Raw genomic sequence first — 288,358 nt, 5'->3', positions numbered from 1 at the left:
CTCAAGTCCTGCAGGAACGCATGGGAACGGAGTTCCTGTACTTTTTTCCACAACAGGAACTCAGTTCCCGTTAGCAGCCATGTCCTGCAAGACTTTGAAGTATGCAAGCTGTGTGGCAGGTGCTACACAAGCAGCCGCCGACACAGCTCGCAATAGTAAGTACCGCACACCTGACCATTCAGGCATTGCCAGTAGGGGGCCCCATGACAGCTTCCGCTTCGATCTACCTGTCAATCACAGCTAGCTGACTGGTAGATCAGGTTTAGGTCTAGCTGACTGGTAGATCAGGTTTAGGTCTAGCTGACAGGTAGATCAGCTATTCTGCTCACAGGACATGCAGGGAGAGAGGTGAGCTGAGGGAGGAACATCAGTTTGGGGTGGTAAGCTGAGCACAATACCCGGCACAGTTTAATGCCAGGAGGGAAGTTTATGTGGAAATATGTGAAGGGGTTGGAATAGCAGCAAGTGTGTGTTGGAGCCCTGCAGAGTTTGCAGCCCCCCAAGCTAACATACATCTCCTAAGCAGGAACACATCACTCCCCAAGCATTCTGTCCAGATAATGTGCAGTTAATTTATGACCTTTCCGTTTAACCCTGTGTTATCCAAACTCTGTTCAATGAAAAGTGTAAACTCACCACATAAACACTCTATATACAAAATAAAATTCCCTAATAAAGATCAGAACATGATGTTCACATTTGCATGTAAGCACAATTGAATGAATGCTGATTATTCAGAGAATTACCGGATTTATGTTTATTGAGGATTGTTTTTTTTTTTTTTGTATGTACTAACAGTTAAGCTTCATACACACAATACGAAAATTGGAAAAATACCACTTTTGAAGCGTTCGTGCATATGAGCGTATCATTTTTTATTTTTTTGGGGGGGGAGTGGATCTTGGGTGGGAGTTCCCACACTTTTTTCCCCAGGACTTGACCCCTTGTCATGTCACAACAGAGTATAAAAGAGAAGAGAGGTGCCTCTAAGTCTAGCAATATGGTTACATTTAATGAATTTACAACATTTAGCAACTCACATGGTTGATGATTAAAAGAGGCACATCCAAGTATGGAGGCATCCGGGGTAAAACTGTCCACATAGACCATCCTCCGCACCGCCATCAATATCATACCTTCCACGCTTCAAGCCTCGCTTTCAGATCGCTCTACTGCATGGTAGTCTTCGCGGTCAGGATTGCAGACTTATGCCCTGTACACACGGTTGGACTTTCGGATGGAAAATGTGCGATCGGACTGTATTGTCGGAAATTCCGATCCTGTGTGGGCTCCATCAGACTTTTTCCGTCTGAATTTCTGACACACAAAGTTTGAGATCTGGATCAAAAAATTTCCCACAACAAGATCTGAACGTGTGTAGACAATTCCGACGCACAAAGTGCCACGCATGCTCAGAATAAATTACGAGATGAAAGCTATTGGCTACTGACCTCTTTATAGTCCCGTCGTACGTGTCATACGTCATCTCATTCTGAACCATCGGTTTTTCCGACAACTTTGTGCGACCGTGTGTATGCAAGACAAGTTTGGGCCAAAATCCTTAAAAAAATAAAAATACGACGGATTTTGTTGTCAGAATGTCCGACCGTGTGTACAGGGCATAACAGTGGTAAGAGCTGGAGGTGTGGGGGATGGTCTATGTGGACAGCTTTACCCCGGATGCCTGCATACTTAGATGTGCCTCTTTAATCATCAACCATGTGAGTTGATAAATGTTGTACCTTCACTAACCGCTTCAGCCCTGGAAGATTTTTACTCCCTTCCTGACCAGAACACTTTTTACGATTTGGCACTGCATCCCTTTAACTGACAATTTCGCGATCGTGCGACGTTGCACCCAAACAAAATTGTTGTCCTTTTTTCCCCACAAATACAGCTTTCTTTTGATGGTATTTTATTATCTCTGCGTTTTTTATTTTTTGCGCTATGAACAAAAAAAGAGCGACAATTTTGAAAACAACGCATTATTTTTTGCTTTTTGCTATAATAAATATCGCCCAAAAATATATATAAAAAAAAAAACATTTTTTTTCCTCAGTTTAGGCCAATACGTATTCTTCTACATATTTTTGGTAAAAAAAAATCACAATAAGTGTATATTGATTGGTTTGCGCAAAATGTATAGCATCTACAAAATAGGGGATCGTTTTATGGCATTTTTATTTTTTCTATTAGTAATGGCGGCGATCTGCGATTTTTATCGGGACTGCGACATTATGGTGAAAACATCGGACACTTTTGACACTATTTTGGGACCATTGTCATTTATACAGCGATCAGTGCTATAAAAATGCACTGATTACTGTGTAAATGACACTGGCAGGGAAGGGGTTAACCACTAGGGGGCGATGAAGGGGTTAAGTGTGACCTAGGGAGTGATTCTAAATGTGGGGGGGATGGGCTTCCACTGACATGACAGCGATCACTGTTCCCGATGACAGGGAGCACTGATCTCTGTCATGACACAAGGCAGAACGGGGAAATGTATTTTTTACATAGGCACTTCCCTATTCTTCCTCTCCGTGACATGATCGCCGGGAGACTGGCGGACATCGAGTCCGCCGGTCCTGCGAGCACGGTCACGCTGTATGTGGTGGGCACGCCTGCTATCCCCACCTCTTAAAGGGGACATACAGGTAAGCCCATTTGCCTACCGCTGCCATTGTGTCGACGTATATCGGCGTGCAGCGGTCGGCAAGCGGTTAAATGTAACCATATTGCTACACTTAGAGGCGCCCCTCTTATCTTTTATACTCTGAAGCTCCTGCTGGATTTTTCTTTTAATCCCCTTGTGGAGGCTTCCATTTGTGGATGGACATTTTATGGTTACACGACCACATTGCTATAATCTTTTTATATGGACTATAAACTGAAGGACTTATGAAAAAAGGTTGTGGAACGAATCATTTGAGTTCCCATGATTTCTTATGGGGAAATTCGCTTTGATATAAAAGTGCTTTGGATTACAAGCATGTTTCTGGAACAAATTCTGCTCGCAATTCAAGGTTTTACTGCATGTATACTTTTCCTGAGAAAGTTCATCATCCATTTGTGTCTACAGGCACTGCAGCTTTCAGTGGGAGGGTTTCAGCAGCAATGACAATGCTGATAGTCCCGCCTCCTAAAATATCCGTAGCACAATCAGGTACAGCCTACATGGTGGTGACAACGCTACTGAACTGCTCCTAAATACAGGGCAGTGTTGTCATAGCTAGTTGCATGAGGTGGACTTCAGGGGCAGGAGCAACAGGTAGCGGTGAGACATTGTGTTGTGAATTCATGAAGAAATACATTTAATATTCGCTGGCAGAGATGAGGGATTTCAGTAGGCCTAAAAAAAAAGGTGGATGAACTATAATGTTGATATTATTGAACTGTGACCTCTTGGAGACCTTTAAAGCAAAGTACACGATCTCACAGGTTTTTCCAAATGTTAAAAGGATTAGTTCTTTTTAAACTTTTACAAAACCTGTGTTGAAACAAGAGACTGAAACAATGGTATTTTCTGTCACCAAACAAAAAGCTGTTTACTTATTTTGTTGGTTAGAGTGAGAAGACCAAACTTGCATAAGTATTTATCGCATGGAAATAACCCTTAACTAGAAAACCCCATTGTGCGTAAGTAAAAAGACTGTTTGGACAATATACAACCATGCAAATAGCCGACACCTTATCCAACAAAACCTATTGAAGGACACAACTAAGCCATTTAATCATTTATTGGAAGCTCAGAGTTCATCTCAAAACATGCTGTAAAGGCCCGTACACACGGTCGGACTTTTTGACAACAAACATGCAAATTAGCTGTTTTGGAGCAACATCCGACTGTGTGTACGCTCCATCGGACAAACTTTTTCTGTTTTCATCGGACTTTTGTTGGCTCTGCGAATGGACAAACTTTTTGACAACAGAAGTCCGATGGAGCAAAGTCCGACCGTGTGTATGCAAAAGCATCGGACTTTTGTACAAGGTACAAACACGCATGCTCAGAACCATTGCAAACGATCAGACTACAATACAGAAGTTGACCAAAGGTGGCGCTGGAGTCATTGAACGTCCTCTTTTGAAGCGGCGTCAGTACGTTGTGACGTCATTACGTTCGTGTTTGTTGTCAAAAAGTCAGACCGTGTGTATGCAATACAAACTTGTGGACAACACACTTTGTACAAAAGTCCACGGAAAAGTTTGTACAAGTCCGACCGTGTGTATGGGGCTTTAGATTCATATACCAGTATCATCCATATTTTTCTAAGCCATTCAAATTATACATAGGTCGCAACAGAGATATTATAATGTTAGTATCTAATGATCTAAAGAACTTTGTCATGGAGAGATTATATATGAAAGTGTGATTATAAGTAGAAGTGTTTTAGCAACGAATTAGTATTATGAAAAACATATAATCGTGATTATAACCGTATAAGAATTTAACCTATGTTTAGATAAACAAATATTGATTGGATACCCGAATTATACATGTATCCATATAGATAATTGTATGTGATATTGTTTGATATATATCTAACCTGTGTCCTTTATAAATGGACTAAAGATTAACAGATATACATTGATATGCATATATATCACCATTTTATGCAAGTGATTTATCAAAATTATGTTAAGCATATTTTATATATACTATCATTCCTGAACACTCGAGATATATTCGTTAGAACATATATAAACAACGAACGCATATTATAGAAATAAAAATATTAACTTAAAGAAATAAAACACCAAACACATGTGAGACACCTGGTGGTTGAAGGTGCTATTACCTTAACCACTTGCCGACCAGCGCACGCCGATGTACGTCGACAGAATGGCACGGGCAGGCAAATGGGCGTACATGTACGTCCCTTTAAATTTGCCGCCCTGCCATCGGAAGCGCGCCCTGCCGGTCACGGGACCCGCGGACTCGATCTCACGGAGAGGCCGAATGGAGAAGTGCCGTTGTAAACAACATTTCTCCATTCTGCCTAGCAACTAGTGACGCTGATCTCTGCTCCATGTGATTGGAGCAGAGATCAGTGTTCACTAAATGAAAGCCCAACCCCCCCACAGTTAGTAACACACCCCTAGGAACACTTAACCCCCACACTGCCACCCACTGGTTAAGCCCTTCACTGCCAGTGTCATTTACACAGGAATCACTGCATTTATATAGCAGTGATTACTGTATAAATGACAATGGTCCCAAAAATGTGTCAAAAATGTCCAATGGGTCCCCCACAATGTTGCAGTCACAATAAAAATCGTTGATCGCCGCCATTACTAGTAAAAAAAAAATAATAAAAAATTATTAATAAAAATGCTATAAAATTATCCCTATTTTGTAAACGCTATAACTTTTGCGCAAACCAATCAATAATCACTTATTGCGATTTTTTTTTACCAAAAATATGTAGAAGAATACGTATCGGCCTAAACTGAGGGAAAAAAATGTTTTTTTATATATTTTTGGGGGATATTTATTATAACAAAAAATAATGCGTTTTTTTAAAAATTGTCGCTCTATTTTTGTTTATAGCGCAAAAAATAAAAACCGCAGGGGTGATCAAATACCACCAAAAGAAAGCTCTATTTGTGGGAAAAAAAGGACGTCAATTTTGTTTGGGAGCCATGTCGCACGACCGCGCAATTGTCAGTTAAAGCGACGCAGTGCCGAATCGCAAAAAGTGGTCTGGTCTTTGACCAGCAAATTGGTCCGGTCTGAAAGTGGTTAAAATCACGAGACTACTGGGAAAGGTGATCATTAAGTCTGCCTGCCAATAGGAAAGGGACACATATCCTCTGGGCAGAACTTAGTATAATTTTATGACCTTTTTGTTTAAGAAGATATTTAAGAAACTAAAAAGATGGTCAAGAGAGGAGAGGAAGAGCTGAGGAGAGCTGGGGGGAGAGAGTCAGGGGGAAGCTTAGGGACCCCCCCTGAGAAGGGACACTGGAAGACTCCCAGACAGACTGACCCTCATGCACCATGCATGAATACACATTTTTACATTCATGAAGATCCCTGCTCCTTGGAACTTGGAGGTCACACAAAGTAATTCTTCTGTAAAAGGATCCATGTTGAAGCCACGGCAGCCATCTTAAAATTCCTGGTAACCAACAATCCACACTAATAGCCATATTGGAAATGGGTAAATATATGTTTATCATCTATTCTATGTTCTCTTAAATATTGATTATTTTGAATATTCTATTATTTAAAATATTTCTCCCGAATCAATAACCGCCTTTTAGATTTTTCTCTAAATTTAATTTTTCATTATAAATTTCTTTTTTGCATAGATGCCAATTTTATTGACAAACAAATGTCTAATTTATTTCACATTGTTAACCACTTACTTACCTGCAGTATAGTAACGGTTGGACGTGTGAAATGCAGACATTCTGTTTAATTGTCAATTATCAAAAGGTTATTGATTCTACCGAGAAGTGATAATGGTGATAATTGTGTCCAAGGTACTACTACGCCCAGTTTGAGGGTGTTTCCATTAATTGTCAAAATGATCAAGTAATGCAATCTGTATTTTAATATTTGTTTTCTGTCAACCAATAAATGTAGCTATTTTGTATGATCACTCGTCTCCGTGAATAAGTTTTACATGTATAGACTGAGTCATATAGATTGATTCTGTATCTTAAAAATATCTTCGTTAAAAATTACTTAGTAAATATTGTGCGGGAAAATGTCCTTAAAAAGCACAACAATTGCATTGGGACAAAGGGAAAATTGTAAATTTAGCTTTGCTTACAATTCAGAGCTGTAGTCCTTTTTTTTTTATAAGGCAATAAAGTTCTACTTTAACCACTTGCTGACAAGCGCACGGCAATATACGTCGGCAGAATGGCACTGGTGGGCAAAAGGGCGTACAGGTATGTCCCCTTTAAGAAGCAGTGTAGCGGGTGGGCGCATCGCTCTCCGTGACCCTGGCCGTGGGTCCCGATGTACGCCGGGTGCCTGCAACCGTGTCAGGGAGAGGTAGAACGGGGAGATGCTTTTGTGAACAAAGCATTTCCCCGTTCTGCCTAGTGACAGGACAGAAATCACTGCTCATTGAGAGTAGTGATCACTGTCCTGTGTGTTGTAACCCCTCCCCTCCACACTTAGAATCACTCCCTAGGACACACTTAACCCCTTCATCGCCCCCTAGTGTTTAACCCCTTCCTTGCCAGTGTCATTTACACAGTAATCAGTGCATTTTTATAGCACTGATCGCTGTATAAATGACAATGGTCCCAAAATAGTGTCAAAAGTGTCCGATGTGTCCGCCATAATAGAGAAAGAAAAACCACCGCTCCAAGACAGCCCTCCAGGGCAAAAGCTCTCCCTCCTATCAATGAGCCCCAGGTGCTGGCTGATACACACACAATAGGCAGGTAGGCAGAACAAAACTCTGGATAGCCGCACACTAGAAAAAGACTTGAAATTTGTTGAAAAATCGTAGGTCACACGTGTGTCCGCCATAATGTCGCCGTCATGATAAAAAAACGCAGATCGCCACCATTACTAATAAAATAAAATTACAAATAAAAATGCTATAAAACAATCCCCTATTTGTAGGCGCTATACATTTTGCGCAAAGCAATAGATATACGCTTATTGCGATTTTTTTTAACCAAAAATATGTAGAAGAATATCGCCCTAAATGGAGGAAAAAAAAACATTGTTTTATATATTTTTGGGGGATATTTATTATAGCAAAAAGTAAAAAATATTGCTTTTTTTTCAAAATTGTCGCTGATTCTTTTGTTTATAGCACAAAAAATAAAAACCGCAGGGGTGATCAAATACCACCTACAGAAAGCTCTGTTTTGGGGGAAAAAGGACGTTTTTTGGGTGCAACATCGTACGACCGTGCAATTGCCAGTTAAAGCGACGCAGTGCCGAATCGCAAAAAGTGCTTTGGTCAGGAAGGGGGTAAAATCTTCCGGGGCTGAAGTGGTTAATGGTGAGCTACTTTTAATACTACTATTACTTGTAGGTCCACCTCCCCCAAACTCTCCTACATACCTGTCCCAGCTCTTCCAACATTTTCATTGTTCAGCCCACTGGGCACCACAGGTTCCAATGACCTTTAGCCTAGTTTAGGATCCAGTTACGCTCTCCGGCCACTTTATTTGCTAATCAGCCAATCACACGGCAGCGACTCAATGCATTTAGGCATCTAGACGTGGTGAAGACAACTTGATGAAGCTCAAACCGAGCATCAGAATGGGGAAGAAAGGGAATTTAACCATTTGATGTCTGGAAGATTTACCCCCCCCCTTCACTTCCAGGCCATTGTTTGCTATAGGGCGCTGCTTCACATTAATTGACAGTTGCACGGTTCGTGTGACGCTGTACCCAAATAAAATTGATGTCCTTCTTAGAGCTTTCTTTTGGTGGTAGTTGATTACGTTTGCGTTTTTTTTTTTCACTATAAACAAAAAAGGCCGACAATTTTTTTTTACTTTCTGCTATAAAACATACAGTATCCAATAAAAAAAATCTAAAAAAAAATCTAATTACTTCATCAATTTAGGCCAATATGTATTCTGCTACATATTGTTTGGTAAAAAAAAAATTCCAATAAGTGTATATGTGTGATTGGTTTGCACAAAAGTTATAGTGTCTACAAAATAGGGGATAGTTTTATGGAATTTTTATTTAGTCTTTATTTTGCACTAATAATGGCGGCAATCAGTGACTTATAGCCTGACCGCGATAATGCGGCAGACAAATTCGACACCAAGTGACACTTTTGACACTTTTTGGGGACCAATGACACTAATACAGTGATCAGTGCTAAAAAATATGCACTGTTACTGTACCCAAAAATATATATAAAAACATTTTTTTCCTCAGTTTAGGCCGATATGTATTCTTCTACATATTTTTGGTAAAAAAAAAAAAAAAATCGCAATAAGCGTTTATTGATTGGTTTAGCGTTATAGCGTTTACAAAATAAGGGATAGTTTTATGCCATTTTTATTAATATTTTTTTAATTAGTAATGTCAGTGATCAGTGATTTTTTTTTATCATGACTGTGACATTATGGCGGACAGATCGGACACTTTTGCAATTAAAAATGCATTGATTCCTATGTAAATGTGACTGGTGGGGAAGGGGTTAAACACTAGGTGGTGCTGTAGGGGTTACGTGTGTCCTAGGGAGTGTTTCTAACTGTGGGGGGGGGGGCTGTTTGTGACTCGTCCCGATTACAGGGAGCTGTGATCACTGACACTGTCACAAGGCAGAACGGGGAAATTCTTGTTTACATCAGCATTTCCCTGTTCTTCCTCTCCGTGAGACGAACGCGGGTATCCCCACGGACACACCCAGCAAGGCTCCCAGCGGGCACGTGCACACGCACCTCTTAAAGGGCAACATACAGGTACGTGATTCTGCCTGTACGTGCCCTTCTGCCGCAGTATATGCGCATGAGGTGGTCGGGAAGCGGTTAAATAATATTTCTAATCATATGAAGTGAATCACAAGAGTCTCCCTTTACATCAGAGTCCACAGAGTTTCCCTTTTACATCTGAATCCACAGAGTTACCTTTCACTGTAAGGGGGGACTCCGCAGACTCTGAGGTAAAGGAGAACTCTGGGGACTCTAACATAAGGTTTGCTCTGGGAACCCTGATTTCAGGGGGAACACTGAGAATGGAGAGTATGCTGATGTAAAGGGGAACACTGTGGCCTCTGGTGTAAAGGGGAACTGTGATGTAAGGGGTGCTCTGAGGACCCTGATTTACCTTAGTGTACTCACCCAGAAGCAGGAGAGAGAAGGGGGGAGACTTCAGTCACAGACAGGGATGGATGGTGAGCTCACTCACCCCTTGGCAGTCAGCACCTCTCATCCAGATATATCTGTGGCTGCTGAAAGTCACATTTCCGGCCCCCACTTCCTTTTTCTGAGGAGTGTGGGAAAACACAGAGGGTGGGAGGGAGAATTGTTAGTGATGGCTTTGGGCAGCATGAAAGAGAGCGTAACAGACACACTCGGTTTAGACAAATGCAGCCAACAACCCTACTGGGAAGCCCTATTCCTGTCTGAATAATGTGTCTGGGTTTCAGGCAGTCTGAAACCCGGATGCATGATTCCAAACCCATCCTGGACAGGTGGCAACCCTAGCTTAAGCCCTAGGAGGATTGTGTGTTAAACTGTCTCTGTGTCTCCTGGGCTTAGGTCCCAGGGGGCTGTATTCTGCAGATTCCCCTCCCCAAGATGATGGATTGTTGAAAGAACCATGTCAGTAACCATGAATCAGACAGAGACAGAAAATGCAGTAAAAATCACACGTTTTAATACAGTGGTAAAAATGGTACAAATAGTAAAGTTAGTCAAAACATAGACAGGGTTCAGTAATCAAAGCGGGTAGTCAGTGCAAGCCATTAAATCAGGAAGCCAGAAATCAGGGTAGTTGGAGACAGCAAACAGGATCAGGAACCAGAAGGGACGTCTGACAGGCAAGTCTTTAACAGGAACACAGGCAGTCTGAAACCCGTATGCATGATTCCAAACCCATCCTGGACAGGTGGCAACCCTAGCTTAGGCCCTAGGAGGATTGTGTGTTAAACTGTCTCTGTGTCTCTTGGGCTTAGGTCCTAGGGGGCTGTATGCTGCAGATTCCCCTCCCCAAGATGATGGATTGTTGAAAGAACGGTTATCAGTCTCGAGGAAGAATCGGCATCTGTTCATCAGTCAACCGATTAAGGCTTACCTGTAGGTGCAACAAATATCTCCTAAACCTACATGGTTTAGGAGATATTTGCAAAAGACAGGCACCGACATCTACGGCACATGCGCCGTAGACAGCGGTGCACAGGCGCACTGAGCATGCCGCTGCTAACGCCGATCATGCCGTTAGTGGTGCCAGTCACAGCGCCGGAGCTGCGATACCTGCAAGTCCCTCCAGGATAGATGGCAGCGATGCAGAAGAAGGAGGGTCGCTATGAAACTATGAAGCTTAGGGGGCATCCATCTCAGGTAAGTTATTCATGATGAGCTAGTATGCTATGCATACTAGCTCATTATGCATTTGCCTTACAGGGTGTGTTGTTTTTTTCCCTGCCTTTACTTCTTCTTTAAAGCTGAAGTTTAGTTACAGAATGGACCGATGTAGGTATGTATGTGCCATAACTGTGAGCTCTCTGGAAATCACTGTGGTAGGCACCACTACTACGTGATTGCCGCTGGCTTTTGGGTTCCATGCTCTCCTGCTGCATTGTAAACACAGGAGGTCACTTGGCATGGGCACCATTCAGGGAATGCTTTGCATGTTCTCAATGAATGCAAAGTGTTTTTTGATTAGTGGAGGTGGAGATCAATTTAGTAGTGGTGTCTACTGCAATAATCTCCAGATCCCACGTACCCAAGCTGGACCAATGTAAGTATGTAATGTAGCATCCTTTAGTGTATGCTAGGTGTTAGTGTAGGTTTGCTAGTGTAGGTCTATTAGTGGAGGTAAATTTATTTAGCTCAGAGCTAAGCCTGAGCTGTAAATCTGGGTCAGGATTCAGTGAGTCAGGGCTGGACGGATCATCCTGACAGCTCCTCTGGTGCCTCCCCCTTTTTCTGGAAGATTGTAGAAACTTCTAGAGCTAGTGGGTGGAGGTCAGGAGAAGCTGTTTGGAATATTTATGAGGGCCTTAGTCAATCCCCCAAAAAAAGGTCTAGCAGGGGGCCAACTCACCTCATAAATAGGCATGGGCCATGCCAACAAGGGTAGTTACGTGGAAGATGGAGATAGAGTGCTGTGGAGAATGTCAGTGACCCTCAGGGGTACCCTCTAGTCTGGCGGTGGGGGGTGACCTTGGGTGATGAATGGACCCTGCTAAATAACACACAGAGGAAGTCCTTCCTGGAGGTATGGGAGCAAGGAGAGAGGACAGCAGGAGCAGGTCAGCACTGCCAGGAGATCTCCTGAGAGTTAGCCAGGTGGGCTGGTGAGTGTCAGTCTGAAGGACTGTGGGGAGAAGTTAGCCTGCAGGGCTCGTGAAAGGAGCAGCTTCAGCCAGGTGGGTTGGCAGTGCCTGAAGAGGTGGTGCTGGGATCAGTAGCCACAGGAGTGATACAAGCTGGGCACTGTTCCTTTTGCTACACCTACAAGGGGCCTTGGGTTCCTGCCTGTAAAGGGCCAGTGCTTAAAATCTGACTGAGAGTCTGTCAGATCTTCACAGTGATCCAGCTGAGTTCTGAAGGCAAGTGAGTGCTGGAGGAAGAATTTGAGCTGTATATAGACACTGTATAAAGGAAGGGTTGCCCCTGAAGTTGTTGTCAAAGCCAAGCGGGCATCCCATAATATCCCATCCCTATCCACGTTATTATCCCTCAATAAATAACAAAAACAAAGTCAAGGACAGTTTTTTGTCTCAAGAGTGCCTGGGAAAATTTGGTGTGCGGGTTGGGGGAATCCCAGTTTACCTGCGGCTCCTTAGAAGGTGCGCTACAGTAATAATTACAATACCTTGATATTACTAATAAAGATTAGATGAGATTTTGGTGACTGCACTTAGATCTACTTTGATAACAAAAACAAAAGCATATCAACTGACAGAACGATTCTACTGAAAGTACAACAGAGACTTGGAACTGGCGACCAGCCGACACATTGGAAACAATCAAAAGTAAACAAATATAAGCGCAATAGGAATGAACAGAATTCTTTCCAAACAAAAAAAAAAGTAATTAAAATAAATGAGCCCACCTGATGGGCCACTTGGTACCTGCCTGCTGACAATTATTCTTACAGCATGAAAAATAACACAACTCTAACACAATGGTGATGTGTATATTTTTTAATGATGTCCAATTACTCATGCAAATATTCGGTGACTGATGGGAAAACTGGCTTTGCTGAAAGTTATGAAAGTGTATGCTGCATAAGTTTGGTACATTTTCACTGAATAATAAGACAATACAAAAGTTTAAAAAAGAACAAGAAAAACCTCAGCCCCTCTGAGACACCTGGTTCAAAGTAAGTTACTGCAAACGGTTGTAGGTGGGGCCTACTCGCTCTGCATGTGGGGGTAGCTTCCTCGTGCATGCCCACATCAATGCCTGGGACCAGGTGGGGTCGCATTCATTTGAAATTCAACATTTTGGCAGTACCTTGGTTTAGAGATGAGCCTTACACTGTGTGCAGTAGGAAAGAGTCCCCTCTGGAAAATGTGTTGTCCCATGTTACTACTATCAGGAACCATGAATCAGACAGAGACAGAAAATGCAGTAAAAATAACACGTTTTAATACAGTGGTAAAAATAGTAAAGGTAGTCAAAACATAGTCAGGGTTCGGTAATCAAAGCGGGTAGTCGGTGCAAGCCATTAAATCAGGAAACCAGAGATCAGCGTAGTCGGAGACAGCAAACAGGATCAGGAACCAGAAGGGATGTCAGCCAGGCAAGTCTTTAACAGGAACACAGCAGAGAATATGCAGATATGTTGACCAAGGCGAAGGCATAGGGGAAATGAACCAGGCAGTTTAAGCAGGAAATGTTCTCCAGTTAAGGCACTCTGGGAATGATCACCAGTTGAGGCACTGTGGAATGATGAGTGCTGGCAATTCACCAACAGCTGAGCAAAGGGGGGCTGAGCCCAGCCCTGACTACCCACCTTCCTCGATGTATGTTTCATTCAGGAAGGACATTGCTGAGCACATGCCCTCTCCATCAGCCCAGCGTGCTTCTGCCATCTCACTCCCAGTGACAGAATGGGGTCCCTCCGAGCACTAATGCAGACCTCAAGTATATGGAGTCTCTGTAAGGTGAGTTTATTCCTGGTTACTTTGAGGGAACCGATCGCTAAGGAGGGAGCCAGGACATTGACCCCCTTGCCACTGTCACCTTTGCCAGGTATCGGGCTTCATGACTTGCTGCTACACACTTTCCACCAGTTCTTGGTTACTAGTGACAACTGCACTCATGCTTCAACTCTCCTGCTGAGTTAACCCTTTGTAGTGGCCTTTCTTCATACCCCATGTTTTCTTTACAGGCCCTATTCTTCTGATACGCCATGTACCGCCATGCACTTCTTGAATAACTTCAGACTAGGCTCAAGAACAATCCAAGCACTTTACTGAAAACACTTCAGGTACATTAGATCAGTAAATTGCAACTCAGCTCATTCTCTATCTAACTATCCCTAGGCAGGACCCAGAAAGTCTGGGAAACGGTGGCAAACAGTTAACCCTTCTCAGGCTGGGAAGCCAAATCTCACTTGCTGTAACAGTACATTCTATTTGTAGGCACCTTCCTACACACTTATAATAACACGAGTATAGATACCTTTTAACTCGGCTGTGAATTAGCACGGGGAAACAGACACAAAAACATTTAGTGGTAAATGAGCTCAATGTATTGGAATGGGTTATAATAAATGGTGGTTTCAGCACTAATTGACACACAGAAGGTAGGTTGAGACACAGCCCGCTAGACAGTATAATCACTATGCTATCTTAGAATAGAGTTCTTGGGATTAACTCATGAATCAGTAAAGTCAGCAAGAAACAGTGCATATAAGCATTAACTGTAATGTGAATAATAATATTATAACTAGTCTGGAGTGCACTCTAAGAGAATGGCTAGGATATAGTGCAATGTCCCTTGAGAGGTACCTCTTAGCATAAGTAATAGGTGAAGGTTTCTGTATATCAGCTGTAAATGGACAGACTTTAGTCTTAACTCTTCAACTTTTCAGCTGGCTAGCGTTGGGACCCAGTTGTATCATTGGTGCACGTAAGAGTAGTTCCAGCCAATGTTCTACCTCATTTAATTTTTCTGGAGGTGCTTCCATGTTCAATTTGGACCTGAAAAAGAAAAGTTAAAATCATAGGTAATTGATTTTTGAACCATTAAATATATACAAATTGGCAAGTACACCCTGCAATTTACACCTTCTTAGCTCAGTTTTTTTCCAGGTAAGGCTCAATACTTATCAGCACCCCCTCATACCCAATCAGGACTCATCTAGTTCAAGGTCACAGATGCATAAATCTAGTCTCACCATTCCACTGGCAGCTGGCCCTGGTCCCATGTCATAATGATGTGGTTGGTCGGTCAGAGGAACAAGCATTTATTGAAGATGAGCATGTCATGTCATATGTTGAGTCACATTCTCATGTAATAATAACACAATATAAAAGCTTGCTTTGGCTTTTTAGATCTAGGGGTAGCCTCCTAAAATTTCAAATACATGCTCAAAATGCACACTTAAAGGATAACTCCACTTTCCATCTCAATCTGCAGCTGCTATAATTTTCAGTAAAATTTAACACAATACGGCAACTTGGGTGCCTTCTGTACACTGATGGTGTGTAGAACACTCCCATAAATGCCATTTGCTGCTTGTGTGATTGGCTCACAAATTTTCTCTGAAATCTGCACAAAGTCAAATTTTAGTCATCCTCTGCAATAGGAATTTCAGTTTTGGTGAGTAGGTATGAGCTCAAGATTTGATTTGAACACAAGTTTGGTCCAAACCTTGAACATATATCTGTTTGGCAGGAGCTGAATGACAGGCATAAAAGCAGTATTACTACCGTTATTATACATGACAACTTACCACTGTGTGGAGGGTAAAGAAGGAATTGCTTACAATGGGTTGTATACCAATTGTAGGTGATAAATAATGTCCAAAAAAAGGTCTCACTTGATGAATTTTATAGTTGTCTATTGAAGATAAAAGTAAACAAGAAGAGCCAAAAAATGCATTCACTTTACTTGTTTACTTTTATCTTCAATAAACAGCTATAAAAATCATCAAGTGACCCCCTTTTTTTTTTTGGACATCAGGCGCTTCTTTCCAATCACCCAAGCTGTTAATGGTTGTTAAGGATGTGGGAGGGTGGAGGCACCACTAAGTCCTTAAAAACCAGTGATGTCATCTGCCCCATTCACTTACATGGCTGGGAATTCCCGACCATGTAAGCAAACGGACAGGATCACAGTGATATCAATGACCATATATGGCTATGTCCAGCTGCCATCCACCATTCAGCAGGTGATAAGCTAACAAGGGGAATGTGCCTCTGTGGTGGCATTTTTCTTTTTTTTTCTGAGGGTTGTCTGCTATTGGACATCATGATTGATGATGGATTTACAATGACATACATTTCTGGGGGATTTTTACTTTTTAAATGAATGGGGGTGGTCTATGGGTGCCCCTTTAAAGGGGGCTTTCCGATTCTGAAAAGCCTCCCACCTGCAAATCCGCACATCACTGGGCAAGGATTGTGGGGAAGAGACCCCTGTCGTCATCAACAAGGCACCCCCCCATGTCCCAATTTTGGGGCGAATATGGCCTGGTATAGTTCAAGAATAAAGAGGGGGGGCACACACTTGCCCCTGATACCTTTCCTTGGCTGCCATTTATTTAATAGGGTTCGGGCTCGATACCTGAACTTCCTTGAAGTTCGCCAGATACCTGCCAAACCAAGGGCAATTTGGCTGAGATACTCCCCAAGAGTTAAATACTTCTAAAGGGATGCAGTCCTTGCAGCTTTCCCCATCAGAACACTGAGAGTACACCAGATGATTATAATAAACCTGACCCTCCCATTAAAATGAGCCTCCAAAGGACTTTGTCAGACTAGCAAAAGATAGGAATCTGCTACAAAGATTATTAAAGTGATTGTAAACCCTTACAGACCACTTTGACCTACAGTTAAGCCTAGATTAAGGTAGGACCTGTAGGTCCATGAAATATCTTCTAAACCTACATGGTTTAGGAGATATTTGCAAAAAGACAGGCACCGCTGTCTACGGTGCATGTGCCATAGACAGCGGCGCACAAGCACACTGAGTGTGCCGGTGCTAACAGCGATATGCCTTTAGTGGCAGCTCCCGTGCGCATGTGCGAGAGTGACGGAAGAAGATGGACGCTTTGTGACACAGGTGACATCGCTGCTCCTGTGTCAGATAAGTGACCCATAATGGGCTACTATGCGATGCATAGTAGTTCATTATGCTTTACCTTTGCAGTGAGACAAAGAGGAAGTAAACCCATCAGGGTTTACTTCCTCTTTAAAATCTCTGCATTGTACACAGATCACACAGAACAGTAATGCCACGTACACACGACTGGTTTTCCCGTCGGAATAAACTCTGAAGGTTTTTCCGAAAGAGTTCCGCTGAAACTGTCCTGCGTACACTAGGGGCGAACTGACCATTCGGCCACTCGGGCACTGTCTCTCAAATGTCCCTTACCGACATCCTTTTGGTCTAAAAATCCTGAGATTATAGCTGCCCCACCTCTCCAGTACCTTCTCAGCCAATAGAAACATGTCTGTGTATACTGTGTGATTGTATATTGTGTGTGTGTGTGTGTGTATACTGTGTGGCCCCATAATCTCTGACTACTGGGGGGCCCCGTAATCTCCTATTGCCCGGGGGCCCCATGAGTTGTCAGTCCACCCCTGTCGTTTTTGGTCTGTCGGAACAGCATACAGACGAGCGGTTTTCTTGATAGGAATTAGTTCCAGATTTAAAACATGTTCTATTTATAGGTCCGTCTGAATTTTCGTAAAAAAAAAAGTCAGATGAGGCCCACACACGATCGGAATGTGCGATGAAAAGATTCTGTCTGACTTTTTCTGTCGGACATAAAAGGTATAAAAGGTAGAGATACTCTTTAAATGGGTAGGTCTTAAGTAGACCCTAATTTTATTTAGAAACTAAAGCAGATTGTACAATCAATATGAGTATGGCCAATATAAAAGCAATACAGATATCTACAGATTCCTCTATAACAACATCCCATCTTTATGATATTCATGCTGATACCTTCCAGTCTTACAAATCATGATAGGCCCACACTCTATGGAGAATATAAATAAGCAGGTAACAACCTTTCATGGTCAACCACCAACTCATTCCTTCACAACTCCTTAAGATAATTTTTATTTTTTTTAACCTATTTGAAAAAATAGACATTTTTCCCAAGTCAGAAATCAAATCTTTTACCCTTTGTTTAAACCTAATCTTCTTAAAGGCTATAAAGATTTTCTTAATCCGCCTAGAATGAATATAGTCTTTTTATATGTTCCTTTACCCTGTCATTATTGTCATTTCATGCTGTTTAAGAATTATTTTGCACTGAAGTTTCATTATAGCTTTTTTTTTTTTTTTTAATAAGAGCCAGAAATACAATTTACTTAAAGGCGAACTGCTATGGTAAAAAAAAAAAGAAAAAGTCACTAAAACTTTATTTTCTGCCAAAAATCTAATATATTGCAGTTTACTGATCCTTAGATGTGATGACTGCATTCGTTGTAATGTTTCGTTTTTTTTTTCCTTTTATTTTCACCTTCCCCACAAATAGAGCTTTATTTTGGTGGTATTTGATCACTTCTGTTTTTTTTTTTTTTTTTTGCATTATGAACAAAAAAATAAACAAGCAATTTTGAAAAAAAAAGCAATATTTTTTTTACTTTCAGCCATAAAAAAATTTAAAAAATAAAATGTCTTCATAAATTTAGGACAATATGTATTCTGTTACGTGTTTTTGTTTAAAGAAAATTCCCAAAAAGCTTATATTGATTGGTTTGCGCAATAGTTAAAGCATCTACAAACAATTATGGGATGTACACTGAAATTTTTTACTTAATTTACAGTGCCTTGCAAAAGTATTCACCCCCTTGGCTTTTTACCTTCTTTGTTACATTACAGGCTTTAGTTCAATGTTTTTTTAACCAGTTCCCGACCAGCGCACGCCGATGTACGTCGGCAGAATGGCACGGGCAGGCATATTGGCGTACAGGTACGTCCAGGGCCGGATTAACATAGGGGCTATTGGAGCTGCAGCTCCAGGCCCCTTTCTCAAGATAGGCCCATTTGCCCAAAAAAAAAAAAAAAAAAATCAAAAAAAAAAAAAAAAGATTGACTTCGAGGATTGTAGCTCGGCAATCAGGAGTCACAGAGACCCCAAATTTGGGGGGTAGGTAGCTAAATACCCACCCCAGCACTGGTTAAAATATGGGGCTTCTATCATTTATGGTTCCGGAGATACAGGGCTCCTTGCACAGCCTGTCAGAAGCTACATACAGAGCGGCCAGTATAAATACAGCTGGAACACTCTGCAGCAGACTGAGAGGAAGAACTCACAGAGCTTATAATAATTTTTTTATATTACTTATGATAATTAACCCCTTGCCACCCAGGCCCATTCTGAGACTTCTCTCCTACATGTAAAAATCATCATTGTTTATGCTAGAAAATTACTCAGAACCCCCAAGCATTATATATTGTTTTAGCAGAGACCCTATGGAATAAAATGGTGGTCTTTGCAACTTTTTATGTTACACTATATTTGCGCAGCAATTTTTCAAACTTTTTTTTGGAAAGAAACTGTTTCATTCATAAAAAATACACTAAAGTTAGCACGATTTTTTGTTGTGTACTAAGCGATGCTTTACATTTTTTTACAGGTTACATGTTTAGAGTTACAGAGGAGGTCTAGTGCTAGAATTATTGCTCTCGCTCTAACGATCATGGCGTATGTAACCTGTGTGTATCTGGCTCTGATACTAACCAGTGCCTACCCAGGGACTGACTAGTATCTCTCCCCAGCCTGTCCTCACACACCCTCTCACCTGTGAATGGGGCAATCACTCCTGCAGTGTTATTGTGTTCTGCCAGTGAATACAATGATTAGTGTTGCTAACTATAGCTGGCAGCACTGATTGTTTTGGGGAAAACCTGACAAGCTGGTTGTACTCAAGTCGGTTAATAGGTTGACTTGTGTAAAACCAGATAGCCCATACATAGATCGACTATGGCTGGTCTCTGCTTAATTGGTGTCATTTCAATCCATGTATGGCCCGCTTAACCACTACACAGTCCCTAAACATCCTTCCACAAACCTTTACATTTTTCCTTCCCAGATTACTTCATCCTCCTCTCCTATACATAGTGCCCACTGTCATACTCTCCACACTTCTCTCCTATACATAGTGCCCACTGTCATACTCTCCACACTTCTCTCCTATACATAGTGCCCACTGTCATATCCTACACACTCCTCTCCTGTACATACTACTCACTGTCATACCCTCCACACTCCTCTCCAATACATAGTGCCCACTGTCATACCTCCAACACTTCTCTCCTATACATAACGCCCGCTGTCATATCCTACACACTCCTCTCCTATACATAGTGCCCGCTGTCATACACTTCTCTCCTGTACATAGTGCCCACTGTCGTACCCTCCACACTCCTCTCCTATACATAGTGCCCACCGTCATACCCTCCACACTCCTCTCCTGTACATACTACTCACTATCATACCCTCCACACTCCTCTCCTATACATAGTGCCCACTGTCATACCCTCCACACTCCTCTCCTATACCTAGTGCCCACTGTCATACCTCCAACACTTCTCTCCTATACATAGTGCCCGCTGTCATACCCTCCACACTCCTCTCCTGTACATACTACTCACTGTCATACCCTCCAAACTCCTCTCCTATACATAGTGCCCACTGTCATACCTCCAACACTCCTCTCCTGTACATACTACTCACTGTCATACCCTCCACACTCCTCTCCTATACATAGTGCCCAATGTCATACCCTCTACACTCCTCTGCTGTGCATACTGCCCACTGTCATACCCTCTGCACTCCTCTCATGTACACAGTGCCCACTGTTAGACCCTCCACATTCCTCTCCCTCACCTGCACATACTTCCCACTTTTATACCATCCATACTCCTCCCCTATGCCTCTTACCCACAAAAACTGTTCTTTAAAATTATACTGAATATCCTCAATGTTACCCGCTCTAGAATGGGCACTTTTGTCAGTTCAACTAAAGTAAATCTCACAGTTCTCATATTTGTTTTGCCCCATTATTAGTACTCATTTAATTTTGTAATTACTATTGTGATATATAGAGGAACACGGGGGATGTCAGCTACTCTAAATATAGCCAGGGCCAGATTAAGAACATCATGGGCCTGGTGCTGAGGATTTTGGTGGGGCCTTTTATGAACAATAAATAAATAAAAATGCAAACTATTTTTTGTTATAACAAATTCAATTAAAGAGAGAGAGGGAGGATGAGAGAGAGAGAAAGACAGAGAGAGAGAAAGGGGATAAAATAGGTGTGAGGGGTAAGGGAGGGAGGATGAGAGAGAAAGGGGGGGATGGGAGAGAGAGGATGCATATGAGCATGTGTGGGAATGACATCAATGCAGCCTGGCCAAGGCAAGTCACCGAAGGCACAGAACCCAGAAGGAAGTCCGGGTGAAGATGGAGGTGCCCGGGCCCCGCCGGATTGATCACAGCACAGCACTGGAGGGCTCAGTCTGACAATTTAAGTGTACCCTAATGTGCTAATATGCTGGGCATACTTGTACATTATGGCATAACCTACCCCAGGGCCTCTAAAAAGTAGTAATGTTAGAAAAGTTTACTACTGCTTTAATATCACAGGAGCCTCTCATGGGGCCCCTACTTACCCTGTGGCCCTTGGGCAGTGCCTAAGTGCATAGTTGTCAACATTTGAAAAATTATTTCAGCGACACTTTTTTTTACAAGTGCTATATTTAGAGTAGCTGACATCCCCCGTGTTCCTCTATATATCACAATAGTAATTACAAAATTAAATGAGTACTAATAATGGGGCAAAACAAATATGAGGACTGTGAGATTTACTTTAGTTGAACTGACAAAAGTGCCCATTCTAGAGCGGGTAACATTGAGGATATTCAGTATAATTTTAAAGAACAGTTTTTGTGGGTAAGAGGCATAGGGGAGGAGTATGGATGGTATAAAAGTGGGAAGTATGTGCAGGTGAGGGAGAGGAATGTGGAGGGTCTAACAGTGGGCACTGTGTACATGAGAGGAGTGCAGAGGGTATGACAGTGGGCAGTATGCACAGCAGAGGAGTGTAGAGGGTATGACATTGGGCACTATGTATAGGAGAGGAGTTTGGAGGGTATGACAATGAGTAGTATGTACAGGAGAGGAGTGTGGAGGGTATGACAGCGGGCACTATGTATAGGAGAGAAGTGTTGGAGGTATGACAGTGGGCACTAGGTATAGGAGAGGAGTGTGGAGGGTATGACAGTGGGCACTATGTATAGGAGAGGAGTGTGGAGGGTATGATAGTGAGTAGTATGTACAGGAGAGGAGTGTGGAGGGTATGACAGTGGGCACTATGTATAGGAGAGGAGTGTGGAGGGTACGACAGTGGGCACTATGTACAGGAGAGAAGTGTATGACAGCGGGCACTATGTATAGGAGAGGAGTGTGTAGGATATGACAGCGGGCGTTATGTATAGGAGAGAAGTGTTGGAGGTATGACAGTGGGCACTATGTATTGGAGAGGAGTGTGGAGGGTATGACAGTGAGTAGTATGTACAGGAGAGGAGTGTGTAGGATATGACAGTGGGCACTATGTATAGGAGAGAAGTGTGGAGAGTATGACAGTGGGCACTATGTATAGGAGAGAAGTGTGGAGAGTATGACAGTGGGCACTATGTATAGGAGAGGAGGATGAAGTAATCTGGGAAGGAAAAATGTAAAGGTTTGTGGAAGGATGTTTAGGGACTGTGTAGTGGTTAAGCGGGCCATACATGGATTGAAATGACACCAATTAAGCAGAGACCAGCCATAGTCGATCTATGTATGGGCTATCTGGTTTTACACAAGTCAACCTATTAACCGACTTGAGTACAACCAGCTTGTCAGGTTTTCCCCAAAACAATCAGTGCTGCCAGCTATAGTTAGCAACACTAATCATTGTATTCACTGGCAGAACACAATAACACTGCGGGAGTGATTGCCCCATTCACAGGTCAGCAGGTGAGAGGGTGTGTGAGGACAGGCTGGGGAGAGATACTAGTCAGTCCCTGGGTAGGCACTGGTTAGTATCAGAGCCAGATACACACAGGTTACATACGCCATGATCGTTAGAGCGAGAGCAATAATTCTAGCACTAGACCTCCTCTGTAACTCTAAACATGTAACCTGTAAAAAAATGTAAAGCATCGCTTAGTACACAACAAAAAATCGTGCTAACTTTAGTGTATTTTTTATGAATGAAACAGTTTCTTTCCAAAATAAAGTTTGAAAAATTGCTGCGCAAATATAGTGTAACATAAAAAGTTGCAAAGACCACCATTTTATTCCATAGGGTCTCTGCTAAAACAATATATAATGCTTGGGGGTTCTGAGTAATTTTCTAGCATAAACAATGATGATTTTTACATGTAGGAGAGAAGTCTCAGAATGGCCTGGGTGGCAAGGGGTTAATTATCATAAGTAATATAAAAAAATTATTATAAGCTCTGTGAGGTCATCCTCTCAGCTGTATTTATACTGGCCGCTCTGTATGTAGCTTCTGACAGGCTGTGCAAGGAGCCCTGTATCTCCGGAACCATAAATGATAGAAGCCCCATATTTTAACCAGTGCTGGGGTGGGTATTTAGCTACCTACCCCCCAAATTTGGGGTCTCTGTGACTCCTGATTGCCGAGCTACAATCCTCGAAGTCAATCTTTTTTTTTTTTTTTTGATTTTTTTTTTTTTTTTTTTGGGCAAATGGGCCTATCTTGAGAAAGGGGCCTGGAGCTGCAGCTCCAATAGCCCCTATGTTAATCCGGCCCTGAATATAGCACTTGTAAAAAAAGTGTCGCTGAAATTATTTTTCAAATGTTGACAACTATGCACTTAGGCACTGCCCAAGGGCCACAGGGTAAGTAGGGGCCCCATGAGAGGCTCCTGTGATATTAAAGCAGTAGTAAACTTTTCTAACATTACTACTTTTTAGAGGCCCTGGGGTAGGTTATGCCATAATGTACAAGTATGCCCAGCATATTAGTACATTAGGGTACACTTAAATTGTCAGACTGAGCCCTCCAGTGCTGTGCTGTGATCAATCTGGCGGGGCCCGGGCACTTCCATCTTCACCCGGTCTTCCTTCTGGGTTCTGTGCCTTCGGTGACTTGCCTTGGCCAGGCTGCATTGATGTCATTCCCACACATGCTCATATGCATCCTCTCTCTCCCATCCCCCCCTTTCTCTCTCATCCTCCCTCCCTTACCCCTCACACCTATTTTATCCCCTTTCTCTCTCTCTGTCTTTCTCTCTCTCTCATCCTCCCTCTCTCTCTTTAATTGAATTTGTTATAACAAAAAATAGTTTGCATTTTTATTTATTTATTGTTCATAAAAGGCCCCACCAAAATCCTCAGCACCAGGCCCATGATGTTCTTAATCTGGCCCTGGGTACGTCCAATCAATGCCGCCCTGCCATCGCGAGCACGCCGCCGGTCCGGATCCCCGTGAGTCCGGTCGCGGGTCCCGCGGACTTGATCACCGCGGGCATACCCGCGATCGTCTCACGGGGCTGCTGAATGGAGGAAATGCCGTGTAAACAGCATTTCCCCATTCTGCCTAGCAACTAGTGACGCTGATCTCTGCTCCATGTGATTGGAGCAGAGATCAGTGTTCACTAAATGAAAGCCCAGCCCCCACACAGTTAGTAACACACCCCTAGGAACACTTAACCCCTACACTGCCACCCACTGGTTAACCCCTTCACTGCCAGTGTCATTTACACAGGAATCACTGCATTTATATAGCAGTGATTACTGTATAAATGACAATGGTCCCAAAAATGTGTCAAAAATGTCCGATGTGGACTTCCGGTTCCGGCGCCACATGGAGTAGCTGTCCCCTCTCACAGCTCCCGCAGACCGGCCTCTAAATCTGCTCCAAATCCGGCGATTACGCCCGATCCACCGGCCAGCTAACTTCCCCACGCTACCAGCTCCAGGATGGACCGGTTCGTGGAAAAAACCGGGCCGCGTTCGTACGCGGCCGCCACTGCGCGGCAGGCCGCGCCGCAAATCGAGGCCCCGGCTTCGGCCTACACCGCTCCGGTCACCGCTCCGGCCTGCGTGGCCTACCCGGAGGAGCCAGCGCCAGCCATGGAGGTAGGAGACCCAGCACAAGGCCAAACAACCTCCAAGGCACCCTCTTCCCTACAATCTCCAACCTCCACACATGTACCTGGGCCTGTGGCGCCTGCGACCATGCTGCATCATCTGCCATCTCCACCGCTGCAGGATCCACAGACAGAGCTTCTGGCACAAGCTGTTGCTGCTCTCCTCTCCCCCATGATAGCTGCCTCTGTTGAGAAAGCTGTCACCCAAGGCATGCATAAATTCCAAGCCCAACTCGGGGAACATGCATCCAGACTCAATGAGGCTGAAAATCGCATCTCTACTTTAGAGGAAGAATTATACCAAACGCAGTCCTTGGAACAAGCTCAGGACAGAACTAACAAATATATCTTGGAAAAGCTCGATGACCTCGAGAATAGGTCCAGGAGGAGCAACCTGCGTTTTGTAGGTATCCCCGAGTCGCTTCACCAATCCGCCCTATCAGACCTGTGTGCAAGCCGCATCCCGGAGGCTCTGGGCCTGGGGGGACCCTTCGTCGTGGAACGAGCACATCGTGTGGGGGCGCCCAACTCTGATCGCAAGTCCCCGCGTCCGATCATTGCCAAATACCTGAATTATTCAGACAAATCCTCCATTCTGCAGCAGTATCGTCAGTCCAGATCACTTCAGATCGACGGGGTCAAAATTCTGATCTTTGCTGACTATTCAGTGGATGTTTCCAAGAAACGGAAGGCCTTTCAACATATCTGTACGGAACTATTTCAACGGCAGATGAAATTCACTCTGGCATTTCCGGCAATCTTACGGATCAAAGCACCCAACGGAGAACAGCTCTCTTTTCAAGACCCGGACGATGCATCACGTTTTCTGAAATCGCTACGCTCGGGCCCTCCACTCAGCCCGGCTCCCAAAGCGGCCCCAGTCAATAGAGCCCTTGACCAGAGGAGCCCACGGAAGGATTCCCCCAAGCGCTTCAGGGCCTCAGGTCCAGCTCCTCACGCTCTCAACCCACGTTGATGAACCCCAGGACCTTGTTACCTTTTTGTCTTCCCTCCCTTTCAGGGACGAAGCTTCACCTACCACCCGTTTTCTCATGGTAGAAGTGGCTTCTACATGAATCAATCCCCTCCTGGGCCACTTGCGCTATACATGCGCTCCACAGGTAATATTTGACCAGGGCCGTGACTGGCCCCGTACGCTACATTGACTGAACTTATGTCTTTTACCGTGCCCCATATGCCATCGGCATCTGGTTGTTCTTTTATTGTCCTATTATAACTGTTTTCCTCAATGTTTGTGTTTTTATTTTCTCTCAGGTTATACCCACTTGTTCCCCCTGTGGATTCTTCTGTGCAGACCATCTCACTTCGTTCTGATCCTTGCCTGGGTTGACGGCATGCCGTGCTACTTCCTTTTAGGGCAGCCATTTCTATGTCAGTTCAGAGGCCTGGTTCTGGGAGCTGGTCTACACAGTGACCCCCATGCGGAAAAAAGTGAAGTTCACAGTGAGTTGTTCTTACTTTCTTTGTTATTATGCTTGGCACATTTGCCGCTCCCTTCCCCGCCCCTTCCATCTACTTATTCCCACAGCTGCACTTTTCCTCAAATTACTCTCCCTTGCTGCTATCTTATCAGGGGCTGCCCTAGCCCTATCTGGAGCAAAGCTCCTGCTACTACATGCCCCGGGTCCTCCCTACTACATGGTACTACTAATCCGCACTGTTACCGCCTTTAACGCTCCACCATGCTACAAGTAGTCTCGTGGAACGTTAAAGGGCTTCGTTCCCCCAACAAACGTATGAAGATACTGCGACACCTCAAGAGACTCAAAACAGACGTAGCGTTGCTACAAGAAACCCATCTCTCCTCATGCGACTTTGTTCGGATGCGGAAGCTCTGGGTGGGTGAGGTGGTAGGTTCTGAGGCCGTAGGCCGGAAAGCAGGGGTTCTTATTCTTATTAATAAGAATCTTCCTTGTAAGATCCTATCTACGGACACAGACCAACAGGGCAGACTCCTCACGATCAGGGCCCTCATAGGGACCAAGGAACTTGCTATTACGAACGTCTATGCCCCCAATAGCCCCACAAAACCTTTTTTCAGCGCATTGACTAGTTGGCTCCTGCGCTTCCCCCACCTCCCGAATCTGGTGGGGGGCGACTTCAATTCCGTTACCCACCCGGTAGATGACAAATCCTCATCATTGCGCCCCATACTCTGTTCGACTGTTACTATTCCCACGAGCCTGGCAATGACTATGGAATCCCTTCACCTACATGACATTTGGCGACTACACCACCCGACCGACCGAGAATTTTCCTTTTACTCTTATCCCCACAATGTCTTTTCAAGGATTGACTATTTTTTTAGTTCTAATGAGTTAATCCCCTTCCTTCCGACAGCGGAAATCCATGATATAGCCATATCAGATCATGCTCCGATATCAGTGACTTTAGAGACCCCCGACATACACCCCAATCCCAAAATTTGGCGTTTCCCCTCCTATTTGCAGCACAACGCAGATTTTCAAGCTTTCATGACGAAAGAATGGGCATCATATTCACAGACGAACGCAATACATGCTGACAACCCACACCTGTTTTGGGACGCAGGTAAGGCGTTCCTTAGGGGACGCATTATCTCTTATGCCTCCTCATTCAAGAAACACGCCCAGTCTCAATACAAAGCCTCCAGTTCCAGATTACATCAGGCCCAGCGAGCACTCTATGCCTTAAACTCCCCCGAAAAACGCGAGGCCTGGCATACAGCCAAGCAGTCATTTGACACTTGGGCTGAAACCTTGGAAAACACTAAACATGCCCACTTCGACGCCACTCTACACAAATTTGGCAACAAGGCTGGCAAGCTTCTTGCCAGACTATGCAAGGGAACCTACCGCCCCACGGTCATATCGTCGCTACGCGACCCCGATGGCACAGTCGCGACCACTCCGAAGGGCATCAATGTGGCGATGCTCCGCTTTTATTCCTCCCTATATGCGGCGGACCCTATTGACCGACCCACTGCTCGCGACTTCCTCGACGAAGTACAATTGACCCGAGTATCTCCCGCTCAACTCGATTCGTTAAACGCCCCCATTTCCCCCTCGGAGATATCCGATACGATTCGTAAACTAGCTTCCTCCAAAGCCCCAGGCCCGGATGGCCTATCAGGCGAGTTTTATAAATCTTTAAACGCACTTCTAACCCCGACCCTGGCCGATGTCTACCAACATATGTGGTCTGGTGGCCCCTATCTCCCGTCCGGTAACCAAGCAATTATTAAGTTGTTAGAAAAAAAGGGTAAAGACCCACAAGAGCCTGGGTCATATAGACCCATCTCGCTTCTAAACCTTGACGTCAAAATTCTTTCCAAAATAATAGCTAATAGACTGGCTGACATCATCCCCTCCCTGATCCACTCCGCCCAGTCAGGTTTTGTCAAGGGCAGAACGGCAACTATCAATATCAGGAAGGTGATGATGGCACTAGAACATGCCAGATGTCACCCTACCAGCGATCTAGCCATTATCACCCTAGATGCCGAAAAGGCTTTTGACAATGTCAACTTTGAATGGCTATCCATGGTACTGGGAGATATGGGCTTCACCGGACCATTTCTACACCTGATCAGCTCCATGTACACATCCCCTGCAGCCAGACTGGTGGCCGCTGGCCTCCTCTCGGATGAGTTCCGGCTACATAAGGGAACCAGACAAGGTTGCCCCCTGTCCCCACTCCTCTTTAATCTGGCCTTGGAGCCACTATCCAGATACCTGACATATAAAGCTCCGCTACACGGGATCGAAATTGGGTCGCACGAATTAAGAACCTCCCTCTTTGCTGACGATGTCTTGATATTCTCCGCCAACCCTTCAACAGACATGCCCACGATTAAATTCTTATTTGACCGTTTCAGACAGTGCTCGGGACTGCGTATTAATTACTCCAAGAGCGAAATACTCCCCCTGGGATCCCTTCCACCCCCGACATGGGCAAACCACTCCATTTTCAAAGTAGCCAGAACCCATATCACGTACTTGGGCATTAAGATAGGGAGGCTCCCCTCATCTCTCTACCACCTGAACTACCCCCCCCTCTTTGCCAAACTTATACAGGAATTAGACAACTGGATGGATCTGCCTCTTTCGCTCTTGGGAAGGTGTCACCTGGTAAAAATGGTCAGCTTTGCACGCCTCCTGTATCCCCTTCAGACGATACCCTTACTCCTTAGACATAAGGATACAAAACTTTTAAACTCAGCAATCTCTAAATTCCTGTGGCGAGGCAAAAGACCCCGCATAGCCTTCTCTAAACTTCACCTTCCCAGGAGCGAAGGGGGTATTAGCCTTCCCAATCTTAGAATGTATAACCTAGCATGTCTTTTGAGGGTAGGTCTAGACTGGATATCCCAAAAATCCCGCTGCTCTAATTACCCACTGGAAGCTGCAATGACCCATCCTTACTCCCTAGCTGCTCTTCTCCATTGCAAATGGAAACAATTAGATCCGTCATTGCAACACAACCTTTTACTGAGAGACACGGCTATTGCCGGGAGAGAAACACGGAAGAGCCTTAAGCTGCCCCCCTTCATTTCTAGACATCTCCCGATACAAGGCAACCCGCACTTTACCCCGGGGTTGGACCGCCAACCCTATGAAACATGGCGTCAACAGGGCCTCGACACCTTCTTCTCCTTATGTGACCCGGACTCTGGTCGAGCACTTCCCTTCCACCGGCTAGCTGTCAAGTTCTCCTTACCGGATTCCTCCGCCTTTCACCATGGCCAATGCCTCAGCTTCTTGCAGAAAACTTGCAGAGCGGAACATGCAAGATTCCAATCCTCTTTCATCGAAGTACTTCTCCACAAAGACTCTTATGGCATCTCTGATATTTACAAACCTCTACTACTGAATACTTCACCCTCTCTGGAATCTTCCTCGGTCTCTAACTGGGCCAAAGATTTCCCAAGTACCGATATTGTGGATAAGATCCTACACGGACTCCAGTCTATAATTTGGTACCAAATGAAACTTGGAGGGAAACCCAACTAAAAATTGTACATCGAGCACACATACCTTTTCTACATTCCTCACCTTCGTGTCAATCTGCTGCTTCTTTGTGCCCTTTAGGCCAGCATCCAAGACCCTCCCTTACCCACCGCTATTGGTCTTGCCTAGTCATCTCCTCATTCTGGGATGGAATATTGGCTTTTATTTTCAAGATAACACTCCTGAAACTCCCCAAGGACCCGCTACTCCTTATCTTTGGGTATTGGGACCCCAAACTACTCCCCTGGTCGGCTACCCCCACACCTCTGGGCAAGGAGTGGGCCTTGCTCTGCTTGTTACTCGCTAGGAGAACCATCCTAGCCAACTGGACAACCACGACTAAACCCTCTGTTCCACAAGTAGACAGAGAACTTATGCATCTCCTCTTCCGGGACAAATTGAATACTAGCTTTCTCAACGCCAAAGCCAAACTATGTTTTCACAACAGATGGGGCTTCTATATGGCATCTAAACTCACCCCACAGGAACGAGCCCACCTTGAGGACCACTCCTTCATCCATAAGGGACACGCGCCAATGGCGATAATCGCTGCAACCTGAAACCGTACCAAGCGGGTCTCTGTGCTCCTGACTCTCTCTCCCCCCACACGGGGACTCTTCACCTTCCATGGACAGCCGGGCTCTGTGCAGCACCTCTCCCCCCCCCCCACTATGCAATGAACTGCACCTGCTACTGACCAATCCCCCCCCCTCCCGCTCCCCCCCCCCCCACGGTTATTTTATTTCATATTTATTTTATTTCATATTCAGTATATACTTTATTTTATCCTGTAGTTTGCTTTTATAAAACACACCAGGTTACCTTCTGACCTCCAGATCCATCCAGTTGAAGCTTCCCCTTCTCCCTTCTTCGGGGAGAATGGTTAGTCTTCCCTTAAGCTATGTACACACTGTTCAGTTACTACCAAACCCTAAGCTGTATGATTGTTTTCACTCGATCTTTCTATTTCAATGAGAAAATTTTCGCCTTTGTATTATGTACAATTTGTTCTATGCCTTTTTCAATAAAATTTTATTTAAAAAAAAAAAAAAATGTCCGATGTGTCCGCCGCAATGTCGCAGTCACAATAAAAATCGCTGATCGCCGCCATTACTAGTAAAAAAAAAATAATAAAAAATTATTAATAAAAATGCAATAAAACAATCCCTATTTTGTAAACGCTATAACTTTTGCGCAACCCAATCAATAATCGCTTATTGCAATTTTTTTTTACCAAAAATATGTAGAAGAATACCTATCGGCCTAAACTGAGGAAAAAAAAAAGTTTTATATATTTTTGGGGGATATTTATTATGACAAAAAGTAAAAAATAATGCGTTTTTTTCAAAATTGTCACTCTATTTTTGTTTATAGCGCAAAAAATAAAAAACGCAGAGGTGATCAAATACCACCAAAAGAAAACGCTATTTGTGGGAAAAAATGGACGTCAAATTTGTTCGGGAGCCACGTCGCACGACCGCGCAATTGTCAGTTAAAACGATGCAGTGCCGAATCGCAAAAAGTGGTCTGGTCTTTGACCAGCAAAATGGTCCGGTCTGTAAGTGGTTAATCTGAATTATATGTGATGGATCAGAACACAAGAGTCTAAGTTGGTGAGGTAAAATGAGAAAAATATATACATAAAAATATTTTTCAGAAATAAGAAAACTGATTATTGGCATGTGTGTATGTATTCACCCCCCTTTGTTATGAAGCCCATAAAAAGCTCTGGTGCAACCAATTACCTTCAGAAGTCACATAATTAGTGAAATGATGTCCACCTGCGTGCAATCTAAGTGTCACATGATCTGTCATTACATATACACACCTTTTTGAAAGGCCCCAGAGGCTGCAACACCTAAGCAAGAGGCACCACTAACCAAACACTGCCATGAAGACCAAGGAACTCTCCAAGTAAGGGACGATGTGGGTTGAGAAGTACAAGTCACAGAGCACAGCTGCGGCGCTGGTGGCGTGCGCGGCGTGCCTGCACACCCCCTGCATGGAAGTGCCGAAACACGTACTAAGTACACGTTCCACTGCAGGAGAGCCGCCTGGTCGCCGTACTTCTAAGTGATGTGGTCGGCAAGTGGTTAAGGTTTAATTATGGGCAAAATAAAAAATGGCTTATATTGTCAACAGCATGAGCACAGCAGTTTTTTTTTTTTTCCCAGAGTCCCCTCTGTAAAATTGTTTTATTACCTGCTGATCTTGTCAGTAGATATGTTATTTTTCCACTTCCTGTAACAGGCCAAGCTGTCCATCAAAAATGACAGCAGGAAAGGTTGGGAGAAAACATTACACTGCTATGGTGCTTACAACGATTACGGTATATAGATTAACCACTTCTCTCTTACATGTAAAATTCATAATTTTTTTTGCAAGAAAATTACATAGAACCCCCAAATATTATATATGTTTTTTTTAGCAAAGACTCTAGAGAATACAATTTCAATTTTTTACAATTACAATTGTCATTGCAAATTTTTATCTTGCACGGTATTTGTGCAGCAATTGTTTGAACACTTTTTTTTTGGAAAAAAAAAACTGTTTTATGATTTAAAAAAAAAAAAAAAAAAACATTAAAGTGAGCCCAATTTTCATAATGTGAAAGATAAAGTTATGCCGAGTAAATAGATACCTAACATGTCACGCTTCAAAATTGCATACGCTCGTGGAATGGCGCCAAACTTTGGTACATAGAAATCCCCATAGGCGACGTTTACATTTTTTTACTGGTTGCATGTATTGTATGTATGTAGAATTATTGCTCTTGTTCTAACATTTGCGGCGATATGGTACATATGTGGGCGGGACTTACATATGCGTTCGCTTCTGCGTGCGAGCACATGGGGACAGGGGAGCTTTCATTTTTTCATTTTTTTTTTATTGTTCATTTTATTTTTATTTTTTTGGGTTTGACAGTTTTAAAAAAAAAATGTTTGATCACTTTTATTCCTGTTACAAGGTATGTAAACATCTCTTGTAATAGGAATATGGCATGATCGGTCCTCTTTACAGTTAGATATGGGGGTCAATAAGACCCCACAACTCACCTCTAGGCTGGAAAACCTGAAATAATAATTTAAAAAAATGAACGATCTCTGCTTCCCAAGCCGAGGTGACGCCATTCGCTTGAATGCAGAGGCCGGACGTCATAACATCGCACCCGGCCTCCGAACGATCATAGAGACTCCGGCGACCATCTGGTCCACCGGAAATCTCTATGGTCACCATCTGGTGCTGGTGGATCCTGTCTCCGACTCACCGATGGAAGCGTTGAGTCGGTAGAAGCACCGGAGGGTGGCAGGAGGGGGGTTCCCCTTTCACCACCCGTAAGAAAAATCAAGCGGCAGAACAGCCGCTATGATAGTTCTTATGGTGTAAGGAATCACCGGCACTAAAAGATGATATCTGACTGAGGTCTGTAGCTGCAGTCATCATTCAGATGTACCCCCACAAAGTCAAGGATGTCCCAGGACGTACCTTGGACGGGAAGTGGTTAACCGCTTAAGGACCAGCCGCCGTCATTATACTGGAGCAGGTTAGCTCTTTTGGGCGGATTGCCCTAGGTGTACGTTGGCCACTTTATGAGAGACAAGGGGCGCCCGTGGCTCAACGTTGGAGCCGATGCGCGTGATGTCTGCCGGCCACCCTCGATAGCTTCACAGAGAGCCAGAATGGGGATCTGTCAATGTAAATAAACAGATCCCCATTCTGGCAGGGGAGGAGAGACAGATCTGCTGTTCCTTGTGATTAGGAACAGGGATCGCTCTCCTCCTCCAGTCAGTCCCACCCCCCCCCCCCCACAGTTGGAAACACCTCCCAGGGAACATAGTTAACCCCTTGATTGCCCCCTACCCTGCCAGTGACATTTACACAGTAATCAGTACATTTTTATAGCACTGATCACTGTATGAATGTCAATGGTCCCAAAAAAGTGTCAAAGTGTCCAATCTGTCTGCCACAATTTAGCAGTCCCGCTAAAAATTGCAGATTGCCGCCATTACTATTAAAAAAAAAAAAATAATAATAACATTTACATAAATCTATTCCCTATTTTGTAGACGCTATAACTTTTGTGCAAACCAAGCAATATATGATTATTGCGATTTTTTTTTTTTTTTTTACCAAAAATATGTAGAAGAATACTTATTTTCCTAAACTAATGAAGCCTTTTTTTTTAATGGATATTTATTATAGCAAATTTTAAAAATATTGTTTTTTTTTTTCAAAATTGGCGCTTTTTTTTATAGCACAAAAAATAAAAACCGCAGAGGTGATTAAATACCACCAAAAGAAATCTCTATTTGTGGGAAAAAAAGGACATCGATTTTATTTATGTACAGCGTCACACAATGTCAGTTGCAATTGTCAGTTAAAGCGACGCAGTGCCGTATCGCAAAAAATGGCCTGGTCATTAAGGGGGAAAATCCTTCCACTCCTTAGGTGGTTAAATACACAGAATAATTGCAAATAAACGAATTTCCCAAAATATAAAAACATATACACAAATAATGTGCAATAACATAAAGTCCCATTTAATCTGTGAGAAAATTCCACCATGACCAATACTTCTTCAAAGCCACCACCAACTCCAGCGCTCCAATCACCAACTTCTTACCAGAAGCCTAGATTTCACCACACAGGAGGTCTTACAGCGCTTTGTAAGCAATGATCAGGTCCCAGATGGATGGAGGGCTCTCACCCTCTTTCTGAATGGCAGTGACAGCGTACAGCACGATATAACCTTATCTATAGAGAAAGGGACAAACAAGCAATGAGCAAACAAACTCCATGGTGTACTAATTCCCAAGTTGTTTTATTAAAATTAAGGGCATATACTCACAAGCAAGAAAGAATATGGGAAGACTGCAAACAAACTTAAGCATGCATGATGACGTCACCGCTTAAGCTGCACCCTACGTGTTTCGTTCCAGGAGACCTTTTCCAAGGGGCATCAGAAGGGCCATTGGGAGACATCTAGTAGCATGGAGCACATAGGGCAGAGCTTAAGTGGTGATGTCAGCTCACCCCGCTGGAATAGATTTTTTGAAACAAATGGATGCTTTCCTTTAACCAGTTCCCGACCGGCGCACGCCGATGTACGTCGGCAGAATGGCACGGGCAGGCATATTGGTGTACAGGTACGTCCAATCTTCAATGCCGCCCTGCCATCGCAAGTGCGCTGCCGGCGGCGCACTCGCGTGCTGGTCGGGACCCCCGTGAGTCCGGTCGCGGGTCCCGCGGACTCGATCGCCGCGGGCATACCCGCGATCGTCTCACGGGACGGCTGAATGGAGGAAATGCCGTGTAAACAGCGTTTCCCCATTCTGCTTAGCAACTAGTGATGCTGATCTCTGCTCCATGTGATTGGAGCAGAGATCGTTGTTCACTAAATAAAAGCCCAGCCCCCACACAGTTAGTAACACACCCCTAGGAACACTTAACCCCTACACTGCCACCCACTGGTTAACCCCTTTACTGCCAGTGTCATTTACACAGGAATCACTGCATTTATATAGCAGTGATTACTGTATAAATGACAATGGTCCCAAAAATGTGTCAAAACTGTCCGATGTGTCGCAGTCACAATAAAAATCGCTGATCGCCGCCATTACTAGTAAAAAAAAAAAAAATTTAAAAAAATTGCCATAAAACTATCCCTATTTTGTAAATGCTATAACTTTTGCGCAAACCAATCAATAATCGCTTATTGCGATTTTTTTTACCAAAAATATGTAGAAGAATACGTATCGGCCTAAACTGAGGGAAAAAAAAGGTTTTTTATATATATTTTTGGGGGATATTTATTATGACAAAAAGTAAAAAATAATGAGTTTTTTTTTAAATTGTCGCTCTATTTTTGTTTATAGCGCAAAAAATAAAAACCGAAAGGGTGATCAAATACCACCAAAAGAAAGCTCTATTTGTGGGAAAAAAATTTTGTTTGGGAGCCACGTCACACGACCGCGCAATTGTCAGTTAAAGCGACGCAGTGCCGAATCGCAAAAAGTGGTCTGGTCTTTGACCAGCAAAATGGTCCGGTCTGTAAGTGGTTAAATTCCACTTTAGTGCAACATCAGCATTATTGCTGATCCGGCTAAAACACATGCTTTGTTGTCATAATTCTACATGTAGAAATGTTTAAAAAAAAAAAAATAGACACACAAAATATATTTTTTACATTTGATCATTTTTCTGCCATAAAAGAGTGAATATAAAAACTGATGAAGTCCTGCCCATAGGGACGTAATGTACGGACGGAGATCACGTGACTTCACCCGCAGTCATTGTTCATTTTAACGATCGTATGAAGCTTCGTTATTGTAAGTGTGTTTTTTATGTATATTCATCATTAAAAACTTTTTTCTATGGAGAGCACTATGGCCTGTCTTTCTATCCACATGGTCTGAGGAAATGTGAATAATGCTATATACCGATCCAGTGTGGGTATTCCACGAACGTGTCAGTTCATTTGACTCTGAATGGGAGAAAGCTGTGTTTTCGTTTGTGAACCGGCCAGATATTGTCTGAGAGGAGCACAGCGATTGGATGAGTTGATAAGCATTCATTGATATTTAAGTGCATACGACCCCCTGTAATTTAAAGGGACCATACGATGAGGTGAGCAGCCAATTTTGCCATTGGTGGTGGTCCCCCCCCTTGGCACTAAGTCACTTTATGCATGAACTGACTGTATACCACTGAAGATTCCTCACGTGGATTTTTTGACACAAAAGCTATATTTGGACTTTTAATTAATTTTAATATGTTAGTAATCATTTTATTTTAGTTAGAGCGCTGTACCATCTGTTTGATATATTGTATTTTGGGATTTGGTAATTGATCCTTGGTGTTCAGCAGCTTTTCGTAAAGGGGTTGTACTGCGCTGATTTTTTCTGTATTTATACTTATATGCACTGGTAGGCAGCACTGATGGGCACGGATAGGCAGCACTGATAGGTGACACTGTAGAGGAGGCACTGATGAGCACTTATTGGCAGCACTTGTGGGCACCGGTGGGACTGCACTGATAATCAAGACACTAATATTGAGTGCCCTGATTATCAGTTCTGATGTCCCTTTAACACAAGCTACTTATCGCCTCTCTTCTTCTCTCCTTACGCTGGCAGCTTCAAGAAAGAAAAGCCGATAACCAGCTTGTGTTTACAGCCTGTGATCAGCTGTCATTGGGCACGGCTGATCACGTAGTAAAGGGCTGCTGCGATTGGCCCTTTACTCCAATCTGTGATCAGTTGTGTCCAAAGGACTTCGAGATCACAGAGCATGCCACCCACATGCTGCAGGGGGCGTGAGGGCAGCTCGGTCACGGGAGGACGTCCATGTATGCCCAACTGGCAAAGTAAGCCCGTGCTGTTGCTGTCTCCGGCTATAGCGTGGGCAGAAACTGGTTAATGAAACATCCTCGCTGTTGCTGAACCAGCCAAAATATATGCATTGTTGATATAAGCGTAAACCTACAGGTTGAGTTGTTAAAGAAAAAAATATGACAGAAACTAGTTTATTTGTTTATTTATTCATTTTCTTTTATTTATTTATTTATTTACATATATATATATATGAATTCATTTTGCAGCAATAGTAAAGTTTTCCTTTAATTACCACTTTGTTGACATAACATAAACCTACAGGTTGAGTTGTTAAAAAATAAATAAAAAATGACAGAAACTAGTTTAACAACTCAACCTGTAGGTTTACGTTACGTCAACAATGCATATATTTTGGCTGGTTCAGCAACATTGCTGATGTTGCATTAAAGTGGTAATTAAGGGCCGGTTCACACTGCGGGCGATGCGAGGCGACACCGACTTGCCTCGCCGCGACCTGCCGCGACCTCAGCGGCGACTTGCAAATGACTTCTGTATAGAAGTCAATGCAAGTCGCCCCGAGGTCGCCCAAAAGTAGTACAGGAACCTTTTTTCTGAGTCGGAGCGACTCGAGTCCCTCCTCTCAGAACGGTTCCATTGTACAGAACAGGGGCGACTTGTCAGATCGCGGCGAGGCAAGTCGTGTCGCCTCGCATCGCCCGCAGTGTGAACCGGCCCTAAAGGAAAACTTTACTATTGCTGCAAAATGAATAAATACATACATAAGTAAATAAATAAAAGAAAATGAATAAATAAACAATAAAAACTAGCTTATGTCATTTTTTTAAAATTTGTTTATTTATTCATTTATTTATTTACTTATGTATTTATTTATTCATTTTTCAGCAATAGTAACAATTTCCTTTAATTACCACTTTAATGCAACATCAGCACTGTTGCTGAACCAGCCAAAATATATGCATTGTTGGCATAAGCGTAAACCTATGGATTGAGTTGTTAAAAAAAAAAAATTCAGGAACTTGTTTATTTTATTATTTATTTGTTTTATTTATGTATATATTTTCCAGCAACAGTGAGGTTTTCCTTTAATTACCATTTTAATGCAATATCAACACTGTTGCTGAACCAGCCAAAATGTATGCATTGTTGACATAAGTGTAAACCTACAGGTTGAGCTGTTAAAAAAAATAAAAATATGACATAACCTAGTTTATGTGTTTATTTATTCATTTTCTTTTATTTATTTACTTATGGTTGAGTTGTTAAAAAAAAACAAAAAAAACAAAAACAAAACGACTTTAACAACTCAACCTGTAGGTTTACGCTTACGTCAACAATGCATTCATCTTGGCTGGTTCAGCAACAGTGCTGCTGTTGCATTAAAGTAGTAATTAAAGTAAAACTTTACTATTCCTGCAGAATGAATAAATACATACATAAGTAAATAAATAAAAGAAAATGAATAAATAAACAAAAAACTAGTTTATGTCATTTTTTTAAAAATGTGTTTATTTATTCATTTTCTTTTATTTATTTACTTATGTATTTATTTATTCATTTTTTCAGCAATAGTAAAGTTTTCCTTTAATTACCACTTTAATGCAACATCAGCACTGTTGCTGAACCAGCCAAAATATATGCATTGTTGGCATAAGCGTAAACCTATGGATTGAGTTGTTAAAAAAAAAAAATTCAGGAACTTGTTTATTTTATTATTTATTTGTTTTATTTATGTATATATTTTCCAGCAACAGTGAGGTTTTCCTTTAATTACCATTTTAATGCAATATCAACACTGTTGCTGAACCAGCCAAAATGTATGCATTGTTGACATAAGTGTAAACCTACAGGTTGAGCTGTTAAAAAAAATAAAAATATGACATAACCTAGTTTATGTGTTTATTTATTCATTTTCTTTTATTTATTTACTTATGGTTGAGTTGTTAAAAAAAAAACAAAAAAAACAAAAACAAAACGACTTTAACAACTCAACCTGTAGGTTTACGCTTACGTCAACAATGCATTCATCTTGGCTGGTTCAGCAACAGTGCTGCTGTTGCATTAAAGTAGTAATTAAAGTAAAACTTTACTATTCCTGCAGAATGAATAAATACATACATAAGTAAATAAATAAAAGAAAATGAATAAATAAACAAAAAACTAGTTTATGTCATTTTTTTTAAAAATGTGTTTATTTATTCATTTTCTTTTATTTATTTACTTATGTATTTATTTATTCATTTTTTCAGCAATAGTAAAGTTTTCCTTTAATTACCACTTTAATGCAACATCAGCACTGTTGCTGAACCAGATAAAATGTATGCATTGTTGACATAAGCGTAAACCTACAAGTTGAGTTGTTAAAAAAAGAGAGAGAGGGACTAGTTTATTTTTGTTTATTTATTAATTTTCATTTATTTATTTATGTATATATGTATTAATTTTGCAGCAATTTTAAAGTTTTCCTTTAATTACCACTTTAATGCAGCATCAGCACTGTTGCTAAACCAGATAAACTATATGCATTGTTGACATAAGCATAAACTTACAGGTTGAGTTGTTAAACTAGTCTCTGTCATTTTTTTTTTTTTTTTTCAACAACTCAACCTGTAGGTCAATGCTTATGTCAACAAAGCATATATTTTGTCTGGTTCAGCAACAGTGCTGATGTTGCATTAAAGTAGTAATTAAAGGGAAATGTTACTATTGCTGCAAAATGAATAAATAAATACATACATAAATAAATAAATAAATAAACAAATAAACGAGTTTCTGTCTTTTTTTTTATTTTATTTGTTAATTTATTTATTTATTTATTTATGTATTTATTCATTTTGCAGCAATAGTAATGTTTTCCTTTAATTACCACTTTAATGCAACATCTGCACTGTTGCTGAACCAGCCAAAATATATGCATTGTTGACATAAGCATAAATCTACAGGTTGAGTTGTTAAAAAAAAGAGAGAGAGAGACTAGTTTATTTGTTTATTTATTAATTTTCTTTTATTTATTTATTTATGTATTTATTTATTCATTTTGCAGCAATAGTAACATTTTCCTTTAATTACCACTTTAATGCAGCATCAGCACTGTTGCTGAACCATTTAAAATATATGCATTGTTGACATAAGCATAAACCTACATGTTGAGTTGTTAAAAAAAGAGAGACTAGTTTATTTGTTTATTTATTAATTATCTTTTATTTATTTATGAATTTATTTATTCATTTTGCAGCAATAGTAACATTTTCTTTTAATTACCACTTTAATGCAGCATCAGCACTGTTGCTGAACCAGCCAAAATATATGCATTGTTGACATAAGCATAAACCTACGGGTTAAGTTGTTAAAATAAAAATGTCAGGAACTAGTTTATCAGTTTATTTAAGCATTTATTTATGCATTTATTTATTTTTCATTTTGCAGAGCAATAGTGAAGTTTTTTTCTTTAATTACTACTTTAATGCAACACCAGCATTATTGCTGATCCAGGCAAAATTGTTGACATGAGCAGATGTTATTTTCATCATTTCATAGGTTGAGTTGTTTGAAAAAAGAAAAAGAAAAGAAAAGTTATGTAGAAACTAGTTTGTTAAAGAAAAAAAGTTTTATTTTTGTAACAATGTTTTGTTTTTTGTTTTTTGTTTTTAAATACCAACGCAACATCAGCATTATTGCCAAACCAGCTAAAACATATGCTCTGTTGACATAAGCAGATGTTATTTTGTAATCCTACAGGTTGACTTGTTAAAAAAAATAAAAATAAAAAAAAATAGAGTAAACCGGATTAGAAGAAAAAAAAAAAAGCAAAATAAAGTATCATCGCAAATACAGGAAACACGGACCAAAACTGACTTTGCAACACAGTGGTTAATGTGGAAAAGTTATGGGTAAAATCCTGCGGCCCTGGGAATTAGTCAGCAGAGACCTCACAAAGTGCTTCCTACACATGGTGTTCTGTCAGGCCGCACAGCGTCTTCTGCTTCAGAGGTAATTACATAGATTTTCTGTCTTGTACTTGCAAATACACAGCACAGCACTTCAGCAGAGCTTGTAGCTTAGGGCTCAGGGGCTCCAGCTGCATGGAAGCTGGATGGTGTTTACATATCGCGTCTCTCCTATCTGAGCGCGGCGTAAAAAAAAAAAAAAAAAAAAAGCACCGTTCTGCAACTATGCTCCCTTTTTCGAGTGACCACCACAAAGAATATTGTATTGTTCCCGAGAACGGATCTTCCATGCAGCCTTTGTGTGCTGGGTAAACACTCATTTGTTTAGGAAAATCGCTCTTTTGCAACGGAGGAGACCGAAATGAATACGCACGCTTAATATTGCAGGCAGATGTTTCATTATTTATGTTCTGCTTGAAACAGAGCACTTTGGCTTTCTAAAAACATGTACTGTGTACAAACATCGCGCTGTGCGGTTACATAATACATAAATCCGAGCGCTTGTGTCTCAGGAAATATTGGCTTTTCACAGCCACTGGTGTTTGATGCGACTACGGCGTTCATTCATAACGGTTAGAGAGTGAATCATATCCATACGTTCTTGTTAAATATGGCTAATGCGGTGCCTCGAAAGTCATTGAAGGGCATTAATATGGTGATGAATGGTATTACTGAAGGCCTTTTCCTTCTCGCTCTTTGTTTTATGCGCTTTCATAACAGCCCAGCAGTCACAAGAAGTGGCAGCGAGGATGACATCAAGAGAGGTTATAAAGGGACGGGCCAGGGGTAAAGGGTGGAAAGTGGGCCCAAAAGATGCCCTTTCCATGACTATTCTGAATCTACTGCTAATTACTCTTCAACATACACGCTCACCAACATTTTATTAGGTACACCTTGGCAATACTGCTTTGGACCCCCTTTTGTCTTGAGCTGCCTTAATTTGTTGTGCAATAGATTCAACAAGGTGTTGGAAACATTCCTCAGAGATTTTTGGTGCATATTGATGTAGCACCCTCTAGTGTGCTACTAGCAGTAGTGAAGATAAATTCTAGTCTGGCCCAGGCTAAACCTGAGCCATGGAATCTGCGTCATGGTTTACTAGAGTTCAGGGCTGGATGACTCAACCAGGCAGTTCTCCGGTGCTTCCCCCTGGTTCTAGAATGTTGGAGAATATTCTAGAAATTAGTGGGTGGAATAGATTCAACAAGGTGTTGGAAACATTCCTCAGAGATTTTGGTCCATATTGATGTAGCACCCTCTAGTGTGCTACTAGTGGTAGTGAAGGTAAATTCTATCTAGACCTGGTCTAAGCCTGAGCCATGGAATATGGGTCAGGGTTCACTAAAGTTCAGGGCTGGATGACTCATCCAGGCAGCTCTCTAGTGCTTCCCCCTGGTTCTAGATTGTTGGAGAATATTCTAGAAATTAGTGGGTGGAATAGATTCAACAAGGTGTTGAAAATATTAGTCAGATCTTGGTCCATATTGATGTAGAACCCTCTAGTGTGCTATTAGCGGTAGTGAAGGTTAATTTTTGTCTAGCCCAGGGCTAAGCCTGAGCCATGGAATCTAGGTCACGGTTCACTATATAATCACACACATAGGTTGGACTTGACGGACTTGTGTCTTTTTTCAACCTCACCTACTTTGTAACTATAGTTCAGGGCTGGATGACTCATCCAGGCAGCTCTCTGGTGCTTCCCCCTGGTTCTTGAATGTTGGAGAATATTCTAGAAATGAGTGGGCTGAATAGATTCAACAAGGTGTTGGAAACATTCCTCAAAAGATTTTGGTCCATGATGATGTAGCACCCTCTAGTGTGCTACTAGCAGTTGTGAAGGTAAATTCTAGTCTGGCCCAGGGCTAAGCCTGAGCCATGGAATCTAGGTCAGGGTTCACTAGAGTTCAGGGCTGGATGACTCATCCAGACAGCTCTCCGGTGCTTCCCCCTGGTTCTAGAATGTTGGAGAATATTCTAGAAATTAGTGGGTGGAATAGATTCAACAAGGTGTTGAAAATATTAGTCAGATCTTGGTCCATATTGATGTAGAACCCTCTAGTGTGCTACTAGCAGTAGTGAAGGTAAATTCTAGTCTAGTAGTAAGAAAAGCCGGCAACGCTGTAATCCTTGAAGTCTCGTTTATTGGTACATCAGAGTGACAATAAAACAAAAAAGGTGACGCGTTTCAGCAAAAGCCTTAGTCGTAGCTGAATAGATTCAACAAGGTGTTGGAAACATTCCTCAAAAGATTTTGGTCCATGATGATGTAGCACCCTCTAGTGTGCTACTAGCAGTTGTGAAGGTAAATTCTAGTCTAGCCCAGGTCTAAGCCTGAGCCATTGAATCTAGGTCAGGGTTCACTATATAATCACACACATAGGTTGGACTTGATGGACTTGTGTCTTTTTTCAATGTCACCTACTATGTAGGCCCATATACGTATGGGTGTCCCCGCCCCCCTCTGATGTAACGGAAACCTGCGTTAATTCAGAGGGGGGCGGGGTCACCCATAGGTCATTGGGGAAGCCTGGCTTCCCTCACTGGCGTCAGAGGGGGCGGGGTTAGGTGACGGGTGGCCCAGCCCTCCTCATATAAGAAATGTCAGGCCGCCGGGCTCCCCGCAGTGTCTCCGACAGTGGAGACAGAGCATGCATGGATGGACTGCGCTGGACTGAGAAATCACTCGTCGCTGGATCAGATCAGCCATCGCTGGACCCTGGAGAGATGATTATCCATCGCTGGAGAGCAAGAGTGGATTACCACCGCTGGAAACTTTTTTTTATTTTTAATAAAGGAATTTTTCAAAAGTGTGTTTGTCTTATTTAACTATTTGTTTTCACTTTCTTTGTGAAATGGTAGGGGTACTTTTGTACCCCCTTACCATTTCAAACAGGGGAGGCAGGATCTGGGGGTCCCCTTGTTAAAGGGGGCTTCCAGATTCTGATAATCCCCCTGCCCACAGACCCCCACAACCACCGGCCAGGGTTGTGGGGATGAGGCCCTTGTCCCCATCAACATGGGGACATGGTGCTTTGAGGGGGTCACAGACCCCCAAAGCATCCTCCCAATGTTGAGGGCATGTGGCCTGGTACGGTTCAGGAGGGGGGCACTCTCTCGTCCCCCCCTCTTTTCCTGCGGCCTGCCAGGTTGCGTGCTCGGATAAAGGGTCTGGTATGGATTTTTAGTGGGACCCCCACGTCAATTTTTTTTGTATTTGACGCCGGGTTCCCCTTAATATCCATACCAGACCTGAAGGGTCTGGTATGGATATTTAGGGGGGAACCCCACGTAAAAATTTTTTTTAAATTTGACGCGGGATTCCCTTTAATATCCATACCAGACCTGAAGCGCCTGGTAATTGAATTTGGGAGAAACCCCATGCTTTTTTTTTTTTATCAATGACTTTCAATGAGTGTTCTCTGTATTACGGGAGCCGACAATTCATTATAGCCGCGAGTGATTTTAAATGACTTTTTTTTCTGCAGAAATGACACTTTGTGCAGGGACAGTTCTAAGCACGGGAAACATGTGCCCCTTTACAGGCATACTATAGACACCCCCCAGGTACGAAATTTAAAGGAATATTACACTTTTATTGTTTCACTTTAATCATTATTAAAATCAGTGCTCCTGAAAAAACGGCAGTCTTTAAAACTTTTTTTTGCATTGCTACATGTACCCTGGGGCAGGACCCAGGTCCCCAAACACTTTTTAGGACAGTAAAACTTGCATATTAGCCTTTAAAATTAGCACTTTCGATTTTGAACATTCAAGTCCCATATACTTTAATAGAGTTCTAAAGTTCACACGAATTTTAGGTCTGTTCGCAGGTTCTGGTGCGAACCGAACCGGGGGGTGTTCGGCTCATCCTTAGTCTTGATACATTAAGGAAATGCTGTGTGACTGGCTGTGCAGCTGTGGGGAACCCTGACAACTGCAACTCCTACAGGGTTAGTGCTACATTGACATGAAAGCATCATGCAGTTGCTGCAGATTTGCTAGCTGAACATTCATGATGCTAATCTCCACCACATGCCAAAAGTGCTCTATTGGATTGAGATCTAGTGACTGTGGAGGCCATTGGAGTACAGTGACCTCATTGTCATGTTAAAGAAACCAGTTTGAGATGATCTGAGCTTTGCGACATGGTGCATCCAACCTACTACAGGGTATTATCTGCCCCGCAGCAAATGTCCAAGAAAATATCCTGGCTGACTGGCAGATGCTCCAATAATCACGTTGTAATATAGAGGCTGGCATCCAGGCATGTACTGGCCATCGGGACTACCGGGAGTTTCCCGGTGGGCTGATGGCTCAGTGGGCTGGTCAGGTGCAGTCCTGGAGCCGCTCCTCTCTGACAGTGAGTGATCCGGATTTCACTCCTGTTAGGAGGAGCAGTTGCCGTCACTTGCTAGAGAGAGCATTAGGCTTTCTGCTCCCTCCGGCCTGCAGAGGGAGATAGACACCCAGCAGACGTTCATTCCTCTCTCCCCTTATCACTTGTCACTTATCAAATGACTGGAGAGAGGAACGAGAAGCTGCCTTCAAAACTGTGAGTACATGTGGGAGGAGAGGGAGTACACACTCATGTGAAAGGGGTTACTGATGGGGACACTCTTATGGGGACATACTGATGTGAAAGGGTCTGCTGATGGAGACATACTGATGTGAAGGGTGCTGTTGATGGGGACACTCTGATGTGAAGGGGGCTGGTGATGGGGAAACTCTGATGTGAAGGAGGCTGCTGATGGGGACACTCTGATGTGAAGGGGGCTGCTGATGGGGACACACTGGTGTGAAGGGGGATGCTGATGGGGACACACTGGTGTGAAGGGGGATGCTGATGGGGACACTCTGATGTGAAGGGGGCTGGTGATGGGGACACACTTATGTGAAGGGTGCTGCTTATGGGGCTGCTGATGGGGACACTCTGATGGGGAGGGGGCTGCTGATGGGGACATACTGATGTGAAGGGGGCTGCTGATGGGTACTCTCTGATGTGAAGGGTCCTGCCGATAGGCATACTCTGATGTGAAGGGGACTGCTGATGGGGATACTCTGATGTAAGGGGGATGCTGTTGGGGACACTAAAAATTAAAGTGGGCCAGTCATGATGAAGTCCAGGGCCAAATGGTTGTCTCAGTTCAGCCCTGCTGGCATCCATCAACCTAACCGTAAGGTGCTGCTGGTTCAACCCAACTGGGCCCATGTTCAGTTAAGAATTTATCGCATGTTTGCACTTCTGTTAATGGTTTTTATATGTACTACCTAGGGTGGAACAATTGTCACACCTATATTTTGTATGACTTATGGAAATTAATAAAAATCTATTGAAAGTAAAAAAGAAGGGATTCTGATGTTGCACTTGTGGGCAGGACAAGGTGACAGGGTGATCGTCACGTCCTCCATGTTCCCCATCCTCATTGGGTGTGAAAGTGAGGGTCACATGAGAGGCCCATCTCAGGGTGAGTTCTTCTGGGCTATGCTAGGCACCTGCGACAGGTCCACTCTACCATCCATGGGTTCCCTTTACTTCTCTGCTGTTTTCATCAATGCCCCGGCACAAGGCTGAGGCTGCCGTGGGGGAATACTCAACCTTAAGATGGGCCTCTGCTTTTAGAGGTGAACGTAAAACAGATACACTTACACTGTAATTGTTTTCCAATGAAATCTCAGGTCCATGTGCCACACCTTCTCTGTAAATTGCATTTAGGAGGGACATGCTGAGCCCTGTATTCATCCGCCTATCCAGCGTATCACCGCTACCTTACTCCCAGCAATGGTATGGGGTCCCACTGTGCACATAGCATGGACTCTATGCATGTACTTCACTTAACTCTCTGCGGCGGAAGTCTGCTCATGGAGAGAATGCTGACAACAACTCCCTCCTGTGAGAGGCTATCCCAACTATTTCAGGCACATGCTTAATGACAGGCTGCTTGGTGAACTTCCACTACCCTAGGTTACTGCCTGTGCTCCACTTCCAAGTAAATAAATACATCTCCCAGTATTGCTATTACTGCAGCTAGAGGGAGATCTAATGATTTGTAGTGTAACTTCAGGAGACTGAAACCAACAAGTTCACATTGAACTTGGAAAACGTGTTTTGGGTCTCCTCTTTGATACAGGTTAGTCACACTTTGTTTATGCAATCTTCGTTCAGTTTTTTGTTAATTCTGACATTCACTTTCTTTGTTAGTATCATACATGTTAGTACTGGAAATTCCCTAACACAAAGTGATACTCATTTCCTTGTGGTCTACGCTGCCACTATAAAGAAAGTATCCATGTAACATGATCGATTTCTGTTTAACACACTAACTGCTTGCCAACCAGGCCATAGAAAAAAGATGTCCTTGGTTGTCAGTGGAAAACCAGGGGCAATGGCTGCAGCAATATGCCATAACCCCAATATTGTTTTTTTTTAGCCGCGGATTCTCTAACCGATAAAAGTGGCGGATTCGCCACCGGTTCCCTTTTCAAAGTTCCCCCAATGCTCCCCAGTCCAAAAACCGATCCGGCGGTTTCAGCTGCTGGTCACAGAGATGAGCGGAGGAAAGATGGCCTATGCTCAGCTCTATGGCCTAGGACAGTGATGGCCAACCTTGGCACCCCAGATGTTTTGGAACTACATTTCCCTTGATGCTCAACTACACTGCAGTGTAGGTGAGCATCTTGGGAAATGTAGTTGCAAAACATCTGGGGCGCCAAGGTTGGCCATCACTGGCCTAGGAAGACTAGAGTGACGTCATGATGTCACTTGCAGTTCCGGTCGTTCTGTAAACAAGGCCATTTTTTTTTAAACTACTAGATGTTTTATTTTTTTATTTTAATCTAATGCTTTATATTGCAGTCATTTTTAAAGCGTTACCTATGGAGTTTTTTTAAGTATCGTAGTTTGCCATCACTTCATCACGACCGTGCGCAATTTGAAAACATGACATGTTAGATACATCTATTTACTCAGGGTAACATCATCTTTCATCTTTGGGTTATATATTGTTTTGTTGTTTTTTTGTTTTGTTTTTTATTATTATTCATTAAAGTGTATTTTTTTTTCCAAATGTTTTCTTTTATTGAAAGATATAAAGCGTATGGTACAATAATACAGGGTCATAAAACTTTGTGATACCATTGCATTTAAAAAAAATCACTTCAACACTGGATTATTCATGATGGGGGATGGGGACCAGCTCTGTAGTTTCAAGTGGGACTAGGGTTGGCACGTATGTCTTCGGTAGTAGCGTGGGTTTGCGGGTCTTATAATATAAGAGAGGGACATGATTGAGAATGGGAATAATTAAGATATAAATCGAATTGGAATTTAGTGTGGTCATATGGTGAGGAAAGTATTTTTTTTTCTTTGTAATCGTCCTGCGTCTGACCTCTAGGGCTGATTTTTATGTCTGTGTGAAGTGAGGGGGATATGCGACTGAGTAGGTATCAAAGTGGTATGCTTAAGGGAGGGGAGGGGTGGAATGGGGGGTGGAATGGGGGGTGGGGAAGAACTGAAGGGAGGGTTGGAATAATGGAGGGGGAGAGTGAGTGTGGGCCATCTCTGGCTTCCCTCGACTGTTATACGTATGTGTAGAAGCTGAGTGAGCTTTGGATAGTTTTTGGAGAGTGGTTACATGTTAAGGGGTAAATTAATAAGATGGGAGTTGGTAACTGTGGTGATCAGGTATTTGGATAAGCTGAGTGGATTCATGCTTCGTCTGGTAGTGTAGTCAACAGGCCCACTTGTGGTTGACTTGTGGCTGAACTTTGTCGGGGTGTCACACGAAATGTAAATAAGCCTTTCCATTTCGGCTACTTTTTAAATTCTGGTGAACCATTCTTTGAGAGTAGGTGTCGGCTTTGAGTTCCAGTGTATGGTGATACATTGTTTTTCCGCGTTGATCATATGCATTGTTAGAGATTTGTGATGGGGGTATGTGGTAAAAGCGAATGATGAAGAACAAATTGGGCCTGGGTGTAATCTAAATTATATGAGGTTACTTGGGTGGTTATGCAGCTGACTTCTGACTAAAAGCATTGTAATGGGGAGCATAACCACCATGTAGTACCAATATGTAGTAGGATGCCCCTTTCTTGGTGGCACCTCCAACAGGTCTCTAGAATATCTGGAATAAATTAATGTGGGAGTAGTGGAGTGCGACACCATCTAGATTGAATTTTGTATCTGTTTTCTTGGGTGTTCACATTCATTGACCCTTTGTGTAAAGTGTATTTTTTTTTTATATTTATTGTTTTTGAAATACCGCTGCGCAAATACTGTATGACATAAAAAAATTGCTTCACAGAACAGCTGTATTTACCGTATTTTTCAGACCATAAGACGCACTTTTTTCCACCAGAAATATGAGGGAAAATGTGTCTGCGTCTTATGGTGCCAAAATACGTTTGGCACCGCCCCCGCCACGCTCCGGAGCACTCCGCAGCGCTCCGCAGCCTCGGCCTTAGGAAAGGCCGCAGCTTCGGCCTAGCTCCAGAGCGGCAGCCATCTTGGTGCACCTGGCGTTTGCAATGTGATCACTTGCAAACAAACCGGCGTCATGATGCTCACAGCGCTGCACTGTGATAAGTGCAGTCACAGCCATCCCTCCATACCCTGCCAATTCCTGCCAATACTCTGCCATACCCTGCCAATACTCTGCCAATACTCTGCAATACCCTGCCAATACCCTGCCAATACTCTGTCATACCCTGCCAATACTCTGCCATACCCTGCCAATACTCTGCAATACACTGCCAATACCCTGCCAATACTTTCTATGGTAATGGTCACTCAGCATTTTCTATGATAATGGTCACTCTGCATTTCATGGGCACTGGAAAATATTTTAATACACCATTTGGTTCAGAATATATTTTTTTCTTGTTTTCAACCTCTAAAACCTAGGTGCGTCTTATGGTCAGGTGCGTCTTGTGGAGCGAAAAATACAGTATACTGAGATTAAATTACACACAGGTGGACTCCATTTACTAATTGGTTCCACCATATTTTAGTTAGGGGTATCAGAGAAAAGGGGGCTGAATAGAAATTCACGCCACACTTTTCAAATATTTATGAAAACCATTCTTCATTTTCCTTTCAATTCACAAATGTGCCACTTTGTGCTGATCTATCACATAAAATCCCAATAAAATACTTTTATGTTTTTGGTTGTAACATGACAAAATGTGAAAAATTGCAAGGGGTATGCCTACTTTTTCAACTCTGTAGCTGCAAAGGTTGGGCCAACTCAATAATGAACCCCATAGACGAAGACTGGGATGCTATTAAAGTTCATGTGCATGTAAAGGCAGGTGTCCCAATACATTTGACAATATAGTGTATGTTGCGTTGCCTGCTCAAGCTTGGCTATCTAAGATGCAAACTATGACCTCTGTACTGTATGTCTCGTTGTGATATTTCCTTATTCTATTACAGCAGACATGTCCAAAGTCCGGCCCGCGGGCCAATCGCGGCCCGCGGTCCGGTTTTGAACGGCCCGCCTGGTAATCTAAACATATATATCTTTTGTGGCCCCCGACGATCTCCCAGCGCCGGGGCCACAAAAGATATATAGTCTGGCTGCATTGGAGATAGGAGGCTGTACGAGCGCTGTGCACACAGGAGTATTTCCTGTTTACACTGCAGCCTCTGTAATAGGAAGTCCCATCTCCGCCATTGGACGACAGTTCTGTCCATCAAAGGAGGCGGGACTTTCTCTTAACCACTTGCCGACCGCCGCACGACGATGTACGTCGACAGAATGGCACGGGCAGGCATAAGGGCTTACATGTACGTCCTTGCCTGCCCGCGGGTCGGGGGCCCGATCGGGCCCCCGCCCGGTGCCTGCGGCGGTCGGTATTCGTTCGGGAGCGATCCCGGACGAGGGGACGGCCATTCATTCATGGCCACCCCCTCGCGATCGCTCCCGACGAATGAAAATGTCCCGTGCCATCACTTCCTCTCCTGCAATGTAAACACAGGAGAGGAAGTGATGTATTCTCTCCTCCGTGTCGGTATTTTTCGTTCCGGCACCGAGGAGAGAGCATCGGTGAGTTGCACAAGCACTACACTACACAGTAGAACATGCCAGGCACACTCACACCCCCCCTTTACCCCCCGATCACCCCCCAATTACCCCTGCCCCCCCAGTCACAGTGACACCAATTGCTTTTTTTTTTTTTTTTTTTTTTGCATTGGTGTCATTTGTGACTGTAATAACTGTTAGGGCAGTTAGGGTTAGCCCCCTTTAGTTCTAATGTGCCCCCCTAACCCAATAAAGGTTTAACCCCGTGATCACCCCCCCTCGCCAGTGTCACTAAGGCTGGGTTCACATTGCAGCGGTTTATGAGAACGAATGTGATTCGCACCGCACTGCAGTGCAAATCACATCCGATCTCTGTGCGATTCGAGTTCAGCCATACAGATAGTATGGCTGAATTCGTGTCGCACCCGCCGCACCCGCCGCAAATTTGCACGGGACCCTTTTTTTGGTCCGCAGCAGAATCGGATCGCAAGGGTGTTCACACCATGCGATCCGAGTTTGCAGATCGCACTGCGATATGCAAACTGATCTGGGGGTGTCATTAACATTTCACTGACACTCCCAGCAGTTCGCATAGGGCAGTGTGAACTGCCGCCGGGAGGCATGCGATGCGGGAACCCGCCGCGGATTCATGGCGTTCCCGCATCGCTCCAGTGTGAACCCAGCCTAATAAGCGATCATTTTTCTGATCGCTGTATTAGTGTCACAGGTGACGCTAGTTAGGCAGGTAGGTATTTAGGTTCGCCGCAGCTTTTTATAGCGCCAGGGACCCCCATATACTACCGCATAAAGCCCCCTGATTTCCCCCTAGTTAACCCTTTCACCAGTGATCACCATATAACTGTTACAGGTGACGCTGGTTGGTTAGTTATTTTTTTATAGTTTCAGGGCACCCGCCATTTATTACCTAATAAAGGTTTAACCCCCTGATCACCCGGCGGGTGTCATTTGTGACTGTAATAACTGTTAGGGCAGTTAGGGTTAGCCCCCTTTAGTTCTAAGGTACCCCCCTAACCCCCCCAATAAAGGTTTAACCCCGTGATCACCCCCCGTCACCAGTGTCACTAAGGCTGGGTTCACATTGCAGCGGTTTATGAGAACGGATGTGATTCGCACCGCACTGCAGTGCAAATCACATCCGATCTCTGTGCGATTCGAGTTCAGCCATACAGATAGTATGGCTGAATTCGTGTCGCACCCGCCGCACCCGCCGCAAACTCGCACGGGACCCTTTTTTTGGTCCGCAGCAGAATCGGATCGCATGGGTGTTCACACCATGCGATCCGAGTTTGCAGATCGCACTGCGATATGCGAACTGATCTGGGGGTGTCATTAACATTTCACTGACACTCCCAGCAGTTCGCATAGGGCAGTGTGAACTGCCGCCGGGAGGCATGTGATGCAGGAACCCGCCGCGCATTTGTGGCGTTCCCACATCGCTCCAGTGTGAACCCAGCCTAAAAAGGAATCGTTTTTCTGATCACTGTATTAGTGTCACAGGTGACGCTAGTTAGGCAGGTAGGTATTTAGGTTCGCCGCAGCTTTTTATAGCGCCAGGGACCCCCATATACTACCGCATAAAGCCCCCTGATTGCCCCCTAGTTAACCCTTTCACCAGTGATCACCATATAACTGTTACAGGTGACGCTGGTTGGTTAGTTATTTTTTTTATAGTTTCAGGGCACCCGCCATTTATTACCTAGTCTCACTAGTGTACCCCTAAATTTAGGGGTGTCTACTTTCCAAAATGGGGTCATTTGGGGGGGGGTTTGTGCCATCTTGGCATTTTATGGCCTTCAAAACTGTAACGCCCTTAGAAAGCCTGAAGGCGGTGCTTGGTTTTCGGGGCCCCGTACGCGGCTAGGCTCCCAAAAAGTCCCACATATGTGGTATCCCCGTACTCAGGAGAAGCAGCATAATTTATTTTGGGGTGTCATTTCACATATGCCCATGGCATGCGTGAGCAATATATCATTTAGTGACAACTTTGTGAAAAAAAAAAAAAAAAAAGTTTGTAATTTTCCCGCAACTTGTGGCAAAATATAAAATATTCCATGGACTCAACATGCCTCTCAGCAAATAGCTTGGGGTGTCTACTTTCTAAAATGGGGTCATTTGTGGGGGTTTTGTGCCATCTTGGCATTTTATGGCCTTCAAAACTGTAATAGGGAGGGGGGCGTGGCTTGCGCACGCACAGTGATGGACGCCTGAGCAGAGAGCTCCGCTATCCAGACCGGACAAAGAGCGACAAACGGGAGCCCGTTCCGCCGGTATCATCCCGAAAGTGCCCTGCACGATCCTCTCGATACACCGCCACCACGATGTCCCGCAAACGGATCCAGGAAAGAGGTCCGAAACGATTGGAAACCTTCTCCTTCCAGCCCCGCCGCAAGGCCCAAGATGGCGCCGCCGGCACAGCGCGGACCTCCCTGAGCTACACAGATCTCCCTGATGCCCATCCTCGAGAGACTCAGGCGGATCCACAGACAGCATGTTCGCCTGATTCATCTCCTTCAACCCCGGCCTCCCGGAGCCCAGTAAAATCGAGGATGCGGATGGATCCTAACAACCAGGCCTCAGGCGCAGTGAGTACAGGCCTCCATAACGAATCTGTTATAAATGACTTGCAATCGTCAATAGCACAGTTCCCAACTACGGGACAGCCTGTGCTCGATACAACGATGAAGGATATGCTCTTGTCCTTGCAATCGTCACTTATGTCCAACATGTCATCCCTGATCAATAGATTCTCATTGGAACTGAAACATGTAGACAATAGAGTGCAGTTCATAGAGAACAAAATGGGTGAATGTACTGACACGGTCAATGATTTAGTAGACGCATACTCTGAACAAAGGGATGAAACTCTTTGGATCAAAGCTAAGCTCGCGGACCTTGAGGACCGCTCCCGAAGAAATAATGTCAAAATACGCGGTATTCCAGAGTCCATCCAGCCCACCGAGCTGCATAACTTTGCGACCACTATGTTCTCCAGTATGATTCCCGAACTCACCCCTATTGAGCTCACTATCGATCGAATACACAGATTACCTAAACCACGCCACCTTGAGGCAGATATACCTTCGAGACGTGCTACTACGGGTTCACTTCTTTCAGGCGAAAGAACAAATTCTACAGAAGGCTAGGGAACACTCTCCATTGCCTGCACCATACTCCAACATACAACTGTATGCAGACCTATCAAAGTATACGCTGCAAATGCGGAGGCAATTAAGAACCCTCACTAAAGCAATGAACAATCACAAGATTAACTACAAATGGCGCCACCCTGCGACCATCCTGGCCACCCATAATGGCATCCCGCATACCATCTCCACCTTGGAAGGGGGCTTGAAGCTTCTCCATGCATGGGGCATTCTACCTGATCCCCCACAACGTCCCCTGGGTCCTAACGGTCAGCACAATCCGTTCTCCTTTGGTACCTCCCGGGAGGCACCCAACAACACCCATAGATGAACGTTTGGCCCGTACTTTAATGCCTAAACAACATACATGTCCGGTCTGGAGTTGCGTTTACACACCTGACTGTTGAACTTTCCCCACAATTTGGTCAGTTGCTCACAAGAGCGGTTTAGTACTGACTTCTTGTACTTTTTGTTTTGTTTTTTCTCCTACACGTTGTTATACTTTGTTGCTCTTTTTCCTTTTATTTTCTGATTTATTGCCTACAGCTAGTAGCTGCTGCTGTACCACATATCCGAAGAGTGTCAGACACACACAGCCTCAATCTACGGAAATCTATCTTCCACAAGCTTCACGGATCTTCACATCGTATCTGGATCACCGTTTTTTCTTTCTCTTTCCCATCTCACCTGGACTTCCGATTTAGGCCCGCATACGATCCACCTGTTCCAGCTGGTACCCTGAAATCTGAGTAAGAAATCTCAACCACTGTAAGTTCTCACCCTATTTTTTTTATTGTCTCCCAACACACTATGGGAATCACTATCCTTTCCCTAAACGCGAATGGGCTCAACCACCCTGCTAAGCGCAACTCCCTATGGAGATCTGCATTGGCGCATAACTGTGATGTCCTATGTGTTCAGGAAACCCACTTTGCCGCAGACGCCACTCCTAATTGTCAACACAGACTGTTCCCTCATATCTTCCACGCTTCATCACCTCAGAAGAAACGTGGAGTTCTGATAGCCATAAAGAACACTGTACTGTTCACCTTGCAGGATTTTATTGCAGACCCGGAAGGTCGATATCTTATTTTGATCTGTAATATCAACCAGGTTCTTTACACCCTTGTTACCATATATGCCCCTAACCAAGGTCAAATGCACTTCCTTAGGAAAACATTGAAGAAAGTACGAAAAGTCCAAAAGGGACTCTTGTTACTTAGCGGTGACTTTAATATAGTACCAAACTTTACTATGGACTCCACAGCAGGGTCTAAAAGATTTGCCTCCCCTTTAGAGTCTTTTATTGTATCTAATGATTTATATGATGTATGGAGGTGTTGTCATGCGAGTGAGAGGGACTTTACGTACCTCTCGCCGCGTCACAACACCTACTCACGTATTGACTTATTTCTAGCAGATAAACGAATACTACAGAACACTTTAGGTTCAAGCATCCACACCGCCACCTGGTCGGATCACGCCGCCATCAGCATCAACATCTCTGATGATACACATCATCCAGACTCCTTTATATGGAGAGTGAACAATTACCTTCTCACCAATCCTCAATTTTCCATCCCCATCAAACGACACTTGGAAGAATACTTTAAATTTAATCAATCCTCGGTGTCCGACCCGACGGTGGTGTGGAATGCCCACAAGGCAGTCATGAGAGGTGTGTTCCTTCAAATGGGTGCTAGGGCCAAAAAACAAAGGTCCCAGAGACTGGACGAACTCACGACTGACATCACCGACACTGAAGCTCTAAATAAATCTAACCCCTCCCAGTCCCTTCGAGCCAAGATTTTTACCCTTCGTAACGAGTTGCGGTCACTTCTTTTAGAGAGACATGAAAAGTTCTACAAATTACTCAAGGCATCATCATACTCCATAGGTAACAAAGCAGGTAAAATGATGTCACTTAAAATTAAAGGTCACAGAAACAAAACAAAAATCCCGTTCCTCTATCACCCACACACCAACGAAAAACTCCTTAAACCGCAATCCATAGCTAACGCCTTTAGCGCATACTATCGAGATCTTTACAACCTTAAAGAGGACCCAAAGACCACCCAACCTTCCCCTGAATTAATCCAAACTTTCCTACAAGACCTATCCCTCCCGTCCATATCTCAGGAACAGCTCTCAGATTTAAATTCACCCTTTACGATCGCCGAGATTATCGCAGTAATAAATAAGCTTCCTTCCTCCAAGTCCCCAGGCCCGGACGGCTTCACTGGGGAATATTACAAACAATTCAAGGACATCCTAGCCCCCACTTTGTCCCAAACATTCAATCTAGCAACCTCAACCGCCTCATTCCCGACAGAGATGCTTACTGCCATGGTAGTGACTCTTCCCAAACCAGGTAAAGACCCTACTTCTCCTAAAAACTTCCGCCCCATCTCGCTACTGAACCTTGACCTAAAAATTTACGCAAAGTTGATAGCCAACAGATTAGAAGACATTATGCCCTCTCTAATTTCCAGGGATCAATCGGGATTTACCAAGGGACGCCAAACCTCAGATGCCACAAGACGACTGATAAATATCATCCATCATGCCGAATCGACTAAGCTCCCCTCGATTCTCCTATCCCTCGACGCCGAAAAGGCATTCGACAGGGTCCACTGGGGATACCTGTCGGAAATACTTAACAAATTTGGGATCATTGGACCCATACATGATGCTATCATGGCCTTATACTCTTATCCATCAGCCCGTGTGTTCTCAGCAGACGCTATGTCCTCACCCTTTCAAATTTCGAACGGCACAAGGCAGGGGTGCCCCCTCTCGCCGATAATTTTTAATTTAGTAATGGAACCCCTGGCTGAAAGAATCAGATCTAATTCCGACATCACTGGTAAATCCCTCGCTGGTGTAGATCACAAAATTAGTCTATTTGCGGACGATGTGATCCTTATGATCACTGATCCTGAACGTTCCCTCCCAGCAATCCAGAAGACGCTCGCCTGGTTCAGTTCTGTCTCTTTCTACAAAGTAAACGAATCCAAATCATTTGTATTAGACTTAGGTTTAGACGAGTCCACGAGCGATCGACTCAAAGAACGCTTCCCCTTTTCATGGGCGGAAAATAGCATAACCTATCTGGGTATCCAATTAACTAAAACCACGAAATCCCTGTTTGCAGCCAATTATATACCGATACGCGCAAAGCTACAAAGCGATCTGACCAGGCTGGCGTCCTTCGAATTTTCTTGGACGGGACGTTTAGCGGCGTTTAAAATGTTACACCTTCCCCAAATACTATACCTATTCCGAACCCTACCCATCCCACTTCCCCTTAGCTACTTCAAATCTCTCCAGTCAATTTTATCCAAATTTATTTGGCAAGGTAAAAAACCTAGATGCAAGCACGCCCAACTCATTAAACATCGAATGGCTGGTGGTACAGGATATATAGACTTCCAAGACTACTATATGGCTTCCATTCTTACGCAAACCAAAGCTTGGTCCCCAATCTCTCCTAATTTCACCTTATGGGGGGAAATGGAAGCATCCCTAATTCCAGGGGGGAACCTGTTCTCCTGGCTATTCGCATCAATCATGGGTGCCAAAATCCCCACTAAACTATCCCCGACCATAGTGGCAACTATTAAAACGTGGTCGCGATTCCTCCAATCACTATCCGCCCAAACTAAAGGGGTATCAGTCCCTATACCTATAGAAACCTTGCACATACTGATGCAATCAACATCGTTCGATCGTTGGAAATCAATGGGCATAACCTCACTGTCAGACCTATTTGTTAACGAGACCGTGAAATCGTTTCCGACACTCCAAAAAGAATTCATGCTACCAAATTCTGATATCTTCCTATATTTACGCACCAAACACTGTCTCGCTTCCCTCACCACATGGAAATGTACTCTTCCCCACGTCGCTTGGCTCTTCTTCCAATCTACTCTGGTTCGCCAAAAAGGTATCTCTCTATTCTACAAATTACTCCAACATAAATCCACATTTACACCATCAGCAGCAAATCTACGCTGGGAAACAGCTTTCGACCGGCAATTCACATTGGAACAATGGGAACAAGCCTACCAATCCACTTATAAAGCTACATGTTGCGCTTCTTTATGGGAACTAATGTATAAACTGACATACCGTTGGTATTTGACCCCCGACATAGTCTCCAAATTTGACTTGACTAACGACGGCACATGTTGGCGGAAATGTGGCCAACATGGGAACCTTATGCACATATTTTGGAAATGTCCCAAACTCAAGGGCTACTGGCAATCAGTATTCAAGCTGATCGCAGAGGTTACCAAACAATCAGTCACAGAATCCCCCTACCTCGCCCTCCTGTCCTTAACTATTGAACAATTTCCTAACCCGACCAGAAACATCATAATACACATACTCCTAGCAGCACGCTTAAATATAGCACGGAAGTGGAAGGACATTGATCCACCTACCTTAACAGAAGTAATTAGCACCACCCACACACATTACATACATGAAACAGTACTCGCACTCAGACGAGGCCCCAAAACCCGACTTCTCTCTAACTGGCAACAATGGAAAGACTGGGTCAACTCCCCTAAGTTGATCCCACTATTTTATCCTTAATCTTTGAAACAAGTCCCAACGCAACCATCCGTGCAGGAGGGGATGGCTCTGCTCGAGCACAGCATAGATCCCTCAGGGGGTGCTCGGGTGGAACATCCTCTCTCTCCGAAGTAGTTGAAGAATATGGCAAACGGTACTGACCCAGTCTTCCTCAAGACTAGATTACCAGCTGGATCCTTGATTTTACTTATGTTATTATTTATCACATTGAAATGTTGATTTCTCCACTGTGTGTGTCCATCGATATCTAGGCTTCTCTAATTTACATAGCGGACGACACTTATCTCACCTTCCTGACGTCCTTCTATAGGCGGGAAATGTTACTATTTCATTGTCCTTTATTTAGTTTGAAGCCTGTTCGTGTTCTCTTTGTTTTTTTTTTTGTTTTTTTCCTTTTCCTTTCCTCTTTTATTTTTTTTCTATAATAGCTAGGCGTACAACCACATCCTCAGATGTCTACATACACTTTACCATCTCTAGAGATATATTAGCAAATGCCGCCTTTGTTAACTTGATGTACTTTCAGTTCTAATATTGTACGTTACCTAATGCTGTACATTCTATCCTGTTTATTCATTGTATACTGAAAACCTGAATAAAAATCTATTAAGATAAAAAAAAAAAAAAAAAAAAACTGTAATAGGTAGTGAGGAGTGAAGTCAAATATTTACGCCCTTAGAAAACCTGAAGGCGGTTCTTGGTTTTCGGGGCCCCGTACGTGGCTAGGCTCCCAAAAAGTCCCACATATGTGGTATCCCCGTACTCAGGAGAAGCAGCAGAATTTATTTTGGGGTGTCATTTCACATATGCCCATAGCATGTGTGAGCAATATATCATTTAGTGACAACTTTGTGAAAAAAAATTAAAGTTTGTAATTTTCCCGCAACTTGTGGCAAAATATAAAATATTCCATGGACTCAAAATGCCTCTCAGCAAATAGCTTGGGGTGTCTACTTTCTAAAATGGGGTCATTTGTGGGGGTTTTGTGCCATCTTGGCATTTTATGGCCTTCAAAACTGTAATAGGTAGTGAGAAGTGAAATCAAAAATTTACGCCCTTAGAAAGCCTGAAGGCGGTGCTTGGATTTCGGGGCCCCGTACGCGGCTAGGCTCCCAAAAAGTCCCACATATGTGGTATCCCCGTACTCAGGAGAAGCAGCAGAATTTATTTTGGGGTGTCATTTCACATATGCCCATAGCATGTGTGAGAAATATATCATTTAGTGACAACTTTGTGTAAAAAAAAAAAAATATATATTTTTTGTCATTATTCAATCGCTTGAGGCAAAAAAATAAAATATTCAATGGGCTCAACATGCCACTTATCAATTTCCTTAGGGTGTCTACTTTCCAAAATGGGGTCATTTGGGGGGGTTTTGTACTGCCCTGCCATTTTAGCACCTCAAGAAATGAGATAGGCAGTCGTAAACGAAAAGCTGCGTAAATTCCAGAAAACGTACCTTAGTTTGTAGATGTGACAACTTTTGCGCAAACCAATAAATATACAATTATTGACTTTTTTTTTACCAAAGACATGTGGCTGAATACATTTTGGCCTAAATGTATGACTAAAATTGAGTTTATTGGATTTTTCTAATAACAAAAAGTAGAAAATATCATTTTTTTTCAAAATTTGCGGTCTTTTTACGTTTATATCGCAAAAAATAAAAATCGCAGAGGCAATCAAATACCATCAAAAGAAAGCTCTATTTGTGGGAAGAAAAGGACGCAAATTTTGTTTGGGTACAACATTGCATGACCGCGCAATTACCAGTTAAAGCAGCGCAGTGCCAAATTGTAAAAAGACCTCTGGTCATTTACCAGCAAAATGGTCCGGTCTGAAGGTGGTTAAAGAGGCTGCTGTGAAAACAGGAGATTCTCCTGTTCTTTGGCGCTCGTCCAGCCCCCTCCATGTCCCCTCCAAGGCTGCACTGATGGCAATGGTAAGTACATTCCTGGCTAATAGTGAGTGAAATCCTGGCAATGGTGGGTGCATTCCTGGCAATAGTAAGTTAAATCCTGGCAATGGTGGGTGCATTTCTGGCAATAGTATTGTCATGGTCCCTACCGTGTATTTTGGACAGCCAGGTGTAGTCATGCCTCAAGTGGCTCTGGGTGGTATTGAACTCATGACTGCCAGTAGTTGTTCCCGTTACCTTACCTCTGAGCCACACCTCAGTTCTATTCTGCCTGCTTTCCAGCCATGTCTAGTTTTGCATAAGTACTGTGGGCAATTCTGTTTGTACCTGTCACTCTTGGATCAGCTGTGGCAGGTTACCTAATCAGCTAGGGTATAAAACACTGCCTCACTCTGAGGGTTTTGTCAGTTCATTGTCTCTTGTTGCCAAAGGTTCCTGTGTTCCTGTGTTCCTGTGTTCCTGTGTTCCTGTGTTCCTGTGTTCCTGTGTTCCTGTGTTCCTGTGTTCCTGTGTTCCTGTGTTCCTGTGTTCCTGTGTTCCTGTGTTCCTGTGTTCCTGTGTTCCTGTGTTCCTGTGTTCCAAGACTGACCCCGGCTACCGACCCTGGCTTGTATATCGTTTATTCTGTCTTCTGGAATCCCTGACTACGGCTTTACCTGGACAATCCTTTGGCAAATTCCTGTCAAGCCCCCGTGCACAGATTCACAGCCCAGGTAGCTTATCTGTTTGTTACTGTGGGCTGTGTTTATTTGCAAGGGTGAGCATACATCTCTGCAACATGGACTCCAATCTAGGTAAGCCCTTACAAGTATGTGAAATCCTGGCAATGGTGGCTGCATTCCTGGCAATAGTATGTGAAATCCTGGCAATGGTGGCTGCATTCCTGGCAATGGTGGCTGCATTCCTGGCAATGGTGACTGCATTCCTGGCAATGGTGGCTGCATTCCTGGCAATGGTGGCTGCATTCCTGGCAATGGTGGCTGCATTCCTGGCAATGGTGGCTGCATTCCTGGCAATGGTGGCTGCATTCCTGGCAATGGTGGCTGCATTTCTGGCAATAGTATGTGAAATCCTGGCTAATGGTGGCTGCATTCCTGGCAATAGTATGTGAAATCCTGGCTAATGGTAGCTGCATTCCTGGCAATAGTATGTGAAATCCTGGCAATGGTGGGTGCATTCCTGGCAATAGTAAGTGAAATCCTGGCAATGGTGGCTGCATTCCTGGCAATAGTATGTGAAATCCTGGCAATGGTGGCTGCATTCCTGGCAATAGTATGTGAAATCCTGGCAATGGTGGCTGCATTCCTGGCAATAGTGAGTGAAATCCTGGCAATGGTCGCTGCATTCCTGGCAATAGTATGTGAAATCCTGGCAATGGTGGCTGCATTTCTGGCAATAGTATGTGAAATGGTGGCTGCATTCCTGGCAATAGTGAGTGAAATCCTGGCTAATGGTGGCTGCATTCCTGGCAATAGTGAGTGAAATCCTGGCAATGGTGGCTGCATTCCTGGCAATAGTGAGTGAAATCCTGGCTAATGGTGGGTGCGTTCCAGGCTAATGGTGGGTGCGTTCCAGGCTAATGGTGGGTGCGTTCCAGGCTAATGGTGGGTGCGTTCCTGGCTAATGGTGGGTGCGTTCCTGGCTAATGGTGGGTGCATTCCTGGCAATGGTGGGAGCGCAGATGGGCACTGACCCTTATTTTGCTTCCGAGTTTTTTATTAAAAATTTTGTTTGTTTTTTTACCTGAAACTTCCCTCTTATTCGCCAATAAATACGGTATATCCAAATAACACGCCCGAGCTCATCTCTTCAACACACACAGCCACAAAGGCAAGAGAATTCTTGTTGGGCCATGAATTAGTGTTCGAACGAACACACTTAGACCGATTTTTAATGGTTCAAAGAATGTCAGGCAAAATGGTCGACCCTCGTGCATGTTCACTTCATCAAATCTGGCCCTCTTTGAAAAAAGTTTGGACACCCCTGTATTACAGCTATAACTTTTTGTTTTGGTAACTCTAAAAATTCATAATAAAGATCAATAGTTAAAAAAAATAAAAAAATAAATCCCACTTGAACATAATATCGTGTATACAGTATACCCCTCACTATCTAGAAATAATCCTCAGAGAAAACAAAGACTGAGTCAGAGGCATCTGCTCAGGTTTATCACATGCCACCCACTTTCTAAGAAAACCCGTCACCATTCATCTCCATAACATTCTTCTGATGTAAAAATGGACATTCTCCATCTGTAGTGAGAAGTGCCTCATCGCAGGGCAACCTAGAGGAGCTAAGCATTCCTCAGCTGTATAAATGGGTCAGCAAAACATTTTTTTTTATTTTTTTTTTGTCAAAGACACAAAAAAAAAATAAAAAAAAAAATAACTGAGTAATAATACTAATTATTCATTAGTAATAATGAAGCAATACAATTTTAAACAGATTAAACGTTATTTATCCACTTGACCTCCGGAAGATTTACCCCATCGATGAACAGGAATTTTTTTTTTTTGCGAAACGCCACTGCATTAATTCAACTGACAATTGCGCGGTCATGCAACCATATACCCAAATAAAATGTATCTCATATTTTTTTTTCACACAAATAGAGCTTTCTTTGGGTGGTATTTGATCACCTCTGAATTTTGCATTTTTGCACTATAAACAAAAAAAAAAAAATTTTGAATAAAAAAATAATTGTTACTTTCCACTAGAAAACATATCAATAAAAAAATAATAATAATAATAATCATAATTAAAAATCACATTCTTTAATTTTTTTTTTTACTTCCGGGTTGAGGAGAAGAGATATTGTCATTATGTGTGTTAATAGATTCCATAAACAAACAACTGTCCAAACTACGAATCGTTATCACGAATCAATATACATACATAAATATCGAATTTCAGTGAATACGAACAAAATGATAGTGCATTTAGAATGAAACTAAACTAAAATTTTCCGTTGTGCACAAGTCTAGTAACCAACTGTCTCCTATTAGGACCGTTGGTAGATCTGGTATAGGAGATAGGGATTTTTTTTGATTTCCACCCACAACGGTATATCAGTGGAGGAAAACCTCCCAATTTTTTCTAAATGGGAATGAGGGACACCTATCCGCAAAAGTATGCAGGAATAGGACACACCCCTTGCCACGCCCCCTTAAAGGAGAATTGTACAACTAAACAAGATTAGTTAAACCCACAAGTGCTTTTTTTTTTTTTTTTACCCCTTCTATTCCTTTATATTGAGAGAGACAAAACAACAGGTGCCTCTTAGTAAGACCGATTAAGATTTAATAGCCAAATACATTAAATCAGGCACATGGAAGTCCAGTGTAGTCACATTCTATCTCTGCAGTCAGTATGGTTGTATGCTCTGTTTTTCCATGCAGCCGGCGTCATGTTCCACAGGAGACTTCCAGTATTCGAGTGGGATTCAAAGCGAGCTGGTCGGTCACAGAGGGCTGGAGTGCAGAGTTCGGTGAAGTGACGTTACTGCCGTCAAGCGACGCGTTTCTGAGCATGTGCACCAAGGGAATACACGAGGTGCGCGCTCCTTTTTCAAGCTAGGGTGTATAGGCTGTATGTGGCCTTGGTGGCGCCTCCACCTAGTGGTAAAGTTCAGTATTGCTAACTGCATACACACAGAAGCAATATGATCAGAGTAACAAATGAATTAAGTGATAATGGGGAAAGAGTAAAATGTCTATACATACATATACTTCACTAGAAACTTTTACAGAAGATAACATATAATATTGGTAATGGATATTTTAATACAAAAGAAAAAAACATGATAAAAGCATATATGAATATATGACCATTAACTTAAAAAAAATAATTAATAAAATTCATCAATCAAGAAATAAATCAATCAAATAATTTATACAATCAAAATAATAACATATCCATGTGGATGTCTGTAGGTGGACATTAATACTAGGCAAAAAAAGCTATATTATACACTAGAATATAAACCATATATTTTGTTAATTAATACTGAATGGTACTAAGCTAGAATATTAAAGATATTATGAGGTCATTTTTGTGGAATAGTATTGTTACTAATTTGGCTGCTGAATGACCGGGCCATTTTTTGTGATTCAGCACTTTAACTGACAATTGCGCAGTCGTGAGATGTTGCACCCAAACAAAATTGACGTCCTTTTTTTCCCCACAAATGGAGCTTTCTTTTAGTGGTATTTGATCACCTCTTTTATTTTTTGCGCTATAAACATAAAAAGAGCGACAATTTTGAAAAAAAACACAATATTTTGTACTTTTTGCTATAATAAATATCCCCATTTTATTTTATTTTTTTAAAAAGCTAATTATTTCTCAGTTTAGGCCAATATGTATTCTTCTACATATTGTTGGTAAAAAAGAAAAAATCACAATAAGCGTATATTGATTGGTTTGCACAAAAGTTATAGCGTCTACAAAATAGGGGATAGATTTATAGCATTTTTATTATTATTATTATTATTTTTTTTACTAGTAATGGCAGCGATCTGCAAAATTTTATTGGGACTACGACATTATGGCGGACACATCAGACAATTTTGACACATTTTTGGGACCATTGGCATTTATACAGCGATCTGTGCTATAAAAATGCACTGATTACTGTAAACATGTCACTAGCAGGGAAGGGGGTTAACACTAGGGAACAATCAAGGGGTTAACTGTGTTCCCTGTGTGTGTTTCTAACTGTAGGGGGAGGGGACTGATCTAGAGGAAATGACAGATCATGATTCCTAGCTATTAGGAACTCACAATCTGTCTCTCCTCACAGAACAGGGATTTGTGTGTTTACACAAACACGCGACCCTGTTCTGCCTCTCGTTCCAACGATCACTCATGGCTGGCGGTCATCGCGACCGTTGGCCACGAGCATCAGCACCCCCACAGCGTGCCTGCTATCTTGATTCTGCTAGCCGTCGTATAGCTATGACGGTTCGCGAGATCGTGCCAACCTGCCGCAGTATAATGACACTAGCTTGTTGGCAAGGGTTAGCCATCATGCATTCTATGCGCAAAGGTAAAAAAACGTATGTATGCCGCTCCCCCTACAACCCCCTCCCCCCCAAAAATGTATCTGAGCCCCCTCTCAATGCAGCGATGTGCACGGGAGCCTTGGCTGTCCCAGGTCTCTCTCTCTCCTCAATGGCTGAGCCACAGCAGCAGAGCTATTGGCTCCCATTGCAGTCAATCACAGCCAATGAGGAGAGAGCAGGGGCGGGACTGAGCCACAGCTCTGTGTCTTATAGACATACAGAGCTGGGCTCTGGCGTGAGCACACACCAGTGCCCCCATAGCAGGCCCTTGCTATGGGGACACTGGTCAAGGGGGAGGAGCCAGGAGCGCCGACGCTGGGAGACCTGAGAAGAAGAGGATTGGGGCATTACACAGAGCAGGTAAGTATGACGTGTTTTTTATGTATCTATTTTTTTAAACAACCTTTAATATCACTTTACTACATATAGAATTTTCAGATATGTTAACCACCAGTGCCACAAAACATGACATTATTTCTTAGAAGGATAATGTCCCTTTACAGGACACGTTCCACCCTGATTCATGTGCTGTGCCGGTAAGATAAAACCTTTGCTTTTTTTCTGGAATTTACGATAAGGGAAAACAAATCCTGGAGACAGTTGCTGCTGACAAGATGAAATGGGGCATGAATTTAAGTGTAAACAATATGGGAAGGTTGTTGAAAGGCTTGTTAGAAAATGACATGTTTGAACTTAGCTGGACACTTAAAAGGCAAAGTTCCATTTGGAAGCCACACTAGCTGAGATACTGGTACCAGGCTAGAGTTAAGGGAGAGCTCCAGTTAGGATAAAAAATGCAGAATAAACATATATGATGTCCTGGTATGGTCACCTAATTTTAACCACTTGCTTACCGGGCGCTTAAACCCCCTTCCTGCTCAGACCAATTTTCAGCTTTTAGCGCTGTCATTCTTTAAATGACAATTGTACAGTCATGCTAGAGTTTACCCAAATAAAATTTTTAGCATTTTTTTCACATAGGTAGAGCTTTCTTTTGGTGGTATTTAATTGCTGCTGGGTTTTTTATTTTTTGCTAAATAAAACAAAAAAGGGACCTAAATTTTGAAAAAAAAAAACAAAAACAGTTTCATAGTTTGCTATAACATTTTGAAAACAGGTCATTTTTCTCCTTCACTGATGTGCATTGATGAGGCTGCACTGATGGGCACTGATAGGCTGCATTGATGGGCACTGCTAGGCGGCACTGATGGGCACTGCTAGGTGGCACTAATGGGCAGTGATAGGCACTGATAAGGCAGCACTAATGAACACTGATAGGTGTCACTGATAAGCACCGATGAGGCAGCACTGATAGGTGGCACTGATGGGTGGCCCTGATGGTTGGCACTGATGGTCTCTGATGGTTGGCACTGATATGTGGCACTGATGGGCACTGATATGTGGCACTGATGGGCACTGATAGGTGGCACTGATAGGCGACACTGATGGGCAGTGATAGACACTGATAAGGCAGCACTAATGGGCACTGATAAGCACTGATGAGGCAGCACTGATGGGTGGAACTGATGGGTGGCACTGATGGTTGGCACTGAAGGACACTGATAGGTGGCACTGATAAGCGGCACTGATAGGTGACACTGATGGGCACCAGTAGGCACTGGTAGGTGACACTGATAGGCAGCACTAATCTGTGGCACTGATTATTAGACAGTGATGGGCATTGATTGGCAGCACTGGTGGGCATTGATGGGTGGCACTGTGGGTACTGGTAGATGGCACTGGTAGGTGGCAATGTGGGTACCGGTAGGTGGCACTGGTACGTGGCACAGTGGGCACTGGCAGGTGACTTTGGTGGGCACAGCTGCGGCTTTCTGAGTGAGGGACCGATGCCCCTCTGACAGAAGCCGGTGATCGGCTTTCTTTTCCCCTCACGCTAACAGCGTGAGGGGAAAAAATACTGATTATCGAGACATAGACTTGGTGATCACAGAGCGTGCTCCCTGGACGTCCTCCCGGCAATTGAGGCTTTTCAGCTATAGCGCGGGCGCCAAGTAGTTAAAGTGTATGACCAAGTAAATAAATTATGTGTATATATATATATATATGTGTATATATATATATATATATATATATATATATATATATATATATATATATATATACATACATATATTAGTGGTGTGAAAAAGTGTTTGCCCCCTTCCTCATTTCCTGTTCCTTTGCATGTTTGTCACACTTAAGTGTTTCGGAACATCAAACCAATTTAAACAATAGTCAAGGACAACACAAGTAAACACAAAATGTAATTTGTAAATGAAGGTGTTTATTATTAAAGGTGAAAAAAAATCCAAACCATCATGGCCCTGTGTGAAAAAGTGATTGCCCCCTAACGTGCAATGAGGCTTTTACAGCGTCCTGGAGGAATTTTGGCCCACTCATCTTTGCAGAATTGTCCTAATTCAGTTACATTAGAGGGTTTTCGAGCATGAACGGCCTTTTTAAGGTCATACCACAACATCTCAATAGGATTCAGGTCAGGACTTTGGCTAGACCACTCCAAAGTCTTCATTTTGTTTTTCTTCAGCCATTCGGTGGTGGACTTGCTGGTGTGTTTAGGATCATTGTCCTGCTGCAGAACCCAAGTTCGTTTCAGCTTGAGTACACGAACAGCTGGTCGGACATTCTCCTTCAGGATCTCTTGGTAGACAGCAGAATTCATAGTTCCTTTTATCACGGCAAGTCTTCCAGGTCCTGAAGCAGCAAAACAGCCCCACACCATCACACTACCATCACCATATTTTACGGTTGGTATAATGTTCTTTTTATGAAATGCAGTGTTCCTTCTACGCCAGATATACTTGGACACACACCTTCCAAAGAGTTCCACTTTTGTCTCATCGGTCCACAGAATGTTGTCCCAAAAGTCTTGGGGATCATCAAGATGTGTTGTGGAGAAATTGAGACGAGCTTTGATGTTCTTTTTGCTCAGCAGTGGTTTTCTCCTTGGAACTCTGCCATGCAGGCCATTTTTGCCCAGTCTTTTCCTGATGGTGGAGGCATGAACGCTGACCTTAACTGAGGCAAGTGAGGCCTGCAGTTCCTTGGACGTTGTTGTGGGGTCTTTTGTGACCTCTTGGATGAGTCGTCGCTGCGCTCTTAGGGTAATTTTGGGCGGCCGGCCACTCCTGGGAAGGTTCACCACTGTTCCATGTCTTCGCCATTTGTGGATAATGGCTCTCACTGTGGTTCGCTGGATTCCCAAAGCTTTGGAAATGGCTTTATAACCCTTTCCAGACTGATAGATCTCAATTACTTTCTTTCTCAATTGTTCCTGAATTTCTTTGGGTCTCGGCATGATGTGTAGCTTTTAAGGATCTTCTGGTGGACCTTACTGTGTCAAGCAGCTCCTATTTAAGTGATGCCTTGATTGTGAACAGGTGTGGCAATAATCAGGCCTGGGTGTGGCTAGAGAAATTGAACTCAGGTGTGGACAACCACAGTTATAGTATGTTTTAACAAGGGGGGCAATCACTTTTTCACACAGGGCCATGATGGTTTGGATTTTTTTTTCACCTTTAATAATAAACACCTTCATTTACAAATTGCATTTTGTTTACTTGTGTTGTCCTTGACTATTGTTTAAATTGGTTTGATGTTTCGAAACACTTAAGTGTGACAAACATGCAAAGGAACAGGAAATGAGGAAGGGGGCAAACACTTTTTCACACCACTGTATATATATTTTATTTTATTTTTTCCTTTGTATGTGTGTGTGTGTGTAACCAGACAGCACAGAGCACAGAGCTGTGATCCAAGTGGGAGGGACAGAGGAGCCACTGCCAGGATACAGAGCCACCCAGAGTGAGCAGACACCTAACCAGAGGGTAGAGATGGGCAGAATACCCCTTTTAGGTTTGCAGCAGAATTCTCGAACAGGGGTAAATTTCTAACCCGAAAGACCATTGAATTCTACGAGAGCCGAATAGGAAAAATCGAAAGTGCCCATTTTGAAGGCTTATGTGCAAGTAATTGACCATAAAAACTAACATTTTTTTTTCGATAGCAGTGATTTTAATGATGCTTAAAGTGCAACAATCATTGGTTTGAATATAGTGATATGGGGATCCCCTTAGTCTGCCTGTAAAGTGGTATATCTGTAGCCTGTATAGAACATGCTGCAGCAAAAATTACACTTCTGAAGAAAAAACTAAAACAAAAAAATGAGTCAAATCACATTTAAAATGGCTCATGGCTGTAATTGCCAGCACCAGGCTATTGAAAAATAAAAACGACAAAGCCCCCCCCCCCCCCCAAATCCACACCAGACCCTTATCCGGGCATGCAGTCTGGCAGGTCAGGAAAGGGAGGGGACGAGCAAACTAAATCACACCATGCATTATTTTTGTGAGTTAACTCCTTGGCGCCACCCACAAGCAAATATGTGGCTTCTCAGGTGGCCATGCCTTGGCGCTGAGCGGCCGCATATTTGTGCACATTAGTACAAACAGCACTGTGCCAAGAGCACGCATTCTGCACGCTCTTGGCACAGTTACGGCGGTTAATGCACAACCAAACTCGGCGGTCACATGACCTTAAGCCCAGCCCTGCCTCTCAGCATGTAAAACCCACTTGGTCACTTTGACCTATAATGAGGCTTACTTATAGGTAAAATGAATATGTCCCAAATGTGCACTGTTTAGGAGATATTCACCCTGCATGCAGCCAAGGACATCACTGGTGCATGTCCTCTGAAGGTCCGGCATACCTTTCCAGAACTGTAGAGCATGGTGCTGGAACCAAGGGGTCCCGGGTTCCCGAGTGATGTCATCACGGCTCTGGCCAATCACATAGCCGGAGCATGCAAACCCGGAAGACAGACAGAGGGAACATGTCAGCCCTCTGAAGGCCATGGCACCCCATTATGGGTTGGGCTCTACTGTTCTAATCAAATCTAATCTGATGTTGCCCAGAAGTCCATTACTTTTGTTTTGAATGTCTGGTCTTACATAACATACATATTTTATGTCTGGAGTGGTGTTGGCACCTGGATTGTAATTGTACTAAATTACTATACTATAAAAAATCTAACCACCAAGAAAACACAATGTAATTTACGTAAGTTGAGGCCTAAGCCTGCATATAGCCTTGTACAGGCAAGCATTGCTAGTATACGCAGCAGCTGTATATTACAGGCATGGAAGAACATTTGCAATTTTCGGTCTACGACATCATGCACCCATGTGCACAAATCCAAAATTTGACCTCCTGGAAAACACAGTGTAGTTTCCCTTTAAAACTTTCATCACGTCGATCGCCCCTTCTGCAAATATCCATTGCCACTGGGATGCAGAGCGTTTTGTGCAATTGACTGGAATAAAAGTTCACAATTTATGTCACCTTTTATCTACACCGGTAGGCTGTACTGATATTGAACATAATTTAGCTAGCATTACTGGCATTTGACTGAGCCAAGATTTTATATGAATAGCTCAATACCAGCGAAAACAATATATCATATATTCTTGGCAAAATATATCCCTGACTGATGCAATAGATTTCAAATAGCTAAACTATAGGGACACCTACTTTTCCGTAAACAAAAAAAAAAAAAAAATACATCTTTTAGAACCACTTTGATTCATACAATTTCAGTCTTAAAATGCTTCCATTCTTTCACAGCAAGATATCCCATGTAAATCTTTAATGATCACAGTGGGGGAACTGAATTTATCTTAAGGTAGAAGGTAAAATACTCGGGAGTTAAATTGTTTGAACATATTTGGCATTTTGATTTCACAGTTGAAAGTGTTTATTAATACGGGGCGGCTGCCTTGTCTCATTTTTAACTCAATGGTAGGTCTTGTAAGAGTTACACATCATATTCATTTGTGTATAGCAAAAAAAAACATATCTTGAGTTTATTTTGCAACCATTCCTGAAAAATAATTTCAGGTATTTTCTACAATTTTTTAAAGCTCTATGCTATTGTTTATTTTTTTTATTTTAGCATCTCTCTGGAGCAATATAAAATAAAATATAAGCTTTAGTTGAAGTGCATAAGTTCTCTGTGTGTATCTGCAATATTTATACTTTGCCACAAGATGTCCTCAGTCTACTATTCGCATCAAAGCCAGCGTTATTGAGCCAGGGAGACTGAGGACATACTTTGAGTGCAGAACATCATGACTCACCCCTGAGGAGTTGCCATTAAGCCATTACGGCCCCTATGCACTCACAGGGTAATGATGCAGCGAGTGCACTGCCCACCTCTTTCCACCACTATAGAAGGTATGAAGAAGAAGAGGACCCAGTGCATCATGTGACAGGCCTGCATCCTCCAGAAAATATAGGTATAAGCTAAATAACAAATAAGCAATATGGGGAAGGCATAGATGAGTGGTGAAAAGGGAAGCCTAGAGTTGAGCTATACATTTTTTATTTAGTGGAATTGGATGCGATCTAATGAAATCAGAGTTATCTATTTTATTGATAAACTGAAAGAAATTGACCATAAAAAGTATAAATTTTTTTTTTTTTAAGGAGCAGTAATTTTAATGATGCTTAAATTGCTTTTTATTGTGACTGTGACAATATGGTGGACACATCGGACACTTTTGGTGCTATTTTGGGATCATTCACATTTATACAGCGATTAAAAATGCACTGATTACTGTGTAAATGTGACTGGCAGTGAAGGGGTTAACCACTAGGGGGCAAAGCAGGTGTTATTTGTGTCCTAGGGAGTGATTCTAACTGTGGGGGGAGGCTGGGCTATGTTGACAGGGAGCTGTCACCCTGATTACAGGGAGCTGTGATTTCCTGTCACTAGGAGGAATGGTGAAATGCTTGTCTACTTCAGCATTTCCCCGTTCTTCCTCTCCATAAGACGATCGTGGGTATCCCCGCAGACATCGAGTCCGCGAGACCTACAATCACACTCACGGAGCTCATGGCGGGCAGGCACACGCCCACAATGCTGCATCTTAAAGGGCAACGTACAGGTACGTTAATATGCCTCTACATGCCATACTGCCAACGTATATCGGCGTGAGCCAGTCGGAAAGGGGTTAAAAATCCCATTTATCTTGGGTCTTCCAATGTTTATATTAAGGGTGCGCATCTTCATGGGTCTTACGATTTGATTACGATTATCATGTCAATGATTCAATTTGATTCCGCGATGCATCGCAATTACTCCTAAAAGTGCCCATGGTTTTTTTCATCCAAAAATTCAAGCAGTCAGAAATTGAAGAACTATTTTTTTTTTTATCTGCTCTTAAAAAAGGTCACTTCCCTGCATGTAGTGAAGTCTGAACAGTGAACACAGCAGACAGCAAGAGTATTTCTTTAGAACAGTAAATATTATGGCATCAAACTGTTGTAGTTGTGCAGTTTACTTCTTCACAAAAAAAAAAATATTAAAATAAAAACATTAACATGTCTAAACCTTAAATTAAAGTACAACTAAAGGCAAAACTTTTTTCCTGGTGCCTCTCACTTTCTTTGCCTTCAAGAACGTCCCTTAGAAGGAGGGGGATAGCAGGCGCATACCCGAGCAGCCTCGCGATCCCGATGCGCTCGTGTCACCCGACACATTTCCAATCAGCAGGAGGGCTCTGTGATTTGCCCTCCTGATCACATGACTGGCCTGTCCAATCACAGTTGTCATGTGATGTAAACACAGAGCCGGTTGTTAGGCAATTGGCTCTCCTCTCCTCACACAGAAGTTGTCTGTAAGGAGAGGAGAGCGGATCGCTGCAGCCGGCTGGTGATCAATGAGTATGAGCTGTTTTTTACAGCTTTTTACTCACTGATCACCAACCTAGTGTCACCACACTGTGTAAACACACATGTCCCCACACAATGTCCCCAAAACACATGTCCCTAAATAATAAAAACACATGTCCCCCACATATGCCCCACTAAAATCACATGTCCCAATGATCATCTGCACACAAGTCCGCGATCACCTGTGCACATCTGTACATGATCATTTGCGTACATATGTCCGTGATCACACAAACCAATTATTATACACTTAACGGAATTTTTTTTACCAAGAACATGTAGCAGAATACATTTTGGCTTAAATTTATGACAAAATTCGATTTCTTTTAAAATAGAAAGAAGAAAATATTGTTTTTTTTTTTTCCAAATTTCCCCTTTTTCGCTTATATCGCAAAAAATTAAAAACAGAGTCATGAATAAATATCACCAAAATAAAGCTCTATTTGTGCAAACAAAATGATAAAAATTTTGTTTGGGTACATGACCGCGCAATTGTCATTGTAATTGCTAGAGCGCTGAAAGCTGAAAATTGGTCTGGGAAGGAAGGGGGTGAAAGTGCCTGGTATTGTAGTGGTTAACTAAGAGCCCCTATCTGCATTTATATGCTGGCATTTTGCTCAAGCCAGAGAAAGCAGCTATATCTATTTTTCACTTAGCCTTATCCTTTCATTTCTCCCTCCTGTCATCTATTCTCTTTCATTTTCCTTGCCTTGCATTCCTCTCTCTCTCTCTTCTTCCTCCCCCACCACCTTCCCCTCCTTGTGATATTGTACCTTCAGTCCTGGTTGCTATAGTGGGCGGCACGCACTTTTCTGAGTCCCTCAGTGTCTTCCTGCCCGTTTTGCACATGCGCGGATATCAGGAGCCGGCTCAGTGGGCCAGGCTGATTCGACGGGCCGCATAGGTCCTAGTGCCGCTGGTTTGGCCTGCGGTTGCGACAGCCATCTTGAAAGGGGCAAATGTAAAAAATTTTGCCCTCGTTTGTCAAAATCATTTTTTAGAGGGTTGCATTCTACATAGATGTCCCTCCCCTCTCCATTGTTTATTACTGGGGGCTTTTAGCATGGAATTCTGTTGTCATCTGAGGAGGTTGACTATGTGGGGAGCTCCTGGAAGGGACCCTATTTTTTGCCAACGGTAAAAGTAATTTCTTTCTTTTTTTACCCAGGAATACCGTTTCCTTGCTCCAGCTGAAACGCCTTTATCTTTCTATAGCTGCTTTTTCTGTCTGCTGCCTAAAATAAGCAGTAGGCCACCTGAACAAGGTCCTCTCCAACATTTAAGGTAGGGACCGTCGTCTAGGTGAGTAAAAAAAATTAGAGAGCACTTAGGCTGATACATTTATGAATTTCAGCCTTGTACTGCAGAACATGTCCAAGCAGACATCAAGGCGACATAAACAAACATATGAAGGCCCCAACCAGGGCACATCATCCAGATCAGGATACATCATGCAAGTGGTGGGGGTTCATCCGTGAAAAGATATAGTTCTTCACATTCACCAACTCTCAAATCCCTAAATGATGAGCATGGGGGGTTATCCCATTACCAGTCAATTGGTCTGCAAAAGCTGTTTTAGAGTCTATGCAGCAGACAAAGAGTCAGGGGGTTAACAGGTAAGCTGTCCTACTCAAAAGATGGACAGGCTTTACATAGCAAAATGAGCAACAGCAGTTCTATTGCAGCAATTAGCCCAACCTCCTCCAGAGAAATTACCTCTTCCAGGACCATCCTCGAGAGAATCCTCTCACTACGCAGCAAGTATCCCTCCTAGACATCTGGATGATAGTGGGCCATCTGAGGACACCTCAGAAGAGCTTGACCCCTCAGACTTCAACCATTTCCTAGTTCAGCCCTATGCATTGTCCAGGCTGTAAAGCCAGCCATTGGCTGGGAGGAAGCCGACACTACATCTGAGAAGTCAAAGTTATATTTCCCATTTCTAAAGAAGCAGGCTTCCTTCTTTCTGCCCGGTTTCCACTAGTGCGACTTGTCATGCGACTCGAGTGACTCATATCTGTGCATGAAAGTGCATCCCTGCACTACTTTAGTCCCACTTTGATGTGACTTGAGGTCATTAGACTTTAAGAATATACAGGCATTGTTTCAAGTCGCATCAAAACCGCAGCAAAAAATTGCGGCAAAATTGCGTGACTTTCAGGTTGCTATATTGAAAACCTAGGCTTACTCTGATGGATGATGTCAGAGACATTGTTGAAGAAAAAAAAAGAAATAAATATTAAAAAAAATAAAAATTCCTCTCAATTGCCTAGGAAAACGTTATCCACTGTCGGAAGAAGATTCTGCAATGCCAGACAGTCTACCGGATCTCACCAATCCATAATTCAGCTTCAATTGAGGATCCTTTAGCCCTTGTACACACGGTCGGAGAATCCGTTGGAATGTGTCCTATCGGACCGTGTCGTTGGATAATCCGACTGTGTGTGGTATGCATCGGACTGATTCCGTCCGAATATCCGTCGGACCCAATTTTCCAACATGTTGGAAATATTTCCCGACCAACTGGTTCGATCGGACATACTCCGATCATGTGTAGAGAATTTTGATCGGACCAAGTGCCACGCATGCTCAGATCAAATTCCTACATCAATGCTACTGGCTACTAGCCTGAATGTAGTCCCATTGTAACGAAATTACGTCATCACATTCTAAAAGATCGGATTTTTCGACAACTTAGTCCGACCGTGTGTATGCAACAGTTTCGGACACAATCCGTCGGACTAAATCCGACTGACAAAATCTGACGGATTTGGTTGGCAGAATCTCCGACCGTGTGTACAGGGGCTTAGACAGATGAATAGTCCCCAACTTAAAGGAGTTTACCAAATGACGGGTAAACGCCTGGAAGAGAGCAATTGCCTTATCATCTGTATCCGGCATGGAGCAAAAAAACATGGAAACAGTGATTCATCAACATATCCCTAGGGAAAATATAGTCAAGGCTTTGGATGAATTATGGCTCTCAGCCAGGGCCGGGACAAGGGGTGGGCAGGAGGAGAGGCTGCCCCTGGTTTATTGGTTAATGGTTTATTGGAGGGGTAGAGGGCACCCTGATCCTAACCCTAAGGGAAAGGGGGCACAGTTTGGGATCTTTGCCCTGGGCGCTGGGTGACCTTGCTCTCAGCAGACTTCACTGGTGAGACGACAATGGATACAACTCGATACTTCACAAGATCAATGTCATTACTTGTGATAGCCATATGGGTGTTGTCGTCAGAACTACAGGCAGATGACACTGTGTCAAAACAAAATTAGCATAAATCCCTTTTTTTTATGATAAATTACTCTTTGAAGAAAGGTTGCAGAAAGCCATTTAACGTGTGACAGGATGAAAGTCAGACTTGTTTCCTCAGAACAGCAGAATTAGACGTACCCGGGTATTCAGGGGTGATTACTAGACATGGGCGCCGTCAATAAATTTGTTTCATTCCGTTCCATTACGGTTCGTATTAGAATTAATTTGTACTTCATATTTCGTGTCCAAAATTCAATTTCAATTCGTACGAAATACAAATTGTCGTTAGGTTCGTTAACTTGTACGAACGTTCTTTACGATGAATTTAAAGGCAAAAATATACCTCAATATGACAGTTGATGCTGATGGAAGTTTGTTTTTTATCCAAAATACGAAATTCCGTTGAAGAATTTCCTATCCGAAATACGAATTTTCGTTAGATGAGGGGCTCCCACCATCCCTGTGCTGTGGGGATCCTCCTGGGCATTCGTAAACAAAAGTTCGTATTTTGTACAAAATTCAGACGCATGGCAATTCGTATCTCGGATCCTCCCGAACGTACGAATTTAGGGAAATTCGTACAAATTTGAGATTTGTACGAAACTAATCGCACACGTCTAGTGATTACTTGCACGCACCCATACTACAACTGTTACAGAAGTATCTGAGATTTTTGGTTGACCAGGTCCATCTACAATTCGAGAGTCTCCCTTTTGGACCCTGCACTTCCCTCAGAGCCCTCACGAGGGCTTGGATCACAAGGGCTCGGATCACTATCCAAGCTTCTTTATGAGAACTGGGTCTCAGTTCTTACCACTAACGAGACGATATCCTCCTTTTAGCAAAAGATCCAATCTAGCTAGTGGAACACAGGTTGATGCTGTGGCCTGCACTATCAAGATACAGTTGGATGGTAAATCATCAAGCTAGTCATATTTTCTCTAGTTTAGGCGCCTTATTCAACACCGCAAAAAAGACTGTACCTGCCATCTCAAAGTGTGAGCAATCATTCAGAAAGTAAGGGCAATATATCTTAGTGTCCAGTCTCCAGTAAATATTCCTCTGATACCCCTTTTCTGGCTCGAGGCATCACACCCATCAGAATCCTCACAGACTGAACCTTCACATTAGAATGTGAAAACACAGAGGCTTTAATCATTAGGATGTTCCTCCAGAGTTGTTTCAACTCTGCTCAAAGCACAGGAGCCTTCAACAAACAATACGTATGACAAAGTTTGGAATACGCTTTTATCTTTTGGGAACCGCAAAACCTCAATCCTGATGTACCCTCTTCCTCCCAACTCCTTGACTTCCTGCAAACAGACCTGATTTAGGATTAAGCTATTTTAAAGGTACTAATGGTGGCAATCTCTGCTGTGATCACAAGATCCTTTAATAATCAAATTCTTCAAGACAGTCAATACGATAAGCCCACCCACTAAAACAAATTTCCCACTTGGGATCTCTCTATCATTCTGGAGCCCTTATCCAAACAGCGTTTTGCCCCATCTGATTCAGCATCCTTGTGGAGTCCCACTTGGAAACTATTTTTCTTTGTGGCGATGGCATCGGGCTGGGGAGTATCAGAACTTCAGTCTTTGGGATCAGAAGACAATAATATTATTTTCTGTACTCTGATAAAATGGAACTTAGAACGGTACATGGATTCATCCCTAAGTTCTCCTCTTCCTCTACTATCTCCAAGCCTTGGGCCCTGCCAATCTTTTCAGATCCAATTTCACCTTCTTCATGGAGACAATATTACTTCGGTACTAAGACACTATATTCCAGCCACAACTCCCTTCAGCCCTTCAGCCCTTCAGCCATTCAGCTTACCGATTTGTAATACCCCCCCCCAAAAAAAGAAGAAAAACGGGGGCAAAGAAGCATCATCTGGGGCGGAGTCCTCCAGAATGTGGCCCTCCGGCCATTCCAGAACTGCAGTATCCATCATGCCTAGTCTGTGTGTGTGTTCATAAGAGAGATACACCCTCTCTATTCATCCTGTTTACCATTATCATGGAAAGTAAAAAAAAAAATAAAAAATAACAATTTAGGTTATCCCCAGAAAAGTCATAGAGGAGAAATCTTCCAATGGGTACAGTAGTTCTGGTGAACTGGGGATCCCCAAGAGATTCTTATCACTTCCTGTTTTGGCTATGGAACAGGAAGTGAAGGATAAATCTCCACAATGGGACAATAACCTTCCCTTACTTACCACCATTCCATCGCAGAGACAGGGAACTCCCATTTCACCAGAGACAGGGAACCCCCATTCCAATGCGGAGACAGGAAACCCTTATTCCACAGCAGAGATTGGGAACCCCCATTCCACAGCAGAGATTGGGAACCCCCATTCCAACAGAGACAGGGAACCCCCATTCCACCACGGATACAGGTACCCCCCCTATTTAACCACAGAGACAGGGGCCTCCATTCTACCCCAGAGATAAGGACCCCCCATTCCACTGCACAGACAGGGACCCCCATTCCACCCCAGAGACAGGGACCCCCATTCCACCCCAGAGACAGGGACCCCCATTCCACCCCAGAGACAGGGACCCCCATTCCATTGCAGAGGCAGGGACTCCATTCCATTGCAGAGACAGGGACCACCATTCCACAGCAGAGACAGGGACCCTCCATTCCACCGCAGAGACAGACCACACTATCACACTAAAACCCACTGCCCCAAAACACAGACACCCACCCCCCAGAGAAATGGCAGACATCTCCATTCCCTTATAGATAAATTGACACAGCATATTGGGCATGTTGCTGATACACCTGAATGGTCTTTCTATTGTCTAATGTCTCCTTTTGCCATCTGCTTAATTAAGGAAGTATATTTGGACATTCACAAAGGTCACCAACCAATAAAATGTCCGTCGCCCTATGTCTGGCGATGAAACTTGCACCAATATGGCCACCCTAACACTTCCGCCGATCAGGCGTCCGGATGTTTACACAATTACTAACCAGTAAAATGGCCGCCACCTCACTTCCAGCGATCGGGTCTTCTTGAAAATGGCCGCCGTACTATTTAACGTATGGCCTATAAAAAGACACTTCCTTGAGCATCAGTCAATCCCTGATAAAGTCCCGTGACTCGTGACGAACACGCGTCGGGATTGCTGCTACCGGAAGTGACGCACATTGAGCTCGCCGCTCATTTATACAACGCTCTGTGTACTTTATGTTTGTGAGTACCTGTTTTTACCTTATACTTTTTATTGGAATAAATGTTTAAAATACTACACTATGGGACATTTTTCCTTTGTGCTCTAATCTCTCATACATGATACTTGGTTGAGACCCTCCTTACTGAATACCCTAAAGCCACACTTAAAGATACCATACACCACTGTAAATAGGCAGGATAGGAACGTCAGCCAGGATTCGGGTTACTACAGCAGGATCCTTAAAGGGAAAGGTCACCAAGGACCTTAAAGATATACCTTTCTTATGCTATTACCTTACAACAGAAAGGTAAGGGGACACCCATAAAAAGATCACACAAGACCTCACGGGACACCCACCACCATCAGCACCTTATACTGATTTTTGTCTATAAGCACCGGTACTTTGTTTTGTTTGAAGAAAATTGCTACACTTTGCACGTGATATTTATGGACACTGAAAAATATTTTTATTCACTATTGTTGCTTTGATAGACTGAGTGTTTTTATTATATATTTTTTTTTAGTGTTTTTAATTTTTTATTGCTTCCACAGTAGGAGACCAATATCACAGCAATACTGTTATAACACAGGTGCACTCTCACCTAGCATCACTTCTTCCGCCACTGTGATTTTTTCATATATTTTTTTCTTTTAAGCACCTTTTTGCGCAATTATGTTATGCTATATGAATTTCAAATCTTTTTATTAATTTATTTATTGAGTTATGTCACGTGTTTGATACTAGTGTAACTATTGCTTATGATTACCATTCGCTCCCTGTCTGATAGTCAAAACAGTTCCTGTACAGCGTACCACTATCCTTTTACCTTTGTATCTCCATTACAGTCATAAGCCAAGCCCCCAACGATACAGAGACCCCAATCACAGGCTCCTCCCTTCCTCCAGACACATAGAGTCCCCCATCACAGACATACTGTTCCCCATCATCAGAGACGTCACCCCCATAGAGAGAACTACTCAACTCATTATAGTTAGGTACCTGCTGATAAATGATGGTTGCTTAGTGAGGAGGATAGGCATCCCGTATCCAATCAGTGTCGCTTGAGCTCCTGTGGCTGGTTCCCAGGGCCGGCTGGCTCTCAGGGCTGGCTGGTAGGCTGGCTGGCCGGTGACACTGAACAACTCCAAACATGGGCAGCTGAGGGTGTTGTCAGCGCTGGGGGGGGGGTTCCTTGGTCCCAGTGGCAACGCCCAACTAGGAGGGGTCTTTTTATCCAGCTTCACTCCAAGCCATCAATCACCACCCCTGTTCTTTTACCCAAGAGAGGCAGGATGCAACGGGGTGGGGCAGAATGATGTGATTGCTAAACTATTGCAGCCGTTCTCCACATCGATGCTGAATCAGGAACAGCTGCATCGAAATGCATCGATTCGCAGATCATATTCAACAGCCCTAGTCTAGTGAGTAATGTTGGTGCTAAAGTGTCCAACCTCAGCAATTTACAGCTGTCTCTGGAAATGTTGGTTGTCTTGGAACACTTAATCCATCTCAGAGGTTCAAAAAGCATTGGAACTACAGGATTTCCATGACAGCCAGGTAAGCAACATTTTCAAGTAACAAATAACTAGTAATACAGTAAAGGAGAAAATGGTAAAGCTAGCTACTTTGTCTTAGTAATCCTTTAATCATTATTAATAGACACATAGCTGGACTTAATTTTTTTTTTTTTTTATATATTTTTTTTTCAATATTTGCTTTGGGTTTTAATTTAAGTTTACTGTAGATTCAGTTCCATTGGAAGCCCAAATGGATTTGTTGAAATATCTGATACGGCTGGGTAATAGCTAATTCCACATTCTTCAAAAGGAGCCAGGCTGACATGCGAAACCCCAAGAGAAACAAAGCAAAACTTTTAGCTGAAATGTGTTGTACTATGATAATATGGGTGTCAATATTTGATGGTGTGACACCTTTAATGAAGCACATATGTGCCGTGTTATCACTAAATACAGCTATACCCAGCTGACTTGAATGAAAACTTTTAAACAAAGTCAGCATTCTTTTTGCTCATTACACTGACCTGTCAGAGATGACAGCTTAGCTGAGTTCTGTTATTTCTTACTGACAGGGAACTGTATATTCACGGCTTTTTAGAATAATGCCAGCTTTTAGAGGTGCAATATGCTGCACTGAGCTTAAAAAGGCTCATTTCTCTTTTGCTTGGCCCAAATAAAGACTGTCACTGACAGCTTGGCGGTAGAGAGTGCTTAGTGAGTTCTTTGACAATTACTAAGGATGGGGAAGGAAAGTGTAGCTGCTAAAGGTTAAAGTAGAACTCCAGACAGCTGTTAAAGCTGGATTCCACGCAAAGATCTAAATACTCTACATAGTTGAAATACATATAGGGGGACTGTTTTACTTGTGGAAGGATCTGTATTTTTATCTATTTCTAAAAATGACACAGCTATGGCACAGCATAGCCCCATGATTCAATGAAGGTACACTTCGCTCCAGCATTGTGAAAAGCTTGGGTTCGAGCTTGGGTTTGGACCAAACCCAAGTTTGTCCAAACCTGAAAGTTAGCTGTCATTGCTCAGCCAATGAGCTGCAGGTGTTCCCGTATTAGCTCAATGATGTTACAAGCATCTCCTCTCCTTTTTATACATGCTTGGGTTTGGCCTTGGTTTTGGTACAAAACCAATTTTGGCCAAACCCAAAAGTTGGATGTTATTGGCTGGTCCAATGAGCTGTGGGCATGCCACATTAGCCCAATGATGTGACAAGCACCCCATCCCTTTGTATGCATGTTCGGGTTTGGGCTTGAGTTTGGTCCAAACCTAAGTTTGTCCAAACCCAGAAGTTAGCTGTCATTGCTGGGACAATGAGCTGCAGGCATTTCCATATTAACTCAATGATATCATAAGCATCCCCCCCTTTCTATACATGCTTTGCTTTGGGCTTGGTGTTTGTTCAAACCCAAAAGTTAGCTGCCATTGCTGGGCCAATGAGCTGCGGGTGTGCCCATATTAGCTCAATGATGTCGCAAGCGTCCCCACTCTTTAGTATATGTGTTTGGTTGCGTGCTTGGGTTTGGTCCAAACCCACGTTTATACAAACCGGAAAGTTAGCTTTTTATTGCTGTGCCAATGAGCTGTGGGCAAACCATATTAGCTCAATGATGTCACAAGCATCCCCACTCATTTGTACATGTGCAGCTGTGTATCAGGAAATCTCTTCAACCCACTGGACCAGCAATGACATCTAACTTTTGGTTTCTGACCAAACCCAAGCTCATCCATAATTTCAGCATAAAAAGAACAATGTGAGAACATGTGAGTTTGAATACTACAGCACATGGCTTTTTGCATAGGGTGGCTGCTGGAAGTACATTAACAAGCATTTGCGTGCTTGTTAGGGTGCATAGGGCATCTGAGCATTCTTGCATGCTTGAAATTAGAGTTGGCACCAACAGATTTTTTAAACTAGAGCACTGCAGCGAGAGCCTGCTGAGCTATTTTCAGCTAGTTCCTGATTACCTGTTAGCCTTACTTTTAATGCTGCCTTGTGTACAACTTGGTCTGCTTTCTAACTTGCCACTTGTTGTGACCTTGACCTGCCTATGTGACACTTCTTACTGTATTCTGCTTTGAGTCTCTGCTGCCCGGCTGTCACTGACAGCTTGTTTCCTCAATGCTGTTCCTGATTCCTGTTTTGGTACTTCCCTGCCAGTCTGTATAAATCTTAGCTTGTGCCCTGACTCTGCTTTCATCTTCTGATTTGGTCACTACCTGGCTGTTACCAACCCTGACTAGTTCCCCCTGACTCTGCCTCAATTTGGTATCTTACTGCATGGCTGTTATGGATCTTTGCTTGTATCTTAGCTTCATTCTTGTCACCTGCCTAGTAACTTGGTGTTGCTGCACAGTGGTTTACAGTCATCTGGTCCATGCAACCAATGTCTGAGATCAAGTACTGCATGTGACACCAGCACTCATGCCACTTTGCATCCATCCAGGAGTTTTGGGCAGGGGTGCAAGGGAAGCCCCCTTGTCAACTCAGTCTCCATCAGGTACCTGACATCTGATTTTTCTTTGCTGCAGTTCAGTAGCACTTACAGGTTTTGTCCTTCCTCCATCTTGTGATTGGACATCTCTTTGTCATTCTTCTCTCTCTCCTCCTGTCAGCTCGTCCTTTGTGAGCACACAAATGCTGTAAATCCTTAGAATTAATGTTATGCTTTAAAGTGAATTTGTGCTCTGCCCTTATGTATGCTTCTTACAATCCTGTGCTGTTCCAATCAGCCACTGGGAGGGAAGAAAGGAAGTCCTGATTAAGCTTAAAGTCACTCAAGGTAACAATGCCACTAACTTTTCATATTGCAACTCTGACCCCTTAAAGAAGAAGGTAGGTACTTCCATTGGGTGTTGTCCTAAAACCAAAACAGACCATGGCTGATATCCTATATTTCCAGGAGCACACTGGATCAGTGATGAAAGCTAACATTTGGCATGGGTCCCTACATCTCTACAAGGATATATTATTAACGTAGAGACCTGTTGAAGGAATCAAAGGGAATGGAGAGAGATGTGTATTCATTACATCTGAAAGCATTACCTAACAGCAATGGCAAAGATCCACAATACAGTGATGTTTTAGGACACCACTTGCCTGAGAGGCAGGTATTTATCTGCCATTTTTGCAGACTTTTTTTCCTAGTTGAAATATAAACAATTTGCAATAGAGGTGCTCTGAATTAACCATATTATTGTGATCTAACTATTGAAAGAGGACAACAATTGAAAAACATAAAAACTTTAGCAAAGAATTCTGGATTATTCAAGTTTCCATACGTTTATTTACCTGGTGGATATCGAGAATACCAAAGCAAAGGATTTGCAGACATGGTCCTACTGGGGTTTGAACCTTGAGCTTTAGAGCTTCCAGGCCAGAAAGGACTAACCATTACCTCCATTGCCCTCACCTCCTCCAATACCTCCACTGATTTACTAGCAATATTCTGTTCTAGCATTAAAGGTCAACGCCATTGAAGTTGAAAATTCTTCAGTGCTCACTCTGCAAGAGTTGTTAGCTATTCATTTAGATCTAGGGGCATAGAAAATAATATTTCCTCTCCCGATCCTCCTCTCCTCTGTACTGATAGACTGGCCCCCACACAGTCTTCTCCCCTATTGTCCCCTACTGATGCCTTTGAGATCATTGCAGGGCCCACAGCCCACCAGAGCATGGGAGTGCATCTTCTACTGAAGAAGTAAAGGATTAGGTCAGTAAATGTGCATTTACCCTCTCCTAAAATAAATGAGTAGGTAACCCTTGCACTGCAGGAGAAGCAGCTCCATTTCAAGGGAGAATTTTTATATTTCCCAGAGTTGGGCTTTACTGTTTCTCCGCCAAGATATAAAATTATCACTTGATACTTGACCCCTGAATTAAAATGAATCCAATTATTGGTTTAGTGCAGTGGTCTCCACACTGCAGCCCTAATGCTGGGGCAGCGCTATTACTCCTCCTACGGACCACAGGTTACAGAGTCAGAGCAACTAGAGCTGGTCCTTCTGGGTATTGAACTACCTTACCCAGGGCTTCAGACCTGTTGAGGGTCCTTATAGTTGCTGACTGGGAATGAGCTGAACACCCCCCGGTTTGGTTTGCACCAGAGCTTGCGAACAGGCAAAAAATTAGTACAAACACGCAAACACCATTAGTCCATGGGACACGTACATGGAAAATCAAAAGTGCTAATTTTAAAGGCTTATATGCAAGCTATTGCCATAAAAAGTGTTTGGAGACCCGAGTCCTGCCCCAGGGGACATGTATCAATGCAAAAAAAAGTTTTAAAAATGAAAAATTTTTCAGGAGCATTGATTTTATTAATGCTTAATGTGAAACAATAAAAATGAAATATTCCTTTGAATATCGTGCCTTGGGGGTCTCCTTGGTAAGTCTGTAAAGTAACGCATCTTTTCCATGTTTATAAGAGTACCACAGCAAAATTACATTTCTAGTTTCAATATTTTTTATTGTGTTATACATAACAAAGTGGACAAATGATTAGAAGTACAGCTCATATAGCTTGTTCAACAGCATATAATAACATAAACAACCCCTAGTTATAGGAGGATCACACTTTTACAATTGGGTGATTTCGTAACATACAGTTAACAGTCAGTAGTATAGGGTGAAAACAAGGGATAAAATAGAAAAGGAAAAGCGGGGAAGGTAGGTCCCACCTATAGGCACCCCAAATGGGAACACACTGTGCCCAGAGGCGAAGGAACCCCCCCCCCCTCCTGTCTCAGTATTGGCAGCTATCCCTATAGCAGTCTATACTAGACTGGAAACCATATACTTAACATGAGATCATCTAGATGCAATAGGTTGTCTTTGACTGTAGAACAATAAACTGATAGGTAACAGGTACCCCATCCGATGATACCATTGCGCAGGATATGACCAGGTTGGAGGTGAGTCAATGTGATACACCACATCAACACACAAAGAGAGAAGGAGCACAAGGGGATAGCGGAGAGAGAAGGATATAGAGAAAGAGAGAAGAAAAAAAAAGTAAGAAAAAAAGGGGGGGGGGGAGAAGGGAAGGTGGGCAGAGCTGGCGTCATGTTGCAGGTGAATGAGCAGGCAAAGTGGAAGAAAGTGGTCAGATAATTCACAGTTGTAGTCGGGTATACCAGGAATCCCAATCCTCCCAAAATTTAGCGATTTTGGCTAATCGTCCTTCTGTTGAAGCAAACATACGTTCATATGCTCCATGCAGTTGCACCAATCGCACAATTTCTGTACAGCAAAATTACATTTCTAAAGGAAACAAAAATCATTTAAAACTACTTGCAGCTATAATGTATTGTCGGTCCCGACAATATAGATAAAAGTTATTTATTAAAAAAAAAATAATTAAAAATGTCCCATGATGTCCATTTATCCTCGATCACAGCATCTGACAGATCGAGAAAAAAAATAAACTGAAAACACTCTGCCTCGGTGGGAGGCTCCCACTGACTGCAGGCTTTCTGCATTGACAGCTGTTCTATAGCTGAGAGTGGGGCCACCTGGTGATGTAAACGGGTGGCCCTGCCCCCCTCTGACATTACGTGAAGTCACATGATGTCAGCACGTAATTTCAAAGGGGGCGGGGCCACCTGTTAACATCATAAAAGGGACGGGGCCACCCGTTTACATCACAAGGAGGCACCTCCCTCAGCTACATAACAGCTGTCAGTGCAGAAAGCCTACAGTCGGCGGGAGCCTCCCATGGAAGTGGAGTTTTTTCCGTGTTTTTTTTTTTTTCTTGGTCCGTAGGACGCTGTGATATTTTGTATTTTTATTTTTTTAATAAAGGACTTGTCCCGAACTGTCTACTGTCATTTTTACCATTTTTTTTTTTTCATTTTGGTGTGGGGTTCCCCTTAATATCCATACCAGACCCAAAGGGCTTAGTAATGGACTGGGGGAGAACCCATGTCATTTTTTTTCAATGATTTTGATCTATATTTATGGGACCCAACAATACATTACAGCCGCGAGCGGTTTTAAATTACTTTTTTTTCCTTTAGAAATGTAATTTCATGATAGAACACCTCTCAAAGGTGTTCTATCAGGTCAGGGTCAGGACTCTATGCAGGCCAGTCAAGTTCCTCCACCCCAAACTCATTCATCCATATCTTTATGGACCTTGCTTTGTGAACTGGTCCAAATCAGTAGAAGGAGCTGTGAGCCCTGAGCGCGTAGCCTGTACAGTGGTGTGAAAAAGTGTTTGCCCCCTTCCTCATTTCCTGTTCCTTTGCATGTTTGTCACACTTAAGTGTTTCGAAACATCAAACCAATTTAAACAATAGTCAAGGACAACACAAGTAAACACAAAATGCAATTTGTAAATGAAGGTGTTTATTATTAAAGGTGAAAAAAAATCCAAACCATCATGGCCCTGTGTGAAAAAGTGATTGCCCCCTAAACCTAATAACTGGATGGGCCACACTTAGCAGCAACAACTGCAACCAAGCGTTTGCGATAACGTGCAATGAGGCTTTTACAGCGTCCTGGAGGAATTTTGGCCCACTCATCTTTGCAGAATTGTCCTAATTCAGTTACATTAGAGGGTTTTCGAGCATGAAAGGCCTTTATAAGGTCATACCACAACATCTCAATAGGATTCAGGTCAGGACTTTGGCTAGGCCACTCCAAAGTCTTCATTTTGTTTTTCTTCAGCCATTCGGTGGTGGACTTGCTGGTGTGTTTAGGATCATTGTCCTGCTGCAGAACCCAAGTTCGTTTCAGCTTGAGTACACAAACAGATGGTCGGACATTCTCCTTCAGGATCTCTTGGTAGACAGCAGAATTCATAGTTCCTTTTATCACGGCAAGTCTTCCAGGTCCTGAAGCAGCAAAACAGCCCCAGACCATCACACTACCACCACCATATTTTACTGTTGGTATAATGTTCTTTTTATGAAATGCAGTGTTCCTTCTACGCCAGATATACTTGGACACACACCTTCCAAAGAGTTCCACTTTTGTCTCATCGGTCCACAGAATGTTGTCCCAAAAGTCTTGGGGATCATCAAGATGTGTTGTGGAGAAATTGAGACGAGCTTTGATGTTCTTTTTGCTCAGCAGTGGTTTTCTCCTTGGAACTCTGCCATGCAGGCCATTTTTGCCCAGTCTTTTCCTGATGGTGGAGGCATGAACGCTGACCTTAACTGAGGCAAGTGAGGCCTGCAGTTCCTTGGACGTTGTTGTGGGGTCTTTTGTGACCTCTTGGATGAGTCGTCGCTGCGCTCTTGGGGTAATTTTGGGCGGCCGGCCACTCCTGGGAAGGTTCACCACTGTTCCATGTCTTCACCATTTGTGGATAATGGCTCTCACTGTGGTTCGCTGGATTCCCAAAGCTTTGGAAATGGCTTTATAACCCTTTCCAGACTGATAGATCTCAATTACTTTCTTTCTCAATTGTTCCTGAATTTCTTTGGGTCTCGGCATGATGTGTAGCTTTTAAGGATCTTCTGGTGGACCTTACTGTGTCAAGCAGCTCCTATTTAAGTGATGCCTTGATTGTGAACAGGTGTGGCAATAATCAGGCCTGGGTGTGGTTAGAGAAATTGAACTCAGGTGTGGACAACCACAGTTATAGTATGTTTTAACAAGGGGGGCAATCACTTTTTCACACAGGGCCATGATGGTTTGAATTTTTTTTCACCTTTAATAATAAACACCTTCATTTACAAATTGCATTTTGTGTTTACTTGTGTTGTCCTTGACTATTGTTTAAATTGGTTTGATGTTCCGAAACACTTAAGTGTGACAAACATGCAAAGGAACAGGAAATGAGGAAGGGGGCAAACACTTTTTCACACCACTGTACATTCTATACTCTGTGTCTGGATGCTTGCTGAGCACTGCTGACATTACTTCCTCCCCCGCGTTCCAGGGTGGTTAGCGTGGAGCTTCCCACACCATGTACAACACGGACTAGGTGCTAAAACAACCAGGACTAACATCCTTACAGCAAAAAGGACTGCCAGCGGAGCCTGCACATTATCACCAACACACTACAGGATTTTTTAACCTTTGATGGACATCACTACTTTATGAACCTGAAAACCAGTAAGTTAAAAAAAATATACATAGTTATGTGATAGAACTACTAGAGTTGGCGCCTCCAAAAACCCACCTTCCTGTCTATTTGCTTGTATACTGAGGTTATGGACACCCTCTGAGGATGGCTGCCTTCTCACCTGCAAATAAATAGTGACTGATTTTAATGAGCCATTTAAGCTTATATTGTACCATTCCAATAAGACATTACAAAAACTGGAGCACCGGAATCCCTTCCTTTCTTTAACCACTTCAGCCCCAGGCCATTTTGCTGGCCAAAGACCAGACCACTTTTTGCGATTCGGCACTGCGTCGCTTTAACTGACAATTGCGCGATCATCCGACGTGGCTCCCAAACAAAATTGATGTCCTTTTTTTCCCACAAATAGAGCTTTCTTTTGGTGGTATTTGATCACCTCTGCCGTTTTTATTTTTTGCGCTATAAACAAAAATAGAGCGACAATTTTGAAAAAAACACATTATTTTTTACTTTTTGTTATAATAAATATCCCCCAAAAATATATAAAAAAAACGTTTTTTTCCCTCAGTTTAGGCCGATACGTATTCTTCTACATATTTTTGGTTAAAAAAACGCAATAAGCGATTATTGATTGGTTTGCGCAAAAGTTATAGCGTTTACAAAATAGGGGATAGTTTTATGGCATTTTTATTAATAATTTTTTTTTTTAATAGTAATGGCAGCTATCAGCGATTTTTATTGTGGCTGCGACATTATGGCTGACACATCGGACATTTTTGACACATTTTTGGGACCATTGTCATTTATACAGCAATCACTGCTATACAAATGCAGTGATTCCTGCGTAAATGACACTGGCAGTGAAGGGGTTAACCAGTGGGTGGCAGTGTAGGGGTTAAGTGTTCCTAGTGGTGTGTTACTAACTGTTGGGGGCTGGGCTTTCTTTTAGTGAACACTGATCTCTACTCCAATCACTTGGAGCAGAGATCAGTGTCACTTGTTGCTAGGCAGAATTTACAACAGCATCTCCCAGTTCAGCCGCCCCGTTAGACAATCATGGGTATGCCCGCAGCGATCGAGACTGCGGGACCCGCGACCGGACTCACGGGGGTCCAGACCAGCACGCGAGCGTGCCGCCGGTGGTGCGCTCCCGATGGCAGGGCGCCATTTAAGATTGGACGTACCTGTACGCCAATATGACATTGAAAATGGGCTATGGCGCTAAAACCCTGTGCATGTGCAACTCTGTGCATACAAATATGTGCTTTGGATATAACCGTGCTAGCAAATATTACTTATCTGTATCTATATAAAGTGCTAGTGCTATCATACAATGTGTGTACAGTGCTACATATATATTCTACTATTGTTATAAATATCACATTCATAAAAAATTCTGACTGAACAGGAAATTACAAATATGCAAAAAATGCTATTTAAAAGTTCAATTCAATTAATCTCAGCAGTCCTATAAAGAATCGTGCAACAAAATTGTGCAAAAAAAAATGTGTGCGGAAAATTAGTCCCAAAGAAATACAAATTTTTTTTTTTAGAATCGCATTCAAAAATCGCTAAAGAGTCGCATACTGCAGTATTTCAAGAGGTGGTGGTAGAGTAAGGTGACTAGTGAAAAAAGGCAATGTAGAGGGAAAACACTCCTCCCCGGTGCGCCACTCAGTGTTATGGGAATATGATTGCTTTCACCAGATCAAGCACCCTCATGGGGTTAACCGAGCCTTCACAGTATGAGCCACTGTGCTGCTGCTTAGACACTGCTGCTGGTGCGCTGGGGAAATGCTCACTCTTCACTTCAAAGTATGCTCCGTAGTTATATGCATAAGGGAGGAGAGAGAAGCATATCCATGGTGCAAATACGTTTTTTTTAAAACATTTTATTTCATTATGCAAGGAAAATTACTCACAATTTGTTTAAAATGGTTTGCGTGTGTAAACAAAGGAAACAAACTCCGCCGGCCGTTGCTACTGCTGGTAATGGAAAGGTGCACGTCCGTGGCCACGCCCTACGCATTTCGTCAGAGTGACGTCTTCTGGAGCCGCCAATACGCCAATATGCCTGCCCGTGACATTCTGCTGACGTACATTGGCGTGCGCTGGTTGGGAAGTGGTTAATATCAAATCATTTGGTGGAGGGGGGATTATGGTGTGGGGTTGTTTTTCAGGGGTTGGGCTTGGCCCCTTAGTTCCAGTGAAGGGAACTCTTAAGGCGTCAGCATTACAAGATATTTTGGACAATTTCATGCTCTCAACTTTGTGGGAACAGTTTGGGAATGGCTCCCTCCTGTTCCAAGAAGACTGCGCATCAGTACACAAAGCAAGATGAGTGAGTTTGGGTTGGAGGAACTTGACCGTCCTGCGCAGAGTCCGGAGCTCAACGTTTGGGATGAATTAGAGCGGACACTGCAAGCTCACGTCCAGCATCAGTGCCTGACCTCACAAATGCCCTTCTGGAGGAATGGTCAATCATTCCCATAGACACACTCCTAAACCTTGCGGACAGCCTTCCCAGAAGAGTTGAAGCTGTTATAGCTGCAAAGGGTGGGCCAACTCAATATTGAACTCTACAGACTAATCCTGGGATGCCATTAACTGAAGTCAGCCCCGGAAGAATTTACCCCCTTCCTGACCAGAGCACTTTTCGCGATTTGGCACTGCGTCAATTTAACTGACTGTGACGTGGCTCCCAAATGAAATTGATGTCCTTTTTTTCTCACAAATAGAGTTTCTTTCGGTGGTATTTGATCACCCCTGCGGTTTTTATTTTTTGCGCTATAAACAAATAAAGAGCATCAATTTTGAAAAAAACAATTATTTTTTAAATTTTATAATAAATAGCCCACAAAAATATATAACTTTTTTTTTCCTCAGTTTAGGCTGATACGTAGTCTTCTATATATTTTTAGTAATTGATTGGTTTGCGCAAAAGTTATAGCGTTTACAAAATAGGGGATCGTTTTTTTAAATGGCGGCGATCAACAATTTTTATCACGACTGCGACATTATGCCGGACACATTGGACATTTTTGACTCATTTTTGGGACCATTGTCATTTATACAGCAATCAGTGCTATACAAATGCACTGCTTCCTGTGTAAATGACACTGCCAGTGAAGGGGTTAACCATTAGGTGGCAGTGTAGGGGTTAAGTGTGTCCTGGGGCGTGTTTCTAACTGTGTGGGGGGCGTGGCTGTGTGTGACACGTCACTGATCTCTGCTCCCGAACACAGGGAGCAGAGATCAGTGAAACTGACACTAGGCCGAATGGGGAGATGCTTGTTTACATTCGCATCTCCCCGTTCTTCCTCCCCGTGAGGTGATCGCGGGTAACCTCACTGCGATCGAGTCCACGGGAACCGACTCACGAAGCCTGCCGTGGGCTTGAGAGCGCGCCACAGGCGGCTCGCGCACGCCCGCTAGCCGCCTCTTAAAGGGCAACGTACAGGTATGTGATTCTGCCTGTACGAGCCCTTCTGCCGGCGTATATCGGCGTGAGGCGGTCGGCAAGAAGTTAAAGTTAATGTGTGTGTAAAGGCAGGCATCCCAATACTTTTGACAATATAGTGTACCTGTAATAAATATTATTTAAAAAAAACATTACCAAATAAAAAAATTGATTTAGTTCAATTACCAAAGTTAAAACGGGCCAATATAAAACAGAAAAAGCAAGTCAGCAATTTTTGCAAAGTAGTTAAACTTAGAAGAGAAACTGGCGATGAAGAACAAGTAGCAGGGAAATATAAATATCATGGGAGTAATAGAGACTTCTGATGGGCAAAATTAATAAGATTTTTTTTTTACTTGTAATAGAATTTCAGTTATGCTAACAGCCCATTAGGGTAGGTGAGAATTCACAGACGATACATGTTTTGCTCATCTCTGTTAATATCACAAATAGTTTTCGTTGATGCTGATTCAGCAGTCGGGGGCCTCACCGTGACAGTTAATGAGTTATCCAGGAGAGGCTAAAAACGGAACAAAAAAGAATCGGGCCCGGGGCAAAAGTTCAATTTGGCAGCCATTAGTCATGAATGATAAAAATGGACTAAAACCGCCTATTGCATGTGCATGAAAGCAGCAAGACGTTCTTGTAAAACAGCAGTTAGAAATACCAGTATAAAATACGTGTCCTCCTAATACTCATGTTCTTATTCTAAATTATAGGTTGATGTCATATTTTTGCTACACATGTCTGGTCGTGTAAAAATAGAAATGCTATTTGGAGACACTCAGGTTTTCTTCCAACTTTATGTAAGTGTACCATTTACAGGTAATTCCAGAGGAGGACTGGGAACTTTTAGGTTTGGAGACAAACACAACTAACCATAATGGTAGAGGCTGATGAAAATATGCCATACAACATATTCTGTCCCACTTGTATTTTTTTATGTGTGGTATTGAACTGAATCAGGTTGTTATGTTATTGCCCTGTAGTATGCTAACATCTAGTGGTGGTATTGGGCCACTACAACTTGTTTACTGTGATTTAGATTCTCCCTCCTGTTTAGTGCTAGTTAGTTCAATCTTAGAGATCCAGAAAGTCGACAAAGAAAACGAAAGTCCACCGCTCCAGGCCAATCCACCGGCAGACTACCTACTCTCCAGACAGGTGGGGGTTCCAGCTGCAGGCTGATTGCACAAACCAAGTATACGGGAAACAAACAAAACTCTGGACAGCCGCACTCCGGATTAGGTGAAAAATGAAAATGCCTTTATTTCTTCAAGTGAAAAAACTCCACATCACACGAAACAGCACAGCAAAGGGAAAAAACATAGAACAAAATTGCTGACGCGTTTCACGCTAAAACCAGCGCTTACTCATAGCTTATTCAGCAGTCAGGGCCAAACCAGCTATGAGTAAGCACTGGGTTTTAGCGTGAAACGCGTAAGCAATTTTGTTCTATGTTTTTTCCCTTTGCTGTGATGTTTCGTGTGATATGGAGTTTTTTCACTTGAAGAAATAAAGGCATTTTAATTTTTCACCTAATCCGGAGTGCGGCTGTCCAGAGTTTTGTTCGTTTCCTGTATACTTAGTTCAATCTTAGCTTGACCGTCTGTAAGAAAAGCCCAGTACATATATTCAAACTAGAAGACTATTACATGCTCATGCACATGCTAAGAGTCCTTGGAAAAGGCTCAATGCAAGACCGGCATTGGCAAGCACGTGCAAATGTATTAGCCTGTTCATAAAACAGAACATGCACGTGCGCGCCTGACACTGTCATTGGCCCCAAAAGGTCTATTTTAATTCATCTTATTTTATTGATAGAAAAATAAATCCTTATTTTTATTGAAAGAAACAAGGTGGAAAATGCAGTCAGCATAGAAAATATCACTAAAAATATTAAGTAAGGACAATAAAACATGTGTAGGGAGGTTACAAAAATATAGTATTGTATTGTGTTCATTAGGTGTATCAAAAAACATCATCAGTTAGAGCAACATATTGAGGCATAACATGGAGGAATACAAGATCCTTACGTTTCAAATGAAATTATTATATGTAAACATCATGTATTACTACATCCAAACTTATTCTAAAAACCTGTTATGCTGTAGAGAAGTTAGTTGTAAGAATCATATTTTGGATCAGGAGTATGTGTTTAATGGATTCTGAAGGGTACATTTATACATAGAGGAGAAGGTGTTAAGATAAAGCAGGAGAAGCAGGATTAGGAACAGAAATTGCCCCAACATGGTCATGAGGTAGTGTTGCCTAGGTCGTCCTCTTCTCAGGAGATGAAGTCCGAATGAGTAGCGGAACATGGACCATGAAGTCCAAGTGAGAGAGAACTGTTCATCCTTATTAGATTCCTCAGCCAACAGACGTTCAAGGTCCCTAATAATGTCTATTTCAGTAGCCCTCTCCCCCAGGGAAGGTACACTCATCATGCTCCAGTAACGTGGAATCACTATTCTGGTCACAGCCAAAAAGTGAAGAAATAATTTTTTTTTAATGGTCTTGAACATTCCCAGGTGCATGAATAAAAGAGCTACCTCAGGTGTAGGAAAGAGAGAAGTCGCCATCAGTTTGCCGTATAATTGGAAAATCTGTTGCCAGAATTTCTGTATAGGAGGGCAATCCCACCAAACAGGGAGCATGGTACTCCTGGAGCTTAGAAACCACCAGCAGGTATCAGGTGTTGTCGAGTTGAAATTATGCATAGTCAAAGGGCATCTATACCATCTCGTTACCAAATTGAACCCTTTTTCTTGAGTTTTAGTGGCTAGAGAGAGTTTGTGAATCAGGATAAAACATTTGAGTCAATAGGGAGACAGAGTGTCGGTAATTCTTCTTCCCAGGCCCTTGTATAGGGTGGGAGATCAGGGTAAGAAGCATTCTGCAAGAGGGAATAAAGCTGAGATACCAAATGCTTTGGAGGCTCGGTTTGGAGGAGCATATCTTTGAATCCTGTTGGTTCAGCTAAAATAGCTGATATGGATGGGAAGGTTCAGATATAGGAAGTTAATTGTTGTCTCTGGAGCCACTGCATAAGGTACAGAGAGAGCGATCCAGTAGGGGTATCTGGTCTTAAAGTGGGGTCTGCTCAGAGAACCTGGGCGAGCCTCCTATGGTCTTCTTTTCACCATGGTTTAAAGCTAGTTAAATGCATAGCCGGTGGGAAAGCCCCAAAACAAGGGAGTCATAGGCAGCCGAAAGATTTGATATGTTCCCACTAGATAACAAGGGATTGCAAATTTGGAACGTTTGACAAGTAAGGTCACAGAGGGAGTATGAACCCTTATGATGTGCGGGTATGGTCCATGGAAGAGCTGAGAGTTCAATGGGGTTCATATGACTTATTTAAGCTGGGCTATGACATGAATATTCTGCCAAGTGCTAAGTGCTCTTCAGCTAGTTCATGCTTTATCTATGCCCTGATCTTCTATGTTTGCCTTCCCATGCATGACCCAGCTTGCTCCTGACCTGCCTCTGGATTCCTGCCTGCTTGCTGTGACCTTGGTGTGCTTCTGTCCCATGTTCCTGTAACTCACTGCCCGGCTATATATTGATCCCAGCTTGTATCCTGACTCTGTCTCTGCCTATTGTTCCTGTACCTCGCTGCCTGCCTGTTGATGACCTTCTGGCTTGTGTCCTGACTAGGCTTCTGTCTGCCGATCAAGTGTCACTGCATTCTGGTTCCTGGTTACTGATTGTTGGTCCAAGGTCATCTTCATCCTGCAAACACCAGTTGGCACAGCCTGCTACATCAGCCCTCATGTCACTCTATGGCCTCACACGTCCTGTCATCACTACCATGGCTGTTGGACATGAGATGCAAGAGAAGATCCCTCTCCAGCTCAATCCCCACCTAGTACTTGACACCCTACCTGTTCCGAGTGACAGGGCCTAGTCTTCTTGTGCATCAAAAGACTGGAAAAACATCCTCTGCACTGCAATTATGTTTATGTCTTCTTTTACAAATTTATCACAGTATTAAAAGATTCTTACTTCCTTAGTCTGAGGTTCTCATTAGACTTTATAATCTTGGATTTTAAACTCAGAGTCCCCTAGAAAAGGGGCAATCTGTTGGTTCTGGTAGCAACCTCATTGAAACCATCGTGCCACATTTAAATGTCACTGGCCTTCTTCAACCACAAATTCTTTATGAGTCAAATCCAGTGCTTCAGACATACATGTTCCAGGATATTTTTCATGGCAGCCTGGCAGGGAAAGGGTATTTGAAACTTAAAAAAAACACAGGGAGATATTGGAAGGGGCACACATATAATGACATAATATATGCTGGTAGCTATAGTGGTTCCCTAAGAAGCCAGTTCTATTTTTTGTTTTTTATTTATGTATGTGTCACACAATACAGTGTTTGTATTGGGGAATTGTTAGTAAAAAAATCTTTTCATAATTTGTGTAGAAGAGCTAGTCCTAACGTGCGTTGCTAAAAGTAAAACACCTGAAAGACAAAATCTGGGCTTAGGAACCCCCCTTCCCCAAAGAAGCACCCCATCCCCTGAAAAAAAATCTATACATACTTTTGTTCTGTGGGTATTCTATCCAGTCATGTGACCTTACAGGTCCTCTTCACCGTTTTCTTTCTGCAGAAGTGGGCAGATCCTGGTGTTCGGTGTAGTATATCAGAGTTCCTCTTTACCCTCTTCCTCCTGTGGTTTTGGGTGGATTCTGGACGTCGGTCCACTTAGGTGGCATTATCATCATCTTTTTTCTGTGGAAGAGGGAGGATAATGGTCCTCAGTGGTCCTTCTTTCTATAGCTGTAGGCAGATCTTGGCCTTTGGTCTAGTCAATTGATGTCACGGTTTACCATGCAGTTTCCTGCTTGTGACATTCTTACCTCCTTGCTTCAGTGGTTCTGCTGGACCTGTGGTTCTACTCACATGTGCTTCTGTGCAACCTATGGTTGTTGCCTGCTCTACTGTGGATTTATATCCCTCTCCCATCTATCATTGCCTGGTCTGCCTCCCAGTTTGCTTCCCTATAAATATATATGCTTGGGGCAGCTTGCATTGCTTCAGCAACTTCATAGTTTATCCATGCTCCTGCTTTCCCACATATTACTTTCCATGTACTGACCCTGACATTGTCTTCAATTTTGGCCTGCCTACCTGCCACATGCCCTGACCTCAGCTTCTTTCCAGGGTCCTCTTCTGTCTCCTGCCATCTGTACTCTACACACAGGTCCATCTCCACCATCAAGGGCCCTGGTAAAGAGGCAGCCTAGGGCTTAGACTCTGCACCCTGGGGAACCTCGAGTTGGCCTTCTACACGTGTCCACTACTATAGGCACCTGACAGCACAGGTCCACTTCATCCTCTTCTTCCTGTGGTGGTGGGTGGATCTTGGGTTCACTCAAGGTGAGTGGATACTGATCTTCAATCCAGTCTTGTGACATCACAGGTCTTCACCCTCTTTCTGCGGTGGTGGGTAAACCCTGGTGGCATGACAAGTCAGTATCTTCTTTCTTATGATAGTGGATGGATAACGGTCTTCAATTTAGTCATGCAGTTTCACAGGTCTTTTACACCCTTTTGTTTCTATAGCGGTGCGCAGATCCTGGTCTTCGTTCTAGTCAATTGAAGATGCATGTCCTTATTACCCTCTTCTTCCTGTGGTTGGCGGATGGTTCCTGATCTTTGGCCAACTCAGGTGGCAAAACATGTCTTCAACATCTTCCTTCCGCATTAGTGGGTGGATCCTGATTTTCAATACAGTCTTATGATATCCCAGGTCTTCACCTTCTTTTTTCTGCAGTGGTAGGTAAACCCAGGGGGCATGGTAGTGGATGGATAATGGTCTTCAGTCCAGCCATGTGATTCCACAGGTCTTCTACAACCTCTTCTTTCTACAGTGGTTAGCAGATCCTGGTCCTCATTCTAGTTGTTTATAATACATGTCCTCATCATCACCCTCTTCTTCCTGTGGAGGCGGATGGGTCCTGGTCTCTCAAGTGGCAAAACAGGTCTTCTTCAACATCTTTCTTCTGCATTAGTGGGTGGATCCTGATTTTTGGTCCAGTTCTGTGACATCACAGGTCTTCAGAATCGTATTTCTGTGGTGGTGGCCAAACCCTGGTGGCATGGCAGGGCCTCTTATCACTATCTTCTTTGTATGACAGTGGGTGGATAATGGTCTTTGGTCCAGTTGTGTGTCATCAGAGGTCTTCTACACTGTGTTTTTTCTACAGCGGTGGGCAGATCCAGGTCTTCGTTCTAGTCAATTGATGATATAGGTCCTTTCCACCCTCTTCTTTCTGTGGTGGTGGATGGGTTCTGGTCTTAGGTCTACTCAAGTGGCATCACAGGTCTCCTTGACTATTTTCTTTCTGCATTAGTGGATGGATCCTAATCTTCAATGCAGTCTTATGACATCATAGGTCTTCACTCTCTTCTTTATGCACTGGTGGGTAAACCCTGATACCATGGTAGGGCTCTTTATCACTATCTTCTTTCTACGATAGTGGTCTTTGGTCCACTCAGATGGAAAAATGTTCTTTCTTCAGTGGTGAGCAGATCCTGGTCTTCGTTCTAGTCAATTGATGATACAGGTCCTTTGCACCCTTTTCTTCCTGTGGTAGCGGATGGGTCCTGGTGTTAGGTCTGTTCAGGTGACGACACAGTTCTTATTCATTATCTTCTTTCTGCATTAGTGGATGGATCCCGATCCTCGGTCCAGTCCTGGGACATCACAGGTCTTCACCCTCTTCTTTCTGCAGCGATGGGCAAACTTTGGTGCAGAGAGCAGCACCTCATTATGGCATGCTCTATGGAGCACTCTCCTGTGATTTGGGGAAGGTGGTAGGCCCTTGGCATCCTGTGCTCATAGAAAGTTGCACTGGCAGGATCACCAAGTAAAAATAAAAGAAAACAAACAGCCTAAGTTAAAAATAAATAAATAATGCAACCACCTAATATAAGGATTGGTAAGCTGTAATATATTACATTTCTTTCTTTGGTTTAAATATGCTGTAATGATTACATTTTCTGAGCCCAGTGAATTAGATCACATCAGCAAATCATGAGCGGAGGAAATGTTTTTAAATTTGACTATCTCTACCTAAAACGGTTAACATATCATATGGTGAAAACAGAGAACTCATGGTGACATGCTGAGCTAAACTACTGTTATAGCGGGAAGTTGTTATAACTTCACTGGGTGGCGTACAGAATTAACTGTGCTGAACTACAAAATATAATTCTGGCAGTATAATATACTGACATCATAAAGCACTAGGCCACAGATGGAAGCTCTCACCAGACCTTCCAATGCCATTGCTATATAATCAAAATCATATAACTGTTGGGAAAATGTTTAATTATTCACAAGACTGAAAAAAATCAAACCTATACTCGTATTATATATATCTATAGCTTGTATACAATGTTTTTTTTTTATATATATGTATAAAATTTAGCAGCGTGATATATAATATAAATCTGTTTTTCTCTAATATGTTCATGCCTGAAATCTTACAAATACCCACAAATGTAATTATATTTATATAGTTACTATACTTTCATCGGTAGGAAATGAGACGCCGGCATCAGTGATAAATTTGATTCTCTTATATTGAATTGTTCCTGATTTTCTGCACAGATTTTTATGGCATAGTTGCTGTAACTTAATTATTTTAGCACAGCACAGAGTGTTTGTGTAGCATTGCTTTAAATAATTGCAGCACATTTATCACGTGGGGCTACAGATGCGACTTCAATTGATCTTGAGTTAGCTATAGCCAAACTCAAATAATTATCACAGAGGTACCTACACAGGGATATAGCCTATCGACCTACACTAGAGAGTAGTGGTTAATGATTCTTACTCTGGCTGGTTATCAGTGGTGTCCCCCAAGGTTCAGTGTTGCAATTCTTACTTTTTAATATATTTATAAATGATATAGGGTCTGGGATTAAAAGTATAATTTCAGTCTTTGCAGATGACACCAGGCTATGCAGTGGAATAACGTCCTTACAGGATGTCTCCAATTTACAAGCCGACCTCAATGCACTAATTGGGCGATAATGTGGCAGATGAGGTTTAATGTTGATAAATGTAAATTTATTCACTTGGTGGCTAAGAATATGCATGCATTATACATACTAGGGGGAGTTCAACTGGGGGAATTATTGGTAGAGAGGGATCTGGGTGTCCTGATAAATCATAAGCTTAAAAATAGCATGCAATGCCAAGCTATGGTTTCCAAATTGAGCGAAGTCCTTTCTTGTATTAGGAGAGGTATGGACTCCAGAGAGAGAGAGAGAGAGAGAGAGAGAGAGAGAATTTTGCCCTGGTACAAATCATTAGTAAGACCTCATCTGGAATATGCAGTTCAGTTTTGGGCACCAGTTCTCAAAAAGGATATCGGGGTACTGGAGAAAGTGCAGAGGAGGGCAACCAAACTGGTAAGAGGCATGGAGAAAGATTAGAGGAACTGAATGTATTCTCTCTTGAGAAGAGGAGATTAAGGGGGGGATGTGATACAAATACATAAGTGGTCCATATAGTGAACTTGGTGTTGGGTTATCACAGAGGACAAGGGGGCACTCTTTACATCTTCATCTCCAAATACGGAAAGGTTTCTTCACAGTATAAGCTGTGAAAATGTGGAATAGACTCCCTGCAGAGGTGGTTCTGGGCAGCTCAGTAGATTGCTTTAAAAAAGGCCTGGGTTCTTTCCTAGGTGTACGTAATATAACTGGGTACTAACATTTATAGGTAAAGTTGATCCAGTGAATATCAGATTGCCTCTTTGGGGATCAGGAAGGAATTGTTCCCCTGCTGGAGCAAATTGGATCATGCTTTGCTGGGGTTTTTGGTCTTCCTCTGGAACAACTGTGGGTATAGGATTGTATATATGGAATTGTATGACCCCCCCCCCCCCCTTTTATTGGTTGAACTGAATGGACTTGTGTCTTTTTTCAACCAGACTAACTATATAGTTGCATGTTGATTTGAGTTAAAATAAAGACAGATGTTCACCATTGCCAAGCCTTAATGTATATGTATAGCCAAACTTTTTTTTTTTTTTTTTTTTTTACTTTTAGTTTAAGTTAGACTAGAGTGATAAGGTTTTGGAACCACTGTTAGGCTTTTATTGTTAAATAGAAAGTAGATCATCCACTGTTAGAAAATCTATGTCCACACATCGCTGGCTTAACCCAATAAGAATTTACCTGCAGCAATAATAATAGAGGTATTGTGCCCCACTGTCCTTGCCTATATCAATTACAAATGTTCAATACTACCAAATTTATTATTCAAATACAATATAAAAATAAGAAAAATAATTTAAAGAAAAACAGAACAAAAACATTATTATTAGTAGTATACAGGATTTATATAGCGCCAACAGTTTTACACAGTGCTTTATTATTCATATTATTCATTATGCATTCAAAACATAAACATTAAAACGCAAGAACTAAAATACAAAACTAAATAAACCTCAATACAAAGGTTAAAAAATTCAGCAAGGCCCTGCTAATATTTACATGATGTTATGTATACCCATCAATGTTCGCATCCAACATGACTATCGTATCCAAAAATCATGCTTTCAAAAAATCATTTATCCAAGTGTTCCTAAGAATATGCACTCACATTTTTATAGAAATCCTTTGAGGAGATTTTGCATGCATAATATATAGAAAAGAAAAATAATTTCAAGTAAAAAAAAAAAAAATAACTCACATAAACAACAAAATACAAAAACAAAATAAACCCCCATACAAAGGTTAGAAAAAGTCAGCAGGGCCCTTCTAATATTTAAATGTTATTTATTTCCATCAATGTTTGAATCTAACGTGACTATTGTATCCAAAAGTCATACTCCAAGTATTCCAAATATTATGCATACAGATTTTCTAGAGATCCTTCGGGAAAATTTTGTATACATAATATATGGAACACTTGGACAAGTTATCTTTTGAAAGTATGACTTTTATATACAATAGCCACCTTGGATTTGAACACTGGTGGGTAGAAATAACAACATTTGAATATTAGGAGGGTCCTGCTAAATTTTGGAACCCTTAATTGGGGATATATTTTAGTTTTTTAATTTTTCTTGTTTTGTTTTTGCTGCTTATATCTTTTTCTTAGGGTATATTTTAAATCATGTGCTAATTTTGACTTAACATTATTATTTTCTTTTTCATATCGTGTTTGAATAATACAATAAAATAGTTGTAAATTATATATGTAGGTACAGTACAAAGCCTTTATTAAAGTGTTACTAAGGCTGCATTCACACCTGAGCGTAGCGCTTTTGAGCAGAAAATCGTGCAAATTTACCGCGATTTTGTGGCATTTTTTGCGGCTTTTTTTACAGCGATTCGCAGCGTTTTTTACCGCGATTTGCTGCGATTTTGTGCAGGGCAAAAGGTCACCAATGTTAATAGAAGAAAAACGCCCAAATCTGCTCAATTCGAGCGACAAAAAAGGGTCCGCAACTTGTTTGAGCTTCAGGCGTTCGGCTTCAGGTGACATGGAGTGGAGATGTGAACCATCTCCATTGAGAATAATAGATTTTTTTCCCCTCTAGCGTTTTGTAGCTTCAGGCTTCAAGCTACAAAACGCTCAGGTGTGAATGGGGTCTAAAGGCAAACCTTTTTTTTTTTTTTGTTTTGGATAGAGTGAAGAGGGATTAGACCATCTGTAAGTATTCACTGTGCCCCTGTTTGGAATATTCACTCTCTCTATTTATCCTGTTTACCATTATCATTAAAAGTGGAAGTAAAAGAAAATCACAAATTTTGGGTTGATATCAAAACACTAACAGGGACATTTTCCAATGGAGGCACTAGTCTGGTGACCCTGGTAACACCAGGATTCCCTCTTTTTGAAGGGATTTCCTCTCACTTCCTGTTTTGGCTATAGGACAGGAAGTGAAGGGAAATCTCATCGATGGGACACACATGGTAAAAAAAAAACTGTCAATGGTTATAATCCTCCCTTCCTCTATCCACAATATTTTTTAGTTACACTTTAATTATTGCTCCATGCGTCTTCACTGGGAAGGCTCACCCTCTCTACTTGTTCTAGTCACTATTTGTAAAACAATAAGTCATGGGAAATTCTAAATTTTACAGCGGTCACAAAACAGTAATAGAAGGTAAATATCTGTTTGAGTGATAAGTTTGCATTGATTCTCTATTATGTACTTATTTATTTACATATTCTGAACAAGCAGTAAAATACCTTTGGAACAATCTATTGTTTCCCTTCTGTGGCCATTGGCATTTTGGTTCCAGAACCTGAACCTGCGAGCAGACCTAAACTTTGCGTGAACTTTAGAACCCTATGAAAGTCTATAGGACTCGAACGTTCAAAATCAAAATCAAAAGTGCTAATTTTGAAGGTTAATATGCAAGTTATTATCCTAAAAAGTGTTTGGGGACCTGGGTCCCCAAACACATGTACGGGGGACCCCGCCCCCCTCTGATGTAACGCAGGTTTCTGTTACATCAGAGGGACGGGGTCACCCGCACGTCACTGGGGAAGCCCGGGTTTCCACTTGCGTCATAGGGGTTGGGGTCAGGTGGCGGGTGGCCCTGTCCTCCTCAGCTAAGAGCTGTCAGACTGCCGGGATTCCCGCAGTGTCTCCGGTGGAGACAGGATGTGCTGCGCTGGACCATTGGGAGAGATCACCAATCGCTGGACCATCGGGAGAGATCACCCATCGCTGGAACCCAGAGAAGAGATCAGCCATTGCTGGATAGCAAGAGTGGATTACCACCGCTGGAATCTTTTTTTATTTTTATTTTTTTTAATTTATTTTTAATAACGGACTTTTCCCAACATTGTCTGTGAGTTTTTTAACAAATTTTTACACTTTTTTGTGAAATGGTAGGGGTACTTTTTTACCCCTTACAATTTCAAATGGGGGGGGCGGGATCTGGGGGTTCCCTTGTTAAAGGGGGCTTCCAGATTCTGATAAGCCCCCCTCCCACAGACCCCCACAAACACCGGCCAGGGTTGTGGGGAGGAGGCCCTTGTCCCCATCAACATGGGGACATGGTGCTTTGAGGGGTCACAGAACCCCAAAGCATCCTCCCAATGTTGAGGGCATGTGACCTGGTATGGTTCAGGAGGGGACACTCTCTCGTCCCCCCCTCTTTCCCTGCGGCCTACCAGGTTGCGTGTTCAGATGAAGGGTCTGGTATGGATTTTTGGGGGGAACTCCACGCCATTTCTTTAAATTTGGCTAGGGGTTACCCCCAAATATCCATACCAGACCTGAAGGGCCTGGTAATTGAATTTGGGGGGAACCCCACGCATTTTTTTTTATCAATGAATTTCCATGACTGTTGTCTGTATTATGGGGAGCCGACAATTCATTATAGCCGCGAGTGCTTTTAAATTACTTTTTTTCCTGCAGAAATTACACTTTGTGCAGGGACAGTTCTAAGCACGGGAAACATGCGCCCCTACAGGCATACTATAGACACCCCCCAGGTACGAAATTTAAAGGAATATTACACTTTTATTGTTTCACTTCAAGCATTATTAAAATCACTGCTCCCAAAAAAAACTGCAGTTTTTAAAACTTTTTTTTGCATTGATACATGTCCCCTGGGGCAGGATCCAGGTCCCCAAACACTTCTTATAACAATAACTTGCATATAAGCCTTTAAAATTAGCACTTTAGATTTCTCCCATAGACTTTTACAGGGTGTTCTGCGGCTTTTCAAATTTGCCACGAACACCTCATTTGTTTGATGTTCTAAACTTGAAGCTCATCCCTAGTCTTCAAGCTATAACATCTTAAAGCTGTACTCCATCTTTTGTTAGACTTTACATCAATGAATACAAAGCTTCCTCTGATTGGCTGAGTCAGAGGTTGTGACATCACCAGCCTGCCTTTCTGACTCAGTCCATAGCTCCCAACTGTCCCTGATTTCGAGGTACTGTCCATAATTTGGAGCAATGCCCCACTGTCCCTCTTTCCTCCTTATCTGTCCCTCATTTTGGTCTGATATATATAGCTGTATATGAAATGCACTTTATATCTTTCAAAAAGTGTTTCCCAGTGCTAAACCTTTCATCCAATTTCTAAACTGCTGCATTTGTCAATTTTAAAAGCCAATATAAAGAAATATTAGTGGTAAAAAAAACACTTGTGGATTTAAATAACCTTTTTATTTTTGGTTATGCCCCTTTAAGGGGCGTGGCAAGGGGCATGCCCTATGCCTACTTATGTTTTCTAGTAGGTGTCCCTCATTTCCATCTCAAAATGTTGGGAGGTATGCTCAATCAGAGGAAGCTTTGTATTCATTGATAAAAGACACCCATTTCTGTGAATGGCTGAGCACTCTTGTGATAGACTGTACTGTGTTCTGGGTATAAGACAGGAAGTCTTGGCTTGAAAGTGGAACACAGTGCAGTATTCTGTATGTGGCCCACAGGTATATACAGTTTATACTGCACACCCAGCGGCCTCATATGTTAGTAAGACAGAGAGATCACTTGTAAACAAACACGTCAAGTCATGATGGGGGTTCCTCCCTCCCCTCTCTGTACCAATCGGTACAGTGAGAGGGGAGAGGGGGAGAGATGGCAGCAGCTCTGTGGGCTGGATGTGTAGTGCCCACAGCGCTGCTCAGTAACAATACTCTACCCATACTCTGCATTACTGTGCAATACTCTACCAATATTGTGCAATACTCTGCAACACTGTGCAATACTCTGCCAATACTCTGCAACACTGTGTAATACTCTGCCAATACTGTGCAATACTGTGCAATACTCTGCCAATATTGTGCAATACTCTGCAACACTGTGCAATACTCTGCCAATACTCTGCAACACTGTGCAATACTCTGCCAATACTCTGCAACACTGTGTAATACTCTGCCAATACTCTGCAATACTGTGCAATACTCTGCCAATACTGTGCAATACTCTGACAATACTCTGCAACACTGTGTACTACTCTGCCAATACTCTGCAATACTGTGCAATACTCTGCCAATACTGTGCAATACTCTGCAACACTGTGCAATACTCTGCCAATACTCTGCAACACTGTGTAATATTCTGTCAATACTCTGCAATACTCTGCAATACTGCAATACTCTGTAATACTTGCCAATACTCTGCCAATACTCTGCAATAAATTTTAACAGAAACAAAGAATTTTTTTTTTACCAAATTTTCTGTCTTTTTTGATTTCTAGCACAAAAAAAAAAAAAACAGCGGTGATTAAATACCACCAAAATAAAGCTCTATTTGTGTAAAAAAAAGGACAAACATTTCATATGGGTACAATGTTGCATGACTGAGTAATTGTCATTCAAAGTGTGAGAGCACCAAAAGCTGAAAATTGGTCTGGCTTAGAAGGAGGTTTAAGTGTCCAATGGTCAAGTGGTTAAACCTTTACCTATTGTTTTCTACTGCAGCAGAATTTTTGCAGTCTGCCAGCCCTCTTTTGAAATAACACAACCGGTCCTTATAAGCTGTTGTCACGTACCTGGTGGAAATCAGGCTAGAGAGGGGGCTTCTCTTGCACCTCTTGTCCAACGCCTCTGGTAGTGGTGACAGGAGGTGTGATGGCATAAGGTGGCAAGAGGGCTAATGTAGCAGGCAGAATCAGCTGTTGGTTGCAGGATACAGCTGACCATGGATCCTCAGAAAGCAACCAGAGACCAGTACATAGTGGCACTTGATCAGCAGACAGGAGCAAAGCCAGGACAGAAGCAAAAGGGTGATCACTAGCCGGACAGAAAGGTACAGAAACATTAGGCAGAGGCAGAGTAAGTATACAGGTGAGGGTCAGCTCAAAGCTGGGCAGTGAGTTATAGGAACGTAATGCAGAGTCAGGGTACAGGCTAAGGTCAGTTCACAGCAGGGCAGCAAGATACAGGAATATAAAGTAAAAACAGATACAAGCCAGGGTTAGTTCCCAGCTTGATAGCCAGGTACAGAAACGTAAAGCAGAAACTGAATACGGGAACCAAGCCAAGGTCAGTTCACAGCTGGGCAGCCAGGTATAGGAATGTCTAACAGAAGCAAAGTCACTGTACAAGCTGGGGTCAGTTCACAGCCAGACAGTGGGGTACAGGAACATAAAGCAAATGCAAAGTCCGGATACAAGCCAGGGTCAGTAGACAGCCTGGCAGTGAGGTACAGGAACGTAGAGCAGAAGCAGAAGCAGAGTCCGGATACAAGTTAGGGTCAGTTCACAGCTAGGCAACATGGTACAGGAATGTAAGGCAGAAGCAGAGTCAGGGAATGAGACTGGTTAGAAGCAAGTCAGGTCCTGCATGGGAAGCCAATTATAGCAGGTCAGGGCACAGGTAAAGCAGGAACTAGCTGAATGCAACACAGCAATCTGTTGATGTCACAATCCAGCTTAAAGAGGCCAATGCCAGTGCCAAGCGTGTACGTGTGCATGCAAACAGTCTTTTTGTTCTGATATGTACTGGGCTTTCCTTACAGTTGTGGATGATTGAGACCTAAATATGTCTCAGTACAAGTAGCTACAGAGGTAAGTGTTGACTTGTTTTAAATCTCTTTTACTGCTTGTTAAAATTCTGTAAGTGTTTTAATGTCCACAGCCTGAGTATAGGTAAAATTGAAGGGTATCCAAAGCCCACACTTATTCATCTTGGATAAAATTGTGAATGTGTGTGTGTGGTTTTTCTTAATTGGTGTCCTGTTTGAGATTACCTTTATCTTTCTGTCCTGCTAACACAGCATGAAATGAAAGGAAAGCTCCCCAAAGTTAGAACGTTGTCATCAGAACAGGCGTTCCCTCGAAAATGTAGGATTTACTCTAAATATGTGATGGCCCTGGGAAATGCTTAAATGGCAAAGTGAAGCCTACTATCAAAATACAAATAACAGTGGGTGTCTCCACAGATCCATATTCCCAAATAGACCAAAGAAATGTGACATGATACCAACTTTTAGCTACTATGTGTGGTTTATTTGGAAAAGTGGTAGGATTTACCCTCTTTTACTGTTGTGGTGGCAACTCTAAACATCTTCTTTCATTTTTAGTCTGAGTGACAATGACTGCTAGGACAAGTAGAGAATTCTATGTCACCCAGTGGGGACATAGACAGCAATAAAAACCTTAATTAACTAATTTCTGTCTGCGCTATAGCCAAAAGACGGCTACAGTGCTGGCCTAGTTTGTTGGGAGGGTATCCATGGACGTCCTCCCGTGATCACGCTATGTGATCGCCAAGTCCTTTGGACTTAGCTGATCACAGAATGAGGTAAAGGACTAATCTCAGTGGCCCTTTACAAGGTGATCAGCTGTAAGCCAATGACAGCTGATCACAGGACATGAACACACGCTGGTTATTGGCTTTTCTTTCCTCACATTGACAGCCTATTGCATGCCGCCTATCATTCTCATAAGTGCCGCCTGTCAGTGCCCATCAGTGCTGCTTCATCAGTACCCATTAGTGCCAACTATTAGTGTCCATCTGTACTGCCTCATTAGTGCCCATCAGTGCCACCTAATCAGTGCCGCCTCATCAATGCCCATTAATGCCAACTATCAGTGCCCAACAGTGCTGCCTCATTAGTGCCAATCAGTGCAGTCTCATCAGTGCCACCTAATCAACGCCCATCAGTACTGCCTCATTAGTGCCCATCAGTGCAGCCTCATCAGTGCCACCTAATCAGTGCCCATCAGTGCTGCCTCATTAGTGCCCATCATTGCAGTCTCATTAGTGCCACCTAATCAGTGCCCATCAGTTCAGCCTCATCAGCGCACATCAGTGAAGGAGAAAAATTACTTTTACAATATATATTTTACTTTATACAAAATTTTATAACAAACTATGAAAAAAATATGTTTTTCTTCAAAATTTTCTGATCACTTTTTTGATTTGTTGAACAAAAAATAAGAAACCCAGTGGTGATTAAATTCCACCAAAAGAAAGTTCTATTTGTGTGAAAAAAATTATAAAAATGTCATATGGGTACAGTGTTGCATGACCGCGGAATTGCCATTCAAATTTGACAATGTTGAAAGCTGAAAATTGGCCTTGGCAGGAAGGGGGTAAAAGTGCCCCGTAGGCAAGTCGTTAAGAGATTTAAGGATAAAGAATTTAGCTGGAGTGTGATCTGTGCAAAGATAAAATCACCTTCATTCTACTCACATATAAAATGTCTATGAAAAGGATGTCCACAAAAGACATCCAATGAACAAAATACGACACTTATTAAACCACATTAAAAAGAGCTTGAACAATATAGTATAGTTGTAGATCCCCAAAGTGGCAGTACCATAAAAAATTAGTAATACAATGAGATGTGTTATATTTAAATTTCCCTTAAAGCAGGAGACCCGCAATTTATTATTATTTTTTTTTTAAGTCAGCAGCTGCAAATACTGCAGCTGCTGACTTTTAAAATAAGGACACTTACCTGTCACAGGGTCCAGCGATGTCAGCACCCGAGGCCGAACCGTCCCTTGGGCCTTGGATGCTGCCACTGCCATCTTCGCTATGGGAATAGCCTTGCGGCTTCCCTTTCTAGTTCCCTACTGCGAATGCGCGAGTCGCGCAGGGCAATCTAAATGGTCTGTGCTGTCTCTAGGATGTTTGATGTGAATGAATGAATGAATGAGATATTTGTATAGCGCACAACGCGAACTGAATCGCCTCAAGGCGCTGTGACGAGATTTGATGATCAGCTAGAAAGGAAGGTCTTGAGTTTTTTCCTAAAAGCCAGGTGGTTTTCTTCCAGGCGGATGTTGGTTGGTCGAGCGTTCCATAGCCGAGGTCCTTGGACAGCAAATCTCCGATCCCCCTTAGGGATTTGTACCGGGATTTGAGCACGAGGAGGAGGTTTTTGTTGGCTGATCGAAGACTGCGGTTTGGTGTGTAATGATTTATTTTCTCAATTTAAAATTTTCTCAATTAGGTATTGAGGAGTGTCTCTATGCATGCATTTGTGGGTGAGGCAGAGGGTCTTGAATGTGATCCGATGTGATGTAAGTAAAGACAGTACAAGCCATTACTGTACAGAGGCCATGTTCAAAGAATAATAACCAGCAGGAACAGGAAACACCACACAGGAAGTGAGTACAACAGAGATGCACCATAGAGTTGCATTTAAAAAAACTCAACATTCGTGATAATTTGTTCCACAATCGCCCAAGATGAGGCATGTTTCTCTGTCCTTTCTGGCAAAAGAATGAGCAGGCACATACCCTGCTTATAGCCAGGGCTTATTCGAATATCGCGACCTGTCTTCCCTGTGCTCGCTGCTGGCCAGTCTTGATCGCAGAGAGAAAAAAATTCAGGTAGATGAATAACCAAATTGGTCCCTAAGAGGAAGACAAAAAAGCAACACGGCCGGTGGCTTGGAGCAAAGATCTATCTGAGCGAGGTCCTATAGGGAAGGAGTGGAGGAGGGGTTAACCCATATGTATGCTGCCATGGAGTCTGTCAGGAAAGTTTTTTTATTTTTATTTACAAAAGGCTTTTATTAGGAAGACTGCACAGTACATAATACAATAAAACAATAGCATATTATCAATGGTTTATTTTATACATAATAATAATGAATGAACTTAGCACAGTGTTTCTCAACCTTTTTGTTTAATCAAGGCCTCCTTTAAAATTATTCACAATCTCGGGGACCTCATTCTAAAATGTAAGAGAAACTAATCATTTTACATAATGCAGCAGCATCGACACACGTAGGACACCCAACATTAGAGATGATTTTTGTTATACACCTTTGTACACTGGTACTGACTAGTATTCCAGTGTTTCTCCCTCCCCTTTCTTCATTCAGCTAATGTGACCCAACTCCAGATGCAGAAGGGCAAACAAGGCCATCCTCAGGTGCTCAATGTCTTCCTTATTAATTTATGACATCATCATTTATTAGAATCCTAGCAGTTGACTCGCACAGTGTCCAAGGTTGCCATGCTGCACAAATTAAAACCTATGGCTTTGTGTAACAAAAAATTCAGACGAGATATACCTGCTAGCATGCTGACAATTTTGAGCAATTTGAGGCAATTTTTTGCATTTTGTCAAGGCACTCCTGAAGATCCCAGAGGACACCCCAGAGTGCCACAGTCTGGTTAAAAAAGGCTGACTTAGCATAATGTGTGTTAAATTACCAAGTGATAATAGACATTGTAAGATCCACCCAATGTGCTTTGTCTGTGTGACCTTTTCAGGTTCGGTAGAGCCACTTTTGGTGATGTCGCTTCCGCTGCAATGGAACGCACGGCCATATTTGAATAGTAGGTAAGAGTGCCATCAGTAAACAGAGTCTGATCTTCAATAATGTACATGTAAATGTGCAATTTGGTGGTTGTAATTGGAAATCAAAGTTATATTACACTACTGGTGGTCTTTCTTCTAGTACCTTTCTAGGTGTTGGAGTGGCAGCTGGTGCGGCAAACAAACCAGCCCTCCCGCGCAAGAGACAGATGGTGAAAATCAGTGCCCCCTCATGAGAGATGGATGCTGGCGATCAGTCCCCCCCTGTGAGAGATGGACTGTGGCGATCAATGGCCTTACCTGAGGAGGCCGATGCTGCTACTTGCTCCAGGGAAGAGCCTGGGCTGTTGCTTCTCCTTCCGGCTGAATAGGAAGTGGGTTCTCCTGAGACCTGATTGGCCAGGAGTCTTAAGACTCCCGACCAATCAGGTCTCAGGACCTACTTCCTGATTGGCCAGGAGGAGAATCAGGAAGACAATAGCAAATATTAATTTACTATTGTCACACAACTGGATGGGCTCAAGGAGCAGTGTGCTGCTCCCTGAGCCCACCCTTTTTTTGAAGCCAATTAAAAAAACCCTATTGAAATCCCTGCGTCCAGTGACCTGCATGTAGATTAAGGGCTGGGTGCATAGATTAGGGGGTCGGCACCCCTGCACCCCTAATGGACAGGCCGCCACTGGTTGGAGGGGTATCATTTGGAAGCATACCCCAAACAGTATTGCGAAGAGGAATTCTGGAAGAGAGAGCCTGCATTAAAGTGCTTCAGACCTTATTTTATAAGGGTAAGCTGAAGGAGTTGATGTATGAGCACTTTTTGGAGTAAAGAGAGGCACTGTACTTAGAGGAAACACATCATTGGTAGCACTTTAAAGAAGACATTTTAATCTAATAGTTTTATTTGCACAAAAAGAAATCTAGAAGTAGGCTATAACTATGAACACTGAAATGATGGCTCTTTATATCATTGTGTTAATAAACTAGTTATATGGGAATGGTAATTTGTTGAGCACTAATATTTATATATTTTCTAATTTTGTAAGTTTATTTATCTATTTATGAATTTTCAGCAATGCACCATTTTATTTGAATTAATTGCCAGGTAAATGAAAGCTAGATATGAGTCTTGACTACCAAATAAGAGCAGTGGTTTGACCAAAAAATCGATGACCCTAAAGGAGATGCATATGAGTTACCCATGGTTTGCACTTAGTTTAGTATTTTGGAAGAGAATCATGAATAAGGTCATTTACACTTTCCATAAGCTGATTGAAATCAACTCTGTTGATAATGCCACTTTTTTCAAACCATATTTCCATTTTCAAGCTTTGGTCCATTGTCCATCCTTCAAAATGGTGTAGGTAAAGGAATGGTATCCATTTAAAACCACTGGATTTTGGAGAAACAATAAATAGTTTACAAAGGAGGGGAAGCATGACATCAGTCAACTGGCAGATGAGATCCCTCATCTGTCTTGAACTAATGAAAAGCTTCAAAAAATGTTTCAATGTACCAAATTCCTGACAGCCTCTAGATCAATGTCCATCAACCCCTAAATATAGAATATTAGATCTATGAAGAGTTCAAAGCAACAGTTTAATGGCAGTTTCACGAATGGTGAGTGAGCGAGAACTCTATGGTTTGCCTTACTATTGGGTGTCAAGGGAAGCCTAGCTATGTCGAAGCTACAGGAGTTCTTGAGCTTGTTTGAAGTTTGCTTTCATCTGACTACACTTGCAAGTCTAATGCTGCGTACACAAGGTCGGATTTTCAGACGCAAAATGTTCGATGGGAGCTTTTTGTCGGAAATTCTGACCGTGTGTAGGCTCCTTTGGACATTTTCCATTGGAATTTCCGACACATAAAATTTGAGATCTGGATCTCAAATTTTCCGACAACAAAATCCGTTGATGGAAATTCCGATCGTGTGTACACAACTCCGACGCACAAAATGACACGCATGCTCGGAATCAAGCATAAGAGCCGCACTGGCTATTGAACTTCAATTTTCTCGGCTCGTCGCACGTCACCGCATTCTTGACATTTGGAATTTCCGACAACATTGTGTGACCGCGTGTATGCAAGACAAGTTTGATCCAACATCCGTTGGAAAAAATCCCACAGATTTTGTTGTCGGAATGTGCGATCGCGTGTATGCGGCATTAAAGTTCCCAGTGCCCCTTTGAGTATGTTCTGTAAACCAAGTCACCTGAGTAGCCACCCGAGGGTAAGCTCTGCAGTGCCATTTATAAATGGCACTGCAGAAATCAGCATCCACCACTTTGCCGTTCATAAATGAACAGTGGTAGATACTTGGTTAGGATCACCACCATTGATATATACATGGCCAGTGGAAAAAGTGACAAATTCATGCATGAAGTGAAAAAAATCATGCAAACAAAAAAAAGAAAATGGCACCAGAAAATGCTTTCAAAAAATAATAACTTAAAATGTGTACTCACAATACTTTCAAAGCCATGGCAACTGAGTAGAGCTCTGACATATTTCTGTAACTGTGCGCTTAATATCCAATATTCCATCTGCATTACACCTCCATCTAACCATTTATTCTCAACATCTTGTCCTAACAGTAGCCGGGGGGATTAAATGAACGGGGTTTGCAGCTATAACATAAAAGCGTTTATAACTTTGCTACTTTATGTGTATCTAATCAAAATGAGGTATCCTTCTTTAAGGAACCTTGCTTAGCCAAGTTAATATATAGTGTATTCTTTAAGAGCGCAAATTGTAATATTTTCTACATGGCGAGTCCTCCTTGAAGGTCAAATGTGCACTTTAAATTTGTTCCTTCTGGTGAACCACTAATGAGTGGCGATGTTGATAAAGACGGGATGTCTTCATGCGCGGCAAGGTCAAAAATATATCTTTGCTTTATGAGATTTGTAAAACTCTGCTAGGGCAAGCTCGCTACAGCTCCTTATTTATGGGAACCTTTTAACCCAAGAAATATCTCATTTGTATATATCTCTGCAGATCCTGTATATTTAAGAGCCCTATAAAGTAAGCCGGCTCAGTTGAACCTCGGAGATAACGGAAAACAGCTCCAGAATACACGCTGTAAATATTAGTTGAGCACAATGAGGCGTTCGCAAGAAGGAGAGGAAATTGCAACGTTTAAGAGAAACGACTTTTGCTTTAAATTTACTGTAATATAATAAGCAGCGTCGACCTGCCTCGCAATCTCATAAGTCCGATGCTTGCAGATAGACGTTAAGAAAGAATCTTCCTGGCACATCTCTAAATTATAAATGAACAGTACATTGTTTAACCGAGGCTGGGGATTGTACGCCATGCAACATACCACTAGATACTTATTTTTGGTTCTAGCCCTTCAGAAACGGCTCTCCGTTGGTCCGTGGAGAGACGCAATATGTTGCATCGAAGCCAGGCTTATCCGTCTGTGAAAATGCATTACAAAAATATTGACAAAGTACTGCTATCAACCCAGCTCAGCGAATTTTAACTGAAAAGTAAAATAGTTTTTATAGTCGTGGTTTAGTTGAAGACTTTTGAGTCTGTACCTTACGTTGCCTCTTTATTCTTGCAAACCCCTTTTTAAAAGTCTTGAAGCGGTCTCTTGAGTCGGAAACGGGTCTAAGTAAAGCCGTCCATTTACTGGTCTTCATCGGTTTTCATGCCAACTTCTTTCCTTAGGCACAAAAGTACAGAACACCCAAAGCGACTGTGACTTTTTTTTTCTGATTCATAAGATGTTTTACAGTACATGTTCAGTTAAAAAATGTTTCTTTATCTCTGGAAAAAGAGAATCATATTTTATGTTACATTGTACGTGTACATTTTTTTTCTGTTTTGTGTCCGTGTTGAGGGGATTTACCTTATTTCCTGTGCTGGTAACCACGCAGGAATGAATGGGATATGTGCTAAGCCTTTTAGACTTCAAAGAGAGTGCTTTTATTTTTGTCTATGCCCACATTGGTGTAGTTCTAGGCCAAAAATCAGACAGTGTACAACACAGACAGAGGCTTCAGCAGAAAGCAAAAGATTTGTGGACACCTGACCATCACGCCATATGAGTTTGTAGCATGAGCTGTTACGGAAGCCCCTCCTAGTGGCTGAGCTAAGCCTATGCCAACATGTTGCCGCCCCTTCCAAGAGGTTATTAAGCCAGTTTGTGCTGCAGGGCTATCTTCTGTCTCAAGCCACCTATCTCAGGATTCACTTCTACACAGCTACAGCTTCAGTACTGTCAAGGAAACATTTACTTTGAGAGACCTCTTTTCACTGTGGTAGCTCCAGACATCTTTCTATAGAGTTCCACTACAACACCAAGGTCCTTGAGGCAGTAAGGCACAAGGTTTATGGTACATTTCAGGATATGAGGAACCCATGCACCCCACTCCACATAAGTGGTGACCCATTGGCAGGCCAACTTCCCCCATTCTAAACCAGAGACCACTGGAGTGTTTCCAGGTGTAAAATTAAACAGTGTAAGGGAGAGAGGCTTTACTGGGAAGCAAAAGGTTTGGGGACACCTAGCCATTGCACTTATAGGAGATTGTAGCATGAGTGGTTAAGGAAGCTCACCCTAGTAGCTGGGACACAGCTATGGTAACATTTTAATGCCCCTTTTAAGCCGGTTCCTGCTGGGGTCTGTCTTCCGTATCAAGAGGTTAGGGGAGCTCAGAAGCCATGTCACTTAAGGATTCACTTCTACACATCTTCAGTGTTATCAGGGAAACATTTACTTCGAGAGACCTCTCTTCGCTCTAGTAGCTCCAGGCATCTTCCTCCAGGTTCTCACTGCAACACCAAGGTCCCTGAGACAGCATGGAGCAAAGTCTATTCTACATTTCCTATGCCACATCAGTGGTGACCCATTAGCAGGTGGCTTATGGCACAAACCTCTTTTCAGAATTGCTAGTACTCAGGTGCTTACAGTTTAACTAGTCTCTTAAAAAGGTAGAAAGTTAGTCCGGTCCATCCCTAGAAGGCTTTCCCATACTAAGGGCATCATTTTTAACAGCATGCCATGGGTACGCATTGTGCTTTTAAGTCTCTCTCCTGGTGTACTTTGGAGTTCTTCAGCTTCAACCCAAATGAGAAGCCCTTATGTAAGATATGCCTGAGCCTAACATCATGGCTCCTGGTCTATTTCTCTGCCTCTAAAATTTACTCTATTTAGTTGGGAGGCAGACCCACCCTCTGAAAGGGTTGGCCACATGGACAGAGGTTTTAGCTTCACATGTTGGTGGCTGATCTCAGTGCTCTCCCATGCAGCATTTCCTGTGACATAGTTTATGTCATTATTATATTATTATTATTAATATTGATGTGACCCCTGAAGACGTCAGATGCTCTGACGAAATGCCCCGGGTGTGGTTGAGCATGATACGTCACTTCTGCCCATAGTGGAACATAGGGGGAGCGCATCACGGTGTCCTGCATCCTCTTATTTGCTTTTAAACTTTGCTACCATGCCGGTTGGCGTTTTAGCTCCATTTTATTAATAAAACCATGTTTTTTGATATACTTCACCATGGGAGATTGTTCTTTGTCATATGTCTAACCTGGTTATGTGTGGCCATTTATTTGGAGACATCATCGGACCTTCAGTGATGGATTTCCAGATGCAGTTTGATAATCCAAGGCTGTTATGATCTCTGTAATAGGGATCATCTCCATCTGGTGGGTAGGCTGTTTGCTCGGTGTTGGTGGAGGATTTCTCTAATCACTCAAGCATTGGAAAAGTCACTTTCAAAACTTGAACACATTGGATGACCTTTTGTGTTTTTTGGACTCAAGCATTTTGTTAGTAACCATTTTGGACTTTATGCTTATTTTGCACAGTTGATGATATGTTTGATCACTAATTTATGCACAATTTTAGACTGACTTTGTGTATGCTCCATTGGAGTGCATCCGGTGGATTCTTTTGTTTTATTTGATTTATTTGTACTGTTTTCACTTTATAATTAGTCAACTATTATGTCCTGTACACATGATCGGACCTTCCGACAACAAAATCCATCAGATTTTTCCGACGGATGTTGGCTCAAACCTGTCTTGCATACACATGGTCACACAAAGTTGGTCGGAAATTCCGAACGTCAAGAACGTGGTGACGTACAACACGTACAACGAGCGGAGAAAAATGAAGTTCAATAACTAATGCTGCTCTTCTGCTTGATTCTGAGCATGCGTGGCACTTTGTGTGTCAGAATTGTCTACTCGCGATCGGAATTTACGCAAACAGATTTTGTTGTCGGAAAATTTTTGATCCAGCTCTCAAACTTTGTGTGTCGGAAAAAAGTCCAATGGAGCCTACGCACTGTCTGAATTTCCAACAACAAGTTCCGATCGCACATTTTCCATCGGAAAGTCCGACCGTGTGTACAGGGCATTAGAGTATTAGCACGGTTCACTACATACACTTTCACATATCTGTTTTTCACAACTTTTTGAATGGGCAGCTGATTTTATATATTCACAATCTATACGCATGGGTAGGGAGCAATTGTTCCCCCATTGTACATGTTATTATTATAACATACCTGAGCCAAAATGGATGCTGGGATCTGGCAAGTGCTTGGTGTACAGTTGCAACACATCTCCAATGTGGTGCCCAGAGTAGAGGACACATTAGTCCTATGCTGGGCTGTCCTTAAAAAAGTTCCTACATGGATAAATTGTGGACAAGGGATGATATCAAATGGCACCCAGGAGCAATGCAGCAGAGTTCTCTCAAGGAATTACAATGAGGTCCTGACACCTTGCTAAATTTTTTGGACATATAATTGAAAACCCATGGCCATTATTATAGAGTTTATCCGACCACCTCTTCCTTAGACTCTATAAAAGACTAAATTCTTCTGGGAAGCATTTCCACACGATTTTGGAGTGTGTCTGTGGGAATTTGTGCCCACTCAGCCAAGAGAGTATTTGAGAGATCAAATACTGATGTTGGAGGAAAAGATCTGGCTTTCCATCAGCTATCCAATTCATTCCAAAGGTCAACAAGGTTTAGGAAAATTGGCACATTCCTTTTGATTGGAGCTGACTTTTTCTCAAAGATGGTGTTAGACTTTAAAAGCAAATTTTCTATAGGTCTCCTGCTGATGGTCTTTGGATTCAAAGCGATACAGTTATGTTTGCCCGCAACTGTTATGCAGTGACTTTTATTTTCTTGCATGGTACTAATCTTTCTCATATTGCTCTCACTCCACTTGCCAACTGAGGCGTTCTAATCACTGTCAGTTTCTAGATGAGTAATCGCATGATAACTATGTGACCCGCTATTATCTCACAATATGAGGTATACGTAGAGGCTGCCCAGAATTACGCTTTCATTATTCTGAACTGCTGTAAAACTAATGTATCATAACACATTACATTCATCATTAAAATGTCTCTATACAGGGAAATATCAAGACACACAGCCAAATGCGTCTTACTGTAAAGATTTCTGCTGAATTATAAGACTTTAGATATACTGTACATAAAGAGAAACTTCAAGCTTTAAGGCACAGCCCCCCACCCCCCCCCCCCGATTATCCCCCTCTACCCCAAGAGGTCCCTGCCAGCAGTATTTTATGCTTTTATTTACCTTTTTACATTCAGCTGTAGGGCCAGTGGCTATAAGCTGTAATTCGCAGTGTGTTGTCTTCTGGAGCAAACATATTGGTAGATGAGCATGCCTGTCCACCCTTCCCCAAGTTCATATTAGATCCTTCACCAAGCTTGTAGCCTAGATAGCCAGGAAAGGGGGCAACAAGTGTGTGCACCCCCTCCTGGAACATATTAAGACACTCGCCCTTAACGGGTGGTGGGTACTTTTTCGGGGGGGGGGGGGAGGGCATGCTGATGAGGAGGTCTGCGGGGGGAGATCTGTTGGGTTAATATCAGATATACAGTATATTTTAGACAGTTGTGTGCTTCCAATCTTGTGGTAAGAGTTTGGAAACATTTTTTTTCTTCTCTTTGATCATCACTGTATGCCTGTGCACAAGCCAGCCCCATACATGGTTTGAATAGTATAGTGTACAGGAACTCAAATGATCTGCACAGAGCCCTGACCTCAACTCTATTGAATGCCAACGAGAGGTCCACGCTGCTCACAGGTGAGCCGGCTCCAAGAGTGTGACCTCCTCACTGCAGGGAGCTCGCCCAGTCGCAGCTGAAGCAAAAATGAAAGGAAAGCCCGGATGGCTGCACATCAAACTGAGATCCAAACGCCTTTATTCGCATTAAACCATGAAGAACATGAGGAGCACTACGTGTACAAGCAAGGGAGGCACGACTTACATGTTTTGCACACAAATTGTGCTTTATCAAAGCCCTTACATGTAGACCGTGCGTCCTTTGCTTGTACATGTAGTTCTCAGTGCCGGGACAAGGTCACCCAGTGCCCAGGACAAAGATGCCAAACTGCGCCCCCTTTCCCTTAGGGTTAGGGTCAGGGTGCCCCCTACCCCTGCAATAAACCATTGCACCAGGGGCAGCCGTCCCTCCTGCCCACCGCTTGTCCCGGCCCTGGTAGTGCTCCTCTTGTTCTTCATTGTTTTATGTGAATAAAAGCATTTGGATCTCAATTTGGTGTGCAGCCATCTGGACTTTCTATTGGATGCCCCTGGGGTGAATTGGAACACTAGTTGTGAGCCAGGTCTTCTCACCCAACCTTAGTACCTGACCTCACAAAAAAAATTTTTTGACAAATTCCTACAGGCACACTCCAAAAGTTTTGTGGAAAGCCTTCCCAAAAGAGTAGAGGCCTTTATAACCCCCCCCCCTCAAAAAAAAAAAAAGAGGATGGGGGGGACTCCTCCCTATTAATGCCCAAGCTTATATAGGTGCTAGAGTTGGGCAGTCACAAACTTATGGCAATATCATGCACTTATAGAACCTCCGAAAGACATCCAATAATCTTCCTATCTATCCGTATGTGTCCAGCCCTAATTTCAGGTCTATGGAAACATCAGGAGATTGGCCGTGGTGAGTTCCAAACCCTTTGTGCTATTTGTGCAATGTTACTAATTAGGAATTCCAGTGTGTGCATGAGATAAATGGATATTTTACTACAGCCATCTGAGCCAACTTTAAATGTTAATCACTTTATTTATCTCTTCCACCTAATTCCAAAGCATTTCGGAAAGTGCAAACCTATTGGAACAGTCAGTATTTTTCTAAGACCTCATTATGTTACTGCCACTCTGACACTGCTTGGGGTTTTCTCGGTAGCGTATTGCAGGCGCGTTATGTGGACAAACACATCGTAATCTGCACTTCATCAATTTGCCCTTTAACGTCCTACAATCCATTTTAATGTTTTGCTTTCATCCTCGCTAATTATGATTTTTTTTTTTAAATGTTGCACAAATTATTATTATTAGGACAGGAGACGGCTTAGTTCACGGTCAAATGTTTTTATCTCTCTCTATCTCCTTCTTTTATTTTTTTTTTTAATCCATCTCTTTGTCTTGGGCACATGCAAATTACCTCCCTGTGTAAATCACAGGAAAGTACATTAAAAGTACCTTGGTCATTGATGGCTGTGATCAGTGCTAATGAATTGCAAGTATGAATTGTGACTTATCTCCTTGATGTGGTCAAGTGTTCAATTACAAATTGCTCCGAAAGGACATTGGGATAATAAATCACTTAACGAAAAAATGAGTCAGACTACATAATCCTAGCATGGAGACATTACTAATATTCACAGTTTATGTGTGAACACTGTGAAGGAATCAGAATATTTTCAGAGAAATGCGTTTTAATTGTAAAGTGATACTGGTTAAACCTGAAATGTTTCACTTTGAAGTGAGCGTGTTATTCCTAAAAATGTGAAACTTAGGCCACTTTCACATTTTTTGTGCAGCTTTACCATTGTTTTAGTGGCGCTATTCGTCCATTAGCGGGCCGCTTTTTAAACCCTGATAGCGGCTGAAAAAGAGTTAAAACCGCCAGCAAAACGGTTCGGCGGCTCTGCCCATTGATTTCATGAATACACTCCTAGAGCGCTGCAAAGAAGGTGCTTGCACGACTTTTTGTGATGCCCTGCCAGTGCAGTGCCCCAATGTGAAAGCACTCGGGCTTTCACACTGGGATTAACCACTTGGCACCCATACTACGTCATATGACGTCGTGGGCTTTGTGGTGGTATATCTGAATGATGCCTGAGGCCACAGGCATCATTCAGATATCGGCATTTTCAGCCGGCGATTCCCTGCACCATAATGCCGTGTACACACGGTCGGAGAATCCGTCAGAATGCGTCTTATTGGACCGTGTCGTCAGATAATCTGACTGTGTGTGGTATGCATTGGACTAATTCCGTCCGAATCTCCGTTGGACCCAATTTTCCAACATGTTGGAAATATTTCCCGACCAACTGGGCCGGTCGGATGTAATCCGATCATGTGTAGAGAATTTTGATCGGACCAAGTGCCACGCATGCTCAGATCAAATTCCTACATTAAAGCTATTGGCTACTAGCCTGAATGTAGTCCCATCGTAATGAAATTACGTCATCACGTTCTGAAAGATCGGATTTTTCGACAATTTAGTCGGACCGTGTGTATGCAACAGTTTCGGACAAGATCCGACGGAGAAAATCCGACGGAGAAAATCCGACGGATTTGGTTGTCGAAATCTCCGACCGTGTGTACAGGGGCTTAGAATGATCATAGCGGCTGTTCTGCCATCCCCTCCCGCCGCCCTCCGGTGCTGGTACCGACTTACCACTTCCATCGGTGAGTCGGTCACAGGATCCGCTGGCCCCCAGATGATACCATAAAGATTTCCGGCGAAACAGATCGTCCCCGGAGTCTCTATGATCGTTCGGAGGCTGGGCACGATGTTATGACGTCACGGCTGGCCTCTGCATTCAAATTAACTGTGCCGTTTTGGCTAGGAAGCCAGGATCATTTTTTTTTTTTTTTTTTTGATTTTAGGCTTCCCAGCCTAAAGGTGAGATATAGGGTCTTATTGACCCTATATCTCACTGTAAATAGGTCCAATCATGGCATATTCCTATTACAAGGGATGTTTACATTCCTTGTAATAGGAATAAAAGGGTGGCTTGGCGCCGATCCGGAATGGCCGCTTAACCTCAGAGCTCCAGCAGCCAGAGACCCAGCTTTCAGCCGTGCCGAGAGACAAAGCACCGCAACTATGGGGAAACAGAAGGGGATGAACTCCCAATCACGCTCCCGCTCCCCGAGGGGACCCGAACAAGGATCCGGGCGCAATATCCCGGATATGTTCCGAGCGCAATCACGCGAGGCCGGGGCTCCGGCTGCGGCCTACTCGGAAGAACGTTCGCCCAGCAGAAGTCCCTCAGAGAGGAGGAGTACTCAGAGACAGGCCAGCCCGCCCGCAACACGCTCAATCACAATGGCAGACCTACGATCGGTGGCCACTGATATTAAGGAATCCCTCACATCTGTAATAGCTGACCTGAGAAGAGACGTCCAGGCCATGAATATCCGCACGACGGACTTAGAGGAGGCCGCAGCCCGCCATGACACCGCTATTCAACACCTGCAGCAGGCCTCCCATGTGCACAGCACACACATCAGAGAACTCCACAGGCACATGGAGGATTTGGATAATCGCGGACGCCGCCATAACATCAGGGTAAGAGGTATACCTGAGTCAATTGAACAGCAGCACGTTACCCAGGCCACTACTCATATTTTAATGACTTACTGGGGAGACCTCCAGAGGCCCCAATTGAATATGAAAGACTGCATAGAGCTCTTAGACCGAGGGGCAGAGATTCAGATCCCCCGAGGGATGTAATATGCTGTGTGGTAAACTACAAACTGAAAGAAGACATCCTGAAAAGGGCCAGAGACCGACGCAACCTGACCTTTCAAGGGTCAGAAATAAAACTTTTCCAGGATCTCTCCCTAATTACCCTACAGCATAGGAGGGACCTGCGCCCTCTCCTGGAGGTCTTACGCCGCAAGGAAATCCAATATCGCTGGCGGCATCCATTTTGCCTTTCAGCCACAGTGGAGGGACGCACAGCACATCTCAGGGTACCAGAAGACATCAGGGAGTTCTGCTCTACGCTCCAAATACCCCTGATAGATCTACCAGACTGGTACAAAGCGTTCCGCACTCCGAGGCTACAGAGATCAGACTCCATGGATACCATACCAGAGCGAGGCGGTTTCCACATTCGGAGACGAAGATCCTCTTCTCCAAGACCGCCGCCTCAGAGGGAACGGAGGGAAAGGCCACATCCCAGCCCGACTTCATCCCCTGCACACAGACGGGCAAGACCAGATAGCTCCTGAAGGAATCCACATTTCAAGAGCCCACTTGGTCACTTGGATGTCATGACCCAACCACTTTTACCGCCCCCCCTTCACCATTCCCACTGTGTTCAATCCTCCTGGCTTCTGCAACAGCAAGACTGTGTAAAACAGGCTCTGATGCGCTCATCCACCAGCCCTTCTTTCTCCTCCAGACCTAATATACAGGACGGTCAACGTGGTCACCCTCTTCCACCTATGGTAAAGTACTCAGAATTCGCTCATACTAGAGGGTAAGGAACAGTCACTATTGTTGCTGTATATGAAGGTTGCCCTTCCTTCTCCCCAATGAACTTTCTGGATTCCGACAGCAGTTTTTGAATGTTAATACACGATGACCCAAGACAGTGGCGCTATCGTTTTAAGGTTCAATAAGAGCCATCTCTAAGGGTCTGTACGATCCCCTCAGCCCTTTCCAGAACATTGGTGGAAGAATACTGGGGCACTGTCTGTTCTCAATAGATATGAGGGGTGGTTTACATGTTGAAAAGACTTTACACCTTTTGGTTTATGACTTGTTCGTCATGATTGTTACTTGGTGTTTCTAGGGAACAGGGGAGCGGGAGGGGGGCTTCATTGATTTCAGGGAAGGGAAAATCTAGGCCCTGCAGTCATGCCCTCACTGTCGAGCCTGCTTGACGCACTACATTGTCTTCGAGGCTCGACTGAATGTCATTCCTTTGTTAAGAGCCATTTGGCCCATTAGTTTGGCACTGGCCTCCTTCCCCCTAGGCCGGTTTCCCGCTCCCATGAGGGGGGAAAGGCATACCATACAAATACCTACCCCTTTGCTGTTTTTAGGACCCTAGTTGCCTTTTGGGGAATCGGGGGGGGGGGGCCCATTTGATGCCTCGACTCCCTCCTCTCGACCCTCTAGCATTCTCACTCCCCCTACCCTTTTCTTATTCTCCACATCATTTGGGTTAAGCAGGAAACTGTCCTCAATATTAGAACCTTGCTAAGGCTCAGAAGCGGATATTTGCAGATTGCTAGCTTTTATTTTGTGCTATGTTATCTTAGTTAGGCCAAAGTTCCTGTTACAGTATTTGAAGCCTGCCATTTGTTGAGGTATTCTACTGTTTAACAAACCTCTCCTCTCCACACTTACTCTTTCTTTTCCCCCTATTACAGTAGGCACGTAACTCTTGAAAATGTACAGTTTCATTTGGTCTCGACACTGACTGGACTTCGCAAGTTCACTCTTCGAACGACCTTCCACTCCTCCACAAAACGACAAAGAATTTCTTTTCGTTGACTTACACCGGACGCTAAGGTACATTTGGGTAAGGTAGCTGGTCTACACACCCCCGGTACTGTATATTGTCTTCTTCCATCCCTGTCCCCCTTTTTCCTCTACCCGTTTTCCTCTATCCCTAGTCTCTTTTTCTGATTTCCCCCCCACCCCCTCCCCCCACCCCCCCATCCTGAACCGGTAAACAGCTTACTGCACATTCCCTTCATTGCCTCTCCGGCTTCCCCGGGCGGGCATATTGTAGTTCCCTACCAGAGATTTCCACTCCCTGGCAATCGGGAACGGGCTAAACAAGTTCATAGTTTAAGGGTGCCTCGGGCATCCAGGCCACAGAGGTTAGAGTCTGATTCTTCTGCGCATTGATCACCTCAACTAAAATACGAGATCATGCCTACTAATATTTCCTCCACCCAAGCCGTGACGCTGAAAGTAGTCTCTCACAACGTTAAGGGACTAAATATCCCCGAAAAGAGGTCCCAAATTCTGAATATGCTATCGAAACTAAGAACGGATGTGGCGTTCCTACAGGAAACGCACTTCCACTCAAACAAAATTCCAAAATTGTCTAATCACCGATTTCCCACCGCCTTCCATGCCACAAACCCCCTGGCCAAAACGAAGGGGGTGTCCATTCTCTTAGCGAGAAACCTTCAATGGCAGCTAGAAGATACCCTGGCGGACCCGGAAGGCAGATATGTCTTTGTAAAAGGAAGTATTAATGGCCATAGGTGCACATTAGCAAACATCTATAGCCCAAACACAGCCCAGGTAGGCTTCTTTCGCGCAATAACAGAACTTTTAACGGAATTCCAGGCGGGTATTACTATACTGGGAGGAGATTTTAATGTTGCACTCCAGCCCCTGCTAGACCCTTCTTCAGGCACCTCATCACTACCCTACAGATCTCTGAGCAAGATCAATTCCCAGTTGCAAGCTCTATGTCTTCACGACTCCTGGCGCATAGCACACCCAAACGAGAAAGACTACACTTTCTTCTCGGCCCCCCATACTAAATACTCACGCCTAGACTACCTCTTTCTCTCTCAAAAGGATCTACCACTCTTAAAGTCAGCAACTATTGAACCTCTTATACACTCGGACCACCACCCGATCACGATCACCCTGACACTCCCACAGACGAAAACAACCACCAAAATATGGCGCTTAGACTCCGCCCTACTGTCCTCTGAGACTGACATAAATTACATAAAATCTAGTCTTATTAACTACTTTAGAGAAAACACTAACCCGGACCTCTCCCCCTTTACAGTCTGGGAAGCACATAAATGTGTGATCAGGGGCGAGTTTATGACCCTCAAGGCTATCCAAAAAAAGGCTCATACAGGCACTATTAATGACCTGATTAGTAAGATTAAACAACTCGAACTGGCACACAAGCATTCACGTGCCCAGGTAACTCTCCTGACCCTTACGGACACGAGGAAACAACTCCTTGACCTCCTTAACTGCAAAACCAGGCGCAAATTTATCTTGTCCCAGAAGCTCTTCTACGAGCAGGGAAATAAAAGTGGGAGGCTACTAGCTAGGGCTCTTCAGTCAAAGAAAACCAACACAATCGTACACTCCATAAAAGACCAAGCGGGGGTCTCGCACACGTCATCTACAGATATAGCGGCCCAATTTGAAAAATACTATAGGAAACTTTATCATATATCTGGGCAACAAGACAGCTCCCCAGGGAACAATTCCAGAGCAACCCTGATTCAGAAATTCCTACAAGAGTTCGGCCCTTCCCCTATGTCAATCGAAACAGCCCATGATCTTAACAAATCCATAACAGGGGAGGAACTGAAAAGGGCAATCAAACAGCTGAAGCCGGGCAAAAGCCCCGGCCCAGATGGTCTGTCAGCCCCGTACTATACTGCTTTCTCAGAAATTCTCACATCCCCGCTCCTAGCAGCCCTTAACTCACTAGCCAATTCTCCCACCCCGCCCACCAACACACTGGCAGCACACATAACGGTCATACACAAGGAAGGTAAAGACGCCACTTCAGTCACGAACTATAGGCCAATCTCACTATTGAATGTAGATTTAAAGCTCTTCTCTAAAATCCTAGCTAATCGTCTCCTCCCCCTCCTACCCTTCTGGATTGAGAAAGACCAGGTGGGTTTTGTCCCTGGCCGAGAGGCCAGGGACAACACTATCAAGGCAATTAACATTCACCACTGGCTGTCCTCCAACAAGATGAAAGGCTTCTTCCTTTCCTTGGACGCGGAGAAGGCGTTTGACAGGCTGGCCTGGGACTATCTGGAAGCGACATTACGTCATCTGGGTATACCCCATCATATGTTAAACTACATCTTATCTTTATATTCCTCGCCAACGGCAAGAATCAGAGTCAACGGCCACCTGTCAGACGCCTTCCCCGTCCGGAACGCAACGAGGCAGGGTTGTCCCCTATCCCCTATATTGTTTATACTTACGCTTGAACCCCTTCTGAATAGCTTACGGGCAAACGTTAACATCAAAGGCATACCCATCGCTGACCACTCATACAAATTAGCGGCTTTTGCGGACGATATATTGTTGTTCCTCAGAGACCCCCTGATCTCAATTCCCAATCTACTGAAAGAATTCGACAAGTTCCAATATATTTCTAACTTAAAGATTAATTTTTCCAAATCCCACGCCCTTAATATATCGCTCCCGCAAGAGGTCGTCACACTCTGTCAAAACAATTTCCCATTTATTTGGAAACACGACTCAATCAAATATCTAGGGATAATGCTCCCCGCGCGCCTGTCCGATCTTTACACGAAGAATTTCGGTCCGCTTACTCAGGCAATTGCGTCGGACTTGCGCAATTGGGACAAATCACATTTCTCATGGTTTGGTCGCGCGGCTATATTAAAAATGAATATCCTTCCTCGCGTCCTATACTTATTCCAAACGATACCCATCAGACTCCCTCTTTCCTTTTTTCAAATAATGAAGAGAGTAACTCAAAACTTCCTCTGGAACCATAAACGCCCCAGAATAAGTTATTCTCAACTTACTAAACCAAAACCAAAAGGGGGCATTGGTCTGCCAGACCTCACAAAATATTCACAGGCCTGTCACCTATGTAGAGTAGTGGATTGGGCGGTTCACAGTAACACTAAAGACTGGGTGAAATTAGAAGACTCCCTAACGGAACTCCAAATCAAAGACACCCCTTGGATAGCCCCACACCGTATCCCTAGATCACTGAAGGACCATCCACTTATAAGCGCAACTTTACACAGCTTCCGAGAAGCAGCAACACGGAACAACATCTCCTCCAACCCTGGTCCACTCACCCCTATCAGACTCAACCCGGACTTCCAACCGGGAATGTCTACACATTTTCTCAGGAATAGATGGCCGTTTACTGACGTACAAGCTCACCAATTTTTCCAAAGAGGTCTATTACTGGATCGTGATGCATTGCCCAGGTCACCCGAATTAGACACCCTTCCTCATTGGGTTTACCTTCAAATCCGACACTTCCTCCAGACAATAAACACGGACACTTCACTTGACCGCTCACTCACCCCATTCGAGAGTCTCTGCTCCCAAACCTCGCCGCAACAACATGTAATTTCAGTCACATATTCGCTTCTCTTTTCCTCAATATCACCGAAAGAGGGGGCTGCATGCAGAGCTTGGGAGAGGGACTTACAGATAGAATTAACAGAGGAAAACTGGGAAAAGATATTCACACTTGCACATAAAGCGTCATTAAATGTCACGACACAAGAAAACAACTATAAAACGATCTCAAGGTGGTATAGAACACCATCACTGGTCCATAAGTACAACAAAGAGACTACGGACAGGTGCTGGAGATGCAACATTGAAATAGGCACATTCCTCCATGTTTGGTGGTCTTGCCCCAGACTACAGAGCTTTTGGATACAAGTCCACGACATCATCTCCCAGGTCACGAATGCCCAGCTAGACTACTCGCCTGCGAGATTTCTGCTTCACCACTCTGATATTCCTACTCTAGCTTATAAAAAATCGCTGTCGATGCACATGCTTAACGCAGCCAAATTATGCGTACCAGTTCATTGGGGATCCCCAGATATCCCTTCTATATCAGAGTGGTTCAAACGTATTGAGAAGATAGCAGAAATGGAAGAATTAATACATATTGCGAAAGACACCCCACATAAGTTTGCCAAAACTTGGGGACAATGGAATGAATTTAAAAGCTCAGAGAGATATAAACTGTTCCTTAGGCCCCTTCAGACAGGAGCTACAGAGCATCAAACTGGTTGAGCCCAACCACCGCGGGCGGTGGAAGCCGGAGAGGCAAACATACCTGTTACTCCCTCACCTCCTTCACACTCTTTCTTCTTCTGCACCCCCCACCCCCCTCCCTTTGCCCCCCCCCCCTCTCTACCTTCCTTTACTTACCCACACAAATACTCCCCCTTTACTACACAGCCACACATCTTGCACCTTCAGTGAACGTTACATTGTAGACAGTATAACAATTCGCTCATAATCGACCTCATACTTGATGACCGACTTACTTTAGGACAAAACCCGGTATTGTTTTATGGACATGACAAAGTACCTTTCACTCAGACCTACTCCAACGCAGCATGTCCGCGTTACTTCAGACATCTAAACGGTTGGGAAGGGATTAACAACACGATATGATGTAGAAGAATGTGTAACCTTTTTGCCTGGTTTACGGGTTTTGTTCCAGACTCTCAATCGCAAACCCGTGACGAAGTTGGAGACATTTTGAGTGTACTTTATTTCAACTTATGTTATGTAATGTACTGTAATGTTTATGCACGCATGTTACGTGCACTTTCGCTGTAATCATTGCATTTTTTTTTCTAATAAAAATTTTGAATGGGAAAAAAAAAAAAAAAAAAGGAATAAAAGTAATCAATTTTTTTTTTTTTTAAAGTATCAAACTAAAAAAAATAAAAAATAAAATTAACAATAAAGAAAAATTTTTTTTAAGGTGCCCCTGTCCCCGTGAGCGAGTACGCAGAAGCGTTTGCATACGTAAGTCAAGCCCACATATGAAAACGGTGTTCAAACCACACATGTGAGGTATCGCCGCAAACATTAGAGCGAGAGCAATAATTCCAGCCCTAGAACTCCTCTGTAATCCAAAACATGTAACCAGTAAAAAAATTGAAAGCGTCGCCTATGAGGATTTTTAAATACCAACGTTTGGCGCCATTCCACGAGTGCGTGCAATTTTGAAGTGTGACATGTTGGCTATCTATTTACTCGGTGTATCTTCCTCTTTCACATTATGCAAAAAAATTGGGCTAACTTTACTGTTTTTTTTTTTTTTTTAAATACCGTGCGCAAATACCGTGCGAGATAAAAAGTTGCAACGATCGACTTTGTATTCTCTAGGGTCTTTGCTAAAAAAACATATATAATGTTTGGGAGTTCTATGTAATTTTCTAGTAAAAAAATTATGAATTTTACATGTAGGAGAGAGAAAATTGAGTACTGTCCATGATACTTTTTTTATTTGCACTAACATACAATTTTTCAGGACAAGCTTTCGGGGTATGTCCCCTTCTTCAAGGTCCAAGCAGTACTAATTTACAAATTTTTAAGTAGAATGAAAAACAAAACAAAAAAAAAAAAAAAAACACCTCTGAGGGAAAGAAGAGAAAAAAAACAACAAAAAAAAACATACAAATCAATGGTACAATTGCATACATACAATTGCACTTATACGGCTACAATCACATTAAGTACATGTAGGAGAGAAATGTCAGAATTGGCATGGATGCAAAGTGGTTTTAAAGCTGAGGCTCTTTTCAGGTGCTTTACAGGCAATATTCTTAACGCTAAAGCGCCTGAAAATCACCTCCAGTGGGAAAGGGGTCTTAAACACTTAAAGCGGAGTTCCACGCAAAAGTGGAACTTCCGCTCATCTGATTCCTCCTTGGGAAAAAATACACTTTTTTGAATTAAAAAATAAGACAGTAAAGTTATCCCAATTTTGTTTTACATTGTGAAAGATAACGTTACGCCGAGTAAATTGATATCCAACATGTCATGCTTAAAAATTGCGCCCTCTCGTGGAATGGTGACAAACTTTTACCCTTAAAAATCTTCATAGGGGACATATAAAAAATTCTACAGGTCACATGTTTTGATTTACAGAGGAGGTCTAGGGCTAGAATTATTTCTCTCGCTCTACCGATCATGGAGACACCTCAAATGTGTGGTTTGAATACCATTTTCATATGCAGGCACTACACACATATGGGTTCACTTCTGCGTGCAAGCTCAGTGGGACGGGGCGCGTTTAAAAAAATGTTCTTCATATTTATTTTACTTTTTATTTTTACACTGTTCCTTTAAAAAAAGTGTCACTTTTATTCCTATAACAAGGAATGTAAACATCCGTTGTAATAGTAAAAAAGCATGACGGGACCTCTTAAATATGAGATCTGGGGGTCAAGACCTCAGATCTCATATTTACACAAAAATGCAATAAAAAAAATGTCATTTTAATTTTTTTTTAACAAAATGCCCTTTATGAGCTATGGGTGGAAGTGATGTTTTGACGTTGCTTCGGCGCTGGAATGGTATGGGGGCCATCTTCCCCTCACTCATCTCCATACCCAAGAAGGGACAACATCCGATCACCTCCGCCGCTACCGACGGCTCCGGAGCGCAGCGGGAGGGGGGCCCTCCCCCACTGCCGATAAAAGTGATTTTGCGAAGTGAAGTGGACTTCCGGCCGAAGAAGAGGATACTGGGGTTATGGCAGCTAGCTACTGCCATAACACTGATATTCCTCTTCAAAGCTCGGATGTACATCGGCGTGCGGCGGTCCATAAGTGGTTAAAATAAAATAAAGCACAAAGAAAAGAATGTTCATGTCAATTGAAAAAGGAGAAACTTAACTCTAGAAAGATACCTGTGCATCTATTTATCTAACCACTGATGAAGGTTCTCATTTATCCAGGTCATGGTACAGGGGTTGGACAAAAATATGGAAAGACTACTTGATTTGCAGGTTTGAAAGTGACGCCATGTTTTGCGTTGAAAATGGAAGCTGAAGCAGAAGCTGAGACACCTAGCTAACACGTGGGAAGTCTCACTTTTGTCATTCACTGTGTGTGCTGGTAGTAGTACAGAGTCATGCCGGAGCTCACTGAGGGCAAATTGTTGGCACCCGCTTAGCTGGTGCCTCTGTGACTAAAGTTGCCAATTTCTTTGAGATGTCGTGAGGTACAGTATCAAAGATTATTATGGCATTTACAGTTTCCGGGGAAAATATTGCATAAGCGTAGTCATCTGACTGAAAGAGACACAAGGACATTATGCAGGATTGTGACCTGGAATAGGAAAACAATTTCTGCAAAAGTGACTGCAGAGCTCAAACTCGGTCTTCCAAAGCCGGTGTCCACAAAAACTGTGCGGAGGGATCTCCGTTAGCAAAACATTCATGGGCAAGCTGTAATTAGCAAACCACTAGTGACCGATCTTAGTGCTCAGAAGAGAGAGTGGTGCAACACCTATAAATCATGGACTATCGATCAATGGAAGACTGTAATATAATCCAATGAATTGACCTTCACATTGTTCCTAACCACTGGACATGTTTATCTGTAGCGAGCACCATCCCAAGCTTACAACCAGGACTGTCTCGTGCCAAGGGTAAAGCATAGTGGTGGAGCAATCATGGTTTGGGCAACCATATCTTGGTATTCTACAGGCCCCATCATCACCTTGAAAGGTACACATTTTGGCTGACCATGTGCACTCCACGGTGCAAACATTGTTTCCAGTGGACAGCGCCATTTACCAATATGCTTCGATTCACACAGCTGGTTTTGTCAAATCATGGTTTTGCGAGCATTCTGACAAAGTATTGCACCTTTTAAATTCACCATAGTGGCTCTTTGAAGAACAAGGGAATACAATGGATAGTGGCGCAGGTTATAGTATATAGCATGAGATCTGAGTCCATACAAGAGTCCTTTGAGCTATTAAGCTCTGTGTGAGAAAACAGTCTATGTAGACAGGGCAACCTTGCAGGGGGAGCCGAAGCACACTCCAAACATGTAGAGAGAAAAAAAGAGGAAGCAGGCGCCTCTTAGATAAGACTGTAGTCATTTAATAGACAAAGCACATTAAAAACACTTACTTTTAAGTCTGGTTACACCAATCTCCATCACAGCTTCCAGCAGGGGTCATGTCCTGTGAATCCGAGCATGGCCGGCGCCCTGTCTAGCAGGGGTCTTTTGGTGTGCAAGTAGAGTCCAAAGTGAGGCTTCTAAAGCAGCTAGTGTATCACAGGGGAATGCTGGAACACAAGTGGCGTGATGGCGTCACGGACATAATGGCAACGTGTTTCCGAGCATGCGCACTAGAGGCATGTCTTTAGTGGGCATGAGAAAAAATGAGTGTGCACTAAAGTCATCGCTCTACTGTGAATGCTTGGAAACTCGTCGCCATTACATCTGTGACGCCATCATGCCACATGCTGTGTTACAGCGCTCCCCTGTGATCCACCAGTTGCCTTCCAAGCACCTAGCATGTTGTGTTTGTTTACAATATGTTATTATTTATATAGGTTTTGTCCTCGAATGTATGCACAACTGGAATTTGGTTAGCACAGTCCGGATGTCCCCATAGCAGTAAGCATCTGGATGCGCCTTTCTTAGATTTTTCATTGCTACGGTTTCTGACTCCTCCCTGTGTGCCGCTGGATGTAATCCATGATACCAGAAATTATGTTTCCGGCCTCCCTAGTGGAATCGCCAGAAGTTACATTGCACTGCATTACCGGAAACTACGTTTACGAGTCACAGGGCGGCTTGTTGGCATGCACAGTTTGATAGGTTTTCCAGGAATTCGGTTGGCGTGTGTTCCAAAGGCCTGACACACTAATGCCAGGGCTGGCACAGACCTTCACTTCCCCTAGTCTCCACATGTTGGGTTCCCTAAAGATATCATTCACATTTTTGGCCCTGTATACACCCCATCGCCATTTACATCTGGCCTATACAGAGTGAGAGTAAGTACCCATATATGTATGCAACAGTGGCGGCTGGTGCTCAAAATGTTTTGGTGGGAGCAAACAAACTGAAAAATTCTGAAAAAATCCCATCAATTGCAGCCTCACTGTACCATCAATCGCAGCCACTGTGCCCATCAATTGCCGCCACTGTACCATCAAACACAGCCACTGTGCTTTCAAACGCAGCCACTGTGCTATATCAAATGGTGCCACTGTACCCATCTTATGCAGCCACTGGGCCCATCTTATGCAGCCACTGTGCCCATCTTATGCAGCCATTGTGCCCCATCAAATTCAGCCTCACTGTGCCCCATCAAATGCAGCCCCATGTGCCATATCAAATGCTGCCAGTGTGCCCCCCCCCCCCCAACCGCTGTCTGTACTTACACTGTCTCAGTGGTAGTGAGACAGCTCCTCGATGTCTTCTACCGTCCTCGCTTCCCGTCCTCTGCTATAATTGGACACCTGATAGGCGGTTTTTAAAAAAAAAAAAACATTGGCAGGCATGAAAAAAAAAAAACACATTGGCAGGCATGAAAAAAAAAAAAACACATTGGCAGGCATGATTAAAAAATAAAAACACATTGGCAGGCATGAAAAAATAAAAATAAAAACACATTGGCAGGTATGATTAACAAAAACAAACAAACACATTATCAGCCAAGATGTAAAAAAATATACATATATATGCAGCCCGGCAATAGTGTCACTTACCGTTTTAGTAGTTGCAGGTCCTTTTACGACACTAGGCAGATGAGGTCTCCTCCAACTCCTCCCCCTTCGGTCACATGACCTGTCCCTACCTCTTCATTTCATCCTAAGGTGAAAGGCTGGCCGGACGGCCGCATAGGTGGCCGTGGAGACGGCTGTGGTGATCGGCGCTGGCATAAGGAGCAGCCCAGCCCGCAGCCCAGCCCAGCCCGCTGCCTTGATAGGGACTCTGCCAGAAATTAATGCGGCCATCTCCGCGGAGTCGGCCGCGGAGCCGGCCATGGAGCTTGTTGCAGGGCCGGCCCAGCAGCTGCACAGTGGGGAGATAATGACATATGCGGCCCGGCGACCGGCGGCCCACCGGGCAAATGCCCGGTGTGCCCTATGGCCAGTCCGGGCCTGGCACCCAGCGATCGGAAGCAGTGATCTCTGTCAGGTTTCAGTAAGCCCATCCCCCTACAGTTAGAATATGCTGATCGCATCCTTGATCGCCCCTTTGTGTTAACCCCTTCCCTGCCAGTCTCCTTTTTACATTGATCAGTGCCTTTTTAATAGCACTGATTAATGTAATAATGTTACTGGTCCCCAAAAAGTGTAATTTGGGGTCATATTTGTCTGCCACAATGTCGCAGTCCCGCTAAAAATTGCAGATCGCCACCATTACCAGTAAAAACTATAAAAAATAAATAAAAGTCCCTAAATTGATCCCGTAGTTTGTAGACGCAATAACTTTTGGTCAAATCAATCAATATACGCCTATTGCAATTTTTTTTACCAAAAATATGTAGAATATATTTTGGCCTAAACTGTTGAATACATTATTTTTTATATATATATTTTTTGAGATATGAATTTTAGCAGAATTTTCAAAATTGTTGCTCTTTTGTTGTTTATAGCACAAAAAATAAAAACCGCAGAGGTAATCAAATACTACCAAAAGAAAGCTCTATTTCTGGCAAAAAAAGGAGATCAACTTTTTTTGGGTACTGTGTCACATGACCGTGCAATTGTCTGTTAAATCAACGCAGTTCCGTATCTCAAAAAAGGCTCTGGTCATTAAAGAGGTAAAACTATCCCGGGCTGAAGTGGTTATTATCTCTAATGGGGCACTAATCATTTATTAATGTATTTATTTAATTGCCATTTGCCCTCCCATTAGAGGGAGGGGCTTGGGTCACATGAACTAATTCACTTGACTACAACCCCTTTGAAAACCATTGACCTACGCCCAAGTCTACTGGGCAGCAAATCCTGTTGGATGAGGCTAATGATGGACTCTTCTGCTTAATTTTATCACTCGTTTGTGAGTGCATTCTTTTATTTTTAATAAATCTCTGCATTACAAAGGTAATGCACAAGGCTGGTGCGCCCTCCGTCCTTGTTTTGTTTTAGAGTTTGAGGAGAAATGTCGGTTCAGGGAGCTCCAAAAGCCAGGACTTTGCACAAGAAAAAGAGACCTAAGATGGGAATCGGTTGAAGTTAAGGTCAGAGCAGACAGCGGTCAGTCAAGGTCTAGCTCCATGTTTGGGATGAACCTGGGTCTGAACTGAACCCAGCCCATTTGTGGTATTACAAACCAAAAAAAACAAACTTCTCAAATTTAGCCAGTTTGCCCACCCAAATTCCCAGATGCTAGAATGTAAACAAAGCAGCTGCGGATCTGGATGACGCCATCGACCAAATATGGTTATGGCCAAGTTTAGTCAATAACATCACCAAGAATCCTCGGCTGGTTTATTTACATACAGTTACCAGAGATCTGTCATTGAGTGGGATGGTGGGGCAGTATGGCAGCAGGGAAACATTGTCAGGCAATGGATCATCATAACTGACAATAAATATATATTTCTGGACAATGTGATGGATGACAGGTTTATATCAGGAGACATTGTTCGTTTTTGTTAGGATAGTAAAGAACTTTTTCACAGTGTGTTTTGGGAATGAGTACTAGGAGGTACTAATGTACCCTGTACTTATTTCCATGAGGGGGATTGGTGAATGTCTAAGGCCCCCTTTTTTATATGTCCCCCTCACATCCATTTGGGGGGACATAATGTGGGGAAGAGGATCTTGTCCCTAAACACAGGAGTCTTGCAAGGGTCCCATCTCCCCCGTCCCCCCACCTTGCAATGTACCCCCCCCCCTAAATGGTTGATATGCATGTGGTCTGGTAATGCACAGGAAGGAAGGTGGAGGGGGTCACATCACATGGTCATTGTCCTTCCTTTCCTGGCCACCCAGGCTGCATGCTTAGATAAGGCTCTGGCATGAATTTTAAAGAGAACCCCATAAAATGCGTACATTCCATTTTATAATAAACATGTTAGGCAGATTAGGAGAAGGATTTCTGTAGTGTAAATCAAGAGCGTGCAGGATAGGGTTACAATTCTGGGTGCCTAGGATGTCCTTTTAGTGGGTGCTAGGATGGAGAGCATCAGGAGATCCGTGAACATCATTTGCTTATCTCCCCTGGGTAATATGAACTCCGAACTGCTCAGCTCTGAGTAATAGAAGGTTCAGAGTTGTAAAACCCTTGCTCTGATACATAGGAACAAGTTGATTGAGTACAGTCTGTCCTCTGTCAGTTTTAACAGAGCACAGACGTGACTTTAGTGGTCTACTAGACACCTAATGTTTCCTTAAAGAGAACCTGCCACCTGCACTATGCAATCTTTCTTTTTTATTTACTTGTCTATGGGCTGGAGGCATGGGGCACATTCAGAGCACTAGCTTTGTCTCATATTGGTTTGGGACTTTGAAAGCCCTGCCCCTCCCTGTGAATACTCTTCTTCTCCATAAGTGGACATCACTGTGTTGACACACCTTGGCCGGTCCCTTTTGTGTGGGGCCCCCTCGGAGTCCTTGAAGGCCACCTGCAGTGTGTGCGTTATTTTTGATGCCGTTGCTTTTATCTGTCTTCAATGATTGAGATATTTGACGCAGTTTGGAACACCCTACTCCTGATGAAGATTTCTAGAGAAACATGTTGAGAATAGAGTCGACTCTCATGAAGACACCTGCATAATTCTAGTTGTCAGTGATGCTTACATTGATATACTGTATATATATATATATATATATATATATATATATATATATATATATATATATATATATATATATATATATTTTTTTTTTTTTTATATATATTGTGATATTGGGGGTTCTGTAGCTTCTGTGTAGAGCACACCAGTGAGCAGAGTCAATGCCAGTCATGCCATTTAAGGGCTTGTTGGCCCACTTTTATTAAATGAAAAAAAAAAGAAAACAAGTCCAATAACAGAAGGGTTGCCCACACAGAGGTATCAGCTTTCCACAGCAAACACTGTAAGCTGAACAGAAAATACCAAGCCACCTGGCTCTCTTTAGCAGCACTGCTGCTCAGGCTTATGCTTCAGCCCGATCGGCTCTATAACAGAGTTCTTGTACACTCTTTACCTCAGCACTCTTTTCCAGCTTCCTTGCTGTTCCAGCCCACAGGCTTAGACCCTCTGTCTGCTCTGACAGACAGAACTGTGCAGACATGCATAATTCTCCCTTGCTTGGCTGGACTCCTCGGGAGGGTGGAGCCCAGAACCATGGTCAGGTGTCTACAAATAGTCCGACACACACCTGACCAGTCAGTGTGCTGGTGAGTCTAAAAATCTGGACCCAGGACTGGGGATTTCATCCCACCCGGATCGCTACAAAATCCCCGGGCTTCAGGTCCCAAAACGGATTTTAGTAAATAATGAGGCAACTGAAAAGTCAGTTTCCTCCTAGCGTTACAAGCTGCCCGGAGCCCCTCAACCCGTCCAGTTGAGAATTCTGGGTATATACACTGGTGGGGTACCACACTACCATATATTAGGGTGTTTCATTTTCTAATGGAAAAAAATAAACTAAAATTTTTGTAGACTTTGCTTACAGTGATGTAAAAGATATATATATATATATATATATATATATACGCACAATTTCAGGAAGATTGGATAATATTTAGAGGTTGTACACTTTCATCTGTTTTGTAAAAGTAGGCAAAAAATAAACATTTTCAATGTTAATTACTTTTATTGGGAAAACTAGAAATCACAAACTTAAAATACTATTAAAACTATACACTAAGATTAACCACTTTTAGACCGTACCATTTTGCTGGTCAAAGACCAGACCACTTTTTGCGATTCGGCACTGCGTCGATTTAACTGACAATTGCGCGGTCATGCGACGTGGCTCCCAAACAAAATTGACGTCCTTTTTTTCCAACAAATAGAGCTTTCTTTTGGTGGTATTTGATCACCCCTGCAGTTTTTATTTTTTGCGCTATAACCAAAAATAGAGCGACAATTTTGAAAAAAACGCATTATTTTTTACTTTTTGTTATAATAAATATCCCCAAAAATATATAAAAAAACATTTTTTTCCCTCAGTTTAGGCCGATACGTATTCTTCTACATATTTTTGGTAAAAAAAAATCGCAATAAGCGATTATTGATTGGTTTGCGCAAAAGTTATAGCGTTTACAAAATAGGGATAGTTTTATAGCATTTTTATTAATAATTTTTTATTATTTTTTTTTACTAGTAATGGCTGCGATCAGCGATTTTTATTGTGACTGCGACATTGTGGGGGACCCATCGGACATTTTTGACACATTTTTGGGACCATTGTCATTTATACAGTAATCACTGCTATATAAATGCAGTGATTCCTGTGTAAATGACACTGGCAGTGAAAGGGTTAACCAGTGGGTGGCAGTGTAGGGGTTAAGTGTTCCTAGGGGTGTGTTACTAACTGTGGGGGGGTTGGGCTTTCATTTAGTGAACACTGATCTCTGCTCCAATCACATGGAGCAGAGATCAGCATCACTAGTTGCTAGGCAGAATGGAGAAATGTTGTTTACACAGCATTTCCTCCATTCGGCCGCTCCGTGAGACGATCGCGGGGATGCCCGCGGCGATCGAGTCCGCGGGTCCCGTGACCAGACTCACGGTGGTCCCGACCAGCAGGGCAGCATTGAATATTGGACGTACCTGTACGCCAATATGCCTGCCCGTGCCATTCTGTCGACGTACATCGTCGTGCGCTGGTCGGGAAGTGGTTAATAGGTAATATCATAGGCAAAACATGTGTTATATTACTTAACTTTGGACGATGCAATCCCTTTGTATTCTGTCGCATTGTGGATCCCAAACAATTCAAATAACGTCTTTGTTTTATTAGTAACGAAATGGATCAGGTCTTTTCCTTCAATAACCATGTTTTTACCCTCTAATCGTTTCACTTCCTTTTTCTTTACAGGTTTGGTTTCTAAATTTTTTGTCATATTTTCCTTAACAGCCTGAGTAATACGTTTGTCCAAAAAAGCCAATCCTACGTTTGTTTCTGATAGATACCAAAGGTGTCTCTTAGCAACTGTGAGAGCACATTTTTTGACATCTGCATCTGGATAATTGCTCAAAAGCTGTAGCATATCCAAATCATTCTTTGGAGCCCATCGACTTACAATTGCCTCACGCCAAAAGCGAACATATATGGGACTTAAAAAATGGGCAACCCGTTTAATTCCTTCCAATTGCCATTAAGGAACATTCAACTGTTTAGTGAAGAGGACAATTTTAAGTGCATATATTGCCTTTGCCATCCACCTTGCTTGATGCAGTGCCCCTGGGGTCCTGAAACTGAAGTCGTTTTTAGACCAACCTTCTAGGTACAGGAGTGAGAGTTGTAGTAACTCTTTGTAGTCTTCTCTTGGATGACTTCCGTCTTTTAGGACATTTTGGATGTAGTTAACCATTTTCACTCGTTGTTCTTCTAGAAAGCCTTGGACGGGACTTTCTTCATCCAGCATTGTTGTATTTGACTTCTTATCAAGTGAAGCCCACAGACCTTGCTTTGATAAAAGTGATCAATGTTTGCAACCCCTAAATATTATCCAATCCTCTTGAAATTTGGCATATATATCTTTTACATCACTGAGACTCGGGGCATAAGCAAAGTCATATCAAAATCACATCTTTGGAAAAATGAAACCCTAATATATATATATACACACACATCTGGAAAGTCTTGACTTACTGTTATCCATTGGTTCTTGACACAACCTTCCTTTTGGTGTGTATATATACTGTATATATATATATATATATATATATGTGTGTCACATTGTATGGCTTTATATATTTTATTTATTTATATATCAATCACTTTTTTTTTTTTTATGTATTCTCAATGTGATTTATTTGCTGAGGGGTCACGTCATGAAAATCCATATTTTTTTTCCTTTTTTGTTATGGATCTTATGGCATGTGATGTGACTCTGAGTCCTTTGCAGGATTTCTCCACATTTGAGTACAAAAACAAAAAATGTGCAATCTCGTATTAGGTATTGCGACACATGCTGGAGTTAAAGCAATAATTATAAAGCCTTCATTTACTGTTAACTCAAAATGTATGACCTGTAAGGGCTTTTAACCACTTGCCGCCGCCCTATAACAAATAGACTGTGGCAAAGTGGTTGCATATTCCTGACCGGACGTCATATGACGTGATCAGGATTATGAGCCGCTGCGATCGTTGTTGCGGGGTGTCAGTCTGACACCCGGCAACTACGATCTCGGTAAAGAGTCTCAGACGGAGACTCTTTACCACGTGATCAGCCGTGTCCAATCACGGCTGATCACAGTGTAAATAGGAAAAGCCGGTGATCGGCTTTTCCTCACTCGCGTCTGTCAGACACGAGTAGAGGAGAGCCGATCGGCTGCTCCTCTGACAGGGGGGGTCTGTGCTGATCGATTATCAGCACAGCCCCCCTGAGGATGCCCACACTGGACCACCAGGGACACCACCAGACCACCAGGGATGCCCAGGACAAGGTATGCCACCCTAGACCACCAGGGATTCCAGTCAGTGCCACAATGGATGCCAATCAGTGCCCATAATGGATGCCAATCATTGCCCACAATGGGCATCACTGATTGGCATGCATTATTGATTGGCACTGATTGGCATCCATTAGTACAATATATTAGAATACAATGCCGTCTATCAGTGCCCATCCATGCCACCTATCAGTGCCCATCCATGCCCACCTGTGCCACCTACCCATGCCCACCTGTGCCGCCTACCCATGCCCACCTGTGCTGACTAACCCATGCCCACCTGTGCCACCTATCCATGCCAATCCGTGCCAGCTATCAGTGCCAATTTGTGCCACCTATCAGTGCCCATCTGTGTCGCCCATCAGTGCCACCCATCAGTGCCGCCTATCAGTGCCACATATCGGTGTCCATCAATGCCACCTCATCAGTGCCACCTCATCGGTGCCCATGAGTGCCGCCTTATCATTGCCCATCAGTGTAACCCCAGCAGTGCCCATCAGTGAAGGAGAAAACTTACTTATTTGCAAAGTTTTGAAACTGAAACAAAAAAAAAAACATTTTTTTTTCAAAATTTTCGGTATTTTTTTATTTGTTTAGCAAAAAATAAAAACCGCAGAGGTGATCAAATACCACCAAAAGGAAGCTCTATTTGTGGGAAAAAAATGATAAAAATTTCATTTGGGTACAGTGTAGCATGACCGCACAATTGTCATTCAAAGTGCGACAGCGCTGAAAGCTCAAAATTGGTCTGGGCAGGAAGGTGTTTAAGTGCCTGGTATTGAAGTGGTTAAAGTGTCACCTATGGACGGTTAGGGCTACCATAGTTTTTAACCATTTTACAGACATACTTAAAGCGGAGTTCCGCTTAACAAAAAAAAATAAAAAAATCAGCAGCTACAAATACTGCAGTTGCTGACTTTTAATAATCAGACACTTACCTGTCCCAGGGTCCAGCGATGAAGGGGAACAAAGCCCCGCTCATCTCCCCCTCCTCTCTGCAGCCCCGGCAATGTCACTGTGGGTGCCCGGCTGTGAATTCACAGCCAGGCAAGCACTGCTAATGTGTGAGTCGCTCTGCGCTCTGTGACTGGCAGGGCAATCAACTGGAATCTGTGACATGTCGCAGATGATTCCAGAGAGAGAGGGGGAGAGGTGATCTTCCTTCCGGCGTCACGGGTGCACCAGAAGGAAGTGGGAGCTGGAACCCTCTAAAAAGAGGGTTTCCGCTCCAACCCCAAAAAAATGACTTGCCAAACATGGCATGTCTGGGGGTCACCTTCTCTTAAAGTGGAAGTTCCATTTTTGGGTGGAGCTCCGCTTTAAGTTTGAGGTTTGACATATTTGGTATCTATTTACTTGAATCATCTTTGAAATGTTGTTAAAAATTGGGTATTATATTGTATTTGTGAGCACTAAAATTACGTGTCAGGAATCAGAGGCAGAGATGACCAGATCTGCGTGGTTACACTCAGAAAACTGGGACCAGACTGTATTTCTTTTATGTTAGATGTATTTACATTGAAGCAAAATTCACCCAGACACCAAAACACAGCAAACATAATAATAATAATAATAATAATAATAATAATAATAATAATAATATGAACAAAAAAAAACTGTGACAGAAAACCTAACACAAACAGAAAACCTAACATCTAACTACAGTATATACAATATATACAACATGAGGAATAGAGAAGAGCAGGTAAAACTGGGGGTGCGGGGAGCAGATGTGAAGAGGGAACCAAAACTGGGGTTAAGAATAAAGGAGAGCAGGTACAAGGCAGCAAGATACAGGGTAGAAGGTACAGGGCAGGATCAGGATCAGGATAGCTGGCAACAAGATCTGGCAGCAGCAAAACACTGGAGCAAGAGGCACCAAAAAAGGAGGAACTAAATACCCTCCTAGCAGCCAGCATCAGGTGGAGACTGCTGGCTGCTGGGAGACACCTACTGGTAGACACTGGATCTACAACCCTCCACCCAGGGAATCACAGTGCCACCAGAAATTGATCCATGTTCTGAAACTAATTGAAGTATATTTTTTCCTGAAAATATAGATTTGATTTAAAAAAATTGGCAGGTAACAAAAAATGAAAAAAAATAAACTAAAATTAGCTTTAGCGGTGTTAAGATTTCTCTCTCGAAGGTGTTTATCTTTCTCGGACTATATTATTTTACAATGTGATTTTTATATGACACGTACTCTTTAAAAAAGCAGTAACTGTCTCTGGCTACTGCCGCCTTAGCAGACAGACTGCCTTTGTGTAAATTACCTGTCAGAGCATTTTTCAGGATAGCAAGCCTGACCGGAACAAACAGCAGTAACACTGGAAACTTTGACATTTAAGCTGTTACATTAACGATGTATATAACTTCAACAACCTGCTGCTAATTAATTTCAGTCTATTCAGGACTCTTTCAAGGCACATCTTTAACTATAATCCTGTCGTTGCTGTGACAGCGGGGTTTATGCCGCTCGAGATATCACTGCATGTATGAAATGTTGCCTAGTTCAAATGACATTTCCATTGTGCCTAGAGGTACAGCTCCACTAATGTAACCTTTGGCTGCCCGGGAACAGCGGAGCAGAGTTTGACATGAACTATGGGACCCTGTCAAATCGTTCAATTGGCCAACCAAAACTAAAACCAGCATTTCAGATTTAATGGAAAATGAGTGTCGGTGACAGGGGGGCAAAACAATTCATGTTTTTATGCAGAAGGGTCAGGAGCTGGGTGAGGTTTTTTTCATTTTTCAAAAGAAAAAAAAAAACCCTTCCAAGGAAATGTTGTTATACAGTATATACGTACTGTAATTTTTTATATATATATATATATATATAGATGCACACACACACACACACACACTATAGTGTCAAAAGTATTGGGATGCCTGCCTTTACACACACATGAACTTTAGTAGCATTCCAGTCTTAGTCCGTAGGGTTCAATATTGAGTTGGCCCACCCTTTGCAGCTATAACAGCTTCAACTCTTCTGGGAAGGCTGTCCACAAGGTTTAGGAGTGTGTTGGAAATGTTTGACCATTCTTCCAGGAGTGTATTTATGACATCAGGCACTGATGTTACACGAGAAGGCCCGACTCGCAGTCTCCACTCTAATTCATCCCAAAGGTGTTCTGTCAGGTTGAGGTCAAGACTCTGTGCAAGCCAATCAAGTTCCTCCACCCCAAACTCGCTCATCCATGTCTTTATGGACCTTGCTTTGTGCACTGGTCCAAATGATTTGGTGGCAAGGGGATTATGGTGTGGAGTTGTTTTTCAGGGGTTGGGTTTGGCCCCTTAGTTTCAGTGAAGGTGTCAGCATATCATGGACAATTTGATGTTCCCAACTTTGTGGGAACAGTTTGGAGATGGCCCCTTCCTGTTCCAACATGACTGCACATCAGTACACAAAGCAAGGTCCATAAAGACATGGATGAGCGTGTCTGGGGTGGAGGAACTTGACTGGCCTGACCTCAACCCGATAGAACACCTTTGGATGAATTAGAACGGATACTGTGAGCCAGGCCTTCTTGGCTACATCAGTGCCCGACCTCACAAATGTGCTTCTGGAAGAATGGTCAAACATTCCCATAGACACGCTCTTAACCACTTCAATACCGGGCACTTAAACACCTTCCTGCCCAGACCAATTTTGAGCTTTCAGCGCTGTCGCACTTTGAATGACAATTGCACGGTCATGCTACACTGTACCCAAATAAAATTTTTATCATTTTTTCCCACAAATAGAGCTTCCTTTTGGTGTTATTTGATCACCTTTACCATTTTTATTTCTTGCTAAACAAATAAAAAAAGACCAAAAATTTGGAAAAAAATATTTTTTTGTTTCAGTTTCAAAACTTTGTAAATAAGTACGTTTTCTCCTTCACTGATGGGCACTGATGGGGCTGCACTGACGGGCACTGATAAGGCGGAACTGATGGGCACCGATGAGGTGGCACCAATGAAGTGCCACTGATGAGGTGGCACTGATAGGTGGCACTGATGGGTGACACGAATTTGCAAAAATTGGCACTGATAGCTGGCACGGATTGGCATGGATAGGCAGCATGGATGGGCATGGATAGGCGGCACAGATGGGTATGAATAGGCGGCACAGATGGGCACTATTCCTCCCGCTGATTCTATTTATGGGGCACTATTCCTCCGACTGATTCCAATGATGGAGCACTATTCCTCTCACTGATTCCAATGACGGGGCACTATTCTTCCCACTGATACTAATGATGGGACACTATTCCTCCCACTGACACCAATGATGGGACACTATTCCAATGATGGGACACTATTCCAATGATGGGACACTATTCTTCCCACTGATACTAATGATGGGGCACTATTCCTCCAGCTGATTCCATTCATGGGGCACTATTCCTCTCACTAATTCTAATGATGGGGCACTATTCTTCCCACTGATACTTATGATGGGACACCATTCCTCCCACTGATACTAATGATGGGACACTATTCCTCCCACTGATTCCAACGATGGGGTGCTATTCCCTTCATTCTCTGAATCACATTCTGGGTACCCACTTCATGTGAGCAGCCCTACAAGTGAGCTCATTAAAGGATTATGTCCCCTCCGGTTTATTGAAAAAAAAATACATTATGAAGTCTCCGCTCCTCTTGAATATGTATTTTTGCAGCAATATTGATGGAAGCACTAATAGTACCAGGCCATCAAACGTATAATACACATGAATCCAATTTTGGACTTGGTATTTTATGCTGTACCTTCTTAGGACCTTTTCCTTCTTGACCCTGTATTGACCCTGTCTCCAAATCTTTTATAAATGTCAAGTTTTTTTATTTATTTTTTTTTTTTAAATGTCACCTAAAAGTGTGGCATTGTTAAATAAAAAAAAAAAAAAAATACTTGACAGGTTCTTATCCTTCTCTACTCAATCCAAAACTTAAAATAAAAATTGTTATAAATACACTTTACATGGTGTCCAGCCAAACTTTTCTTTTTAAAGAGCCGAGGGTCAGAACCCCTGTCAGCTTTTCAGGTCTTACTGCTATAAAGGGCATAGTTAAAGAGATTTTCCTTCAGTTACTATTCTGGTGACAACTATTTTACCAGACAGATATGTAAATGCTTTTTTTTTTCTGCCCTGTACACACGATCGGACTTTCCGACGGAAAATGTGCGATCGGATCGTGTTGTCGGAAAATTCGATCATGTGTAGGCTCCACCTTTTTTTTCAGTCGGAACTTCCGACACACAAAGTTTGAGAGCTGGATCTAAAATTTTCCAACAACAAAATCCGATCGTTTAAATTCCGATCGTTTGTAGACAATTCCAATGGACAAAGTGCCACGCATGCTCAGAATAAATTACGAGACGAAAGCTATTGGCTACTGGCCCATTTATAGTCCTGTCGTACGCGTTGTACGTCACCGCGTTGTGAATGATCGGATTTTCCGACAACTTTGTGTGACCGTGTGTACGCAAGACAAGTTTGGGCCAAAATCCGTCGGAAAAAATCTGACGGATTTTGTCGTCGGAATGTCCGACCGTGTGTACGGGGATACCCCCGATAGATCCTTTTTTTTGCGGTCTGTGTCCCTTTTGATCACCTCTGCGGTTTTTCTTTTTTACGTTATAAACAAAAAAGACTGACAACTTTTTTAAAAAAACAATCTTTTTTACTTTCTGCTATAATACATATCCAATTCAAAAAATGTGAAAAAAATTGAATTTCTTCATCAATTTAGGCCAATATGTATTCTGCTACATGTTTTTGGTAAAATAAAAATCCCAATAAGCGTATATTGATTGGTTTGCACAAAAGTTATAGCCTCTACAAACTATGGGATAGATGTATGCCTTTTTTTGTTTTTTTTTTAACTAGTAATGGCGGCGATCAGCGATTTTTAGTGATAATGCAACATTGTGGCGGACAAATCGGACCCCCAACTTACTTACTTTTGACACTTTTTGGGGACCAGTGACACTGATACACACTGTTTCTTTGCTAATGCCCAATTCCTCCACCATCAATTGTAGAGTCCGTCGCCAATCTCATGCCAGCATTTGTCGCACTCGCTCGCTCATGTCTGGGGTTCTGTTCATTGACGGCCGACCAGAACGTGGCTCATCCTCAATCGCTTCCTTCCTGACACGAAAAGTGCTTGAACCAGACGTAAAGACATTTTCTGCTCACGTTTCTCTCCCCTGCTCTCGCACCAACATTTCATGCATCTCCATCACCATTTTCCCCAATTTGTAACAGAACTTGATGTTCACTCGTTGCTCCATTGCATTGTGACCTCTCACATTGACTATGTTTGATTGCCAGCAGTGGGTTTACCCTGACAGTCACATGTACTCCACGCTAGGTGACGCTTCTCGATGTGTCTCTGGAAAGCCATGTGCATGTGAGCGCACCTGGCCCCTTGTTGCCGTTGAGATATTGGACCATTCACCAAACTTTTTACACACACCTCGTATATTGATATCATTATTCATTTTCCAATTTAATCTGTATTGTGGTTATATCGTGTTATGTGAAACGTTATTTTAGCACACCCTGTTGTCTACATATAATATATAGATCCCCTAATCTTTGCACATATACAGCTCAGCGTGCGCATAAACCTATAAGTTGGACCTCCAGATGCTCAATATCGACTCAGAGACTATTGCACAATTAACCACCGATTAGCCCTTGAATCACCATGAACCACCAGATTAACCACCTTGGAGGACCTTGCAACCATGCTAGCTGCTTTGACTACCATAAAGCATGAGCCAGATTGCACCAAAATGAAAAAATAAGGGAGTTGGGGGGGGGGGGGGTGCAATGTTATCCTTATGCTGCATTTTTCTGACTATAGACCACTTAATATCTTCACTCAGGGTTGGGACAAGGGGTGGGCGGGAGGGATGGTTATCCTGGGCACAATGGTTTATTGTAGGTATGGGGGTTACTTTTGTTGGAAGGCTTCAAAGAGTAGTGACAGCAGCAATTATTTTAACAAGTGATTGACTGCTGGGTGTAGGATCCCCAAAAGCTTGCATCATAAATGGGAGAGGGAGCACAGTTTGGTATCTTTGTCCTGGGCGCTGGATGACCTTGTCCTGGCACTGCCTTCACTAAACCAAGTACCTCCTGCTGCCTCTTAGCTCCACCAATCTGGTAGGTACCATCTCTTTCATCCTGAACTGTTTTGAACCTTCCAAAACCCTTTAACCACTTGAAGACCAGGCCTATTCTGACACTTTTTGTTTGCTACAAAATGAATTAGGACCTTTAAATATTATATATTTGTTTTTTAGCAGAGTTCATAAAGAATAAAATGCTTGTTAAAGTAATCCAGTGGCTAATCAAATCACTTTTATGGGGTAGAGAATCACAGGCTGAAAATGTTCATACCGAGGTTAAGGCTGACAGCTGCAGCCATAACCCCGCTATAACCACTTGAACACAATCACATACCGTACATGTACATGAGTGGAAAACCCATTCATGTAGGTCCTGCACCTATGCGTCTAGATTTTTCTTGCTCCTGATCAATCCAGGCATGCTGACCACCAATGAGTCAACCACACCAGCCCATTGAGCTGCCAGCTGGGGATTACATCAAAGGGGCAGGCACTGTATTTCTTTTTCTTTTTCCCAACACCTTTGGTATGAGACCTTATTGGGGAGACCCCTTTAATTTTCCTATCAAGCCTTTATCATGGATGGTATGTATTTTTAAGAGGAAACCTATGTCATTTTTAATGTTTTGAAATACTGTAATAAAAAAATGTTTACATTAGGACATATCCCCTAGGGCAGTGCCTAACTCCCCATGTGATTTGTTTGATAATCTCTTGCCTATTAGCCTTGAAAATGATCAAAGCTCATTTTCAATGTTCAGATCCTATTGACTTTAATGGGGTTTGTATTATTATGAAGAACTTAAGCACAGTTTGGTTAACCTCTTGGTAACCCAACACAGGTAGGTCAGCTGATACTTAGTTCCAATCTTTCTACACTCTCACCGAAAACAAAAACAAAAGAAACAAATTGATAGGACATATACCTTAAAGCTGACAGTGGGCACAAACATGTAATATATTCTTCAATAGCCAAAAAAGCTAAATCCAATTAGCATGAACCAAATGCTTTTGCAAAAACAGTTAGTGCCATCACTCTGCTATACACTGGCTGTGCAGAGAGCCGAGCTGTGGGAAGGCCATACCAGCTCCACCCACTACAGGCAGAAAATACAGGAGGGGGTGGAGACAAGACCAGTCACCCTGCAAGAAGAGACAAAGCAGCAGTGAGCGGTCTTACAGAAAGCTCCTGCACAGAGGTAAAGTTACATACAGAATTACTGCCTAGATCTGGAGAAAAGACAAAAAACACAAAAAGGGGTCTATTTATAAAAAAAAAAGATTGCTTTGCAAATGTATCAAGCCATCGCAAATAATCCCCAAATTTGCCCAATATGATCATAAGCACCATCTAATGATCATAATGCAGTATTTTCCTGGAACACCTCAATCAGGAAAATACTGCAATATGGCCTGTAGATGGAGCTTATGATCATGGGAAATAAACATACAGTGGATATGTAGCTCCGACTCCTGAAAAGCACACGCTATGTGTTTTTGAAATTTAACGTTACACCTGAACTGCAGTTTGGTTTGGGTAAAATTATTCTAAATTTTGACCTCAGCATCAGTCTGCCTGGACTATACGGTGTTCGGCCTGGCCATATAGGGGGCGCTGTCTCTTCTGGTAGGCATAGAAACACAGTCTGGTTGGGTGCTTTAAGGTTACTTTCTCTCTGAGCCAGCCCAGTGGGATTGTCACACTTGCTGTGCTTTCTGAGAGTGGGTACTTAAGATGTGGATGTCACGTGGTTCGGGGTTCCGGTCCAGAAGTATGTTCTGACTCCATGGTCCTGGTCCTCCTGACCAGTCCCCAGGAGGCCTGGGATGTGGATCCACCCGACTTTACGTCTGGGGGCTGGCTAGCCCGAGGCGAGGAAACTAAGAAAGTGATTTGGAAGTGGTCCGGTGCCATCTCAAGTTGTGGAGAGGCCCAGCAACTTCGTAGTTATTCAGGGGAGGACTCTTCAGAAGAAGGCCACGCAAGGGTTGGCTTCTTAGCAAGAGCATGGTAAAGCTGAAGGACCTAAGTGAATCCAATCTCACGTGGTATCGCCAGACCATCTGCAAGATACTGGTGCCACGCGAGTGTTCTACAAGTTTCTAGTTTTCTTGTTCATGTTCTACAACAAAGTCTTTGGCAGAGACTTGTTCTTGACTAAAACACCCTGTTGGCTGCTAGGCCTTGTGAGAGAGGGGCTATCCAACTAGAGTGAACATCCAGCTGTGAATGGCTATTCTCTGGATTTATTCAAAGTAAGAAAGTTCTTTATTACTGACTTTGACACTAAGAGTAACTGGAGTAACCCGACGCGTTTCGTTCTCATAGACATCGTCGGGGTCTATGAGGACGAAACGCGTCGGCAGGACTCCACTGCAGCCGATTTTTATTTGAAAAGCGCTTGATTCACTTCATAAATGTGAGTTTGTTACTATTTTTATTAAACCTTGTTTTTTTTAACGGAATTACACTATATGGCCCCATCTTTTTATTGTATGCGTCCAATATTCTGAACTGGACCTCTACCCAATTGGAGAAAACCTATTACCAGCAATTATATTGGCGGAGAGATTGTTTTGACGTTTCCTTGGCGATTCAACCTTTCGCGAGTTTGAATTTCTACAGATACTACAGAAGCCTGTATGATCCTTTGAATATATATTCCTTTGGGTCAGATACGTTTGGTAAGCCCGCATCCATAGTGGCGGTGGGATTGTCACGTGGTGTTCGCATGTTATCTCCTTAAGAGTGAAGGTGGATTGAGAATCTGATTACACACGTGGGATTCGAATATTCTCATCAAACAAAGAGACTTTATGTCTAAATCAAAAAAACTGTTGTTTTGACATAGATTATTTTTGTTTTATGGACACAAAGCAACATAACTTTGTGTGGCAAATGTTCTATAGACTCATATAATGCACATCTCTAAGTGGTGAATTGTTTCACCAACACAATTTTGGTGTTCATTTGGATTAATGTTCTCATCATAAGGAACATTGATATAGCCCTAGGTGGTTGCACACGGGGTTATTATATACGTTTTTATAATTTTTGCACACTTCTTCATTTTTCTGTATTTTGTTTAGCGCTACACTTTTGTATAGATTGTACACTTTTTATCCGAAAATATCCATTTGGGTGTGTTAGCAGCTTTCTTATGTTTGGATAGCGCAGTGTTTTCTTTTTTATTTTCTTTGATACGTTGGGAGTAGGCAGTTACATTTTAAAAAATACAATGTAAAATTGACAAGGGACACCAACATAGCTGTATCTTTGAGCTTAAAAACTACAGGATAATGGTGTTGTTGTAAAAAACAAAAAAAACAAAAGCATAATAATATTATTCTTGATATCACTAGACAAAAAAAGCCTTTGAAAATGTGTTTGCGATAACTTCATCAATATAACCAGCAAAGCAGCTTCATTATTATCCCATTAAAGGAGAAGAGAATTGTGCACTGCATTTCCAGATTTCATAATTTGCCACGTCACCAATGTTAATTCTCCATTATGAATGCTAGTTTACAAAACCGACTGCTTCTGGCTTGTCCTTGCTTCTGAGCATGCGTGTTTGTACTTTGGAATTTTGTCCGTCGGACTTGTGTACACACGCTCAGAAAATCCAATAACACACATTTGTCCGCGTAAAATTTTAAAACCTGCCTTCCAACAATTTGTCCGCGGAAAATCCACCAACAATTGTCCGATGGAGCGTACAAGAGGTCAGGTTTTCCACCAAGAGCCCGTCATCACACATTTCCCGTAGGAAAATTCGATCGTGTGTACGAGGCTTTAGGTGTGAAGGGGTTAAATAAAAGGTTATAAACACATGATGATCGAGTTTCCCTTCTAATCCTCTGTGTCTAGCATTCTAAACGTAAGATTGAGCATTCTAATTTTACACATATTTGTTTGCCTTTGTTTTCACTAATATTCGACTTTTTTTTCTTTTTTTTGTTATCACTGAATATATTTCATCTGAAGCATTCTAAGTGCTGTACTGTGCTCAATCAGTCAGTTTTACTGAATATCATTAATGGTGTAGACATCTTTTATGCTCCAGTTTATGCAGTGCTGTCTAAAGCAAGTGCAAGTATTGATTACAAGACAAACATTAATGTTTATTGACAGCGGTGAAATGTGCTGCCAATTTCTGTTTGCCGAGATTAACTGAAGACCGCTTGGTTAAAATATTCTGCCATTTCGCCTCCTAGGATTACGCGCTGCAGAAAAAGAATAGGTCAGTGATCAGTTTCTTGACGTGGATGTCACATAGATGAATTATTATAAAAGCTGTATATATGGATCTGATACCATTTAAAGTGAACCGGTTATACAACGTGACATTTCTATTTGGTGTTAGCATATCATTTTGTTTCGGAGCCTTTGGGGACCAAAGTTTAGCTTCTTCCTTGTGGATAGTATTTTTAACCAGGTGAACCCCCCCCCACCCCTTCATGACCAGGGCATTATTTTGCGTTACTTTAACTGGCAATTGCGCGACCGTGCAACGTTGCATTAAAACAAAATTGATGTCCATTTCCCCCCCCCACAAATAGAGCTTTCTTTTAGTGGTATTTGATCACCTCTGCGTTTTTTCTTTTTTGCGCTATAAACAAAAAAATCCATAATTTTGAACTAAAAAAATATTTTCAATATTCAATAATAAAAAAAAGAAAAAAAAAAAAGAAACGTCTTCATAAATTTAAGCCAATGTATATTCAGCTACATATTTTTGGTAAAAAAATCCCAATAAATGTATATAGATTCATTTACGCAAACGTTAAAGGAATAGTGAAGATTAAAAATCAGCGCTGCCCCCTACTATTATGTAAATGTGTATCAACGATCATCACACATTAATATATGTGCTATACAAATAAATTGCTGTGCAAATAGGATATGGCCAATTGGCCAATTAAAGTGCTATGTGCCAAACTACAACATAGTGCATTCAAAAAAATCATAACAACAATACATATAAGGTCCGTGCAGAAATATTCTGTGCAGTCAGAGGAAGTTCATCCAAATGTATCCTGTGCACATGTGATATAAGTAGAAACATATATCATATCTCACCAGATAAAGCAGATAAAAAGGCCTGTGTGTCACAGATGGCTTCCATCCACTGGGTAGGTTGGTGTATCCTTCTTTCACTGAAAGGTTTCCCCCCATCCTTCTCCACTATGTTGCAGGTCCCACACACTTTGCACGGTCACAGACCGTAGAGGTAAAGTTTGGACAAAAATGGAGGAAAGGGATATAGTGTAATACTGCAGGGTTTTATTATAAAAGATTAAAATCATTACACTCACCGTATTTATCGGGGTATAACACGCACCCCAAGTTTAGGAGGGCATTTTAAGGAAAAAAGTTTTAGGAGGGAAGTTTAAGGGAAAAAAAAAACTTACATTTAAATGCCCGTTTAATGCAGCCTTATAAGTGTGCATCTGCAGCCTTGTCCATCATTGCAGAATGATCAGTGTCATTTGCAGCTTGCCCACCGCTGTTTGCAGCCTTGCAGAGTGTCATTTGCAGCTTGCCAGTGTCATTTCCAGCTCGCCCAGTATGGGCGGGACTGCAAGCCGAGCCGAGCCGAGTACACAGTACACAGTACACAGTACACAGAGTCGGCAGCGCTCGCTCCAGAAACAGCAGGGAGGCGGGACTACGAGCGGAGCCCAGCAGACGGCTTGGTCTTTTTCGGCACCGCTCTGTCTTTTTCGGCGCCACTTGGTCTTTTTCGGCGCCGCTCTGTCTTTTTCGGCGCCGCTCAGTATTTTTGCCTCACAGACAGTGGGGATCGGCGTATAACACGCACCCACGACTTTCCCCCGATTTTAAGGGGGAAAAAGTGCGTGTTATACGCCGATAAATACGGTACATCAATTCTTTAAAAACGTTCAAAAGGTGCCGCCTTGGCATCCAAACAGTTCTCACAGATACTCTCTTGCTTGACTAGTTTCGTCCCTCTCTCTGGGCATCATCAGAAACTAGTAGAGTCTGTGATAGGCTGCCTTCTATATTTTAAGATCCTCCCACTACACCCTATGCCTCCCACTACACTCATTGATGGCGCAGTATAAAATTAGCGTCACTTCCGGTTTCACTAATTTTATACTGCGCCAACAGTGAGTGTTTCCTCCATTTTTGTCCAAACTTTACCTCTACGGTCTGTGACCGTGCAAAGTGTGTAGGACATAGTGGAGGAGGATGGGGGAAACCTTTCTGTGAAAGAAGGATACACCAACCTACCCAGTGGACGGAAGCCATCTGTGACATACAGGCCTTTTTATCTGCTTTATCTGGTGAGTGGGGAACCAGGAGGGGAGCACAGGAAGCCTTTTGATTTACGTCTGACATTTGCGTCCATATTACACTGCATGTTTGATGAACTCTTTCAAAGCACAATATTGATTGATATATCTTTTTACTTATATCACATGTGCACAGGATACATTTGGATGAACTTCCTCTGACTGCACAGGATATTTATGCACGGATCTTATATGTATTGTTGTTATGAATTTTTGAATGCACTATGTTGTAGTTTGGCATATAGCACTTTAATTGGCCAATTGGCCATATCCTATTTGCACTGCAATTTATTTGTATAGCACATATGTTAATGTGTGATGATTGTTGATATACATTTACATAATAGTAGGGGCAGATCTTATGTTTAATCTTCACTATCACTATTTTGGGGTATTTACTTTATACTTCAGCAGCAGCCCTAGGATACAGTTTGTTTATATTTCCACAGCGCCGGTCTATAATTGCAAATTTTTATTCAGTTTGTGCAAACGTTATAGCGTCTACAAACTATGGAATATATTTATGGAATTTCTATTTTTTTATACTAGTAATGGCATCCATTAACAACTTATAGTGGGACTACGATATTGTGATTAGTGATGGACGAACTTCCGACGGGACGTTTCGTGAACGCGGACCACGAACGCGGCCGATAGTTTGCGAACCGTAATGTTCGCGGCGGGCCCCATTGACTTCAATGGGAGGCGAACTTTGCAAACATGCAGGTCAAATTTGCAGCCACAAAATAATTACTAGCTGTGCAAACATAGTCCCACCACATAGCCAATGATATAACACATGTATGAGGTGAATCTGGAATCGACAACTACAAGCATTTTTTTTTATATGTGAAATTGTTGTGACAATTCAGGGCTGTGGAGCGCATGAAGGCAATGGAGGAGAGGGAAGGTCAGGGTAGGCAAAGAAGAGTGTACAGGTGATGATCACCAGCAGCATGACATACAGCAATGACACCTGCACCGTGATAGAGTGATCTGACACCAGCACCGTGATAGAGAGCACTGACATCAGCAGCGTGACATACAGCAATGACACCTGCACCGTGATAGAGTGATCTGACACCAGCACCATGATAGAGAGCACTGACACCTGCACCGTAAGCAGCCCCAGGAGGAAGTCAGCATAGCACAGGGATGGTGGGAGCACCTCATAATGAGCATAGCACAGGGATGGTGGGAGCCCCTCATAATATGAACAGCAGAGGTACAGCCCCAGGAGGAAGTCAGCACAGCACAGGGATGGTGGGAGCCCCTCATAATGAGCATAGCACAGGGATGGTGGGAGCCCCTCATAATATGCACAGCAGAGGTACAGCCCCAGGAGGAAGTCAGCACAGCACAGGGACGGTGGGAGCCCCTCATAATAAGCAGCCCCAGTAGAAATATGACACCGCTCAACCTCTTCAAACAGGAGGGTATGGGCATATATTACGGTGTGCTTTTTTTGGACAAGGAAGTGAGCCAAATGAAGAAAGAAGGTCTGTGTGCTCGTTTAAAAAAATTGTTTATAGACATATACATGGTCTACTGGTCACATGTGTTGAATTCCTCCGAGATCCATGCCGCATTCATTTTTAGAAATGTGAGGTAGTTAACACTGTCGTGAGCTAGGCGAGTATGCTTATCGGTCACGATCCCCCTGCTGCGCTGAACGTCCTTTCGGACAGGACACTGGACTAGAGGCAAGCCAACAGTTCGATTGCAAATTGGGCAAACTCTGGCCAGAGGTCAAGCCTGCCCACCCAGTAGTCCAGGGGTTCATCACTCCTCAGAGCATCCACATCGGCCGTTAACCCGATGTAGTAGGACCCCTGACGGTCTAGGCATTCCCTGATGCTGGATCCAGATGACACCTGTTGATTGGTCGGCTGAAAGAATGACCTCATATCAGAAGTCACCAACACATCTTCAAACCGGCCTCTTCTTGCAGGCGCTGTTGGATTGGTACCCGCAACTCCTTCTCTGGGAGTGGGAATTGCTCCTCTGCCAGGGCACGCAAAAGCAGAATGCAGCATTTCGCGAAGCAAGGCCTGGAAGTGCTCCATTCTGACAGCCCTCTGTGACGGCGGTAACATTTCCGCATTTTGTGTTTGTACCAGGGGTCTAAGTACGTTGCCACCCAGTACTGGTCCTTGACCCTTATGCTTTTTATACGGGGGTCCCTATTAAAACACTGGAGCATGAAGGCCCCCATTTGCACTAAAGTGGAAGCGGTGTGGTGGCCTGGCTCTTGCTCTTCATCCAGGATAATGTTGTCCTCTTCATTCTCCTCTCCCCATCCACGCACAACAACAGGGATCCCAGAAAGGTTTAAAGCATGTTCTTCTTGCTCCTCCTCATCCTCCCGGCACCATCCTCCTCTGACTCCTCTTCAGACTCCTGTTGTTCACTTGTCTCAGATAGAGTAGCCCCCCCTGGGAATTCATCCAGCATTGCGACTTCCTCATCTTCCCGCTCCTGCTCCTCCACAGCTTGATCAATGACACGACGCAATGCACGCTCCATAAAGAGGGCATAAGGTACCATGTCACTGATGGCGCCATGGCTGCGACTGACCAGTTTGGTGATCTCCTCAAATGGCCGTAGAAGTCTGCATGCGTCGCGCATGAGCAGCCACTGGCGCGGTGAAAAAAAAAACAGCTCCCCAGAACCTGTTCTGCCGCAGAGTTCATACAGGTAGACGTTAACTGCACGTTTCTGCTGGAGCAGCCTATCAAGCATATAGAAGGTTGAGTTCCATCGCGTCGGGCAATCGCAAATAAGACGTCTGACCGGCAGATTGTGTCGCCGCTGAATGTCAGCAAGGCGAGCCATTGCCGTGTAAGATCTTCTGAAATGGGCCGAGATTTTCCTTGCCTGCCGCTAGATGTCCTGGACCCCAGGGTATTTGACAACGAATCGCTGGACAACCAAGTTTAAGACGTGTGCCATGCATGGCACATGCGTGATTTTGCCCTGTTTCAATGCGCTAAGCAGATTGGCACCGTTGTCACACACCACTTTACCAACTGTCAAATTGAGCGGTGTTAGCCACTGATCCGCCTATGAACGCAAAGCATAAAGGAGTGCCGGGCCAGTGTGGCTCTTGGCTTCCAGGCACAACAGACGCAGCACGGCATGGCAACGTCTCTCCTGGCATGTCGAATAGGTTCTGGGGAGCTTGGGCGCTAGCAGCGGAAAAGGAGGAGTCAGCCGAGGAGGAGAGGGAGGAGGATGGAGTAGGAGGAGGAGGAGAAGAAGAGCCAGGCCTGCATGCAATCCGTGGTGGTAAAACCAAATCTACACGGATGCCACGGGTTACATGCTTGACGGCCGTCAGAAGGTTAACCCAGTGGGCAGTAAAAGTGATATACCTTTCCTGCCCGTGTTTGCTAGACCACGTGTCTGTGGTCAGATGTATCTTGGCACCGACACTGTGTGGCAGCGATACATTCACTTGCCACTGAACATGGTCATATAGCTCTGGGATGCCCTTCTGTGAGAAATACTTCCTTCCTGGGACCTTCCATTGTGGTGTTCCAATGGCCACAAATTTGCGAAAGGCCTCCGAGTCCACCAGTTTATATGGCAGTAGTTGGCGGGCTATGAGTTCTGACAAGCCAGCCGTCAACCGTTGGACAAGAGGGTTATCCGGCGTCATAATTTTTTTACGTTCGAACATTTGGCCCACGGAAGCCTGCCTTTTTGCAGAAAAATGTGAGGATGGCATGATGGAAGGTGGAGTGGAGGACAATTGTGAGGAGAGAGGAGAAGTAGAAGACAAGGCTGGACGGTGAGAGCCTGGAGTGTGGCTTTGTGGGTCCCGTTGTTCCCACTGGGCTCAGTGATGGCAGCCCATGTGTCTTTTTAAGGCGGTCGTTCCTAGGTGAGTGTTGGGCTTACCGCGACTAATGCGTTGACTGCAAAGATTGCAGATGGCAACGCTATTGTCAGCAGCGGACACGTTAAAAAAAGCCCACACTGCGGAGCCATGTACCGGTGTCCTGGGCGCACCAGATGTGACCGTACATGGTCGATGACTCGCTGCTGATACATTTGCAGTCTGCTTTGTCCTTCCTGTGCAATGTAAGTTATTCCTGCTTCTCCTCCCTATCTCCCGGTCCATATCTCCCTCTGAACTCCCCTCCTCTTCCTCTCTTGTTGGCACCCACGTGACATCACTAGACACGTCATCATCGACGTCACCTTCCCCACCGCTATAAGTAGAGATCTCGGAGTAGGCAGCAACACCGGGGACCAACCTCCTCCTTGGGCTGATCTGGGTACTGTCATCAGACTGCCGAGTGGCGGTTGTTGCTACCTCCTCTTCCTGATCCAATACTAAGAGTGGCTGCGCATCAGAAATGTCTTGATATGGATCGGAAAATAATTCCTGTGACTCAAGCGTTAGGTATGTGGTGGTGGTGGTGTTGTTGGTGGTAGTGTCTTTGGGGGTGCACATAGCAGAGAGAGAAGAAGAGGGTGCAGATCGAGAGGATGAGGAGGGTGCAGAAGAGTAAGGCTGAGTGAGCCACTCAACCAAGTCTGGTGCATCCTTTAAATTAATTGAAAGCACCTTCTGCAACTTCCCACTTTAGCTCAAGCCTGTTGCTCCTGCCCTACCCCTACCACCCCTGCGGAAGGGCCTGCCTCTTCCTCTGCCTGTCATTTTTTAAATGACCCTGTGACAAAACTCTCAGTCCCTATACTGATAAAGGACTGCTGCAGTATAGGGCAGCAGTCCGCAGTAGTGCACCTCAACCCTATGTATTGTGGACCTATACCAGTCCTTACGGAATAGCAGACTGTACCTGACTCAACCCTATGTACTGTAGTACCCTATACCTTACCAGTCCTTATAAGGAGCTTTGTGGAACAAGTAGGTTGTGAATGATTAGCAGACTGTACCTCGGTCCCTATACTGATAAAGCTCTACTGCAGCAGAAGGGCAGCAGTCAGCAGTAGTGCACCTCAACCATATGTATTGTGGACCTATACCAGTCCTTACGGAATAGCAGACTGTACCTCACTCAACCCTATGTACTGTAGTACCCTATACCTTACCAGTCCTTATAAGGACCTTTGTGGAACAAGTAGGTTGTAAATGATTAGCAGACTGTACCTCAGTCCCTATACTGATAAAGGACTATTGCAGCAGAAGGGCAGCAGTCAAGTAAAATATTCTTCCTATATTTGGAAGAAAGAATATTATACGTGTACAAGCCTATTACCATACCATTCCTGAAAAGAACCTTTGTGGACCTAATAGTAACAGCTACTGATTAAACTGACTAAACCTCACTGCCTCACACACAGCTTCCTGCCTGTCCCTATTTAAACTGACAAAACAGAGGCTGCTGGAACAATAACTTGAATAGCACTTTTGTGGACCTAATAAGAACAGCTAATGATTAAACTGACTGTTCCTGCAGCACACAGCGTCCTGTCCCTCTCTCTACACTGACAAAAGATAGGCTGCTGCAAAAATCAATAGCACAGCAGTGCCTCAAATCTATATCCTGAACTACACCTAACACCTATACCAGTCCTGAAAAGAACTTTTGTGTACCAAATAGCTAGCGATTTGGGTCACTGCAATCTCTCCCTGCTCCACACAGCAACCTCTCCCTATAGTGACAGAAGAAAGAATGTAAAATGGCCGCCGGATTGGGTCTATTTATAAGTTAGGGGGAATGTCCAAGTGTCCATGTGCTGTAATGTCTCAATTGGCTGTCCTGTACCCCATGATGGATGTGTCATCATAGGTCAAAGTTATTTTACACAGTAAACACGGAAGTCCGCCGGGCGAACGGCAGGAATAGTCCACCGATCAGGCGGACGGCGAACAGCCGAAATTCGCCGCGAAACGACCGCCGGGCGAACCGTTCGGCCATCCCTAATTGTGATAATTGGACACTAATGCCGCGTACACACGACCGGACCTTCCGGCAGACTAGGTCTGACGGAATCATTCCGTCAGATAGTCCGGTCGTGTGTGGGATAGTCCGATCGTTCTTCTTTTAAAAAATCAGACGAACCTAGAAATAGAACATGTTTCAAATCTGTCAGACATACTCAATTCCTGTTGGGAAAACCATTTGTCTGTATGCTGGTCCAACGGACCAAATACGACGCAAGGTCATCTATTGGCTACTGGCTATTGAACTTCCTTTTCTAGTCCCGTCGTACATCATCACTTTCAAAACAAACTGACTTTCGAATGGACTTTAGTCCGTTCAAGTGTGTGGAAGTCTGTTTGTTCGGAAGTCCATCATAATTCCGTTAAAAGTCTGTTGGGAAGACCGTCTGACCTTTTCTGCTGGAAAGTCCAGTCGCCTGTATGCGGCATTACACTGACACTGACACTTTGTGGGAACCAGTGACACTAAAACAGTGATCAGTGCTAAAAAAATGCACTGTCACTGTACTAATGACACAGGCTGGGAAGGGGTTAACATCAGGAGCGAACAAAGGGTTAATTGTGTGCCTAGTCTGTGCTTGTGTACTGTATGTGCTGCTTTTACTAGGGGAAGAGATGGATTTTATTCCCTGCTTTGCAGAGACACAGAATCCATCCCTTCCATGTGTCAGAATAGAACTCTTCCTTGTTTACTCCATTCTGAGTCTTTGCCTGACGATCGGTGGGTGCCGGCGGCAATGGTGACTTACACTCTTTCAAAGTAAAATCGGCATCTAACAGTGTTACATCCAAAGGATTTGCGTGACGGTATCTCCTATACCTTCAGCGTGATTTTCAAACACATGATAGGTTTCTCAATGGTTTGTACACCCTATTCAAAGTTGTCACATACCCATGCCCTGGCGTGTTTCGTCATCTGTGACATCATCTGAGGGTGTCAAACCCCTCAAAAACCTATTGTGTGTTTGAAAATCACGCTGAATGTATAGGAGATACTGTCATGCGAATCCTTTAGATGTGTTAGATGCCGATTTTACTTTAAAAAAGTGTAAGTGTATTACCTACAGGGGGGATTTATATTTATATAAAGGTTTTTTGAAATGGGATCATGCTATGGAGAATTTTGTTTTTCTTCTCCATGTGAATGAGCTCATCTAGCCGAAGACCCGACCCGCCTGTCAGCTGCTGTCCCTGTGTGTATTATCACAAACGAACCACAGTTACATTACCTGTGATCCAGCTTTGTCTGGTAAGAATTGATTTCATGGGGGGATTCTTCTCCGATTTTCAGGACTATACGGGTGGAAGGAACAGACAATATCTCAATGTGACTGTCTTTACTCATAGGGATATAACATTGTGGACTGAATACAATTCAATACTGTTCATTTGCACATAGAGAGTGAACTTTGAAACAATTTATGTTTGATTGTTAAGTCATTTCAGTGTTGCATTTAATTACGGTATATTCTAAATATGGTTTATGTCAGCACATCGCTTGACAGTGTTGACTTCTGTAGCGCTGCCTGCATGACATATTGCTTTGTGTTTTTTTTTATTCCTCTATTCATGCTGACAGAGCGTGAGTAGAAGAGAGCGGATAAGCTACTCTCCAGTGCATTGATTATCAGTGCAGCCCCATCAGTGATGCTCATCAGTGCCCACCAGTGATGCCCACCAGTACCCACAAGTAATGCCAATCAGTGCCCATCAGTAATGCCAAACAGTGACAATTAGTGCCTATCAGTGGCGCCCATTAGTGCCCATCAGTGCACATCAGTGCCACCTATCAGTGAACATCAGTGCTGCATATCAGTTCCCATAATTGTCACCTATCAGTGCCCATAAAGGCTGCCTATCAGTGCTATCTATCAGAACCCATCAGTGCTGCATATCAGTGCCTTCTATCAATGCTCACCAGTGCTGAATATTAGTGCCTCCTCATCAGTGTCACCTCATTTGTGCTACCTCATCTGCGCCACCTCATTAGTGCTCATCAGTGCCGCCTCATCGTTGCCCATCAGTGCACATCAGTGAAGTAGAAAACTAACTTATTTACAAAATGTTATAGCAGAAATGTAAAAAATTAGTTAAATTTTTTTGCAAAATGTTTGTTTTTTCATTTGTTTAGCAAACCCAGTGGTGATTAAAGCGGAGTTCCAGCCAAAAGTGAAACTTTCGCTCATTTGTCCCCCCCCTCCAGTGCCACATTTGGCACCTTTCGGGGGGGAAAGGACACCTGTCTTTGACAGGCATCCTGTTCCCACTTCCAGGAGCCACGACGGCCACGGCCCAAGATGTCACCACTCAGCTTCCTCCTCCTACCTCCTCCTTCCCGTGCTGCCGGGCCAGTAGAAGAGAGGAGCGGAGTCTAGCGTATGCTCAGTAGGGTTCCTGGCATGAAGCCATAAGGCTACACTGATGGGTTCCCTCACCGGAAATGGTGGCAGCAGCACCCGACAGCTGATGGAAACATCAGCTGCAGTGCCAACATCGCTGGACTCCAGGACAGGTAAGTGTCTTAGTATTAAAAGGCTTTTAATTTTTGAAGCGGTGGGTGGACCTCCACTTTAAATACCACCAAAAGAAAGCTCTGTCTCAAAAAAATAAAATAAAAAATTGGCCATATCCATCAATTTAAAAGGATATGGAATGTTGAGTAAAGCCAGCCATAGACAGGTCAAATCTTGGCTGGTTTAGCAGGACGAGATTTGTGTATTGGTGAGCTGAATGTACCCAGGTTGATCGACTGATAAACTTAGGTACAACCAGCCTGCTGGATTTTCTATGTGATTATTGCAAGCAACTGTTATAGCCGCTATCGATATTTACTTTCTTCTCTCGTTGGGGACAGCATTCCCCACTCCCCTGCCAGGAGAAAACAATGGCTCGGCAGGAGGGATTTCCGCATCAACACTGTGTTGTTGATGGGGGAATCAAGCGAATTGCAGTTGCAGGAATTAAATGCACTCCGTCTATGTCCTGCCTCAGTAACATAACCCATCGTCATTGTGGAAGACCTTCAGGATCCAGAAACGTTGCATTTACACCATTGCTGTATTACTAGATGACAGCAGTAATTTAAAAGAAACCATAGAGTTCTAGAACCTCAAAACCACCAAGTTATAGCCAGATAACCATTTCCCTTGGTACAGATTTCCTTCAAAGACCCAAAGCTCACAAATAAATTATGGATGAGCAAATCGTAACTTGGTTTCATTTTGTCAGCTGGACCCAAGGGAAACCACATAGCAAAAACTTTGGTTAACAACACACGAGAAAGTAATTCACAGAGCGGATTATACATGGCTTGGCATTAGTGTTTATGTATTTTGACATTTAATTAAACATAGCTAATTAGTGGATAAATGTCTAAAAAAAAAAAACCTTCATTCGTGCAAATTTTAGTCTTTGGATAACCTTGGGTATTTCATTTTCTGAAATGATATAAAGCCAGTTTTGTTCTTAAAATTTAAATAGACTTCCCTAGCGTTCTTCTTCAGTAAATCATGGACTAATCTATTATCATAGCCAAAAAGTTCAGCATAGCAAGCCTCCAGTGCATCATGTTATTTCAACTTCCTAACAAATGACCACATTCATATTAGCTGACAGATTGCAGACCTTTATGTTAATGTACAATGCGCTTTGAAAAGTGTTCTTTGGGGAGGCGTAAGAAAAGTTTCAGCTTTGCACTAGACTATTAAACTACTTCCAGGATCTCACTTGTTAGAGACCCAGATTTCTTGTTCAAACTAAATTTACGTAAAATATAAGTGGGAATTATGTAATGATAAAATGCAAGCATAGGGAAAATAGCTCAAAATTGACCAATTAGGGAAAATTAAATTTATATAATATGTTTAATTCTTCATATTCAATGGTATTAAAATGACCTTCTCATTTCAGTCTCTGGCTGGCTATGGTTTCCCAAAAACTAACAAAAAGTCAAATGTAATTTAGAATTGAATCACTGCACCAAAATGTTCAACTCCAAAATGCCAAATACGTTTATTCCAATGATAATTTTTGTGGTTTTCCAAAAACGCACAAAAAGTTACATTTTTCTTCCTGAGTAATTTAGAATTGAATCGCTACACCATAATATTCAACTCCAAAATTCCAAATACACGTTTATTCTGAAATGGATATTTTGATGATAGGCAACTCCTATCCTCATATTGATTAGTGGTTCCAAATTAATAACTACTGCAGTAGGGAACAGACACAAAAGATACGCTCAGCATCTTTCCAAATAACCGTTCTCCTTTATTATGACGCATGTGAAGGCTTTTATACACATGATTACGTAGGTATCACATTAATATTACAATTGTACGTTTATGGTAACAAGGGGCGTTACATAGGCAGGCTTATTCTAATCAGAACTCGAAAGAATGCAAAACATGTACTGAAAACATTGTTAGTGCCGTGTGCACAGTGAGGGCATTGTGCAATACATATAAAATAGAATACAATTATATACAGAACCTACAAATTTCCATTACAGTCTCCTCTCTTTTGATCAATATTTTGATCACTAACCATACCTGCTATCACCTTTAACCTGGAACCTCCACACGCTTAGGTGGAGGTAGTCCTGGCCAAAGAGGCAAAAACTCCATTGTGGAGAAAATAATAGCTGAGCAGCTTTTTTCATTACAAAATGACTTTTCACTGTGAAAAACAAATACATATTTACAGAGTACTGGCTGTACACTCCTGTGGCCAGAATGGCCTTCTAGCTTAATTGCTGGTATGCTGACTTATCAGCATATGTAAACACAGACAATTGTACATAAAATGGAAGAGGTATAAAAGACAAAAATGACTTCAACATGGCTAAACTACTTTTCAAATATATGTATCCCTTACAATTAAAGTAATTGAATCAAAAAGTACCCTAGACTGTTATCGCAAGAGGGAAACAAATCAAACACAGAGATTTCTTTCATTTAGTCATTTTTGCAGTGTCTGGTGTGGATCCAGGTCACTTTTCCTTCAAGTTTTGCAAAACTGTACATGAAATAGATGCTGTATTGAGTCTCCAAACATCTCCTTATATATAAATGTCTCTTAACAATCCACAAGTCAACTGGCTTTAGTTTTAGATCCTTCCAAACTTTTAGGATCTGGAATTGGGGAGAAAACACATAAATGAGTTTGTCAAAAAACTTAAAAGATCAGCAACATTCTCTGTGAGATCCGAATGGAGGACTTCAGCTGCTGAGACAAAATGTAAGAAAGTGAGTAACACACTCCCAAACCAATTCCCATAGGGAGAGAGTCCAACTTCCCCCTACGGGCTTGATAAAATATAATAAAACATTCAGGCAAAAGTTTTCTAGTTTCTTACTCTACTTTGTCCGCTACATTGTAGACAGTAGGGGGTGTAAAAATAAAACCTCAAAACTTCTAGTAAGGACTCTCCTATAAAAATGATTTCCTCTGTTACTCTCTGTAGATTCTGCACTCTGTCCTTACAAACTACTTCTGATAACACTTTTTTACTGTGGCCTTTGCAGTAGCATTTGCCACTGGACATCCAGAAAACATGTCCATACAAACAAAATACATACTCGTAAGATCCTGACTTGGGCATCTGGATATATCTTTTTGTTATCTCTGGAAGGGATGTTCAGCCTTTGGTAACACCTTTGGTAACAGGTAAAACAAGAAGTGGTATGTTATAAAAACAACTGTGGAGAACCCTGGCTCTATCCCACGCTTATTTACTAAGGCAGCCATAACTACTTGTGACTGAGGACACGGTCCATGTGTCAAGCTGGAGGGAAAAGAGTGTCTGGCAGACATAAATGATCACCTTTTCCAAAGTCTTGTTTCGTAAGAAGTTGCCCTCTGTGGACCACTTGTGCTTCTCGTTCTGGGGTCCTTAAAGTTGAATTATTAATCCCAGCTATACTGGGCCAGAACTCGGGTGGAATCTGTGAGTTGAACAGACCCAGCAAGTGTCCGGGGCTGTAAATGTAGCATCCTTAGAGTCACCTGGTCTGCTTCCATATGTGAGTTTTACTGTTAGTATGGCTACCTCAGCAAGAACCTGGAAGGCTGAAAACAGCCAATCAAATTAACTTGGCATGCTTGATTGGTTTACCTGCTGAAGTAAAAACAAACTTCTGGCCCTTCAAATGGAACCAAAAGCTCTCTATATCTTGACTATCTATATAAATATATACTCTTTTTATAGCTCACAGGTTTTTCTAAAACATGGAGCTCTGCTTCTTGAGATGGGGAAAAAGGATCCAATGACTCTGAATACAGGGAATCCTTCTGGGTGATAAACTTCATCCTCGGTATAAAACCAGGAATAACACTACAAAAAAGTAAATACTCGGGTCTTCAGGGAGTGTGTCCTGCACTGGGCTCACAGCAGCTGATTCCTACATCATCAATTTAACACATGTGCTTTTTCTTTGTCTCCAGCCTCCTCCAATAGAGGCAATAAGGTGGCTGGATTCAAATGTACTCATTTTTCATTGTTAGATTTGTACATAAACACACAAAACAAATTCATATTTTGAACCTTTCATTAGACAAACACTTAGCTATATATTTGCTGTGCAGAATGTCGGACTATTAAAAATTAAATATTCAACCAAAATAATATCTGTAACTTTGTCTAATAGCAACTTTGCATAAAGCTACAGCTCTGATACATCGGAGTGAACCCTTCATTACTGGGTCCAGCTTGCATAAATATAACAATGGCTTGTTTTCTATCATGCTGTTTGTGTAAGAACTCCTGTTTCATGTTTCAAAAAGACAACTTTTTCCTAGCAATATTATAATAAATGATAAGAATACCCTGCAGTCATGCAGAGATTTCCATAAACCCTAAGTATTCTTATACTTATACCCACTGCATTATAAGGAAAAGGGACACATCATTTCACAATCCACACATTCTGCTTTGGATTTCAAAAATAAAAATACATAAAAACAAAAGGACCAACAATATGTATGAAGGACCAGAAAGCACTCGGCCATCAAAAACTATAAACCAACTGGCTGCAGGCAGCAGCTATCCTAACAGGGTGTGTGGACTTGATGTGATGGGTCTGTTATATTTACATGTTATTATTACTCTCACATAATGGACCGCACATCAAGTTATTATCAGACTTTAAGATTTCATTTCTGTAGAAAAACTTCCTTATGTATCCCATTCATCTTGGCTTTGTTAAACATTATTGCAGCTGTATTCAAATTAACAACTTCATCTTAAACTTTTTTTTCTTTCCACTCAATAAATGTAAAATTACAAAATTGTTATCTTAATCTAAACTAATTCCATTTTTACCAATTTTCCCATTAACCTGTATTTCATTTCCAACCAAAGGTTGTCTAAACCAGTTTCAATATATCTATATTTATTAATAAAATTGTTAAACTCATATTAGAAATTAATACTCGTATCATAATTTCAATATCACACACTAATATATATGCACAGATAAATGTCCTTAAAGGGGGACATATTACTTAATTTTACTCAATTTCTCTCTTTTTTTTTTTTTAATGCACTGTTTCCACTATCAAAAGATATTCAATTAGTGTAAGACATGGTTAAATGTAACCTTGATTTTACCATGTTTGGAAAACAGATTCAAAAATAATTGTGATCACATTGTTTATCATTAGATTCGTTAACCCGGCACATTTTGTTATAAATGTTTTGTCTAAAAAACTGAAATTGGCATGGTGTCTTCCCAGCTTATCACCAACTCTCATCCCAGCTACATTCTTTGAGGAGAGCACAAAGGTGGGGGTCACATCTGCGTACATGACACAAGCGAGCGAACTAAAGGTTCCAGCATTCACAAACATACTCAAATATATCTCTAAAATTGCTTACATTATTCCCATTTGTACACAACACATGCATATCATTCTCTCACTTTCTTTTAACGCTTTTTTAATACTTCCTTGCTTAAATTTCTGCTTTCTTTATTTTGTTCTGATATCCTTTGCATCCAATGTATTGTAATTCCATACTTCCCATACTGTACCTTCTATGATCAGACAGGCAGCTATAGTGCTCATCCCATCTTCCCTCTCTGACAACATATAAATCATTCTGTTTTAACTCTCATTACTGTTTCTTGACTTTACTAGTTGTAGTGCCTGACCCCAAATTCATCCCACAACTTAACATCAAAAAGTCCCTTTCTGTCTAGTGTTAATGTCACTCTTGATCCATCCTGCTCACATAAATAGCTGTTTCTCTAGCTGTATACTCTGCATGATTCTTTGTCCCTGCGGACTTTGGTGGTAACCCAGTTACCCTTTGTGGATCCCTGTCCACTTTAACCATTAATCTAGGGGCTCAGTATAGGCGGAACCACATCTTCGGTTCATATATAGCGCTCCTCTTGCGCTGGGCATTTCTGAGGGTCTCTTACCCATCATTCCCTTACTTAATTTAATGCCCATAATGACTGGCCAGTCTTCTCTACATGTGCCTATACCCTCTTGCCTCTAAACTACTTTATGTAGCAGATGTACTACATTATACTCTGTGAACAGCACTATTCTTCTCTTTCTCTATAACACTCTGATGGACAGTAGACAGTGACAACATAACATATAACCACTAATCAATACAGTTCGATTAAGGGGAGTAAAATAGGTACCCTTTGTCCCGAAAATGCCTTACCGATCAAGGAAGTCTGATAACTCAAATGTAAGCAAAAGGCTTACCTCAGCCGGCTGATTATCAGAAATTCCCGGATCGTCTCAAGCTCCTCGTTTCGGATACTCAGGGTCACCTGATAACCCCTGCTGGGCTGGCTTCGCCACCTGAAATGGATATTTTGATGATAGGCAACTCCTATCCTCATATTGATTAGTGGTTCCAAATTAATAACTACTGCAGTAGGGAACAGACACAAAAGATACGCTCAGCATCTTTCCAAATAACCGTTCTCCTTTATTATGACGCATGTGAAGGCTTTTATACACATGATTACGTAGGTATCACATTAATATTACAATTGTACGTTTATGGTAACAAGGGGCGTTACATAGGCAGGCTTATTCTAATCAGAACTCGAAAGAATGCAAAACATGTACTGAAAACATTGTTAGTGCCGTGTGCACAGTGAGGGCATTGTGCAATACATATAAAATAGAATACAATTATATACAGAACCTACAAATTTCCATTACAATTCCAATGATACATTTTGTAGATTCCCAAAAACTAACAAAAAGTCAACATTTTCATTTAGAAATGAATCGATACATCAAAATATTTATTCCAAATACACGTTTATTCCAATGATACATTTTGTAGGTTCCCAAAAAACGAAAAAGAAAAAGTCAACATTTTTTTCCTGAATAATTTAGAATTGAATCACTACAAGTATTCAACTCCAAAATTCCAAACACAAGTTTATTCCAATGATACATTTTGTAGATTCCCAAAAACTAACAAAAAGTCAACATTTTCATTTAGAAATGAATCGATACATCAAAATATTTAAATCCAAAATTCCAAATACACGTTTATTCCAATGATACATTGTATTGTTTCCCAAAAACTTACAAAAAGTAAATGTTTTCTTCCTGAGTAATTTAGAATTGAATCGATCACCCATAATATTCATCTCCAAAATTCCAAATACACATTTATTCCAATGATAATTTTTGGGGTTTCCAAAAACGCACAAAAAGTTACATTTTTCTTCCTGAGTAATTTAGAATTGAATCGATCAACCATAATATTCATCTCCAAAATTCCAAATACACATTTATTCCAATGATAATTTTTGTGGTTTCCAAAAACGCACAAAAAGTTACATTTTTCTTCCTGAGTAATTTAGAATTGCATCTCTACAAGTAATTTAGAATTGAATCGCTACACCAAAATATTCAACTCCAAAATGCCAAATACAAATTTATTCCAATGATAATATTTGTGGTTTCCCAAAAACAAACAAAAAGTTTAATTTTTATTTCTGAGTCATTTAGAATTGAATCGCTACATCATAATATTCAACTCCATAATTCCAAATACGAGTTTATTCCAATGATAAATTGTATTGTTTCCCAAAAACTTACAAAAAGTCAACATTTTCTTCCTGAATAATTTAGAATTGAATCGATATACCAAAATATTTTAAATCCAAAATTCCAAATGCAAGTTTATTCCAATGATAAATTATATTGTTTCGCAAAAACTTACAAAAAGTAAATGTTTTCTTCCTGAGTAATCTATAATAGAATTGATAACCCATAATATTCATCTCCAAAAGTCCAAATACATATTTATTCCAATGTTAATTTTTGTGGTTTCCCAAAATCTTACAAAAAGTTACATTTTTCTTCCTGAGTAATTTAGAATTGCATCTCTACACCATAATATTCAACTCCAAAATTCCAAATACAAGTTTATTCCGATTATATATTTTTTTTTAAAGCTAACACTTTTGGGGGCTGGACCTTCATCACGGCTAACATTCAACAAATAATTTAAGAAATTGTAAAACATACATTACCTTAGAACACAACAAAAAAACTCAAATACCTGTAAGAACAACATGAATTAAAAAAAGATATATTGGTATTTATATTAAAATACAAATACAGTAGTGGTAGAAAAATATGAATAGCTGTAAAACAGTAATGATCATATTCCTACTAATTAATACTACTAATAATAATAATATTAGTAGCTAAAAATAATAATTCTAATATTATTATTAACAGTATTGGTAAGTGTCAGGTGATATTATTATCAATAGTGTTATTACATATTGTATATAATACATATGTATAATAGCATGAACTACTATACATATTAAGCTAGATAATAGCTAATAACTATGAATTCAGGGTGAGTAAAATAATCAAATGAACATATGAACAATGGACACTTTATGTTATTAACACATAATGCTCGGCCTATAGCAAAATGACTGCTGGGCAGTGATTTAATTGTTCTGAATGGACGTCATATAAAGTCCTTTAGAACATACCAGTCATGCGCACCCCATGGTGGAGCACAGCGCGGCAATATATGGTGCGGTGTGTCACTCGTACATGATCTCTGATCATGGTAAAGAGCCTTTGACATAGACTCTTCAACATGTGATCAGCTGCGTCCAATCACAGCTGATCACAGTGTCAGAAGGAAGTGCTGTTTATTGGCATTCCTTTACTCGTGCTGAGTAGAGGAGAGCCGATAAGCGGCTTTCCTGAAAGGGGGGATCTGCTCTGATAATTACTGCAATGATTATCAGTGCAGCCCCATCAGCGATGCAAGATCTAAAATTTTGGAGATTCCGACGGAAAATGTCCTATGGAGCCTACACGCGGTCAGAATTTCCGACAAAAAACTCCCATCGAACATTTGTTGTTGGAAATTCCGACCGTGTGTACGCGGTATAAGAAGACAGAGATCCTTGTTCCTGCTTAGCAGAAACACACAATCTCTGTCTTCTCCCGTAACAGAACGGCTATCTGCCTTGTATACATAGGCAGACTGCCGTTCTGTCCACCTCGGAAACGATTGGCGGTTCCCGGTAGACATCCCGGTAGACCATCACTTCCCTGAGCAAAAGCACCACACATAGTACAGTAAAAAACTGGCTCGGCACAGAGTTAAACCTTTGATTGCCCTAGATGTTTAACCCCTTCTCAGCCTGTGTCATTAGTACAGTGATAGTGCAAATTTTTAGCATTGACAACTGTTTTCGTGTCACTGGTTCCCACAAAGTGTCAAAAGTGCCAGTTAGTGTCCGACTCTCGGCTGCAATATCACAGTCCTACTTTAAGTCACTGATCATCACCATTACTGGTATAATAAAAATATAGGGTGGCACAGTGGTGTAGAGGTTAGCACTCTCACCTAGTAGTAAAAAGTGTTGCCGGTTTGAATCCCAAAAATGACACTACCTGCCTGTAGTTTACATGTTCTCCCTGTGCCTATGTGGGTTTCCTCCCACACTCCAAAGACATGCTGATTGGCCTCTGTCCAAAACTGGAACTAGTGTATGAATGCGGGGTGGGCTTCTTGAGGGTAGGGACCAATATGAGTGTGCAATGTATGTGTAAATTGATGGCCCTATATGGGTGCCTTAAATAAAAATATAATAGATGAGCATGTTAATGAGATGCAATGGATAGGGATAATTGTAGACATGCACACTCACTCAGGATGGACTGGTATATGTAATAAATAAAAAATCCAGTATATACAGGTAAAATTAGAATATCATCAAAACATTCATTTATTTCACTAATTCAATAAAAAAAGTGAAATTCATATATTTTATATAGATGTGTCACACAAGAGTGATATAGTTGAAGCATTTCTTTCTTTTTATTTTGATGATTATGGCTTACAGTTAGTGAAAACCCATAAATCTGTATCTCAGAAAATGTGAAATAAAATAAAAGATGTTTTAATACAGAAATGTTGGCTTACTGAAAAGTATGTCCATGTGCAGTATAGTATGCACTCAATACTTGGTCAGGGGTCCTTTTGCATGATTTACTGCATCAATGTGGTGTGGCATGGAGGAGATCAGCCTGTGGCACTGCTGAGGTGTTATGGAAGCCCAGGTTGCTTTGATAGCGGCCTTCAGATCCCCTGCATTGTTGGGTCTGTTGTCTCTCATCTTCCTCTTGACAATATTCCACAGATTCTCTATGGGGTTTAGGTCAGGCGAGTTTGCTGGACAATCAGGCACACTGATGCCATGATCATTAAACCAGGTATTGGTACTTTTGGCAAAGTAGGCAGGTGCCAAATCCTGCTGTTAAAATAAATCAGCATCTCCATAAAGCTGGTGGGCAGAAGGAAGCAAATATGAAATGCTCTAGAATTTCCTGGTAGAGGGCTGCACTGACTTAGAACTTGATAAAACACAGTGGACCAACACTACCAGATGACATGTCTCCCCAAATCATCACGGACTGTGGGAAATTTTGCATTTCATTTGAAAATCAAGGTCCCAGAGTCTGGAGGAAAAGTGGAAAGGCACAGAATCCAAGTTGCATGAAGTCCAGTGTGAAGTTTACACAGTCAGTGATGATTTGGGAAGCCATTTAATCTGCAGATCCATGGAGGGGGGCAAGGGGGAAATTGCCCCCCCCCCGAAAATATTACTGATGGACTCCAGTCCAGTCCTGAATCTCTCCCCTTCACATCAGTATTATCAGCGGTGCAGAGAGAGAGATGCTATTGTCATTACGCCACCCTGGAGCCTGGAGAAGAGAAGGAGGTGGGTGGAACCACGCCGCTGGCTTGGTTTCTAGTGCTCCCTACACTGGTTGCTAGAACCTGTGCCGCCTGGCATCTAGCAACCAGTGACATCAGTCACGTCGGAGCCACTGCTAAGGAGGAGGAGGACCCCAGCATTCAGAGCGTAGCCTTCTTCCTTCTCCACCCCTGTGTAGGCTCCACCCACCTCCTCCCTCCATCTTCACTGCACCGCAGCATGAACACAAAGTGAAGCAGTGACTGTGTGTCACTGTGTGATGTCACTGTGTGATGCTGTCTGCAGGCAGTGTGCCATCCCAGATCCCGCTCATCTCCATTGATCCTGCATGGGAGCCCCTCCCCCCACCACAGCACCAAAATATTTTAATAAAAGAGAGTACAAAATAATTAATGAATGTGTAAAATCGCAAAATACACATGTGCCATTATTTATGAAAAGAAAAAATGCTGCCCTTTTAGTCTTGTTCAATCCTAACCACTTCAGCTCTGGAAATTTTTACCCCTCCCTTCACGACCAGCCCATTTTTTTTGCGATACGGCACTGCATTACTTTAACTGACAGACAATTCCGCAGTCGTGCAACACCGTACCCAAGTAAAATTTATGCTCTTTTTTTTCTGGACAAATAGAGCTTTCTTTTGGTGGTATCTGATCACCTCTGCATTTTTTATTTTTTACAATATACACAAAAAAGACCAACAATTTTGATTAAAAAAAGCAATGTTTTTTACTTTCTGCTATAAAAAAAAATTCTTCATCAATTCAGGCCAATTTGTATTCTACGACATATTTTTGGTAAAGAAAAAAATCCCAATAGGCGTATATTGATTGGTTTACACAAAAGTTATCACATCTACAAAATAGGGGATAGATTTAGGGCATTTTTATTTATTTATTTTTTACTAGTGTAGCGCTGGCTCCTGAAGAGAATGTTTTTTTAAATTGAATGTTACCCCTAAACCTCAGTTTGGTTTGGGTTTAATTACTATAAATTTTGACCACAGCATCAGTCTGACTGGACTGAAGAGTGTTCTGCCTGGCCATAGGGGGCGCTGTCACTTCTGGCAGGTATGGAAACACAGTCTAGTTGGGTGCTTTAAGGTTACTTTCTCTCGGAACCAGCCCAGTGGTAGTGTCACTCTTGCTGTGCCTTCTGGGAGGGGGTACTTAAGATGCGCATGTCACTTGTTTCGGGGTTCCGGTCCAGAAGTATGTTCTGACTGCATGGTCCTGGTCCTCCTGACCAGCCCCCAGGACTTCTATGGCCTGGGGTGGGGATCCACCTGACTTTATGTCTCGAGCTGGCTAGCCCGAGGTGAGGAAACTAAAGGAATGTTTTGGAGGTGGTCCAGTGCCGTCTCAGGTTGTAGAGAGGCACAGCAACTGTGAAGTTATCCAGAGGAGGGCTCTAAGGGAGAAGGCCACGCAAGGGTTGGCTTCTCAACAAGAGCCTGGTAAAGCTGAAGGACCTAAGCGAGTCCAATCTGGTGTGGGATCGCTGGACCGGCTACAAGATACTGGTACCACACGAATGTTCTACAAATTTTAAAGTTTCCTTGTTCGTGTCCTATAACAAAGTCTGTGGCAGAGACTTCTTCCTGACTCAAGCACCCTGTTAGCTGCTAGGCCTGGTGAGAGAAGGACTATCCAACTAGGGTGAGGATCCAGCTGTGAATGGCTATTTTCTGGATTTATTCAAAGTAAGAGAGTTATCTTCATACTGACTTTGATACTAAGAGTACCTGGACATTCATATACCCTCTGATCCTATATTGAGAGACTGTTAACTACTTTTTTGCAAATAAAAATCCCTTCAAGCGGATCTGTCGTCATTCTCTGTATTTCTGGGGCCATCTTCCTCGGGAAACCCCTAGACGTATACGAGGTGAAGAAGGTAAAGGTAAGCCCAATGAATTCAGACGCTCCTTCGGAGGTCAGTGCTACGCTAGTAATGGTGGTGATGAGCGATTTTTAGCATGACTGCAACATTGCGGTGAACAGATCAGACACCTAATTTACACTTTTTGGGGACCAGTGACACTAATACAGTGATCAGTGCTAAAAATATGCACTGTCACTGTACTAATGACACTTTCTAGGAAGTGGTTAACATCAGGGGTGATCAAAGGGTATCTGTGTTCCTAGAGGGTGCTTGCTAACTGTGCGGGGGATGGATTCACTAGATGAACAGAGTGATCCATGTTCCTGGTTAACAGGAACACAAGATCACTCTATTTATCTCTGACAGAACGGTGGTCTGCATTGTTTACATTGGCAGGTCGCTGTTCTATCTCAGTGTGGAGCGATCACGGGTGGCCGGCGGACATCGCTTCCGCCGGACACGCTGGTTGGCTCTCCCTCTGGCCAATCAGCGTGCACGCCTTTTGCTGGCTATTGCACAAAATGGCTTACAGGTACACCTTATTTTCTGCCAGTGCCCCTCCCAAGATTAGACTCTGGATCCGCCCCTGTGTTGGCCCATTGTGATTTATCAAGTCCAAACTCAGAGTAGCCCTCTACCAGGAAATTCTTGAGCCCTTCATGTTTCCCTCTGCTGACCAGTTTTATCGAGATACTGATTTATTTTAGCAGCAGGACTTGGCACCTGTCCACTTTGCCAAAAGTACCAATACCTGGTTTAATGATCATGGCATCATTGTGCTTGATTGGCCAGCAAACCCGCCTGACCTAAATCCAATAGAGAATCTGTAGGGTATTGTCAAGAGAAAGATGAGACACCAAACCCAACAATGCCTGCATGCTGAAGGCCGATATCAAAGCGACCTGGGCTTCCATCACACCTCAGCAGTACCACAGGCTGATCAAATAAATAAAGTGAAAAAAATTACTTTCCAGGCACCGTTCATAAGAAATAAACAGTACATTTTTATTAGCAATTAATATAATACATGGCATGCCGCATTGATGCAGTAATTCATGCAAAAGGACCCCCAATTAAATACTGAGTGCATACTATCCTGTTCATGGACATACTTTTCAGTAAGCCAATATTTCTGTATTAAAATTCCTTTTTTTTTAATTGGTCTTATGTAATATTCTAATTTTCTGAGATATTATATTTTGAGTTTTCACTAGCTGTAAGTCATAATCATCAAAAATTAAAAGAAAGAAATGTTTTAAATATATCACTCTGTGTGTAATGAATCAATATAATTTTTGAATTTCATTTTTTTTAATTGAATTATTGAAATAAATTAACTTTTTGAAGATATTTAAATTTTCTGAGATGCACCTGTATAGACACTGTAACATGTGTGCAAACCAATCTATATACACACTTATTGAGATTTTTCTTTTTCCAAAAATATGTAGCAAAATGCATATTGGCCTAAATTTATGAAGAAGTTTGATTTTTTTAAATGTATTTATTGGAGATATTTTATAGCAGAAAGTAAAAAATATTGTTGTTTGTTCTTTTTTTCAAAATTGTTGGTCAAAAAGAAAGCTCTATTTGTGGGAAAAACGGCACGATCCCACGAGCCGTCCTAGCAGTACGTCGGCTCCTTTAAGCGAGTTAGTAGGCTGCCCGCTGAACTTTGGGGGTGCCGATGCTCGTGGCCGACGGTCGCAATGACTGCCGGCCACGAGCGATCGCAGGCACGAGAGGCAGAACAGGGATGTGTGTGTGTGTGTAAACACACACACACATCCCTTTTCTGTTCTGAGAGGAGATGCAGATTGTGAGTTCCTAATAGCTAGGAACCACGATCTGTCATCCCCTCTAGTCAGTCCCCTCCCCCTACAGTTAGAACACACAGTCAGGGAACGTAGTTAACCCCTTGATCGCCCCCTAGTGTTAACCCCTTCCCTGCCAGTGACATTTATACAGTAATCAGTGCATTTTTATAGCACTGATCGCTGTATAATTGTCAATCATCCCAAAAATGTGTCAAAAGTGTCTGATGTGTCCACTATAATGTTGCAGTCACAATAAAAATTAGAGATTGCGGCCATTACTAGTAAAATAAAAATAATAATGCTATAAATCGATCCCCTATTTTGTAGACGCTATAACTTTTGCGCAAACCAATCAATGTACACTTATTGCAATTTTTATTACCAAAAATATGTAGAAGAATGCATATCGGCCTAAACTGAGAAAAAAAATTGAGGATATTTATTATAGCAAAAAGAACAAAATAATGTGTTTTTTTCAAAATTGTCGCTCTTTTTTTGTTTATAGCACAAAAAATAAAAAAATGCAGAGGTGATCAAATACCACCAAAAGAAAGTTCTATTTGTGGGAAAAAAAGGACCTCAATTTTGTTTGGGCATAGTGTTGCACGACCTCGCAATTGTCAGTTAAAGCAGCGCAGTGCTGTATCGCAAAATATGGCATGGTCATTGAGCAGCCAAATCTTCTGGGGCTGAAGTGGTTAAGGTAACGCAGTGCTGTATTGCAAAAAATGGCCGGGTCACGAAGGGGGCGTAAATCTTACAGAGGTCAAGTCTTACAGAGGTCAAGCGGAGGTGGGCATTCCGATCATGTGACCACTGTGCTGTCACAGTGGTCACATGATCTGAAGTTCGTGAAGTATACCTCGGGAACTTTCTGTGAAACTTTAGTTACTACATTGGGAGCTAGGACATGTTGCAACCAAAAGAAATGCAATGCAAAGCAGGTCAAAGGCAACCTCTGAATCGCCATGTGTACTGCTAAATCAAAGTCAACCAGATTTTGCCGACCCTTGTGTGTGACGTGCATTCCAACACAGGAACATAACCCCATAGAAACAAGCCCTTAACAGAAGAAATCTTACAGAGGTCAAGTGGTTAAGGGAATCGAATTGCTCGGAGGTGGAGGTGGGCATTCCAATCATGTGACCACTTTGCTGTCACAGTGGTCACATGATCGGAAGTTCCTGAAGTATGCATCAGTAGCTTTCCGCGAAACTTTAGTTACTACGCTGGGAGCTAGGACATTATGCAACCAAAGAAACGTAACGCAAATCAGATCAAAGGCAACCTCTGAACCGCCATGTGTACTTCTAAATCAAAGTCAACCAGATTTTGCTGACCCTTGTGTGACGTCACGTGACGTGACATGCATTCCAACACAGGAACACAACCCCATAGAAGCAAGCTCTTAACAGAGGAAATTACACCGTAGTAATTACATCTGAGAAATGTTTACTTTATCAGTAAGGTCGCCTTCTTTCATCGCCTAACGTTCTTGACAATAGATTCGATATCAAGCTGCGGCATTAAAACTTGTAAATCTTTTAATGCATCGCAGATTGTCACTCGACGGCTTAAAGTGTTTTCAAAGTGCGTGCCAACCTCCATCCGCGGCGAAATTATTCCTGTTGTATAAGCCTTTATGTTTATGAGATCTTGATTCGGTCCCAGAGGTGCTTTTAAAGGAGGAAGCTGTTGTATTAATTTCTTCATTTTCTTTTACCATATGATTTTGTCATTCATAATAACAGTTAATTGAGCAATGAGGCACAACAGGATCCTGATTTGTTGTGCCCTAAATGTATCCCTCAGGTGTATTGTGGAAGTACAGGATGCTGCTTTTGCATCTTAAATCACTGGAGAGACGCAATTATTGCAAAAACACCGACGGCCCTGGAGTGTCTTATTATGATTAGAAAATGTGTCAAGTAACAATTTGTTGCTGAAAGTAAGTTCTCAATTTCCATATTGTTTATCGCATTTATGGAAGACATTAAAGTAAACAGCTTTTAATGTCCTATTCACACAAGTCCTGTTTCTCATAAAGGTACTTAAGTTCCCGTTCCAAACTTTTTTCCTTTTTTTTTATTTTTTTTTCCTTTTTTCCTTTTTTTTTTTTATCTTCCCCTTTTTAATTGCTAAACAGACGTCAGCAATTTAAAACCCTCCGAACATAAGTTTTTTTATATTGGGTTTATCATTTTATTTACAATGCCCAGGAGAGCCTCTTGAGAATTATAGCATTAAAAGTTGAATTTTGCCAAGGTATGTTAAATTTCCAAGAAACTCGTTTGAAACGTCTTACTCTCATGGGGGTTTCTCTATAAAAATCGCTTTGCATATCATTAATTACAAGGCATCTTTTTGTGTGGAATGAATTTTATTAGCGCGGTAGGGATCATTAACGAACGTAAAGAGGGCCTGTGCTGTTCCCATCCTTCTGAAAAATGCTTGTCGCCTTGATTGAGTGCTGACCCAGGACGAATGTACGGCTCAGGAATTCTGATTGTGCTTTGTTACTTGCTGCGTACCAGGGATGAATGAATCGACTCAATTGATGATTGGATGCATCATATCCAAAGTGCAACTTTCTAATTGTCCCTATCAGAATTTTATCATTATGTGTTAATGCATTTTAATAGCAAACACCTAGCTAGCGTCTGATAAAGGCAAACAAATCTGGCCAATACCATTCAGGAAAAAGTCACTTTTTGCCTTTATCACCTATAGGCAAAAGGATGTATTAAATCTTGCCCTGGCAGTGAGGTTTCTTTATTCATTTTCAATATTTGATCATGCGATCTGTGATTTCTGTGTTTTACACCTACTCTCAATATTTTTTTTTGCATGGGAAGACACTATCGTCTTCCCATTCAGGACAAAATTAGAGTATCATTTGAAAGCTGTTCCACCCCATCCCTGACCATGGTAAGCGTTGACAGATCTGTATAGTACAGTAGATCTCTCAAAGGGAAACAGCAGGATGCTGTATGCAAGCAAGTAAGCCTACAATAACATATTCAGCCTGTTACACCCATAGTACAACACTCTATGGCAGCCATTCTCAACTACAGTTCTGTGGAAGTCCAGGGTTCCTCCAGTGGTTTGCTACAGGTTCTATGAGCTGTTGCTAATTGACTTACAATTTGATGTTGCTTGGGGTCAACGCCACTGGGCAGAATCAGCCTGTAAGAGTCCAGGGCTTACTACGTTGCCGCAAGAGGAAATCCGTGCTAACTGAGCATGCGCCAAAGACGCCTCAGGGTACCAACCCACACCTGCGCAGAAGACTTAATGGAAAAGGGAAGAAAGATGCGCATAGGAAGTGACCTCAACCTGATTGAAAAAGGCAGGAAAATACCCAGGAGACGCACAGGGAGTGACATCCAACTGATGGAAAAATGCAAGAAAATGCCAAGGAGGCGACCAGGAAGTGACCTCAAACTTTCCTATATAAGCCCAACCCAGACACTGCCAAATTGCTGGATTATCTTCATGTGTGATCTGTCTGAACCTGTTGTGACCTGGAAACCTATTTGACTACTCTTGATTGCTGCTTGCCATTGACCTCGGATTTGTACCTTAACCATTCTACTTTTTTGCCCATTTTGTACTCAGCTGCCAGATTGGAACCGACCCCGGCTTCTATCTCGACCATTCTTCTTCTGATTAACCCTTTTATGCTTCGTTGCCCAACTGGACTTGACCTTGGCTCGGATCTCGGGCTAAGGCTTGCATGGTGCTCTGCACCCCTGGCACCCCTGCCACTCGACATCCACCAAGTCTCTGTATCCATCTCCAGAGGCTTTAAGGACCCGAGGTGTAAGGGAGGCCTCCCCTCTACTTTGGTCTCACATCAGGTATGTGGCCCTCATGACTAGACATGTGCAATTAGTTTCGTATGAATAGAAAATTTGTACGAATTTCCATAAATTTGTACATTCGGGAGGATCCGAAATACGAATTGCTATGCTTCCGAATTCTGTACAAAATTTCGTTTATGAATTTTTGGGATCCAAATTCCGTTACAACGGAAATGTGACTGCTGTTTTGTTGACCAATCAGAGGTTTTCTTCTACTGTTGAGTGAGGGTTGGGAAAATAACCCTTATTTAATATGTGAGTGGGAGACTGGTACTAGGAGCCGATAGGAGATTCAGAATCGGACAAAGTAAGAATGTTCATTAATTACGATTATTCGTTATGATGAAGTTAAAAAGCCAGGAAGTCAGCACAGCACAGGGATTGTGGGAGCCCCTCATAATGATAAATTCATCATAATGAATGCTGGTAATTGTTAATATATGTTAACAAACCTAACTAATATGAAATGGAACGTAACTAAACTAAACAAATTTATTGACGGTCTACTCGTGACACAGCTGCAGAACAATAATTATCTTTTTAACTGTCTGTAAGGGTGGCATTGTGGCCACTACTGTAAGGTTGGCATTCTTTACACAGGCCACCAGTGTAAGGGGATTTTTTTTCACTGACCTCAATTAATTTGTTTCAACATGGGGTCCCTGAGACGTAAAAATTAGTTAAAGGGATCTTCCATGGTACTAAGGTTGAGAAAGGTGGCTCTAGGGAGTGATTGGCAGCCACTATCTTTAGGAGACATGCTGTCTGATGATAGACTAAAGCCTCTTACACACAATTGGATCTTTGGCAGGGAATTGTGTGATGACTGACTGTTTGCCTAAAATTCGACCGTTAGTACGCTCCATCAGACAATTGTTGTCCAACTTTCCACCAACAAATTTTGGATAGCAGGCTAGTACATTTTTTGTCAGACAACGGTCTGATTTTCATATCGTGTGTACACAAGTCCGTCACACAAAAGTCCAATGTACAAACCGCATTCTCAGAATCAATGCTCACCAAACACAACATTAGCAGAAGGTGCCCAAAGGGTGGTGCTCGAGAGCTGAAATTCCTCGTAGTACGTCACTATGTTTGTGTTTGTTGGCCGACAATTGTGTGCCGTTAGTATGCAACACAAGTTCCTGGCACACGCCCTTCGGACAAAAGTCTGATGCTCTGTTGGACAACAATCCGCTCGTGTGTACGAGGCTTAAGCTGACCTATGCAGATAAGGGAGCAGACTATGCCTCCCCATTTGTCCCAATTTACATACTGCAGGTCACTTGATCACTCTGAAAAAATCTGTGAAAGGTATTTGCACACTTCAAATTAAAAAGAAGACAATATTGTCCCATTGCAAAGACTCTAAAGTGAATAGCTTATTTTGTTAATCCAGACTTTACATACAGTTTAAAGAATAACTGAACTTTTTATACAAACTGTATTTTTAATCAAATTGGCCACCCCCGGTCTTATAATCACCTTCTTTCTTAGTGTAGCATCCTTCATTTTGTGACTCCATCAGGGCCCACACAGGCCTGCTTCAGAAAATATCCTCCCTGGGACCTCTTCAAATTGCATGCACACATTTTGTATTCCAATTGGAAAAGCCGCACTGTGCCAGACCACCGGGGGCATCCATGAGTTCAGTGCTCCACATGAATTGTCACATACTTGCCAACACCATGGTCCAGGATAACATCAGCATTTAATCAGTCCACCTTTTGTCTGGGCTACCCAAATCACACCTACTTTTTGGGTTAGTCTTGCCTCTACATATGTGGGGACTGCCTATCACTCAAACTCCTATCCAGACCCTGCCTCTAAATATGCAAGAACTGCCCATTCATGACCCTGATCCCACAAATAATGCCAAATAATGCCTTTTTGAGTCACTGCATGTGCTGTAACTCAAATAAGGTTGATGATGTACACTAAGTCCCCTACATATGAACCTTCGGATTGCAAACTTTCAAAGATTGGAACGTGTGTTTGCACTTTTTTTTTGTCCAACTCAGCAGGTTGAATTAAAAAAAAACTGACAGATCGCCATACCAACATTAGCAATGTTGGTGCAGCAATCTTTCCAACAGTGCTATTGTGTTCTGATGGGGACTCCCCTCGCCAGAAAACACCGGTCAATGCTTACAGCCTTTGTCTGTAAGCATTGATCTTTGTTGGGCTTACGAACAAGTTGGACTTACGAACGAGCTTTCGTTCATAAGTAGGGGACTTACTGTAATCCCTGAACATAGCCAAGGACACAGCATCAACATGACAGAGGGCAGAGATGCTGGGCTGTCTTGCCAAATCCAAGATGTAAATAGGGCAGTGGCATGCAGTACAGGCTCATAAGGACCCAACAAGACATCCTATGAAGCAAGGGTGTGGCGGATGGGCCACTCATTGAAGATAGCTGGATGGAGGAGAAAGGTGATATAGTACCAGGTGGGCTGTACTCATGGGGGGTTGCTGCCTTTATTAATTAATTTAATATAATTAGTTCAATTAGCCCTCGATTGAAATGTTTTTGGACCCTTGGGAATATAAATCATAAAAATACATTGTATATCCTTTTTCAGATAGTGCAGCCTCTATAGTTACAGTATTTTTCTATAGTGCCTCTGCACTTGTGGAAATCTGGGTGCAGTATAGAATGTGAATATGGTTTTATTGATCACCATAATTATCGCAAATATTAAGTAATGTGCAGGCAGGTGTAGTCAATCATACATACTTTATTATCATTTTAGTGACCAGATGTACCCCCATATCTCAACCTGTATCCTGGGTGGCAGTTCTGTTCTGCTTGGGGTTTCGTTCTGTGGTATTCCTCTCTCTCCCCCTTCCATCTGGAGAGGATCTCTTGGTTGGTAGCAGTGTTCCATCAGTGGGGGCGAGCACCAAGACTTTCCTTAACACCAAGTTTGGTGAGTTCATTTAAAGCGGGATTCCACCCTAAAGTGGAACCTCCACTGATCGGAACCCCCCCCCTCTCCGGTGTCACAATTGACACCTTTCAGGGGGGAGGGGGGTGGAGATACCTGTCAGGTATTTTCACCCACTTCCGGGCATAGACTCCCACGGGAGTCTACGCCATTTCCTGCCCTGCCGCGCTGTCTGCTGGGACACACACGGGTCCCAGTGACAGCGCGTAGATTTCCTATTGCGCGGCGCGGCTCGCGCATGCGCAGTAGGGAACCGGGAAGTGAAGCCGATTCGCTTCACTTCCTGATTCCCTCACCTAGAATGGTGGCGGCAGCAGCCGAGGCCCGAGCGGTCGATCGGCCTCGGCTGCCGGCATCGCTGGAACCCGGGACAGGTGAGTGTCCATTTATTAAAAGTCAGCAGCTGTAGTATTTATAGTTGCTGGCTTTTAATTTTTTTTTTTTTTGGCGGAATCCCTCTTTAACGTCCATCTATGGTTATGCATAAATATACACTATCAAAATGCTTACATCGTATTCTAATTACAATCTATCTCTCCAATCAGAGACACAGAAGCTCCTGAAGAAGCGACAAACTAGGTCGCGAAACATGTCAAGCAATTTTTAACTCTTCTAGGACACCCCAATAGTGTAAGCCCTTGTACACATGGTCGGACATTCCGATCGGAACAGTGTTGTCGGATAATCCGACCATGTGTGGGCTCCATCAGGCTGTTTCCGTCACAATATCCGACTGACAAAGTTTTAGAGCTGGGCTATAAAATTTTCCGACAACATGATCCGATCGGACTTTGTCCGATCGTTTGTAGAGAATGCCGATCGGACAAAGTGCCACGCATGCCCAGATGAAATTCCTAGACCAAAGCTATTGGCTACTAGCCTGAATGTAGTCCCATCGTAATGAAATAAAGTCATCACGTTCTGAACAATTGGATTTTCCGACAACTTTGTCCGACCGTGTGTATGCAACACAAGTTTTGGACCAAATCCGTTGGGCCAAATCCGACGGATTTGGTTGTCGGAATGTCCGACCGCGTGTACAAGGGCTAAGCCGTACCTGAACGTGGGCTTTTATGATACATATCAAGTACAGTCCCACAGGAAGTATACTAGTGGCTTTTCAAATTCTTGGGTTGATCAATATGTTTCTTTATCTGAATGTTAATTTTATGTATGTGAACTATTAAATTTTTTTATATTTTTCTATACATGCCACACACAGGCAGCTAAGTGGTGTAGTGAGTAGCACTCTCACCTAGCAGTAGAAGCCCTTGTACACACGGTCAGACATTCCAACAACAAAATCAAATGGATTTTGTCTGAAACTGGTGTTGCATACACACGGTCAGACAAAGTTGGTGGAAAATCCGATCGTTCGTAATGTGATGACGTTATTTAGTTTCAACTGGACTACGTTCAGGCTAGTAGCCAATAGCTTTGGTCTAGGAATTTGATCTGAGCATGTGTTGCACTTTGTCCGATCAGAATTCTCTGCAAACGATCGGACAATGTCCAATTGGATCATGTTGTCGGAAAATTTTTATATACAGCTCTCAAACTTTGTTGGTCGGACATTCTGATGGAAAAAGTCCAATGAAGCCCACACATGGTCGGATTATCCGACAACACGGTCCGATCGGACATTTTCCGTTGTAATGTCCGACCGTGTGTACAAGAGCGAAATGGTCGCTGGTTCAAATCCCAACCATGACACTACCTGCCTGGAGTTTGCATGTTCTCCCTGTGCCTGCGGGGGTTTCCTCCAGGTACTCCGGTTTCCTCCCACACTCCAAAGACATGCTGGTAGGTTAATTGGCTTCTGTCCAAAACAAATTGGCCCTAGTGTATGGGTGTGGTTTGGGGACCTTGGATTGTGGGCTCCTTGGGGGTGGGGACTGATGTGTGTGTGGGGCACTGTAATAAAAAAATTGACAGTGTTATATGGGTACCTTAAATAAATAATAATAAGAGATGGGTATCTTGTTGGGATACTATGTATAGGGGTTGTAGACATGCACCCACACTCACTCAGGATGGACTGGTGTCTTCAACCTTACTAACTGTGACGTGCCGTTAAAGTCCATTTTTCTGGGCTGGTGTCTTCAACCTTACTATGACATGCCGTTAAAGTCCATTTATCTGGGCTGGTGTCTTCAACCTTACTAACGATGACGTGCCGTTAAAGTCCATTTATCCTTATCCTCCAAGCCTTCATTAAAGGACAACTTGTATTCATCCTTTAAATAGTTCAAAATATGCTGTCCCAGAAAATACTTCATAGTACCACCTTATTACAGTTGTCACCAGATGAAACACTTCCAAGGTCAAGCTATAAATTATGACTTAACCTACCCGACAGGGAATTTAGTTAGGTCAAAGGAGGTGCAGCATGGTGTCACTGACAACACGACTCTCTCTGCCGCTGCAGCTTACAGGTTAAAACAATATCTAAAAAAAAAAAAAAAAAATAAAGTTATAAGATTAGAGTGGAAGAGACTCTTCCTCAGTTGGGATTTCATCTAATTAAGGTGAGCAAGTGGCCGTGCCTGCTCGGAATAGCAATCAAGCTTGCAAGTCTTCTTTTTCTCTGCCTAGGTGAAATTTATATAGTTTGGAAACATTGGTAGTAAGAAAATTAGAGCTCATTTGGAATCTGTTGAAAGGACATAGCTTGTTCATTATTAGTTTTGCATCTGAATTTTCCTGGGGCGCTCTGCTCACACTCATTGGTAATGGGTTTTTCTGGAGATGTAATTGGATGAATTTAATTTTTTTTCCCCTTCCCTTTCATTACCTGTCCACCAGCTCTCCGTCCTCTTCTTTCTTTGTGCTCTATCAGGACTGTAACCCCTATTTAAATGCACTTACACGTTGGCTGTTTCATCAGCTTCTACTAATTCAATAGATCTGACCATGTAAGATAGCCCGTTTTTCTAATTATACCTGTGTAATTGGGCAGCTTTATGCTCCTACATGTTCGGCATATATTAGACTATTTCGTTTTTTTCTCTCGCTGATAAATTTTGATCAATTCAATACACAGTTTACCTGAATGTTAATTGGAACATTATAAAAGGAAAAAAAAAAAAAAAAGTTTTTCATGTGTCTAAAGTTAAAAAATAAAATAAAAATAGAAATCAAATTATTATACTTGTCTTTAAGAGAACATTTCTAAAGAACATGCAGAATCTATGGATTTAAAACTCTAATAATTACTTTGGGGTCTGTGTGTAAAATAAAGTCACCTATAAGATTTTCTTCATGTTTTTGAAATTTTGCTGGAGTTTTTAACCTTTTTTTTACTATATGGTGTGTAGGCATCCCTTCAAATGACTGAGTTCAGCTTTTTCTAGTGAAGGGTACTGTTAATGCTGCAACATGCAAATACACTGAAGACATTGTTGCCCTTTAACCACTTGCGGACTGTCTGCCTGCAATGTACTGCAGATGAGCAGCTCTGTCTTAAACCAGTTGCATGGAGGCCCCATGGTAAATCTAGCATTACATCATACTGCTAACCGTCCCAGATTTGCCGGGACAGTCACGTCTTTAACTAAACTGTCCTGGGATGGCCATGTCCCTTCATGTTTTTAAATTTTGCTGGAATTTTTAACCTTTTTTTACTATATGGTGTGTAGGCATCCCTTCAAATGACTGAGTTCAGCTTTTTCTAATGAAGACTACTGTTAATGCTGCAACATGCAAATAAACTGTACACAATGTTGCCCTTTAACCACTTGTGGACTGTCTGCCTGCAATGTACTGCAGATGAGCAGCTCTGTGTTAAACCAGTTGCATGGAGGCCCCATGGTAAATCTAGCATTACATCATACTGCTAACCATCCCGGATTGGCCGGGACAGTCACGTTTTTAACTAAACTGTCCTGGGATGGCCATGTCCCTTCATGTTTTTAAATTTTGCTGGAATTTTTAACCTTTTTTTTACTATATGGTGTGTAGGCATCCCTTCAAATGACTGAGTTCAGCTTTTTCTAATGAAGACTACTGTTAATGCTGCAACATGCAAATACACTGTAGACAATGTTGCCCTTTAACCACTTGCGGACTGTCCGCCTGCAATGTACTGCAGATGAGCAGCTCTGTCTTAAACCAGTTGCATGGAGGCCCCATGATAATCTTGCATTACATCATACTGCTAACCGTCCCGGATTTGCCGGGACAGTCACGTTTTTAACTAAACTGTCCTGGGATGGCCATGTCTAGCGCAGCATCCCAGAAGCTGTACTGTGCCCTCCCAATCCCTGTATCGTGCCTTCCCATAGTACAAGGTACATAAAATAGATTTTATTTGAATTTGTATTATTTTAAATGAAGCAACAATACAGGGATCAGGAGGGCACAGTACTGCCCGAGACATGGCCATCCCAGTATAGTTTCGTTAAAAACATGACTGTCCCGGCAAATCCGGGGCAGTTAGCAAATATAATTTGCATGGGGCCTCCATGCACCTGGGGCCTTCTACTGTGCCCTTCTGCCCCTCCCACCATACTATGCCCTTTGTGTTGATTAGTTTTTGATATATGGCATGCTTTTTTATTGTTTAAAATCAATTTGATTGAAAATACTAATTCAAATATGTGTAATTCTATCAACTCTATTTATACTTGAATTTTTGGGAGTAGGTGCATGAATTGGGGCAGGCTGGTAGGGGCCCCAGTGCATTCCTTTTCCCAGGGGCCTGTGATTCGGTGGCCTGCATAGACAAAGCAATGTACCAATACATTTTGGTTTTAGCCTGTCAGCAAGTTCTGACCAATGATTCATGGCCGGGACCTGCTGATTGGCTGTGTACAGAGCTCTGTACAGAGAAAACTATCTTGCTGATTGAAGTTAAAATCAAACAATGGTGATGAACCCAGATTGTTGAATATCAGCAAATGTGCAATCAATGCCAATGCCATGAGAAAAAAACTCTTAGCATGGAAAATTGATTCAAGGGCTGCCACTTTCCAGGCAAACCAGCATGGGAAAGAAGAAGCAATTGAACAGAGACAGGAGAGATATTTCATCTCCCTCTCTCAGTGGGTCTCTGACGTCAGTGAGAGGGCTATGCTATGCTATGCTATGAGTTTTTCTTATGGCAATGGCATTGATTGCACATTTGCTGATATTCAACAATCTGGGTTCATCACCATTGCTTGATTTTAACTTCAATCAGCAAGATTAACCTCCCTGGCGGTGTTATTATGTCGGATTTTTGGTGCTGAAAGCGGTACAATTATTTTGCATGGAAATTTGGCGTTTTATATTGTAGTCCTGTAATTCTTAGGAATAACTCTCTTAAATCTGTCCAAACCAGAGTCTAGTAGACATCCCAGGTATGAGAAAATTTGAAAAACAAAATCATAAATTAAAATATAATAAATGACTATAAATAATTATACCAAATAATATAATAATAACAATAATACAAATTATTCAATAATGTAATCAAATCAAAAACACTGAAAATTGCTCAGTTGCAGAATTGTCACTCTCATTACTTATCAGTATTTGATGACGGATCTCCCCACAAATCGCTATCGCTTAATTCTGCCAGTGTTTCCAATTTATTATCGCTGTTTTCTAGCTGGTCTAAAACCACTTTTGATGTAAAGGGACAGTTTTGGTTGCTATGGACAATCTCCAGTTTCCAGGCAGAAAGAACAGTTTTTATTATATAAAACTGCATGCAGGGCACTGGACAGACCACTAGGGACAAAGGGGATGTGAAATAATTACATACAGCAATGTAATCTGTAAGATTACATTATACTGTATGTAATGTGTATGTTTCACTTTTTGAATTTTCTCGCCGTTCTCCGTCCCTGTGCGTCGCAACGCTCGCAGGGCACGGAGCCCGGCTCTGTGATAGATCGAGCGGAGGACGAGCCGCTTGCACTGCGGGGGGGACATCGCTGGTTCCAGGGGACAAGGTAAGTAACCTCTTCTTGGATCCTGCGATGCGATCCCGAGTCTGGCTCGGGGTTACCGTTAATGGTACTGAATTTTCACCCCGAGCCAGACTCGGGAATAACGCCAGGGGGGTTAAGTAGCTAACAAAATTGATTCAACTTGCACAACATGCCAAGGAAAACGACTTTTTCTGTCTCCTTCTGCAAACACTGGCTGAGCATTTTAGCAATGGGATGTTCTGTACACCTATGAAATCTGTATTTTTTCATTTTCAAGTTATATTTCAATTTTGGGCAGTCCTGGCATTTAAAACGTCACACCGGAATCTCCTGAGGAAGCTCTGTAGAATGAAACATGTTGAGTGGTGGTGTCTGTTAATTATGCCTTTGTATAGAACAATTGATATTTGATATGGATGGAATACTGCTCTCATGTTGTTTATCTCTATAATAAAATTAATTTTATATACCGTATATACTCGAGTATAGGCCGACCCGAATATAAGCCGAGGCCCCCAATTTACCCCCAAAAAAACTGGCAAACTTATTGACTCGTGTATAAGCCGAGGGTGAGACATGCCTGTCCATCCCTGTGTGTGTGTCCGTCCATCCCTGTGTGTCCGTCCATCCCTGTGTGTCCGTCCATCCCTGTGTGTCCGTCCATCCATCCCTGTGTGTGTGTGTGTCCATCCATCCATCCATCCCTGTGTGTGTGTGTCTCCATCCATCCATCCATCCATCCCTGTGTGTGTGTGTCTCCATCCATCCATCCATCCATCCCTGTGTGTGTGTGTGTCTCCATCCATCCATCCATCCATCCCTGTGTGTGTCTCCATCCGTGTGTGTGTGTGTGTGTGTGTGTGTGTGTGTGTGTGTGTGTGTGTGTGTGTGTGTGTGTGTGTGTCCAGCCTACCTTTGTCCCGAGCCTCCGTCCCGTGCCTTGCCTCCTTGCCTCCGTCCCGTGCCGTGACTTGCCTCCTTGCATCCGTCCCGTGTCGTGCCGTGCCTTGCCGCCGCCGTCCCGTCCCGTCCCGTGCCGTGCCTTCCCTTGCCTCCGTCCCGTGCCCTCTTCGTCGGCGGCCATTGTAAAGTTCAAAAGCTGCGCCGCCGCCTTCGCCTGTGATAGGCGGAACACTGAATTTCCCAGCAGCCTGTGTTCCGCCTATCACAGACGTCGTATCATCCTCGTCCGTAGTACGAGGATGATACGATGTCCGTGATAGGCGGAACACAGGCTGCTGGGAAATTCAGTGTTCCGCCTATCACAGGCGAAGGCGGAGCCGGAGGCGCGGCTTTTGAATAGAATGGCCGCTGTCTGTCTGCTCGACACGCTGATCGAGCGGGCAGACAGCGATGACTCGAGTATAAGCCGAGGGGGGCACTTTCAGCCTCAAAAAAGAGGCTGAAAATCTCGGCTTATACTCGAGTATATACGGTATTGTACAAGTGAGCTTTTTAGCTTCCTGATTTAACACCTTTAAAGTCCCAAGGTTTGTGACCTCTCTTCCCCCCTCTCTTTGAATCTTTTTTATATTGGGACCTGGTGTTTATTTTGATTCTGTCTTATCTTTCAAGACATGGTTTGACCAGTTTGGTGCGGAGGAACTTAAGTGGCCTGCACAGAGTCCTGATCTCAACTCTACTGAACACCTAAAGTGGAACTTTACTCTCTCAATCAACATTGACTATTTTTAATACGTATGCTGCTAGTATTAGTAAATAGAGAGGAAAATAACTTCAGTTACTTCTTGGTTCACATGCCTAGGCCAATGATGTCATACATCCCAGAAGTGTTCAGGAGAAGAGGAGGCTCTCTCAGCTAAGCATGCCCTCTCATGCCTGAGCTAAGGGCAGATGGATTCCAGGAACTAAAAGATACATGAATCATTTGCCCCTACTCAAGATGGCCAAATGCTAGGGTTTGGGGTGGGGGGTGTTTTTCAATGTGATTTCTCAACAAAATAAAGCATGGAGACATGGATGGATGGGTGAATTTTCTTTGAATATTAACCACTTCGGACCAGCCGCTGCATTTACACTGCAGCAGGTTGGCTCCCCTGGGTAACTGTACATCGGCTGCTCTAAGACCACCAGGGGGGTGCGTCCAACAACGGAGCTGATGCATGTGCCCGGCGGCCGCAATGTCTGCCGGGCACCCGTGATTGCTCCTGAGAGAGACAGAACGAAGATCTGCTAATGTAAACAGGGAGAAATACTCCCTAGGACACACATTTATTCCCTTGATACCCCCTAGTTAACCCCTTCCCTGCCAGTGACATTTATACAGTAATCAGTGGCTATTTTTAGCTCTGATCGCTGTATAAATGTCAATGGTCCCAATAAAGTGTCAAAAGTGCCGATCTGCCCGCCACAATGTCGCAGTCATGCAAAAAATTGCAGATCACCGCCATTACTAGTAAAAAAAAAATAATAATAATAAAAATGCCATAAATATATCCCTTATTTTGTAGACAATATAACTTTTGTGCAAACCAATCAATATATGCTTATTGCGATTTTTTTTTTTTTACCAAACAAAATGCAGAAGAATACATATTGGCCCAAACTGAAAAAAAATTTGCTTTAAAAAAAAAATAAAAAAAAATGGGGATATTTATTATAGCAAAAAGTACAAAATATTGTGTTTTTTTTCAAAATTGTCACTCTTTTTTTGTTTATAGCGCAAAAAATAAAAACACAAAAAGAAAGCTCTATTTGTGGGAAAAAAAAGGACTCTCTGAAAACATATGGTGTGGCTGTTTCAAGATGCACAATAAGGAGACACTTGAAGAAAGATGGCTGCATGGTCGAGTTGCCAGAAGAAAGCCATTGCTACGCAAATGCCACAAAGTATCCCACTTCCAATACGCCAAACAGCACAGAGACAAGCCTCAAACCTTCTGCCACAAAGTCATTTGCAGTGATGAGACCAAAATTTAGCTTTTTGGCCACAACCATAAAGGCAACATTTGGAGATGAGTCCACAAGGCCTTTGATGAAAGGTACACCATCCCTACTGTGAAACACGGAGGTGGAAGTTTTCGGCATGTGTGAGCTACAAAAGCACAGGAAATTTGGTCAAAATTCATGGCAAGATCAATGCAGTATGTTATCAAAAAATACTGGAGGAACATTTCCATTCATAAGCAAGGAAGCTGCACATGGGACGTACTTGGACATTCCAACATGACAATGATCCAAAACACAAGGCCAAGTCAACCTGTCATTGGCTACAGCAGAATAAAGTGAAGGTTCTGGGGTGGCCATCTCAGTCTCCTGACCTCAATATCATTGGGCCACTCTGGGGAGACCTCAAACGTGCAATTCATACAAGACAGCCCAAGAATTTACGAGAACTGGAGGCTTTTTGCCAAGAGAAATGGGCAGCTTTACCATCTGAGAAGATAAAGAGCCTCATCCACAAATACCACAAAAGACTTCAAGCTGTCATTGATGTTAAAGGGGGCAATACACAGTATTAAGAACTGGGGTATGTAAACTTTTGATCAGCATCATTTAGGAAGTTTCTGTTGTGATTATGATTTAAAAAGAGTAAACACAGTTGATTAATAATAAAAGGCTTCAGCCAAACACTAACCATGAGTGAAAGAAAAGTATTTGTGTTATCATTCATATTCTCTGAAAAATGGCCAAGAAATCATAAATGATGCCAGGGTATGTAAACTTATGAGCACAAGTGTAAATAGTGTGCTCATTCAAACCTTTATCGTATGTGAAAAACAACAGAATATCTTAAAGCGGGGCTCCACCCTAAAGTGGAACTTCCGCTGATCGGAACCCTCCCCCCCTCCGGTGTCACAATTGCCACCTTTCAGGGGGGAGGGGGCTGCAGATACCTGTCAAAGACAGGTATTTACACCCACTTCCGGGCATAGACTCCCATGGGAGTCTATGCCTCTTCCTGTCCCTGCGTGCTGTCTGCTGGGACACACACGGGTCCCAGAGACAGCGCGGACAATTCCTATTGCGCTGCCGGTATCGCTGGCCCCCGGGACAGGTGAGTGTCCATTTATTAAAAGTCAGCAGCTGCAGTATTTGTAGCTGCTGGCTTTTAATATTTGTTTCCACAGTGCAATCCCGCTTTAAGTAAGGAACTGTAGAATAATCCATCAACCATCCTTCCTATATACTTTTACATGTGACCATATGCAGTGTACCGTACTAACATAAAAACTAATATCCAAAATATACTTATATTGAAAGAAAACAGCAATCAACTCATAAAATGTCCACATAAAGAGATACATGATAATTCAGTAGTATAAGCAGGTACTTCATCCACACAAAGTTCACCCGTACTTCAATCTGTACCGAAATAATGATCGTGGGAAGATATATAAATAAACCTCCACCAGCTGCCTTTATGTAAATTGATCCTTCACCTTAGGGAATGACCAGATTGGTCAAACATTGCCTTTGCGTTATTATAATGATGCTCAGTTCCTGTGTATGTCCACCTCATGTAATCCATCTCACCACCAATCTCCTAGTTGGGACTAGCTTGATGTACTCTTTAAACTTCCCATATGTTCGTTTTCATGGCTCCACCTGACATGTTGCGTCACTTGTCATGTGACTTCTTCAGGGATAGGAGCCCAGTGAGGAACGTGTAAGTAAGTATCTCTTTTGGTTCAAATTGGTGCTTCTTTGTTCAGTACTAGTAAAGCTGGTGATGAGGGAAAGGGGGTGGGGCTGAGTCATGCTGTCTGTGTCAATGAATCCAGCAGCTGGACTCGGGAGCGAGCATGCACAAGTTTCTCCATGGGACACGCTTCTCATGGGGACACTGGACAGAGAAGAAGAGCCAGCAGCGCCGGCAAGGGTCCTGAAAAGAGGAGGTTCAGGGCAGCTCTGTGCAATGGACATAGAGATGTTTGTATTTTTTTAAAAAACATCCTTTACAATCACCTTGGATTTCCTTTGCATTTTTCTCTCCTTTATGGCCATAAACAAATTTGGAATTACTGTATGTAGAAGACGTCGTCTATAAGGACCGAAGCCCACATTTGACGTTCTGGGCGAGGTACATAGACGACGTCCTCCTCCTGTGGGAGGGGACTAGGCCCCAACTGGAGGAATTTTTTCTCAACATCAATAATAACTATAGGGGTATCAGATTTTCAGTTGAGGCCAGTTTAGAGAGTGTCCATTTTTTGGATTTGACAATCAGTAAGTCCGAAGGGGGTTTTAAAACGATTTCCTATTTTAATAAAACTGATAGGAACTCTTTCATACCCACAGAGAGCTGCCACCACAATTCCTGGTTAAGATCAATCCCTAAAGGTCAATTTATAAGAATGAGGAGGAATTGTTCTGACGTTGGCGATTTCAGGTTGCAGGCTAATATTCTAAAAGGGAGACTGGAGGAAAAGGGGTATGATGTTGAATCTATGAATACAATTATAGAACAGATTGCCGATGGTGACAGATCATCTTTGCTGGAGGCGGGGTTGGGTAAACAAAGGGAGAAGCCTGTTGTCCCTTTTGTCACAACCTTTTCTACCCAACATTATCTAGTCAAGAAGATGTTGCGTAAACATTGGCATCTGTTGTCTAACGATAGAATCATCCGTACCTTCCTTCCAGCGAAACCAGAGATTATATTTAGAGGGGTTCCCTCCCTGAGACATAGGATAGCCCCTAATGTAATAGATCCTCCCACTAAGAATGTTTATTTTTTCAACACATAACGGTACCATCAATGTCGACGGTGTCAGATCTGCACATTGAACAAAAGTAAAAAGAGAAAAACTGAGACTTTTGTCTCTATTAGCACCCAGAGGGAGCATAAAATCGAACCCTTTATAACGTGTAGCTCTAAGGGCGTTGTATATCTTTTACAATGCCCTTGTGGGCTTCAATACATAGGGAGAACCAAACGAGCCATGCAAGTCCGCTTAGGAGAGCACATCACAAACATTAAGAACGGGTATAAATTCCACTCGGTATCTAAACACTATGACCTATATCATGGTCGTAAATCAGCAAACACCTTGTTTTTAGGTATTGACAAGTTTAGTGCGCACTGGAGGGGTAGTTCCCTGGTGCGCGACTTGTCTAGACTAGAAATGTTGTGGATACACAAAACAAGATGTTATACACCTTATGGTCTTAATGTGGATGTAGACGTAAACGCTTTCATAGATAACGGCTAGATTCTTCTAATGTGAACCACTTCCGAATTCCTGGGTTGGGTCCTTAGTCTCAGTCTGGATTTGATTGGGGTAGAGGGTTTGTTAGTTCTCTCTGATAATCGCTGTGGGCGTTTATTTTGAATTACATAAAGGCGCTGCTAGACTATATCCATCCAACCAACATCATCTACCGTGAGGAGATGTGATGGGTATACTTTGTTTGGTACTGACTAGTGGGCTTTGGTAAGGGTAGTGGTCTTGGTCTCCCTTAACATCATTAGAGGCCACCTAAGGAGGGTGTTTTACCTTTTGGGGTGGGTGATGGGGTGTGCCTGAATAACCTTTTTATTAGTGTACGGGGATTGTACGGAACCCCTGGTATACTTTAATTACAAATTTGGGATATGGTTTGTGGCTTGATATGAGCCGGTATGAGCTAGTGTCAATATTTTATTCTCTTGGGGTATGGTTTGTGATTTTGTGACATCATTTAATCCTACCATTATTCCTTAGTTGCGTTTTTTTAGATTTTAACTTTTCATTCCAAATTTCTCCTAGTTGGTTGGCAACCCATGGTAAAACATGGGACAGTGATCCCCTTTGTGGGACTGGGTCAACTAAGCTCCCCTTGTGGGTGTTTTGATGTATTTGGCATATATCTTAGCATATACAATTTTTCCAATAGTCCTTTGTGTATAAGGCCAATTGGAATAATTGTTTTCTATATGAGAATGTTCCCTTTCTTCGTATATATGTATAGTTTTACGAACTTTTATATTCATGAAACGATCTGATGATCTGTTTGATATGCGTCCCTTGTCCATGAGGGAGAGCAGGGTCGGGGAGTGAGTCTGGGTCCCTTCGTGTTTTGGTTGCATATATTTGAACTGTGCGACCGGACATGAGGAGACGCCTTTGTCCGATCGTGTTTTCCCGATTGGGTAATTAAGGGACATAGTTTAATTGGCCGATGTAGACCCATTTGAGAAACGGTTCGGTTTTGATTTCTTAAAGTGGTTTTACTATTCAATGGTTAGAGCGAACGATCAATTTTGCCCTATTTTAAAATGGCAGATTAGGAGCCGTAGCCAGGAGCTCGGAAGTGGGCGGTTACGTTCTTTGCCAGTTAGTATTTATGGCGGTGGATCAGCGCGTCGCCCGTACCCCAGGAAGAAGTCATTTTTGACGAAACGACGTAGGGTGAGCGGCGTGCTGACGTCACCGCCATTCCCCGTTGACCAGGAAGGGCGGGCAGTGTAAAGAGGAGAGAGCCGGCCGGCTCGTGATTATACACACGCTTGTACTTAGCTGGAAATCTGTGAGTTTGTTATTCTTTTATTACATTCGGATTAAAGTTTTATACGGAATTATGCTATGGGAGCTTTTCTTTTTTTTTTACCAAATAATTATGGTGGAATGTGAGACGCTCTAAGAAGGAGGTATAGGAGTTGGAGACGCCAGCAGAACCCATTGGAGAGACCAGGAGCGATCGGTTTGTTTTCAAGCCATTGGAGAAACCGGGAGCGATCGTTTTTGTTTTCAAGCCTGTATGATCTCCCTAAAAAGAGATCTTGGCAGCTGGTAAGCCTTACTGAATTTGGTGGTGGATAAAACTCTCTCTCTGGGCGCACCTGCTATACATCTGAAGGGTGGTTTAACCACTTAAGGACCGCCGTATTGCCAATGTACGTCATTACAATGGCACAGGCAGGCACAAGCACGTACATGTACGTGCCTGCCTTCCAGCGGGTGGGGGGTCCGATCGGACCCCCTCCCGCTGGATACGGCGGTCCGTTTCGCTGCAGAAGCGATCCGTGATGAGGGGATGGCCGTTGGTTTCTGGCCACCCCCTCTGGATCGCTCCTGGCCAATGACGAACATCCTCCCACTGTGTATTGTTTACACAGGAAGGAGGAAGTGATGTCATTCTCCTCGGGGCGGTCTTTTTGACCGGACTACGAGGAGAAGACTAAAAGTAAGTGTGCACCAACACTACACTGACATGTAGGTACACACAGGCACACAACCCCCCCCCCCCCCCGACCCCCCCCGATCGCCCCCCGATCGACCCCCGCCCCCCCTCTCCCCCCAGTCACAGTGTCACTGATTGCATTGATCATTTCTTTACTGATCAATGCATTCAGTGTCAGTTGTAACAGTTAAAACTGTCAGGGCAGTTAGTGTTAGGTCCAGGGTAGCCCCCTATCACCCCCCAATAAAGATTTAACCCCCTGATTGCCCCTAGAGTTAACCCTTTCACCCCCTTTTGCCAGTGTCACTAAGCGATCATTTTTCTGATCGCTGCATCAGTGTCGCTACTGTCGCTAGGTAGCTAGTTATTTTTTTAGGTTCACCGCCAGGTTTTTATATCGCAAGGTACCCCGATATATACTACCCAATAATGGTTTTAACCCCGTGATTGCCCCTAGTTAACCCTTTCACCCCCTTTTGCCAGTGTCACTAAGCGATCATTTTTCTGATCGCTGCATCAGTGTCGCTACTGTCGCTAGGTAGCTAGTTATTTTTTTAGGTTCACCGCCAGGTTTTTATATCGCTAGGTACCCCGATATACTACCCAATAATGGTTTTAACCCCCTGATTGACCCTAGTTAACCCTTTCACCCCCTTTTGCCAGTGTCACTAAGCAATCATTTTTCTGATCGCTGCATCAGTGTCGCTACTGTCGCTAGGTAGCTAGTTATTTTTTTTAGGTTCACCGCCAGGTTTTTATATCGCTAGGTACCCCGATATACTACCCAATAATGGTTTTAACCCCCTGATTGCCCCTAGTTAACCCTTTCACCCCCTTTTGCCACTGTCACTAAGCAATCATTTTTCTGATCGCTGCATTAGTGTCGCTAGTGTCGCTAGGTAGCTAGTTATTTTTTTAGGTTCACCGCCAGGTTTTTATAGCGCTAGGTACCCCGATATACTACCCAATAATGGTTTTAACCCCCTGATTGCCCCTAGTTAACCCTTTCACCCCCTTTTGCCACTGTCACTAAGCAATCATTTTTCTGATCGCTGCATTAGTGTCGCTAGTGTCGCTAGGTAGCTAGTTATTTTTTTAGGTTCACCGCCAGGTTTTTATAGCGCTAGGTACCCCGATATACTACCCAATAATGGTTTTAACCCCCTGATTGCCCCTAGTTAACCCTTTCACCCCCTTTTGCCAGTGTCACTAAGCGATCGTTTTTCTGATCGCTGCATTAGTGTCGCTAGTGTCGCTAGGTAGCTAGTTATTTTTTTAGGTTCACCGCCAGGTTTTTATAGCGTTAGGTACCCCCATATACTACCCAATAATGGTTTTAACCCACTGATTGCCCCTAGTTAACCCTTTCACCAGCGATCACAGTATAAGTGTCACTGGTGACGCTGGTTAGCCAGTTAGTTATTTAGGTTCCCCATCAGGTTTTTATATAGCGCCAGGGACCCCCATATACTACCTAATAAAAATTTGAACCCCCTGATTGCCCCTAGTTAACCCTTTCACCACTGATCACTGTATAAGTGTTACAGGTGACTCTGGTTAGTTTGCTTTTTATAGCATCAGGGCACCCACCATTTATTACCCAATAAAGGTTTAACCCCCTGATCACCCGGCGGGTGATATCAATTAGGTTTTAGGGTCAGGGTCTGCGTCGCCCCAGGCAGCGCTAGGTTAGTGCCAGTACCGCTAACACCCACACGCAAAGCATAAACCTCCTGTAGTGGTATAGAATCTGAACAGATCAATATCTGATCTGATCAGATCTATACTAGCGTCCCCAGCAGTTTAGGGTTCCAAAAAACGCATTGTTAGCGGGATCAGCCCAGATACCTGCTGGCACCTGCGTTTTGCCCCTCTGCCCAGCCCACCCAAGTGCAGTATCGATCGATCACTGTCACTTACAAAACACTAAACACATAACTGCAGCGATCGCAGAGTCAGGCCTGATCCCTGCGATCGCTAACAGTTTTTTTGGTAGCAATGTATATTTAAATCCGGAAGGCAGTGCTTGGTTTTCGGGGTCCCGTACATGGCTAGGCTCCCAAAAAGTCCCCCACATGTGGTATCCCCGTACTCGGGAGAAGCAGCAGAATTTATTTTGGGGTGTAATTTGACTTATGCCCATAGCATGTGTGAGCAATATATCATTTAGTGACAACTTTGTGCAAAAAAAAAAAAGTTTGTAATATTCCTGCAACTTGTGGCAAAATATAAAATATTCCATGGACTCAACATGCCTCTGAGTAAATAGCTTGGGGTGTCTACTTTCCAAAATGGGGTCATTTTGGGGGGTTTTGTGCTATTTTGGCATTTTATGGCCTTCGAAACTGTGATAGGTAGTGAGGAGTGAAATCAAAAATTTGCACCCTTAGAAATCCTGAAGGGGGTGATTGGTTTTCGGGGTGCCGTGCGCGACTAGACTCCCAAAAAGTCCCACACATGTGGTATCCCCATACTCAGGAGAAGTAGCGGAATATATTTTGGGGTGCAATTCCACATATAACCATGGCATGTGTGAGCAATATATCATTTAGTGACAACTTTTTGTAATTTATTTTTTTTTTTTTGTCATTATTCAATCCCTTAGGACAAAAAAAATAAATATTCAATGGGCTCAACATACCCATCAGCAATTTCCTTGGGGTGTCTACTTTCCAAAATGGGGTCATTTGGGGGGGGGGTTGTACTGCCCTGCCATTTTAGCACCTCAAGAAATGAGATAGGCAGTCATAAATTAAAAGCTGTGTAAATTCCAGAAAATGTACTCTAGTTTGTAGACGCTATAACTTTTGCGCAAACCAAAAAATATACGCTTATTGACATTTTTTTTACTAAAGACATGTGGCTGAATAAATTTTGCCCTCAATGTATGACTAAAATTTAGTTTATTCGATTTTTCTTATAACAAAAAGAAGAAAATATCTTTTTTTTTCAAAATTTTCGCTCTTTTTCCATTTATATCGCAAAAAATAAAAATCGCAGAGTCAATCAAATACCATCAAAAGAAATCTCTATTTGTGGGAAGAAAAGGACGCAAATTTCGTTTGGGTGCAATATTGCATGACCGCGCAATTACCAGTTAAAGCAGCGCAGTGCGAAATTGGAAAAAAACCTCTGGTCCTTAAGGTGTTTATTGGTCCGGGCTGTAGTGGTTAAAGAGTCACTTCAATGGACTGAATTTATTTTATTTTTATTTTTTTATTTTTTTGCGTTTCTCTTCCCCTTGGACTTTTTATGTGTTCTATTTTAGAGTAATAATTTTTTTATTTTGCACGGTTTTTGGTAACATACACCGTTTAGTATCTGATATTAGAATTCAATATGTCACAATATCATTTTTATAAGTTTTAGCGCAGCTTTATGTTTTTTGGTTTGTGTATATTGTGGGTATCTCACATTGTGTTGCAGCAAGAATTTATATTTAGTTTATTGTTAGTATTCATATTATTATTTTTAGAGCTTGCCTCACCGGCTTAGGTCTTTTTTCGATTAATTGAGTATTGTTTTTGGACAGCGCTGTTTTCCAAAGATTTTGTATGTAGAAGTGACTGTCTGGAAATCTATCCTAGAAAATTTTAGCTGCCCTATTTTGCAAGGAGGACCATCCAGAAAGGTTTAGAATCTGAGCACATCTCTTACAATAATCTCTGCCTTTCCCAGTACCAGCTGTAGCTGAGCATAGATCTCCATACACATGTTTATTGTTTTCTAGCTCTGCAAATAAACAAAGTAAAATAAATTAGACGCAAATTGAAAACGACAAGCTCCATTAATCCACGAAACAAGCTAAACGTCGACACCTTTAAAGAGGAATAAAAGACTAACGTTTTAATTTATCATGAAGTTCACTTTTTACAACACGGAAGAGTCAAACCGTTAGATGAGAATAAAAAAAAAGAAAAGAAAAGAATATTAATATCACAGGAGAGATAACGAATATGGTGTAATCTTGTTCTACAGACATAAAAACCGCCATCGACGTCAGTTCACCGATGTAAGAAATGTATCATTTATTTTTGTTGATTTGCTCACATTAATTTTTTTTTTTTTGTTGTTGTGTGACTTAATTAAATTTAGTAAATATAAACTCATTTTGAAACATAGTTTACTGCATGCCATTTCCCATTAACATTTTCTGTGAAATTTAATGGAAAAACAAACGCTGGTACAACGGAGACCGTCAATGTGATATTCCGCGGAAAAGTCTCTTTGTTTTATAATCATTTTACTGTGAAATACATTGGGCCAATAAAGTGAAAATTATTCATGATCAATTGCGCTCTTTCTACCAAATGACACGCCAGATACTTAACTGAGTAATGAGGCCTGTACGGAGACAGTAATTGGCTAGTCATAGGGCTCTTCTCGAGCCCTTCTTAAATTACGAAGTCAACATTTTTTTTGGGCATTAGAAGAATTTTCATACTTTTATGGAGAAGTTACTTCTACTTTAATAATTTGAAGACTTTTTGAGGACCCCCCTTCCCATGATGTGATAACGCATGCATGTTAAAGTAGTCGTAAACCTCAGACATGAAATATGAACAAAGCATATTCCTCTATAGTGTGTGCGTGCCTCAATCCAGAGTACTTACGTTTTATTTCTCTCTGCTGCCCTGTTCCACTCTTATCTGCATAGTTACATAGTAAGTAAGGTTGAAAAAAGACACAAGTCCATCAAGTCCAACCTATGTGTGTGATTATATGTCAGTATTACATTGTATATCCCTGAATGTTGCGGTCGTTCAGGTTATAATCTAATAGCTTCTTGAAACTATCGATGCCCCCCGCTGAGACCACCGCCTGTGAAAGGGAATTCCACATCCTTGTCACTCTTTCAGTAAAGAACCCTCTACGTAGTTTAAGGTTAAACCTTTTTTCTTCTAATTTTAATGAGTGGCCACACGTCTTGTTAAACTCCCTTCCGCCAAAAAAGTTTTATCTCTATTGTGGGGTCACCAGTATTGTATTTGTATATTGAAAATCATATCCCCTCTCAAGAGTCTCCAGAGAGAATAAGTTCAGTGCTCACAACCTTTCCTCATAACTAATATCCTCCAGACCCTTTATTAACTTTGTTGCCCTTCTTTGGACTCTCTCCATTTCCAGTACATCCTTCCTGAGGACTGGTGCCCAGAACTGGAAAACATACTCCAGGTGCGGCCGGACCAGAGTCTTGTAGAGAATTATTGTTTTATCTCTGGAGTTGATCCCCTTTTTAATGCCAATATTCTGTGTGCTTTGTTAGCAGTAGCTTGGCATTGCATGCCATTGCTGAGCCTACCATCTACTAGGACCCCCAGGTCCTTTTCCATCCTAGATCCCCCCAGAGATTCTCCCCCCACTGTATAGATTGCATTCATATTTTTGCCACCCAAAATCATTATTTTACATGCATGAGTCACTTCTGACCAGTTGTCTATAAGCTAGGATAACATTTTACAATGCTTTATGCAATCTAGTGCAGTACAATCTATAAACAATAGTTGAGCATTCTGTAAACAGTCAAAGGCTTGATGTGAGAAGGCATCCTCTTTGTCCCAATGCGTTTCAGAAAGATTGTTTTCTTTCATGATGGGGATAGTTTAGGAAGGATAGCAGATTGCCTTCTACAATATAATTAGCATTCATAAACAGCTGTATCTCAAAGGACATATACACATATTGATTACTCTGTATACTGTATATTGTACACAAGTGTTTCTCAACCCTTTTTCAGTCAAGGCACCCTTTAAAATTATAGACATTCTCAAGATATCCTCTAAAATTATGGATAGTTTGAATGTCTGAAATTTCGAGGTTTCTGGAACAAGGTTTTTGCTATGATATGGAAGGTTTCGGGGATCCCAGTTCCCCACCGACCCAGAATTTTAAAATGACCCTGTTGAGCACATTCCCAGCTCTAAGCAGCGATTGAGCTTCTTTATGCTTTTAGCTGCAAAACTTACTATAGCCCGTTTCTGGAAAAAGACCTCTCATTATATAGGCGGAAGGTATCTTGGATGATGCTCAGTCACCCACTTATTCTACTTAGCGATTTGAGGCTATGTGGAGTCCCTGGGCCAACTAAATTCATGTGTAGCTGTAGGTGTTTTGAACAAGGTTAACTCTTCTCCTGAAAGCTTTGTGTCTTTCTCTTCTCTCCAGGTTTCTCTCTCTCTCTCTCTCTCTATCTCTTCTTTCTTCCATTTCCCCTTCTGTTTTCTCTATTATATTCTTCTCTACTATTTCTGAGGCTCCTTTCGTGTGGGGGGGGGGTTCTTCTCTTCAAAGAAAGGTTGCAGTTGGTAATCATGATACTTCCCCTTTCATTGTGTGCATTTGGCATAGTGAATTGCTTGTTGCTTCTGATTGTTCTTGTTTCGGGTTGTGTAATGATCCTTCTCGATGCTCTGTATTGCCTATACCTAGACCGAACATGGCTTGAGGACACTTAGATGTCAAGTATTCATTTTGTTTTTTTTCCCATAATTCTTATGGAAAGATGCATACTATTCAATGTACTTGCAAAGCCTATGCCAGAGTCCTGGCTGTTGTTTTAATCACAGTACTCTTTCTCTGTCTGGTGTTTACGGTTTCAATAAAAATGTATTGAAAGTAAAATTATGAATAGTGTCGAGGCACCCCATTCTAAAATTCTAAAAAACATTCTATACATTTTACATAATGCAGCTACATCCACACGTAGGACACCCAACATCAGAAGTGATTTATTCATCCAAAGCAAATACATTTTTGCACACTTGTACTGACTAGTATTCCTATGTTTCTCTTCTCTCTCAATTTCTATCTACCAGTCAGCTAATGTGACCCCAGTGCTGAGGGAGAGAGGCAGGGGAGGGTCAAACAAGGATGGCAACAGACATCCTCCTTATCAACTGATGACGTCATTGATCTTTAGGATGCTAGTGTCTAGAACAGCCTTTATCAACCGGTGTGCCCAGGCACCCCGGGTGCCTTGAGGTTTCTTCATGGTGCCTTGGCAAAATGGCTGAAAAATTGACCAAAAATTTGTATACAAGGTGGCAGGTGGATGAAGCCTGCCTTTTGGTTACACAAAGTCACAGGTTTTTATTGTGCACCATTGTGACCTTCTAGCTGCCAACCTCCTAACGGCCAATGACATCATCAGTGGATAAGGAAGATGTCAGTCGGCTGCATAGCATCCTTGTTTGACCCTTTCCTGCCTCTCTCCCTCAGTTTTGGGGGGTCACATTAACTGAGTGATGGAGAAAAACTAAGGAAAAAGAGAAACATTGGAATACTAGCCAGTACCAGCTTGCACCTCTAACGTTGGGTGTCCCACGTGTGTGGATGTTGCTGCGTTATATAAAACTATTAGAATTGTTTTTACATTTTAGGGCGGAGTGCCTCAAGATGGTCCATCATTTTAAAGGGTGCCTTGACTGAAAAAAGATTGAGAAACATTGGTCTAGAAAGTCGTAATGGTGCATAATGAAAACCTGTGGCTTTGTGTAACTTAAAAGGCAGGCTTGGTCCACCTGCTGGCTTGTATACATTTTTTGATCAGTTGTTAGGCATTTTGCCAAGGCACCCCTGAAGAAACCTGAAGGCACCCCAGGGTACCGTGGAACCCTGGGTTGAAAGACTGATGTACACCATCTGCAATCCTGACAGACAGGATAAACAAATGGATATAACAAAACATTTAAACAAAAACTTTTGTAAACTTTGATAAAATTGTTTAAGTCACAGATGAACAAAAACAAACAAAAAAAAAAAAGAAGCAAGATACAATATGAACAGCATTGTCTAAAAAAAAAAAATTAATTAAAACAGCACCATAAATGCCAAACAGGTGATAGATATGAAGGAAGAGGAAATGTACATTTTTAAATCAATAGAGAGATCAAAGAAAATGAGGTTGAAATTGTTTCCCGGAGGGTAGTCGGTATGAAGATCTCTCTTCTTGACCATTAGTTTAGGTGAAAAACTGAAAAGACAAAGTAGGTTTAGGCAGCGAGGGAAAAAGATATATACGGAAATAAAAAAAAAGGGCTATTTTTAGGTGCTTCAGGAGACAAGCAGTCAAGACAATTCATTGTCTAACTAGGTAGAAGTATGGAAAGGCAATACCTCATGCCTTTGGCATTGACTCAGCGTTGACCATTAAGCAATACATGATGAAGAAAGAAAAGTTTGGGTTTTAAGAAGGTACAAAGGGAATAAGGAAGGGTTGGGACACCCTGGAGTCCAACCCGTTCCTTCCTGGGGAAAACATGTACCATGCAAAATGTGGCATTGGGCCACTTTGATTGGTGGCCATGGTGAAAGGTGGTTGTTCCTAATGTTTTATTAGGATGCACCTTTTCATATCTACCGGCATTACTTTTTTTCTGTTGTTTTTGCCATTCAATCACATGATATTTCAGAACGACAAAAGAAGTCCATGCTGGAAGACTTCTCTCAGCCAAATGCTATTATTGCAATTAGCTACACTGAATGGTACTATGGTAAAAGTATGTGAACAGCTGTCCATCACACATTTCTGAGCTTGTTGGACATCCAGTTCCAAATCCATGAGTGTTAATATGGAGTCGTCGTCCCCACCTCCATTTACTCTTCTGGCAAGCCTTTACTCAAAATTTTGGAGTATCTCTGTGAGCATTTGTGCCCATTCTGCAAAGAGAACATTGATGAGGTCCAAGATTATTCTACATAGAGAGAAAAGATTCAACATTATAGAGACAATAGCAAAAAAGGGTTGAATGTGCCTAACCTAACTCTAACTCTATTAGTCCAAGATTGTTTGATATAGAGAGAAAAGATTTGACATGAAGATTCGACTAAGCAGGCTATAGAAGAATTCTAATGTTGATTGACTAGTAATAATAATAAATAATAAATATAATTATTACTAGTGTCATACATTCGAATTCTATTACAGCTTGTAGGCGGAACATTTGACCGGAAAGGTATGATTGCGGCGTCGTAGAGTTTAGCTGATCCGTCGTATCTTCTTAGAACATTCGACAGACACAATAAGCCTTCAATGACAGATCAACATTAATTATTTTGGATTTTCCGACTAATGCATTTTTTTAATGAAACAAAATAAAAAATAAAAAACGAATTTCGGGAGTAACTATGTAAATTTATTTTTCGGACGAAAACGAAATTCTGAAACAAAATATTTCAGTGTGCACAAGTCTAGAATTTACACAGCTAAGCACCACAAACTGAAAACACTATTTAATTTATTTTTCTATATCTACCTGCCCCCTGGAAGATTTTACCCCCTTCATGACCAGGACATTTTTTGCTTTTCAGCACTGTGCTACTTAAACTGGTAATTGCTTGATCATGCAACACTAACCATATGAAATTTTCAAATTTATATTATTATTTGTACAAAAATAGAACTTTCTTTGGTGGTATTTGATCTGCGTTTCTTTTCTTCTTTTTTTTATTATTATATGAACGAAAAAAAGATCAGGAAAAATGCTATAAAACATACCAAATAGAAAATCTAATTTCTTCATGTATTTATTTTACATTTCAAAATATATTCTGCTACATGTCTTTGACAAAAAAAAAAAAAAATCCCAATATGTGTATATTGATTGGTTTGTGTGACAGTTATAGCATCTACAGATCATGGTATATAGAATGTCTGTTTATTTTTATACCAGTAATGGTGGTGATCAGCGACTTATAGTGGAACTGTGATAGTGCAGCGGACAATCTGACACTAACCGGGACACTGGGTGGGAACTGACTAACTGACACTGACATTGCCAGTGACACTAATACAGTGTTTAATGCTAATACTATACACTGTCACTGTACTAATGACACTGACTGGGAAGGGGTTAACATCTAGGGGTAATCGGGGGGGGGGGGGGTACTGTATGCATAACAATGTGTAATTTGTGAATTATGTGAATTATGTGCTGCTTTACTAATCAATGTGACCGATTTTTATCCCCCACATCACTGCTCCGGGTACAGCGCTCTTTGTTGTTAGTAAACACAGGCAGGGCTGCTGTTATAAATCATGGGACACCATGCAGCCTACCTGACAGCCCCCCCCCCCCAGTCTGGTTGGGTGTGTGGGCACAAGTGTATGACCCTTCATGTACATGGGCAGAATTATGTTTTTTTATTGTTTAATTTTTTACAGTTGTTTTATCTTTTTAACATTATTAATGGACTTGGCGGGATGGGGGTGAGGGCCCTTTGGTGAAACATCAGGGGTCTAAACAGGTTCCTGATTTCTCAATTTTGAGACTTAGAAAGTGATTGAGGACACACATCCCCAATCCTTCCTCTGCAGCCTCAGCTGCTTCAGAAGGAATGAACAGGTAGCACTCTATACAGAGGCTCCCTGTTCATTCAGGAGCTGAAGTATAGAAAATATGGAGGGGGGCACACACAGGGGGATCGAAGATGCAGATGATCCTGGTCAGAAGAGGGAGTGATTAGTGCAGCCTAAGGGGGGGCCATTCCCTGAAAACAATCCCCCTGTGGCTCCCCCTGCAGCAGCTGACAGTCTGCAGGAGGGAGAGGAGGAGAAGAAGATAGCTGTACAGCAGGGAGGTGAAAGTGCCTGCACCATATGCACCATAAAGCTGCCGAGGTCCCCCTGTTGAACTGATGGGGCTTGGGCCCAATGCAGGAGGGCCAGTGCTACCCCCTTAAACACAGGGCTCTATACTGTTAGCCAATCAGCAGGTCCCAGCCATAAATCCTTGGCCGGGATCTGATGAGTTACTTGTGCTGTACCAAATCACCCAGAAACGCCCCGACGCCGTATATGTGCATGTTTGGCGGTCTGCAAGTGAATATTCAAAGCAAGCTCACATATGCATCCATGGATCCTCTGTGGGTGGCAAAATTTCTCTGAAATCACTTCATTTGTTGCTATTTTATTTATATGGAAGCTGCCGTTCCTTATTTTTTTGGAGGTGCAGGCTCCAGGGCTGTCATTCCCGCTCTTATCTGTGGACATCCACATATAAACAGCCATGGCTGCCACCTATTCCCCATAGACACGATCAGAAATTCCACCAGCAAAAGTCCGATGTGAGCTTTTGGTCGGAAATTCCAACCGTGTGTATGCTCCATCAGACTTTTGCTGGTGGAATTCCCAGCAGCAGCAAAAGGTTGAGAGCAGGTTCTCAATTTTTCGGTTGGAAAAATTCCGATCAGAAATTCCGATTGTCTGTACCGATTCCGACGGGCAAAATTCCTACTCATGCTCGGAAACTATTTGACGCATGCTCTGAAGCATTGGACTTAATTTTCTCGTTCTTGTTCTCGCTTGTCGTAGTGTTGTACGTCACCGCTTTCTTGACGGGCGAAAGTTCCGAGAACTTTTGCGTGATCCGTGTGTATGCAAGACAAGCTTGAGCGGAATTCCGTCGGAAACACCATCCAAGATTTGTGTGTGTACGGGGCATTAGTTAACAAAATTATGCATATTTTTCCATGGCCCGTGCCAGCGGTTGACTTTCGTACTCCGTGAAATACTCCATTACTCTTTCCCATATATTTTTTTTTGTTTTTCTCTTTGTTCATCCTTAGATAACCAGGCTTCATAAATCTTTCATGACAAAACTACAAAAATATTGATTTGTCAGCCTCTGATGTGGCTCCTGCATGAAAATGGAAAAAAATTATACTTATCAAACCATTCTTTAAGTGTAAATTCGTGTACCAATCTGTTAATCCCTGGCATTATAAAGCTGAATTGTCCACAGTTTATCTGGGTCTCTAGCATGCCATGGGTATTACTTTTGTTTCCCTCTTTTGCCGTTTATGAGCATTCAGTGAAGGCGCTGACATACAACAAGTTCATCATGGAGCCAAGATTATTGCTTACAATTCCTGACAATTTTGAAGAGACTATTGACTGCATCTATCAAGAGGATTCAGCTCCCTACCACATACATAGGACCGTGTTGCTAAAGTTTTGTCCTTTTGTCATTTTGTCATTTAGTATATCAAAACTTTTTTGCATTTAGAGATGGGGTTGTTTTTACATTTTGTAAGAATTTGGATGGGTATGATCCTGGGTGCATGTACAATCATCACACTGTTTTAATTTGCATAGCAATATACCCAGTAAAAATATACAGTGTGTACATATGTTCTGTGCAAGTTGGAAAAACAATATGTTTTCAGGTAGGCTCATACTTGTATCAGTGCTGATACTAAGCTTTTGCATGGGTATCGGTACTCTGATCAAATCCTCTGATATCTGAAACCGATACTTTCAGGTTCAGTTCTTTCAGCTGTCAACGGGATTCCCCCACTGACAGCTGAAATGAAAAGCAGATAAAAAGCTGGCAATTATTGGTTCTTAACCGGATCCCAACCGCCGCATGTAGATATACGTCGACAGAATGGCACGGCTGCACAAATGGGCGTACCTGTACGTCCCTTTGAATTTTCCGCCATGCCATCGCATGCGTGCCAGCGGCGGCACACACGCGCACCTGCCACGAGCTCTGTGACTAGGATTGCGGGTCCTGCAGACTCGATGTCCGCGAAAAAATGGGGAGATGCTAATGTAAACAAGCATTTCCCTGTTCTGCCTAGTGACACTGTCACTGATCATAGTTCCCAGAGCCCCCCTTTTACTTTCCTGAGCCCGATTGTTAATGCGCCGGGAATGAGCACACCCGCTCCCGCCGGTGTCTCGGGTCCTAATTGGATAGATTGATAGCAGCGTAGCCATTGGCTCCCGCTGCTGCCAATCAAATCCAATGGTGGGAGCGGAGCTAAGTTCTGCTGTCTGTGTCAACGGACACAGCAGCAGGACACGGTAGCGCACCCACATGGGTGCCCCGAGCGATTCTCCAACAGTGCACTTGAGAAGAGGGGGAGCCAGGGGCCCCACTGAGGGATGCCAGAAGAGGAGGCTCGGGGGCCACTTTGTGCAAAACCAGCTACACCCAGGAGGTAAGTGTAACTTGCTTGTTATTTATTTTTGTTTTTAAAACACAAACGTTTACATATCCTTTAATAATTTTTCTGCTGATATTTTTTGTTAATTTCTATTTTATAAGCTATTAACAATTAAAAAACAGCCCCCAGAGCCCTCATTTTACTTACCTGAGCCCGATCATTCATGCGCTGGGGAGAAGCACTCCCGCTCCAGCCGGTGTCTCGGGCCCTAATTGGATAGATTGATAGCAGCGCAGCCATTGGCTCCCGCTGCTCCCAATCAAATCAAATGCCGGGAGGGCGGTGCCGAGTCCTGCTGTCTGTGTCAATGGACGCAGCAGCAGGACATGGGAGCCCCGAGCGATTTTCCAACGGGGCACGCGAGAAGAGGAGGAGACAGGAGCGCCATTGAGGGATGCCAGAATAGGAGGATCGGGGCCAATTTGTGCAAAACCAACTGCACAGGGGAAGTAAGTATGACATGTTTGTTTGCTTTGTTCATTAATATTTTTTCCTCTTTAACATATATTTACACGTTTCATATATATATATGTCAATTTGCCAGCCTCTGATGGAAAAGAATGATACTTATCAAACCATTCTTTATGTGTCAATTTGTGTACCAATCTGTTAATCCCTGGCATTATAAAAGCCAAATTGTCCACAGTTTATCTGGGTCTCTAGCATGCCATGGGTATTACTTTTATTTCCCTCTCTTGCTGTTTATGAGCATTCAGTGAAGGCGCTGACATACAACAAGTTTATCATGGAGCCAAGATTATTGCTTACAATTCCTGACAATTTTTGAAGAGACTATTGACTGCATCTATCAAGAGGATTCAGCTCCCTTCCACATACATAGGACTGTGTTGCTAAAGTTTTGCTCTTTTGTCATTTAGTATATCAAAACTTTTTTGCATTTAGAGGTGGGGGTGTTTTCACATTTTGTAAGAACTTGGATGAACATGATCCTGGGTGTAAGTACAATCATCACACTTAGGGATTTATTTATTTTTTATTTGCACAGAAATATACCCAGTAAAAGTAAAATACCGGTATCTGTGCGATACTAAGCATTTGCATGAGTATTGGTATTGGTATTGGTACTCAAAAATATTGGTACTCATATTTGCAAAAAGAACGGTATCGGTCAGGGGCGTATATAGAGCATTTGGCACCAGGGGCGGATCCTATATCTGGCATCGCCCACCAGGCAGGCGGACAGCTCAACACACTTCGTTATAAAGTGATGTTAGGGTAGTGTACTGGCAGGTTAGGTGATATAGTGCCAGGTTAGGGTGGTATAAAGTGCCAGATTAGGTGATATAGTGTCAGGTTAGGGTGGTATATAATGCCAGGTCAGAATGGTATATAGTGCCAGGTCAGGGTGATATACAGAGATATACAGAGCGAGGTCAGGGTGGTATATAGTGCCAGGTTAGGGTGGTATTATAAAGACAGATTAGGTCTGCATTTAGTGACAGTGTACATTGCTCAGTCACTTAAAGAATGTCAGAAGATTCCCCGGCTGCTGTGGTGTGTGGTCTCTCCTCCTATTTCTTCTTTAGCTGTTAGAGGGGGTCAGCCTTATGTAGGGTTGCCACCTTTTCTTCAAGCCAAACCCGAACACTTTTGCAACACAAGGAATTTTTAAATGTATTTTTTGCTGTAAACACTATAGGATTATAAAAGACCTAGGATACATGTGGGTGCCCAAGAAGAGTAGCAATGTAATGCACAGAGTGCGCCTTGGCACACAGTGTCTGTGGCCAAATCACTCAGCCACAGCCTGGTCTGAATAATGTGTCCGGGTTTCAGGTGGACTGAAACCCGAACACATGATTCAAAACCCGAACTGTCCAGGTGAATCCTGGACAGGTGGCAACCCTAGCCTGATGGGAGGAGTCTGTAGGAGGAGTGGAGGAGGAAGCCACACCCCAACCCTGCCCACCACACCGGGCTGCCTCGGGAGATAGTGAACATCCCAGAGGGACAGCCTAACTTGATGAGATTACAGGGGGAGTTATAGACAGTCTCCCCCACACCGCTGGGCTCTTTGCTGATCTGATCTGATCTGATTTTTACAAAGCTGCAATGACAGGGAAAGTGCAGGGGCCCCAGATGCACTGGGCAATGCCTGACATCCCCCCAATTGGTTGTCACTCGGGGTGGTCCGCCCCTATCCTCCCCTCCCCCCCGGTATGCCACTGGTATCAGTGCATCCCTATTATTTCCTGTACTATTTGAATGTTTATTATAAATTTAAATATGATTATTCCAAATTTGGCCACTAGTTGGTGCTAAGTATCCAAGGAATATCCTATGCTCCATCTAAAGGCCAAAAGCAAAAATAAATAATGTTATTAGTTTTTTTTTCTGTCCTGGTTGAATGTACTTCATGGATTTACAAAAGAAGATACCACATGCGGTCACATTTTGTAAGGATCTGGATGGATATAATCCTGGGTGTCTGTATTAGCATGATCACACTTAGGTGTGCTTTAACCGCTTCAGCCCCGGAAGATTTTACCCCCTTCCTGACCACAGCACTTTTTGTGATTCGGCACTGCATCGCTTTATCTGACAATTGTTCTTTCGTGCAAAGTTGCACCCAAACAAAATTGACATCCTTTTTTTCCCACAAACAGATCTTTCTTTTGGTGGTATTGTATTTGATCACCTCTGTGGTTTTTAGTTTTTGCGCTATAAACAAAAAAAGAGCATCAATTTTGAAAAAAAAACACATTTTTTTTTAACATTTTGCTGTAATAAATATTCCCCCAAAATATATAAAAAAAACTTTTTTTTTCCCTCAGTTTTTTAGACCAATTCGTATTCTTCTACATATTTGTGGTTAAAAAAAATCGCAATAAGCATTTATTGATTGGTTTGCACAAAAGTTATAGCGTTTACAAAATAGGGTATAGTTTTATGAAATTTTTATTCATTTTATTAATTTCTAGTAATGGCGGCGATCAGCGATTTTTATCATGACTGTGACATTATGGCGGACACATCGGACATTTTTGACACATTTTTGGGACCATTGTCATTTATACGGCAATCAGTGCTATACAAATGCAGTGATTCCTGTGTAAATGACACTGATAGTGATAGGGTTAACCACTAGGGGGCAGTGAAGGGGTTAAGTGTGTCCTAGGGTGTGTTTCTATCTCTGGGGGGAGGGGCTGTGTGTGACACGTCACTGATCTCTGCTCCCGATCACAGGGAGCAGAGATCAGTGTCCTGTCCCTAGGCAGAACCGGGAGATGCTTGTTTACATTAGCAGCTCCCCGTTCTCCCTTCCTGTGAGACGATCACGGGTATCCCCACGGTGATCGAGTCTGCGGGACCTGTGACCCAACTCGCGGAGCTTGCCACGGGCGCGTGTGCCCTCTGGCCGCCTATTAAAGGGCCACGTACAGGTACGTTAGTTTGCCTGTACGAGCCCTTCTGCCGACGTATATCGGTGTGAGGCAGCGGTTATAGGAGAAATATACAAAAAATATATATAATTTAAACCCACAAGTGCTTTTTTTTTTTTTTACCACTACTATTCTTTCATAAGAGAAGCAAAATGATACCCCAGCTCCACTGCCAATATGATGATCTATGAACTATGGACCGGTGCTCTAGCCAGGACGTTCAGGCAAAATGCATTACTTGAATCAGAAAAGGGCTGGCAACTCAGATGCTCTTGAATAAAAGTCCTTTATTTGATTACATGGATACACGGGTACAGGCTGATGCGTTTCAAAGCTTTGATGAAGGCTTCTTAGCCGAAACGCGTCAGTGTAGCCTGTACCCGTGTACCCATGTAACCAAATAATGGACTTTTATTCAGAGCATCCGAGTTACCAGTCCTTTTCTGATTCAACTATTCTTTTATACATAGTTTGGTTAAAAAAAGACACAAGTCTATCTAGTTCAACCAATAAAAGCAGTGGCGGAATTATAGGGGTCGCCAAGATCGCCATGGCGACCGGGCCCCTTGCTGCCCTCAGGCCCCCTGTACTCTTCCGTAGGAGGGGAGGCTGAGAGGAGCTCCTCTATCATCAGCCAAACTGAAATCGGCTCTGTGCGGGAGCTCCTCACATTAGGGTAAAGTATGTGCTCTTTGTCTCCCCCTACAGTGCAGTACCCGGCAGGAAGAGCCAAGGTACTGTAAATGTCTGCCGTTTGTTTTTTTATAAGACTAGCTACAGCATTTGTGTTTATATGTGTGTGTGTGAGCATGCTTGTATGTATGTGTGTGTGCATGTGTGAGAGCATGCTTGTATGTATGTGTGTGTGAGCATGCTTGTATGTGCGTGTGTGAGCATGCTTGTATGTGCATGTGTGAGCATGCATGTATGTGTGTGTGTGAGCATGCTTGTATGTGTGTGTGTGTGTGTGTGTGTGTGAGCATGCTTGTATGTGCGTGTGTGTGTGTGAGCATGCTTGTATGTGCATGTGTGTGTGAGCATGCTTGTATGTATGTGCGTGTGAGCAAGCATGCTTATATGTATGTGTGTGAGCATGCTTGTATGTGTGCGTGTGAGCATGCTTGTATGTGAATGTGTGAGCATGCATGTATGTATGTGTGTGAGCATGCTTGTATGTGCGTGTGTGAGCATGCATGTATGTGTGTGTGTGAGCATGCTTGTATGTGTGTATGTGTGTGTGTGAGCATGCTTGTATGTGCGTGTGTGAGCATGCATGTATGTGTGTGTGTGTGTGTGAGCATGCTTGTATGTGTGTGTGTGTGTGTGTGAGCATGCTTGTATGTGTGTGTGTAAGCATGCATGTATGTGTGTGTGTGTGTGAGCATGCATGTGTGTGAGCATGCATGTATGTGTGTGTGTGTGTGTGTAAGCATGTATTTGTGTGTGTGTGTGTGTGTGTGTGTTCATATATGTATGTGTATGTATGCATGTTTGTGTGCGCATGTATGTGAGTGTGCATGTATGCATATGTATGTATGTGAATGTGCATGTGTTTATCAGTGGCGGTGCATCCAAAAGGGTGCACAGGTGCCGCCCCCTCTCTCCAGCCACCCCCTCTATGACCAATGGATAGATTCATGCATAGCATAGCATGAATCTATCCATAGCCACCGCTACCACCCCCATATTTAGGTGTCTGGTCCCTTTTGGGGTGCCGGGCGCCTGAATTACAGCGGCGGGGGTGTTTTTGCAGCACCTGATTAGAGCCATGGGCTCTAATAGGCTTCAAAATAGGTGAACAGCGAGCGCCATGCTTGACGCTCACAGTCTGCCCAGGTGTGTTAGAAAAGTGAATTAATATTCACTTTCCTAACACTGAACCGCCTCTCCACCAATCAGGTGTGCGGGTCTGTTACCCGTCACCTGATTGGCTGAAACGATAGGCGCAGCTATTGGGCGCCTATCAGGAGGAGAGGACAGGAGATGAGGATGGCAGGAGATGCATGGAGGACCCCGCTCATGGCCGTTACCCACTGCCCCACCCAGACAGGGTAAGTGGCGGGCAGACAGCGAGCGGGTGGTGGGGATTCACAGTGGCAGCATTTGATGGGCACACCAACAGTATTTGATGTGCACAGTGGCGGCATTTGATGGGCACAGTGGCAGCATTTGTTGGGTACACTGGCATCATTTGATGGGCACAGCGGTGGCATTTGATGATGGGCACAGCGGCAGAGTTTGATGGGCACAGCGGCAGAGTTTGATGGGCACAGTGGTGACATTTGATGGGCACAGCGGTGGCATTTGATGATGGGCACCGCGGCAGAGTTTGATGGGCACCGCGGCAGAGTTTGATGGGCACAGCGGCAGAGTTTGATGGGCACAGTGGTGACATTTGATGGTACAGTGGTGGCGCTTGATGGTACAGTGGTGGCGTTTGATGGGCACAGTGGCTTTAATTGATGTTTTTTAAATCGGTTCCTTTATATGCAGCCACCCACTTGGGACTGGGCCCTGGTGCTCCACCATCGGGCTCGGAGAAAAGAGCCCTGTCCGGAGGTCGGGGGGGGGGGGGGCCCTCCAAGGTTTCCTGCATCGGGGCCCTGAAGGTTCTAGTTACGCCACTGAATGAAAGGGAAAAAAATATCATTAAAAAAATCATACCATCCTATATGCACCTAATCCAGAGGAAGGCAAAACAAATAAAAAAACAGCAAAGCATGACTGGCTTTATACTAGATTTTAAAATTCAGAAATGCTGCAATTTAGAAATTGGATGAAAGGTTTAGCATTGGGAAACACTTTTTGTAAGACAAAAAGTGTATTATAGATCAGACCAAAATGAGGGACAGATGAGGAAGAATGAGGGACAGAGGGAATTTGTTCCAAATCAGGGACAGTCCCTTAAAATCAGGGACAGTCCCTTAAAATCAGGGACAGTTAGAAGCTATGAATAGAGGTCTAATGAAAAAATTTGGATTTCTGTTAGAAAAGTGTATTTAGCCATAGTGATTAATCACATAAATGGTGAATAACGTTAGTCATTCATAAAAAAGTCTTGGCTAGGTCAGAAGGGCTCAAAACATCCAATAAAATTAATCTCTATGGAGAGTTATGAAGAAAGAAGGATGTATGAATGAATAAATAATAAACCCATAACATTGTAATTTATACATTACAAAGGGGGGGGGGGGATATGTTTCCCACAGGAATGTACAGATTAAAAAAATGATGATGTTAGGTCATTTTCTGTGCTGGTTGAATGTATTTCATGGATTTAAAAAAGAAGATACCACATACGGACAGTAGATTAACCATTTGACCTTTGGAAGATTTACCCCCTTTCCTCACCCTGAATTTTTTTTTGCGATACGGCACTGCGTTATTTTAACTGACAATTGCGCGGTTATGCAACGCTGTGCCCAAATGACATTTTTGCACTTTTTTCACATAAAGAGAACTTTCTTTTGGTGGTATTTGATCACCCAACTGCAGTTTTTATTTTTTGCATTTTAATCACTTAAGCCCCGAACCATTTTGCTGGACAAAGACCAGAGCACATTTTGCGATACGGCACTGTGTTGCTTTAACTGACAATTGCGCGGTCGTGCGACGTGGCTCCCAAGCAAAATTGACATCCTTTTTTCCCACAAATAGAGCTTTTTTTTGGTGGTATTTAATCGCCTCTGCGGTTTTTATTTTTTGCGCTATAAACAAAAATAGAGCGACAATTTTGAAAAAATCGCATTATTTTTTACTTTTTGCTATAATAAATATGCCCAAAAATGTATAAAATATATTTTTTTTTTCTGCAGTTTAGGCCGATACGTATTCTGCTACATATTTTTGGTAAAAAAACAAAACAAAACAAAACAAACGAAAAAAAAAAAAAAAAAAAAAAAATATATATATATATATATATATATATATATATATATATATATATATATATATATTTATATATATATATATATAATAAAAATATAAAAACAAAATATGCATTTATTGATTGGTTTGTGCAAAAGTTATAGCGTCAACAAAACACGGGATAGATTTATGGAATTTTTATTATTCATTTTTTTTTTACTAGTAATGGCGGCGAGCTGCGATTTTTATCGGGACTGCGACATTATTTTAATTTTTACAGTGATCAGTGCTATAAAATTGCACTGATTACTGTGTAAATGACACTGGACTGGCAGTGAAGGGGTTAATCACTAGCTGGTTAGGAAGGGGTTAAGTGTGTCCTGGGGAGGGATTCTAACTGTTAGGGGGAGTGGCTGTGTGTGACACATCACTGATCACCGCTCCCGATTACAGGGAGAGCTGTGATCAGTGTCATTAGGCAGAACGGGGAGATGCTTGTTTACATTAGCATCTCCCTGTTCTTCAGCGATCGCGGGTATCCCCACGGACATCAAGTACGTGGGGCACTCGATCCTACTCACGGAGCTTCTGGCAGGGTCATGCGTGCACGTGACCACAGGGTGGCAAATTCAAAGGGACGTACCTGTACGCCCATTTGCCCAGCCGTGAAATTCTGCCGATGTAAATGTACATGTGGCAGTCGGCAAGTGGATAAACAAAAAAAGAGCCATGATTTTGAATAAAATGTTTTTTTTTTTTTTACTTTCTGTTGTAAAACATATCCAATAAAAAAATATATATATAAAAAAATCTAATTTCTTCATAAATTTAGCCCAATATGTATTCTGCTACATATATTTGGTAAAAAAAAAAAATCCAAATAAGTGGATATAAATTGATTTACCCAAACACTATAGCGCCTACAAACGATGGTATATATTTATGAAATGTATTTAAGGAAATGCTGTGATTAATCATAGCAGAAGCGGGCCCGGGATGCCACGCTTACACCTCTCCAGAAGGAAAGGCTGCCCTGTACCAGTAAATCTGCTATAGGGCGGCCCGGAAGTGGTTCATTTCACCATTCAGGGCCACATGGGGAAATTAGTGGGCATTTTTTTCTTTTCTGATAAACTGCAAAGCGTAAATTTTACTGTTAAATTAAATCCATCTGAAATTAAGAATACGCTTACATGCACAACTTCCTATGTTTATATATAGCTCCAAAACATGCAAACTACATACGACCAATCACAGCATCTACCGCCCCTAGAAAAGCTCACAGTCTACTGTCCCAACAACACATGTGTGCATTTAATGTTTAATAATTACAGTATTGAACTAAATTTCATCTTGTTTTTGTTGTTTACTTCTAACTGGGTTAGTGTTAAAAATGAGCAGAAAGTTCAATAACTCATCAGAAAGGGAAAACTTTTGATTAGGTTTGTGTGATTATTTCGGGAAACATTGGAGCGCCTATTTAATTTCTGAAAAGTCAACTTCTGCCTCGGCTTCTCCTTTCATATAATCTCCTGCCTGGGCACCGACGAAAGTGCGACAAAAGTGCTTCCTGCGCTGTTCAAACATTAATCAATTACAATTCTACTTTAGTCACTGGCCTTTCTTCACACTTTCCTCTCTAATCTCTAATTTCCAGATACCCTTCTTTATTCAGACTTCAATTTCTGCAAAAACATTATTCTTTTTTTTTATATAGATCAACTTTAACACCCGGAATAAAATGAACATCGTCAAGGCCGTCTTTAATATTGATTGGACCCTGGGCAAACATTTTATTTGGTCCCCCCAGATTCAATCAAGCCCCCCCCCCCCCCAGGCTCTGAGACATACAATAAATAGCAGCTAGACTCAAAATAAGGTCAGGCAGCAATTTCGATTGGTTGCCAGAGGTTACAACATATCATTATTGCTCATTAACTGGGTGCTAGAGGTTACAGCACACATTACTACGTATGGATTAGTTGCTAGAGGCACATCATTTCTGCTAACTGATTGGTTGCTAGAGGTTACTGCACATCCTTACCACTCACAGGTTGCTAGAGGTTACATACTTACCGTTTACTGATTGGTTGCAAGAGGTCACTGCACATTATAACTGTTCAGTGATTGGTTGCTACAGGTTATTGTGCTTCATTAACACTTACGTATTGGTTGCTAGAGGTTACTGTGCATCATTACCACTTACTTATTGGTTTCTAGAGGTCACAGCACATCAATACGGCTCACTGATTGGTTGCTGAAGGTTACAGCACATCATCTTCTCACTGCCTTCACACCATGGACTGGGGAGGTTAGAGGACCCGCCAATAGACAGAAAACTCCTAGAACTTGTTATTAGCAATGAGCAGAGCAAAGCACACATAGCTCTGATGGTTAACTGAGTGCAGCTAAGAACAGAGCCCAATAGGAGCAGTATCCCCGAGGACAGGCCACCAAAAATAAATGACAAGTTATGTTGCCTGCTGTATAGCAGTGTGGAGGGGTGAGCTACGTACAGAGTGCAGGGTTAAAGGGTGTGCTATCTACAGAGTGCAGGGTTGAGGGATGAGCTATGTACGGAATGCAGGATTGAGGGGTGAGCTATGTATGGAGTGCAGTATTGAGGGGTGAGCTATGTATGGAGTGCAGGATTGAGGGGTCAACTGTGTATGGAGTGCAAGGTTTAGGGGCGAGCTGTGTACAGAGTGCAGGGTTTAGGGGTGAGCTGTGTACCGATCGCAGGGTTTAAGGGTGAGCGGTCTACGGAGTGCATGATTGAGGGGTGAGCTGTGTATGGAGTGCAGGATTGAGGGGTAAGCTGTGTATGGAGTGCAGGATTGAGGGGTGAGCTGTGTACGTGTCTGGGCTGGGCTCAGCATTCCATCTCTAAACTGGCCACTCAGCTGTTGGCTAATTGCCAGCTCCTATTTCTCCACAGTGATTCACCTGTTGATGATATCCTGCTCATAAGTCCTGCCTACTTAAGCTGTCCAGTCCAGATGATCTCTGCCTTCGCCTTGATCATATCTTTAGAGAGACGCTCTCCTGTGTTCCTGTTAAAGACTTGCTTGGCTGTCATTCCTTCTGGCTCCAGATCTTACTTGCTATTCTACTACATTGTTCTCTGGCTCCCTGATGTTTTGGCTTGTCTGACTATCTATTCTGATTTCCGAAATTCTGGCTATGTTTTGACTACCTTTACTCTGTTTAACTTTTTTATTATTAGTAAACAAGTGTGATTTAACTGTACTTTTGTCTCAGTCTGATTCATGGTTTCTGACAGTATGGAGTACAGGATCGAGGGGTGAGTTGTGTACGGAGTGCAGGAATGAGGGGTGATCTGTGTACGGAGTGCAGGTATGAGGGGTGAGCTGTGTATGAAGTGCAGGGTTAAGGGGTGATCTGTGTATGGAGTGCAGAATTGAGGGATGATCTGTGTATTGAGTGCAGGATTGAGGGATGATCTGTGTATTAAGTGCAGGGTTTAGGGGTGATCTGTGCATAGATTGCAGGGTTAAGTGGTGATCTGTGTATGGAGTGCAGGATTGAGGGGTGATCTGTGTATGGAGTGCCCTTCCAATACTGAGCATTCCGACCACCTAAACAACATCACTGCATGTCCGTGGAGCAGGCAGCTTCTGCCTGTGTACATCCCCCCCCCCCCCCCCCCCCCACTGCTCTCTCCTCTTTCTGCTCTCATATAGAGATAGATAGACAAGTTGTTTTGCAGAGCAGAGAGGGTTCTAAATGGCCACCGGGAGCTCTGTCACTTGTAAATACAGAAGCATCGCTTCTGTATTTACAAGTGACAGTAGTGATCAGCTCAGCAGCCAACGCCGGATCATTGAGGTGGAGGACAAAAAGCCAGCGGGCAGCTTTGGGCCCCCAACTATGGCAGGGCCCTGGGCAAATGCCCATTTTGCCCTGCCGTTACAGATGGCCAAAAAGTGCAAGCACTGGACAAAACATTCTACTATCATTATTTTTATTATTATATAGTAGTTGCCATGGTAGTTATGATAAATCTATCTATCCATCCATCTATAACTAGCTATCTACAGTATATCCATCTATCTATAATGAATGTTGTATTACAAAAATAAAAAGTGCAAGCTCTAGCCAAAAGATTCTGCTATTATTTATTATTATTATTATTATTTAATAGTAGTAGTCATGGTTGTTCCAATCTATCTATCTATCTATCTATCTATCTATCTATCTATCTATCTATCTATCTATCTATCTATCTATCTATCTAAAGTTTTATTGGAAATTTTTATCGCACTTTCATTGGTGATCACACCACGAAGTATCGGTTTCGGTATCAGAAGCATGTGAGTGAATACCGATACTCACTCAAATGTTTGGTATACTATTATTGGTATCATTATTATTATTATTTAGTATGGATGCACCGATACCAATACCAGTATTGGTGCCGATACCAAGCATTTGAGTGAGTATCGGTATTCGCCCACATGCTCCTGATACCGAAACCGATACTTTGTGGTGTGATTTGCATCAATGCAAAATGAATAGAGGCAAATCGAACAGCAAAGAATCGCCAACGATTTCAACAGGAATGCGGTGCAATTCCTGTCCGAATCGCAAACAATTACCCCCACTGCTCCTGTATGTGTGTGTACAGGGCTTTTTTTCACAGAGAAAGGGTACAGGAACTCCCCCTTTCCAAGTCACCCTCTGGCTCCACCCCTACCCACCTCCGAGTACTGCATTTCGGTTCCGCTCCCTACCCACCTCCCAGGAAAACCCATTTAGAGAATAGAAAAGCATGTCAAATTTGGGGTGTTAGCTAAGTATGTTTTATTGAACTTGTTAATGATAACAAGAAAAGCAGTAAAATAGATCCAATACAGCCAGCAACAATAGACCCCCCCCCCCCCCAGCAACACCATATCTCCCCACAGCCAACATCAATAGACTCCCCCCAGCATCATCAGCAATAGATACCCCCAGCAATAATCGACCACCTACAACAAAATACCCCCTCAGCAAAAATAGAACCCTGGCAGCAACAATAGATCCCCTGCCAGCAACAACAGACCCCCCTGCGAAAAATAGATCTCCTCCAGTGACAATAGATCCCCCAGCAGCCAGCATCAACAGACCCTGCAGCACACTCCAGCACCCCTTGTGATTACATACATTCAGTGCTGGAAGGTGCCAGAACTGTGCTCCCCCACGTTCCCGCTGAAAAACAGCCGTGTGTGTGTATAGAAAGTGATTAAAATGCCATCTAGTGGACCGTTTAAAAAATGTCGGAGCTCACAGTACATATCTGGCCACATGCAAAATAATCTGCCTAGGTGTCCCGAGCTGCCGATAGTAGCAAATTAGGGCCACTGGAGCTGCTCACAGGGCTGGAGAAGATGTAGAGGTGGTCCACCCCCAAGCTGATATCCACTTCTGCCCTATATTTACAGGGTCCGGGATCTTCTCCTCCAGACCTGTGATCACCTCCAGCAGCCCTGATTTGCTGTCATCGGTAGACCGGGACACCTATGTAGATTATTTTGCATGTGGCCAGATATGTAATGTGAGTTCTAACATTTTTTTTAAACTGCCCACTAGATGGCACTTTTCCCTTTCTATACACACACACAAGAGCAGTGGGGGGGAAATCGCATGCGATTCAGACAGGAAGCACACCGAATTCCTATTCAAATCTCATGCTTTGTGAGATCTGCGGCAATTTTTTTTACTATTGATGCAAATCGCAACGCAAAGTACTGGTACTTGACCAAAAGCATCAGTACTCGTACTCGCCGATACAAAAACTATATTGGTGCAACCCTATTATTTAGTAGTCCAACAAACAGGGCCCTCTGATTCCTCCTGTATTGAATTGTATTGTATAAAAAGAACCGCTGCTCCAGGTGTATAAAGATAATGCTGATTGGAGTATCTTGCAGAGTGCTAGCCCCGGCCCGCCTCCATGGGCAACTTGGAAAGAAGAAAGAAATGGCTGCACATCCAGAACTTCCGATTGCCTTTTATTTTGTTTCACAAAGATAACACCAAAGACACCAAACTGTGGTCACCTAGACGCGTTTCACACATACATCTTGTGATTAATCATTACCAAAGTAATGATTAAGCAAAATAAAAGGCAAACACCAAAGACAATGATTAAGCACAAGATGTATGTGTGAAACGTGTCTAGGTGACCACAGTTTGGTGTCTTCGGCGTTATCTTTGTGAAACAAAATAAAAGGCAAACACCAAAGACACCAAACTGGTCACGTAGACGCGTTTCACACATACATCTTGTGCTTAATCATTAGCAAAGTAATGATTAAGTACAAGATATATGTGTGAAACGCGTCTAGGTGACCACAGTTTGGTGTCATCTTTGTGAAACAAAATAAAAGGCAAACACCAAACACACCAAACCGTGGTCACATAGACGGGTTTCACACATACATCTTGTGCTTAATCATTTCGAAAGTAATAATTAACCACTTAAGGACCGCCTCATGTACATATATGGTACTTTGAAGAGGAATATCTCGGTAACGGCTGCTGCCACAACCAAGATATTCCTCTTTACAGGAGTCGGTTCTGTGTGCGATAACGGGTTCGCCGCGAGATCACTGTTATCTGAGGCGGGAGAGGTGCCACCCCTCCCGCAGCTCTCCTGTGCCCTCCGCCGCTTACCGGAGCCATCGGTAGAGGCGGAGGCGATCGGGTCCTATCGATGGCTGGGTATGGAGACGAGTGAGGCTAAGATGGCCCCTACTCGTCTCTATACCATAGGAGGGTGGAAGCGACGTTGAAACGTCACTTCCGCCCATGTATCTTAAAGGTAAATTTTTATTTTTTTATTGCATTTAAGTACAAATATGAGATCTGAGGACTTTTTAAACCCCAGATCTTATATTTAAGAGGCCCTGTCGTGCTTTTTTCTATTACAAGGGATGTTTACATTCCTTGTAATAGGAATAAAAGTGATCCATTTATTTTTATTTTTTTCAAAAAGTGTAAAAATAAATAAAAACAAGTAAAATAAATAAGAAAAAAAAAATTAAAACACCCCGTCCCGACGAGCTTGCGCACAGCAGCAAACACATACATGAGTAGCGCCCGCATATGAAAACAGAGGTCAAACCACACATGTGAGGTATCGCCGCGATCGGTAGAGCAAGAGCAATAATTCTTGCCCTAGACCTCCTCTGTAACACAACACATGCAACCTGTAGAATTTTTAAAATGTCGCTTATGGAGATTTTTGAGGGTAAAAGTTTGACGCTATTCCACGAGCGGGCGCAATTTTGAAGCGTGACATGTTGGGTATCAATTTACTCTACGTAACATTATCTTTCACAATATAAAAAAATGTGGGTTCATTTTACTGTTGTCTTATTTTTTTATTCCAAAAAAAAGTGCGCTTGTAAGTAGACATGTGCAGAGTAAAATATTTCGTTTCGGAATTTAGTTTTCGTCCGAAAACTTAATTTATTTAGTTACTCCCGAAATTCGTTTTTATTTATTTCGTTTTTCGTTCAAAAATTGCATTCGTCCGAAAATCCACATGAATTATGGTCGAATCTGTCTTTGAAGTCTTATGGTGTCTGTCGAATGTATAAAGAAGATTCGACGGAGCTAGTAGATACTAGCATACTTTAGAACCCTATTAAAGTCTATGGGACTCCAACGTTCAAAATCTAAAGTGCTCATTTTAAAGGCTAATTTGCAAGTTACTGTCCTAAAAAGTGTTTGGGGACCCGGGTCCTGCCCCAGGGGACATGTATCAATGCAAAAAAAAGTTTTAAAAACGGCCGTTTTTTCGGGAGCAGTGATTTTAATAATGATTAAAGTGAAACAATAAAAGTGTAATATTCCTTTAAATTTCGTAGGGGGGGGGGGGGGGGGATCTATAGTATGCCTGTGAAGGGGCGCATGTTTCTGGTGCTTAGAACTGTCCCTGCACAAAGTGTAATTTATGCAGGAAAAAAAGTCCTTTAAAATCACTCGCAGCTATTATGAATTGTCGGCTCCGTAATACAGAGAACACTCATTGAAAGTCATTGATAAAAAAATAAATAAATAAATAAATAAAAAAGCGTGGGGGTCCCCCAAATTCAATTACCAGGCCCTTCAGGTCTGGTATGGATATTAAGGGGAACCCTGCCTCAAATTTAAGAAAAAATTTGACGTGGGGTTCCCCCTAAATATCCATAACCAGACCCTTCAGGTCTGGTGTGGATATTAAGGGGAACCCCGCATCAAATTAAAAAAAAAATTGACGTGGGGTTCCCCCTAAAAATCCATACCAGACCCTTTATCCGAGCACGCAACCTGGCAGGCCGCAGGAAAAGAGGGGGGGACGAGAGCGGCCCCCCTCCCTCCTGAACCGTACCAGGCCACATGCCCTCAACATTGGGAGGATGCTTTGGGGGTCTGTGACCCCTCAAAGCACCTTGTCCCCATGTTGATGAGGACAAGGGCCTCATCCCCACAACCGTGGCCGGTGGTTGTGGAGGTCTGCGGGCGGGGGGCTTATCAGAATCTGGAAGCCCCCTTTAACAAGGGGACCCCCAGATCCCGGCCCCCCCCCTGTTTGAAATGGTAAGGGGGTACAAAAGTACCCCTACCATTTCACAAAGAAAGTGTAAAAAATGGTTAAATAAAACAAACACACTTTTGAAAAATTCCTTTATTAAAAATAAAAAAATAAAAAAAAGATTCCAGCGGCGGTAATGCACTCTTGCTATCCAGCGATGGCTCATCTCATCCAGCGCAGCGAATCCATCCTTCTTCTGTCTCCGTGAAGGAGACACTGCAGGCATTCCGGCGGCTGACGTTTCTTATATACGGAGGGCGGGGCCACCCGTCACCTGACCCCGCCCCCCTCTGACGCAAGGGGAAACCCGGGGTTCCCCGTGACGTATGGGTGACCCCGCCCCCCTCTGATGTAACGGAAACCTGCCTGTGTTACATCAGAGGGGTGCGGGGTCACCCATACGTCACAGGGAACCACGGGTTTCCCCTTGCGTCAGAGGGGGGCGGGGTCAGGTGACGGGTGGCCCCGCCCTCCCTATATAAGAAACGTCAGGCCGCCGGAATCTTGCAGTGTCTCCTCCACGGAGACAGAAGAAGGATGTATTCGCTGCGCTGGATGAGATGAGACATCGCTGGAGAGATGACCGTCCGTCGCTGGATAGCAAGAGTGGATTACCGCCGCTGGAATCTTTTTTTTATTTTTTTATTTTTAATAAAGGAATTTTTCAAAAGTGTATTTGTTTTATTTAACCATTTTTTACACTTTCTTTGTGAAATGGTAGGGGTACTTTTGTACCCCCTTACCATTTCAAACAGGGGGGGCCGGGATCTGGGGGTCCCCTTGTTAAAGGGGGCTTCCAGATTCTGATAAGCCCCCCGCCCGCTGACCTCCACAACCACCGGCCAGGGTTGTGGGGATGAGGCCCTTGTCCTCATCAACATGGGGACAAGGTGCTTTGAGGGGTCACAGACCCCCAAAGCATCCTCCCAATGTTGAGGGCATGTGGCCTGGTACGGTTCAGGAGGGAGGGGGAGGGCGCTCTCTCGTCCCCCCCTCTTTTCCTGCGGCCTGCCAGGTTGCGTGCTCAGATAAAGGGTCTGGTATGGATTTTTAGGGGGAACCCCACGTCAATTTTTTTTTTTAATTTGACGTGGGGTTCCCCTTAATATCCATACCAGACCTGAAGGGTCTGGTTATGGATATTTAGGGGGAACCCCACGTCAATTTTTTTCTTAAATTTGAGGCAGGGTTCCCCTTAATATCCATACCAGACCTGAAGGGCCTGGTAATTCAATTTGGGGGACCCCCACGCTTTTTTTTTTTTTATTATTTTTTTTTTTTTTATCAATGACTTTTAATGAGTTACATAGTTACATAGTTACATAGTTAGCCAGGTTGAAAAAAGACACAAGTCCATCCAGTTCAACCTTAAAAACAAATAAATAAAATGAAAAATAATCGTACAATCCAGATACCCAATTTTATGCCCACAATTGATCCAGAGGAAGGCGAAAAAAAAACCCAGCAGAGCATGCTCCAATTTACTACAGCAGGGGAAAAAAAATTCCTTCCTGATCCCCCAATAGGCGATCGGATTTTCCCTGGATCAACTTTACCTATGTTAGTACCTAGTTATATTATGTACCATCAGGAAAGTATCCAAGCCTTTCTTAAAGCAATCTACTGAACTGGCCAGAACCACCTCTGGTGGGAGTCTATTCCACATTTTCACTGCTCTAACTGTGAAGAAACCTTTCCGTACTTGAAGCTGAAATCTCTTTTCCTCTAGACGTAAAGAGTGCCCCCGTGTCCTCTGGGTTGACCGTACAGAGAACAACTCAACACCAAGTTCACTATATGGACCCCTAATATATTTGAACATGTTAATCATATCCCCCCTTAATCTCCTCTTCTCAAGAGTGAATAAATTTAGTTCCTCTAATCTCTCCTCATAGCTGAGTTCCTCCATGCCTCTTATCAGTTTGGTTGCCCTTCTCTGCACTTTCTCCAGTTCCCCGACATCCTTTTTGAGAACTGGTGCCCAAAACTGAACGGCATATTCCAGGTGAGGTCTTACTAATGATTTGAACAGGGGCAAAATGATATCTCTTTCTCTGGAGTCCATACCTCTCTTAATACAAGAAAGGACTTTGCTCGCTTTGCAAACAGCAGCTTGGCATTGCATGTTGTTATTGAGCTTATGGTCTACCAAAACCCCCAGATCCTTCTCCACTATGGATTCCCCCAGTTGTACTCCCCCTAGCATGTATGATGCATGCATATTCTTAGGCCCCAAGTGCATAACTTTACATTTATCAACATTAAACCTCATCTGCCACATAGTCGCCCAATTAGACAGTGTATTGAGGTCGGCTTGTAAATTGGAGACATCCTGTAAAGACGTTATTCCACTGCATATCTTGGTGTCATCTGCAAAGACAGAAATATTACTTTTGATGCCAGACCCAATGTCATTTATAAAGATGTTAAAAAGTAAGGGTCCCAACACTGAACCTTGGGGTACACCACTGATAACCTTAGACCATTCAGAGTAAGAGTCATTAACCACGACTCTTTGAATTCTGTCTTCTAGCCAATTTTCTATCCATTTACAAACTGATATTTCCAAACCTGTAGACTTTACCTTACACATGAGCCGTGTGTGCGGAACTGTATCGAATGCTTTTGCAAAATCCAAGTATACCACGTCCACCGCCACCCCTCTGTCCAAGGTTTTACTTACCTCCTCGTAAAAAGAAATCAGATTTGTCTGACAACTTCTGTCTTTCATGAATCCATGCTGTCTGTTGCTTAAAGTGTTATTGTTCAGCAAGAACTCGTCGATGTGGTCTTTTATTAAACGCTCCAGTATCTTCCCAGCTATAGAAGTTAAGCTAACAGGTCTATAGTTACTTGGTAAAGACTTTGATCCCTTTTTAAATATAGGCACCACGTTCGCCCTGCGCCAATCCAGTGGGACTATTCCCGTCATTAATGAGTCCCTAAAAATTAGATACAATGGCTCTGAAATTACAGAGCTCAATTCTTTTAGGATCCGTGGGTGGATGCCATCAGGTCCAGGTGCTTTATCCACCTTTATTCTGTCTAAGTATTTCTGGACCATATCCCTTTTGAGCCATTGTGGATCATTTGGGGCTGTGTCACTACCACCCCCATTATGGACATGAGCTCCCCCATGCTCTTTTGTGAGTGTTCTCTGTATTACGGGAGCCGACAATTCATAATAGCTGCGAGTGATTTTAAAGGACTTTTTTTCCTGCATAAATGACACTTTGTGCAGGGACAGTTCTAAGCACCAGAAACATGAGCCCCTTCACAGGCATACTATGACAACCCCCCAGCTACGAAATTTAAAGGAATATTACACTTTTATTGTTTCACTTTAATCATTATTAAAATAACTGCTCCCGAAAAAACGTCCATTTTTAAAACTTTTTTTTGCATTGATACATGTCCCCTGGGGCAGGACCCAGGTCCCCAAACACTTTTTAGGACAGTAACTTGCAGAATCTTTTCTCTCTGTCAAATCTTTTTTCTCTGTCGAATATTTTCTCTATATAATCTTGGACTAATAGAGGTAAGGTTAGGCACATTCGACCACAGGTTCTATAGACATATTGTTATTGTCAGAGTCATGTCGAATCTCCTATTCTATATCGAACTGTTGTAACAATGAAAACGAAAATAAAGCATTTATTTATGTCGGATCTTTCGTTTTTCGGATTTTGTGCTTTCGTTATCGTTTGTCAAAACGAAAATGAAAATAGCTGAAATTCGGACGAAAATGCATTCGGACGAAAACGAATGCACATGTCTACTTGTAAGACTGCTGTGCTTGTAAGACCGCTGCATGAAAAAAAAGTATTACAGTGACCTCCATTTTATTCTCTAGGGTGTTAGATAAAAAAATATATAATGTTTGGGGGTTCTAAGTAATTTTCTAGCAAAAAAAAAAAACTGTTTTAAACATGTAAACATCAAATCTGAAAAAAGGCTCGGTCCTTAACCACTTTCCGACCAGCGCACGACGATGTACGTCGACAGAATGGCACGGGCAGGCATATTGGCGTACATGTACGTCCAATATTCGTTGCCGCCGTGCCATCGGGAGCGCGCCGCCGGCGGCGCTCTCCCGCGCTGGTCGGGACCCCCGTGAGTCCGGTCGCGGGACCCGCGGACTCTATCGCCGCGGGCATCCCCGCGATCGTCTCACGGAGCGGCCGAATGGAGGAAATGCTGTATAAACAACATTTTTAGCAGTGATTACTGTATAAATGACAATGGTCCCAAAAATGTGTCAAAAATGTCCGATGGGTCCCCCACAATGTCGCAGTCACAATAAAAATCGCAGATCGCCGCCATTACTAGTAAAAAAAAAAATAATAAAAAATTATTAATAAAAATGCTATAAAACTATCCCTATTTTGTAAACGCTATAACTTTTGCGCAAACCAATCAATAATCGCTTATTGCGATTTTTTTTACCAAAAATATGTAGAAGAATATGTATCGGCCTAAACTGAGGGAAAAAAATGTTTTTTTATATATTTTTGGGGGATATTTATTATTACAAAAAGTAAAAAATAATGCGTTTTTTTCAAAATTATCGCTCTATTTTTGTTTATAGCGCAAAAAATAAAAACCGCATGGGTGATCAAATACCACCAAAAGAAAGCTCTATTTGTGGGAAAAAAAGGACGTTAATTTTGTTTGGGAGCCACGTCGCACGACCGCGCAATTGTCAGTTAAAGCAACGCAGTGCCGAATCGCAAAAAGTGGTCTGGTCTTTGACCAGCAAATTGGTCCGGTCTGAAAGTGGTTAAAGTGGTTGTAAACCCTTACAAACCACTTTGACCTACAGGTAAGCCTAGATTAAGGCTTACCTGTAGGTCCAAGAAATAGCTCCAAACCTACACGGTTTAGAAGATATTTGCCAAAAGACAATCACCGCTGTCTACGGCGCATGCGCCGTAGACAGTGGCGCGCAGGCGCACTGAGCGCGCCGCTGTCAACGGCGATATGCTGTGAGTGGCGGCTCCCGTGTGCATGCGCAGGAGTGACCTCATCGCGGCTTCACCGAATGACAGCGGCGGAGCAGCGAGACCCCACCAAGAAGATGGAGGCTCCGGACTACAGGGGACAGCGGTGACTTTGCTGGCTCCTGTGTCAGGTAAGTGACACATAATAGTCTACTATGCGATGCATAGTAGTCCATTATGCTTTACCTTTGCAGGGAATCAAAGAGGAAGTAAATTCATCAGGGTTTACTTCCTCTTTAAGTGGTTAAGCACAAGATGAATGTTTGAAACGTGTCTATGTGACCACAGTTTGGTGTCTTTGGTGATATCTTTGTGAAACAAAATAAAAGGCAATCGGAAGTTCTGGATGTGAAGCTATTTATTTCTTCTTTCCTTGAATTGTATTGTAACTGTACTGTCTGCCCTCATGTTGTCAAGCACTGCACAAACTGTTGACGCTATATAAATCCTGTATTATAATAATAATAATAATAGTAGTAGTGGTTGTAATGGATCAACTTCAGTACAACCAGCCTGCCCATAAATGGATCGAAATATGTCCGGTTCCTACTGAACCGGTCGAATTTTGATCCATCTATGGCTAGATTACATTTCAAAAGACTGGAGAAACGTCCTCCGTACTGCAACTATCTGAAGTAAAATTGCACTCAAATTGGACTCAACTTCTGTGTCCTGTGAAGAGTTAAGCTGCCTGTGGATGGTGCCAAGTCAGCAGGAGACCGTCCTGTCTGGACAGATTGGGTCTAAGGAGGTAGGTCAATGCATAAAGCGGCATTTAATAGAGGACATAAATATTTAATTCACCTTAAGCCCTTGTTTTTTTTTTGTGATGTATTTGTGTATCTGTCTAACTCTGTTACACTATACTTGCTTTTGCAAAATGTCATTCTTACCAATTATGGAGCAAAATGATGACACTTCAAAGGATACACTTTCCCCAAATTTCCTCCATATTGTTTAACACTGAATTGTTTAAAAAAAAAAAAAATGGTACGAGGGATTGATGTAAGGACTTGAGTGGCATGTTCTGAAGCGAGATGTGCTCGGCGTGTTAAGAGGCGCTGATTTGATATAAAAACACCATTTGGGTATCAGCCTCGGAACAAAGCCTGTATGTGCGCTGCGAGGCTCCAGATGAACAAATGCTGCATTGTCATACATAATAAACTGTCAATATTCCTAAGACACAGAACAGATGGCAAAGTTATTTTAAGCAACAGAAATGCAATGGGACTTAATTTGCTATTAGATCAATTGAAAATAGCAGAATGACTTTACCTTATATATTACCAAGGGACTCGGGATAAAATCCACTCATTTTCAGCATGTAATAAGTGAGCATTCAAATATGCTGCAACCTGGGGTTTTTGTAATAAAGTATTGATTTCACTTGAATGGTAGAATAATTAACTATATTAGAAAAGCAGGGTGAAAAAAAAACGCATTTGCATGAAGCTGTAGTGTAACTGTAAATCAGATTAAAGTATGCTTTTTTTTTTTGCACAACTAATTTTTTTTTTTTTTTTTTTTTTCTGGGTCAGGAAAATAAAAGGTAAAGGAAACCATTCTACTGTATCTCACAAAAGTGAGTACACCCCTCAGATTTTTGTAAATATTTTATTATATCTTTTCAAGTGACAACACTGATGCCGCGTACACACGATCGAATTGTATGACGTACTTAGTCCGTTGAAACGCATTTCAACGGACAATCCGATCGTGTGTGGGCTTCAGCTGACTTTTTCAGTGTGAAGTCCGGAGTACTAAGAAGGCCGGTTTGCACACCAATCTTCCCGTCGTACTTTGGTTTCAGCGGACAATACGGTCGTCAATATGCTAGTCCGACGGACTAAGAATGGCGCATGCCCAGAAAGGATTTACAGGGCGGAAGCGCTCTGTCTTGTAAAACTAGTGTTCGTATTGAAGCTAGCATATTCGTCATGCTGCTAATTTTGTGATCTTTTAATATAGCACATTTTTTTCTTCTTCATAATGCGAGAAAAGTGAAGTTGCTTTGCTGCTTATATTCACACAGAGTTATCACAAATGTCTTTATTCATCCTCATCTTATGATTAATATTCCAATTCGAGAATAAATAAAAAAAATAAAATAACGGACGAATTAAGCTGAAGTCTGAAAAGCGCGAATCGTCTCTAACCAAACTTCCACTAACGCAAAGTCAGCAGAAGGAGCCCAAAAGGGTGCTTTGCTGTGTCTTGGACTTCCTATTTCTAGTCCCGTCGTACGTGCTGTACGTCATCGCGCAAGCTTTCGTTGGACTTTTTGTGTATCCGTGTGTGGCCAAGTCCGTTCGGTAGAAAGTCCGCCGGATTGTCCGCCGGATTGTATGACGGACTAAGTACGTCATACAATTCGATCGTGTGTACGCGGCATAAGAGATTCACACAGGGGCAACACGACTTCCAGCGCGACTTTGGGAGGCAACTTGGATACGGCTTGAGTGTGAATCACAGCGCAACTTGGGGCGACTTACAACACGACTTCAAGTCGCCCCCAGGCCAGGCGACTTTGGCTGTGGCCAATCACAGAATAATCAGCTTTCGAGGGGGAACCCCACGCCAAATTTTAAATAAAAAACTGGCATGGGTTCCCCTCCAAGAGCATACCAGCCTCTTAGGTCTGGTATGGATTTTAAGGGGAACCCCCTACTCTGAAAAAACGACGTGGGGTCCCCCCAATATCCATATCAGACCCTATTCCGAGCATGCAGCCCAGCCAGTCAGGAAAGGGGGTGGGGACAAGCGAGCAGCCCCCCTCCTGAAATGAACGGGCCGCATGTCCTCAACATGGGGGGTGGGTGCTTTGGGGAAGGGGGGCACCCTGCGGCCCCCCCACCCCAAAGCACTGTCCCCATGTTGAGGAGGACAAGGGCCTCTTCCCGACAACCCTGGCCATTGGTTGTCGGGGTCTACAGACAGGGGTCTTATCGGAATCCAGGAGCCCCCTTTTAATAAGGGGGCCCCCAGATCCCAACCCCCCACCCTATGTGAATAAGTATGGGGTACATTGTACCCCCTACCCATTCACCTGAGGGAAAAAGTGTCAATAAAAAAACACACTAGACAAGTTTTTAAAGTAATTTATTAGGCAGCTCCAGGGGTCTTCTTCCGGCTTCTCTTCTCTCTCCGGCCTCTTCTCCTGTGCTCCGGCCTCTTCTCCAGTTCTTAGGTTCTTCTCCCGCTCTCCGGTTCTTCTGCCGGGCTCCTCCGATATCTTCTGCTCTTTTGCTGCTCTTTTGCTAGCGGTGGCCCGGTCTTCTGCGTCATCTTGATCCCTCTTCTCTTCTTCCAATGTTGACACGACGCTCTCTTCCGTTGTAATGCTGTGTGCGAGGTACGCAACGACTTATATAGGCATGGGGCGTGGTCACAGGTTGATATCTCCCGGTGACCCCGGCCCTTATGACGTCACAGTCCCGGGGCATGCTGGAACACCCTTTAAAAGTCTATGGGAGAAATTAAAAGTGCTAATTTTAAAGGCTTATATGCATGGTATTGTCATAAAAAGTGTTTGGGGACCTGGGTCCTGCCCCAGGAGATATTTATCAATGCAAAAAAAAGTTATAAAAACTGACTTTTTTTCGGGAGCAGTGATTTTAATAATGCTTAAAATAAAACAATAAAAGTGTAATATTCCTTTAAATTTCATACCTGGGTGGGTGTCTATAGTATGCCTGTAAAGGGGCGCATGTTTCTCATGTTTAGAACAGTCTGACAGCAAAATTTAATTTCTAAAGGAAAAAAAGTCATCTAAAACTACTAGTGGCTACAATGAATTGTCGGTCCGCAATACACATAAAAGTTCATTGATAAAAACGGCATGGGGATTTCCCCACAGGGGAACCCCGAACCAAAATTAAAAAAAAAACGTGTGGGGGTCCCCCTAAATTCCACATCAGGCCCTTCAGGTCTGGTATGGATATTAAGACAAACATCGTGCCAAAATTTTAAAATAAAATGGCATGGAGGTCCCCCTCAAAATCCATACCAGATCCTTATCTGAGCACGCAACCTGGCAGGCTGCAGGAAAAAAGGAGGGACAACAGAGCGCCCCCCCCCCTCCTGAACCATACCAGGCCACATGCCCTCAACATTGGGAGGGTGCTTTTTTATTAAATGCTTCTTCTTTCATATTCTTTCTTCTGGTCTTCCTTCCATGTTCATCTTGTTTCTCCATCTTCTTCTTCTCCAGCTTCTTCTTCATCTTCTTCTTCATCTTCTTCTTCCTCCGCTCTTCTCATCACGCATCTTGCTCTGGCTTCTTCTCCGCCTCTGTGGGAGTCTTCAGCCGTGTGACACTTTGATTCTTCTGACACTTCTTAAATAACGGAGGGCTTCCCTATGGCTTTCTCTGTTGTCAGAGGGGGCGGGGGCCACCCGTTAAGGTTAACCACATCATCCACTCCGGCTAACTGCTGGGGAGTGACCCTCACCTTCTCACCATAGGCCCCTGGAACTGCTGGGGGAAGAGGTCTTGGACCCTTTGTCTGGGGGCCAGCGCTTCAGCTGGAGGAGTCTCTTGTAACTCCGCAGATGCTGCTATTGGTGCTGGGCAGAGCTCAGTGAAGTTTTGCCCTGATACCAGCTGCTAAAGTCTCACCAGGTTGTTTTTCCTCAGCAGAACAGTCTATCAGATGCCCAATCTCTATAACTGGTGTCTGGGGATAGAGATTCACCATCTCCTGTCCGTAGAAAGAAGAAGAGGCTACTAGTGCTGGGCAGAGCTCAGTTATGTCTGGGCCTGATGCCAGCGCACCCACTGGGTTGGTTTTTTGGCATAATTCCCGGGTGCCATCTGCTGCTGGGAAGGGGAGTCGGCTGCTCCATCTTCCTTACTCTTATCTGGCTGCTGGGATGATACGTCTCTGGTACTGTCTCCCAGGTGCGTGGATCTTTGCTGGGGAGGGAAGATTGCTTCCTCCACCCTGGCCACCTGTTGGGAAGGGAGGATGAACACCTCCTCTCCCTTCTCTCCCCTGGATCTTAATCTGCTGCTGAGAAGTGCTCCTAATGGACACAGGGTGATTTACACATAATGGGGGCCGGGAAAGCTGGACACAGAGTTTCCAGAGCTCTCCAAAGCCAAAGATATGCCAATAGATATAAGCACTAAAAAACGAATCACGATCTCACCTGGATGAATGATGGTATCACTCAGGATGCAAAATCCCTTGGGCATTTCGGTCTTTGTAAGCCCTTAACCTATAGTTCATTGGAAATCCCCCAAATGATTTGGTTTTAGTGATGACCCCTCAAAGGTGGGGCCATGACAGCTTGCATTTCACAAAATAGGGGATAGACCTAATATGGCTACATTACCTAACTAAATTAATGACATTGGCCTAATATGGCCATGTGGTGATATTAGGTCAATGATGTCACAAGCATGCCCACCACTGTACTGTGCATGTACAATGGCGGGGTGCAGAATGCCTCATCCATAGCTGATTGAATAACCCCTGAACAAAGGGTTTGTAGTGATGACCCTCAGGGGTGGGGTCATGACAGCTTGCATTCACAGTATAGGAGATTTACCTAATATGGCTACATGGCCAAACTAAGTGAATGACATTGCCATAATATGACCATGTGGTCATATTAGATCAATGATGTCACAAGCAACCCGACCCTTTGTGTAGATACTGTACAATTGCACGGCATCAAATCCCTCACCCATAGCTCACTGAATGATCCCTGAATGAAGTGGTTGTAGTGATGACCCCTTCATTCAAGGGTGGGGTCATGATGGCTTGCATTCAGAGTATAAGGGATTGACTGCTCCTTCGTGTACTTACAACGGTAAGTCAGCGAATCCCTCTCCCGTTGCTTTGATTGTAAGGATTCAGATAAAGAAAATTCAGCATTGAACTGAAAGGAAATAGAATGTAATGATTAGTAAAGCAATGAAAGGGTTTATTTTTTGAGAATTACAATTGTATTTCATTATGCGGGATCTCTTTACAGCTGCTTCTTCAGCTCTCTGCACAATTTGTATACAATCATACTGGTTGCCTAAAGTGAAATTCATGAATAATGAAGTTGAAAAATATCTATTTTGTACAGTATTTTGAATAAAGGAAAGTAAAAAGATGCACCTACACCGTGCAGCATTGTAATGCAGTCCTATCTCCAGAGAAAATACCGTTCTAACACATATTGCTGGATTATGCATGCATTTGAGTAGTGCAAACATCAGGGTAAAATAACTGCAGGGGATGCAGAATTTTAAGAAAGAATGTTTCCTGCGTAGCCAAGGAAGAGGGCCTGGCAGATTAAGAGGAGAGCACCAGAAAGGTAGGAGGGTGTTTGGGCATATTGTAGTCACGACATGCTGGAAATCTGAGATATTTATCAGATTATTATTTTTTCTGCGATTTATTTCAGCTTCAGCTATGTTGTGGAACCCCATGTGGGACTGTACATTTTTAAGAAAAAGGAGCCCTGCCAGTATGTAAAACAAAAAAGCCTCTCTGACTGCCATTCCTACCTCTCTTTTGCTGCTTTCCTTTGCATTAATCTCATCTGGCCACAAGATGTCCTGAGTCTTTCAGTTTGAATGATGCCTAGCAAGATGGAGGACATACTGTGAGTTCAGGACCTTCGTGGACCCACCCCTGAGGGGGCATCTCAACCATGGCATCTTGCACTTACAGTGTAATCCTGCAGATAGTGGCATCCCTCTCTGCATTACTGAGGATCCCTAACTGCCAGGAGAAGACCAGCAGGGAAAGAGGATCTTTTTATGAAAGTTTTTTTTTCTGTGTATCCTGATGACACCAATCTCTCTAGATTCATCTGAAGTGGTGTTTAGGCAGATTGTAACCAAGAAGTGCTAGAAATCTATATATATATATATATATTGTACACACAGTATAGCTTCAACATGCTTTTTTTGTTGCTTAATGTTTGGTTGTTGAGCCACATAAATGAATGGAAACTCTAAAGAAAAAAGTTCTGCTGTTACAAGTTAGCTTCTCTGGCCTACCTTTCCTCTGATGTTGTGTTTGACGTAATCCTATTCTGTCCCCATCCTTCCTGTTTGAATGATGCCCATTGGGAGAACGCAGTCTAGCTCAGTGATGGCGAACCTTGGCACCCCAGATGTTTTGGAACTACATTTCCCATGATGCTCATGCACTCTGCAGTGCAGTGGAGCATCATGGGAAATGTAGTTCCAAAACATCTGGGGTGCCAAAGTTCGCCATCACTGGTCTAGCTGGGTGTATTAAATGCCACTGTTCTTTCGGGAAAAACCAGCCCAGTGGGAGTGTTCTCCTGCTGTGCATTCTGGGAGGTGGTATTTAAGGTACTTAAGGGTGCTTCAGGGTTCCGGAGATTGTTTTCTGCCTGTTTGGTTCCGGTGGTAGTCCTGACCCAGCCCCATGGCCCTCCTGTCCTGGGGTGCGGAACCATACATTTCGAGTCTCAGGGCTGGCTAGCCCGAGGCAATGCAACTGCAGGGACAGACCTAAATGGATTTCCGGGCTTATTGATCCAAAGATGGTCCAGTGCAGTCTCATCTGAAGGGGGAGGCCCAGCAAGTGGAGAAACCCCAGGGGAGGACTCTTCAGGAGAAGGCCGTGCGCAAGGATGGCTTCTCTGAAGGAGCCTGGAGGCTTAGTTGAAGGACACTACATGGATCTACACTCATACGGTATCGCCGGATCGGCTGAGAGATACTGATACCATATGATAGCTCTTTAAATTTGTCTATGTCCCTTAGTAAAGCTCAAGTCTGTGGCAGAGACTTTGCCAAACATCCTAAGCTCAAGTCTGTGGTAGAGACTTTACTTAACACCCTACCGGCTGCTAGGCCTAGTGAGAGGAGGTCTATCCGGGGGTTATAAAATTTAGTTGTGAAACGGTTGCTATTCCCTGGATTTTTCTATAAGAGACTTTTCATTTTTGCAGTCTAAAGTACCTGAACTTACTCCTATCCTCTATCCTAAACTGAGAGACTCTGTTTCTGTTTCAAATAAATAAACCAAAAGAAGATTCAGTGTCAGTTTCCATTTCCTTGGGATATCTACCACGGGAACCCCTAGACGGAGAAGCAGTCAAGAAGGTAACGGTAAGCCCAATAAAACCAGCAGCTCCTTCAGGGGTCACTGCTACAAAAACTGTAATAATATATATATATATATATATATATATATACACACACACACACACACACACACAGTATCTCACAAAAGTGAGTACACCCCTCACATTTTTGTAAATATTTTATCATATCTTTTCATGTGACAACACTGAAGAAATGACACTTTGCTACAATGTAATGTAGTGAGTGTACAGCTTATATAACAGTGTAAATTTGCTGTCCCCTCAAAATAACTCAACACACAGCCTTTAATGTCTTAATCGCTGGCAACAAAAGTGAGTATGCCCCTAAGTGAAAATGTCAAAATTGGGCCCAATTGGCCATTTTCCCTCCCCGTTATCAACTGACTCATTATTGTTACAAGGTCTCAGGTGTGAATGGGGAGCAGGTGTGTTAAATTTGGTGTTATCTCTCTCACTCTCTTCACTGGAAGTTCAACATGGCACCTCATGGCAAATAACTCTCTGAGGATCTTACAAAATAAGAATTGATGACCTAGGCTATTTGAAGATTGCCAAGACCTGCAGCACAGTAGCCAAAATGATACAGCGGTTTAACAGGACAGGTTCCACTCAGAACAGGCCTCGCCATGTCTTGACCATAGAAGTTGAGTGCACATGCTCAGCATTATATCCAGAGGTTGTCTTTGGGAAATAGACGTATGAGTGCTGCCAGCATTGCTGCAGAAGTTGAAGGGGTGGGTGGGTCAGCCTGTCAGTGCTCAGACCATACGCCACACACGGCATCAAATTGGTCTGCAAGACTGTCATCCCAGAAGCAAGCCTCTTCTAAAAATGATGCACAAGAAAGTCTCCAAACAGTTTGCTGAAGACAAGCAGACTAAGGACGTGGATTACTGGAACCATGTCCTGTGGTCTGATGATACCGAGATAAACTTATTGGGTTCAGATGGTGTCAAGTGTGTGTGGCAGCCAGCAACCAGGTGAGGAGTACAAAGACAAGTGTGTATTGCCTACAGTCAAGCATGGTGGTGGGAGTGTCATGGTCTGGGGCTGCATGAGTTCTGTCGGCAATGGGGAGCTACAGTTCATTGAGGGAACCATGAATGTCAACATGTACTGTGACATACTGAAGCAGAGAATGATCCCCTCACTTCAGAGACTGGGCTGAAGAGCAGTATTCCGACATGATAACGACCCCAAACACACCTCCAACATGAACAATGCCTTGCTAAAAAAGGTGAGGGTAAAGGTGATGGACTGGTCAAGCATGTCTTCAGACCTAAACCCTATTGAGCATCTGTGAGGCATCCTCAAAGGAAGGTGGAAGAGGGAAAGGTCTCTAACATCAACCGACTATGTGATGTAATCCTGGAGGAGTGTAAGAGGACTCCAGTGGCAACCTGTGAAGCTCTGGTGAACTCCATGCCCAAGAGATTTAAGGCAGTGCTGGAAAATAATGGTGGCCACACAGAATATTGACACTTTGGGCCCAATTTGGACATTTTCACTTAGGGGTGTACTCACTCTTTGTAGCCAGTGGTTTGGACATTAATGGCTGTGTGTTGCGTTATTTTGAGGGGACAGCAACATTTGAGGGATGTACTCACTTTTGTCAGATACTGTGTATACTCTGCATCCAGTGTAGCTTATAAATACAGTGCATTCTGCAGTATACTGTTTTCAATACACTTCAGCCGGTGTACACAGTAATACAGTGCAGCCGTTGTACAGTTTCTAATACATTGCAGTCACTGTACACAGTATCTAATACAGTATGTACAGTTTCTACTACACCTCTGGTGATGTACACAATATCTAATACAGTGTAGTGTAGTTTTGCAAAACAAAATATACAATCATGTCCGGAAGGCCACCGAGGAGAGGCAGACACTAACAGGCCACTAAAAGAGGGCAAGCAGCCTCTGTATCTACAGTCAACAGTGATGGTCATGGACATGGTGCATCCTCTGCAGGTGGCCGTGGGGCATGCTTGTCCTTTTTTTCTGATGCTGGCCATGTTATTGAGCCAGAACATGCAGAAGAGTTGGTGGATAACAAAGCCTCCTCCTCTGTCACCCAGGCTTAGAGTGGTTTACTTGGGTAACTCTGCTGGCAGCTGGGAAGGATGCAGGACAGGGTTCAGTGTTGTTGGAGCTTGTTCCACTACCATGCCTCCAAAATGCTAGTGGTGATTCTGCCACAGCTCTCTCCTCCACTCCCTCCTCCTCTTCTTCTTCCTCAATGGCAGATTTGTCCTCTGCCATGCGGTGCTTGAGTTGGTCTGCCTAGGGTTGATGCCACGCCAGCTTCTGCCAGGAATGGTTGTATGTGCCAATGGTACCAACCTTCTCTCCACCCTCCAACAGGGACACTTGATCCATGTTCCATGAAACATCTTCAGGAGGCCTTGAAGAAAGGTTTGTGCAACAAAAAATTTCCAGACCCTGAGAGGTTGCAATTTCCTGGTGCTGGACAACATGTTACTGAGGCTTCGTTCAGCCAGAGGAAGAGCGGTGGAGAAGGTGGCTGGCTGACCGATGCCTTTAAACAATTTTTCAGTCCTCAACACCAAGGTCTGATCAGTTCAAGCAGCCATCACCAGCGTCTGCATTACATGGTGAAGGAATATCTAGGGGCAAGAGCAGACTTAGAGACCTTTCCAACAGAGCATCCACTGGGTTACTGGGTCTTGAGGATGAACCACTGGCCAGAACTTGCTCAATATGCAATTGAGCTACTGGACTGTCCTGCATCCAGCATGCTTTCTGAATGCACATTCAGTGCTGTTAGAGGATTTGTAATGGATGAAAGAGTGCGCCTATCCACAGACTCTGTTGATAGGCTCACATTCATAAAAATGAATCAGTCTTGGATCAGCAGCTATCAAGCACCTGATGCTGATGTAACTGATTGAATTTGCTATGAATGTGGAATCCCTTGAAAACTGCCTATGTTAACTATTCTATTCCTCCTCAACCTTGATGATGCTAGCTTCCAACAATATTTTTGGTTTAGGGCACCACCGACACCACCACCCAAGACCCATTTTTTCTGCCCCTGTTTAACAGGGGCATGTACTTACAATTTTTGATCTAATATTTTACAGCAGGGCCCATTCCTGTGCCCAACAAGAGTATCTGTGAGGGGTTACAGTGTTATGGTACCACCATCACCACCCAAGGCCTAATTTTTCTGCCCCTGTGTAACAGGGGCATGTAATCACCATTTTTGATATAGTATTTCATAGCAGGGCCCATTCCTGTGCCCACCAAGAGAAACTGTGAGTGTTCCGGTACCACCAACACCTAAGGCCCAATTTTATGCAGAGTATATAGGGCAGAGTATATAGTGCTGGGGGCCATGGGGGGCCCCCACACCATTTAACTGGGGGGGGGGACCCGTGCCATTTTTTTCAATGATTTTCATCTATATTGCCGGGACCCGACAATACATTACAGCCACGAGTAGTTTTAAATGACATTTTTTCCTTTAGAAATGTAATTTTGCGGTGGTATTTTTCTAAACACAGGACAAATGTGCTACTTCATAAATATAAACATTAACAGGGAATGGGGAATGGGGGGGGGAAATAAAAAATATGAATAAAAGAACCTTCACATAAAAGACCTCAAAAGAAAAATTGTGGGTTCAGTTGGACTTTTTAGGCATAAAAGAAGTTGTGAACACAACCAATATATTCAAGAGGAATTATTTCTATTTATTATTAAGACAAAAATGTAAACAAAAAATAATAATAAATAAAAATTTCTTTTTACAAACACAAAAAAATTATTTCCTCCTTATAACTACACATTTGAGACCTAATTGACATCCTATCAAAGGTAGTGAAGTCCACTTAAAATTTCCAAAGGGGAAAAAACAAAGTGCATATTTATATAAATATAGAATCAAGGATATCAATCATACAGTCGACAGTTACATATATTCTGGTGCTCTACATGTTTCGCGTCTATTAGATGATGCTTCTTCAGGAGCTGATAACAGTGTTATTCCTTCATAAAATGTGTCCCAGATAGGGAACCACCGTTCCCGGAGGAGGGTAGGAAAGTTGGCACAATTTTCAAACACCCATTTTTCCAAAAAGGAAAAGGGGGGGAGAAGAGTAGAAATTGGACAATAAATGCAAGTATGGGTTTAAAGTTGGTGGGGTCACTTCAACAATGTGTTGAGCCCGTGGGGCTTCGAACATTTAGTTTTAGTAGGTGTTCTTAATATGTGGGTAGCCGGGAGTTAGATGGTGATGGGTACTCTGGGTATCCCCTGAGCTTTAAGTGCAGTGATCCCCTCCACAGATATAGCGAACCAAGTTCCCACTGGGTAAAGGGGGAAGGCAGAGGGGGAACCAAGCAGGCAGACTATTCAGCCCGTTCACCCCTATCGTGTTTATTTTTTGTAAAAAATATGGCCGCTGTTATGTGCTACTTCACAGGCATACTAAAGACACCTCCCAGGCACAATATTTAAAGGAATATTTCACTTTTAAAAATAACCAAACAAGGGGGGGGGGGGGGTGGTAGGGTTTGGGCTCATCCCTAATTATGACAAATAACATAACATGTATCCAACTTTGCATGTTGTTGTTACTTTAAGGCATGTTAAAGTAAGTTTGCATTCATGCGCATTTTCATATGTTTCCCTTTATTTCATTGGACAGTGCATCTGCCAAACACCAGCTTGATATGAACCTAGCATTCCTTCCAAAAAGAGGTCCTATATGGGACCTTTTTATATAAAGTTTAGTATGCATCTCCTTAGTGTAATATCTCATTATGTGTGCTACATTTTGTAACGGACATAAAAACATAACTTAAAGTTGTTGTTAACCCTTTACAACCACTTTTTGCTACAGGTAAAACTATAATTAGGCTTACCTGTAGCAACACTGGATATCTCCTAAACCCCACTGTTTAGGAGATATCCCGATATTCCCTGTATTTGCATGTGCCGACGTCATCGGCACATGCGCACTGAAGCAAACTGAAGCAATGGCACGTATGTACCATTGCTTCAGTTAGCCTGTGTCGTTACCTGTGGCTTCCATGCGCATGCGCAGAAGTAACGTCATCGCGACTCCGGCCAATCACAGCACTGGAGTGAGGGATACTCAGAAGTAACTCCAGGAGCGATGTTGGTCGACGGAGTGGTGAACGAGGATGGCCGCGGGAGCATCGATCTCAGGTAAGTAATTCATAACGAGTTGGTATGCTATGCATACTAGCTCATTATGCCTTTGTCTTGCAGGTTTTTTTTGTTTGTTTTTTTTTTGTTTTTTTTTTTTGTTTTTTTTTAGGGTTTACAACCACTTTAAGTTATAAACAGCATGCTACATAAGAACCTGTTCAAAATCAGTTAACTTTATTTATATAAACAAATGACACTGCTGTTAAATCGTGTCTCAGCTCATGAGCTCTTAATTAATTTGGTCAAATAAAAGTAGATTCCAGTTTGAAATAAGGTGTATGTTCAATTTTATGCTTTAGCTTTGAAAAATCATTACCTAGTGACAGCCACTGCAGAATCTGATATATCTGAATCCCGACTTAGCTTCTCACTCCCTTATATTTTAAAGTCAAGTCTTGCCACCGAAAAGAGTCCAGTGCAGTATAGCAGTCAGTAATGAGGTCAAGAAATGGCCAGTTCAATAGATTTTAAGGCAACTCATCAGGCTTTGGAAAAGAGCCCAAACCCCTTTGGAAATAAAGAAGGAGATTAACTGTTTTTCCATTTTACTACTCAAGGGCAAGGGAACTTGATACATGAGATACAGCTGCCATAAAGTCTCCACTGGGATGGTTCGTTCATCACTTCTCGTTGCAAAGCCAGGAGTAAGCCCACTTTGGCAAACGTGCTAACATTTAATTCATCAGCAGCAAGTTGGCGTGATCAAATGTTACAAGTGATAATCCCGTGTACAAGATCCTGCAATGACCCTTAGTCCCATAGTCTGACATTTGGTGTTCAGGATGAGGATTTCATGTGGAAGAAAATCTTTATTTCTAGATGCCTGGAATGACCCTTTTCAAGAGATGGAAAATGATTATTTCTACATGTTAAAAACGTATACATTTACTAAAAAAAGAATAAATTTTTGACCATAAAATAAATACTACTTATAAGTATTTAAACATTTTCATTTCTTATAATAAAATATTTTTTTTTCTATTTTAAAAACTTCAGTTATTATACTTTTTTATAATGCATTTTTTTTTTTTTTTTTTTTAGAATAATTTCTATTTATCGGTTTCTTCAACAACTAAATATGTACAGTATACTGCTAAAATGTCATATGGTATTTTTACATGTTAGTTAAAAATGCACCGGAAAAAAAAAATGCATTAACGTGGCAAAAAAAATAATAATATTTGGAATTTTTTTTTTTCACTCACCTCTAAATGGCTGTTGCTAGGGGGTCCCTCATAGTCTGCCTCCTTCAGGGCCCGGGCTCCTGACGTCACTTTCCCTCAGCGCAGGAAGGAAGATCGCCTCTCCCCCCTCCCTCTTGTCAATCATCTGAGACACGTGACAGGTCACAGATGATTGCATGGCCAGTTACGGCATGCGGCGCCTCTCGCGTATACGCAGTGGGTGCCGGGCTGTGAAGCCACAACTGGGCGCCCACAGTTACAATGCCGGTGCAGCCAGACAGAGTGGGAGGAGAGTGGGGCTTCGATCCCCCACACCGCTGGACCCCGGGACAGGTAAGTGTCTGATTATTAAAAGTCAGCAGCTGCAGTATTTATAGCTGCTGACTTTTAATCTTTTTTTTATAACGGGAACACCTCTTTAATTATACATGACACATTTTATAAAACTTTTCAAAAACTATACTATGTGACATTTTTATTTTTTATGCAGCCTCAATGAAGCATATTTTGTTTTTGGTTTAAAATGCTATTATAAGATAAGGGAAAGTATCTAAATCAGCAAATACATATTTTTGATACTGTAAACAGAAAATGTAATCTTTTTATATATTTAGGAAAGGTTCATTTCTAAACATATATACACTATATTACCAAAAGTATTGGGACACCTGCCTTTGCACGCACATAAACTAAGTATTGGGACACCTGCCTTTGCACGCACATGAACTTCAATGGCATCCCAGTCTTAACCCTTTACAGCTATAACAGCTTCAACTCTTCTGGGAAGGCTGTCCACAAGGTTTAGGAGGGTGTCTATGGGAACGTTTCATTATTCTTTCACAAGCGCATTTGTGAGGTCAGGCACTGATGTTGGACGTTGTGGTACCACCATCACCACCCAAGGCCTAATTTTTCTGCCCCTGTGTAACAGGGGCATGTAATCACCATTTTTGATATAGTATTTTATAGCAGGGCCCATTCCTGTGCCCACAAAGAGAAACTGGCCTTTAAGGCCCAATTTTATGCAGAGTATATAGGGCAGAGTATATAGTGCTGGGGGCCATGGGGGACCCCCCCACACCATTTACATTTTTTTTAATTTCAAATAGAATAAATTTGAATTGGAATATAATAGAAAAGAATAGAATACAATAGAAAAAACAATCGATTATAGAATAGAATAGAAAAAAAAGAAGAATACAACCATCTTCTGAAATTCATAATTTGAATAGAATAAATTCAGATTCTAATGAAATAAATTAGAATAGAATAGAAACAAATAGAATAGAATAGAAAAAAAACTATAGAATAGAATAGACATAGGCATGTGCAGGGGGTGTGGCAGGTGTGCCTGGGCACACCCTAATCACTCTGTGCCATGACAATTCCCCCTACGGCCCAGACCCCCCCAGGCCCGGATTGGCCATAGGGCAAACCAGCTAGGGCCGCCAGTCCTTGTGGGGCCCAAGGCAGTTGGGTTGCTCTTTGATCCCGCACCGCTCCCCCAGCTTCTCTGTAGCTGCCAGTTAAGCTCAGCCATTGGCACCGGGGGACAGAAACATTAAGGGGGAGCTAGATGAGACACCTACGGCCTCGCCCGTATAGGTCAGCCGTCAGTGCCAGAGGGCGTGACTGTGAAGGGGGAAAGAGCTAGAGCAGACACCATGGAACTAACTGGTAAGAGAAAACGTTAGTGCAGCCCCCCGAAACATGGACAGGAGGAGCAGCGGAGGCGGTTGTATATAGAACAATCATTATTTTCATCTTCCTGCTGCAGTCTCTGAATACCTGCAAGAGGTAGAGGAGAAGCAGGCATTCTGAGACTGCAGGAGAAAGATGCAGAGAATGATTCTTCTAAATGCAGCCACCCCCACCGCTCCTCCTATCCTGCCTCTCTCTGCCACCCCCCGTGCTCTTCACATTTCCCCATGCTCTCTGCTACCCCCCGTGCTCTCCACATTCCCCCATGTTCTCTGCCTGCTGCCCCCCTGTGCTCTCCACCTCTGTTATGCTCTCTGCCACCGCCCCCGTGCTCTCCACATTCCCCCATGCTCTCTACTTGCTGCCCCTCGTGCTCTCCGCCCCCGTGTTTTCCACCTCCCCCCATGCTCCCTGCTGCCCCCTGTGCTCTCCACATCCCTTCATGTTCTCTGCTGCCCTCCCTGTGCTCCCCACCTCTCCCATGCTCTCCACCACCCCCTCTGTGTGCTTTCCACATTCCCCCATGCTCTCTGCTGCCCCCCTGTGCTCTCCACCTTCCCCCATGCTTTCTGTCACATCCCCCCTGTGCTCTCCACCTCCCCATGCTCTCCGCCACCCCCCTCCCTGTGCTCTCCACATACCTCCATGCTCTCCGCTGCCCCCGTGCTCTCCACATCTCCCCATGCTCTCCATCTCCCCCCATGATCTCTGCCAGCCCCCCTGTGCTCTCCACATCCCCCCATGCTCTCCGCCACCCCCCCTGTGCTCTCCACATCCCACCATGCTCTCCACCGCCACCCCTCTACTGTCCACATCCCCCATGCTCTCCACTGCCCCCCTGTGCTCTCCACCCCTCCATGATCTTTCCTGGTCCCCCCTCACCCCCCCAACCCACCCCTATGCCAGGTTCCCCCCTCCCCTCTCCCAGGGGATCCATCAGGGTAGAGAGTGGGGAAGGGGCTGGTTAACATGTTATGGGCTGCTCAATCCAAAATGCCCAGGCCTATTTTTTGTCCCTGTCCCCCTCCCCATATTGCACTCCTACCGCCACAGTGCCGCTGGCTTCCCTGCTCTCCCCCCGGCTACTGCGGGCGATGATTCAGTATGGAGAGTTGGGGAAGGGGCTAATCAATATGTAATTTAACGACCCCTTCTTTTTCTAAATTAACACAGGGAATACACACACTCACTGTATTCAATCATAACTGAAGCATAGTAAACTGCATTTGCTGTGCTTCAGTTTGTGAATGAACAGAAAGCCGCTCCTCAGCACAGAGCACTTCCCATTCATTCACTGTCCTGTGCAGCTGAGGCTGCAGTGAAAGGCGTGTGTTTGAGCTTTGGGGGTGCACACCCTAATGCAATACTCTGCTCACACCTATGAGAATAAAAATAATACAATCATCTTCCAAAGTTCACATTTCAAATAGAATAGAAAAGAATAGAATAAGAGATAGAAGAATGGAATAGAATAGAAAAAACAATGTAATAGAAAGGATATAACCATCTTCCAAAATTCTTATTTCAAAGAGAATAAATGTTAATGGAATTTGAATTCCATTAAAATTTTCTGAATTTGAATGAATTGAGTTGAATTTGACTGAATTCTCAAAATTCTAATTGAATTTGAATAAACAAAGCAAATTCCGAAAACGAATGAAAGGACTTTAACACATTTAACGAAACAGCTTTATGTAAATAACGTGCCGAAACAAAACAAATGTTCTCGTTCTACACGTCTACTTGCGATCCATGCTGCTTGGAGAGATTTTCGGCAGGGAATTGTGTGATGACAGACTGTTTGCCTAAAATCTGACCGTAATGCCTTGTACACACGATCGGACTTTCCAACATCAACACCGTGGAATTTTGTCTGAAGGGTGTTGGCTGAAACTTGTCTTGCATACAGATGGCCACACAAATGTTGGCCAACAATTATGAACCTAGTGACGTACTACATGATTTTTCAGCTCTTTATCTCCACCGTTTGGGCTCCTTCTGCTAATTTCGTGTTGGTAGAAGTTTGGCTTTTCAGTTAGTTTTTGAACGGCCGTTTGTCAACCAGCCATGTTGCGGAATCGGAGGAGATAACGTGTTATTTATTATTGGCTTTGAAGTTATTGCTTTGACATTATTTTTTGGTTGAATGATGATTTGATTTGGTATATTTTCTATATTTTGGGATACATAGAATGCACTTTTTGGTTATTTTCTATTGGCAGTGGCAGATAGAATGTCTAATATTATTATTTTTTTTATTTTTTTTTTTAATGCACAATAAAAAAAATTGTGGAGAATAATACTTGGCTATGTGTTTTACTTCAAATGACAGTTTGGGAGTAGGCAGTTAGATTACAAAAATACAATGTAAAATTAACAAGGGACACCAACGTAGTTGTATCTTTGATCTTAAAAACTATGGGATAATGGTGTTGTGGTAATTTGCACAAATAAAAAATAAAAAAAAGCATAATAATATTATTCTTGATATCACTAGAAAAAAAAGCCTTTGAAAATGAGTTTGCAATAACTCCATCAGTATCACCAGCAAAGCAGCTTCATTATTATCCCATTGAAGAAGAAGAGAATTGTGCGCTGCATTTCCAAATTTCATAATTTGCCGCGTCACGAATGTTAATTCTCCTTTACGAACGCTAGTTTACAAGACCGACTGCTTCCAGTTCGTCCTTGCTTCCGAGCATGTGTGTTTGTACTTTGAACTTTTGTCGGACGGACTTGTGTACACACGCTTGGAAAATTCAACAACAGACACTATTTTGTGGAAAAACCTGCTAGCCACCATTTGTTGGCGGAAAGTCCAACAATAATTGTCTGGTGGAGCATACAAACGGTCAGATTTTCCACCAACAGCCTGACATGAAACATTTCTCATCGGAAAATCTGATCGTGTGTACGAGGCTTTAGTATGCTCCATCAGACAATTGTTGGCCAACTTTCCACCAACAAATGTCAGATGGCAGGCTAGTAATTTTAGTATTTATTTAGTATTAGTATTTTCAGTGGGCAACGATCTGTTGTCAGATTTTCATATCGTGTGTACACACGTCCATCACACAAAAGTTGAAAGTACAAACATACATGTTCTGGTGGGATCCAGAGTGGAGAAGGATCTGGGGGTTTTTGGTAGATCATAAGCTCAATAATAGCATGCAATGCCAAGCTTCAGTGTCCAAAGCGAGCAAAGTCCTTTCTTGTATTAGGAGAGGTATGGACTCCAGAGAGAGAGATATCATTTTGCCCCTGTACAAATCATTAGTAAGACATCATCTGGAATATGCAGTTCAGTTTTGGGCACCAGTTCTCAAAAAGGATATCGGGGAACTGGAGAAAGTGCAGAGAAGGGCAACCAAACTGATAAGCGGCATGGAGGAGCTCAGCTATGAGGAAAGATTAGAGGAACTGAATTTATTCCCTCTTGATAAGAGGGGATTAAGGGGGGATATGATCAACATGTACAAATATATAAGGGGTCCATATAGTGAACTTGGTGTTGAGTTATTCACTTTACAGTCAACAAAGAGGACAAGGGGGCACTCTTTACGTCTAGAGGACGTAAATACGGAAAGGTTTCTTCACAGTAAGAGCTGTGACAAATGTGGAATAGACTCCCTGCAGAGGTAGTTCTGGTCAGCTCAGTAGATTGCTTTAAGAAAGTCCTGGATTATTTCCTAAGTGTACATAATATAATCGGGTACTAACATTTATAGGTAAAGTTGATCCGGGGAAAATCCAATTGCCTCTCGGGGGATCAGGAAGGAATTTTTTCCCCTGCTTTAGCAAATTGGATCATGCTCTGCTGGGGTTTTTCGCCTTCCTCTGGATCAACTGTGGGGATAGAATTGGGTATATGGGATTGTATGATATTACTATTTTTTTTCTTTGTGGTTGAACTTGATAGACTTGTGTCTTTTTTCAACCTGACTAACTATGTAACTATGTAACATGCTCGTAATCAATGCTCACCAAACACGACATTAGCAGAGGGTGCCAAAAAGGGTTGCGCTCAAGAGCTGAGATTCCCCGTAGTACGTCACTACGTTCGTGTTTGTTGGCCGACAATGACAAGTTCAAGACAAGTGCAAGACAAGTTCCCGGGACACACGCCCTTCAGATGAAAGTCTGACGCTCTGTTGACCAACAATCCGATCGTGTGTACGAGGCTTAAAATGTATTTCAAACATCCCCCCCAAGAAATAAAAAAGTAGACCAAATAAACTCTATCTTAACTTATACAAATAACTGAGGAATCAACGTAAAACATATTTCCAAGCTGCAGGAAAAAAAAAAAAGTTGAAGCCCTTAGGAGTTTTAGAAAGTTTGTGATATCTGCTGAGTGGTCTTAAATTTATTTCACGTTAACAGTTTTCTCATATCCCGTCCTAAACGCTCACCAGAAACCCCCGGTAACAAAGAGGAAGCTATTTCACCCAGAGCTTTGTCTGCTGCTTTGTATCACCTTGGGCATTCATTTCAATTTTCATGTTTCTGCACTCTTCAAACTTTTTATATAACAAAAGCTACCTGCCAACTGCTGGGAAAATCTGATTTCTATTAAATACTGCACTTTAGGAAGAAAGAAAACATTGTGTCAATGAAGTAGAAGTATTCATTCATATGGACCTCTATTACCAGGAAATCAATTATGACTTTTTTGTTCTTTTTTTTTATTATTTTTTTGTAAAAGTTTCTGATTCCAGCACATTGAATGCACTCCTTTTTCAGGATCAGTTTAAAGGTAGACGTGGGAAATGACTTCTGTACAAGTTGAAATTTTTGATGTTTGTTATTAGAGCTGAACTTCAGCCTTCCCTTCAATCTTGCACAGATGTACAGGCTCCTCTGCTGGACTGAAACTTTGATTTCACTGCAGATTGTGAGCTTCTCGTGCATTCAAAGATGCAGCAAGTCAGATAGAGCCCGACTCATTTCCTGGCTGGAGGACATCCAGTAGACATGTGCAATTCATTTAGTTCCGAATATGTTTTTTAACAGATTTCGACAAATTTGTTAATTCGGAAATATCCAAATTAACGAAAACCCTTTTAACTAATATTTCTGAATATTCATAATTTTGTAAATTCAAAAATGTGTAAATTCGAAAATTCTAAGATGTGAAAATCTGAAATAATAACTAACTAATAATAACTTAACTATTTACTAACTATTAAATTATAGGCATTAGACTTTCCTTTCAAATGTGGCTGTTAGTGAACTTAACAAATATGAATTCATCCAAAGTTATGAATTATCCAAAATAATGAATGCTGTATCTAAGTGAATGGAATGTAACAAATCAATAATAATAAATAACAATAATAATAATAATAATGTCCATGCCATGTGTTCTATAGACAGGCTTTTTTTTTGCACTCACTCATCTTATCAATTCATTCACCTATCCTGAGAACCCCACAAAGCACTAATGTTTAGACATGTGCACTGCTGGAAATTTTGTTAGTTATTAGTTTTCGTTTCATTCGTTTTTTTTTTTTTTTCAGCAATTCGGAAATTCTAAAATTCGGAAAACTCTAAAATTGGAAAATTCTGAAATTCTGAAATTCGAATTCCAAAAATAGAATTCGAAAGAACGAAAATCCCAAAATTCTAAATAATAACTAACTAATAATAACTAACTATTAAATTATAGGTATTGGAATTTCCTTTCAAATTTGGCTGTTAGCGAACATAACGAATACAAATTTATCTGAAGTTACGAATTACCCAAAATAATGAATGTGGCATCTAAACAAATGGAACAGAACAAAATAATAATATATAATAATATGTTTTTTTTATTATTGTTATTTATTATTATTCATTTGTTCCGTTCCATTCATTTAGATGTGGCATTCGTTATTTCGGATAATTTGTAACTTAAATTCGTATTCCTTACATTCACTAACAGCAAAATTTGAAAGGAAATTCCAATACCTATAATTTAATAGTTAGTTATTATTAGTTAGTTATTCTTTAGAATTTTTGGATTATCTTTATTATTTTCAGATTTTTGATTTTTCAAATTTACATATTTACAAATTTTCGAAATTACGAATTTACAACCTTTCCAATTAATGAAGTTACGAATTGCGATCATAAAGAATGACCCAAAAAAACAATCTACCAAAACCCCCAGATCCTTCTCCACCATGGATCCCCCCAGTTGTACTCCCCCTAGTATGTATGATGGATGCATATTCTTAGCCCCCAAGTGCATAACTTTACATTTATCAACATTAAACCTCATCTGCCACATAGTTGTCCAATTAGACAGAGCATTGAGGTCGGCTTGTAAATTGGAGACATCCTGTAAGGACGTTATTCCACTGCATAGCTTGGTGTCATCTGCAAAGACAGAAATGTTACTTTTGATCCCAGACTCAATATCATTTATAAAGATATTAAAAAGTAAGGGTCCCAGCACTGAACCTTGGGGTACACCACTGATAACCTTAGACCATTCAGAGTAAGAATTATTACCACTACTCTATAAAAAAAATTTTTTTGCCAGTTTTCTATCCATTTACAAATTGATCTTTCCAAGCCTATAGACTTTACCTTACACATGAGCCGTGTGTGGGGAACTGTGTCAAACACTTTTGGTTGTTATGGACACCCGCGGCCTGCTGGTTATAAAAACAAAAAAACAAAACAAAACAATACATGCACGCTGATTAGAATATTAACACTGAAGATGTGATACAAGATGGTTTGTAACCAGATTTAGTACCTTTTGGAAAGAACAGAGGGTGGGTGGTATATGGTCTCCCTCCCCCACACAGTTTTATCCCAGTTGGGGTGTCGAGGGAGACCAGACTATACTCCTAACCTGGTTCTGGACTGAACCACTTCAATACCGGGCCTATTCTGGCACTTCTCTCCTATATGTAAAAATCGTTTTTTTTTTTTTTTTTTGATAGAAAATTACTCAGAACCCCCAAACATTATATATGTTTTTATTAGCAGACACCCTAAGGAATAAAATGGAGGCCATTGCAACTTTTTATCTTGCATGGTATTTGCGCAATCATTTTTCAAATGTCTTTTTTTTGGAAAAAAAGCGGTTTTGTGAATTAAAAAACAACAAAACAGTAAATTTAGCCCAATTTTTTTGTATAATGTGAAAGACTATGTTACGCCGAGTAAAGAGATACCTAACATGTCACGCTTTAAAATTGCGCACACTCATGGAATGGTGCCAAACTTCAGTACTAAAAAATCTCCATAGGCGACGTTTTGAAAACTTTTTACACTTTTTTGACTTATTTTATCACTTTTTTCCTATTACAAGGAATGTAAACATCCCCTGTAATAGGAATTTATCATGACAGGTCCTCTTTATAGTGAGATGCGGGGTCAATAAGACCCCACATCTCTCCTCCAGGCTGGAAAGCATGGAAAGCATGAGATTGAGAATTTTTTTTTTTTACGAACTCATGTTGACAGCCGCAATTGCGTCACGTCCAGGCCTCCGACGGTCATAGAGATGACTGCTGACCATCTGGTCAATGGAAATCTCTATTGTCATCATCCAGCGCCAGCCGATTCTTTCTCTGGGCCCCTGATGGCACGGGAGACCCCGGAGAAGCACCGGATGGCAGCAGGAGGGGGGAGGACGTCCCCTCCCGTCGCCTATAAGAACGATTAAGTGGTGGAACTGCCACTATGAGCATTCTTATCATGCACAGAATCGCTGGCTGGAAAGAATATCTAAACGATGTCTGAAACTACAGACCTCATTCAGATATCCCCTCACAAACTCAAGGACGTCATATGATGCCCTAAGGTATTGAAGTCTTTCTAAGCCCTGGTTTCCAGCATTTTTTATTTTTTTATTTCAATAATTATTGATAGCTTAACAGATAACGGAGATCATACATAAGAACAATTGTATGCATTATCAGACATTGAGATCCCATAATGAGTGAGGCACATGGTTAGATACAATTGGTACAATAGAGTGTAGGTATATATGAAAGGACCTTTTAAACAGAGTGCATCATTTAGCAGCTGTTAACAGTGTTTAGGAGCTTCTAGGTGCTGTCAGATTTTTTTTTTCTGGCAAATCGCTCTCAAAAATACAAAAACATTTTTTTTTCCTGCTCCCAGGAAGCTGAAGCTTGAAAAATGCTTCTAACCTAAAACAGTGTGCATGGATACATAGGATAACACTGTTTACTTCTAGGGGCATAAAACAAAATGCTCAAAGCAGCTGCTAGGAGCTTAAAAATAAGCTAGTGTGCATGGAACCTAATGCTGGCCGTTGGCTGTTTGTAGACTGAACAATTATTAGTCGGTCGAAAGCAAATCGTCTACTAACTGACAAAATAAACTTGTTTACATAATCGTTTCAATGATCATAGTGACCGTTGGACAACAATAAAAACATATATAAATCATACAAGACAGAATATTCTTTTTGTTTCGATTACAACACACACACACGTATACATTATGGTTGAAACTGTAAAAGCACCGACAATTTTGACTGTGAGCCCGGATCCATTGACATTAGCCGGGCCCACAGTCAAAATCGTTGGTAAAGTTGGGTCCACTAATGGCACGATTGTCGAACGATCTTTCCGAAAACTACCAGTTTCGGACCAAATTCTGTGCGTTTATGGCCAGCATTAGTCTTTTTCTCTCCAGCCTGACTGTTCCTGGTCCTCCTCCTTCATTCGGTTATTTTAATTATGAAAGCTCGGCTTCACATGTGGCCATTATTTAGGTCAGTTTGCATGCAACTGCAGCCCATCTGAGAATACCTACTCCTCCAATCTGCCACTCTCCCACCAAAAAATGTTGATATTTATTATTATCATTTTTTTATTAGTATTACAAATATTTTCTAGAGCATTAACAATTTAATGTAGCACTTTATGCCCTATGCACATTGGATGTTTAGCTCTGTTGCATGGTTACACTTGTCTGCTCGTGGCCTGCATACTTTAACAATTTTGACATAAAAAAAATTGCAGGGCTACAACTTATCAATTAACTTGAGCTAATAAATACATTAAACATTGTGTAGCACCCTCCTAGTTTAGAGAAGGCTGCTAGGCAAATTTTGTTTAGCTACCCTGTAAGCAGGGGTTGATTGCTTAGGGCTGCTCAATGTTTCATAGACTGTTCTGCTACTCACCCTGTCTTCTAGAGGCTTCTAGAAGAATAGAAGGATATTGGAAGGGGGAGCAGAGCAGGCAGCCTTAATATGTATGGACTCTAGTCAATCCCTGTGAGGTGTGCCCAGAAGGTGGACGGAGCGCTCACAAGCAGCCTGAGCAGCAGCGTGAAATGTTGCTGGGTCCAGTTCTGCAGGGTGAGAACCCTGTGCAGGGGTTTTACCCCCTGAGGCAGAAGTTGGGGAGGAAGCCACCCAGAGGATATAGAGGTCACAGCTATATTTAGCTGGGGAAAGCCTATCTGAAAAACCTAGTTCATGTTGAGAAAGGACAAAGCTCACAGGAGAGAGTTGAGAGGAAGTGGAGAGATCCCAAGCTATCCAGAGAGCTTGCTGGATATTGGCAGGAGGCAACTGATGATCTTATGGCTTAGCAGAAGACCCTAATGCCCCATACACACAACTGGAAATTTGGCCAGCAAAAGACCAATGAGAGCTTTTGGTTGGAAAATGCGACTGTGTGTATGCTCCATCGGACTTTTGCTGGCCGAATTCCCAGAGAAGAGAGCAGGCTCTCAATTTTTCGGTCGGAAAAAGTTCTGCTCGGAAATTTCGATCGTCTGTACCAATTCCGACGCGCACAATTCCTTTGCATGCAAGGAAACAATTTGACGCATGCTCTGAAACATCAAACTTCATTTTCTCGGCTCGTTGTAGTGTTGTACGTCACCGCGCTCTTGACGGTCGATTGTTCAGAGAACTTTTGTGTGACCGTGTGTATGCAAGCCAAGCTTGAGCGGAATTCCGTCGGAAAAAAAACATCCAAGATTTTTCCGTCAGAAATTCCACCCAGGCATACGGGGCATAATGCTGCAAAGCGTGACAGTGTGTAGCTTTAAACACTGTAAGAAGTGTAGGTCACAGTCAGCCTAAGGATCCAGTGGGACATCTCTTTCATTCAAGTGCGACCAGAAGTGTGTACAGTGCATCCAGCAGCTTATACAGTACAGCCAGAAGTTGGAGAGTCCTCAAGTTGTACAGTTTTACAGTTTCAGGGTATTCCAAGTTCCCTACCCCTATGCAAGTTAATTGTTCCCATACTGTTTTCTGAGCCAGTAAAAGAATGAAGAAAATGCTGTGTGACTGGTTGTGTGTGCTACAAAGGAGTTAATAGGACCAATGTTACCAGCCACTTTTTGGGGGGTGCACTAGCATCTAAATCAATTTAATACCATAGAATTCTCAAACATAGTGGGCAGGCAACATTTAAAGCTTGGTTAGTAGGTAGCCTTCATTCATTCTTTAAAGCGGACCTTCACCCTCCCAAGGAAGATCCCACCTTTCTACTCCTCCTCCCTACTCTGCAGGAATAGGGCATATTTTTTTTTCCTTTTGTTTGCATCTTTTATTTTTTATTGAAAATTCTCCCTACCTCCCAATGCATATCACTGACCTTAGGCAAATGAAGCGCACACTGCCCACTGTGCCTCTTGCAATATGTACGTCACAAACCCCAGGAGGCATAGCTTTTCATTAAAGAACAGGAGGAGGGGTTGGGCCTATCGTCGCATCATTGAGAGGCCCACCCACTGAACCCGGAAAAGCCAATGGGCCTCTCTCTGGCGTCAGAGAGAACATGGCGGCACAGGGTGGAGCTGTGGCCAGGCATGAGATGATCTCAGTGGGTCAACACTGGATCTACTGGATGGGTGGGCATCTGAAATGTGCAAATGCTACCATCAGGTGAAAAAAATGGGGAAGACCGCCGCAGTTCCTCTTTAAACTATTTTCTACAATTGTCAACGTTTGTGACTTATTATATTATTATTCCATAGTAAAGGTGGCACTCCTTCCAGAGGAATCTAATGTTAATGTGGAATTACTCTTGGGCGTTTGGAAAATGAGTATGCAGGTGTAAGCAGGAGTTTAGGAGGACCTGAGATCCAGTTAAGCAATGTTAGACTTGTCTTGACGCTTCCAAAGTTGAAGTCTGCAATCCACCTTCATAGTTGTGGATTCTCTGGCACAGATTGTGCCTTCATCCATTCATCTAATTCTCATAGTTGCATAGTTACATAGTAGGCGAGGTTGAAAAAAACTAAACATGTCCATTAAATCCAACCTATGTGTGTGATTATATGTCAGTATTACATTGTATATCCCTGTATGTTGTGGTCGTTCAGAGGCTTATCTAATAGTTTTTTTAAACTATTGATGCTCCCCACTGAGACCACCGCCTGTGGAAAGGAATTCCACATCCTTGCCGCTCTTACAGTAAAAAGCCCTCTACATAGTTTAAGGTTAAACCTCTTCTCTTCTCATTTTAATGAGTGGCCACGTGTCTTGTTAAACTCCCTTCCGCTAAAAAGATTTATCCCTATTGTGGGGTCACAGGTACGGTATTTACAAATTGCAATCATATCCCCTCTCAAGTGTCTCTTCTCCAGAGAGAATAAGTTCAGTGCTCACAACCTTTCCTCATAACTAATATCCTCCAGACCCTTTATTAGCTTAGTTGCCCTTCTTTGTAATCGCTCCATTTCCAGTACATCCTTCCTGAGGACTGGTGCCCAGAACCTGGCAGCATACTCCAGGTGCGGCCGGACCAGAGTCTTGTAGAGAGGGAACATTATTGTTTTATCTCTGGAGTTGATCCCCTTTTTAATGCCAATATTCTGTTGGCTTTGTTAGCAGCAGCTTGGTATTGCATGCCATTGCCGAGCCTATCATCTACTAGGACCCCCAGGTCCTTTTCCATCCTAGATTCCTCCAGTGGTTCTCCCCCCAGTGTATAGATTGCGTTCATATTTTTGCCACCCAAATGCATTATTTTAAATTTTTCTACATTAAACCTCATTTGCCATGTAGTTGCCCCCCCCATTCATTTGTTCAGATCTTTTTGCAAGGTTTCCACATCCTGCGGAGAAGTTATTTCCCTGCTTAGCTTAGTATTGTCCACACATACAGAGATTGAACTGTTTATCCCATCCTCCAGGTCGTTTATGAACAAAATAAATAGGATTGGTCCCAGCACAGAGCCCTGGTGGACCCCACTACCCTCCCCTGACCATTCCGAGTACTCCCCATTTATCACCACCCTCTGAACTCGCCCTTGTAGCCAGTTTTCAATCCATGTACTCACCCTATGGTCCATGCCAACGGACATTATTTTGTACAGTAAACGTTTATGGGGAACACTGATATATGATATAGACACTCCTCCTGTACATGAGTGATCAAGTCTCCAGACTCAGCCCCTCTGAATTTTATTCTTCTGATCTCATCAGGGACCTGGAGAAAAATATACATACTTTAAGATATATTGGTACAACCCATGTAACTACAAGAATATTTATGTTATTAATAAATGATTACATTTGGTAGCAACTGCCTGTTTGTTGGGCAAGAATTGACAGGATTACCAAATATCACCTTTAAGTGGATCTTTTATTTAAATGTAAGGCTCAGATTTGTCTGGTGTATACCTTTCATTGTAATTTGCATCACTTGTTCCTACAGCAAAAACTTCCGCAGTAAAACTGTAAGATGGAATACGACGAGAGCGAGATGTCCCAAGTTACACACTTTTCGTTTTTATAACTGTTGGAAGGCTCAATGGCCTCTGCAGTTTCACGAGCCACAAATCTATAGCTTTGTTATTCGAATAAATTGAAGCGTTCCATTCCATTTATCCCCTAATGTCTTATTATAAAGTCAAAAAACCACAACCAAAAATAAATTAGACAATTAATTAGTAGTTCTGTGATATGACTTCTTTTGGAGTTGATAAACAACTGACATCAAATGACGGAATAATAATAAAAAAAAATAACAGATTGCTTTGCAAATTCACAACGTGTCTCATATGAAACTTCAGAGGAGATCTTAGAATTAACTTGTGTATTTCAGTTATTTTGATAAGACTGCGTTCTAATGTTTTGTCTTTAAATTGACATTTGCCAGACTTCATTTAAACACATTTGAGAATTTGTGAAGTAATCAAAACAGAATTGTTAAAACGAATGCCTAATGTTACAGGAAAAAAAAAGCGTTGACTTGAGGAGAAAACCTACATTGGGAGAAATATAAGGGTTGCCATCCTAAATCATTCACTCTGAAAATGCTGGATTTGTGGTCGCCATGCTGACCTGGTGGTATCAATGTTTTGTAAGTCACTCATTTGAAACAAATAGGCAAATTAGGCTGCTGTACTCATCTCCTGTACAGTGCTGTTCTCATTCAAGGATCCAGCACTGCTTCTTTTTGGGTCGATTGACACCGAGTGGCATTCCAAACATGTCCTTAGAGTACAAAGTATCAAGGCTTTGAGATCCCCTTTACCCGTTAGCCATGGGCTTACAGAAGGACAATGCAGAGTACGTGTCAGGGAAGTTCCCGGAATGGATGCAGTACTGGGCACCCTGGGGTGCGCCGGTGTGTGCCAGCGCGTGCCTGTGCACACTATTGTGCGGGGGCATGCAGGTGCACAAGTGGGTGCGCATGTACACACGATTGTGCACACGCCTGCGGGTGTGCGTGTGTTTGCGCTTCTGCGCATCAGCGCGTGCATGGAGCTTGGCGCCAATCAGCTTATTTAGGTTGTCCCTGCACTGTGCTCGGTGCTGACCAATCTGCAGCTACCTGTATCCTAGCACCCGTTACTTTGTCTAAGCAGCTGATCTCCTGATTACCCAGCTTGCCCTTTGGATTATCCTGTCTTCTGCTTGCATCCGACCCTGGCTTGTCTTTGACCTTGAACCTGCCTTACCCTCTGTACTGCACTGCCCGCCTGTTGCCAACCCTGCCTATGACCTGGACTCTGAGCTTGCTTGACCCCCTGTACTGCACTGTTGCTGACTGTGCCTGTGATTGGACTTGCCTGCTCAACTCCTGCTCTGCATCCACTGCCAGCATCCAATCCACCTGCATCGGGACCTTTGGGCCTTTCCTCCTGCAGTTACCTGCCAGGCTCTCATACCACTCTGTGCTCCCGTGCCTCCTATCTATACTACCAGGGGCCGCGAACCAGACAAGTAAGGGAGGCCTTCCCCTGCTATCTCGGGCTCATCAGTCAGGTACGTGAAGTCTGACAGTACAGCTCCACATCAAGGGTCCAACCACTGCCCAATGCCATTTTAGGATTCCTTAAAGTGGATCTTCACCTTTCAATTCGATGTGCCTCCTCTCCACCGCTCCTCCCCTCCGCTGTGAAAATAGGGCTTTTATCCTTTTATTTACCTTTTTCAAATAAAAAGGCTTTGGCCTGCCCCCTGTGCATGTCTCTTGTCTAGGTGAATGGTGTGCACTTCACCCACTCTGTCTTGTCTTTCATTGAGAAAGGAGGAGGGGGCTCATTATCGGGAGAGCCTCCAGCTGAATCCAGAAGACCTGGCAGCTTCCTAATGTTACACAAGAAAATGGCAGTGCAGGACCAAGCTGTAGCAGAAGAGAGGAGGATCTCAACAGGACAACGCTGGATCCACTAGGCGGGTGAGTATCTTAACTTAGCAAGACCCGCAACCAGGTAATCAGGGGTTAAAAAACATGGGGGGAGGTGAGGGTAGAAGGTGAAGACCTGCTTTAAAGTGGACCTTCACCCGTTCAATGCATTAGGCATCATATCATACTTTTTTTTTTTTTCTTTTACCATTTTTTTAAGTTAGCTGCATTCCCTGACCGCCATTCTCATCCAGGCAAGAATGACATCATCTGTGCTCTGAAGCCTCCTGGGGTATGCACATCACAGGATGTTTCTGGCTCCATTCATGTGCCTGGAGGTGGGCAGTAGGGATGAGCCGAACACCCCCCTGTTCGGTTCGCACCAGAACCTGCGAACAGACCTAAACTTTGTGTGAACTTTAGAACCCTATTAAAGTCTATGGGACTCGAACGTTCACAATCTAAAGTGCTCATTTTAAAGGGTAATATGCAGGTTACTGTCCTAAAAAGTGTTTGGGGACCTGGGTCCTGCCCCAGGGGACATGGATCAATGCAAAAAAAAGTTTTAAAAACTGCTGTTTTTTCAGGAGCAGTGATTTTAATAATGATTAAAGTGAAACAATAAAAGTGTAATATTCCTTTAAATGTGGTACCTGGGGGGTGTCTGTAGTATGCATGTGAAGGGGCGCATGTTTCCCGTGCTTAGAACTGTGCCTGCACAAAGTGTCATTTGTGCAGGAAAAAAAGTCTTTTAAAATCACTTGCGGCTATATTGTCGGCTCCCCGTAATACAGAGAACACTCAATGAGTGTTCTCTGTATTAGCCGACAATTCATTCATTCATTGATAAAAAAAAAAAAGCGTGGGGGTTCCCCTAAATTCAATTACCAGGCCCTTCAGGTCTGATATGGATATTAAGGGGAACCCCTGTCAAATTAAAAAAATAAATTGACGTGGGGGTCCCCCTAAATATCCATACCAGACCCTTCAGGTCTGGTATGGATATTAAGGGGAACCCCGCAACAAATGTAAAAAAAATTGACGTGGGGGTCCCCCTAAAAATCCATACCAGACCCTTTATCCGAGCACGCAACCTGGCAGGCCGCAGGAAAAGAGGGGGGGCGAGAGAGCGGCCCCCCCTCCCTCCTGAACCGTACCAGGCCACATACCCTCAACATTGGGAGGATGCTTTGGGGGTCTGTGACCCCTCAAAGCACCTTGTCCCCATGTTGATGAGGACAAGGGCCTCATCCTCACAACCCTGAGCGGTGGTTGTGGGGGTCTGCGGGTGGGGGGCTTATCAGAATCTGGAAGCCCCCTTTAACAAAGGGACCCCCAGATCCCGACCCCCCCTGTTTGAAATGGTAAGGGGGTACCTACCATTTCACAAAGAAAGTGTAAAAATGGTTAAATGAGACAAACACACAAAAATTCCTTTATTAAAAATAAAAAAAAATTAAAAAAAGATTCCAGCGGTGCTAATCCACTCTTGCTATCCAGCGATGGATCTCCGGGGTCCAGCGATGGATGATCATATCCAGCGACGGGGGATCTCTCAGTCCAGCGCTGTCCATACATCCGTCTTCTATCTCCACTGCGGAGACACAGCGGGGATCCCAGCGCTGATGTTTCTTATATTAGGAGGGCGGGGCCACCCGTCACCTGACCCCGCCCCTCTGACGCTGGTGAGGGAAGCCAGGGGTTCCCCAGTGACATATGGGTGACCCCGCCCCCTATGATGTAACGCAGGTTTCCGTTACATCAGAGGGGGCGGGGTCACCCATACGTCACTGGGGAACCCCTGGCTCCCCTCACCTGCGTTAGAGGGGGCGGGGTCAGGTGACGGGTGGCCCCGCCCTCCTAATATAAGAAACGTCAGCGCTGGGATCCCCGCAGTGTCTCCGGAGTGGAGACAGAAGACGGATGTATGGACAGCGCTGGACTGAGAGATCCCCCGTCACTGGATATGATCATCCATCGCTGGATAGCAAGAGTGGATTAGCACCGCTGGAATCTTTTTTTATTTTTTTTATTTTTAATAAAGGAATTTTTCAAGTGTGTTTGTCTTATTTAAACATTTTTACACTTTCTTTGTGAAATGGTAGGGGTACTTTTGTACCCCCTTACCATTTCAACCAGGGGGGTGGGATCTGAGGGTCCCCTTGTTAAAGGGGGCTTCCAGATTCTGATAAGCCCCCTGCCCGCAGACCCTCACAACCACCGGCCAAGGTTGTGAGGATGAGGCCCTTGTCCTCATCAACATGGGGACAAGGTGCTTTGATGCCCCAAAGCATCCTCCCAATGTTGAGGGTATGTGGCCTGGTACGGTTCAGGAAGGAGGGGGGGCACTCTCTCGTCCCCCCCTCTGTTCCTGCGGCCTGCCAGGTTGCGTGCTCGGACAAAGGGTCTGGTATGGATTTTTAGGGGGACCCCCACGTCAATTTTTTTTAAAATTTGATGCGGGGTTCCCCTTAATATCCATACCAGACCTGAAGGGTCTGGTATGGATATTTAGGGGGGCCCCCACGTCTATTTTTTTTTTTAATTTGACAGGGGTTCCCCTTAATATCCATATCAGACCTGAAGGGCCTGGTAATTGAATTTAGGGGAACCCCCACACTTTTTTTTTTTTTTTATCAATGAATGAATGAATTGTCGGCTAATACAGAGAACACTCAGAGAACACGCTTTACCTTTGCAGGGAAATAAAGAGGAAGTAAAACCCACCAGGGTTTACTTCCTCTTTAAAATGAAGCCATCCAGCAGCCTGCTGTCACCACTGACAGGGCTTCCATCTTCACCCGGTCTTCCTTCTGAGTTTGCGAGCTTTGGCCATTTGAATGGCATTCTGTCTCTTCAGAGCACAGTGCGCATGCTCCTGTGGTGTCACTGGCTGCAGAAAAAATGAATATCTTCTAAATGGTGTATGTTTAGGAGATTGGCGTTCATGGATGAGGTGTGTCTCTCGAACACAGCCCATCCCGGATCTGTGTGATTGGCATCCCCATTCACCCCCGATACACATGACCAGCCGTGTCCAATCACAGCCGGTCACATGTACTGTATACATTCACGGCGCTTGTGCACGCACCTAGGGCATGTGCAGAGCGGCGATCGGGGATGCGGCATACAGTGGAGGTAAGTATGATATGTTTCTTATTAAAAAAAAAAAAACTGTTTTTTTGGTGCCTCGATTACAGATGCTCTACAATATTCATTACATATAAAAAAAAATTAAAAAATACCAAATTCCCAGTTGTCTCCAGAACAGGAATAGAGTGGAAAACTTCCAAGAGGGGAAACCAGATCTAGTGGCAGCTAGGGATTTCATCCAGTGTAGAGGGATTTCCTCTTAGTTCCTGTTGTTGGAGAGAAAGTGAAGAGATGTCTCCCTAATAGGACATAGATGGCAAAAAAGTACAGTGGTACAAACATCCAAAAAAAAAAGAAGAGGTTTTGGTGTTAGTTCTACTTTATGTATCTTACTTAGGAGAAACTAGATGTGGGGGCAATTAGGGAGTTCCCCCACTTTGAAGGGATTTCCTCTCCCTTCCTGTTATGGGAGAGAAAGTGAAGGGAAGTCTCCCAAATGGAAAACAGATGGCGTGACAAAATGTTTTGACTTTATTTCAATTTTAAGTACCAAGCACAATACTAAAAAAAAATTAACTGTAATGATTTATGACACCTAAATTTCAGATACTAAGATATATTGATGATATAAAAAAAATCCCAAATTTCCAATTGTCACCAAAACAGGAATAGAGGGGAAATAGATGGCAAAAAAATGTACAGTGGTATTAACCATCCAAAATAAAAAGAAAGTGTCGGTCTTGATTTTGTTTTAAAGTGGTGTTCCGGACATAATTTTCATTTAATTTTTTTGAGATCCTAACAGTATTACAACATATAACCAATAATCATATAGCAATCGTTCCCGTTCTATATTGTAATCATATTTAGAACTTACGTAATATCTTGTCCCTGATGTTGCTGTCGTTTCCATATTAAGTATGGACATGTGAAGCCCAGTCGATATTTTATCAATGGATTTCCTGATAGAGGTGCATGCTGGGTAACAAGCATGCGCCTCTCGATCTCGTGCATGCGCAAATAAAAGTCGACCGCATCACCGGTTGTTTGTATAGTTGCCAAAACAATGCAATTTTTCAACACAGTAAACCACAGAGACTCATGGGAAATGATGTGTCATCATTTCCCATGAGCCGAGGCGAGTCAAGAAGAGAACTAGGAGTGCCGCGGAATAGGAAGTAGGCAGATTAGGACAACTGCCTAGCAACAGGGTCTTTTAAGTAAGTAAAACTTTTTTTTTTTTTTTTAGCAAAATGATTTTTATTCAATTTAAAGAAGACTACTAATGTAATTTTTTTTTGGGTGGACCTCCGCTTTAAGTATCAAGCACAATACTAAAACAAGTTTTGGCCTTAGTTCTACGTTAAGTATCAAGCACAATACTAAAACAAGTTTTGGCCTTAGTTCTACGTTAAGTATCAAGCACAATACTAAAACAAGTTTTGGCCTTAGTTCTACGTTAAGTATCAAGCACAATACTAAAACAAGTTTTGGCCTTAGTTCTACGTTAAGTATCAAGCACAATACCAAAACAAGTTTTGGCATTAGTTCTACGTTAAGTATCAAGCACAATACAAAAAAAAGTTTTGGCCTTAGTTCTACGTTAAGTATCAAGCACAATACCAAAACAAGTTTTGGCCTTAGTTCTACGTTAAGTATCAAGCACAATACTAAAATACGTTTTGGCCTTAGTTCTACGTTAAGTATCAAGCACAATACTAAAAAAGGTTTTGGCCTTAGTTCCACGTTAAGTATCAGGCAAAATACTAAAACAAGTTTTGGCCTTAGTTCTACGTTAAGTATCAAGCACAATGCTAAAAAATGTTTTGGCCTTAGTTCTACGTTAAGTAACAAGCACAATACCAAAACGAGTTTTGGCCTTAGTTCTACGTTAAGTATCAAGCACAATACTAAAAAAAGTTTTGGTCTTAGTTCTGCGTTAAGTATCAAGCACAATACTAAAACAAGTTTTGGCCTTAGTTCTATGTTAAGTATCAAGCACAATACTAAAACAAGTTTTGGCCTTAGTTCTACGTTAAGTATCAAGCACAATACTAAAATAACCTTTGGCCTTAGTTCTAAGTTAAGTATCAAACACAATACTAAAAAAAGTTTTGGCCTTAGTTCTACGTTAAGTATTAAGCACAATACTAAAACAAGTTTTGGCCTTAGTTCTACGTTAAGTATCAAGCACAATGCTAAAAAATGTTTTGGCCTTAGTTCTACGTTAAGTAACAAGCACAATACCAAAACGAGTTTTGGCCTTAGTTCTACGTTAAGTATCAAGCACAATACTAAAAAAAGTTTTGGTCTTAGTTCTGCGTTAAGTATCAAGCACAATACTAAAACAAGTTTTGGCCTTAGTTCTATGTTAAGTATCAAGCACAATACTAAAACAAGTTTTGGCCTTAGTTCTACGTTAAGTATCAAGCACAATACTAAAATAACCTTTGGCCTTAGTTCTAAGTTAAGTATCAAACACAATACTAAAAAAAGTTTTGGCCTTAGTTCTACGTTAAGTATTAAGCACAATACTAAAACAAGTTTTGGCCTTAGTTCTACGTTAAGTATCAAGAACAATACTAAAACAAGTTTTGGCCTTAGTTCTACGTTAAGTATCAAGCACAATACTAAAACAAGTTTTGGCCTTAGTTCTACATTAAGTATCAAGCACAATACTAAAAAAAGTTTTGGCCTTAGTTCTACGTTAAGTATTAAGCACAATACTAAAGCAAGTTTTGGCCTTAGTTCTACGTTAAAGCGGTTTTGTACAGAAAATTGCAAGTTCATCTTATTCAAATGGCTTTGGAACATAGATGCAGTTATGACCATTGAAATAAAATAATATGCAGTATTTACCTTTTATTTTTAATGTTTATGCCGACTTCCGGGCTCTCCTCCCGTGGGAGTAGGCGTGTTTATCGGCTTCGCAATGGTCCCTGGGAACTTTTTTAGCTATTTCCCAGGAATCTGTGGGGGACACAGTCATGCCGAAATCTCGTGAGATTTCGGAAGGAGGACGCCGGTCACGTGACGAGGGCGTGTCCGAAATTGCCATTTTGAAAGTGGGCAGGCAGCTCTATCTGCCATTACCACTGCCATTATCACACAATGATATTGGGTCTGGGATCAAAAGTAATATTTCTGTCTTTGCAGATGACACCAAGATATGCAGTGGAATAACGTCTTTACAGGATGTCTCCAATTTACAAGCCGACCTCAATACACTGTCTAATTGGGCGACTATGTGGCAGATGAGGTTTAATGTTGATAAATGTAAAGTTATGCACTTGGGGCCTAAGAATATGCATGCATCATACATGCTAGGGGGAGTACAACTGGGGGAATCCATAGTGGAGAAGGATCTGGGGGTTTTGGTAGACCATAAGCTCAATAACAACATACAATGCCAAGCTGCTGTTTGCAAAGCGAGCAAAGTCCTTTCTTGTATTAAGAGAGGTATGGACTCCAGAGAAAGAGATATAATTTTGCCCCTGTTCAAATCATTAGTAAGACCTCACCTGGAATATGCCGTTCAGTTTTGGGCACCAGTTCTCAAAAAGGATATCGGGGAACTGGAGAAAGTGCAGAGAAGGGCAACCAAACTGATAAGAGGCATGGAGGAACTCAGCTATGAGGAGAGATTAGAGGAACTAAATTTATTCACTCTTGAGAAGAGGAGATTAAGGGGGGATATGATCAACATGTTCAAATACATTAGGGGTCCATATAGTGAACTTGGTGTTGAGTTGTTCTCTGTACGGTCAACCCAGAGGACACGGGGGCACTCTTTACGTCTAGAGGAAAAGAGATTTCATCTTCAAGTACGGAAAGGTTTCTTCACAGTTAGAGCTGTGAAAATGTGGAATAGACTCCAGCCAGAGGTGGTTCTGGCCAGTTCAGTAGACTGCTTTAAGAAAGGCTTGGATACTTTCCTGATGGTACATAATATAACTAGGTACTAACATAGGTAAAGTTGATCCAGGGAAAATCCGATCGCCTATTGGGGGATCAGGAAGGAATTTTTTTCCCCTGCTGTAGCAAATTGGAGCATGCTCTGCTGGTTTTTTTTTTCGCCTTCCTCTGGATCAATTGTGGGCATAAAATTGGGTATCTGGATTGTTCGATTATTTTTTATTTTATTTATTTGTTTTTAAGGTTGAACTGGATGGACTTGTGTCTTTTTTCAACCTGACTAACTATGTAACTATGTAACTATATAGCACACGAGGCAAGAGGAAGGAAAACAAAGAGGACACTCAATGAGCATGTGCGAGATGGAGCGGTGGATGCTGGGAGCTCAGCATCATCGCATCCAGGAAGTAAATGCCTGTGGGCTTCAAACGCCCACAGTGAAAATGGAAACCGCCGGACTGCTTTTTTAAAAGTTTTCCTTAGCAATGAAATCGTCACGCGGGGGGTTAAAAAGACGCCGATCGTGACTGCAAAGACACCGTAGGAATCACCCACCAGTGACACAGGTAAAAAAAAAAAACGTATCAAGCACAATACTAAAACAAATTTTGGCCTTAGTGCTATGTTAAGTATCAAGCCCAATACTAAAACAAGTTTTGGCCTTAGTTCTACGTTAAGTATCAAGCACAATACTAAAACAAGCTTTGGCCTTAGTTCTACGTTAAGTATCAAGCACAATACTAAAACAAGTTTTGGCCTTAGTTCTACGTTAAGTATCAAGCACAATACTAAAATACGTTTTGGCCTTAGTTCTACGTTAAGTATCAAGCACAATACTAAAACAAGTTTTGGCCTTAGTTCTACGTTAAGTATCAAGCACAATACTAAAACAAGTTTTGGCCTTAGTTCTACGTTAAGTATCAGGCAAAATACTAAAACAAGTTTTGGCCTTAGTTCTACGTTAAGTATCAAGCACAATACTAAAACAAGCTTTGGCCTTAGTTCTACGTTAAGTATCAAGTACAATACTAAAACAAGTTTTGGCCTTAGTTCTACGTTAAGTATCAAGCACAATACTAAAACGAGTTTTGGCCTTAGTTCTACGTTAAGTATCAAGCACAATACTAAAAAAAGTTTTGGTCTTAGTTCTGCGTTAAATATCAAGCACAATACTAAAATAAGTGTTGGCCTTAGTTCTATGTTAAGTATCAAGCACAATACTAAAACAAGTTTTGGCCTTAATTCTACGTTAAGTATCAAGCACAATACTAAAATAACCTTTGGCCTTAGTTCTAAGTTAAGTATCAAACACAATACTAAAAAAAGTTTTGGCCTTAGTTCTACGTTAAGTATTAAGCACAATACTAAAACAAGTTTTGGCCTTAGTTCTACATTAAGTATCAAGAACAATACTAAAACAAGTTTTGGCCTTAGTTCTACGTTAAGTATTAAGCACAATACTAAAGCAAGTTTTGGCCTTAGTTCTACGTTAAGTATCAAGCACAATACTAAAACAAGTTTTGGCCTTAGTTCTACGTTAAGTATCAAGCACAATACTAAAATAACCTTTGGCCTTAGTTCTAAGTTAAGTATCAAACACAATACTAAAAAAAGTTTTGGCCTTAGTTCTACGTTAAGTATCAAGAACAATACTAAAGCAAGTTTTGGCCTTAGTTCTACGTTAAGTATCAAGCACAATACTAAAACAAGTTTTGGCCTTAGTTCTACGTTAAGTATCAAGCACAATACTAAAATAACCTTTGGCCTTAGTTCTAAGTTAAGTATCAAACACAATACTAAAAAAAGTTTTGGCCTTAGTTCTACGTTAAGTATCAAGAACAATACTAAAACAAGTTTGGGCCTTAGTTCTACGTTAAGTATCAAGCACAATACTAAAACAAGTTTTGGCCTTAGTTCTACATTAAGTATCAAGCACAATACTAAAAAAAAAGTTTTGGCCTTAGTTCTACGTTAAGTATTAAGCACAATACTAAAGCAAGTTTTGGCCTTAGTTCTACGTTAAGTATCAAGCACAATACTAAAACAAGTTTTGGCCTTAGTTCTACGTTAAGTATCAAGCAAAATAATAATAAAAAACATATCACAGCCAAGAAAATATATTTTACTTCCTTCCATTGTAATTGTTTATGACACCTTGATTCCAGATGGTGTGTAAAATTCACAATATAATTGCTTCTGTTCGCAGTATACAGCAAAATTGTATTTTTCACCCCAGAACCTTTTAATAATGTTTCCAGTTTAAGAAGGCAAAGTGTCTGGTGTTTCCAAGAATTCACAGCTTTCTCGTTTGACCAATTAACACCTTTCCAAGTACAAAGTCGCGCAGCGAAGTTAAACTTCCCAGTTAAGATAGCTCAGAACTCTTTTCTTGGTACTGAGTCATAATTATAGCTGAGGTGCGCATGTATTCATGTGCTGCAAATCCGATTCATGAGCTCCATTGAACGGGTCAGTACAGTGTACAAAAAAAAAAAATGAGATCTAGGCTAAAATACAATGTAGAAAATAAGCAGAAAAGAAACGTGATGATAAAACTCATCAACATTCCTTTGCTGGTCATCGGAGGAGATGTCTTTAAAGCTGAGTGTGGAATTAAAAGACATAAAGTAATGCAGGTCTGTATCCATTGTAATGTGTTTAAAGCTGAACTCCAGCCTTCCTGTCAGTCTTGCACAGTTGTACAGCTCCTCTCCTGTACTGAAATCGCTTAGTCTAAATTTGAATGCACACTGGGAGCTTCATTTAGTGAATGGAGTGCTCTGGTACATTACATCTACACTATATTACCAAAAGTATTGGGACACCTGCCTTTACACGCACATGAACTTCAATGGCATCCCAGTCTTAGTCCGTAGGGTTCAATATTGAGTTGGACCACCCTTTGCAGCTATAAAAAATAGCAGAGATTGTGAGCCAGGCCTTCTCGTCCACATCAGTGCCTGGCCTCACAAATGCACTTCTGGAAGAATGGTCAAACTTTCCCATAGACACACTCCTAAACTTTGTGGACAGCCTTCCCAGAAGAGTTGAAGCTGTTACATCTGCAAAGGCTGGGCCAACTCAATATTGATCCCTATGGACTAAGACTGGGGTGCCATTACATTTTATGAGTGTGTAAAGGCAGGCGTTCCAATATTTTTGGTAATGTAGTGTACAGTATGCCTGGATAACATAAGCAGCTGAGGGTTGGCAAGCCATGTTCCCTTTTAGCATTTAATTTAAAGCATTTTCTTTTTTCAATGTACCAACCATTAGATGTGGTTGTCACAGTTTTCTTTTTTAAAGGCTTTTACCCCGTAATTTTCACCTGGTGACTCTGACAGTAACACACTCCCTGTCCTGGGATAGTAATGTTCACTGACTCTACTTTATCAGACTTTTCTCATCCATCTGAAACCTCCCACCCGGAGATGGTTCAGTGACTCCACTGCGATTCATACAGGAAAAATAAGGCTATTTAGATACCATCCTCATTGGAGAATTTTGGCCTGAGCCGGACTGTGTGTCTGGACTACTCCTTCTGTGCTCTCTCGTCTTTGTGGGCTTTGAGTTTGTGCTGTCCTTCTGGTAACGGAATGGATACCAGTACATGTTTTGAACTTCTTGGCTGTTGCATTATTACTCGTATACTGAACATCATAAGTGTCCTTGTTCTACCTGCTCTACACCCCTGAAGAAAGAATATGATTCTGAAACGCGTCGGGAAAATTCTGTTTTTGACTGGTCATTATTGGACAATGCTTGATGTTAACGGATACTGTAGAGCATTGTTCACGTATACTTTTCCTCTCTGTTTTAATAGAATATCAGCCATATATTGCTGTATATATTTTGTTTCATAACATATTGCACTGAGATTTTAAACCTTAATCGGTTCCCAACCAGCTCACGCAGATATACTGTGGCACAATGGATCTTCCGGAGCGAAACCCTGTATGGGTACGGCTTTCCTTTTGTAAGCCACCAGAGGGCTGCGTAGCAGGGGAACCAATGCGCGTGCACGAGAGCCAGCACGAGGATTTGTGTGTGTAAACACACAAATCACTGTTCTGTCAGAGGAGAGGAGACATATCGTTTGTTCATACTAAGAAGGAACAATGATATGTCTCTTCCCCCTGTCAGTCCTATCCCCATACAGTTAAAACACACATAGGGGACACACTTAACCACTTGATCGCCCCCTAGTGTTAACTCTCTATCAGTGACATTTACACAGTAATCAGTGCATATTTATAGCACTGATCGCTGTAAAAATGACAACGGTCCCAATAATGTGTCAAAAGTGTCCGATATGTCCGTCGCGATGTCGCAGTGCTGCTAAAAATTGCAGATCACCGGCATTACTAGAAAAAAAAATGCCATAAATCTTTCCCATAGTTTGTAGACGCTATAACTTTTGTGCAAACCAATCAATATACACTTATTGCAATTTTTATTTTATTTTTTGCAAAAAATATGTAGAAGAATATATATTGGCCTAGACTGATGATAAAATTATATTTAAATTTGGGATATTTATTATAGCAAAAAGTAAAAAATATATATTTTTTTTTTCAAAATTGTTGCTTTTTTTGTTTATAGCGAAAAAAATAAAAGAGATGATCAAATACCATCAAAACAAAAGCTCTATTTGTGGGGAAAATAAGATGCAAATTTTGTTTGGGTACAGCATTGCATGACCATGCAATTGTCAGTTAAAGCGACGCAGTGCCGAACTGTAAAAAAGTGCTCTGGTCAGGAAGGGGGGGGGGGTAAAACCTTCCGGGGCTGAAGTGGTTAAATAACAAATGAACCTGCAAGCTACTGATATGTGAAAAATATAAAAAATGAAAAATATATAAAGAATGAGACACAAAAAGCTGTTGGCACTATTCACCATCACACTCATACGCTTTCTGGTGCTATTTGATTACCACTGGGCCTGTTATTTTTTTTGTTTGTTTTTTATTTTTTTTGCAATATAAACAAAAAAATAAAAAAACGAAATTGATGAAAACATTTTTTTTTATATAAAATATATGCAATAAAATCAAATTTCTTCATAAATTTAGGCCAAAATGTATTCTGCTACATGTCTTTGGTAAACAAAAAAAATCCAATAAGCGTATATTAATTGGTTTGTGTGAAAGTTATAGCGTCTACAAACTATGTTATATAAATTAGAAAATTGATCAGTTCTGATGTACTGATGGACTCTCAATCTCATTTCTTGAGGCCCTTAAAATGTCAATGACAGTGCAAATGCCCCCCCCCCCCCCAAATGACCCCTTTTTGGAAAAGTTGACAGTCTGCTACATTTATAACGAGGCATGATGAGTTTTTGGAAGTTGTAATTTTTTTTAGTGGCAATTTTTTTGAAAATGATATTGAGGCAGGGTTCACACGTAGGGCCCTTTCACGTGGGCTTTCTGATCAGGTCCACCTCTTAGCTTTTCAGGTGGACCTGATCGGACACTCTATTATTTACCTCTATGGGAGCGGCAGATGTCAGCGGTGACATGTCTGCTGACACCCGCCGCTATCCGATCCTGTCTGCGAAATCCGGACGGATGATGACCTTATTTTCCATCTGTCTGGAAGTTCGGATCGGATGCCAGATGGGATCTCCCCATAGAGGAGACTCTGATATCACCGTCTCTTCACAGTGAGCAGAGATGGACCTATTATCCGCCTGATCAGCGGGGATCAACGGAGCGATCTCCCGATGAGCAACGCGGAGTCCGTCGGGTGGACCGCCCGTGTGAATGAGCCTTTATGTGAATTGGATTCAGGTTTTCTCGCATCCAATTTGCATGACAGGAGATTGTGACCGGCTCTCTATGGAGCCTGTTTACACATCTCTGGGGTGGCTCTGGAGCGGATTGCACAGGAGTTCTGTCCATCTTTGGCTCCACTTCAGGTCTGAAATCAGGCAAACATTCAGGCCTGATTCTTCCTTGAAATGGAGAACAGGGACGCACTGGGCCCCCTGCTGTGAGCCACATCCATATATTTTTTTACATACTTTTCTTTTTTTAGGTACTGTGGCAGAGTGTTGCCCTGCCAGAGTCTAGAAGGAAGAACCAGATGGGTTAAGGGGCTCCAGGGAAGGATGTAACACGAAGAGGAAACTGGCCTTTCAGTTTCCTCAGTGTTTTGTAAAGTCCACTTTTGGACCTGGAGCTCAGGGATTTCTAAAAAGGATGTGAGTGGGATGGAATCCCTAGTCCTGGGTCCTGATTTTGAGAACAGCCAGCATACTGATTGGTCAGGTGTGTGCTGGGCTTTTAGTAGTGACCTGACCATAGTTCTGGGCTCCACCCCAGCGGATAGGAAGTCTGAGTACCAGGAGTCAGGAGGGCTCCACGGGGGAGCCAGTGCAGGAAGAGGCCGTTAGCTGTGTGCACCAGGGTGGTCGGTGAAACAGTCCATATGAGACAGACAAGGGCATGGAGGGTAAGACCAGAGCTGCAGTGCTGCAAGTGAGAGCCAACTAGGCTGAATGTAGTTTTTTTGATGGAAAGGAATGCTGAAACCCCTGCGAGGGAAACCTATCTTTGTTTGCTGAACTTTCTTTTAATAAAAATGGGCAAATAAAGCCCTTAAAAAGAAGAACCAGCGAGTGGCGGTGTCCTTCAAGCTCTACATTAGATGCTAATTCTTTACAATACTGTCACCAGTGCAGTACAGCATCATCATGTGACTGGTGTGGTAGTGATCCGGGACACTGACCGGTGATAGTATGTAAGAAATAAACAAATAAATACCTATTTTTTTTTTTAATTCTATTTTTTTAAACTGTTTATTTTCATTTTTTAATACCGTATTTATCGGCGTATAAAACACACCTTCAATTTAAGAGGGAAGTTTCAGGGGAAAAAAACCCCCTTTGAGGCAAAATAATGGTCAGTGCCCATGAATGCAGCCTGATTAGTGCCCATCTGCCGCCTCAATACAGCCTGATATGTGCCCATCTGAAAAATAGAAAAAGTTTTGTTTTGGTTAGAAATAAAGATCAGAATTGTCTCACGAGTCTCAGCGTAAAATCATCTTTCACATTACACAAAACAATTGGGCTAACTTGACAGTTTAGCTTTTTTTAAATTAATCGAAGTGTAATTTTTTCCCCAAAAATTGCATTTGAAAGACCGTTGTGCAAATACACTGTGACATAAAATATTGTAACAACTGCCATTTTATTCTCTAGGGTCTCTGCTAATATATATATATATATATATATATATATATATATATATATATATATTTTTTTTTTTTTTTTTTTTTATGGTGGTTGTTGCCAATACAGTGTATTTGCGCAACTATATATATATATATATATATATATATATATATATAATTTTTATTAGCAGAGACCCTAGAGAATAAAATGGCGGTTGTTGCCATATTTAATGTCACAGTGTATTTGCGCAACGGTCTTTCAAATATACATATATATATTTTTTTTTATATATATATATATATTATAATATATAATGTTTGGGGGTCCTAGGTAATTCTCTAACTTGTGAGCAACACGCGCTAGAAAAATACCTTGTATTTATGTGGTTAAACTGACCTTTTTACAGACTGAAGTTCATCCCTTTGATCTAAAAGAACCAAATGCTACAATGTTTTTGTTTATCTCAACACTGAGCAATGTTGATAAACATTTGCTGGATGGTTGTTGTTGTTTTTGTTTTTTGTTTTCGACAGTGAGTGAACAGAGAACAGCGCAATAGTTACATAAATGAATCGTGGAAATTCCGGATTAAGATCGTGAGGGGGGGTTGAATCGAGATCGCAATTTTTTTTGACAGCTGTGAGTAGACAGAGAATGGGTCTGCAATAGTTACATGAATGAATCATGGAAATTCCAGATTAAGATCACGAGGGGGGAGGGGTTGAATCGATAGTGCAATTTTTTTAGCGATTAATTGTGCAGCTCTGATGGGTACAGTGTTGCATGACCGCGCAATTGTCATTCAAAGTGTGACAGTGCTGGAAGCTGAAAATTGGCCTGGGCAGGATGGGGGTAAAAGTGTCCCGTATTGAAGCGATTAAAGACCAAAGGGGGGGGCAAGTTCATTGTTGGGGTTTACATAGCACTTAAACTGTTATTTGGCATGTGTCTTTAAGATCACTCTAATTTTACATTATCACTTCAACTAACCCATGCAGAAAATCTGTATTTTTTTATGCAAGAATAGAATAAGTAAAATGTGTAAATAGCTATGCCGATGCCATAAATCTTGACAGTGCCACACTCAATTTACATAAATTTAATGAGAATATAAATTAGCTTGTGCATTTCCAGCGGTGAACTTCTGAAGTTGTCACAAGGCAATAATGTGAAGTCATTTGATTAGTAAACTGTAAATAGTAGAACCTTTGCTGTTTGACCTCGACTGCGATATTAAATGATACTGCCAATATCTATTATAGTCTTGGTGGGTAGCCAGATATTTATACCTCCTTAATTGACCATAAAAGGCTTCGCGCATTCACCGACTGTATATATTACCACTTGTCAATTCCTTTAAATGAGTCTGATAATCAAGTTAAATCATTTCTCCATCTGACCATATAAAATCAGTCAATTTGGTAAACACAAACGTCCAATTAATCAAGTAGGAACAATGAATACTAGATGGAGTCCTTGAGAGGGAACGCCACGGGTTTTGGGAGAGAAGAATAACAATTAATGGAGATAATGATTTTATGGAGGTGCGCCTTGTTTTAAAGCTGTGACTTAATGAATGGATGTAAGAACTAACTGCTTGACTGAGCATGTGTAAATCTACTTTAATATCAAACTGATTACGCTACCCTTCTTCATCTTCCTGAATCTCCCCTCTGTTATTTATACACCATCCTGAGACAGATATCTTTACCTATGGTTGAACTGCAGGCATACAGTGAAACACACAGCTGAAATACATTTATATAGGAGTTAGGGCTGTATTTAAGGTGGGGCAAAAGGGGAAGCTGCCCAGGCCCCATTCATTTTTGTGGGGCCCAAAGCAACTGCCCCTTGAGCTTGCCATAGGTGTAATATCCTGGATCACTCCTAGCCACAGGGGGCCCGCTTGGCCTCCCTGTCATCAGTGTAGATGAGTGATCTCCTCTCCCACCACTATGGGTCTCTGGTTGGCTGTGCTATGGCAGGGGAGAGGCGCAGATCTGGCTATGTACTCGTAACCTGCTCGCCCCCCTTCCTCCTGTCCAACAACAACTTGAAAACTGCCTCAAATCAATAGAGGACCGGATGACCACCAACTCCCTCCAGCTGAACCAATCAAAGACAGAGCTTCTTATCTTACACCCAAATCATAAGCCCGCAACCAAAACCTCCTGGTCTCCACCAACCGTCTTTGGGCAGACTATCTCCCCAAAGACCAAAGCGAAGAGTCTCGGGGTTATTTTAGACGCACAAATGTCAATGGATGCGCAAATAGGATCTGTAGTCAGTGGATCTCACCATCTGCTGCGCATGCTTCGCAGACTCATCCCTTTTATCCCAAAGAATGACAAAGCAGTGGTAGTTGGAACAACCATTAATTCACGACTGGACTACGGAAACTCGCTTTACATAGGATTACCACAATATCAACTTGCGCGATTACAACTGATCCAAAACACGGCGGCAAGGCTGATAACAGGAAAAAAACCCTGGGAATCCATTTCTCCTTCACTGAGGAGCTTACATTGGCTAACCGTAAAAAATCGGATCACGTTCAAGACCCTTTGCCTCACCCACAAATGCGTGCATAGAGAAGCTCCGCAATACCTAATGGAGAAAATAAATCATTACACACCAAACCGCAGTCTTCGATCAGCCAACAAAAACCTCCTCCTCGTGCCCAAAGCCCGGTATAAATCCAAGGGTGATCGGAGATTCGCTGTCCAAGGGCCTCGGCTATGGAATGCTCTACCAATCAACATCCGCCAGGAAGAAAATCACCTGGCTTTTAGGAAAAAACTCAAGACCTTCCTCTTTTAGCAGATGATCAAAGCTCGCCACAGCGCCTAGAGGCGATTCAGTTCGCATTGTGCGCTATACAAGTATTTCATTCATGCATTCATTCAGTAGCTGGCTCTCTAACAATTGCTACTTGTTCTTCCCCTCTCATGCTAACAATCAGTCATTCAGGCGGAATATTTAGGGTAGCTTCTTGCTACAGGGGCCCGCGTGTACTCCCTGTCATTTATAGTTTTAATATTACATAGAGCCGCGCTTTGGTTATACAAAGATTGGTTGCAGCCTCCCCGGAAAAAGGCTTCTTTTGCACTTCTTTTGAGCACCTTATTATCACAATGCACTTTATTATGGAATATTAACTATGATCACTCACAAATTAATTATACACAATTGAATATCACTGATCTTCTCTATATGAATGACCATTGTGTTATAGACCTAGTATAGGTATATGAAGGTATTATACTGTATAACCGGTTCCCGACCAGTGCACGCCAATGTACGTCGGCAGAATGGCACGGGCAGGCAAATGGGCGTACCTTTACGTCACTTTAAATTTGCCGCCCTGCCATCGTGAGCGTGCCGCCGGCGGCACGCTCGCGTGCTGGTCGGGACCCCGTGAGTCTGGTCGTGGGTCCAGCAGACTCGATCACCGCGGGCATACCCACGATCGTCTCACAGGGCGGCTGAATGAGGAAATGCCATTGTAAACAGCATCTCCCCGTTCTGCCTAGCAACTAGTGACGCTAATCTCTGCTCCATGTGTTTGGAGCAGAGATCAGTGTTCACTAAATTAAAGCCCAGCCCCCAAAAGTTAGTAAAACACCCCTAGGAACACTTAACCCCTACACTGCCACCCACTGGTTAACCCCTTCACTGCCAGTGTCATTTACACAGGAATCACTGCATTTATATAGCAGTGATTGCTGTATAAATGACAATGGTCCCAAAAATGTGTCAAAAATGTCCGATGTGTCCGCCATAATGTCGCAGTCACAATAAAAATCGCTGATCGCCGCCATTACTAGTAAAAAAAAAATTATTAATAAAAATGCCATAAAACTATCCCCTATTTTGTAAACGCTATAACTTTTGCACAAACCAATCAATAATCGCTTATTGCGATTTTTTTTTTACCAAAAATATGTAGAAGAATATGTATTGGCCTAAACTGAGGGAAAAAAATGTTTTTTAGATATTTTTTGGGGATATTTGTTATAACAAAAAGTAGAAAATAATGCGTTTGTTTCAAAATTGTCGCTCTATTTTTGTTTATAGCGCAAAAAATAAAAACCGCAGAGGTGATCAAATGCCACCAAAAGAAAGCTCTATTTGTGGGAAAAAAAGGACGTCAATTTTGTTTGGAAGCCATGTCGCATGACCGCGCAGTTGTCAGTTAAAGCGACGCAGTGCCGAATCGCAAAAAGTGGTCTGGTCTTTGACAAGCAAAATGGTCCGGGGCTGAAGTGGATAATAACAAGCAGATGAGTCCCTGAAACCCTTAATTTCCACTGTGTTTAAATTTAAATAAAACAATTTATGATATTTATCAGGTAGCGCCAATCACCCCATTCCAATATATTATTAATCCCTGTCATTCATGTCCATGTAGCTGAGCGATCTCCCCTCTCACCGCTGCATAGGCCACTACAGGTCTCTGATTGGCTGTGCTAAGACAGGGGAGCTGCGAGTTGTCTATGTACTTGCAACCCCCTCCCTCCTCCTCCTCCTCCTAGCAGCCGGTGTCTTGCCAGGAAGGTCCCCTGGCGGATAAGGGACTTAGGGCAGAATGTAGTGCGTAAGCGCTGTGTATGGCTGTACCCCGCATGCGCTGCGCTTGCGCAGTACGAACGAATATGGAGCCGCCAAAAGTCTCCGAAAATGAACAGCTGATCGTCAGCTCTACACAGCGCCTATGCAATACATTCTGCCCTAAGTCCAGGTTCAAGTCCCACCATCGAAGTGGACATAGAGTTGGAATATTAATATCCCTAGTGAAGCAAGGCTGTGCCCCAAAGTGTGGCGAGCGGCCCTGTTACAAAGTGTTTTTTTACAATAGTGGCACGCAGGCACCGTATACAGCTGACTCACTGGTGCTCAGCTTTGGCTATTTTTAGTGGCTCCGTTGTGGCATTTACTGCGCAAGCGTTGCGTCTGCGCAGTACAGGGGGGGTCATTATCTGCCGGGGGAACTTCGTCAGCAGAACACCGGCTCTGTCTAAGCACTGCTTGTTCTTCCCCCTCCCTTTGGCTAATCAGAAGAGAATTGAGGGGCATTATGGGACATGTAGTGTAGTCCCAAGGTGCCTAAACTATAACTTGCTGTTAAAGGAGGAGGGAGCAAGATTTGCCTGGGAAATAATTCCCTTGCGCAGTGCAGTGTTCTAGGGGAGTTAGTGAGAGTAACATGTGGTACAGTTCCCCCCAGAGACTAAGTTGCCGAAGAACCACCAAGCAAGTACCATGTGGGGGAGACTGCAAGAGGACCATGTTGCTGAGCCACTGCCAGGATATGAACCTTGCTGCACTGCCTACCGGAGTCCTCATGGGCAACCTCAGACACCTGATTGAAGGGGCCACTGCTGTTGTGTTGCTGGATTTGATAAGTGCAGCCAATACATGCTACCACCATTAGAGCATGAACCATTAGAAACTACCCTCATCACTACTACCATTATTTTATACATACTGTGATTCTGTACTTGCTAAAAATGCTGCGGAAATCTCCCTCCACTGAGTCTGGCTACAACCATTTTAACTGTGGGCAGCTGAAGCTGCTGCCTGTTCACTTCCTGGATTTACATAGACACACAGAGGCACACCTCCAGCTCTGCAGCTCTCATTGTCCCTCTTATGACTCGCCCCCTCCCTTCCTGGCAAACTCTCATGAGAGTAAGTGAGAGAGAACTGTGATTTCATAAGCCTAGGCCAGTGATGGTAAACCTTGGCACCCCAGATGTTTTGGAACTACATTTCCCATGATGCTCATGCACTCTGCAGTGTAGATGAGCATCATGGGAAATGTAGTTCCAAAACATCTGGGGTGTCAAGGTTCACCATCACTGGCCTAGGCTAATGAACAGACAAGAAACAGGAAGTGGGCTGTATAAGATATTTACTTTCAGAAAAAAAAAAAAATTTACTATCCAAAGTTAAAACAACAAAAAGGGCAGAAGATTTAATAGATGGGACAATGAAAAAATGACTGAAGTTCCACTTTAAACTTACTTACATTTAACTACATTTAATATTGTATTGATAAATACAGAGCTACATTTATTTGTGTATTTTATATCTGTTTTTTTTTTTGTTGTGTTTAACCATTTTTGGACCTTTTACAGTACATGCTTGGGGAAATCCAGGGCCTCCCTTAAAGCAATTGTAAAGGATGTTTTGGGGTTTCAGGGGAAACAGCACACCCCATCTGTCCTGCTTCCCTCTCAGGCTGTCCTTCTTGCAGTTCTGTCTCTACATTACAGGCTCTCTCACCCATAAAAAAGAAAACTGATGCCCCGTACACACGACCGGACTTTTCAACATCAAAAGTCTGACGGAATGATTCCGGCAGACTATTCGATCGTGTGTGGGCTGCAACGGACTTTTGATTCGCAAAAGTCTGACAGACTTTAGAAATGGAACATGCTTCAAATTTTTCCGCAAGAACTCTGCCGGACCCAGTTCCTACCGAGAAGTCCGCTCGTGTGTATGCTAGTCCGACGGACAAAAACCGACGCTAGGGCAGCTATTGGCTACTGGCTATGAACTTCCTTATTCGAGTCCAGTCGTACGTCATCACGTTCGAATCCGTCGGAGTTTGGTGTGATTGTGTGTGGCCAAGTCCGTTCATTCGGAAAGTCCGTCAGAACTCTGTCAGAACTCTGTCAGAACTCCTTCGAAAGTCTGTCGGACATAAGTCTGGTCGTGTGTACGCGGCATAATACAACCATCTCATCTAAGGAGTGGTATGTTAAAATATATTACACTTATTTTCTTGAGTTTTGATACACTTTAATAACAATACTATTTAAATAGTAGGGGTGTATAGTATACGCCTGAAAGTTACATTCTTTTAAATGTTACTGCGTGTTATTTTCTAAGCATATGAACACATCAGCATTATCATTGCATGTAATGATATCTTCTTCATATCTAGGAGCTGTTTTGGGGAAATTCACCGGTAAAACAATAGTGCTTTAATGCCAAGCTGCTCACCGATTTTTATATACTGATCTGAATTTCATTGAGATGGAAAGGACTTGCAGGACTATAATTATGCATACATGACAGCAAAAATGTGATAAGTACATCAAGATTTAGTATGTCTCTATTAGTTTCTTGGTAAAGGAGAGCAGTATGTCTGCCAAGCCTGAATCATTACCTTGATGTGATCAGTGTGATAACTGGGACTGCCTGGATCCCTTCCTAGATTTCGGGTGCAATTACTAAATAAAGCTACATTAGACTGTTGGCAGGTTATCATAACTGTTGTGATTAATGGACTTTGTAATATAGTCTTGTATACTGGAAAATCATTAATAATGCTTTGAAAAGCCAATGAATGGTTTGGTTTCAAGAAATCCCTCAGCAATTTGAAATAGATGGAGATTATTATATTCCAATTACGTCTGAGCCACCACGTGGTTGGTTAAAGTGGAACTACAACTTTGCTTGAAGAAAAACCATCAAAATCCACAAACTTTATTGTAGATTTCTACCTCTTCCCGTTGCGCAAATATCCTATTCTACGGGCTGTTGAAATAGTTTAGAAGCAGCAGAATTAGATCTAGTGAAATACCTTCCAAACAAGAAAGATTAAACAATTTGGATTTTATCACATACATTGAAAATATATTTAGCTAACTATTTATTGCAAGTTCCTGTTTTTGTAAAAGAGACTTTATAAAGACTGTTTTCTCAAAGGCTGAAGAAGTCAAACAAAGGAAACCCAAATGGGTAGTTCATCCACCTCCCTAGAGCCTATCGGTTAAAGCAAAACTGTGGAAGAAAGACATTTTCAGGACAAGGTGTATCTTAGGTGGAGGATCCTTAAGCCTTGTAGACACGATCTGACTTTCTGATGGGAAGTGTGCGATGACAGGCTGTTGGGGGAAAATCTGACCATGTGTAAGCTCCATTGGACAATCGTTGTCGGACTTTCCGTGGACAAATGTTGGATAGCAGGTTTTAAAATTTTCCACAGACAAATGTTTGTTATTCGGATTTTCCATGCGTGTGCAATCAAGTCCGTCAGACAAAAGTTCAAAGTACAAACATGCATGCATGGAAGCAAGGACGAGCCAGAAGCAGTTGGTGTTGTAAACTAGCATTCATAATTGAGAATTAACATCCGTGACGTGGCAAATTATGAATTGTCGATATGCAGCACATATTTTCTTCTTTAAAGGGATAATAATGAAGCTGCTTTGCTGGTGATACTGATGGAGTTCTGCCAAACATATTTAAAAAGGCTTTTTTTTTTCTAGCTATATCAAGATTCAAGAATAATATTATTATGTTTTTTGATTTTGTTGGTCAAGTTACCACAACACCATTATACCGTAGTTTTCAATATCAAAGATACAACTATGTTGGTGTCTCTTGTCAATTTTACATTGTATTTTTTAAATGTAACTGCCTACTCCCAAACTGTAATTTGATGTAAAACACATAGCCAAGTATTATTCTAACACATAAAATTAGACATGCTATCTGCCAATAGAACTTAACCAAAAAAGTACATTCTATGCATCCAAAAATATAGAAAATATACCAAATCAAATCATTCTTATTCAACCAAAAAATAATGTCAAAGCAATAACTCCAAGACCAATAATAAATAACGGGTCATCTCCTCCAATTCCGCAACATGTCTGGTTGACAAATGGCCGTTCAGAAACTAACTGAAAAGTGCTAAATGAAAAGCGTAAAATGAAAAGCGGGAAATGAAATGTGCGAAATTAAAAGTGCAAAATGAAAAGCATGAAAAAAAGTGCAAAATGAAAAGCGCAAAATGGAAAGCGCAAAATGAAAAGCGCAAAATGAAAATCACGAATCAACACTCACCAAACTTCTACTAACACAAAATTAGCAGAAGAAGCCTAAAGGGTGGCGCTAAAGAGCTGAAAAACCAAGCAGTATGTCTAGTACCTCACTACGTTCGTAATTGTTGGCCAACAATTGTGCGGCTGTGTGCATGCAAGACAAGTTTGGGCCAACGCTTTTCGGACAAAATTCCACGGTTTTGTTGGCCAACAATACGATCGTGTGTATGAGACTTTAGGAGTAAGAGTGACAGCAACCAGTATAGAGCAGCCTTGTGGTAGGGTTCCAAAATCCCTGCCCTGGGTGTCAGGTCCTGGATTGGAACCCTGGACCTCTGCTTTGTCTGGCAGCAACTCTTCTTGTTGAGCCACCTGAGATAATGAATGACTGCTTAGACAACCTTGGCTTGGCTTGAGGCGATTCAGTTCACGTTGTGCGCTATACAAATATTTCATTCATTCATTCATTATGTCTTGTTTCTCTTGAACCCTTTGCTTCTCCTATTAACTTCCTATTTAGGCCATGCCTTTGCATCTCCAGTTTGCAAGATTATTGTGCTTTGTCCAGACAATGTATTGCTCTTGTCACTCCTGCTGCCATCTGTATCTTTGCTACCACTAGTTACTGACCTTTGGCTTGTTCCTTGACTATGCTTCTGCTTGACACCAACCTGCTACCACTTGTTACTGAACTTTGGCTTGTTTATGGACTATGCTTCTGTTTGATCCCTTCCTGCTATATCTGATACTGGACTCCGGCTTGCTAACCTTCTGGTGAGGCAATCCTGAACTTGGTGGGGCAATCCTGAACCTGGTCCCGTGACCTGGTACTAACACACAGCAAAACCAATTACACTGAGATGCAAAAAAAAAGATAATAAAAAAAAGATGAAAGCAGTATTTTATGAAAAAAAAACGATGTCAGCTGTCAGAGTTTGTACAGACAGATGTGCTTGGTGAATTATTTAG

Source organism: Lithobates pipiens, unplaced genomic scaffold, assembly GCF_037356315.1.
Source record: "Lithobates pipiens isolate NorthernLeopardFrog02 unplaced genomic scaffold, aLitPip1_a1.2 Scaffold_3, whole genome shotgun sequence".
Lineage (NCBI taxonomy): Eukaryota > Metazoa > Chordata > Amphibia > Anura > Ranidae > Lithobates > Lithobates pipiens.
Note: the sequence above shows the minus strand (reverse complement) of the source record.